This window comes from Pipra filicauda, unplaced genomic scaffold (assembly GCF_003945595.2).
Source record: "Pipra filicauda isolate LSUMZ 115617 unplaced genomic scaffold, ASM394559v2 scaffold590_size258242_pilon, whole genome shotgun sequence".
Lineage (NCBI taxonomy): Eukaryota > Metazoa > Chordata > Aves > Passeriformes > Pipridae > Pipra > Pipra filicauda.
The window spans coordinates 10,001-258,218 of NW_024104743.1; the positions used below are offsets into that span (position 1 = coordinate 10,001).

Below are 248,218 nucleotides of genomic sequence, written 5' to 3' on the forward strand. Positions count from 1 at the left end.
CACTGTCATTCCTGGTCCTAAAGCCCCCTTCCATTGCTGGTCCCTCTAAATGCTGCTATATTGCTGTGGGGCACTCCACAGAGACAGCACTAAGTGTAATGACATATCTGGATGGGTAATGATACAACTGCTGTTATTTACTGTTGCAGTAATTTTTCTTTTCTTTAAGTTGTTATTTCTCATTCTTTTTCCCTTGGAAACAGAGAGAGGTTGTTAAAAATTCTTGAGCGTAGTCAAACTGTAACTGTAATGATAACAGACTACAGAATTCAAGCATTCACATCAGAAAATATCACAGTACACTCTGGAGGGGGAAACAGCCTATTTTTTCCTCCAGAAAATATTTTCTATAATAAATATATCTGGACAGTTTACAAAGTCCTCAGAGGCTAACCAGTTAGCTGTAACAAGTTCTATACCTGACACATTTTTCTTCAGGGTAACTTGCTTCATTCAGAGTTTTAATGTTTAAATAAACTGCTGCCCAAATCAATAATCTACGAAATCATTCACTCTGGGAAAGTCCTTCAATCCTTCCCCCCTGTTTTAAGTCAATTTATATGCCACACTACAGCTACCTCCGGCTGCATTTCATTACCTTCCCACTCCATCTTGCAGCAGCCACTCTGTAGTTTTGGCTACTATTTTCTCAGTGAGGGGGTCCACAATATTTTATTTTGTGCCAACTTGTCTCAGACAGCTGAGAAGCCCTTCTGTCTTGTCTCAGGGTTTTAGATCACTGCTCTATTCCAGCAGAGACGGTGAAATCTGAGGCCAAACAGCTGGAACGGATCCGTGAGTCCTTCCTAGTGACAGTAACTGAAGAGGTATCATTGCTGTTGGCTTTGATAATCTTAGATAAAGCAGGTGTGGAAGGAAACAAACCTAGGCTGTATTGATCCAATCCTATCTTATTTCCTTCCCAGCACAAAATTTGCAGAGAGCTGCTCTCCTACTCTGACATTTTTTAAAGATACTTAAAATATCTATTAACAAAATAGTTTTCCAAAGACTTCACAGAACAGCATCAGCCTGTTCAAAAACCAGGTAACTTCACTGACATGTAGGCCTAACCCAGCAAAGTATTTGAGTAAATGCTTTAAATTGTATTACTGTGCTAACAGAGATGGGACCCCTCATACACTTAATTCCACTTCAGTGAAGGGAAAGGTTCCTTCTGTGTCCCAGGGGGCTGACTGGAGCAGCAGCAGATGTAAATCATGGCCAATTGTCATGTCCTTCCTTTCCAAGGCCTTCAGCACCACGATATCCAGAGATCCCATTAGATGCTTGGCCTCATAACCCCGAGGACATGGAGGTTACAGAAGGTGCTTCACCTCAAACCACCCAAAATTGGCAATGACTGCCCAGGTGAACAGCCTGGATGAGACCCTTTCCAAGCCTTGCCTTTTGCCTCCTCACGCCAAGGCCATGGAGCCTGTTTTCCAGGTGTCTGGAAGCAGCACAGCTCCCAAAGGCAGAGGCAGCAGTCAGGAGGTGCTTGCCCTTAATGCCCTACACAGCCTCCAGCTCCCGCTTGTTTATCTGAGGTCCTCAACTGAGAGTGTGAATATGAACATTCAGAGATATGTGACAGAAACTTTGTACCCCTTGGAGAATCCCCTGCACACTCTGAAGACCCTTTACTCCACAGCACAGGTTTCTGGTGGAATCTGCAGGAAGAAACAAGCCCTTACCACAAAGCAGAGGTGGTACAGGAGATGAAGAGATCCAGCTACTTTAACACTGGTAATTAGTGAGTAATTACAGACACACTATGCTCCATCTTTTCCAAGTGCAGGAAGACCTTCTTTTAACATCTTAATTGAAAAAGTAGGAATAAAACCACAATTACTTCAGGAAAGTTTTTCCATTTATGCCTCCCCTTCTCTGTAGAAATAGGGTTGCATTTCTCTGTGCATAAACAGGGATCATTAAAAGGAAGGGAAACAGATTTCCCTCAGGCTCACTTCTAAATACACTGCTAGCCTACCTTAAGTAATGGCCCTCATTTACCAAACTGCTGAGGGCCCTGTTCCCACCGATTTCAGCTGACTCGCCATGTGAGCTGCTCAACACTCCGAAAGGCCCTTACTCATCACTTACAACTTTGAGGTTCCTGCTTCTGAAATACTGCAAAAATCCTAAAAATTGGTGGGCAATACCCTGCATTAATTTTTCAATTCTCTCTAGAAACAGAGCAGTGGTGGAAACGCTCAGAGCCGCAACATCAAACATCTGCATCTAAGCCACCGAGGAGCAGTGGATGGTCCCCCTCCTGCTTCCTCCACCTCTGCCAGCTGTTCAGGTGCACAGCCCAGCCCTGGAGCTGCAGCAAGAGAAAGCAGCAAATGCACAGCCCTGCTTCTCCTTGTCCTTATCTCTGAGGATGACAGGCAGGTCTGGGTTTCCTCTCTCTCTCCTTTTTACACTGATACAGGATGGAAAGCAGCATGCTGCCATTTACAGAAAATCATTGTAGCTAACTACAGAAACTCCAGAAACAACTGTTTGGGAAAAGTACAAATTATGGGGAAAACAAAGCAAATGTACAGAGAAAAACTCCACAGAGCAGGGAAACATCCAGAAACTACTCATTTGTTACTACTTGCTGTTCTAAGGCTACAAACCAGGAGATTTGAGAAAAAGAAGAGATGGGGGAGAAAGGAAGAAATCCCTAGGTTAGAACACTTTTTTCCCCAAGAAAGCCTTCAACCCTTTTTATTTTATTTCTGCTTTGGGATAATGAATTATCCAGACTTGATTCTGCCTGTCAATCACTGTCGACAGCAGCCTTACTTGGCAGCCCAGTCATTAGGAGTCTAATACATTCCCTTTCCTCTGCCACCCTACACCAGAAAAGCTACCAGCTAATGAGTTCCATACCAGGGCATGATGAGGCCACCTCAAAGTAATATATGAGAGAAGAAAAATGACCAGAAATATATCAGAAATTTTTACCTTGCCCATGGCTATAAAAATGTATTTTTACTGCCAAAGAATCAAATCCAAAACACCTTTAAACCCAACTGAAAAAAAGATTTGAACTTTCTGCACTTGGGAGGAAAAAAAATTCAACACAACCAAAAAAGGACCTTCCTACAGATTTGCCCAGATTACTGGGAAAGCTCTGGAAGAATGATAAAAGAAAACATCAAAAAGACAGACCGAGGAAGATTCTATATCCAAAATGCTGTCATCCCAGAATAAACCTGTCAGTTTGTTACATATCCAGGTGGTGTTTTCCTGTAGCTTTTAAGATATTTAACGTGCAGTCCTACCCTTGAGATGTGACACTGTGAAGATGGTACCTTCTTACCCCACAGATCATCTCTGCGTGGATTTTCAGCCTCATCCTGCTCACGTTAGGATTTCACCTGCCTTTCATCGTCACCGTGCTCAGGGTTCAGGATGAGTCTGAGGGAGTTACCCACACCCTGGGGGTCACGTGTCACTGGAGCACAATCCTGCACTGGAGCATCTCAGGAACTGCTCCAGGCCCCCGTCCCCGCTCGCTCAGAGCACAACACAAAGGCACTGCCAGCACTGCCCCGTTCAGATCCTTGGGCCAGCTGTGCAGCCTCGGGGGCTTCCAACCTGACACCACTTACACCTGGGCACCCTCTGGGAAAGTCATAGGGTGGCACAGGTAGGAACGAGAGCAGCATTTGCACTGCAAAAACACTTCATGTGTGAACCAGGCAGCAGCTCGTTGTGGAAGGTCAATTCTTCTGCAGAACAGGGGCTCTTACAGAAGGCTTTTTAAGCCAAGTTTAAGAATCACAGGGGCAAAATGCATGCAGAAACTGCTATAGGCAAGAATGTGGGCCTCACTGATGTTTCATTTGCAAAGCTTTGCAGTGGAACTGTTCAAAGCAAGTCAACATCCCCACAGTGTGTTTTCAGACAGAAAGGAAGAAACAAACTGATATAAAATCTAACACTTCTGTATAGAGGTGCAGGGTTTGCTACACTGGAGCAGACAAATCACCCATTTCATTCCCCATTTCTGAAAGCAGCTTGCAGGACATGGTTTGAACAGAGGCAGCAAACAAAGCACTCACTTGTGATGCATTGAGCCATTTGCATCAGACCTTACCAAGAGAAGCTCTTCACTCAGACCCCTTCAGGTTATCTGGAAAAACCACACAGCCCCATGTTTTGCAGTCCAACTCACCACAAGTTGATCTGAAACAAGGCTCAGAAAATATCAGGAAAGTGACTCTTGAATTATAAGACATATTTGGTTTTAACAAAAAAAAAAATTTGCGCTTTTTTCCTTAAAATAATGGCACAAAGTAAGAGACCAAAACATCATCAGAGACTGTTCTGCATCAGAGCAGAGCTTGGCTTTTTGTCTTCTTGCTCAGCATACTTTGTAATAGCACTTCCACTTGAATTTAGAGATTCTGCTCACATAATCTAGCACCACTGAGAAGAGGAGGAAGGCAGAAAGACAAGGACAGAGACTGTGAGAGTCCATCTGAAAGCAGAGCAGCAAAAGCACATAGACATGTATCCAGTCTGCATTTTCCAGCATCCTTCCCACTGAGCTTAACTAATCACCACCATGTGCAGCTAAGCAGGAAAATTTCTTTGTACTTCCTACAGTATAGAAGAATGGTAAAAATTATTTTCTCAGGAATAGAAAGCCTCAACGGAAGATAAGGTATAAAAAAAAAAAAGAGAAAGGAACACAAAAATAAACTATGCTGTGCCCATGTTTGACACGTTATGTGCCACTTTAAATCATTTGGAGTTTTGTTAGCAGGGTAGCTTTGAGCTTAAGGGAGAGTATTTCAGGACCAATATTTCAGAAGCTACCAAGATACCACACAGTGCTGGATTGGACTTTGGAAGGGAATGCAATATAAAAACAACATGGGATTGAGAATAGGTGTAGCAAATCTGAGTTTGTTCTGTTTGGTTGTTCACTGAGGAGTGTGCAGGAACAGAATGGCATCCTTTTAAATAATTTGCAAGCCCTTTACATTTTAACTTTTAGATGTCACCAGAGACCAGCCAAGCATCAGCATACACGCAGCTAGAGCATATCTGTACATAAAGAGCAGTCTCTTCAGCTTCAGCAGTTTTTGAAGATGAGCCTCCCTCAGAATGCTTCAAAAACAAGACACAAGTCAGGGCCCATAGTTGCAAACTCCTACAGTGGTTTGTTAGTGCCTTGATTCAGAGGATTATTGGTGTGCTTTGTTAGTGATGCAGTTCCCAGGACCAGCAATCACAATCTGTGCCATGCTCATGTGTGTGCTTGCTAACCTGTGCAAGCCACAGGACTGACAGCAGAACTGGCACAGGCTCAGGTAAAGAAATCCCTGAAGAAGCCCAGAGAGCTCCCAGAAAGGTTGCACACCTGAGTTCAGTTCTCACAATGTGGGGACCACATTATTCCAGCAGCTGGCAACAGAACAGCTGAATACTCACAGCTTGGAATATCTGGGTGGAAACAAAGCTTTTTAATATGGAAAAGTAATTTTAGAGGAGCATGTATGATTTTTCCAGTACAATGCACAAACACCATGGTGGTTTTTGACAGGGGCACTATCCAGGCAGAATGAGAAGAGAGAGAGACCCAGAGAGCACAAATGTCTCTGGGGTCCAGATTTTCACATATTAGGTCATTAGTGGAACAATAGAATGGGATTCAGATCCTTGGGAATCTTCTGCAAGGCCTTTTGCTGTGTTCTGTCTGATGTCAGACAAGCAATCAGTAATTCCAGTAGCCACGGGATAAGCCCAACCCTGCCACTGGGTACTCAGACATTTAGAGGATATCTCTTGCACCCCAACATTCTGGGTGTTGTCCAAGGATAAAACCATGAGCCATCAGCCACTGTAGCTGAGAAAAAACCACTATTTCTAATGGGCATAATGATGGGATTCCACAGAAGAGCATTTCATGGCTGGAAACCAGTTCACAGCAGTCTTTCTGTTTCTTATTTTAATATGTCATCTGTTGAGAACAAAGAGAACCATCATGATATTAAAGCAATTTCTCTTTGACCCGTAGTGATCTCTAATTCACTGGCCTCTGCAATTTGCATTGTATTGGAGGTTCAGGATAGCTGCTGTAGCTGAGGACTGAAGGATGGCATTATATTACTCTGCAGTATATCTCTCTCTCTGCAATGCATATATCTCAAATTTTTTACTAAAGTGTACAGAGAAAGGAAGTCCAGCATGTATATTCATATTAGGATGTGCTCATGCTATGGAGATGACTTTAATACAAAGCCAAAAGTAATATTACCTTTGCCACACAATCTATTCTTAAGCAACAACACTTTCATTTGAATGGGATCATTCTGCTAGCCAGAGATGGTTTTTTACTTCTGTTGAAACTACTGTGAAAACACAAAATGAATTGCATAAAAGCTTTTTATAACACCCAAATCGTATTCAAAACATTTAACAGGGGCAACTCTTGCTCTCTGACACGGGAGATGTGCCTGTCAACATAGAACTACATTATAAATGTATTCAATATATTTCCAAAACTAATTGGTTTGTCATCTAATTGCCCTTTACAAAGTAGAGCTGACAGGACAAACAGTGGCCTCATCCTTTCATTCACTTTTTGGAAAACATTAGGAGCTCAGGTCTGGGTGTACCAGGTTAGACAATGCAGATTGATGAGGCAGAAAAGCCTGAAAAGACAGGCTTCTTCCTGAGACAGGACATCAGAGCCTTCTGGGGGGGGTGCCTTTCATGGTGAAAGGCTTTCTCTGAGAATGCACAGCCCCTTGCTGCCCTACAGAAATAGCTCTGGAGCCTTTGAACAAAAGGAGCTGCAGCTCCAGCAGTGTGAGAGCAGTTTCTAACGGAAGGTGCAATCTTCAAAAATCACAGGACAGCCAACAGAAAAGAGCTTCCAGAGGAACAGCTAAGATTAGACCTGCTGCTCCACAATATTTTGGCTCCAGCTTCAGGACATCCCCTCCAAGAGGATTCACTGCAGCAGTCAGCCAGACACGGGTGTTAATAACTGAGGAGGGTCCCACAGAACGGATGCATTTTCCTGCTTTGTTGAATATCCCCAATTGTCTTGCAGAAAAGCAGCATGTGCCATGGAACACCATCCTTACAAGTACAGAAAAGTAGACATAGTCATGGAATTCCTGGAAAAACTGAGAATTGGGCAGTCCATGTTTGGCAGCAAGGATCCACTAATTCAGTGAGCACTGAGTCACCCACCAGTGCCTCACAACAGCACTCCAGAACACCTGAAGGTGGTTCAGCCTAAGTCTGTCAGATAACACATCTAAGCCAAATCTAACAACCAGAGGATTCTGAACAGAGGAGGGTTGAGCCTTAGGTTTGAAAAACAGGTGGTCTGAAGCCCATCTGCAGCTCCTTGGGATCTGTATGTGCAGCAAATACACACTTGCAGATGTCAGGCTTGTCTGCCACTGCTCCAGCTGAAGGACAATTGCCCACAAAGCTTCTGGAAAGGAGTTAAATTACTTGTGATGGCCTTTCTGCTTGCTTGTCAAACACCTTTCTTATTTGAGTTAAATATCATTACCGACTCCCTCGTTTATTGTTCAATTCAAACCAGAGTGGAATCAAACCAGTCAGTACAGGTTTGAATTGCATCTTTTTTTCCAGTTTGATTCACAGAAATTAAGCCTGGAAAACATCTCACAGATCTGCTTTATTCCTCCCAGAGATTTGTTTCTCTTACTATGTGTTTTCTTGGAACATCTCTCTTTGAGGGAGCCAAAAGGCAGCTCAGACAATCTGAACTCCACTCTGCCGTTGTATTTCCAGCAGTGCAGGAGATTGTTCAACATTAATATCCTCTGGATTTCAACATTAAATTATATTTAGAACAATTGATAAGAGATGTTCCTATCGATAGGTAGTTTAGCAATGTTTGACAGAGTTCCTTTAACCTCAGATTTCACCAACAGTTCCAAATTTTCCTTTATAGAAATGGCTGCCTCACCCAAGTTTTTATGGCCTCTTTATAGGCCTGAAAAACAGGTCTTTAAAATAAAAATGCTGACGCAACATTAACTGCAGCAGGCACCTCTAGAATAACATCTTTTGATAACACCTAAAATGACTGGGGTTTAAGGATGTTGTTATAATGAGAAAGGAGGGTATTTAGAGCTGCAGGTGGCATTGTTTCCAATCTAAGAACACAACTGGGTGCAGAAAATGATGCAGCTCTTACTTTCAAATAATAAATAAGGCTATGATATATGTTTCTCTGAAAGAGCACAGACAAACAGGTGGAAAGCTGAGGCCAGTGTTGCTAACAGGGACACAGTGACAAACAGCTGACTTTCAAAACCAAAATCTGCATTCTGTACCACAGTGTTCACAGGCAGAGTGCATGGCATTGCATCAGGTCTGCCTTGGGACTTTGCTAAACATTAGAAAATGTGCTCGGCAAATGTTTGATCCTTAAAGAAGACTGTTTTCACAGGGATCCACGTGTCTGCACCCCCTCCACAGCAGAAGGAGAAGGTGGTCTCTGCAGTCCCTGTCACGTTTTTCCATGGAAACGAGCACCCCAAGGTACAATGGGATAAGGGATCCCAAGCCAGCAAAATGGATACACAAACTTTCCAAAGCTTTTCCTTTTACACATATGTGAAGCATTAAATCCTTGAATAGCAAGTACCAATGTAACACACAAAAAGAGGGGCAGATGATTTATACATACAGACATTTCCCTGCTGGGAGGAGGGTCAGAGCAGGGCTCCCTCTCCAACAGGAATGAGGGATACCAGAAGCAGGAGGAAAGTAAGCAGGAAACTATCTCAGTGCATGTGTCAGACACCCTTTTAGGGACTGCAACAGTTCATCAGATTCTAGATAAGGAAACATGAATGACAACAGCTGGAAAACTACTGTCCTGTTAAACCTAGGGTGAATGTACTAGCGAAGAACCCCCCCATTTCCTGAAAAAACTTGTTCCCATCATCCAAATTTGTGTGTCTCTCATGCATCCCACAACCTTAGAGTGCCAGTTTAGTGGTGCTGCTTTGTGGCCTTATCATTTATCAGTATTGCCTCTCAAATAAATCAGTCTGACTACAAACAAACACACAAACAAACCTTGCCACACGTATTTTCCATGAAGTTTTCCAGGCAGTCACCACCTATGGTAATGTTAATGACTCCTGTCCTTTTTCTCCTGAAAACCTGAAGACTTGGAGCTGAGCAGATGTTGGACTTAGACATTGCACAGGAAGAGGAGAGAGCTGAACTTCTAAAACTCACTGGTGGGAATGCAGCTGCAGCCATCACTCAAGCACAACAATGTCTGTCCAAGAGCAGCTCCACAAACCATCATATGAATCTTAAAATATCAAACAATACTGAAATGGAAAACAAGCTCAATAGCAAAATTATTTCATTTATAGTTTATGTTGGTTTTCTTACAACTTTGAACAGCTACATGAAAAGAGAACAAAAGTCAGAAATCACTGGGTTTTAGAACATTTGTTTTCTACAGGTTCCTTGCAAATAGCTCTTCTCTAATATTGGCAGTTTAAACAATTCTGTATTCCTTAATATACTTGTATATACAACTTAAAGTAAATTGCAGTCACAATATCCTCCATCTGACCTTGCAAACAGGAATGTGATCTATTTAATGGCATTTCAACCTTGATTTTAGCTGTCAATGCCAAAAAAAAAGGAAAAGAAAACATCCACACATTTTGGTTCTGTTTTTTTTAGTTTGCACCAAATGCCTGTATGAATGTAATATTTTACAAAATTACTATGGAAGCAAAATGCTACATAATAGATATATCTGTGTCGAAGAACAAGCACCTGGGCATCTCTAATTCTAGTATTCATTATATATCCAAATTAATAAATGGTTTAAGAGCTTAATATTCTAATATTCTTTTATTCCTGCTTTCCACATGCTCTGTAGTACAAAATGTTACAGGGCACTTTTTATTTATCCACTCGTACAGCACAAGAAACTGCCAGGGGGAAATTCATTTAAAAATGTTATCCCCCAGTGCCACACATGCCCCAGTGTGGGGTTGAACTGGCCCTCAAAGGTACCAGTGCTGCAGGAGTTCAGCAGGATTGGGAGATGTGTCCATGACCACCAACCGCTGCACCGGAATTCCGACTTGTTGCTTCATCACAGAAGCTGAAGTTTGGGGTTTGGTTGGTTTTGTGGTGGTTTGGTTTTGTTTTTTTTTTAACTTCTAATTAACATTGCAAATCAGCACAGAAAGAATTTGCCAGATCTCATCTGTCAAAACACTTATGGATATCGTGTGAAATACGCGTTTCTACACTTCACATTAGATGCAAAGAGTGTGCTGGGGGAGACCTGAGGAGCAGTCAGCTTGAGAATTCTGAGTCAAAAGATGAGCTCACCATTCTGTTCTTTATGAAAGTAGTTAAGAACAGCATTTCCACAAAAGCCAAGATCTGTTCTTACTCAAGAACCCCGAATCCTTACACTATTTGGAAGCTGATCTTGATCGTGCACTTCATACCCAGCTTTTATGCAGATATAGGGATAAACTGGCAAATATGAAACCAACAATTATTTGTACTGTTTTCCCCTTCTCTCTCATCTACCAAAGGACAGGTTCTGCCTGTGAGTCTCAAAGGGAGCACAGAATTATCAGTGGAGGTAGAGAGGGGACAAAGTCAACATCAATCAAATGCAACCAGTGAGTAACAAACTGCTGCTCCGAGAAACTCCAGTGTGTGGAATGAACACCACACATCACTCCAGAGGTATCATTTGCTTTGCTTTACTGCTTTTCTAACCCCTTTTTCCTTTAGCTTTATATCATGTGATAGAAGCCTGAAGACATTAGTCTTGACCACCACCCCCTTCCAACACACTTTGAAGATATGTTTCATATTAATCATAAAGGGAAATCAAGTTGTTTCTCCCGGCTTTGCTCTTGGGGATTTACCAAGGTTGGTTGTGCTGCTCTCCCTCGAAAGGGCAGGAGTGATGTCTCTGTAACAGAGCTTTCTTTCCTGCCATCAGAGGCTGAGGATGGCAACAAATATTACAGTTTGCACAACGTTCGGTTTCCCTGCCAGTTAATCTGGAGCCTCTTCTTCTATACGTTGCTCCTCAGCAGCATAAAAGCACTGAGATGAAATTTCGCAGTGAAAAATCGTCCTACAAATCCTCCAGGAAGAATAAAGCATGCTCTGGGAACTCAGCCCAGGGGGTGAGGTGTAGCCATCCTTTACATGTGCTGCTGCATCAGAGGGGATACTTTTTATTAAGGTTTTATGAGGTGAGTTTTGGCAATGTCCTTGGGATCCCTGATTTCCTGACAGGCAGCAGAAACAAACCATAAGAGAAGCTGTAATGCTGGTATTTGCAACATGAGAGGGGCTTCTATGTCACTGCCAGCATTTACTTACTTGGGTGCTACACATTTCAGGGAAGAAAGATGTGTATTGGTTAAGTTGTGCTTGTAAACATGTGCTGGACCTCTGGATACAATCCACGGTCACATGAATCTTACTCAGTAGGAAAACATTTGTATAGAATACTGCCTATCTGTAAACCTCAAATACTCCAGCACTTTAAGAAAAATCTATATTTTATGGATTAAAATATGCATAAGTTTAAATTTATCTGCGCATTTCTTCTTTGGAAGCTGTTCCTTGAGAATAACATTAATATTTATTACATTTTCCATGTCTGAGCAATTATACAGGCATAAATTCTTCAAGAGCTGATTCTGCAGGACCTGAGGTGGTTACATTCTGTTTATGTCAGTGGGATTGCAGGTGCAAGGTCTGGGCTTGGCCTTTAGGACAGCTCATTCCTCCCAGTCCCTGAATGGGCTTACCCAGAGGTTTGCATGGCTCTGAAATGCTTTGATCCCTTTGAGTACTTATTCTCTTTTGCTATGAGAAAATACAGATCTTTACAGGATCTTAAACAAAAATTGAACAGGATGTTGAATCATCAGGTTAGCTGGCATGCTTGAGTTCTTCACTGTGTGTCCAAGGAGGGAAGCTTTCTATCCAGAGCACACTGCCCGTTACTTAAATCTTGGTTTTTTTCCTGAACTACAGTTAAAAGTTCTACTTGCAGCAAATCTATAATGTGAAAGACACTGAAGTGCAACTACAAATAAGATAAAGGCCTAAAAATCACGGCTCCACGCTGCCTGCACCCCCGAGAGGAACAGCAAACCAAATTACACCGAGTGGAAAAGTAAATGATGAATCTACCGAACGAGGACGATTCCTCACAAGATGGACAAATTAACCTCACGCTTCCATTTCAATATGTACTTGCTCCACAACCCAAACCCCTCTCCCTCTGTAGCTTCAGGAGAGCACACCTTCAGCTGGCAGAGACAGAACGCTGGCCACTCCGAAAGGTGACTTTTTTTGGACAAATGAGGAAACTTTAATGAATTCCCCACTCCGCAGACGGCTGTAGTATATGTTAGAGCACCTGCTGCAACTCACTTCATATCACATTGCAGTTATGAAAAATAGTTTGCTATTTTGGAACCCTCTGGCAGCCAGAGTGAATCACTGAGGGCCCAAAGCTCATTTATCTTTTGTCAGAACTGAAGCCAAACGAACACCATCTTGCCCAGCAGCTGAAGAATGGGGGAGAAAACACTCTGCAAGTAAAAATAACCAGAGGAGCTTGCAAGAGTTGCAAAGGCAAGTGACTTCTGGCAGGTAATGAAAAGCTTTTCACAACTCACTCAAGCTTTTAGACCGCGGTGTTTCACGCAAGGTCCTGACAAAAGCAACTGGGAGGGGGAGGAAGAGGGCAGGGGGGAGGAGGGAGAGGGCAAGGGGAGGGGAGCAGGTGGGAGGAGGAGAGGAAGGAGAGGAAGAGTGGAAGGAGGGTCTGAGCCATGTCCATACATACACATGCTGTCCTAGCTGTGGGATCTGGCTCCATACAGCCAGGCAAGTTGGGGATTTTAGCTCCAGGTCTCACACAGATGTGAGGCAAGAGCCACCCTGACAGACACCCTGTACCCCCAGAGCAGCAAAGGAAACCTGAACCATTGCTTCGAGTCAGAGCCTGAGAAACCTGTAAGGCAGGTGGAAGAAACTGGGTACTACATGTCAGGAGCTGGGGAGCAGCTGCTCCTTCAACACTTGTAACCAACAGAAACATCATCTGTGCCACTCTCAAAGATCCACACTGCTCTGGCTTCCCACAAATACTTTCACCATTTGGGTGTTGACTTCCTCCAGAATTTTACACAGGCTTCGTAAAAAGCAGAGAGTGCCTGGTGATAAACTCACCACACATCACAGTCACTCATATGGGATCCTTCTCCACACATTCCCATTCTGAACATTTCAGTGAATAACTGACTGAATTGTTGGATTCATCGTATTTACAGCATCAAGGTAACGTTACCTGCATTTGCCCCTAGAAAATCCCTGTGATCTCTGACATAAAGCAAACCCAGCTCCTCTGGGGTCCTGAACTCCAGCAACACGTTGCCATGTTTTCCTTAGGAAAGCACAGGAATAACACAGGCAGAGGTAGGACCTTGTACTAGACCAGCTACAAGAGCTTGAAACCTAAAAGGTTTTGGCACAAAAGCCCTTTTCCTCTCCCGGCTCTTAGCTGCTCTAATAAAAGATAGACCTGCTGCAAACCTTGTATTTTTACAGTGTGCAATAATCCTATAATCTGAACGTGAGGAGAGGCTCAATGGATGCACACACACTGTCTTCTCCTTTCCCATTTCCCTGATGTGTAAGGTACACACTCTTTCTTTATGAAGAGTGTTTTGGTTTCCCTGCATGTTCTGGTGGTACATTCAAACTTTAAAAGCAAATATTTTGTTATGTGGCCGTGAAGGACATATGGGAATCCTTGCAGCCACTGTAAGAGGAATATTAAGACAACCTATTTCAGGGGAAAAGATAAAGCCAGGCATTAACCCAGGTTTGACGTGTATCACTGTTACACAGGGTTCATGTTTCTGTAAACACACTTTCCTCCCATGCTTCCTAATTATGTATTTCAGCTATTAAAGCTACTTCAGATATCAGACACATACTAAGAGATGAAATACAGGAAATATGGAGTGATATACAGTGAATATGGAGAACGAAGCTGCACTTTCAAGTTCAGTAAAATCTGAACACAGCTGTACTTTTTCCCTTTTCTTTCCCCCAGCTGGAGCCACAAAGACTGTCCTTGGAGTTTACAATACAAAGAGCATTAAAATAACTCCTTGCTCTTTGTTTCCCGTAGAATTAAGTGTACCTCTAGTGTAACATGATCTTTAAATGAGTAGATGCTCTGATAAGTAAACTACTGTTTACTTCAAATACAAAACTAAAAAATACGGAACAATGAAGGGCCTCAAACAAAACCAGGTCAATGCTTTTAGGTAGAAAGGTTTTGAATCAAGATGTCACCAAATTATTTGATTTATTTTATTTGCAGATTTTTTTAATTTATTGTTTCTCCAGCTTACAAATACCCACTGACTTTCAGCCAATGAGGCTTCCCTTGATTCCCCTGGGAGCCAGATCAGGCCTTTTAATTAGCTTTGCTTCTTTGACATTTTGGTAATATGAATGTGATCTTAAACACTTCTCGTACTGAACTTCAACTGGAGAGCTAAAGAATTTTAAATAATTCTCACAAATCCAATCCCTTTACTTGCATGAGTTTAAACACCCCACAGACCGTTCACAAACTGAGAGTCCCAAAAGAAGAGGAAAGCAGGAAATGAGCAATGCAGCATCACAGTTTACAAATAAAACAATAATTCGGCCTCACTCTAATGAGCTGAGAAAAACAACATGGAATTCCAACAAGAGGGTAAACGTTCATGGTACTTTGAATCACTCCTTTAAAAATCCATTCTGTAAGAAATCATAACATATAAAGAACAGAAAAGCTGCCATTATACCCCCAACTCTTCTTTGAGCTGCATCTCAGCAATGACATTTGGACAGTGAAATCTAATATCCAGGTTTAGCTTCAAATTCAAACAACAGGAAGGAATCTGCTCCTCCACACACAGCTGAGAAGCACTAACTTGGTTCCTAAGGTGGTTTCCAACCTGCTCAAGGATTCTGCTCCTGCCCAGGTTCCCTCTGCCACGTCAGAGGTGAACGGAGTTCCAAAATACGCAGATTACATGAAATTATTCAGGTTAATCATGACAGAAAGAGTATGAAGCTCTTAAGAGGGAGCCTGGTGAGCAAGCGACATTGTCAAATGAGATCCAAATGCAATTAAATGCCAAATACTCGACACTGCAAGGAATAATCTGAGCCACAGCAGCATCTTACAGGCTCTGCCTTCCATCATGACATACATGTACATCATTGCAGACAACTGAATGAAGAAGCAATCCCAAACAAAAGATAATAAAAACCCTAAGATGCAAAATACATTATACAGAAAATAAATTAGAAAGCAATTTTGATTCCACGTCTGTAATTCAGAAATCTAATCTCCCTTATTGGATTGGCTTTTTTTTTCCACTTTGAAAAGAAGTAGGAAAACATGATGGAGTTCTTTGTGAGTGGCAAACACTGAGAATGATCAGAAGCACTGAAAAAATCCTCACCATATATGGAGCTGAAAGAGTGGGGGGGTTAATCCTCAGACAACCCAAATGCAAGGAGACGTGACTATTTTGACAATAGTAAACAGGAATCTGGTGAGAAGACTTCTCGTTAGAAATACATTTCTTCAAAATGGTTAGAGGAGAATAATTTTCTGTTTGGTTTACAGGTAGGTTGTGCAGTTTATTTCTAGAGGGCGATGGCCCAGAACTTGACAAAATTCAAACGAGCCGAGATACAATGCTGGGGAAAAAAATCTGAAGTGAGGTGTGTTCAGACCGGGGCTGAGACACCCTTCAGCCATGGGGGAGTGGGCAGCAGCTTCACTCATGGACAGTCACACACGTTGCTAAAGCAGCCAGAGCATTGCTGCCAGAGACAAATTTTTTCCTCATCCAACATCAGTGATTTCACAGACCACAACCTCCATTCCCGCCTCTGCCAGGAGTTTCTTTCATCACTCTCCTGCTCCTGTACTTCAAGCTTTCCTGTTAGCAAAATAAAACTAATCTTAATAGTCCAAAGAGGAAAGCTGCAAGAATAATGAGTGCCTCTTTGCCACACACAATGCTTTGGGGAAGGTTCCAATTCACAGCATAAAAGAACAAGTGCACCAGGCAGGAAAGTAAGGACACTTCATGATATCAAGATGACTGCAAGTGCTGGGAGGCAGCTCAGAGTCTGAGGCTTCATTCAGATGTAGAATTCCATGCCAAGAACAGGTCAATCAAGATATTTGTCACGTGAATTGAATACTGAGAGTAATATTGTTTAAAATGTCTGTCATGTACCAAGTCTGTGCTTTTCTATTTCAGTAGTACAGATGTAACAATTCTCCTGCCCCCTTCCTTCCCCAGGCACTTCTTTACCTGTAGTGGCAGCTCCAGCCTCAAGCTGGTGTGGACAGTGGGCTCAGTTTGTGAGGCTCTAGGAGTTCTCTTCAGTTACCAGCAAAACAAAAACCACCTTCAAGCAAAAACCACCTCATCTTCAAGCAGAAAACATTACTAATTTGGATAGAGCCTTTTACATTTCTGATGGTTCTCACGAGTCAGACACTGACACAGGTAATGTTTGGACTGACAAACAAGACACAAGTTATTTCAAGAGTTGGCTGTTCAGCTACAGGCAAAGAGGTTTGTGGGCAAAAGGCACCTTTAGAAATCACGTGGAAAAGTAGCAAACCATATCCTGGGGGCTCCACCAGGGAGGAGAGGATGTGCAAGACAGACCCACCTCAGCCTTCTGTTCCACAGGACAACAGCTCTCTGTTAACAACAGGGGTTTGTCAGAGATCTTGATATCAGCTCTTCACTGCCAAGTGACCTCACTTAAACACAGATCCCTCTCTCTGGGAATAGATAACACCCAATTTGACAAATAAACCTTATATTATATGTAATACTATACTACCCACACTACTTAAAACTTTTTAGAAGAAATTAGTTGATGTTCTTTAGCAGTGTTATTCAGGTGCTGCAGCTTGTTTTCATTTCATTTTGTTACATGTACAAAAAGGATCTTGTTCCCCCTCCTATTTTGAAGCCATTTCACCCCTCACCACTTAAAAAAAAACCAATGGAATCTGTCACTTGAAATTTTCTCTTGAAAATACTTATTCATTGAAGGAGCAGCACTTCTCTCTCCTCTTTAGAGCATGCAATATAAAATAAATCTAGGGAAATCAGGCATGTCAAAGCACATCTCCCTATAAACACACTCCAAAAAAGCTAAATCATAGCACCTCTGGAAAAGCCCAAGCCAGCTGTAGCAGAAATGAGACTACACTGGTACTTACCCTGGTGGCAGAGCCTTTGAACCTGGAACCCAACGCAAGGAAGTACCTCAGCTACTGTGCACTGAATTTTGTGAGCTGTGTTCTGCTCTTTCTTCTGCCAGAGAGGAAAAATCTCCTGTGTTACTAGAATACTGAAATTCTTTCATATGCAAATATGTCAGGCAACAGCATAGCCTCGAGGGTACTGGCAAAACCTGTGAGGCACCAGACTCCAGTGAGCTGAGCTGCTCATTAAAGGTATGTTCTGCTCAGGACAGCAGTCCAAAGGGATTCAAGTTGTATCCACTCTCTTCCTTCACAGAAAGTACAGGGCATCTAGACTTCCAGAAAATTCCTGATCAGTTCTAGTTTCCTCATCAGCAAATACAATTGAATGGATTGGTCAAAACCCAAAGAGCTTTCATAGGAATGTCTGGAGTTCAAAGACATGCTAATCAGAAAGGGTTTCTGGGGTCCACAGCAGATTTTCAGGTCAAAGTGAAAACCATTCTTCAGTCTCCCTGGCCACTAGCAGCCTGGCATCCGCCCTGGAATACCAGTGGGATGAGAGCAACTGATCTGACACAGGGATAGGAGCTCGCGTCTGTCCTCTGAGCAAAACAGTGGTAGGATTATTCCCCTCTGCAGGGACCCCAAGGGATACTTCCCAGTCTGAAATCATCATGGCTAAATACATTTCCTACACAGCTCTAAACCATGTCCCTTGGCAAGCTTCCTTCTGACAGCACAAAGGTTATGCTGTGTCATACTCCTGACATAAAACACAAAATAACACTTTGGGCAAGAGTGCCCTTCAGACAAGGACAGGCTGGGTTTGTCCTCAGACACAAGACTGGCCCTATTTCTCAGTGGGATGCTCAAAACATTTCAGAGACAAAAGACAAATTCTAAAACCAACATGATGCTAAATGAAAACAACAAAACAAAGCAACCCAAAGAACCCCATGAATTGAAAGGCAGGAGAAAGGAGGAACACTTCCCCCAGAGTACACAGGCAGCTGGGAGAGAAGGGTTCTGTATCTGCACTTCTGACAGAGAGAAGCCCCTCCTTTTCTTATACACAATTATCATAAAAACTCCCTGCTACCTGTGTGGGCAGAGAGCCTGTTGTATGTTGTTTAAACGACCTGCACACTTCCACAGAAAAGTCTTCTCAAATAGCTTTAGCTACTAAACATCTGCTGGAGGTGTTTCTTATGCCAAACAAATGTCACATCAAGAAGGTCACTCACATTGTGGTAACACCTTAATAAGTCATCCTTCCTTTGTTTGGCTTGATGCTCTAATATTTAGAGACGTTTGAAATTTCCTGCATTACAAGCAAGCAGCTTGTTCAGAACTACAGAGTGAAGGTTACATTGAAAGTGTCCTTTTTCTTTCAGTGAAGTTCATGTGCAGTACTCCAAAGCAATCGAAGAAGCTCTGTCCTCATTAATCTAAGTTTTGTGACTGAAAGTACAGTATCAAAAGCTTTGCTCCCTTCCCTGTGCTGCTTAATTTCTCTTTCTCTTTCCTCTCTCCCCCTCCCCGTTTTATCTTTGTAGCCATAATATACAGGTTTTTAATGTCTCTCTGTTGGGTAACAATCTGAACTATGCACAGTGAGATACAGAACAGAAAGTTATCTGTATTTACAACATCAACTCTTGTATAAATGCTTCCTGTTATGGTCTGTTCTTGACCACTTAACCAACAGAAGGAAAACAAAGATCACTAAGTACAGGACTGTGGAACTTGCACACTGTTTCTATATCAAAACCGAACCCCTGCTCCCAGGAATTACTCACTAGTAAGAAAATGCAAATGATCTGTCCTACACAGAAAGTAACCTGGCTCTCCTTGCTGTAAAGGAGGCTGTGTTCACAGACATTGAAATTCAGCTCTGGGCACTGCACTGGGGTTCTGACCAGGTATTTTAAGAAGAGTGTGAGTCTGTGCTCCAGAGAAATGGGAATCAGAGAGCAAGACAGATCTCTTTCTAGTAAGGCAGTGGACAGAACACTGCACATTCATCCAGCTTTGGGGATAAAAGGAGCAGAATTTAGCTAATCCTCCACACAGGAGCAGCGCTATTACAATTGCTCAGTCAGCCATTCTGGGGTGAATCTGGATCATTTGGGTTTTAAGACTATTATGATGGCTTTACACTTCACTGAGCAGACTATTACACATATAATTCAGAAAGACAGTGAATTCTTCAGTGTGGATTCCAAGTTCAGTGTGCAGAAGCAAACAGTGGACAGTTCAGAGCAGTGTGGATATCATCACTTACCAAGTATCAAGACAGAAGTTAGTTTTTCTGGTAAAACATATACAGAGCACAGCATTTGCACACACTTTGGGTGGAGTTATAGCAAAACACTTCTGGGAAGAATAAATAGTCTTTATGCCACTTGTTTTGTGCCCTTCAACTGCCCTATCCTACATTAGAAACAGAAAACAAAGAATGAGCTGACCTTGGATATGTATGAAATTTAATTTCTACCCTAATATACTCTTTGTTTTGTTCACATTTCTTTATCCCTTCAAACTGACCCTCCATATGTTTATTATTTTCTGATCAGTGGATTATTGCATTTTGTAGTTCTCTGCTTTAGAAGTACACATTTTTCGTTAGCTTCCATGGTTACAGCACAACACCAGAAAAGCAAAAGGCAAATGACTGAAGGGAAAGAAAACTCCTTAAGATTCACCTGTATCTTAGAGCTTTCAGGCAAAATACTGCAATTCTTATAACTGTAACCAGGATTCAGGTGAAAATAACACAGTATATTTTGAAAGAATAAGGCACACAACAGAAAGGATGACCTTATATTTATTTTGATTTACAGCAGTGCTTCTTGCCATCATTGCAAAACTGCCTCTGTCCAACTTACAAGTTATTTTTACAATGAGACAGCTACATTTGTGTCTTCTTGAATATTCCCTTTTGAAGGGGCTCCTGAACAATGAGCTCTGCTGGACCTACAGATAAGAGTTTCACAAAAGAATGCAAAGCAATTTTCTAGCCAAAAATCTATAGAAAGGGGGGAGGCACAGCCTAAAGATGACATGAGAAACCTAGAGCCTCGCAAGGAAAGAAGTTTTAATCCTGCTGAAGGATCTGGGTGATCACCACTGAGCAGACAAGTGGTGAGGGCCCACCACTGCATCTGAGGTGGGAAATGTACTGGCAGAGAGTCAAAGCTGCCACCCCTGATAAAATTCAAAGGGTTTGTTTTTGAAATCTTTCTGCAAAGCTTGACTTCTTTTAATGACCCCCAATAATATTGCATCATTTCCTATACGTTAACACCTTTTTATTTCAAAATTGATACATACTTTTAAGCTACTTCTTAAAAGATTAATCACTGTTGGCAATAAATTCCAGGGCATTTTCCCCAGTCTTTTTGCTCTGTCAGTCACAAGAAAAATTGAAAATCATTAAGATGTGTGCAGGGATCCCACAGGGCATAGGTTCTCACATGAGACCACAAAGATTGAGGGATCTTATGGTGAGAGCACCACGGGGCCACACGCTGTTCTGGAAGACGTGTATCAATGTGATGTCTAAATTAATCTGCTCCTTATGCCAAGCTCCTACTGACATTGAAGAGTTGTGCACACACAGAAAGAGTAGACAGAATATAATACAAAAATAAAGTGGCAGCATCAACTGAAGTTCCTTGTTCTCCTGAGTTTGTCAAGGCTTTGTTACTTGGCAGCTTTTCATACAATATTTATTATGGCTGCAATTTTTCCCCATTAACATGTTTTAATCTGGGAAGAATGTCACATTTTTCTATTTTAAATATACGAGGTCTGACATTTTTTGTGAGCTCATCTGCAGAAGATCCCTTTTTGTTCTAACCTCGGAGGAGTGCAGGGGAGATGCTTCTCCCATCTTCTTGCTTCTTTTCCCTTTGAAGTTCATATAGTCCCTGTGTTTGGGGTTTGTGTGGTGTTCAGATTCTCACAATGGAGTGGAAGTCACAGGCAGTGTTCAGGCCTTAAGCTATTATCACTGCAACTACGAGTGGATAGGAAACTTCTTTGCTAATATCAAAGACAGGCCAAGTCATAGATCAAAGAAATGGGTCAGAGCTGACTCCTTGGGCAGCCTAGATTCTCCCTGGTGCATCAGCATTTCAAATTAGCAGGTGCACATGTGCACAGTGTACAACAAATTGGATAATCTACTGCTTGATAGCTGCAAAACATTAGCATTCAGTCAGATGGTGCTTCATCACTTACTCCACCACAGATGATCTACGTTGCAAGCAGCACGGGAAAAAAACCTAAACGTGTCATAGGAAATCTTTTAGAACTCACCAAAAGGCAGTTTCTCCAAGCTACTATTTCTCTTTTCTTTTTTTTTTTTTTAATAGTTGACTCATACAAGCTGAAATTTGTATCTGCTCATCTAGAGTTCATGCCATGCATCAGAAGTGAAGGCATAATTTTCATCCTTCTACACGAACTGAGTTGTTGTTATCCAGTTTTCCAGATGTGAAAATCTGTCATCTCTGTCAATGTGTGTGTATCTAAATTTGTATTGCAGCAGTCTGGCTTACAGGTCTGAAAGCATGCTGTGCAACTAAAAGGAAAAGGTAATTTCTTTCCCTCCTACAAGGAACATCCCATTGTTATGATCCAATTTTCCTTTCAGATTTTGTCACTATTATTTTTTAATTAGACATGTAATGCATCTAATATATTTCATAGCCTTGAATTCCCTACTTAATCTATACTCTTTAAAGTTCAGAAATACCAGTTTACATTTAAATAGCTGTGGAGATCATTCATGAGATAACTTTTTGTCTGCTAGACAGACTAGTTTCCCAAATGATTAAGTGTCTTTTAGAGGTAACATTTATATTCACATCAAAAACATTCCAAGTGAGTGCCTTGTTATGAATAAACAGATAATACTGCAAATAAGTATGGCAAGTTCTGATTTCAGAGTCTTTAAAGATTTTTAACCTGCATTTAAGGTCTTGAAGAATCTGTAAGACAGCTGTCTCTTACCAGGAGTAGATCAGATCCAAAGTTTATTTGCTGTTTTCAGCATCTTTTCCCCTCCAAACACTGTTCAACCACAACGTAAACTCATTCACTGAGTTGCTCACACATGGCACCTAGAAAGCAAACCCAGGTTCATGTGCATTTTTGAAGCTACATAACTATCCCCAGGCCTCCCTAGAGATGTGAACACAAGTGGTGCTTTGCCTGTCTCGTGGACAGCAGCAGACTTCCCTGACAGAGCACACGGTGCCTCCCAGGAGAGTGAGGACTTCCAACCACACAACCACGATCCAGCTCCAGATCCTGACTCTGTTACAAGCCAAGCCACTTCCCCGGAGCACATCTTTCCTTGTTGGTGTCCATGGCCCTTTCCAAAGCCTCCTGTCAGCAGCTGCATGCAAAGCAGTGGAGAGGCAGCACTAAAAATACATGGGAGGCTCTGCTGAGGAACAGGCAACAGCTCTGCAGGACAAGCTCTGCCTCACATTCAGCTGCCAAGCAGCCTCAACGGGGCTGGACACTCCAGGCTCTCCCATTGTTTGGGCACCACCACTGCCCCAACCCTTTCCCTCAGGATGAGGTTCAGTGTCGGCCTCATCAATACAAACAGGCTCTGCTCCTCTGCCAGCACCGAGAGGATCTGCCACAGCACCACAAAACAAGCAAGGAGAGGTCCAGGGACAGGTTAATTCCAGTTAATTCCAATCTCTCCTAGTGAGAGATTACACCTCCAAACTGCATGTTGAGTTTGATTATGTGTCTTTACCAGGAGGGATGAGGGCAGGCAAAAAATATCACTGTTGGGAGGTCTATGTGTGGAGAATTTACCAGCTACCTATGAACCTCTGCTAAAGTAATTTTAAACGAAGAAACATTAAATTTTTAATGATATAAATCTTAGTTATCCACATTCTGGCACATTCAAAAGCTCTTGGACCATTCTTCAGAAATATCTGCACATGGTGCAACCTAGAACTGTGCTGGATGATATTTGGACATGCACCTGAGCCCTCCTCCCCCATCCGGTGGTCACCACATTACAAAGAGCTACATGATGATGAAAATAAAGTATTAAGATATGGACCAAGAGCAGCATGGAGACTAAAATTAAATCCTACCCTGCACAAGGAATTAGCTTGTCTTCTGCACCAGACCACCAGAGCACAAATCAGGCCTATTGGACAAGCACTGCAGTCAGCAGTTGTGGGAACTGCAGAGCCACTTCACACACAATTTTCATCTAATACATTATAAATGTTATAAATATTTTACTGTATAGGCAACACAAGGCAGCAAATATATTACCAGCTTGACTGCTACAGGACTTTGCTACAATTCATGAGGCAAAGTGCTGGATTTTTTTAAGGATCTCAGCTGGTTTTGTTACCCTGCTGTGACAGTTACCGTGGTTTCTGCTCCTGCAGAAGGAGAAGGAGAGGGCACCACTTGGCTTTCTGCAAATCTTTTTAGGTCCAGCATGTGCAGGAGTCACACAGATCCTTGTGCAAGTAAAGAAGGATTAGGATTTAGTTGATCAGGAATCTGATCTTTCCCTCTTTCAGACCACCTCTCTTTGACCTCAGCTACTTCCCTCAGTCATGTTTTAGTTCCAGAAATAGCTGAGACTGCAGTGGACTTTCTTCCAGTACCAGGCTCTCCTTTATTCTATTTATGATTTTTTTCATACTTTCTACATCACCAGCTCTGAGTAGAGAACACAAGTGGAAGTCGTTTCCCCACTTAGGCTTCTCAGGGGATGGAGAAGTTAAGGTTGTTTTACACCAGTACTGGTAGATCCACCCTAGTCCCAAAGCATCAAAAGAGCTCTCCCAGGGCTAACAACGTGCCAGTTAGATAAAATCTAAATTTCACTTTACAGTTGCACTGATATAGACAAAAAAGCTGTTACATGAAGGACCAACATATTTGTTTTTACAACCACCAAATTCTTAGGAATAGACCTGTGCCATTGAGTGGGCAGAGAACCTGCCTGGGCTTTAAGGCAAACTCCCCAGAGTCCCACTGTTGTGCTGAGAGGGCTGGTGCTGTGTCTCCCTCTCATGGCCTCTGTTTTTCCTTTCTGTAAAGGACTCAGATAAAATAGGGCTGTCTCCAAGGCCACCTATGTACAGAATGTCTCACAGCAACTTCTTCTGGATGCTCTGGAACTGAAAACAAAGGTTAGCTTAACTTAATAAATGTAGATCCAGTTCTTGATAGATTCACAAACGAGAAGTTCCCGGAACTTCAGAACCTCACGAAAGAATGAAAAGCTAATGCCTACTGCTACTTTTTTGGGAAATGTGTAATTTTGCTGGATTAACTTCTGATTCTATATTTCAGCTATATATATATGTGTATATAAATACACACACACACACACACACATATATATACATAAAACTTCAATTTTGGAACTTTGTGAAGCCTTTGCAAACGGCAGGGTTTCTGTTTGAGGAGCACTCCGAGGGCTTCACAGACATATGCCAAACATGTTTCCCAAGTCTGGAGTGTTTTTGCCCAGAGGAAAGAAGGAAAATGAAGAAACACTTGCTGTTTGTTGACTCCAAATCTGGGAATTAGGCAGATGATTCCTGATCAGGGCTAAAGCTGCTAGAGCAGACACTCAGGCCGTGGTTCACAGCAGGCAGTGTTTGGTGACAGCTCTCCCTAGTGACAGTATTTCCTCCACTCTCCCCTCACTGTTTGCTCTTCTCCCTCCTTTACTTGTGCCAGCACAGACACTTCACCTGCTGGGTCAAGGAACTGATCTGGCTTAAATAAATTCTGGTCAACAGAAAAGTGGGGGCACTGAGGAGGCAATTTATAAAAGGGCAGGAGGAGGAGGAGGAGGAGGAGTACGAGTACGAGTACTCTCTGCTAGTGTTGTGAACACAGGCACACTGCTGCTGAGACCACAGCCTTTGAGAATTAGAGCAGAATTTGAGACAATTCTTCTTGTGTCTGTGAGAAATCTGGACATCAAGGTAGAGTGTGATGGATTAGAGCAGCAGCAACAGAACAGACATGGCATCTGAAGACAAAGCAGGAGGAAAAAACACAACCACACTTGCCAAGAGTGCCACGAAGCAATGAAAGCTTCAGGAGGCTGATCAAGGGGTACCCCAAAATTGTAGAGAGTGGCTCTTGCTCCTCGTTTAAGATCTGGACCCCACTGGAATGGCTGGAGAAGCTGCTATCACATTTGGCCAAATCAGGTGGCAAAACCAGGGATACAGTGCTTGGAACAAGATCCAGTTATGGGTCACTTTGACCAAAAGCAAAACAGACATCAACCAATTACCATAGATTTCCTCACAGACTATGAGGGAAAGAGCGTGAGAATACCAAGCACAAACCTGAAGGAGTGCACAGCACCAGACAGCCAAAACAAAGAGACTCACTGGGCTCCTCATCCCCTCCCTCCTCCACAGCATTTACTTCTCAAGTTACCAAATTCAGTGCAGCAGGCCCAGTAAGGTCACCTGAACAAGGCTGTGCTCCTGTGCTGCCCAGGACTGTCAGAGACCCTTCCAGACTCACTCAAGTACGATTCAAACCGCACAACATGGCAAGAGGAGCCCAAAACAAAAACTGAAACTACTGAAGGAGAAAACCCAAGCAATCCCCATGAGGGTCTCAACACAGAACAAGAAAGTCCTGCCTGGTGTCAGGTACTGCTTTCTGCCTCTTCCTCAGATGATCCATGAAAGAAAGGGAGACAGAATGCAATGGTCCCACAGATGGGCAGCTACCAGTGAAGGTGTCCTGGCACTTCATTACCTCTGTGTGGGATGCCAGTATGAGATTTCTTTCCTATCAACCACGTGGCTTTCCTTAGGTGAACTAGGTCATATTTGTCTGTGGAACCATGTCCTGTCAGGTCCAAGGCTTCAAGAAAAGTGTTCTAGTCATCTGTGACAAAATACTTCCAAGGAAAATAGCCAAAAAAGGGTGGAAAATGGCAGTCACTACCCTCTGTTTGTTAGGGATTTTGTCTTGCATGGGCCTTCACAGCCCAGGAAGTCCTGTAACATCTTGTGCAGTGAGGAACACCTGGAGAATGGACAGGGGCATCCAGGGACCTGTGGGGAGGGGAACAGAGGGACCCCAGTGCTCATGGGGAAGTGCAGGGAAAGAGCCTCCCTGCTCTGCACACATCGAGTTCTCTTGGTTTGTACAGACTGTCTCAGGAACTTACTCTGGCAAGAGAGGAGGCAGAAGATAAGGAGTCACTTTATACCTCACTAACTCCATCACATGCTGGAAAGTACAGAACCTTGGGACCGAATGTGGGTTGTGGATTGGAACAGGGCAAAATTGAGGACTCGTGGCTAAAAGATAAGGCATCACATACACCAGGACAGTCTCTCTGTGTGTTCACCATCCAGGAGAGGAGATAATTCCAACCCTCTTGGAATGCACTCAGAGCAGAGTCACACCATCAGATGCCTCACACACATGATTTTAAACAAATGCACAAACAGATGAAATCTGACTGTAACAAGCTACATATATTCAGATATCACATAAATATCAGCTGTTATTTTCTTATAAATGCAATTGCCAACACGTAATAAATAAAAGAACAAACCAACACTCTACCCTGCCAGGCAAGAAAGAGCCAAGGCAAGAACTCATCAGTTTTATCCTGCTGCCACTGATGAGCTTCACTCAAAATTTGCCAGGCATAAGCTTCAGGTTTAAAGCAACAGTGACTGCAAGATGGAATTTAAAGCAAAGCCAAGAAACTCTCATCCCTGCAAAGTAACTGCACTGAGTTTGAAGTACTCACATAGGGCAGAGCTTGGGTGTTATTTTAAACAGATTTTTAGTTTTCAGTCTAGAAATAAAAGACAAAGTTGGGTGTTTGCTTTTGTTTCAACTTTGGTTACATCTGTTTTTCAGCTTTCCTGCTCTCAGGGCTAAATGTACACAACAAAATATTCTCCTGGTGTTCCTCAATAAGGAAAAATATAGAATCATTCAAAGCATCATTTCTTACAGTCAAGTACCTCCTTGAAAACCCAGACCCTGCCTCCAAAAAGCAGCTGCAAATGGGAGCAATCCCCAGGATGAAGTTCCAAATGTTGAGTTAACCTGGCTGCTAAGTTGGAGGATTGTTAAAAGATGGAGTTATCCTGTGATTTTCCCTTCTGCAAAACAGAAAGAAGGGTTGGGTCAAGGGGAAGTCTAAAAAAACCACTTGTTGAGTTGTTGGTTTGTCGTTTTTTGGGTGGTTTTTAATCAGAGTTCTTAAGCTATTAGTGGCTGATCACTTGAAGGAAGTATGCAGCTGTCTTGATTAATGATTGAATTTTAAATATTTATGATGGATGAAGTGTGTCTCTGGAAATGATTGGGATGCTGCTGTTTGTCGTGTGCTTCTCACCAGGACGCTACTGAAAATGAGATAATATCACAACTGGGTTTGATTCCAGTATAAAATATTGTAAGAAATTTTAAAGACAGAAATACTCCCTCTGTGTGTGTGTGTGTGAAGTTTAAGTAGTTCAAGACTATTTTCAGCATATTTTGAAATTAGCTTTTTTTCCTTAAAAACAATGTTTTGATGACTTGGTATTTAATGTACTCTCCAATCCCAACTTTTCAAAAGCCTTTCAGCATTCAGTAGGAATTTGCATCACCTGTGTTCCACCTGAGCTGTTTCGGGCAAGGAAAAACAAAAACTGAGTGTTATCAGTGGCCACTCTGGTACCTGCAGAGAAATGATGGCCAGATTGGCTCTGATTAACTTGCCAAAGCTGGGTTTTCCTACCCAGACTGATACCACAGGAATGGACCTTGCTAGAGGGCACAGCTTGAGGACCTGGGATTTTCAGTCTTCTTTTCTCAGCAAGGGTAGGGGAGGGGAAGATCCCAAGCAGACTAACTCCACACTCTTCCTCTCTATTTCCTTTTTCCCCCAGGCAGTTCAGGAGCAGAGGGAAAAATATTCTGCTCATCTTCTCTCCTTCTGAGCTGCCACAAGGAAAAACACCCCCTCCAATTCTTTAATCTCCCACGCAGCATTTGGGAGAAGTTCACTCTGCCCCAGCGTGGGGGGTTTAGAATGGTTGGGAGCTCTGAGAAGATCCATCCCCCAGCAGATGTGGGCATGGGAAGAGGGCACAGCTTCCCCAGGGACTGTCCTGGACAGCGGGACAAACCCTGGCACTCGAGGCAGCTCCCAGCTCGGTTCGTGCCTCCTGTGGGCACAGTGCCAGGCTGGCTCTGAACAGCCCCAAATGGTAAAACCCAAACAAATAAAGACCCCAAACCTGAATGATACTGTTGTATCCACAGTTTTGAGATGTCTGGTTGGATTGATGCATAGTGGAAAGTTAAAAAATACCAAAAGCTGGCCTATGTACAGATACAACTCATAAAGGATGCGAAACACCCACATCTCCTATTTTTATTGTACTTCTTTGGGAAAAATCCTGCAAATGCCTAAGAATTTAGCAGAAAATACTATATATAATCTATACATGTTTACCTCTAATGTAACATGAGGATTTTTTTTTTGATCGAAAATATGAGCCCAGGATTTTTCACCATCCTTTGTGCTTTGTTAAATACTTCTGAAGTAAAGAACTAACCTGTGGCTTCCTGCAGCAACATTTTCACACCAAATGAGCACACTTTGGTTCAGTCTCTTCAGACACATCTCTAGTTGTATTGGTAGGCAAGGATATTTCAGATTATGGTATCCTGTGTTATTGATCCAGTGCAAACATTTTGTGAGTGGCATTTAAATTCTAGAAGGGTTCGACCACATCTTTTTTATTGTAGACATCTTCACCAGGGCTGAAATTGTTTATCATATACTTCAGCCTGAGGCAAAATTCTAGACCTGAGCTGGGATCCATTAAAATCCACGTTGGTAAGGCAGGGCTGGACACCCCAAGGAAAAAGATGCCACTGCAGCCAGAATATTTCTCTATGCACAGTGACAACTACCAAAATCCTTCAGATCTTCACCATCTCCTGATGCTTACTTCTTGAAAAATCTCAATAATTACTTCCTCTACCTGGCAATATTCAGGAATTATTCTCTGCTACCATAAGAAATATATTTAGGATGAAAATATTCTCCCATTGGCACCTTTCTGTGTGGTATTAAGACTAGGAATGTATTTATATTTAGGTTTCACCCACGAGAAAAGGGTTGTTCTATAATTCAGTACTACACTTAGAGAGGCAAAAACCTCTAGGCCACAATATGTAGTTAATATTCAGAATTAAGTCAGTTTATTATGCATCAACTGGTAGGTCAAACTCAGCTTTGTGTGCTGTAATTTATAATACAGCTTTATGCCCAAAGCAATATGGAAGCCCTGAAGCAACACTGTGAATTATTACAACTGAATCCGAACACTACCTTCAAAAATGTATACGATTTCTTCTATTTCTCCTGCATACAGGCTATAGACATGATGTCAGACAGCTCTGTGCTGCAAGGACATCTCAATAAAAGAGCAGTTGCATGACCAGTGTCAGCATTTGCCACTCTTGCTTCCTGCAGCCTTAGTAAGTGCTGGTCCAGCTGCTTCAGCTGATTTCACCAATTCAGTGAAAGTTATGTGAGGAGCTTTAGAACTCGCTAAGAACCAACAGATTTTTCCCTCCTAATGGGACAGCAAATAAAATGACACAATTGGTCATTTGGTAACATAACAGTTCTGCCCAAGCTCAGACTATTTATATTTATATTTATATTTATATTTATATTTATATTTATATTTATATTTATATTTATATTTATATTTATATTTATTTATATATTTATATATATTTTTATATATTTACATTTATATTTAGTGTCTACACAGGCAAGGCAATATGTTTCTGGAAATGCTCAGGAGCCAGAGCTGAACTGCCCTTCTCCTGCTTCCACACCTGAGTCCTTCCTGCTCCAAGGTGCACAGACATCCCACTGCAGAGGGGCAGAGCTGGGCTGCCCTGGCACTGCCATCTCTGAGGAGGGTTTGCTTCTCAATGGTTGGAATTATCCCACACATGGCAAAGGAGAAGACTGGCAATGGACAACATGGAAGCAGTCAAACCAGATACAGCCCCCTGACATGCTGGAGAAATGAGCTCCTTCCCTCACGTTTATCCAGACAGTTGTCTAGGGGCAGGACTCTCAAACATGTGATGCCTTTGCCACCCCTGAAAACCAGGCATGTTTTTTTCTCTATCATTTTAAAATTGAGCTGACGACCTGGGATCTTTAGGCCAAATGTGCATCAGGAGTATTGCTCTGAAGGGTGTTTTCAGCGGCCTGAGTGGAGATGGAACGAAGTTTCCATGTCAAAAACACGTTCCAGGTTTTTTCCTTCCTCGCTGTGAGCTCTGCCCACAACAGGTGCATTAGCAGGAAGTTTGCCAGCTCAGGCTTGGTAGTCCCTTTTGTACATTCCCACTGATGCTCTTCAAGTAACATGTCTCCCTGTGAAGAAATAAATTTTAAAAATAACCAAACTCTACAATCGAGCCCCATCAACATGGGCTAATTAATTCTTGAGCATTTTGATGTTGCTTCTTGCCACTGCACAGCATCTCTCTCTGAACTCACAAAGAGCCTTATTTATACATTCCTTGGAGCAGTTCTTCACTGCTGTATCCCTATGACTCCATTAGAATGGATTTATACATCCTCCTGACTTACACCTCTTTGAGACATCAGAACTAGTCCCAGGAGGTTTACGCCTCACCTAAATTAGTTCCCAATGTGAAAGAATCTGCAAATAAACTAATTAGAGATTAATTGGCTAATACATATAGATAAGTTAATTAGAGATTAATTAGTGTTTATATAGTATGGTCCTTAGAAGATGTAAATTGCTCTTAAAGTACCAAGTATCACATGTCAGTTCTATGGCTGCTGACAGCTCTTAGTTGGTGTTGTACCTTCCACTCACACATCTCCACAGGATTCCTTCTGTAGAGTTTGTCCTTATGAATTTGATTTGCTCGTCTTGCAAAAGAATTAACTGGAGAAAACAACAAAACCAATCAAACCAAATCGTGGTGCACTGTTGAACTGCATCCACCTCCCAAGGAGAAAAAGAAATGTCCCCTTCTGTTGTGCAGAAAGGGTAAAGAAAACCTGGGAGCTCATGTCATGTGGTTTCACAAACCCCCAGGTGACTCTGGAGAAAAAAGGTCTCTCCAGAATGTGGAAGAGTTCGTACTTGTTCATGAATCCTTCTCCTTTAACCCATCAACCTTCCTGAGATACAGGCAGGATTCACATGAGCAAGAATGTGCCAGTACAGCCTAACAACACGAACCACCCTCCTGTTCTGCTTACCTATAACTTCCCACCTGGTTTCAACTGCTACAAATTTTATTCTCCTGGAGCAATCCAACTTCATCCAAGAGCTGCTGTTTTTTCTCAAACACTGTATTCTATGGGCTATGGAAAATTTCTTCTGTTGTTAATATAATTCTATTTGTGAAGTGTTTTGTGAACCTTCTTTTATCAAAGTTTTCCATCCCAAGCATATATATTCCTAGATGTTGTTACCAATTCTGAATTGGTTACCAATGACAAATTGGTACTTTGACAAATGAGGGGCTATAACTGAGCCTTAATTCAGCCTTAGAGAGAGCAAAGTTTGAACTGCAAGCTTTCCATGCTATGGTTTTCAGGTCCTGTGTGTGAATCTGACTCTACACCTGGTACTTGTCTTACATGTGTCAACACAGGCTGAACACAAAGGTAGTGAAAATTAGCCAACTAATGCAAAACTCCCAACACAAGTGACATTTAGGACAAGTGTTCAGTTTTACAGATCACTCTGCTGATGTGCACACTGGCAGAGCCTCGGTGACAGAGCAAAGCCACAAGTTTCAGGTCAGTAAAGCCAAGCAGACTCCAGACACACAAACCCTACAGAAACATTCACCAAAGCTGATACTTGAAGACCACAAAGGATAGAATCAGAAACAATTTTGTTAAGAAAAAGGGAAAAAAACTGGTGGTGAATTTGTGCCCTGAGAAAGAAAACTTTAACATCTTATCTCTAATTGGTACTGGCAGAGTCGGTAACCCAAAAATAAACAAGTCTTCAAAGTGAATATTGGAGCAGAAGGCCAATTATTGCAGGACTGAACATCAGCCAGGGAAGCCTTTTCTTGCACAAGAATCCACCCAGCACCAGGTACATGAGATGTCTGTGAAATCCCCTGCTGTTTCCAGCTGCCTGCACACACCCCTTGGGCAGCAAAGTCATCAGAAAACACCTTTCACATAACTCACCTAAATGCAGCTCCTCGGTCCTGCTCCTGGACCTTCTCCTGGCTGTAAGGGACAGCTCCTGCCACAGATGCTGCTTGTAAGCACCTCTGGGAAGGATGAATTGGACCAATAATTCTCTTCAGGTAGTTTCAGTTTAGCAGATTTAAAGAGTTTCACTCTCCTGGCACGTGATGGCATTTGTTATGGTACTGCCCACAAGACTCTCTGAACAACTGCAGCAATGATGCATTTTTCTTTTTTCTGAAGGTTTGCCTGCACAAGTCAAACACTTTTATTAGCAGGCAAATTCACTAACTGGGAAGAGGTTTTTCAATGCAATATACAATGCTCTCAATTTATCTTTTTCTTTGGTCTTTATAAGAAGAATTCTACCTTATATTGCCCTACTGGGAGAGATAACAAACACCTGAAAGCAAAACCTTCATAGGCCTAGGTTTGCTAGAAAAATCTATATTCATCTAACAGAGTTCGAGCCAGCACAATAAACCTGGTCAGCTAAACAAGTTTGTTGAATGCTCAAATATGTACTAAACAAAAATAAGAGAATCGAGAAGAGTCCGGTGTTATTTTGGATACCAAGGGTTAATAAGCCCTCCCCCAGTTTAGTCCATGCAGGATTTCAAAACCAGAAAGGAACACAGATGAACTCCAGGACAGCAACACCACTTACACACATACTGAGCAACAGCATTTCCCAGCAGTTTAAGACCAAGCCTCAGTTGTTCTCTGCTGACATGCAGAATATATCATTCATACAAGTTTTCAATTAGTTTAAGTTTACCTACAACAATATATTTTTTTAAACCTACGAGCACCTGATCTGCTTCATCATGAAACTGCTGCAGTAGAGAATAGGCTGTAGAGTTGAAACTTCATTCCATTTCAAATTCCTTGCCACGTAATTTGTAAGCTTTTATACTTCTTCTACTGTAGTTTCTGCCACGTTTAACAAGGAGTTGACACAAATTTCAGAGCGTCAGCATTTGTTCAACTATCTACAAAGCCTCAACTCATCTTGTCATTCACCCATAAGTCTTTTTCTTCTTTTCCCACCACCTGTGCTCCTGTCTCTCCATCATCATCATGGCCAGGCTTCGCGAACAAAGATTTGGGGAGGGCTCTCCCCACATTTGTTACAAGTGCACTGGTGGCTAAAAAGGCCAATACGAGACAGGCACGTCCGGTTGCAAAAGGCACAGCAGAAAGACTCCTGAGGTGGTAAATTCTGCAGGGCACGATTCTTTCTGCGTTGTCTTTTCTCCTCAAGGGTGATCCTGGGTGCGTTCTCAAAGGCATCAGCAGCGTTATAGATGGTGTGTCTGCAGACCTCCCCATTGGAGGCCAGAGTAGACCAGTTATGATGATCAATATGGCCAAGGCTGAGATGTTGTTTCAGGGAGTCCTTGTATCTTCTCTTCGGGGCTCCTCTCTTGCGGCAGCCGGTGGCAAGTTCACCATAAAGCAAGATCTTAGGGAGGGGGTGGTTGGTCCTTCATCCTGGAGACGTGCCCTGCCCAGCACAGCTGTGTTCTCAGCAACATGGCCTCAATGCTTGTGCCTGCTGCTTGTTCTAGAACAGATGTGTTGGTCACATCATCTGACCAGTGGATGTTTAGGATTGTGCGGAGGCAGCGTTGATGGAAGCGTTCCAGGAGTCGCAGGTGGTGGCGGTGGATGACCCATGATTCAGATCCATATAAGAGAGTAGACAGCACTATGGCTCTGTAAACACCGATCTTGGTGCTTTTCTTCAAGTGTTTATTTCGCCAAACTCTTTTATGGAGTTTTCTGAAAGCTCTCTATGCCTTTGCCAACCTGTTGTCTGCCCCTCCTGTCCCCCCGCTCTGCTGACAAAGGATTTTGGCAGCAAGGGCCTGCCTGACCATGGAGCCCAGTTGGCACCAACACAGGGATCAACAAATCACGTCAGCTCTGGTTCTGGAGCTGGGCTTGGCCTTCAGCCCCATAACCAAGTCATCTGTGAGGGCAGGACAATCTGCATTTGCCTACAGGCATGAGAGAGAGCCGTGTGCTGAAGCAGGAGCAGTCAGGGTGCTGGGAGGTGTGCAGGAGCTGTGTTAGGTGGGAACAGAGTTGCCTGCAGTAGGTACTGCTGGGCTGTACCATCACTGCTGGAGTGCAATCAGATGGGGTCTAACTTTGGGCAGAAAGGGGTAGATTCTCACAGCCAAAAACTCACTGCCTGGGCACTGAGACTGAACGATTTTGCAAAGGGCAGCAATAACTAAAAGGCTGAATGCAAAGTTTCCAGAGTGCACACTTTAAAGAGCCTGATTTGCTCCCAACCTGCCTTCCCACCCTTCCCCCTTTCTCCTCCCAAACAGAAGGCCCTGCAGACACACACAGTAAAGAGTCTGTGCTGTTTCTAGCCAAGGTCAGTAAAAACCTTTTTTGTATTTTGGCCTTTAAAGAATAATTTTAAAAAGTCATTATTACCCTTACTTGGCTGGTCTTTCTCAACACGAAGCCATGATTGTGAATCACCTCCCTGCTCGTAGGTGCCACTCTGGCAGCTGAGGCAAACAATCCTCCTGATGGAAGAATGTATTTCCCTGGCAGGGCTGTGGATGGTGCAGGGGCATTACTGGTACCTTGGCACGTGAGAGAATTATTTCTGGACCGTTCAGATTTTTTTATTATTTCATTTAATTGTAAAAGTCTTCAAATCATGTTCCCCATCTGGACTGTTCCAGGCATTTCCAGGACATTGGTAAATGTTTTCCTTTCCCTTCAGTGAGTACAGCCATCTTTTCCAGTGTAGCCTTTTCCCTGCAAGCAGGCATGACTTCCATACCCAGAGACTGGAGCATGCAGGAGCAAATGTGCAAAGCTAGTGCAGGATGAGTAAAAGCTCTTAAGTGTATGTTGCTCATTAATTAGTCAACACAGTCTCCAGCTGCCTCTCTCATTCAAGGCTCTTTTCCTTTGCTTTTCCTTTTTTCCCTCCCCCTTCCCACCCCCGGGAAAACCAGTTTCATACATGCAGTTGCTTTAAAGAGATTTCTGCTGTGTCTCTGATATCACCTACATCTAATGTTCCATATAAAACCAGAGAGCACATGCTGACTCCTTTTCCTTGGAATCATTTATAATTTTTTTTTTACTTTCTTTTCCCCCCTCTCCACTGTTAAAATTACTGGTATTGCACAGGGATGTACTTTAATATGGACAAAACCTCATAAATCCCGTAACATTTATATGTGCAAGGAGCAGTGTGCTATGCACATGAGCAGAAAACAGAATCAAGGCACTATATACAAGAAAAAGATGTTATCCACCCAGAAACATGGGGAGTCAGTATTGTTATTTGTTTTACAAGAGAGCTCAGGGCTGATGATCAGCTTTAGGAGCTCTAGACACTATGCTAAAATATCAATAGTTTGACCCCCAAAACTCACCACAGGTGCTCATGTATAGATAAAGTGTATAAATGTGCAAAGTGAGTTTTTCCAGAGCCAGGAAAATAATTGTGATGCAGCCCAGAAAAGGAAGTTGTCTCCCTGGAATAGAGTCTAGGGCTGTGACCTCCTAACCTGTAACTCTTCAGAAGGGCTCTGTACCAATTAATAACATTTCTCACAAGGAAGCAAGACCCAAAACATTGCCATTTCTCTGAGCATAAAGGCTTGTGTGCTGACATGAATGCCCCTGGATGTATAAATATATACTGCATGGTAAACCTTCTCCTCCCTTTAAATAAAAGCTGAGGTTATTTTAAAGGTAGGTGAAGGCTGAAATGTTTCTGGATTATTCAATTTACCTTGCCCCTCAGTTTAAACAACGTATCAGGCAGAAAATAATCTGGAAGTTCATGTAGAACATTTTGCTGGGGTGTCAAATGCTAACACATGAGGGAAGTTTAATTGCTCTGCTTTTAAGCCTAGCTCTGATAAAGGCCTAGCCAGCCTGTAAGTGTCCCATTCAGAAATGCTTTTGGATTGTTTATGTCTTCTTTCACCAAATTTCTATGAAGGACAATCTTGAGCCATCTGGTGCCTATTTAATTTTTAACCACCTCTCACTTGGAATATTTCTTTCTTTATACTTATTTTGTCTTAACAAATTGGCCATAAGCTAAACTGCACCATCTGTGACTTCCAGTAAATACAACTGTTGCTAATGAAATTACCCAGCTTCATCATTTTGATTTAAATGCATTGCCTGCTTTTTCTATGACCTTTCATTGCTTGCCATCAAATCACAGCTTTCACACATTTAGATACACACTCATGTAGGTCAGGCTTCAGGAATAAATCTTATCTGTGAATCTCAAGAAGCCTGGCCAAGCTTGCTCAGCAGGCTGGCGTGAGCTACCACAGCCAGGGCCATGCTAAGAAATCATTATGGCATTTGTGACCATCCAGCTCAGGGGCTGAACTCAGTGTGTCTCATGCTGCAGGGCAGATCCCCTGCCATGTGACCAATTGGTCACTGTTTCTTCTTCTCTTGCCTCCCATTTGTTTGACTGACTGAATTAATGATTCTGGATGCACTAGCCCAGTCTTTTGGCTACCCTGTCTCTTATTCAATCACAGGACAAAACCGACCAGATTGAACTGGAGGAAGAGACTGGGACCTCATCTTAGAGGAAAATAACAGGAAACAGAGGGAATCATGGAAGATTAGTGGTGGAGGATAGGGGTATATCATCACACAAATTATTTATATAGATTTGATGTCTCAAAGTAACCTGGTGTGATTAATTTGAGCCGAGGGGATTCCATTCCCTCACCCTCACTGGTAGGAGCCAGGCATTCCAGAATGCACCTCAGTTTACAGCAGAAGGAGAAGATACAGGTGAAATGTCTTTAGCCAGGATGTGATTTACTCCAGCAGGGATTCATCCAGTCAGACACAGACTATTTCAGTGGCCATTTACACAGCTCCTGCAATAGTCTTCATTCAGAGCACAGCCTGTCTGATACCAGCAGAGCCTCAGAGATGTGGCCCTGGTGAGCTGGCAGAAGGAGAAGCAGCTCTTTCACAGCTACAAGCTTCTATTTCAGAGGTCCCTTAGATGCTCTTCTAAGGCTTTGGTTCAATAGGGATACCCAAGTGGTTCAATAGGGATACCATCCTGAAGTTGCTGTCCTGATGAGACTGGGCTAAAGGCAGACTTTCCAACCCCAAATTCAGAGACACACAGTGTTGTGGTATCAGTTACCAAAAACACCAGCAAGTCAAGTGTAAGAACAGATCTGAGCTCAGCACACACCTCCTGTACCCTTCCCTGACCTTCTCCTTATAAAACCAGTAATGTGTATAATAAAAATATTTTTTCATTATTTTACAGCGTGGCAAGACCATGAAGAGGTGAAACAGGAATGCTGGAAGGATTAAGGAATGAGCAGACAGGTTCCCAGGTCACAGAAACTATTGGCTTGCTGCCAAGCCACATATTTGCACTGGTTTGTGATGCCTCTGCCATGGGTGAGGCATAACCTCATAACCCTGGTGCAATCTGCATTCTAAAATGAACCCTTATTTCCAGTTACTGTGGTGAAGAATAAAGTGAATCAATTTAATATTTAAAAACAAAATATGAAACTGAGTAGCTCAGACTCACTTCCTTTAAATAAGAGGAAAAAGCCAACAGAAACTTGCAGAGCTAAAACCAGAGTTCATGTTGAATCATTTCTCAGAAATCCAACCACTAGTCAGCACTAAAACATAATGGTCCAAAGAGAAGCTCCTCTGTACATTTATGCTGCCCACAGCAGAGGCTGGTCAGGATCATCACAAGAGGCCAAGGCAGGCGTGGGAACAGGTTTGGAGATGGAAACCCCTTTCCCCAAAGCACCCACTGCAGCCTTTCTAAGGGGACACATGTTTGACTCTCCCCCAGGCCTGCTCAGCACGTCCTTCTGGCTGGAGCACTCCCGGAGGGGGCCCAGCCCAGCCCTGAGCCAGCAAGGACAGGGCTCCAACACACCAGGGGGGCTGGAGGGCTGAGGAGCTGCTGCCTGGGTCATGTTTATACAGAGAGCTGTGTTTGCTTCAGATGGAAAAGGCAAACAGAATAAAAGCAGATGGCAATTGCACTGGTATTTATTATAACTTTCAGAAGTAGGTAGATTTTGTCAGAAAAAGACAGGGCTTTTGCAGATATGCCTCATCCTTCCTTCCTGTCAAGAAAGGGAAATCACCCTTGCAAACACACTTACTTGTTTTATTTAAACTTCCAAGAAGTCTGGTAGTGTCAGCCAGTCTTTGCTACTCCTATTTCCTATTTTCAGCACAAAATACGTTGTTCTATTGCTCCCAAAACAGCTGTCAGTGCAAACTACAGGTGAACACTTTATTTGCTTACTCCACTAGCACAATCCCAAAAGATGCTCATAAAAAATTAGAAAGCTTAATAATTCATTAACCAAAAAGCACTTTTTGCTGTAGATTCGATGCAGTACTTTAAGGAGACCAGTGAAGGAAAGGCATTCATACTTTATGTTGGGAATGAGGTATTTTATATTGGGGTTGGGCAAGATGGTCTCCAGAGCTCCCTTCCAACTCCAACAATACTGTGATTTTGGCAGTGCAATAATTTTCATGAAGTCTGGCAACATGAAAGCTTCTGTAGCATCAAGCTGATATGCAGAAACAAGTCTGTAAAAGGAAGCAGTAAAAGAACAGAAAAGAAAATCTGTAAGAGAACAGCATTGTTCTTTGGGGAAGACTTCCAGAAGCTGGCAGATACTTTAGTGTACATCCCAGAGAAACTGTTAAAATCTCCAAAATACAAGATGCTATATGGCTACCAGTAGATAAGATGACTTCCTATGTATTTAAAGTAAGAACTGAGCTTAAAAAAAAAAAAAAGTGTAGACTCCAGCCAAAACTCCATATAAATTAAATAGGCTCAGCTTTAATGAGAGATAAGGTATTAAGAAAAAAAAAAAAAGGAGCCAAATCCTTATTGCAAACACTAAGAAAGATAGTTCCTCAAGTTTTCTTCTGCAACCCCCTTCTGCATGTGGGTGCAATATTCAAGAGATAATCACAAAAAGCCAAGCCAGGATTATAAACCAAGACTTTATAGAGGGAAATGGTACATTGGGAAGAAATACAGCAAAAGGAATTTACTGCCACAACTGCCTTGCAATGAACAGACACAAAGACATCAGAAACCCTTAACAGTTTGGGTTACACGTGTTCTAATCTCTATCAGCATGTCAACAGCTGATAACAGAAAACCAGGATGAGATTCGATATCCTTTGTTTGATGGGCCTGGGTTTCCTGCAGGAGATAAGGTTCTGAGAACCCCTTCCCACAGTGCAGGCACAGTTAAACCTGCCCGGTACAACCCCCCTGCAGGCAGGTGTGTTCCACAACATCCTCGTGATCTAAGGCTGCAACATTTGAACTCTGCCAGCTCCTGGGTATTACAGCTCCACGGATTTCTTCAGAACTGTAAATTATTTTTTTTTTTTGTTAGAAAAAAACACTAATCTCTTCCAGTAATTCCCTAAGAGATCCCAAGCTGCCTTGTCCTGCAGCCACAAGAGTGATATGCATCCAGCTGAACAACAAAGTGCTGTGTAATCAATTGTATTTTATCTGCACGTTGGAGTATCAAACTGTTTATCATCATGCCCCGAGGAAAAAAAAAAAAGCTCTCCAAAAAGTACCTCGAGTAATTAGAATGATGCAAGAAGAATCAGAAGCTCAAATATCCCAAAAGCAATTATGAACAGCTATTTTTATGGCAAAAGTTATTTTATGAAAGTCATTATGCAACTGTTATCACAGTTTATCAACCTCTGATGTTCTGTGTGCCTTTGTATGTTCAGACAAGGGAAGAAGACAGTCAGGCTAATTGGAGGGAGCTGCATCCAGAGGAATAATACAGGATAGGAAATGTTCTGTGTGTTTTGTAACACACAGCTCTCTGCTGCCAACAGTTTCAGTTCCAGTCCATCAAGATATCAGGGCCAGCACAGCTTCCAGAGCAGCATTAACTCCTTCTACAGCTGCAGTCAAGAGAGAGCTACAAACGTGCTTTATTCCAAGTGGAAGGCAAGGTTGGATCTTGGTGGAATTCAGATCTGGGAAATTTCTGTATAATAACTTAAAATGAAAAAGTAGTTTTAAGAAGAAAGTGTAGGGGAGGATTAAGCAATGTCTTGTTATTCGAGGTATTCTTTGAAAAATCCTAAAGACAGTTGCCACATGGTCTCTCATACAGAGGTTTCTGGGGAAGGCAAGTTTATCTCTGAGTTCAGTAGCACACACAAGACCAAATACTGCTTTAGCTTCACTAAGATGACAGTTTTTAAACAGTTTTTGGATTTCATCCCATCCTTTTCCATGACCTCCACCCTATGATTGTAACATGTACAGACAGGGTAACTAATTACCTCTAGAAACATGTTTGTTCAAGGCAACACAGACTGCAGGTCTAAGTTTCAGAAGTATATTTGCTGGTACCTCTCCTCCTTAACTTTCACTTCCATTTAAAGTTCTAAATTCTGGAACTGGAAGTCTTCCTAAATGGTACAGCAGTGCCAGAGCACTCTGACAAGGATGCACTTTCCAATTCAGAAGAAAATTCAGACCTTCAATTCAGAAGAAAAATCTTTCTCTCAAAAAGCTCAGAACATGCATTATTCCACCAATATCAATTATTTTTAATAGTTCACGACACTAATTTTACGAGTTTGGTGTCCTGGTTTTATTAGTCTTCTTCTAATTCCCATTTATATTCATCAGCATTTCACAGCTTCCATTACTTCTGATGTTACAGTTTTCCTTCTTAACTCCAATGTACTGACACAGTATAGATGCAATACAAGAGAGATTTAAATTCCCACTGCAAAGTTAAACCACGTAAACAAGTCCATTTTGATTCAAACACTGACTCAGAATTTGCCTATTTCCTCTTTCAAGGAAGAGCTGCACCTTGAAAAAACAAAGTTGGCTCAGTGTTTGTCAGGGCAGATCTGTACAATTCTAGTCCGTGTGCCTACACTAGGAGGGTGTTAAAATTATGACACTTGGGCTACAATGCACCTTTGTGCAACATCTTTGACTTGGCAATTTACCATGTTTAACAAAAATAAGCAAATTTGTTCCTTCTTCCACGTGCATATGTGCAATTAATCACCCTGTTCACTGTATGTCTTCCAGAAATTCTGAAGGATAGATACTGTGTGAATTCCAGATCTTCTGCTCAGAACCTAAAGGCAAATTCAGCTTTTCTTCCCCAGTTTTCTCTGCAAAAAGTGTTTTTTTTTCCTCCAGAGAAATTAATAAACAAACTGCATTTATATCACAAATTTGCATAAACCCTCTCAGTTTTACAACTCTCTTACACTCCTGGTAAATATTTCTGCTTTCAAAGAGAAGATCATCTGTGGGTAGGATGTACCTGTAGCCAGCCAGATTTTAGCTGAAGGTGGCTGATCTACACACTTCCTCAGGAGCAGCTTCTCCCTTTTTTAAAGCTACTATCTTATAGATCTTCAACTTGCCATGCAATATTCACATTTTGGGAATACATATTTTTACTTGTGACAGAGAATTAGATCTAGTAAAACACTATTTCTACTTTAAAAATAAAAGCCACAGAACCTAATCAGAAGTGTGTCTGGTGATGCTTTTTCAAAGCATCATTTACTCATTATTTTGTATGGAATGTGTGCGGGGAGACAGTTTGATGTTGAAGTGGGACTTGACTCAGCTTTCAGAAAAATAGGCTTACAGCACTTCATCAAGTCTTTTTAGGGATTAGTTTGTTTCAAATATATCCTTATTTGCATTTCAAGTTACCTAAAAGGAACTGCTATCAGCGTTTCAAAGTGGATAAAGGCAGACACTTGGTTGTGAATCAAGGCATTTGATTGAGGGAGAAAAATATCCATGTAATCAAAGAAAGACACAGAGTCACAACAACAACAGAAATCTGCTGTGCTACAAGTTACTCAGTTATGCCATGGCAGGATTCTTCTTCCCTGCTGAAGGAGGGGATAACAGGGATGTCTCCATGGGACTGAAACCTAAAAAACCAGACTGAAAGGTTCAGATCCACTGTGCAACTTTAGCAGGTTCTCTTTGCCCGTGTGCATCATCTCAAGTCCCTGAATTTTGTCCCAGGAGCTCTGTCACACTGAAAGGAGAGCAGGAGGAAGAAAGCTGGTGCCTGTAGTGTCCCCCTGCCCCATCTTCCCTTCTGACAGGATCTGGAAAGCTTGAGGACAAAAATATCATCTGCAAAAGAACAAACTTCATGTCACGTTTTGAACTCTGGGGTTTGCTGCTGGCTCTGCCCCCAGGAATCCGGGATTCTGTGCAAATTACTCAAGGCAGAAACTCTGTGGTTTCTGTTTTTTTTTATTTTATAAAGGTTTGATTTGCAGAATCTGAGCACTGCTAATCACTACAAGAGTTGTCCCTGCAGTTAGAAAAATTGCAAGATGGGTAAGTGAGGTTCTGGAAATGTCATCATGCAGTAAAGGATGTACCAGACCTTCGTCTGCCCCAGCTGTCCATTCCAAAAGTGAAAGGAATGCCTCTACCTTGTCTAAAAGTGGCATTGCAAAAAGAAATTCTTAAATGTGAATGAGGAATTTGCTCCTGGAAATCATTATTTCCATATTCAGCATGGTGTGGGTAGTGCACAGTAAATAGGACATGAGCCTGTGCAAGAAGGATAAAATGAAACACTGGAAAACTGCTCATTTGTTGAGTTCTGAGTATCCTGCACAGAGAATGAAATGAGGTCCTGCAGAAAAGGTGTGTAATTACAGAATTAAAAATCACCTTCTAAGTGCCTTTTCCCATAAGGAGGCCAAACTGAGGTTGGATGGGAACATCTTAATTTTGACATGTTCTAATTTGAACATTTGCCTTCGCAATATCAGAGACAAAATGAACTCTACTGGTTTAAAAGAAGTGCTTTGCACAGCTAAAAACCTGCAGGATGTGCACCCAGAGCCTGGTGCCAATCAATGGATGGGCTGAGTCCCCCAAAACAGAGCAAGCAGACTAAATCCACCCCCTGAGCACTCACAGAGTGAGCATCTCAGGAGTGGATGGACTCTCTATCTATTCATCACTGCTGCAAAAAAAAAGTTTAGTTTCAAAAGAATTTATCTAGAAAAAGGGAAGTGGATCTGGCAAGAGTTTGACATTGCTTAAGGCATGCACAGGTGGATGAAACTGCAGGCCAGGTCAAAGGAAAGAAGAGATTTATGTTGTGTGCAAAGAAAAGGGCAGAAGAAAAATAGCCGCTCGGGCTGGGCTGCACTGAAGTGAATGAAACAGCTGTTCATACAGGGAAGGGATGGTCAGGTAAGACAGGTTGGAAATAATAATCATAGGGCCATCTGCTGCCCTGGGACTTTGCACCCTCAAGGTATGAAACAAATTTTGTCTTCTAGGAGCTCAAGCAGTGTAGCTGTTACAAGCCTGTCAAGTAAACAGTGCCTGAACAGGGCATGAAAGTTCTTGGAGTTTCAGGCAAAAGTTGCTGAACTAGTTTAACTTGCAATGGGGAGTCAAGAGTAAACGGTGTCCTTTTAACCAGATTTTCTGCTTTAACCAAACGCTCTGTGAACACAGAGGAAATACAGCACATGAGGTGCCACTACCCTTTCCAGCTTATATGGAAGAATTAACAGCCATTTTTTGTCACTTCCTGAGAAAGATCCATTCTCATCTTGATGCTACCTTTCCATTTTTACCAGGACTTTTATTGACAGATGGATTTGACCGAGACCTTGAGATAGCTGGTGCAAGTATTTCCTTGACCTCTACCACTTTGTTTCAGACTTCAGAATGCATTACAGAAACTATGCTATGAGATAAAAGCATTTTGAATTAATTATTGCTTCCATCCAAATCATACAATATTTGCCACTGCCTTGAGAAGAATGGGAATGTATCCTTCCACCTCCAGAAGTCTGTGTAGCTGTGTAAGCTGTTTTTGAGATCATTATTCATGACCACTTCACTGGTCAGCCTGTATTCACTGCAGGGAAAGCACAGCAGAGACTTCAGACCTGCAGTGATGCCTTGGATGGTTTACAGCCTGGCCAACTGGTCTTCTGCAATAAAGCCTGTCCCAGGTTGGAGGCAACAGAACTTGGTTTCAGAAAGTCTGATGGGGGACAGTCAGGAGGAAGATCTGTCTACAAGGTCTTCTGGTTACCCCCGGTCTACTGGCTCTGTTACAACTACAGGTAAGAGGAAAAAGAGAAGGGTTATTGTAATTGGTGACTCCATTTTGAGGGGAACTGAGGGCCCTATATGTCGGCCAGACCCATCCCACAGGGAAGTTTGCTGCCTTCCTGGGGCCAGGGTGAGGGATATTACGAAAACACTTCCTAAGCTTATTCAACCCTCGGACTATTACCCGCTGTTGGTTGTCCAGGTTGGAAGTGATGACATCAATAATAGGAGTACCAGGGTAATTAAAAAAGATTTTAAGGCTCTGACCCGATCACTTCATGGGACAGGAGCACAGGTAGTAATTGGCTCAGTTCCTGTGCTAGCTGGGATGAATGAGGAGATAAATGAGGAGAGGTTTAGGAAAGCACAGCTTACCAATAGGTGGCTTAGAGGATGGTGCTATCGTCAAAATTTTGGGTTTTTTGATCATGGGGCAAACTCCATGTTGCCTAGTCTTGTTAAACCAGATGGGCTTCATCTATCTGGGAAGGGCAAAAGAACTGTAGCCCGTAAGTTGGCAGGGTTAGTTAGGAGGGCTTTAAACTAGGTTTGAAGGGGGAAGGGGCGGCAACTGGGCTCTCCAGAAATAAGCCTAAGGGTGTAGAGCCCGAGTTGAGAATAAAATCAATGGCCCAGCTGAAGTGCGTGTACACCAATGCACGCAGTATGGGAAACAAACAAGAGGAGCTGGAAGCCATAGTGCAGCAGGAAAACTATGACATAGTTGCTGTCACAGAAACGTGGTGGGATGACTCACACGACTGGAGTGCTGCTATGGGGGGCTACAAGCTCTTCAGAAAGGACAGGCAGGGTAGGAGAGGTGGAGGGGTGGCTTTATATGTTAGAGAGTCCCTTGACTCTGTTGAAGTTGAGGTCAGCAGTGACAAGGTTGAGTGCCTGTGGACCAGAATCAGGGGGAAGGCCAACAAGGCTGACATCCTTGTGGGTGTCTGTTACAGACCGCCCAACCAGGATGATGAAGGAGATGAATTATTCTACAAGCAGCTGGCAGATGTCTCAAAATCTCCAGCCCTTGTGCTCATGGGTGACTTTAACCTGCCGGATATCTGCTGGGAGCTTCATACTGCAGAGAAGAGGCAGTCAAGGAGGTTCCTGGAGTGTATAGAGGATAATTTCCTTCATCAACTGGTAAATGAGCCTACCAGGGGTAAGGCCCCACTAGACCTACTGTTTACAAACAGAGAGGGGCTGGTGGATGATGTAGTGGTTGGAGGCCGCCTAGGGCATAGTGACCACGAAATAATAGAATTTTCAATCCTTAGGGATGTAAGGAGAGCCATCATTAAAACTTCTACTCTGGACTTCCGGAGGGCAGATTTTGGCCTATTCAAAAAACTAATTCAGGGCATACCCTGGGAAACAACCCTTAAAGGCAAGGGGGTCCAGGAGGGATGGACATGCTTCAAACAGGCAATTTTGAGCGCACAGGAACAGGCTATTCCAGTGTGCCGAAAGGCCAGCCGGAGGGGAAGACGGCCGGCTTGGTTAAATAGGGAGGTTCTGAAAGAAATCAGGGATAAAAAGAAAGTTTACAGACTGTGGAAAAAAGGGCTGGCTACTTATGAAGAATTTACGAAGAGAGCTAGGTCATGCAGGAAAAAAATTAGGGAAAGAAAAGTGGAATTTGAAGTTAATTTGGCTAATTCAGTTAGGGATAACAAAAAGTCCTTTTATAAATACATTAATAGCAAAAGAAGGGGCAAGGAAAACCTCAATTCTCTGTTGGACTTGGAGGGAAATATAGTTAACAAAGATAAGGAGAAGGCTGAGGTACTTAACACCTACTTTGCCTCAGTTTTTAGCAGTAAGACAGGTGGCCCTCAGAACAACTGGCCTCTAGAGCAGATAGACAGAGACAGAGAGCTGAATAGCCCTCCTGTATTCCAGGAGGATGTAGTTAGCGACTTACTGAGCCAGCTGGATCCTAACAAGTCTATTGGACCAGACGGGATCCATCCCAGGGTGATGAGGGAGCTGGCAGAAGAGCTTGCCAAACCGCTCTCCATCATCTTCCAACAGTCCTGGCTCTCTGGGAAGGTCCCAGATGATTGGAGGTTGGCGAATGTCACCCCAATCCACAAAAAAGGCTGCAAGCAGGACCCTGGCAACTACAGGCCTGTCAGCCTGACCTCGGTGCCTGGCAGGGTTATGGAGCAGATCATCCTGAGTGCAATCACACAGCACCTTCAGGATGGACAAGGGATTAGACCCAGCCAGCACGGGGTTTAGGAGGGGCAGGTCCTGTCTGACCAACCTGATCTCTTTTTACGATCAGGTGACCCACCTGGTGGATGAGGGGAAGGCTGTGGATGTGGTCTATCTAGACTTCAGCAAGGCCTTTGACACTGTCTCCCATAATATACTCCTGGAAAAGCTGGTAGCCCATGGCTTGGACAAGTGTACCCTCTCCTGGATTAGGAGCTGGCTGGAGGGTCGGGCCCAGAGAGTGCTGGTGAATGGAGCTGCATCCAGCTGGCAGCCGGTCACCAGTGGTGTTCCCCAGGGGTCTGTGTTGGGTCCAGTCCTGTTTAATATCTTTATTGATGATTTAGATGAGGGGATTGAGTCCATCATCAGCAAATTTGCTGATGACACCAAACTGGGAGGGAGTGTCGACCTGCTGGAAGGCAGGAGGGCTCTGCAGAGGGATCTGGATAGACTTGAGAGATGGGCTGATTCCAATGGGATGAAGTTCAATAAAGCCAAGTGCAGGGTCCTGCACTTTGGCCACAACAACCCCCTGCAGCGCTACAGGCTGGGCACAGAGTGGCTGGAAAGCAGCCAGGCAGAAAGGGACCTGGGGGTACTAATTGACAGGAAGCTCAACATGAGCCAACAGTGTGCCCAGGTGGCCAAGAAGGCCAATGGGATCTTGTCCTGTATCAAAAATAGCGTGGCCAGCAGGAGCAGGGAAGTGATCCTTCCCCTGTACTCTGCGTTGGTGAGGCCACACCTTGAGTATTGTGTTCAGTTCTGGGCCCCTCAGTTCAGAAAGGATATTGAGGTGCTGGAGCGGGTCCAGAGAAGAGCAACAAGGCTGGTGAAGGGACTGGAGCATAAGTCCTATGGGGAGAGGCTGAGGGAGCTGGGGTTGTTTAGCCTGGAGAAGAGGAGGCTCAGAGGTGACCTCATCGCCGTCTATAACTACCTGAAGGGAAGTTCTAGCCAGGTGGGGGTTGGTCTCTTCTCTCAGGCACTCAGCAATAGGACAAGGGGGCACGGGCTTAAGCTCCGCCAGGGGAAATTTAAGTTGGATATCAGGAGAAAATTCTTTACAGAGAGAGTAATCAGGCATTGGAATGGGCTGCCCAGAGAGGTGGTGGATTCACCATCCCTGGAGATTTTTAAACGCAGATTGGACGTGGCACTGAGTGCCATGATCTAGTAAATGGACTGGATTTGGACCAAGGGTTGGACTCGATGATCTCGGAGGTCTTTTCCAACCCAATCGATTCTATGATTCTATGATTCTATAACTCTGAGCCCCCTCTCTTGCTGAACTAGTACAACAAAGCATCAGGAGGCTGGGTAACAGGCTGACAGTCCAAGGGCTTCAGCCCTGGTTTTAAAAGTCCTGGTTTCACCTCTTTCTCATACTCTAATCAACCTGAAAGGTGAAGAGCATAGAGAATCATGGAATTCTTTAAGTTGGAAAAGCACTCTAAGATCATGGAGTTCAACCTTTAACCCAGCCCTGCCAAGCCCACCCCTAAACCATGTCCCCAAGTGCCACATCTACACGTCTTTTAGATCCCTCCAGGAATGGGGACTCCTTCACTTCCCTGGGCAGCCTCTTCCAATGTTCAACAACCCTTTCCCTGAAGAAATTTTTCCTAGTATCCAGTTTAAACCTCCTCTGGTGCAACTTGAGGCCATTTCCTCTCATTCTGTCTCCTGTTACTCGGGAGAAGAGACCAACCCCCACCTCACTGCAACCTCCTGTCAGGGGGTTGCAGAGCCAGAAGGTCCCCCCTGAGCCTCCTTTTCTCCAGGCTGAGCCCCCCCAGCTCCCTCAGCTGCTCCAGACCCTCCCCAGCTCTGTTCCCTCCTCTGGACCTGCTCCAGCCCCTCAATGTCCCTCCTGAGCTGAGGGGCCCAGAACTGCCCCAGCACTGGGGGTGCAGCCCCAGCAGTGCCAGCACAGGGAGGGCACTGCCCTTGTCCTGCTGCCACAGCAGTGCTGGCACAGCCCAGGTGCCTTTGGCCTCTTCCCCCTGGGCACACCCAGCTCGTGTCCAGCCACTGTCACCAACACCCCCAGGGCCTTTCCCAGCTTTCCAGCCCCTCTGCCCCAGCCTGGAGCTGCAGGGGGTTCTGGTGACCCAAGGGCAGGACCTGGCACTTGGCCTTGTTGAACCTCACACAACTGCCCTCAGCCCATGGATCCAGCCTGGCCAGATCCCTCTGCAGAGCCTTCCTGCCTTCCAACAGATCCTCAGTGTCATCTGTGAACTCACTGAGGGTGCCCTCGATCCCCTCACCCTGATCATTGATAAAGATATGAAACAGATATAAACCCCAAAATACCTGGCATCAGACTGAAATGGCAATTAGAAGAGAAAGGCCAAGAGGTACCTTGGTAGTAATTTGAAGAGAGACAACAACTGCACTGGCAGGGAAATGGCCCTCTTGGATACCACGATTTTAAAATCTGGATATCATGCTATTTTTTGGCTGCTCCTGGAGAGCAGCTGTTGAAGCCAGACTGGCTCTTTTGCCTAATCTCCCTGGAAAGGAGCAGATATTTTGATGCTGTTACTAGTGTTATTAAAAGGAGCCTGCCTCTGTATTCCTCAAAAAGAGCTGCAGGAGTATTTTACCATGAACACAACTGACCATAGTAGTGCAGGCACCAAATATCTTTGCATTGGCTCAATGGAAACCAGATTTGTGAGCCTGAAGGACACACTGCAAGAGGCACAGCCATTCTCCAGCTTCCCTGGAAAGGAGCCTTTGGCCGGGACACTGTAAGGGAATAGACTCCAGGACAGGGGGTTTTAAAAGAAATGTGGGCAGAGGTGACCTTGCATTTGGATCCCCTGCTGTTTGCAGCCATCACTCAGAAATGGCACTTGTAAAATTATGTGGCATTGTGGCACATTAAGTGCAGCTGAAAAGGAAAGATCATTTATTTAATTTAGTTTATTTACTTAAGTTGACCTGCTGGGATGGGGAGAAATGAAAGAAGGAAATGGGAATGACCTTGCATTAGTGAAGATCACACTCCACTGGAAAAATAGCCAGGGACTTTGCTCTAAGGAAACCTGCAGCTGCTGAGTCCTGCCAATACTAATGACTGTCATTATGCCCATTTGTGAAAAGAAGCCAAATTTTAGATGAATGGAAGTAGTTGGGACAGAGAGATTCATGATGAAATCATAATATGCCGAAGTTAAGGCCTAATGTCACCTCAGTATGTCACTGAGCAGGCAGTGCTGAGGCACTGTGGGACACAGCCCAGCCCCTGGCACTGAGAGGCAGCTCCCAGATGACCCCCCACACCAAACCCAAGAGCACAGCCCAGGCCAGGAAACCACTGCTGGCTCGGGGCTTTTTTGGGGAGGGGGAGATGGATTTTGGGTTGGCTTCTTTTGGTCCACACCACTGGCCAATATCTCCTAAGTGGCCTTTCTCCAGATTAGCTCTGGCAACTCAGCTGACAGAGTTTAAATATCCTAAATCACAAATAACTATGGCAAGGACACATCAGTCAGAAATATCCTAAATCACAAATAACTATGGCAAGGACACATCAGTCAGGCCTTATAGGAATTGGGAGATCCATCTCAGCATTACTAGGAAAATTCACTGTTTGGGACAGTCACACACAACTGTAGTTTATAATAAACCCAAAACACAGTGTATATTAATGTTTTAGCATTAACATGGCAGAGCCCTTGGACAGCAGGTTCCTTGAGTAACATCAAATTTTGGACAGTCTTCAAGCTAGAGGCTAAGCCAAAGGCAAAAACATTTGCTGTGGGCATCATTTAATACAGATTTTCAGATTTTCTTAGAAACAGAGTATAGCAGATGTTTAATTTATTGCATCTGAAAATCTGGTATATATGTGGGAAAGAACTGCAAAGTAATAATTACAAAATAGTGACTGAAGTCACCAAGAGTATTTTCCCCCTAGATTCTCAATCATGAAGCATAAATCTTGGGGAAGCTTTTTCCCTTTTCCATGCAATTTAATGTACTGCCATCACACAGTAGAGAAAAGGCCTCTGGACAATCTACAAGAGACAACCGCTGAGATAAGAAATTAAAAGTTTTAAAACTCCTTGTATATCCTGCATATTTCCACTTGTTAACAATATTTCTGCAGGCAAACCAGTGATAACTCTTGCTTACAAAGTTGCATACTTGCAAGTTAAAAATCTGAAGCCACATAAATTAATTTTTTTCCCATTTTACTCCATTTTTGCACCACTGGTCCCACACACTAAAGAATGACATTTAAGATATTAATCCAGTTGGAAATCAGGCCAAATCAAGGCTTTTAAGAACTGTAATTGCTGGGATTATAAAAATAATTGGTAAAGTGAGGATTGAAGCTTCCTCAATTTTGATCTCTGATCATATTCACTTTTAAAATATAAATACAGGTTTATACAGAGAACTGTTGGTTTAACAAACACCCCAGAACTCCAAGTAATAGATTGCTAGATGGCAACAATATTAATGTATTACAGGGATTTTTTAATGTCAGAGATCTTTTCATAATAAAACATCCTTCAGGTACTTTGCCTGTGAAGAGATTCTTTCAAGAACCTCAGTAGCTGAGGGAACTTGCAGGTCAGTGTATGTGACCAACAAACACAGGACCACACACACAAAAACATTTCACCTACAGCACAGAGATGCATTTTAACTTACTGCTGAGCTTTTACAGCAGAAATTGTTTGTGCCACTTCTACGCCAGAGAATTTTTATTTAAATTAATCAAGCAAGAATTTTTATTTAAATTATCATAAAAGAAATAAGTGGCAATATTGAGGGACGATTCACCCCAGCCCTCAATTCCTGAATTTTTTTAACGTATTTTATATATACATATAATTGCAAACCAAATTCTGGGCTAGGGACCTTCCCTGAAAGCAGGGATATTCTGGGACTTTTAAAAAATTACTTGTTTATTTTTTGTACCTGTTGATAGAGCACACAGTCCTTAGTGGATTGGATTCCTTTGCTCAGATATCATGTGTATCACAGAGGTTATTTCCAGAGAAATGCCTGACAACATTGCAAATTTGCCTTGCTCACCAGAAACACAAAGGGGGACTCTGCATTTGGCATTTTTCTCTCCTGTTAGGGGACAGAAAGAAGGAAAAGCCCCATGGCACACCCCAGATCTGTGCAGAGCAGCCTCCCCCTTGTGCTCTTTGTCCCTGCTTCTCTGGGAAAAGGGAATGTTCTGTAAAGCTCCGTGCAGTGCAAACCCAAGGACACGGCTGTTCCTGCCCCTGCCCTCTCCATCACCAAGGCTGCTCCCTTCACATGCCTGCAGAGACACAGAACTGAGTTTAGGCTCCCAGGATTAGCTTGTGGAATGAGCACTAAGACACCAGGAAAACAAATTTTTTTCAGCCTGTCTTGATTTTTCACTCCATTCCCATTAGCAGTGACTGAGAGCACGTGCACATAAGCAGACAAGAGGCTAAACCACTGCCTGGCTGCTTAAATCTCACCCCGGTGCTGCCTGGGACGTGTCACGGCACCATTTATTCTCAATAAGACCACGAGCAGATTACCAGCTCTGTGCCACAGCAATGGATTTGTTCTCCCATTTTTAACACCCATCTTTATAAGGTTATGCTCACAACTGTCCTCTCCAACAAGCTTTGCACCACCCAATTTACAGGGTATGTGAAACAAGTCAATCCCCTCAATATCTTTTGGGAGGGATGGTTATTCCTTGTTCTTGAGTGTGACAGTCTCTAGTCATCATGACAAATTCCCTTTCCCTGTGGGATAATGACTCCCCTGTGGGGGGGATAAGGTGGAGTGACTGAAACAGTAGCTCTGCCTCAGGTTCCTGTGTCAGCTCCAGTAACAAAATCAATTCTCATTCAATCAAGCAGCACTTCCCAACATCTCCCTTGGAAAACAGATTGTGTCAGTTTGTTTGCTTCCCCACCAACATCTAAACCACAGGCACCACCAGGACAGCTGGAAACAGCCCTTGTCAGCCTAACAGATACTTAGCATCTGACATATTGCAGTAGAACCCTATTAATAAAATAGCTTTTCAACAGAGCCAGTGAAGCCTGTTTACACTGTATCTGCAGGAGCATTTTTCACTGTGCACGTTGACAAGCAGAAGAGGAGCAGAGGGCAGCTGATGGCAGTGACTGCTGCAGCCATCTGAGCTGGACTTGCTGCTGAACAGGAACAAAATCTTCAGACTTGCTTTCTCAGTGCAAAGCCAAAGGTGAATTATGGCACAGATGTGACCACACTGCGAGTCAGCAAGGCTGGAAGTCGTTGGGATCACAGCCCTGCACACCACCTTCACTACACACCTCAGCTCTGCAGAACACAAACAGCTCCTCAAGCAGCTGCAGTGTGAGCTGAGGAATAAATTAGCACCAGTACAAATTATACTGTTTCCAAGTTACTCACCTCCGTTGTCTTATCAGTCTCATTTATATTTCAAGCCTGTATATTGTTTTCCTCAGAAATCAGATTGTCTCTTGCCAATTCCCACGTCAGAGCAGGCAAACCACTCCTATAAATCATCTATGGACAGTTTCCCACAACAAATGGTGTGTTGGACAGGCAGCTGGGTGTGCTACAACCACAGCTGATTAGTCTTCATCCTACTCCCATCTTATGCTCCTCCAGCCCTGAAGCAGTGACATTTTCTCTTGGCTTACCATACAGACCATTAGGAGACACTCAGCTTTGGTGCTCCTCAGCTTTGGCTTATGGTGGGTCTGAACTTATTGGAACTGTCAGCGCCACTGAATATGATATTTATGGCTTTATATTTCAGGCTTACGAAAAAAAATCAATTTATGTCAAGTTCTGCCTATCTTATTATTTACATTAATGCATATTCATCTCAACTTGTACAGGAACGCATCAATTTACAGGGGCAAAATTTGTATTTCTTCGCCACAAAAGGTAGAGCATATTGCAAGCTTTCACACTGCAAAATGCAGGAATTTTTTGTGTATGTAGAATCATCATGGTTTGGATACCCTGGTGTGTCTGTATCTACTAGAAAATTTTCAGTTCATGGACTAGATCCTTGAATTTCCAGACATTTTTAAGCTCTGTTCTCCAGCTCCTTGCTTTAATTAATTTTGGGGTTCTTGCAGTCGGCTGCCATCAGGAGAAAACAAGAGGCAATCTGGTATTCCTGTGATATATGTCACCATTTATAAAGAATACACACAGTTCCTGTATCCCTAATCATGGCTGATTAGGAAAACAACTCATCACACACCAGAGAGTGCCTTAGTTCACAAACCAAAACATTTTAACTTGCCTTGCCCAGGACACGCTTTCCAGACAGCACCTTCCCAATCCTCCTGGCCCGAGGGGTTCCAGCTGGCTGCTTCCCCCTGCCCCAGGCTGCCCACGTGGTTGTGCCAACACAGCGTCTGCAGGGCCAGGCTGGGAGTTGGGCAAGGAGACTGAACCAGGTTAACAAGGATTTTTAGAATATTTCTTTGCTTTGTTCACAAGCAGAGGTGCAGGGACAGTGGTGCTGCCACACCAGGACAAATGTTGTGGGGAAACATTCAGCAGGGCCATCACTTACTGAAGCCATCAGAGTATTCACACAATCACAGAATCAATCAGGTTGGAAAAGACCTCTGAGATCAGAGTCCAACCTGTGACCCAACCCCACCTTGTCACCTGGACCAGGGCACTCAGTGCCACATCCAGGCTCTTCTCAAACACCTCCAGGGACGGCGACTCCAGTCCCTCCCTGGGCAGCCCATTCCAAGGTCTGATCACTCTCTTTGTGAAGAACTTCCTAATGTCCAACCTAAACTCCCCTGGCACAGCTCAAGGCTGTGCCCTTGTGTCCTGGGAGCAGAGCCCACCCCCAGCTGGCTCCTCCCTCCTGTCAGGGAGTTGCAGAGAGTGAGGAGGTCTCCCCTGAGCCTCCTCTTCTCCAGCTTCAACAGCCCCAGCTCCCTCAGCCTCTCCTCACAGCACTTCTGCTCCAGACCCTTCCCCAGCTCCATTGCCCTTCCCTGCACCTGCTCCAGCCCCTCCATGTCCTTCCTGAGCTGAGGGCCCAGAACTGGACACAGCACTCCAGGGGTGGCCTCACCAGTGCTGAGTCCAGGCCAACAATCACTTCCCTGCTCCTGCTGCCACACTGTTCCTGAGCCAAGCCAGGATCTATTGGCCTTCTTGGCCACCTGGGCACACTCTGGCTCATGTCCAGCTGCTGTCAATCAGCACCCCCAGGTCCCTTTCTCTCCAGCCACTCTGTCCCAGCCCGTGGGGCTGCAGGGGGTTGTTGTGGCCAAAGGGCAGGACCCGGCACTTGGCCCCGTTAAACTTCATCCCCTCGGAATCAGCCCATCTCTCCAGCCTGGCCAGGTCCCTCTGCAGAGCCCTCCTGCCTTCCAGCAGATCAACACTCCCCCAAACTTGGTGTCTTCTGCAAATCTGCTAATTTGCTAATTGACTCCCCCAGCCCTGGGCAGGGCCTGGCACGTTTGTAGCTGCACTATCTGCTGGCAATCCAAACTGCAGAGCAAGGTAGCTGGGGGTGTTCCAGTACATCACTGCCCCTGACCACCAGCACAGCAGCAAGTGGATATTGGGAATGCTGGGAATGAAGCAGTGTCCAAAGTGGACAGTAGGAAGTAGAGAAGAGGCAAAACCTGGGAATAGAAAGCAGAAAAATTGTGCAGCCAAAGCAGCAGCAGCCTGTAAGGACCAAGGAAAGATGATTCTTTATAATTAAATAAGGTACAATGTACATGCTGATCCAACTCTGTTACTGGAATTCTGGGATTCAGGTTCAGGAAGGCCTCAGGTATAACAGAGCAATCAGATCCCAGTTCAAACACTAGGCCTGACTTACGTTCTTCCTCTCTGCTGTGAAAACAGCACCAGAAGTGCGGCTTCAGCTCTCCAACTTGGATCAGCTCTATTGCTGGGGGGACAGTACGGTGGAAAAAAGAAGTTTACCTTTAGTTCAACAACCTTAAGGGCTTCAGCAGCACTGGGAGATGTTCAGGCTCAGTCAGCCATGGAGCAGATGGCTACACCTCCCCTCAGAATCCATGAGCTCACTCCGAACCTGCACCGAAGCTCCAGCACTGCTTTGCACTCCAGCCCCAGCCCAACACCACCTTTCCCATCCAGCCATAACCACACTGGGGAGAGACCCAGCACGTCACAGATGTGGAACCTGGAATGTCTCCCATACCAGTCGTTTGGAGGTGAGAGATCAGGGAAAATTCTGACCGTGCTTTTTTCAGCTGCAATAGAGCAGAAAATTCAAAATTCTTTCTGAAACACACAAAGCATCAGCTAATATCGAAACCTTTTATGAAATACAAGTAATGCATTTGCTTTACTGTGACAGTGCCACTGCTCTGATGTGCTTGGTGTGCATGCAGGACTTGCTGTCTGCACAGAAAGATATGGGGGTTTTGGGGGTTTTTTGGTCAGTTTATCTTGATCACCAGAAACAGGGCAATTATTCACAAAGAAAAGTGCTTTTAAAGTTCACCTCCATTTTGAGCAATGAAATCTCCAAAAAAGCGCAGTGTCCCTTTTATACAAAATTCACTGTAACATCCTTTGCAATAAGAAAAGCCACTGGGGGTTTTCAAAAGCTCCTATTCCTATGAGCCCAGTCACTGTGTGGTCCTGTTTTCACAGATTTGATAGAAAATTAACCAAGATCAAATTGCTACACTCTGCTAATTGGGCTTCATGAAAATTCAACAAAACCAAAACAAACAAACCAGATCTTAATTCCTTAATCCCTGGAAAAGGCACCTTATTGCTGGCTTCTGTCCCGAGGCTAATGCAGGATCCAGCCTGGAAAACCCTTTCTCCAAACTTTCTCCACAGAACATTGTCTCTCTCAGACACTTGTACTCCTGCTGCTTTATCTGGAGAAGATGGCTCAGATAAAGTGCCCAGAACAGGCAAGTTAATGTGTTTTTTTCCTAGAGAATTTTGCTATAAATTCAGGAACAGAGAAAGGAAATAAGGAGAAAAAAAGGTAGCACTCAACAAACCCCAATCTCCTCAATTGAGATAAATTTTATAAGAAGCTTATTTGTGTTCCTCAGCTGGAAAGCTCCTGGGCAACCCTCTCTCCAACATTACTACAGGACAAAGCACTGCAGGAATTATTTACTGGGTTTATAAACAGTGAGAAAATAGTCCTCAGAGTCAAAAAGAGGGATATTTAAATATTTTCTACATTATATTTACCAAGAAAATAAATGCAGGAGGGCCAACCTAAGTGTAAACAGAGATCACCAATAATACAGCATTCCTAAAGAGTTTCCAGGAATTAATTCACGTGAATTAAGATGGGATTCTTTACTGTACCTCCACTTAAAACCACGGCAGAGGACAGTGTCACTGACAGGTAGGACTGAGAAAATTAGTACTGGCAAGGAAGCAGGAAAACTCTCCTTCAACCCAACATTTATTTCACCAGAATATGGGCAATAGTTATATATATATATATATATATATTTATCCATTAAATGCCCTTACTTGAACTCTCGCTCACAGAACTCCTGACAAGAAAAAGGTCAGTGTAAGTTCTGCATCACCTTTTTCCAGAACATCCACTAGCAGAGTTCCTGGAATGGCAGATAAACAGGAGAATGGAAGAACAGCAGCCAAAATGGACCGAAAGGTAGGGTCTCAATTTTTCCTTGCAGTCTGGAAACAATATTTTCCAGGAAAAGAAATGGCTGTATGTTAAACAGAATTGTTATCCATCTCTTACTCCTTCAGGGGAGGCAGTTGGTGGGGGGTTTGAGGGTGTGGGGTTGTGTGAGGGTAGTTTGCTTTTTTTATTTCTGAAAAAAACCAAAACCCAACCAAACAAAAACCAAACCAAAATAAAACAAACAAAAAACCCCCAAAGCTGCCATATTATATTGGTAAGGATTATCTTGATGGCATCATTAGGCAGGAAAAGCAGGAAAAAAAGGAAGATGAAATTGAAAATTACAAGGCCAAACCAAGGTATAATTAAAAAAGACATATAAATTAAGGGTTTAAGAAACAAGTAGTGAACATTCTTTTCAGATAAGAAATGGAAGCTTGCAGGTATTGGCACAGAGCTCTTATTTAGTTCTATAGACTTAGAAACCTTAGAGAAGGTTTCTAAGTCTAGAGAGAGAGAAACATATAGACTTAAAAATATTAGAGAACACCTGATCTCTTGATGCAAATCTACCTGTGAGTTTGTTCATCTGCTGAGCTGCTTTCCCAAATACACAGAATTTACATTCTAAGAAACATATTTTCTCATCAGAATCACTATGACAAAATAACTACTCAGCAGTTGCCTCTCTAAGGTAATTAAATTTTAAATAAATATGACCAGAAGGAAAGACAACTTTGTGCTTTCTCAGTGTTTCTGGATTTCCTTACATGAGCCACTGCCAAGACATTGTTGTCTAGCATAGAATATAAATAGGAATTTATGTGTAGGAATTTACTACCAAACCAAGGAAAACTTGTTTTTTAAGTAATTTTATCATCAGGTTTCATTAACAGTATCAGCCCCTCCATAAGCTCGTTTTGAGCAACAAAGTTTGAATTTCTTGGGAGGTAGTTACAGTTTGGTATCACAACTTCTTTCTTAGCCCTGCCAGCACTGACACTTTCTGCTGAACAGGAACACCACTGAAAAACACCTTTCTAGGTGGTCAATAGGAAAAACAAACACCGTGTGCAAAGCAAAGAGAAGCCAGGACTGATTGATCAGACTTTCCTGCACATAATACTCTGTTTGGACAAACAATGGCAACTGGCAGGTCCCATCCATCACTTACATTATATTCACAGTAAACCTTAAATCACTGTCCCTTTGGAAAGAAAGAAAATGGAGATAGAGAAGGACCTGTGGGAAGCAGAAGGGTCTGTAATTGAGGGTCTCCCACGAAAACTTTGGAACTGAAGTCAAGCAGTGGCAAGGGAAGCCATGGAGCTTCTGAACATCATGTTGGCTCAGGAATGAGCACATCTCTGAAACTCTGCACAAGAGAGATGCTCCAAGTTTCCTTGTGAACCACAAATAAGTCTTGGGAAATCTATGCACAATCAGAGCAAAAGCCAATTTTTCTTACAGCATCTGTGAAATAAATGCCTTGTAAAGTGCATTTCAGCAGGTTGGACCAGATGAGAGGGATTATAAATGTTGCTCACTGGAGCACTGACAATAGTGAGGATGGAAACAAGTAAAACACACACAGCTCAGTTTTGGTTTTTAAAGTTTAAGGCTTTTTTTTAAACTTTGTGGAAAATCTTTGGAGGAATTTACTTATTATAGAGCTATGATCTTAACTAACTCAATGTAGACTTCAAAATGCACAAAATAAAGAGTTCTGATTTTAAATAAAACCTAAAAACATTCACTGCTTTTCTTTACAGTGCTTCTTAGGAAAATTCTCCAGATGAGCATTATATCTTTTGCAAAAAGGAATAGCTGGCCATCTCCACTTCCTCTGGAGATTAGAACTCTGGTTTAATTTCCAGACTGCTACAGAAATACCTCACAAAGAAGAAAACAAAGTTGAAGCAGTTTGCTGTCCCCACAGATGGCCACTCAAATGCTCAAACACCCACACAGGAGAAACACAGCTCCAACCTCTCTAGAATACTGGTGCCTTGAGGAGGATTCAGGAGGATTCTCCATTCCACAGGATCATGAGAAGACTGATACACTCAGAAGACAATTTTTTTTTCTAAAGCTTAATAGGAAAATGTGAGAGGAGCAGGTTGAATCTAAAATCCAGCTCAGATTCACAGCTGTGAGAAAAATCTAATTTCCTGCTCCAGTAACACCTTTTGCACTTTTTCCTCCAGCACCCATTAGGGCAAACCCACAAAGTTTGGGAGGTCTCAAGATACAACCAGAGAAAGAAAAGTTCCATCAGCCTATGGTTACCTGGACTGGGGAGACTGGTGCTCTAAGCACTGGGTTACTGTTCTTCGCTGAGGGAAGAACAGGGAGAAAAGTCTCTTGCTTTGATTGCACTTTTTAACTGAATGGCAGCAATTCTTCTTCAAATCCATATGTATCAACGTATTTATGCTTTTAATTATTCTGCTTTCCCTTCCATTAGCAAAATATTCCATTTATGAAAATTGAACCCCACCACTCTTTCCTAAACTTTTTTGCATAATGGTATTTGGAAGGCTAACAAACCAGTGTGGGTAATTTTGAGCTGCTTCAGAGAGGTTTGGCTCAATGCATTGATTTGTTCAACTTTGCAAGAGATTCTTAAGTTTTAAACCTTTTTTGTTCATTAGGATTGAAAAAACACATTTCAAAAAGCTACAATTCCAAATTTTGTGTGCTGCTGTAATAGGGGACTAGATCTCATCAAGCAATGAGTAGAAGGCCTGGGTAGCAAAGGATTAGATTGTCTTTAAACATATTTATGATTAAAAAAATTAAGTCGAGTTTGACATAATCCAGCTACTCAAGATTTCAGTGAATCCATATGTCTTGATTAAAATGTTGCTCAGCAATTATTATTGTTTTTACAGTGTCCCACAAAAGCTCTTCAAGTAATTGTGACAGAAGTGAGGGGCAAGGTGCACAAACACACATTTGGGATGTTTAGTTTACAAGGCTCAGCCAAAATGGACGTGTGTGAAGGGATTAATATTTCCTGCTGTTTATAAAACATCAAAGGACCAACAAACATCTGTCAGACTTTGTTACTGACACACTTGCACTGTCAATGCAACAACCTGAACAGAGATTTAACTTAACAGTATTTACATTAATTACATTTGATTACTTGACAATTTTAAGCATCAACCACCAGTCAGTTAGAAAAGCACTGCAATCCTGTTTGCCAGATGGGAAACCAGAGTGTTTGAGGGTGAGGCTTTAAAAAGCACATAAAAACTCTGCTGCAAGACACCCTCAAAGCTGGACAGTGTCAGCAACTGCACAACAACCCCAAACTAGAGCTGTGATCCCCAGCTCTTCCTTTCCCCATGAAAACCAAATGCCCCAGTGAAGCAGCTGTGGAAGGCATTATTTTGGGCAGTGGCTGCAGTACTGCTGATCAGGTGGCTGAGATCCCTCCAAATGCCCATCACTGCCAGATGTTCTGCTGCAGAACTCTGTACTCTCACAGCATTCCCACCTTCCAAGCTCACATCCCTTTATGCTCCACAATACACTATTCTTGTCAGCACTTCTTTGGAGGCCCCAGCTCCCTTCTATGGCATTTAGCTTGTACAGGCTGATAGGGCTGTCAAGGACATAAACCCCTCCTAATTTCCTGTTCTAACACCATCTCCATGTTCTAACACAGACCATACAGAGCAGTGCCCACCAGCACCCGGCACCTTCATCACTCACACAAATCTTTTAGCATTTACAAGTTTCAACACAGAATTTCCCCTCAACCCACCCTTACAACATTTACTGTAACTTTATGGAACAAATGCAAGACTAGATTGTGCTTCCCCCCAATCCCGTTTTAGTCCAGAGTAAGTGCTAAAAATGGGGTTTTGCAATTGTCTTAATTATAAAAGGTTTTCCCCAAGCCCTTATCACCTGTAACAGAATAGGCCTGGTGGAACAGTTCAATAATATATTATCACTTATGCTGTGATCTCCACCTGGAAGCTTAAAGAGAAGCATGTTTTCTTAAGAGAAGCTGGTATTAGACACATTTAGCTGTGTTGCAAGGGCAGCGCTGTTCTTCTGCCCTGTATTGCTTTGTATCTCCTGAACTGAATCTATTTCAGGTTCCACTGAAAATGCACAATAAGTCTCTTGACTGAAGTGCTGGAAATTCAGGTGGCCCCAGTTCAGCTCCACGCTGTGCCCTCACACCATTTCCTTTGTATATTTATAAACTTGAAACCTTAAGAGGTCTTTCTTCCCAAAAGTCCTCAGAAAGCATTATAATCTCTTGGCCGGTGGAGAGCTGCCCTGATCCCAAATGTGCAGGCACGCTCACACCTTTGATGGACTTCATCCTGCAAAGCTTTTGTATCAATTTATCTTCACTAGGTAACTGGTGACTGGCCCTAAATCATGCCCTATTTACTGCACACTGGCATCTCTTTGACCAATGTCACTGCAAGGATTTGGAGCTTTAACTGTCCACTTGTTGCTCCTCTGGCACAGGCCTTTGGAAATGTCCCCCACTTGTGGATGTGTTGGGGGGTTAGTCCATGGCCTGCCTGCCAACAGCCTCTCTGCTAGAATCCCACACTCCCTGCTTTGCTGCCTGCTCTGCTTTTGGGGCATTTTATTGACTCCCCTCTGCCCCTGGCAGCATTATCCATCTGCCTCAGGAGCAGGACCCAGACAGCACACGGAAAAGAAGAGGCAATGAATCCACCTGAACAGTAACCCCTCATATCAGACAGCACGGGAACACTTCAAAACCAGACTATTTCAGCTTCCAGGTGAAATATTTTTTAAATTCCTTTCCTAGTGTTCAATTCTTCAGTGACAGCAAAAAAAGGAAGCGCTGTGCAAAGCTCTCCTTTTCCAGTGAAATCTCAGTTCAAAGGAAACTCCCCATCGTTAGCACCAAACTGGGGGTAAAAAATCTCTGCTAATGCCTCAGCATTTCTAACTTTTGGAATGAAACTGAGCCAGCCTAAGAGCTTGCCATCATCCAAAGGGAACATTAACTCCCCTTCTTTCCCTTTCCATCCCCTCTCTGGGTACTCAGCTCACTGTTAATCTGGCAGGAAGTTACTCCACCATAGGAAATGCGAATTAAGCCTTTACTAAACTAATCCACTCTGGACAATTATGTTGACTGTGTTAGGTGTTGGTATTGCAGGACTTTATATATAGGCAGGGGATAATATTCAAAGTGTACCTTTCTCAACCATTCCATTGTTTGTCTGAACTCAAAGTCATTTAGACAATGGGTGGTGCTTTAGTTTTTCCCCAGCATTAAATCAGTGCCACTCATCTGAATTTACAAGCAGCCTGGATCTGAACAACCAACATCCATGTTCCCCCCAGAAGTGTTCCACAGCTGTCCTCTGCTTTAGCAAACACAGGCTGTGTCAGGCACACTCCTGTCTCCAGGACTGTGACCACCAGGGGCAGACACTGTACACATATTCCAGGCAGTGACACAGGAATTCTGGTGCAATTTGTGCCAAGGGGAGGAACAGAAGGCTGCCTTCTATTCTGCTGAACCAAGACAGAGAGAAACAATCATTTGGTGCAGAGATTCTTTGAGTGCTGTGAATGCTGAAAACAGAGGCAGGTTGTTGATGTGTTGCTGACTTCCCAGTATTGCAGTAACCAAAATCCTAAAGTATATGGGTAACTGAGTAGTCTCCCCAAAAGATGCAGCAGGATAGAGAAATTGTGTACACCCTGGACTGAAGAACAGAAATAACCTGTAAAAACTCCAACTTCCCCTTCTCACGTACATAAGGATGGCACATCAGGAGAGTCAGCCCAAAACAGGAGCTGCCTAAGGTAGGTCTGTGTTTTGATGCTACAAATCATTTGGTGGCAGTCCCACCCCGAATTCCAACTGCTCAGTTCCACCACTGACACATCTCAGTGGTGTTAAGCCACAAAATTCCTGATCTGATTCAGAGTTTGGTTCGATGGACAGTTGGATTTAGTCAACTGTCAGCAGCCCTGTGAGTACTCGCACATATTGTTATATATCTGTTTTCCCAGACATGCACAGAGTTCTGAAGGCTTGAAACAGATAAGCTGCAACATCATCTCTGCCCTATTTACAGGTACAATTTACATTGAAAATTGCAAAGGTGCAAACAGAAAGGAAACAACTATTAGAGGCAGAACATGTAAGACACCTACAGAGCAAACTTGAAGAATTCACCCAAGTACTTTTGGTTCTGACAAAAAGTCTAAGGGAAAGTTTTAAAGAAAATCTTATGAGTTAAATATAAATGTGTATGACAGATTAGGCTTTTAAATTCACGAGTACAGATCACAGAGAGCAAATACTGGAGTAGAACATGATTCTCAAGTCTCTTGGCCTATTCAGGTGTCTCCATTCCACTCCTCATTCTCCATTCTTCTTTTGTTCTAAGCTCCTAAATCATTCAAATTAGTCAGGCAGGTGCCACAGAAATCACTGGAAGGAAATGAGAGGCCATCCAGAATTTGTTACTCAGGTTATCTAAAGTGTGTCAGTGCTACCACAACCAGCTCAGTTTGCTCTTCATGCCAGTGGAAGCCTTAAATGTTTTAAAACATTTAATTCCCCTACAATGAAAATTGTCTTTTCTCCCATACCACCTCCCAGGAAGATTTTGTCTCACTGAATGCTTCTGACAGTAAAAATATGTGGTCAAATTATTAAACATTTAGGTAGTCTTGCTTCCTGTTTTAGGTATTTCTTTCCATAAATTGGGAAGGGAATCTTTAGAAAGCAGAAGCAATAGCAGAATGAACACCTGAGGAAAAGCCACACACACAGGAAAGATTTTACTCTAAAACATCACTCACTAAAGAAATCTGAACACACGGAAATCCACACCAAGTCCTCCAACACTCTGTACAAGTAAGAACTAACATGTGAATGATCATCACAGGGTGTTTTTCCAACACTTCTAAAACGTCAGGCTTGGATCTCCAGTTTGCCAAGCCTCTGATTTCCAGCTCTGTGCTCAGCATTGACCATATGAAGGAGATGATTTTAAACGGAGTATCCAGGCAGGAGGAGGGTGGGCAGGGAAGACAACAGCAGTAAAATACAAAGATTCATTCCCCCACCTTGTGGGTAACCACTGAAACAACAATTTACAGGAGCATCTCTTCATTTGCAACCTACACACATACTCATCTATCAAATGTCACACACATTTCTGCTGCACTACAGAGAGTCAAACTTAAAAAAAACCTTTGCAATTAACTCAGAGATGATTCAAGTAATATGCTCTGGTTTATTTTTTTAATTCCACAACAATTTAGAGAATATCTGCTCTTTTGGTGTTTGTCAGTAATCAGTTACTCAAGGCTGGTGTGCTCTGGTAAAGTGTGAAGAAGGTCTTAACAGTGTAATAAAACAAAAAGTTAGCTGTTAAACTGTTAAAAGTTTCTCATCATACTAAACTTGCATTTTCTCTTGGTTTTTGATTATATACCTTTGTGCTGCTTTTACTGGTAATTAATTAACCTGCAACAATTCTATGGCATCAGCTGCAGAAATCTTTCTGGATTCCTTACAGTCAAATGTCACAGGTCTGGAAAAGTCAAGGATACATTTCTTTCCAGCAGGGAAAAGGAAAGCACAGTCAGAGGTGAGGATGACAAATGGCAAAGGAACTTTAAAGCACAACACAGTCCTCATGCATCAACTAAGCCAAGGGCAGATTCAGGGCCACATTTATCAGGACCTGCAGAGCTCGGTGATTTACCTATAAAGCTTTGATTACATGGGAGAGGAAAGCAAGTCTTACCTGCTGGGGCCATGTCTGAAATCCCTGGAAGCTCACTGCATTACAGGATATAAGCAGATTCCACATTTGTCAAGTCTGCTTTGGACAAGTGTTTTGCAGACTGACCATCCCTGCTGTGCTCACCTCTGACAGCAGCAGTGCAGGAGCAGTGTGGGCACACACAGATCAGCACAGGAACTGCAGGGGTGCTATTTTACCAACACAGAGCATTCCCAGTGTTCCAGCTGCTGACTCCAGGAAAGGGCCTGGGAAAGGCTCTGCCTCGCTGACTGAAATCCAAACAAAAATTTCCCTCCCTTGTTAAAATCCAACACAGTTACTGTGTTCAAGTACTGCAAGTTGCCTTCAGAACCAGATGAGACATTTTCCCAGTTACTGATGTAAAGGGAATTTGTAGCAGGATACCAACTTCGCTTTTTACTGGTTTTTTTACCTCTTTTTTTGACCATTTTATAGATTTGTCACCATCTTGCTTTCACCTTCCTTCGCTCCCAACCTACCACAGAAATATTAGGGGGTTCCTCCCCTCTCCCTTGCCTCCCCTGGCCCCAATGCAATTTGAAGATTATATCAGAATAGATGATGAACAATCTCACTCCATAATAAATAACAAAGAATATAAAATATTTTTAACTATTTTTTACTTGTTGACCCACAGGAGGGGTTAGGATAGAACAAACTGAATCAAGTTTTAAATTCACACTTTCAATAGGTCAACTTTTTCCTTTCCAGAATTATTTCTCCTTTCATACTTCAGCTCTTCTCTCTCACACAGCTGAGGTGACTGGACTAAGCTTCCACCACAGCTGCTGACAAACATCTTGAAAAATTCCAAACAGGAGCAAAGGGCAGCACAGAGATAATAAATGCTGAAGTCTGGAGATCTGTGTATTTGCATCACTGTTACTTAGTGATTATTCAAATGAGATCCAGAATCCAAGGGAGGGGATTGCATTAGGATCATTAGTTTACTAAAGAATATTAATTTACCTGGATTTTATTTTAAAATTTTATTTTACAACTAGATGTCTAATCAACCTCCCTCCCCTTCAATGTGGCACCACGTGTTTAAGTGGGAACTGCCCTCTCCCTCCAAAGCCTACCTTTGTCCAGGAAACTTTATAATAAAGAGATTAAAGCTTTGATTTGTCCAGTGGAACTTGAAGTTGTGTATGTTGATTCTCAAATCCCTCCACTTGTTTCTTATACTAAAACTCCTCTTGAAGTGGTCAGTCCACTGGCATCTATTCCAAATTAAGTCTCCACACTCAGGATTCACTACATGTGACTTCATAAGCTGTTGAAAGAATTACTTTGTCAAACAGATGCTGGTTTCAAAAGGTTTCACAAGTCAGTTTACACTTTTAAAATTCCATCCTTTTTATTTTATTTTTAAATACTCTGAGTGACCCAAGATACCCTTACATAAATAATCCTTATTGTCAACCCAAACCCAAAATTAGGATATATACCTACTGTAATCACTGTGTTACTACACTACAACAAAGCTTATTTACTGTCAGCAATGAAATAGAAACACTGGTACCTTGATTGTGAAGCTGAATTACCTAATTGATCTCCTCTTTCAACTTCACAATTAATACCCTCTAAAACTATTTATTCTCTTACTCCCTATTCTGTGCCCGCAATAAACCAAACAATCTTCCACACTCTGCAAATTGTGAGAAAATGGCTCAATGTGATGGTGAAAGGTGTGAAGTTGTTTTGATGCACAGACTTTTAAGCTGTCACAGGAAACACAAAACCTCATCTTTTGGGTGTTCCCCTTTGGTTCTGGGGGGAGAGGGAGGCATTTCAGATTCCTCATTGTGACAGAATCCCTGAACAGCTGGGCTTGGAGGAGCTCTCCTGACAGTGCACAGGTCCACTTTGACTCAGGCTGCCAACACCTCCAAGGATGGATATTCCACAATCTGAGGGGGTCTCAGGGGGTTGGGGGGTTGGTCATGGTACTTGTCTCCTTAAAATTTCACTTCAGTAGTTTTAAGTGGGTGGCTTTTTGTAATTCTGTAGAAAATGACTGGTGGTTGTCAACAAACACAGGATCATTTTAAGAGGAAAAAAGCTAAATAAAATCCAAAGATAATTCCTATTGAAAAAGATCCTAAAAATCCCCTTAAACAGTTCACAGTGAAATGGACCAAGCTCATGTAAGGAATTAGTAAAGAAGTCGACTGCATTTTCAAAATACAACATTTCAGCATGTGAAGATGTAGAAAATTTTTCTCTGGTAGATTGGTGCAACAAACACAGGGCCATTTTAAGAGGAAAAAAGCTAAATAAAATCCAAAGATAATTCCTATTGAAAAAGACCCTAAAAATCCCCTTAAACAGTTTACAGTGAAATGGACCAAGCTCATGTAAGGAATTAGTAAAGAAGTCGACTGCATTTTCAAAATACAACATTTCAGCATGTGAAGATTTATTTTTCTCCAGATTGGGCAGAAATCCAATGAAAATTATCAAAATAAAAAGCTCCTTAAAGAAAGCCCACAGTAAAGCGGAATTGATAGCACCATCCTGTGAAGAACCAAATCCATTAACTATTTCAAAAGGTCTCATGTCATTGTCTTTATTTCAAAGCATTAAATGGTTCTAAAAACATAAGCAAAATCATACTAACATGTTTTCAATGAACAGTTTGATTTTATTACAATTTTTCTGCTAGTGTCCTTTTAAATGGCTACTAGGGGTACATCTACCTTGAGGAAGGATAGAATGTTCTTCACCTACGGAGTGAAAGTTTCAGACTGGGAATGTTTCAGAAAGGAGGTTGAAGTTTTCAGCTCAAGCTGAAAAAAGAGCCTGAGAAAAAAGTCCCAAGGACTAAACATTCATCCATGCCTTGTAAAAAGAAATGTTTCTGAAGAGCTGGAGAAACCTGTGATGATCCAGAAAGCAAGGGAGCAAATGAAGCAAAGCAAGGACCAGGCCTGACCTATATGCTTGGAGTTCTAATCAACACTAATTTTACTGTGTTGATGTTCAGTAAAACATGGCTTTTGAGACAGCAAAAAACTTCTGGGAGTTCATGGTAAGGCAGGAAGATCTCAACAGTTTGGTCAACTTGGTGTGCTCAGTAATACTGAAAAACTCCAGAGCTTCATGGAAGCACAAAATCTGAAAGGTGTGGAAAAACACTTTGTTGCCAGACAGAAAAAAAAAGAAAGAAAGGAAGAAGAAAAAAAAGGGTAAAATCTTTGAAAAAGCTCTTCACTTTGCATCATAGCACCTGGTTGAAATTCATCACTCAAGACTGACTAAAAATGTACTCTTACCCTCTTACCCCTACAGATCATCTCCACAGGATTTGATTCTGCAGTTGTTCTTATGCTGGACATCCAGCTAAGGAGTAGACAAGAGACCCTCCCTGTCCCTTAACTCCCTCAGCCAGCACTTCAAGAAAATATACCAGCTTAAGGAAAAGAATGGACAAGGAACAGGGGGAAAAGTTGCCCAAGTCAGAGAGCAAAGCCTCGGTAGAGCCAAGAGTGCTTGCAGCTGGAGAGGAGGCAGCTGGGCCAAAAGCTGCTTCAAAACCAGAAGCAAAGGCAGAAAGACACGTGGTAACATGGAATGGGACACTTGAGGAAAGCACTGGAAACCTACTGGTCCCAAACATCCATCTTCATTTAAGCAAGAAATGGGATTGCCCTCTCATGTCCTCGTGAGTGCCTGATCCACGTGGTAAAGGAGGTCACTCCTCACTTCAGCTGGGGGTCACCCACCAGCTCAAGCTCAGGTGGCAACCCACACTGCAAAGAATGCATTTCAAAACAAAACTACTGCTTCTTCAGACTGCTTTAAATAGGAAGTGACTTCTCTGTACCTAATCACAGAAAGTTAGAAAATATCTACTGGTTGCAATTCAAGCCAGAAAGTTGACCAAAAAAACCGAATCGAGCAGAAGACTCGAGTCAGAAATGTGTCTTCAGAACTGTTTTAAGCTCCAATTCTCCACCTAAAAATAGGCACGTGGTACTGTCTAGACATGCACAGAGTAAAGTGAAATCTATTTTCAAGTGTGAGTTAAGAGGCAGCACACATCCAAGTGTCCCTGAGATGCCAGAAAACAAGATGCAAGAAATGCTGAGCTGTACAAAGCTCTCCTGCAGTACACTGGGACTCCAGCTATTTTTTCATGGTGTCAGTGACATGTGGCAAATCAACAGCATTTAACACACTTGAGAAGCAACAACACTTCAAACCAGAGCACAAATACTTGCATATAAAAATTTATTGTCCTTCTTTTATACATGGGTATAAAATACATACAACCCAGACAGGTAATTTATTTAATGTTCAAGCAGAGCTTTGTAGAAAACAGGTGATAGCACAGAATTAAAGGCTGTACCACATTTTCTGACATGTAGCAAACTGGATTAATAGCCATGTGCATACAACAGCAATAAAATCATGTCTGCAGTGCTCCCTAAAAGTTCTGTGTTTGGCAGCTGAAAAATGCCTTCAGCTTTCTAATTTTGGTGAGCTCACAGGTACAGGTGAAAAGTGCATTTATAGAATCCACCAGCCCTTAAATATAAAGACTGTTTGAAAATCCAGGCCTGGTTCTTCTGTTTACTCCACTTACTGAACAGATCTATGCAAAACTATTGTCATTTTTATTCATCAAGTTCATATATATATATAGCTATTATCTAGCACAAATGAAATTAAAAAAACCCAGAAATTATTCTTCCCAAGTGAAGAAAGGGTAAATTTTCATGAGTAACTATTCACAAGGACACTGATAATCTTATTCAAGAGACTGGCAGCAGGAGTTCTTAGTTCACTGATCACTGAACTCAAAACCTGCCTGACTCTGTTACTTCAGTTTGTGCCTCGTGTTAAGAGTGGAACTTGTCTCAGTGAAGCTCCTGGGATTATTCACACCATTAAGAACCAGGCATGTACTTGGTGTTTAAATATTGTGCTGAACTGAATGCTAACAGTCCTCAGGAAGAGAAACTGCAACAAAAATGTTGTGTCAGAAGTGGGTTTTAACTTCATGAGATCCTTTCTTCCAGTGGGGCGACCACACATTGGAATAGGGAATTACTTTGATTTGAGCTTTGACATCCAATGGTAAACTCAGTGTGCTGCTCCTGCTGGAGAGGTCTGTAAGCTACAGTGATACAACCAAAACCATGTACATGCACATGACAGGTGAAGAATATTTCCATTTTTAAAGTGCATATTTTCATTTACAGTGTGACAACATTCCCAAGTAAGCATTTCCAGACAACAAGAGCCTATTTCTTTCATATACACTCATTCTTATGTTGTCCCAGTGCAGCATTTTCTAATACTAAACAGACAGGGATGAAATTATAGTAGGCAAATTGTGCACACTTCTTTCTTAATTTAAGGAGAATGCTGCCTAAAATAGAAGGATTTTTTAATTAGTTTCAGTCATTAACAGAAGTACTTCATTTTGCAAAACACTAGAACCACAAGCACTACAACCTGTCTGTAAACCATAAACTTATAGTGCAAATAAGATAACCACTTTATTGCAGAATCCATTTCCCTGACATAAAAGAAGGGCAGAAAATAAAACTTCAGAGTGGAAAAACATTTTATCAAACATCGTACAGTTTGCACTTAAATGCACATTTCAGAATAAGGAAATCCACTGTTTCCCACAGAAACTGAAGTGTTAATGGTTGTTAACTCTGAAAGAAGACCTCAGGCATTTTATCTTTATTTTTTGCCCAGTGCTTCCATGTTGCTTCTAATCAATTTTAGGGAGACAATTGCACCCCAAAGGTCAGACCCCACAAATCCTACCATTATCAAGACATCTGTGGTTTCTTCAACTGCAACGAGGCTCTTTTCACCAGCTTCTGCTGATTTCTTGTTGCCTGGGCTTCCTGAATGGCACCACAAATCCACTGTAAAACAATGAGAAACAGAAAATTAAAGCACAATCTGAGGTTTTCTTCCAGAAGATGCTACTAAAACAGCTAATTCAAGAAGTATTAAAATCTACAAACACACAGGCTAGTTTAAGTTACTTAAAAATAAATAAATTAAGAAAAAGTTCCAGTGATATTGTCAATCCACTCTGGATTTTCTAGTAACATTAATGATGTTATTCACAATTAGGTAAACCCTGCTCAGGCAGCACCCCAAGACAAGGGATCTCCTTTCAAACAGATACAAAACTGACATTTCCAATAATTATCTGCTCTGGAGGCTTTCAAAGGCAGGCCATTAAAACAGCAGGCAGGAGCCCCTGTCCAGTGAGCCCACTGGGAACTCCAGCCTGTCCCAGTAACAGCCACACTGTGAACCAGCAGTCAACGCTTCAACAGCCATTCCACCTCAGGAATAGCCTCTAACACACATCTAAGGATGCATTCCTTCTGTCTCGGCTGAATTTTCAGTATTATGGGATCAAAGGCCTTAAATAAATATACTGACCAATCACTGCAACCTCCTGGACCCATTAACTGGCACAGGTCAGCTTTTGACATGCTCTGCTCCTCTTGCTACACGTTATTTTTAGCAAAAGTTTGAATGCCATAAGAATAAGGCCTTTTGAGGAAAACATTGTATCAGATCAAATGAATCAATGTTTTTTGGTTCTAAAATGGACAGAAAACTACTGAGAGCCTCCAACTACTGCATTTAGTCTGAGGCAAAGAGCTCCAGAAGAGGACTCTGTTCAGGCCAAACAAGGATGAGCTTTGCATTATCTGTAAACCTCAGAGAATAACTCACAACAATTAAAAGAGGTTATAAACGACAGGAGGCACTTTTGATAATATTTCCAATGAAAACCACTTTCAAACTGGATAGTTAGTTGAAATCCAGAAAGGGATGAATTAAAATAGAACCTAACAATAGCTCTACAATTAGAAACAACTTAAAGTAGTGCAACTAAACCAGTCATTTTTATTGAATTTCTGAATAAAAATAATTAGTTAAAAACCCCACATCTCAACTGCCTAACATTAAACACATTGTGCATTATGCATAAAATGTGTATACACAATATTAACACATCTCTAGTCTGAGAAAATGAATGTCAGTGTAACGTGTAAATGCCAAGGGGGGGAACCCAAACCAAACCACGCCCTGGGGTAGCTCAGATGGTCACTCTGATTTCACCTGAGTAATTCCAGAACTTACCAAAAGCTGAAGTGTTTGAAAGGCTCGTGAGGGTTTTTTTTTATCCATAATTTCAACAAAAGTAAAACTCATTTATACAACAATGAATATTCAAGATTAAGTTAAGCTGGATGGACAAACAACACACATAATTTCAAACAGTTACGGGTTCCTGATAACTCCTGGAGGCTGGGAAAAGATTCAGAGCACTGAAGAAGGACAAACATCCTCCCCTTGTCTGTTCTTTGGGGGAGACAGAACAAGAAGCTGCAGAGATGTTTAACATGATGTTAAAGACATTTATTTCATGTGCATATCAAGGACAGCACTCTCCAGAGAAGGGACAGTTATTTCTGAAGCAAACTCTTCCTATCAATGGCATCAGTGTTAAAAAAGGAGATGCAAGATCAAGGGTAATACTGATAAACTCAAGAAACAGAAATTCACAGAGGGAAAATGGGTAGTGCTGCACTTGAGAACACAAAACTCCGTTTTCAATGCACAGATACCAGCATAAACACAGGAAAAGGAATGTGCAGTTAGGAAATAACACCAAAAAAGGTAATCAAAGACAAGGAAGTGTCCTTCTAGTGTGGCTCATGTGTTTTGTACAGTGCTCCAGCTCTGGCCAGGTCACTGGCCAGACACAGAGACACAGACAAGTTAAAAGGATTTAAATTAGTTGGCTCCAAGTGTGATTTGGAAAACATGTCATAAGAAAAAGCTGAAGGAACTTTTTCAGACAAGACACAGTAAAGAAATAATATAGAGTCTTCCAGTAGATAAAGTACCTCAAAATTACAGCCATCTTTTTCCTTCCCAGTCTAACCCATCCTTTTAGAAGGCTTGATCAGTTCAACAGCAGTGATCTGGCCCTGATTCTGATTCCAGCTGCTGACTTGCCACTTACTGGAGCTACAATTTCAATTGTACTTCCAAGATACTGTGGATCCAACTGATCTCACTTCTGGTGTCAAGGAGAATTCCTCTTACATCACCTGATACAATACCACAGTAGGACACAGGGTTCCCAAGGTAAATTTTTCTCTTGTTGAAGTACCCTGGAGTTTACATAAACTGATAGATCAGCTTGAATGAGTTACCTACGAGATCCAACAGCCCCAGAACAAGAGCTCATGAACAGATCAGCCTCCCCAGCACCAACAGGAACAAACAGTTAGAGATAAAGGGTAGAAAAATCAGCTGGGGGGAGGGAGGAATCTAATTAAGCCTTTTCACACAAGGTCCATTTACTGGCTTAGTCCAGTGATCTTGGAATAATGAGGACACAGCAGAATTCAGAGGAATGTTGAATCCTAGAGACTACAGGGAATCTAATACAACCTAGTACTCCAGATATTGGAAATTCCTTCAGATATTAAATTCCTTTAATGAGCTTTAACATACAAAACCTAAGACTATGCAACTTCACCCTTAAATTATTATTGCATAAACCCTCTTGAACGCTTTGGCCTATCTTGCTTCATCATTCTCCTGGTTTAACTCCTTTTTCAACATGAAACTATGAGAAATGGTTCTATAAGGGGTTTCTGAACATTGCCATCTTTTTACATGCTGAGTTTAACAGCTGTTAACAACATCATAAGGAAAGAAGAAGAATGGGGGAAAAAAGAAAAAAAAGAATATACCCTTGCTGTCGCTTCGTCCTGAAGCTGAACTGCCTTTACACATTCATGACCTGTACTGTCCTTTCTGTGGAACATCCTTTGATCCTGCTGAAGAGGGGAACAAAAAAGTGCTTCAGATGACTCACAAAACAAGAATGCAGAATCTGATACTTAAATGGCCTGAATGTCAACTTCAGGTTAAACGCGGTCTCCGTCCAACCCAATTTGTACTTTCAAGAAATTTTACATAAATCCTGTCATACAGTCCCTTAGTTAGAAGTTAGAACCATAAATAAGTTAAGAGCATGTTTGGACGTTTAACTAGTGTTAAATAGAAGGAATTTTAAGTGCTTTTCTTACCAAAACAGTTAATTTTAAAATATTTCCTGCATAGGAAGGGCAGCGTGTAAATTCTTCAAATAAGTGATCCCACTCTATTGTTAAATGGCCCAAGATTTCCACTTCTTTCACATAAATCACTCTCCTGTTCAGAAAAACAAAAAAGGTAATGCTCAATTTCTCCCTGGGACTAGAACTTAGCTGGAAAAGCAAAATAAAACATTTGTTTAAGAAGGCATTGCCTATGATGATTTAAAGTATCCACTCACAGTGGACCTGTATTTCCTTAATACATTCTCAGACAAGCACTTTGTCTTTAAAACTTGATGATTCTTGTGGGGCCCTTCCAGCTCAGCATATTCTGTGATATATCTGGAGGTGCAAACAACTAAATCACCCAACTCTCCTTCACTGACACTGCTGCAGCAGGAATTTTGAGGTGTCCTTGTAAAACACACATGGGGATATCTCCATGGGCTTACTATGGATGAGCCTATCTCATACATCCAGGGAAGGTGGAAATTGGTGACATATGGGATGGGGAGATCATAATCCTTTTCCATCATCCAAATGTATCTAAGAAGTTTTGAGTACCCAAACTGTGTAGCCAAGACTGGCAACAGTCTGAATTTTAAAAATTGTCTGATGAGTTAAATATTGATTTTCATGCTGCTACAAAAGCTTAAAAGTTCATTTAGAATATCCTGTAATTAACAAGATTGTAAACGTGCATTATCAAACTGTTGGTTTGACTGTTAACACTTACCACAAGGTAATTTGAAAAATTAAAAGCAAAGAGAAAAAAAAGAGTATTTCCATCCCAGTATGATGAAAGGATCACTGATCTCAGAGTAAACTGTTTTCCCAAATTAGTATCCAGCACTGACACCATAACTAAATTACATTTTCCATAAAGGAAACAGAATAAAATATTTTAAAAATCAAGAAAGAAGTAGATAAGAAAAGTACATATGCAGAGAACAGCAATCAGTTTAGACTCAGCCAGATGTCTAATCCCCAAGTTGAAATCATGCCAAGCCCTTAGAAAGCCTTCAAAACTTAATACCTGTTGGTAACAATCAGATTTGCTCTTCTGCCCCTTGGAAGCGCACAGTGGTATCGATACATCTCTTTTTCCAGCTTTTTGATGTGCAGTTTCTGAAACAGAAACAATTTTGAGGTCGTACAAAGAAAATTCAAAGTGGTGCCTTCAATTCCAAAGCCTTTCACAAAGTTACCTCACTGAAGCAGCTGTTTAAAGGCAGGCTCAGTGTGAGTCACTGAGAGGTCTGATTGTTCCACTCCCAGGTGGAATTCTGACACTGCAAGAACAGACTATTTCTTCAGCTTTAATTTCCCTTCTGTGTTAATAATTGCTTTGCAATGTTCATTCTGCTGCACCTTGTGCTGCAGAGTTGATTCCAGAGGGAAAATCCTGCAATGGTACCTTTAGAAGGAGGCAGCACATGACCCAGATTCTTAGAAAGAAACTATCAAGATGCAAACTCTCAGTGCACCTCAAGCTCAGGTTCTGAAGCACTGGACAGATGTGCCTATTCCACAGCCAAAACATGAGGGTAGACAGAAATGCAGATTAAATTACTCATCATGTTTTGGTTAGGCAACTACAACTCAAGTGACAAACTGACTACAGAAAAAGGTCTGAAATAAAGTACTGAAGTACCCCTAGGATATTTTTTGTCTATTATTTTTTGCTTATTAATATTTTTTTTTTCATATTTCCTATTCTGTTCATGCAGTTTAACTGAAGTATAATGTTTCTGAGCACATGTCACCAGGTCTACAATCCATCAACAGACCAGCACAGAACAGTCTCACAGTCATCCCTCCATCAGACTCACAATAATACTGGATTAAAGGCAACAAGATTCACACAGAGACACATGAATGTATTTGTGGGAAAGGAATATACACCAAAACATCACGTAGAGAAAGACAAAAGTCTGAAATTAATGATAATAAAAGCCAAAGTGAGTATGAGAAGAAATGTGTGCCAACTACTGGTTCTCCTCACGTGCAAAAAATCCTTACAAAACACACATTCCACTTGTAAATAATGTTTAATTAGTAAAAATTAGCAAGGTAGTTACATAGGCATACTCTCAATGCATGTTAGCTTTGTACCCTCCCAGTCAATACAACCCCCTTTTTTATCATACAATATGTTTTCATGAGAAATGTGGAGGAAGGTGAGGGCACACAAGGAAGAAAGCCTGGATGCAGAAGGCTTGCACTTCAGATCAACACCTAGCAAGTGCCTGCAACTGGATGCCCCCAAATGGGTTTGATATTCTTCAGAGCAAGGTAAGATGACTTTCAGTTCATTTTACAGCTGTTCCTGTGGAATTCAGCCTCTGTATAACAGTAATATCCTCAGGTCGTTTCTGACAAATTAGGAAGGACAAACCGAAGAGGGAGGACTGAAAACTGAGTATGTTTTTAGTTATTTCTTGTAAACATAAACTCCTTCTGTATTTCCACAGTTGGACCCATAAAACTGGTAAGATGACAACAGGAGTTCCACTTGACTCCACATTTATCTGTGGTCAACCATACAGGCTAAGAACTCTGTGTAGTTTAAGTAACCAAAATTGAAAGATCAGCTTACATAAGATTCAGTTAAAAGAGGGTTCAACATTTATTTATATCTGCATTTTATTTTCATATATTTACAAGTTCAACAAATGTCTTAAAGTATCATCATATATCACAAACAGCCCAAAAATCCTTTAAGCCTAAAAGAGGATGAATATTCAAGACTGAAATCAACAGCATAGTGTTTGCCTGGATTTGCTCTCTAGTGATGTGAAATTTTGAAATACATTTTAATTCAGCATTTTTCAGCAATCAAAACCATAGGGTTGACACCTTCTATAAAAAAATATCCCTTTCTGACCATCTTAAAAATTTCTGAAACTGTACAATGCACATGAAAGGGAAAAAAAAAATGCCAGCAAGACTCCTCATCTCAAAGTGTCTTCAAGACATTAGAACAAAGATGGCAAGACATTACTAAAATGAAAATATGAACTCCCATTTTACACCTGAACCACAGTTGTTTCAAAAACAAGTGAAAAGTTTAAGAAATAGAAAACCCACCAGCATGTGAAGACTGGAACTCAAAGGCTGCAATCTATATTCTGAACCCTTCTGTTGAACATGAAGAAATTAGATATGCCACATATTTAAACAGATTTATTCATAAGCATGTTTCTCTATTCAGGCTCAAAGCTTTGGAGAGCAAGCCTGTTTCTCATCACTTCAGAAACAATCCCGGTAGTATTTTTAGATTTTCCATGCAATATGTTACTAAAGGAAGAGTTCCCTCTGGGGGCTGTGCCTGCAAGATGCAGTATTTCCCAGAGCTACTCCCAATCCACCTGATAGATGCCAGCACAATGGTGGGGCCATTATGGAAAAAGGGGGCTGCACTTGATGGAAATCACTCCAGGATCTGCACACTCTTAAAATTCAGACATCTTTCTCAAAAGCTGTTCTTTTTATGAGCACACCAGAGCACTTTGAAGAAGTTAAGTCATTCTTATTTTACATGGCAGTGAAAGAACCGGTGCACATTTCCCCAGCAGAACAGGGAGGCAACCAGAAATAGAATCTGCAGCTCCCTGCATAGGCTGTGCTGCTCTCTGCCACACAACAGCCTCAGCACCCTGCCTCAATTATTCATGAGGTGTTCTGCATTCTTTATAAAGCTTTAACTGGGAAATGAAACAAAGTCCTGCCACAGGCACTGAATAATGGATGAGTGCATCGTGTCAGCCCTGCAGAGCTGGGGAGAGGAGCCTCCTCCCACAGCAAGGCCAAAGCCCACCAGGACAAAGGCCGCGCTCCAGCACATCCCCTCAGCTGCAAACACTCCTCACACGGGGATTAAAGCTCAGGAGAACTGGACAACAGTTCTCCTAGAAGTGCCCTGTTTGTCCTGTGAGTTCTGCAGCTCTGCTGTGCATCCGTGTTTAACCAACCACAGGGTCCTTTAACCAACCACAGTGCCCTTTAACCAACCACAGGGTCCTTTAACCAACCACAGGGTCCTTTAACCAACCACAGGGTCCTTTAACCATCCACAGAGTCCTTTAACCAACCACAGAGTCCTTTAACCAACCACAGAGTCCTTTAACCAACCACAGAGTCCTTTAACCAACCACAGGGTCCTTTAACCAACCACAGGGTCCTTTAACCAACCACAGAGTCCTTTAACCAACCACAGAGTCCTTTAACCAACCACAGAGTCCTTTAACCAACCACAGAGTCCTTTAACCAACCACAGAGTCCTTTAACCAACCACAGGGTCCTTTAACCAACCACAGTGCCCTTTAACCAACCACAGGGTCCTTTAACCAACCACAGGGTCCTTTAACCAACCACAGTGCCCTTTAACCAACCACAGTGCCCTTTAACCAACCACAGGGTCCTTTAACCAACCACAGAGCCCTTTAACCAACCACAGAGCCCTTTAACCAACCACAGTGCCCTTTAACCAACCACAGGGTCCTTTAACCAACCACAGAGTCCTTTAACCAACCACAGAGTCCTTTAACCAACCACAGTGCCCTTTAACCAACCACAGGGTCCTTTAACCAACCACAGAGTCCTTTAACCAACCACAGAGTCCTTTAACCAACCACAGGGTCCTTTAACCAACCACAGAGCCCTTTAACCAACCACAGGGTCCTTTAACCAACCACAGAGTCCTTTAACCAACCACAGAGTCCTTTAACCAACCACAGCCTCCTTTAACCAACCACAGTGCCCTTTAACCAACCACAGGGTCCTTTAACCAACCACAGGGTCCTTTAACCAACCACAGGGTCCTTTAACCATCCACAGAGTCCTTTAACCAACCACAGAGTCCTTTAACCAACCACAGTGCCCTTTAACCAACCACAGTGCCCTTTAACCAACCACAGAGCCCTTTAACCATCCACAGGGTCCTTTAACCAACCACAGGGTCCTTTAACCAACCACAGGGTCCTTTAACCAACCACAGTCTCCTTTAACCAACCACAGTGCCCTTTAACCAACCACAGGGTCCTTTAACCAACCACAGCCTCCTTTAACCATCCCCAGTGCCCTTTAACCATCCCCAGCCTCCTCGGTCCCTGTGCAGGAGCCCGCAGGGTGCCCAGTGTGACCGGCCAGGCCCTGCCTGGGCTGAGCACATCCCTCCCCAGCCCAGATCCATCAGACCCAGCACTCCTGGGAAAAGGAGCTGGGGACACAACTTTACCAATCTACTCCACCTGGCTCCTGTCCTCGTTCTGCGCCTTAAAACCCACTCACCAGTGGAAAAAAGTAACTTGTCTTTTAAGAAGCTCCTCTAATGCCTACCAGTGCCTGTATTTCACACACAACTATTTAAATTAAACATTTTTCCATCCAAGCACCGGATTGAGGCATCCATTGCTTCAGGTAACCTTGCAAGGTTTCAGCCTTGGAAGCACATGTTGATTTTAAAGGGACATATGCATTAAATGTAGTTAAAACAGATGAGAGGGTGGGGATTCTGGTTAAACTACTTGTAACATAGGATCAAAACTGCATCCAAAAATAAACAGCACTTGTACCTATTGTGATTAAACTCATAAATGCACATAAAACTGACTTTCTGACCCATCTTTCTGTTAAATACCCTATTTCCTGTAAAGACATTGTCCCCTCTTGCTTCTAATTTACATTAGAAAACAAAACCTTCCCAAGACTCACCTCTAGCATAATAACCAATTAAAATAATTAAATAATTTAAATAATTAATTAAAAAAACCCCTGTATTCAACTAAGTGACTTCTTGAAAGAAACAAACTATATTTAGTGAACTATACAGTTAGTATCCTGGTTAGTATACATTCCAATCTGCACCATTTAGATCTAAGAAATATATAAATACTAGATGTGCAGGAACTGCATAATATCCAGTTTTCAGTGTTAATTGTGCCACCTTTTCCTTTTTTCTAGATGTAAAAAATATACTGAAAAAAATAAAAAAAAAACCTCAAGAAGACAAAATGTGACCTGCTCAGTATATCACAACTTAATTACACTTAATCAGTTAAAAAAAAAAAAAAAACTAAATTTTTTTTTTTAAACAATTTTGAATTGACCACTAAATACTAAAAGGGCATTGGCAGCAGAGATGTTTCTGTTCAACATTGTTTCCCATCTGACAGGCAAAAAATTTGCTCTGACAACAACTTGTTAAGCTCATCTTGCTCATTTCTAAGATGCTGTATTAGTAATGAAATTTATGGCACCACTTAATTTAGCAATAGATATATAGATATATATTGATTTTTTAAAACGTATCTCTGTGTATGTGTGCGTGTAAGTTCATGTTAACAGCTGAAAGTTTACACTTATTTCATTATGGTGAACAGCAAATCCCCAAAAGATTCCGTGAATGAAACCCAGAGTCCACTAAGCTGCTGCATGTTTTAATTGAGAAATGTCCATAAAGAAGCAGCAATAGTACCTTGAAGGCCTAGTGGGTGGTAGGATGGAAAGCTGACAGGCCCACAGCACAGCACAGAAACCACAGGTACAAGTTTTCTCAGCATTTATATGCAAACAGTATTTCTAGATCATGGAATCAGAAGCACTTTCACAGCAGTGAATTCCATTCGATGTCACTATTTTACATTTTGCACAAAATGTTGCCTTCTGCCTCATTCCACAGCCCTGGCTCTACCAGAATGCTAATAAATAAATAAATGAACTCAGGATCTAACCTCCCATAGTTTTTTTTCCAAGTGCCTTCTGTTGTTGCTGTTCATAAGGAGCTAAGCATCCTTAGAAAAACAAATATACAGGAAACAAACCCTCCCCGTCTCTCCCATCTTACTCACTCATCTAATCTTACTGAAGATGGTAATTCAAGTTTGTTTTCTTAGTCTGGACAACATGAAACACTGTTTTATTCAACTGCTACACAGAAAAGATATGAACGAAGGGGAGAGGACATGTTAAATGCAATCATGCCCTTAATTTAAATATTTAAGGCAGATAAAAGACCATGACAGAAATAGAGAAGAAATATGGAAAATGTTTACTCCATTAGTCCAGTTCTTGCTGCGTGTGCCAGGAGAGAAGGAGAAAGAAAACAAACATTAGAAATACAGCAGGAAATTGAGATTAAAAGACCACCTAGAAGCAAGTAGCAAATATGCAAGTTTTGGTCTTAAAATGTGAATGTAGACAGTTATTTTACTCTTTTAGCAACAAAATACGCATTTTAAGGTAAGTTTTAAGAGCATGAAGCCTGAAATACAAAGGAACCAGATTCTGACTATCCAGGACTGGAAAACTACTGTTATTCCTGCTCCATATGTCAGCCACATCCATCTGAGGGAGCAGGCTAAGCGTCCACACACGCCTGTAGCTATGACAGATTGCTATTGTGAACAGCATAAGGAAAAACCAAAAAGGGGTATTTTGAGAATTCATGCAGTTTTTTCAACTGCTGATACGACCAAACCATTCAAGCTCTATTAATCTTTTTTAAAAGTTGCTTAGTTTGTAATCCAACCTCAGCTTTGTGATTATGCCAAAAATTAGAACTGAGTATCAGAACGTTTTTGTTTCCAGATATTCAAATCTTAATCCTAATAATTCTTCATCCCACTACCCCCTTCCAGAGCATGAGATAAGTGATTACAGACCATAAAACAGCAATGCTGCAGTTTCCTTTCTGCATTCAGCTCCAAGCACTGGGTTTTCTCTGCTGTCCAGGTCTGCCTTATGGAACAGGCTGGGGCAAATTTTTCCTACAGTTAATGACTGCCACACATCCCTGGCAGCTTGTTTACAACTTCTCTTTAGGGAACCTTGAGGGTTAGAGAGTTTTAGCTGGATTTACAACACGAGCCATACCTCAAACAAATCATAGCCCTCAGCTTCCACCCTGTCGTAGGGCCGGATGATGCCGTCCTCCCGGATGAGCCGTGGGGGACGCAGGTTGGACACTTCTTCAGTGGATTCTGCCACCCTGCCATGGACAGTGCAACAGTATTCTGGTCAACTGAACACATTTCTGAGTTTCCCCAATATATCCCTTGCCACATAGCCCACTGACACCCCCTGGGTACCCTCCGGATGCAAAGACACGCTGCTAATAATAAATCAAAAGTAGCATCAGCCAATTGAACAGCTACAGAACAATTTGGAGAAGGTTACTCCCAACTGCAGATAATTTACTGAGGGTTCTCAAGTATATTAAACACACTACCCAAAAGTCCCCTTAAAACACAAGAAGCTCCTGCTGACCAAATTTCTAACTGGGAATTTTTACTCCGAAAATTTCAATGGTCTAATATTTTACAGTAAGTTTAAATGACATTTAGGTATTTGCACTAAATAATACACAAAAGTAAAATTTACACAAGATCTTTAAATTACTTTCCCATCAGGGGAGGGAGTAAAAGGAGAAAAGTGATTAGTTATTGTCTACCTGAACTACAACACTGAAGCAGCAATTTCAGGATCCTTATAAAAGACATTCATTACGGGTTGCAAGACATTTCTCAACCTCACAAATCTTCTGCACATTGTACTTAACACCAGTAATTGTTTGGCACTACTGGACCAGTTTACCCCCTGGTACCCAACATCAGGGGAGTACTTTAACCCTGCCCTTGCCCCTGTACCTCTGGATGCCCTGGAAGGTGCTGCTGGCCATGTCCACGATGCCTCCGGTCGGCCGGGCCACCACTCCCACCAGCCCCTTCCCAATCCCTTTGAAGAATCCAGCTGCTCCTTCTTTTTTAGCCCCTGTAAAAGAAAGGGAACAAAGAAAAGAAATAGTTTTAGTGACCCTGAAGACATTAAGCACACAATTAAGCCATTGCTGCTCCAGGCTGCACGAGGAGTGGTTTGTATTGGAACAGCCCACAGCCACTGATTCCACACGATCCACCTGGACAAAAAGCTGTCCATGGAAAGTCACACGGTGCTTCCCGGTCTGTTCAGACACATCACTGTTCACTAAATACCTCCCCAGGCTCCAAAGGCAGCAGAACTGAGATGCTCACAAGATTCTCCCTCTCACACTTTCAGTCTGGACTGTAGGCCAAGAGATCAGTTCTTACAGGTTGACAGTAACAAATACTCTGAGGACAGTCAGATGCACAAATATAATGGAAGATAACTACTCCTATATGAAAATTACATGTCTCTGGTGATACATAACTATGGAAGAGCCAAAAGAGGTTTAGAAAGCATGTGTGTTCATCCACCAGTGAGATACACACCAAAGTATCACCCAAAAGCTGTAAAATACAACACTGACTCCCAATACTGAAATCTCTGTGACCTGGAGATTAGTAAGAGGCATTTTATCTTGGATAATATTCATTATCTACCATACTGATGAAGTAACAGGAATAAATACCAATTTCAGTCATAAAACCAAATTTGCTTTTTAAGATTTTTCCAACTTTTGGAGTCCCAAAAAATTTTAATTTATTTTATTATTTTTAGTATCTTTATTCTGGCTTTAAACAATAAATTGGGTACTACAGCAGCCCTAACAAAATACATCATGAGCACAAACCATTCCTTGACTCATACAAAGGTTGAAAAGGTGGTAAGCCAATAATAAAGATATTTGAGGAAATCATAATTAGAAATATAAATCTTGCTATGCCTTAGCATCACTACACTTAGATTGACATTTCTTAAAATTACAAAATAAATTGTAAAGGACTGCAGTGCAGTGCAGCCCTAGTGCTTACCTTCCACTGGTTTAGTGATTATGCCTGTCACACCTCCAACAACACCCTAAAACAAAGAAGAGAATAAAGTTCCCACTTAGGAACTGGAATGCTGTAAGTCCAACTGGCCAACCAGCTGTCTCACATACTTCATTTTAAAACTTTATAAAGTTCAGGATCAGAAACACTGTGTGTTTGGGGTTTTGGCTTTGTTTCTTTCTTTGACTTTATATTTTTAAGAAAATTATAACTGAGGGAAAGTAGAGAGGGGGAAAATCTGAACCAGTTGAAGAAACATTTATGCTGGCAGGACTAATAAATCTGTTGTATGGTAATCAGCAGCCTTGCAACAATTAAGTAATTATTTCCCTTTCACTACTAAGAGGAAGCTGCCAGAATTCCCAGTCATGAGTAAGTGATACCAATTAGGGCAAGGTAAATTAACAGCAAATAACTCTCCACAAGACTGGAAAGGTCAAGTCGTTGAAAGACACTAAGGCAGATGAATGAAAATGCCCTGAGGTAACTTCCAATATCTTAGAAACAGTATCAGAATCAACTCCACAATGTTTACTATTTAATAATTACTTAGAGATAAATTGACTGTTTTTATTTGGAATGGAGTGTGATGGAAATTATTACAAGACTTAATTTGCAGTCATAAAATACAGACCCTCTCAGTCACTGTTTATGTGAGGTTTTTCTCACAGAGAGAAATAGAAGTGATCTTTCAGCAACCAGAAAAGGCTCCCAATTTCAGATAACCAAAAAATACAGTGATTGCACAGCTTCTCTTACAGAAAAAAAATATCTCCAACCTAATGTAGTACTTACTTTTATACATATTCTTGCTTATACTTCTATACATATACTTGCTTCATGCTCCCATTCCTTAAAGTCAAGAAAATGCAGCAGTTTTGTACGACCTCAGCATAGAGAAAGTAATTTCTACTACAGTTCACAGCCAGCTGACTGGAATGACAGAATTGACTGCAAGGTCAGGTAAGGGCCCAGGTACTTTAATTACCTCACACATTGGTTGCACACAAGTAACTGTTTATTTATATAATGCACAGGAGCACTCAGTGTCACTTCCTACACTTTTCCTTTCCCAGACCCCAGCCTCAGTTCCCCTGACCAGAAACATGAGCTCAAACACTCCCCTGAGGCTGCTCCAAAGCACTGCCTGTTTGCCTCTCCCGTTCAGCTCGTGAGCTGACAGAGAAGGCAGCAGACCTCCTTGCACGTATTTTCCAGCTTGGATTACAGGCTGGCCCATCACACCCCCCTCTCCAAGCTCATACCCGTAACAAGCCTTTTCCTCCCTTGGCCAGGCTCTCCCCAAAGTCCTTTGGCTGCCGACCCATTTCCTCTCTCCTTTTCTGCTGGAATTCTTCATCCAGAGTAATGGCAGCCAGGCCTTTTCCAACAGTGCCAGTGATCCTGGACACCACCCCTGCTGCACCACCTGAGGGAACAGGGCAGACAGGAGGAGTTCTTGCACAGCTTAACAGCAGACAGCACACGAGAAGTTCACAGCAAATCCCCTTCATAGTTTAGATATGATGAATTTACACAGAGCAAATCCCACAGGTTGTCCATGAGAAGACTCCAGGATCTGCTCTGAAGTCCATATACCCAGAAAAAGGGAACTCTTACATCAGTTCACTACATGTTACATAACATATTGAATGAAATAATATTTTCTCTAATTACTGTAAGACACAGCTGAATAAAAACCTAAGGTAATTGTAACAGTAGCCGGTCTTAAAAACACTTCTCAGGCTCCTCCAGACATTTTAGGTCCATTAGAATTCTGTTTCTTATTCATCCACAGCATGTTACTAATTCAGTTACATATTCAATGTTTCTCAGTTTGGTTGCTCAGCCTACAAAGCAGACATTTAGACAGTCTCAGGTAAATTAGGTGTGAATGATCCACATCACAAATACTGACCACAGTGTGACAAACTTAAATACTCATCAGGGAAATACCATGGAGGTATTTATCAAAGCAGTAACATACCCACTGTGTGGCCAAGGAGACTCCTAACACCAATCACAAAGCCTTCAGCAAATTCTTCAGGTCCTTGAACAGCACCCTAAAAATGAAGTTTATTAGAAACAGCAAAAACTATGCCTTGATTCATCTGTTTCAAGAATAACTAGCCACTCCTTTACACTGATGCAAGTAAGGCCACATGATTATGTCATTTCTTTAAAATTAACATTAAAAACATTACTTTCTTACCTGTTCAGGGTGTGGAGTACAGTGACAGCAAAGCTACAGCCCTACCAGTATATTCTATTAGCCTACTATAAATACTCAGTTAAAGAATCAGGGAGTCATACCTGGAATGGCTCATAAAAGAAAGCTTCCACTCCCTCAGACAAGCCTCTGATTAAGCCAAATGGATTTCCAAGAACATCTAATCCAAGCACAAGGACATACATCTGTTTCAGGAACTAAATAGTGGGGAGAGGAAAAAAAGGCAAACCCCAATTTACGAGCTGTTGTTACGCACAGTTCACAGCAGAACCCAAAGCTGGTACATTCTTTAATTTACCACCCAAGGAAGGTGTTAGAATACTCAAGTGTTCCTACTAGAATGAAGATAGGCTTAGGCAAATGATGTATTATATGTACAGACAACTAATATTACTGAACTATTACATTTACTTTTACTATTACTATTACAACTATTACTGAAGAAAGGCAAACATAAAAAGAACAGAAGGAATAATTTAAAAAATTTTAAAACACATATAAGGACACTTCTGTGTTCACATTTTCGTAACTGTGTCACCAGATCCCTACTCCAGCACCATGAAATAAAAAATTAGCAGCTTTCAGAGGTATTCACCTTTTCTTTCCTATTTTCTACATTCTCTAAAGCACATACTCAAAATTTTACAAAAGACTTGACTAAATCAACTTACTTGTTCACTGTAATGTCTAACAACTCTCTTCATCAGTTGATCTCTCTTGTAGAACTGGTATTTAATCTCAAAGAAAGCAAGTCTGAAAGACAAGTAATCACACATTATAGATACCCTTCCTCCTTCAATTCCTTCAGATAATCCTGAAGCCCAGTTCTCTTAAAAAGGATCCCAAACCCATTATCCCTCCATTCCTCCCTTTCCCTTAAGGCTGTATAAACTTACACCTGAGTCAGTCAGCAAAGTTTACCATGCATCCAATCATTAAGTGTAGAGTAGCTTTAGTCAAAGTATTAAAAAAAAATCCAGCAATTTTATTATCTTACTTGAAAATAACATCATCCACGTCTGTCAGAGTGGCTCCAATGCTTTTCAACAGCAAATTCAGGGAATGGATGGCTATCATGTCTTCCCCCTTATCTGATGCTTCTCCACCAGAAGCCAGAGACAAACTCAAATGCAACTGGCAAGATAAAATTAGTAAAACAAGACAAATCAAGACCAAAACAAAAACCCCAAACCACAGTAGACAAATTTTGTGGTGCATATGCAAAAAAATCAGTGGTGAAAGAGTGGTAAGTGTATTTTGACTCTCTGACAAAATGTGCAATTTCAACAAACATGCTTGTGCTCACATTGGTATTAATTTGATAATATAGGTACCTATTTATATTTAACATAGGTATGTAGTCATATTCCCATGCAGAGGAGTGTCCAATTGCCCGAGAAGTTTAATTTTACACAGTAAACCTCTGTGTAAACCATGAGTTAAAAATTAAATTGATTTACTTAAGTAAAATTTAAATTGATTTACTTAAGTAAAATTTAAATTGATTTACTTAAGTAAAATTTAAATTGATTTACTTAAGTAAAATTTAAATTGATTTACTTAAGTAAAATTTAAATTGATTTTACTTTACTAGCTTGTGTGTATTTTTGCAACTAGTCACTCTTTGGAGGAAACATGAGCTTTGAACTGTCTTTGACACTGTAAAATACAAAATTTTTTTAGTGTTGGTAAGACAAAAATACTCACACACTTTTCTTAAGAGTGGAAAGGGCAACAGAAAACTATTTTCCTCTTCCCTTGTTCATCACCATAACCAATATTGTCCCTTCTAGTCACTCACCAGAGGGCACAGCAGTTAACCTGTATGATTTAACTGCTTCAAGATTCCCAATTTTCACAGTCTTCCCACTATCCAGTGGTTTCAAATATCAAGATAAGTCTACTGAAGTTAGGTGAAAAAAACTAGGAGAGAAAAAGAAGCCCCTTCCTGTAGTTAACAAGCAGCTTGTCTGACATTTCAAATAAAGATGTAAAAGAAACTTAGAAGTTCTTACTGTTTCTTCAACAGCTTTAGCCAGACTGGGCAGAGGATAATGTTTAAATACCACAAATGTCTTGTTGCTCCCAATGCTTTCCCTGGCTCCACCATTCTCTTCTAAGTTTATAAGCACAGTCATATGAGAAAAAAAATCCAAGAATCTAAGAGCATCCTAACAGACACCTAATGAAATTACTAAAAACCTGAAATTAGGGTTTATGTGAGAAAAGGAAAGGAAAGTAAGTAAATTTTCCCCTCTAAATTCTTATTCAATCTGATAGGCTGAGAGGAGAATTCTGCTAATTCAGGATAATGTCTAATTACTGATGATCTTTCTTCTCTTCCTTCAAAAAATCTCACTGCTTCAAGAGAGACATGAAGACAAGCCATGGAAGTGTATTTTGTAACAGTTTCTGATACATTACTTGGGCACTTCCAGGCCAATATCTTATCTGGCTTTCATTATCACATTGACTCTCCCACTTCGTGATGGTTAAGAGTCTGTTTGTACTCATGGGTGACAAAGCAAGTTTTCCAACAAAGTATTAAATTCTAGAGGACAAAACCCCCACCAGGGATGTATTTACTATAAGGAATTAAGAGATGATTAATATCAGGTGTTGTATTAACCAAATATCTCTCTATAGCATACCTTAATTGGAGAAATATGGAAATGTTCAAAGAAGCTGAGCATGGACAGGTCTGTCAGGGAAGACTCCATCAGCTCAGTGTTAAGTGCATCCACATCCTGCTGAATTAATTTAGACTGGTATTGTCATTTAAAAATGAAAAGGAAAAAAAGAAAGTTAATCTCATCAGCATATACATAATGTAATTAATCATATATCTAAATATATGTCATATATAGAGAGAGTAGAAATAACAATCATAGTCAAATACAGTTAATTACTTAAATATAACTGTATTAATGTATTTCTTGTATCCAGGGTAAACAAAAAAACCCCCAAACCAACGACACAAAAAAACCACACCACAACCCCACAAAAACAAAAAAACCCCCTCCCCACATACACAGCAATTCAACAATTTCTGGGTCATTTTTTCATTTTCTATTATACTGATATTCACTTAAATTCCTCAGTCATTCAAGGTATCAATTCCATAGGTTCTTCATGGTATTTTTTATTTCCTCACAAAACTACAATTTTTATACAGAACATCTGAAAATATAATTCCTAAGAAAAAGAAACTTGTAAAAAAGACTCTTCTATGTCCAGCAGAACAAAATGGGACCTGAGGGTCCACCTATATAAGATTTTATTTAGAGCTGTGAAAAATCTATTCCTTCTACTCTCTAAAGACAAGACACTGTAGACTAACAGACAAATACAAGCCCACTCTGTAAAATCTGCCCTTATTTCTCATACACCCTTAACACTCTGTAGTCACAATTAAAACCTTTGTGTCATCCATTAATGAAACATTAAAAGAGCAGAAAACAGCTACACACACTCAAACTCAGTTACTCAAACTTGTCATTCAGTCATGGGCACAGCCAATGTTTAACAGAAATACCAATACTAATTGAAAACCATCTTATTATGTCCCTTAATTCACATTTGTGAAATGCAATATTCCCTTATTTAAATGGAAATTTTCAGGAAATTGCAACACTAAAACCAGGAAGGCCCTGTTCCAGCAAAAATCAATTTTCCTCATACATTACCCTTTGTCTTTCAGCTTCGGGGTCTGTAGATGGAGTGAAAAGTTCACTAAGTGCTCCTAAAAATCCCTGATCAATTTTCAGAGCCATTTCCTGGATAAGAACCATGAAGTACCTAAAATAAGAACACCAAACATGTGCATACTTGGAGAATTTTAACTGAAATATCACCTGCTTGCCCTACAGAACCGAAGCTTTGCAAGATTCACCATCTACAGTATCAACTGTCAGTGTACACTCAGAAATGCTTATTGACCACACAAACCTATATTACTGTAGGTTATTCAACCCTAATACTTTCAAAATTTACCTCAAAACCACCACCTAATAATTCCTACATTCCCACATTACAGTTCCAGGTCCTTCATGGATAACATAACCTGAACAACACTTTTCTTCCTCTTATCCAAGTGCCTCTCTTCAAGTCATATTATTGAACATTTATTTTATTAAAATTCACCGTCCTCAAATATTACACCCACACTGGCTGGGTAGAGATATTTGCATTAGAAACCATCAGTATAATGTTTTTGTCTCATTTTTAGTGCAAAAACTCCAGACATAGACATATTCACTAAAGAACATTTTACACTGTTCTGAGACACATTAAGTCATTTGTTGTTAGAGCACCAAACACCAGCACTGTACAAACAGGCAGACACACAACCCTGGTACTGTAGTACCAGATGGACATAATTCTGATTACTGAAGAATTTGCATAACAGCCCCATCATGTGGTCAGCCCCTATTTTCTAAAAACAAGTTCCTTTCAGAACAATGTTTTTTCACAGGACATTTAAAAATCCAGCCAAAAGTCAAGAGTTGTTTGCATAGGAGAACATAAACTGTAGAGCAAAGTTCCCTTCTAAAATAGATTTAAAATATATTAAATCCCTACAATTGTGTTACACCACGCTGTTAAACTCACTTGAATTGCAGCACTTTGCTGTATTCGTTGAATCTAGTGATGACACTGATGTCAATGAAGGGTTTTGGTTCTAAACAGAAAAAAAAAAAGTTAAGGATATGCCAAAAACAAATTGCCAAGTTGTTACTTGGCTGAATAAATCTGATATTACCATCTATCAAATTTATAATAAATCTGATAAGGCTTTCCCTTACCTGAATCCAAAGCAATCGACTTGGGAGGGAGTACAGGGTGGAACACAACAGGAAACATGGATCCTGGTAACTGATTATCAACCTAAAACATTATGGCATCATTACAGGAATATTTTAGTGACACCATAAACACAATTCCCATTTTAGAAGGCTTGAGAAACTTGAGACTGTATTCAAGAAGAATGTCATCCTTATTTGGGGGGAAGGAGGGCAGAGTAAAAGGATTGCTCTCATTTTATTGTGGAATGGTATCCATTAGTTATAAAAGGTCAGATGGTGGGAAGTGTTGTACAAGGAATGCTTCCAGAGGGTCACACCCATGGAGACTCCCAGGGGCTGCACTGAGGGCACACACTGACTGGAACAGTGAAAACTGCCTTCAGCCAAAAGCAAAACCAAGCTGCTGCTCTGAGCACCACATGCAGTGGAGATACTGCTGCACAGACATGGATAAAACCAAAGCCCTCATGGGCCTGCTGTCAGAGACTGAAATGGTTAATGATTTATGCATTCCAGGATTGCCAAGGGACTTCTGCAGGCTTCTGCAGGACTCTTGCATTACACCTCCGATGGCCCATCAAAGCCCATCCCTCCCCCTCTGCCCATCTTGAAAGGCAGGAAAAACCCTTTTGCCAGACCCCTCACGGGAACTCAGCACAGACCCAGGAGATGTTGGGGGCTCGTGGCATGGCCTGGGACACTAACCATGGATATAATAACTCATAACTTCTTGGAGTGTGGGGGCTTCCCTCCTTCACCCCCAATGGACCAAGGCCACACCTCAACTCACGGACATGGAAGCTGCAACTCCCAAGTCCCATTGCTGGACCCCGTGGGTGGTGACTATAGACAGCCTTCCACTCTCAGCTTTGCTTTCCCTTACTCTCCTTACCCTTATCCTGGCTTTCCTTTCTCTCCCTTATGCATTTTCCCCCCAGGGGTTATCCCTGTGATAGATGATATAGATGACAACATCCAAAATGCTGACATACCTGTTCAAACAAAAGTGTTAAAATGAACCCTACCTAGATATGTTTTCAGACACTGATTATTCAGTGTCGTTTCACTCTAATCCACCCCAAGGGAACTATTGATAAGAACCTGGGTTACCCCCCCTTTTTCTGGGGTGGGTTGTAACACCTGCCCAGTGCCCAGCCAGGAGGGAGGGCGGTACCTGCAGCCAGTAGAGCTGGGCCCGTAAGCTCCTCTGGTGAGGGGACTGTTTGAATTCCACCTGAATTCCCGACAGGAAGTTCCGGCGGATGCTGCACCTGACCGGGAGACGCATTTCCATGGGAAACTTACTGAAGTTCACCTGGAAATGTAAGAAAGCAGAGCTAATGCAGACTGAGAGATAACCAAATGTTCTGTCCCTGTAAACAGACCAGCAAATAAAACCTGTGGGTTTCCTTATTTCCTGATCTGATCACATGGCTACTGAATTACTCCACACATTCTCTGCATGGAAAGGAACAAAAACCCAAAAGTCAGTCTGATAAAGACATTAAATTGTAGCTTTAGTTGCCCCAAACAGAAACCTCTGTGCCACCTTAGTAACTGTTTCTTCCTGAGTTCTATATTACACTGGATAATTACAGATATTCACACACAGCTCATTACTTTCCCAGCTGATGCTTTTAACCTGATCCTGAAACACGAAGAAAGAAAAAGCTCTCCTTTATTTGGAGACAAATATAATGACAGATACAAGGTTTGATACCATGTACTATAAATGCACCACTGCCATGTGCAAAACCGCAGTGTTCACAGCTGAGGGGATGTGCATGTTTTGCAAATGAAAGGATGATACAGAAAACAAGGCTGATTATGGTACCATAAAATGCCTGTGTTGAACTCGACCTTTCAAACACATTAAGTTTATGCATGGAACACAGGTATGGACAACTAATGCCTGAGAGAGCTCAGGTAAGTGAATTAATTTCCAGATTCTGAACACCACAGGCTCCTTTACCATCTCAAGCAATGGAAACTGCATCTTACTAAGAAGATAAAACTAAGGTTTCTACAAAGAATTTAAGGTACCTCAATGTGAATATAAGATTCACAACTAACATGCACATACCACAAAAAAACAAAATTCTTGGAGATTTTTGCTTCATAATACAAGTCTGGATAATGCCTCAATATTGCCTCAGTATCACCACAGTACAGAAACACTGTACTGTGTAAAATGTGTGACTATTCAATTAAAAAGATTGCTTTCTGGTTCTATTTCTCCTAAAACAGCATCTATCCTTACTTAGCAAAGCAGAAATCTGTTTTAGCTGTTGCACATGTTCTGCAAACACTTAAACTCCAAACATACCTCAGTGTTGCTGTCCAGTTTATGCCAACCAGGACCTTGGAAAGCTGTTTTTGAGAGATATTTCTGATAGGCTTGTTCCAACAGGTTTATTTGCTTTTGATTAAATGGTTTCCACTTGTGCCTTGGTTTCCTTTCCCAAACAACACCAGAACTGCAAGACAAATAACAAGGTTAACAATTTGAGGCCTTATACCTTTCTTGTGCATGCAAACAATGTAAAATATATTATTCTAATTTCTCAGGATCAAAAAAATTATTTCTCTAATATAAGCTAAAAAAGGAGGCAGTTAAATCCTATTGGTTCTAATTTCACAACAGGGGTAAAGGCAAAAACCTTATCTTTAATTAAAAAGGTTCCACCTAATTAAATTTGAAATATGTCCCTTTCAACTCTAGTATAAAAATTATAGTAAGCTGTCAAATTTTGATTTTTCAAAGGAGTGTTTAGACTTCCCCGTGCAGTACCTAGTAATTCCTATGTAAGAGATTTCTTTTTTATTTTCATTGTTAACTAGAGAAAGCCCAAGGCCATGGATTGAGAGGTTTATTTCTTGGTCAGGTTGCTCCAGCTCCTCTGCTTGTCGTGCTTTAGAGACCAAAGCAACATCATCAGTGAAGAGCAGCACCCGCTGCCGCCCATCCAGGAAGGACACCCAGTGGATCTGAGTGTTGGCATTGTAAGGGAACTGCCCACAGTCATCCTGCATTGGGGGAAGAAAGGATATTAATGAGTAAATCCATGCTGCTGCTGTATGTTCCAAGCAAGTTTACAGACACACACAAAGCAGAACTCAGTGTTCTCCTGCTTTGTTTGCTTTACTGCCTCATGGTGATTCGGCTGCAGCTCGAATCCAAACACTGAAAACAAGCTGGAGGTTGGGATATTCCAGTTTGGAATTTAAGTGTTACTTTTCACAACAAAAATTGCTAAAATTAATTGCAAAAATCTTCTGGCTTTCCACTCCGAAAACTCAGGGCGCTTTGGCTTCAAATATTTGCTATTCTTTATTTCCTTGTGAGTTATCACAAACATCAGTGACATGAAGTTAATAAAGATGAATCACTAATTACACAAAGAATTACTAGAGCTAACAATACAAGCTATCAACTAAAACATAATGCCATAGCACTAGTATGTAATAAAGGAAAGGAGGGGCTTTTTCCCCCTTTTGTAAACTAAACATTCCAGCAATATTTGTGGTTTAGAATAATACTGGAAATCATTAGGAAACAAAGGCCTTCACAGCAACACAAAAGGTAATGGGAAAGAAGGCAATAAATTACAAACCACAAAACAGCAAAACCAGACAACTATTAGGATCTCTGCACTTCAAATGCAGATATTCCTTATTTTTTAATTTGTGAGGCAAAATTAAGATAATTGAAGCCCTTTTCTCAAAAGCCCCAAATAATCATAAATGTAAACATAATTATACAGTAAGGAAATCAGTTTCAAAGTCAAAACATTTTAAATGTAAAAAAATTGACCCAAAAAAGTGTTTATACAGTAAAGCTGACTGGATGTGGTTAACTGAGTTCAGTTGAGTGAAATTAAACCCATTCCCAGCAAAAATGAAACAAGAACTTACTTTCCTGTCCCTCCTTTTAGCTACTAACCCTTTTTAATTTTCTTAACTGTGCCCAGTCAACAGAAAAACAACCTCTGAAGAATTCAGATTTTAGTGTAAGGTGCAAGCAGGCAGCTATTTAGAGACAGGCACATAGGACTTCATTTAGCCCACAATCCAGTTAAGTGAGAAAAACCTTCCTCCATGAATGTTTGCTTCCCATTCTCCAACAAAACACTTGCTCTGTCTTATCCCAGAATTACCTCTGCTTACAGTTCTACTGTCCCTGTTTCTCTCAGTCATTTTCCATCTTGGTCATTATTATTAGTTTGCCCCCACTTCACACGTTCTCCTGTTTTAGTTCTGCCTGAGTTACAAACATGGAAATAGCTCTCAGGGAGCAATTCAGAATTCTCTGCTCCATACAAGCATTTCCCACAGGAAGTGAGAGTCACAACAGTGGGGGTTTTCTCCATCTTTAGGGAGATACTTAAGGCAAATGCAGCACTGCTGGAAAACTGGTGAATTATTCATCCTCTCTACCCTTTAGATACTTCCACAGCTCCTACACTTGATGCTCCTTCTTCCATATTCACAAAAACCAGAGCAAATGCAAGCTGCAGTTTGTGTCTGATCCTCTGAATATATTAATCTAAACATCCAAAATCTTGCTGCTTGACAGGAGGCTCAAAGGCCTCTTACAAGACAAGACAGATGTGAAGTTACTGAGGAAGCTTTCTGCCAGGTAGTTTTAACCTTGTAACAGTCCTAGCTTGGTTCAGCATTTACTTGTCCCCTTCTGAAGCTTACCTTCAGTAGGTCATGTTCACCAAAATTTTGGCAGTAGCCCCAAGTCAATTTTCTTGGTTTGGTTGGATCTGTCCAGGCAAACAGGCACACTTGCCTTGGTTTCAACTCCATTTCCTCTTGTAATCCACTGCAGGGTAAAAGCAAAGCAGCAAAATAACAGCATTCACTGGTTAGGAGCAGTGGTGGAAGGGGAGCAAGCAAATCACAGGGCTAAATCCTCCCCCCCTCCACCTCCTGGGGTGAGGTGGGAAGGAGCCAGGCCATCCACTCCAAACAAGGCCAGCTGGAGGTTCACCAGCTCTTGGGGAACCAGGATTTATACTCCCACTGTATTCTCTCCACTTTCTCAAACTATGAGGAAGACAAAATACTTCATAAAAAGAATATGAGAAAGAAAAGGGGTTTTCATCTCTTTTTCAAGGTCCCATAATGGTAAAAGAGAACTCCTTTCCTCCCCAAGGGTCCCCCCTGGTTAAACAATCAGTGGTGAACAGTGTCCTGTACCTCTGTCTGTATCTGAGGCAGTCCCACGGGGTGTGGTTCACAATCAGGGCCGGGGCAGCTCCCTCATGGTAATCAGAGAAGCTTATGAGAGTAGAGTGCTCCGAAACATTCACGTCCACCAGCAAGCCCCCATTCTGCAGAAGGAGTCAGACAAAGTCCAGTATTTGTTCCATACATAAATTCAATTGAGAACAGACTCAACTGCTGTTTTTAGATCAGTCTTTCGCTGCCCTCTTACAAATGAAATAAGGAAATGTCCCCTGCATCATCTAGTAACAGCAAGCTCAAACACATTGGTTGATGACTTTAGGCGGGTATCAGTAGCATCCACAAACTCCTTGTTGATTTAATTGGAAAAATATATTAAAATTAAAGATTTTTATTCAAATAACTTCATTTGGCCAAGTTCAGTAAAAAGTAAAGGTGATAATTCCCTTCTCCTTCTGTTACAAAACTTAATCACATTTAAAACTGCAGGTTCCTGCATACTCCTTAAAAATGTGAAGGTCTAGACAAACTTTAGTGTAAGTTTGTAAAGTACAACAAATATACCAAAGGAACATTAACAAAAAGAGCAGAAAAGTTCTGTTCATTAAACCTCTAAACATTTCATCCTGAGTCTTTCTCCTAATGGCTTCCCAGTATATATGGAAGATATTTCTGAAGCATGTACAGCACCACTTTTCTCATTTGCTTACACAGAGGAGGTACTTCATGCTTTCCCTTTGGGATTGTCTCTTCAGACACCTTTCTCAAAATGCTCCTCTAGCAAGATAAATTGATTTTTCTGCTACATTATAAGATCTGGAGAAGGGGTGGGAAGGGACACATCCACCTTTGAAAAAGATGCTTCAGGAAACTGGAGAGCTGGATTATCCTCACAATCACTTGCATTTCAGTTACTTATGACAAGCAATACATCCAAAGCCTTGTCTGAACATGCTACATTTATATACACATTCTGTAATGTTAGGCTAGGGGGAGTTCTGAAATCAGTAAGATTCAGCTGTTTGACTCATAAATTAGTTTGCCCACAAACTGTGTGTGTCCAACATGCAGTGGATTACCAAGAAAACAAAAAATACAATCCATTTTAGGATAACTATTTAAACAAACTGAAGGCACCCAAGACACTCCCTGTGCAAAACCCCAGATGTCAAGAGGCATTTTAGCCTTCTAACATTTGAACTTAATAGTAACAGAGTTGTTCATCTTCTTATAGGGTTAACACCAGTAAATCACCCTGACTACACAGCTACAAAAATATCAACAACTCTGCAAACTCGATTCACAACCTTTTTTATGCCCCAGAACTGAAGGGCAGTGTATACACAGTTTAATCTGGATGATTTTGGTGAGTCAAGCTACCAGATGGCTAAAATGGAGTTTAAGAAGGGAGCACACAAAGGCAGTCTCACCAATTCCTCCAGTCTCAGCAGAGTCCCATTATCCTGGGCGTTAAACAGGAAAGGTTTGGATGGGCTCTCATAGCCAACTACTCTGACACAAAGTTCACCAGAGGAGTTTTCAGGCCAGAATGGAAGACACTGTGAAACAAGAAATACATGTGACTTTAACAGTTCCTGTATGTTCAGTACAGTGAGCCAGCAGGAAAACAAACAGGCTGGTGACTATTTCCCATGCCTTAGTCCTTACCCAAGTATCTCCTGATGAACATCTCAGCTACATTTACTAAGTTCCCCAAACTGAAGGACTTCATTAATGTACCAACACATGCAACCTGTGCTGCTCAAGTTCCCCTGAGATGTGAGGTACCCATGTCATCCATCACAAGTGACAGCTCCCATGAGAGAACTGCTCTTTCCTCAAGTGACACCTAGAGACCAGTTGTTTGCCTACAACAACTTCCAAAGGGAAAACCACAAAACATTCATTACCTCTGAAGCTGAGATATAATTCCATTTATTAGTTGGAAGAGAGCCATTAGGACCAATTTCTCCAACTTCAAGTTCCAAAGAAGATTTGTTTGCTATTGTGTAGAATGGAGTGAAGGTAACTATCCTGGTCAGGTTAAAACTGCTCATTTTGATGCTGACTCCAACCTGTCAAACAAGGACAATTTGAGCAAACAATCAAAAGCAAGCTCAGAAGAAAAGTCAGGATGGAAAAAAAGGAAAAGCCAACGCTCTAATTACAAAACCTGGCACACAACACTCCTGGCTCTGAACACCTGAAATAAAAGAACCAATGACATGGAGTAAAGTCAGCAAATTATGCAACACAATTAACAAAACAGTCAAGTAACATTCTGTAGCTGTAGCATTTTGTAGCTGTAGCATTTGTGGAGAAAACCCAACAGGAATCCTCTAAAGTAAATAAAGACAACCTAAAATGACCATTACCATATATGGAAACACAACTCCCCACATATCTTTATTCTGCTTAGTCGTGGAAATGTAGTCTTGGATAAAGACCGAAGATCCAAACACTTGCAGTTAGGAATTATGCTGTCAACTCTTCTCTCCATTATGCACATTCACCATTGTGTTTTCAAACAGCCCAGAACTGCACATTTGTTATATAAACCACAATTAGGAATTCAACTGAAACTTCTGTTGGTGAAACTACCTGTTGACAGGTGCAGACCTGAACAGCTGGGGCATAAATGTTATTACCCTAAATGTTAAATATTTCCATGCCTTAAAAGCAGTGGAAGAAGTGAAACGAAGGCCTTAATGAGGGAAAGAGTCAAGGCAAAAGAACCCCAAGAGAGTTTCCTAAAACACAGAAGGATATCTTACCAGGTAGTCCATGTAATTGGCTGAACACCTCACACATCCATAGCTTCCTACAGTATCAAGGGAAAAGCTGCTGGACCAAGTGCTGGTTGAAATACAGAGCTGGATCTACAGACAAAAAACAACAACATGCAAAGTAACTCAATAAATTCACTGTAATCCCACAGCTTGTGCATTATGGAGTGCAATCATATCACATGGAGCAGTATAAAGACAACACATCAGTGCTTTCAAAACCTTCTGTAAGTTTAGATAACCTTAGAAAGTAGTATCATTATTCATATTCTGATTAGTCTGTGCCTGAGTTCTGGAGAAGATGTTACAGTACAAGGTAGAAAAACAGAGGAGCACTCATTGTCTGCTCATGGCAGCACACACATACATGGCAAAAAGCCTACATTTTGGGGTGCTTCACAAACTTGAAGAGGTGGGAGGAATAAACACTGTTTCTTCAACCAGTTTTTCAACTACTGTTGGGTAAGAAGAGTTATTTAAAAGGAATGAAGGGCCACTTCTGAAAAAATCTTCTACTGCAGTACTCTTTACTTGACCATGCAAACATCACACCAAAACAAAAAAAATCAAAACTAAAGAAATGTGTTTAACACAAAACAGCATATTTACAGTGTGCATTTTAAATGTCAAAGTACCAAAGAAAGCAACTGCCAAATGAGTCTTTAGACTTAAAAATGACATAAAAATATTCTTTATATGAAATATCTGTGTGTTTTCCCCCTCAGAGCAAGACTTTAAAATCAGCGTACCTTATTTTTACTAAAAATGTTTTTCTTTTTAAATGAGAACAAAACAATGTCTCTGTAGTCTGCTGGATGCTTCACGTGCGTGTCTTCAGCTCGGTACTGGAGAACACGGCAGGTCTTGTTGATGATCCAGTAGGGGCTGAACACGGACAGGACGAGGCGGCTCCCGACCCTCCTGGTGTGGATGTGCACGTCCACCGTCAGGGACGCTGCACAGTGCGACGTGAAGCACACGGGGAAAAACTCAGGCATCCCATCATGGATTTTAAGATGCCCATTCCAGTCTTTGCCTTGATATTTTAACAGCACGAGCTCCATTATTTCTCCACTGATTCTCGAATGGAAAACGTCTGCGGCGCTCCCTTCAGTTAATTCCCGGGCTTCTGCTGTTCCCTGGAGCAGAAGCAGAAGAGGTAAATTAAGATTTTAATACATAAAATTAAGGCATTCAAAACCCAGCATTTTATTCTCTTGCAAGATGCAAATTTCAGATATCTCAGTACAATGTGTCCTAATCTCCCATCACTTTTATTTGGGACTGATCCTCTGAATAATGTGAGATCCATTGCACTTTTCTTGCAGGACAGTAATAAATTCTTAATTAATTCTTAGTTCTGGGTTTCAGGAAGGCAAACTAGTTCCAATTTATTCCCTGTCTCCACTCACTCCCTTCTCTCACCCTCCCTCCTCCATGATTTCCAAAGGATTTTGGCAATGAGTTCTTACCCAATGCTTACACTCCTGGGTGTAACACTGAGCAGGACAGTGCTGCAGATGTACAGCCAGGGCTTTTCCCACTGAAGATCACCCAAGGCAAAAAGCCAGCAGCTCTGCCACACTATTTGGCAGCACCACTTTGCTCAGGCAGTAGCATCCCATACCAACAGCTTTCCTAATTTTTCCTAATAAAGAGTGTATTTTACTGTCTGAAATAGTGGCCAGGCTTCATTAGTCTAGGGATGTGAAGACAACAAGCACAGACCCATCTAGAGGTACAGTGACTTGAATTACTACTACAGAGATTTGAATTACTACTTTCTGGCTCCTCAACCAAGGTAATTGCACTCTGTCCTATGTGCTGTGACTCCAAGTACTGAAGAACACTGAAGGTAAGGAAAAGTGGGAATAGTGCCATCAGGATGTTGCACAGAAGTGGAAACAAGATCTAAATGAATGCCACAGCCAGTCCTGCAAACAGGACAGCCCAGAACAAACAAGGGTGGTGGTTCTAAATCCTCACATCTGTTGTATTTGCTAATATCACTCAGAGTTCATGAAGAAATATTAGATACTGAAAATACTGCATGGAGAGGGAAATGGTCTGTGTAGCATCCTGCAAAAATTCTTCCAGTTTGTGCAAGGATGACCCCACAATAATCATCAGTAAAGAATCAGTGTCAGAAGGGAGAGAAGCTGCATTTTCTATATGAAGAAAAGCTCTAGAAATTGAAGATCCTCTGTCTTATGCCTCTTCTTGAGAAGCAAAAGACATCTTGCAAAACACAAACAGTATCTCAGAAGAATGTAAAAGAAAAAGACCAATCCAGTACAGGATTCATATCTAAGGAGCAAGGCAGAGTTGGTCAGGTACATCCAAATTCAAAAAAATTAATCCCCAGAAGTCCCAGAATCAATCCATGATCTGCCTCATTCATTTACAATATAAAATACAAACCCCAACATTCATTATCTTACACGCTACATTCATCTGCACTTCTAAGTAAATACAGTCTTACTTAAAATTGAGTAAAGGATTTACAAATAAACCCTAAAATAACTTACCTCCAGTAAATATCTCAAGGAGTATGGCAGAAGATTCCTCACAGTGAGTGTGGGGTACAGGTGGATAATGTAGGCTGGATCCCACTCCTCCTCATACGGTGAAATAAAACTGAGTTCATCAGGTACGGCTGTTGAGCTGATGATCAGAGGCAGGAAATTGGTCTCCATGGCTGGGCACTGTAACAAGCACTTCACTTCAGTGCTCCTGTGCAGCTCCTCCCTCCAGGCAATGTAAGTGGTGGACTCTCTGAACTGCCCCTCGAACACCCCCGTGGGCTGGACATACAGCTGACACCTGCAGGAAGGGGGCAGGAAGTGGGACACAACAGATTTGTATTGACAGACAACTTCACCCACTTTGAAGTCATTGCTAACACTCTACAGCACACTCACTACCCAATCACACAGTCACAGAATCAATGAGGTTGGAAAAGACCTCTGAGATCATGAAGTCCAACCTGTGACCCAACCCCACCTTGTCACCCAGATCATGGCACTCAGTGCCACATCCAGGCTCTGCTCAAACACCTCCAGGGACGGCGACTCCACCACCTCCCTGGGCAGCCCATTCCAATGTTTAATAACTCTCTCTGAAGAACTTCTTCCTGGTGTCCAAGTTAAACCAGCCCTGGTGCAGTTAAGACCGTGCCCTCTTGTCCCAACTGCTGGTTCCTGGGAGCAGAGCCCGACCCCCCCCGGCTCCCCCCTCCTGGCAGGGAGTTGTAGGGAGTGAGAAGGTCTCCCCCGAGCCTCCTCCTCTCCAGCCTCAACAACCCCAGCTCCCTCAGCTGCTCCTCATAGCACTTGGGAAAAGGTTTTGGATTTTGGGGTTTTATCCTGGTCAGGAAGACTTCCAAGTGCAAATTCAAGCTCCCCCAGCAATGCTGTATTTGTGCATCAGACTCCCAGCGAGCAGCCCTTCAGAGCAAGGAAAGTTTACCTGTATGAATGCAAAGGAACATGGAATTCTTCCTCTGGCCTGGATATGCCAATTGCCTCCAGCACCTTGGAGCCTTTAGCCAGTTTATAGATCATAAATGGGATGGAGAAATGGTTCTTGATCTGGAATCAAAATGCAGAATTTTCATTGCATTTCTGTGGTACAGATTTCTAAAGGAAAAAGGATGAATAACAGGAAGGAAAAACAGCAATAGCAGATTTAACCAAACTCTCTAGAAAACAGACTTTATGTGTCTTAAAACAAAATAATTATGAAGGAGACAATACACAAGCATATGAAAAAAACTCTTCATTTTAAGTACCACAAAATGAAAAACATGCTTAAAATGCCAAATTGTATAAAAAGTGTCCTCAGTGTTGAGGATATTAGAAAGCCAAAAGGAAAAGGAAAAAACCAGATTTTCCATTTATCAGGAACACACACACATACAGAACACAGATCAAAATTCATTTAACAAATTGAGCAAAATACTTAATAATTGGCCTTTAAGGAACTTCTTGGAAAAGTTACTAAAAAAAAAAGTTACTCAAAAAGATCTCAAAAAGGCATTACGGAAGAAAGGCCAAGTCACTCATTGAAGAGCAGTGCCTGGGCTTTGGGCTGGTTTGTACCTGCAGAGGGGACCGTACAGTGATGACCTTGTTCCCTTCTGTGGCATCAATCTGGACAATGATGGAGTCTGAGTGCCCAGCAAGGCTCCTGACGTTGTACAGGCGTCGGCCTGGCTTGGCTATGGGAACACTCAGTGCTTCTTTATACCCCTGCAGCTCTGATCCACAAAAACATACCAAAATCTCAGTCAGGCAAAACAAATCACACTACCATTTCCTATCTGAACAGTTCCCAACAGTTCAACAGAACCCAACAGTTCAACAGCAACAGCCAGGATCAAAGTTCTCTCTGGCAAAAGCACCTGAAATGGTACTTGAGTACCACTGAAGGAAAGCTTTAAGGTCCAAATACTCCTCAAGACTGTAACTTTAGATTGTGATTTATATATTGCCCAGGAAATACCCCAAGCAGTAAACATAGGTACTTGTTGGGTGAGTTAATGAAATGCAACACAGAACATGGGCTTTGTATCAAGGCCAAGTACCTTCAGAATGGATGGGATGGAAAGGAAAAAACTCAGGAGATTATGTATTAGTAGCTGTTGTATCCCATTCTCTTTAGAGTGTTTTCTGGCAAAGCTAAAAACCAGAAACATAACTGCTCTTGGGTAGCTGGGTAACTACAGGAAGCCAAGTAGTAGTAAGGGTAGAGGAAATGAAGCTCCTGTTGAACAGGAGTTGGAATGCACAGGTCTGTGTCACAGGGTCTAACATGGTCTACCCATGACTCCACTAGAATGTCGTCCATTTCTCCAAAAGGGGAAGAAAAATTATTGTGCTTTTTACTCTCTGAAAAACTGAAGAAAAGGAATTTTACAAGTTTTTAAGAAGTCCAGTAGCTGTTTTGTGGGGTTTTTTAATTGGCATCAGTATTGCCAAGTGGTTCCAACACCACGTACTCGACATGCACTTCCATCCCCTGATTAACCCTGTCGACCCCGCGCTCCCACACCCAGCTCCTCAGCACAGACCGAAATTCAAGGAGAAGACGGAGCTCTCCTGGCGGTACAACGCCGACAACCTCCCTCGCTGGGGAGCCTCAAAGGCAGAGTATTCCAGTTCCATGCTCTGCCCAACTTCTACATCAGTCAGCTTTTCTTTTCCAGTGGAACCAACTATCCGAAAACTGGAGCTGGGAAGCACTTTGAGAGAAACACCCAGGGCATTTTTCACTATGAAAGGGGCTGTCTCTTTAAAGGAATAGTCAAACGTGGATGCAGTTGCCTCTGAAAATGCCTGGAATTAACAACAAATAAAAAAATGTCACACATAAATAAATATAAGATATCCAGAAAGGCAGTTCCCAACAACTATCATTTTTCAGAGGGGCAAAACTATATACAGCAAGACCTATGCTTTGTAGAGTAGTATTTCAGGGAAGTGAAGGTTACTTCCAGAGAATTTAATTTTATTCTGTGGTTTGCAGTACATGTTGATGCTACAATAAGCATTCCTGCTCCTCACTGGGCATTTTTCCAGTTCTTGGGTTGTAAGAGAAACATAAGATCTGGGACAGAGAAGTCACAAGGACATGGAACACGTACATACTTCATATTCAATCACAACTTATGCTTACAAACATTTGTTTGGTTCCACAGAAGCCATGGGAACTGACTGCCAAGAGAGACTTACAGTATTAGCAAGTACTTACAGAACTGCTACAAAACTGGTTTTAATTTAGAATTAAAAAATAAATAGGTATAAGTCACATTTTGTAAAAACAGTTTAATTTAGTAACCAAAATTTCTTCACCCCCTAAAAAAAAAAAGGAGGGAAAAGCAGTCTAGATCATTCATAAGCACACCTACTATCACAAGAAAAATAGGGGGAAGAAGTATTTTTAACACACTGGACAATCTACTCCTACAGTTTCAAGGCTAATCCTAAAATGCACACTTTTCTTAGTATTCAATAAAGGAGAAAAACTGGAAAGGAAGGTAAATTTCTCTTTTAATATTTCAGAAAGAGCATTGTAGCAAATAGTTGTGTTTATTGGAGCATTTCATTTTCATTTGGCCTGCATGTATGACCCTTCCTTAAGTCCTGCATAAGCACATTTGTTGCTCTAACACAGAAGCTGCTTCTTTGAAAAGCTTAGCACCACCTTTTTGCCAACCCTAAAGGACTAATCCCAGTAAAACTCCTCATCCCTTCTAGGTAACATCTGTCAGAGCTGCAGAACAGCCACTGACTTGTGACTGGCAGCCAATAAACTTCTTTAAAAAAGAAAAAATCAGAACTTCCTACAGAACCAGATAATTCAGTTAGAACTACCTTGGCCAGGTTACTGAAAACGGCCAGACAACACTTGGATATTGTGATGTTCATGGTATCCTTGGAGGAGATGTTAATGGCAGTTTGTGGCTCAGGAAGGACAATGAAATCATCCCCAGGCATCAGACTTCTCTCTTGGACAGGGTTAGTCTTCATCTGAAAGAGAAGTTTCATTAGGCCTTTATGAACACAGAAGTTACTTTCTCCTGTGTTAAAACAGGAAAAACTTGACCTACACTTGACAACTTCACCAAAAAAGTACAACTTGTAAAGCTCAGATGCCTTAAACAAATATGGATATTTTATACCAACACTGAAGGCAAGTTATTTTCTTTTTGTCCATGCACTGGACAATTAACATTATTCAGAAAAACCTTAAGATGTCTAAAGATTGATTTTTTTTTCCCCAAGTGAAACTGCACATCCCCCTCAAATCAACAACATTCAAAAGGTCAATGTTCTGCCACATAAAACTTTAAAGAAATTAAAAAATACCTGCCTATTCAAACCATTTCACATAGTTTCAAGTAGTTTACATACCTCCAGTTTCAAATTCCATTGCTTCTTTCCTCCTTCAATTCGTTCAATAAGTGGCTCCCACACTGCATAAGTTTCATTGTAATAATGAATCTAAAGATATAACCAAAATTAAACAAAAACAAAGGACCAGGTTCCTTCCAATAGAAATTATTATGTAAAACATTAATAAGAAAATAATTAATTTTGGAGGTTCTAGCATTAACTTTTAATGGCTTAAAAATTAATACACAGAAATGCAACATATCATAAATTTTTCCCCAGTAAGATCATTTTTGAAGAGTTCATTTTCTGGCTTGCTTTGAGAGCAACCACACATCCTGGTAACACTGTATCTTTTTAACACCTTCAATTAACATCATCAAGTCTCCATCCTCTCCTACCCTGTTTGAGAGAAGGACTTGGAGACCAGAAACTTCAGAGCCACGAGTACTTCATTGCACTGTGAAATAACAGTTAGTCTGAGCAAAATAGTCTCAGTCTGGCCCACTGGAACGATTCCTCTAACTCAGAGCAAACATCTGGATTTTAATGCCCTTCAATCACCTCAAATCTGAATAGAAGTTGTGGACTCAACAGTTCTGGATGTTCCCAAGTGCTGGGTCCTGCCCTTTGGCCATGACAACCCCATGCAGTGCCACAGGCTGGGACAGAGTGGCTGGAGAGCAGCCAGGCAGAGAGGGAGCTGGGAATTTGGATTGACAGGAAGCTGAACAGGAGCCAGAGTGTGCCCAGGTGGCCAAGAAGGCCAATGGATCCTGGCCTGGCTCAGGAACAGTGTGGCCAACAGGGCCAGGGAAGTGATTCTGCCCCTGGACTCAGCGCTGGTGAGGCCACCCCTGGAGTGCTGTGTCCAGTTCTGGGCCCTCAGCTCAGGAAGGACATGGAGGGGCTGGAGCAGGTCCAGAGGAGAGCAACGAGGCTGGGGAAGGGACTGGAGCACAAGTGCTGTGAGGAGAGGCTGAGGGAGCTGGGGTTGTTCAGCCTGGAGAAGAGGAGGTTCAGGGGAGACCTCCTCACTCTCTACAACAACCTGAAAGGAGGGGGGAGCCAGGGGGGGTTGGTCTCTTTTCCCAGGAAACTCTCAGTAAGACAAGAGGGCTGGGTCTTAAGCTGTGCCAGGGGAGGTTTAGGTTGGATATTAGGAAGAATTTCTTTGCAGAGAGGGTGCTCAGACATTGGAATGGGCTGCCCAGGGAAGGGGTGGATTCTCCGTCCCTGGAGGTTTTTAAGAAGAGACTGGATGTGGCATCAGTGCCATGGGCTGGGAACCACAGTGGGGTTGGATCAAGGGTTGGACTTGATGATCTCGGAGGTCCCTTCCAACCTGGCTGATTCCATGATTCTGTTCTTGGATATATATTTGGTAGACTGACCAAATATAATTCAGGTGGAGCTGACCTATTGCACAGAACAGCTCCACACGTGGCTGTATGGAATTTTACCATGCTGCCTCCATAAATGGAGATTGTACCGTCTTGGAATGGGATCTCCCTTTGAGAACAGAGCATAATTTCTATTGTAACATTGAACACAGTGCTACAGAAACAAAAAAAGGTGGGCAGTAATACGAATATTCAAGTAAGCCAAGCTCAATGTTCATATAGCAAAACTTGAACATGAAAAAATAGTAGAGAAACAGAGAGGGCCAGATTATTCCACGTAGCCACTGCCATTAAAATCTACTATTAATTGCAAACTTCCTGTAAAAACCACGTTATGCTTGGTCACACTTGCCTGACTGCTAAAGAGCTCCTAAGAGCATTACAATTTAAACCTATTATTAATTTAGCACAGACAAAGTGTACTAAAAAGTTACTTGAACGTCAGGAGACATGCAGAAGTGTTTTAAACTGCTAACAACTGGATCCCACGCACCTCCAGTGACGTGTCAGCAGTGACCTCCATCAGCGAGGACCAGTTTTTAAGGACACCTGAAAATGCAGATTCCACCAACAACAAAGGGACAGTCCGATGGCCCAGACCACACTCCAGGGTCATCTGAACTGATTTCACCACAACGTCGAACTTCTCCTGTTTCACAATTTGTTCACGGTCCTTATAAGTTTCTGTTGCTTCTGTGGCTACATCGACCCCGAGGAACCAAGCATTGCACTCGTCTATGGGCTTCACTTGCCACAGATTCTCAGAAACTTCAGCTGCTCCTCTAGAATCCTCCTCTGTTGCCTTGGGTTTTATGGCAGCCATAATGGTAATGACAGTATTCAAAATTATGGGCGAGATCTTGAACAAAGAAAAAAAAAATCTTTTATTAAGGTACAAAATCTATTATAAATGGAAATAGCAAATACTACAGGCCCTCGTAAGAGATGCAACTTAAATTCCAAGGAACAGAATCCATTCATGGACCTCCTCTTGTTTTCCTCTCCTGCAAAATGTCCCAATTCCTCCCTCACAATCCCATAGGACCAAGAACAAAATTCTCAGATTGGAATTTCCCTTTTGCCAATATGTGGTACTCCCAGACCAGCAGCCAATATCCACCTTCTCCCCACCACGCTGAAAAGCATTCCTTTGTTTTTAAGATCCCTGAGGTGTTCACAAAAGCCTGTTGGCAGAGTTCTGTACCCCACCACTCCAACTGGCAGCACAGTACAACTGTCAAAGGATTTCTGCCTCAGGAACAAGGGACTTACAGTTAAAGGCTCTTCATATCACAAATGCCTATTTGGGAACTTTTTACAGGAGAATCAGCAACTCACATCCAGAAATACCTTCACCAGAGACAAAATTATTAGCTTACCTGTTAAGAACAAGGTATTTCACATATTGGAAATATTTACCATTCTGGAAATCATGTTAACAGCCTTATATCATCCATGTACCTGGGGGGGTGTGCATTCTTGTAAGACTAACTGAAGACAAAAATAGTGGTGGTGGCAGCAGGGGGAAAGGTTATTTCATAACTTGGGAAGAAAGTGGTAGGAGGAATCTCAGAATCTGAAGTATTTAAATGAGTCCTTTTTGGTGAAGGGACTGTCAGCACAAGGAACACATAATGACTTTTTCCAACACGGAGCAGCTCTAAAAATGTTTATTTCTAGAATTAAACTAACGGGGAAAATGCAAATTTTAACCACCAAAAACCAAGCTACAGTTTGAGAAGCAGCTGTTCTTCCAAAGACAGTTTTAATAATCTTACCTTAATAGTAAGTTCTTCTATTGTTACTGCCACAGTCTGTAATCCTGAGACATGCACCATATTTTCCATGACCAAGGAACATGGTCGTAACACCTGAGTGAAAAAACATCACTTGATTATTAAGGTGACTCCTGGAATCCAAACATTTCAAAAGGTCTTGTACTTTTTTCATTCCATAGGCCCAGGGCATGCTGACCCCACAAAGTAATGACACGTTTCAGAGCAACAGCATTTTTTCATGCACTGCCACACATTCCAGCATCCCAATGTGCACAACGGCAATTTTGTACTGAAGATTAAAAGTCACTGAAATAAAAGCTTTTGACCTAATGCTTAAAAAATGCTTAAAAAACAGACAAAACCCAACACACAGACTGATAGTACAGTCAAAAAACCAGTGGTTTTCTTACAGTAGTAACATTCTTGTCTTGTTTTTCTTTGAGAAAGGCACAGGCCAACACTTTGAAGCCATTTACTTGAGCAGTCATCCTCTGTGCATCCCTTCCAGATGTCAGAGAAAAGTCACATTGGAAGGAAACTTTTAAGGCAGGAGCATCAGCATTGGTCAAATTAGCAACAAATACAACTTCTGGGTCCAGAATCACAGCTTTTACTGTCATATTTGGCCGTACAGGTATTTCTGTGAAAATAAATTTTAAAAAAGCACCCTTGAATATAAAAGGTTTGAAAGCATTACCATGTACATAATACTGAAACCATGCCTGGAAATTGCTACCCAATTATAGAGGTACAAATTTAACAAATAATGTCTCAGTTTTTACAGGAATACACTGCTGAAACTCAATATCACAGTGTTCAGAAATGAGCAGCAAACTGGTCAGAACTTTAGCTCTGAACAAATTGCTCAGTGCTGTAGAAGGACAGGATTAACTCTGCACACTGTAGTCAGTCTAAGCCCTGGCTCTACAAAGGCAAGTTGGAAATAGTTATTTTCTGGCTCAACACTTAAAGTGACTCACTTCTTTGAGTGAACACTTACAAATCAAAACCAAATTATCAATACAGAATTTCTTGTCTGAATATGTTTGGTCTCCAAACAGAAGGAGAGAATCATATTATATTCTCTCAGCTAAAAGCAGGACACTTTACCCTAGTGATGGATCAATCCCTTTGGTTCTCAGTGAGAGGTGGGAGCCTCCTGCACTCCAAACTAATCACAGGGGTTACTCCTGCCTAACCCTTGCTGGAAATATCAGAATATCAGAGCTCTGCCATGGAACAGGAGCCAGTTTGAGGCTCAGGGCACTACAGGAAAAGCAAAGGAAGCTGGACATGGTGGGTTGCAGCCAGCAATACGTTTGGGTAGTCCTGAACATTCCCTGCAAGTGCCATTTTCCTGGAGTATCATCCCTCCTCCACCACAGGACTTGGGCACATCTGCAACAGGGGAAGAGGAGAGCAAGTGAACTGCTTGCTCTCCTCTCACCAGGGCAGTTCATCAAACCTCAGGGTCACTCCTGGTGCTCTGCCAAGGTCCCCAAAAGAAAGGGAGGGCTGTTGGGAACCAGCCAGACAACACACCCCACAGGTGAGGTCTCACCACAGCTCAGACAAGCCCAGCAATCACTTCAAACCAACCAAACACTCTCAGAAATGGTCTTTCTTGCCCTTGTTTCATCACGCTTTACCTCCAGTCTTCAACCAGAAAGAGGAAATCAATATACACTGTCAGTGGCCAATTCCCACATTTTGAAGAATAATTTCATTTCTCAAGTCTGATACCAAGACAGCATCTTGAAAACTTTTGGAGGAATTGTTTTCAGTGTGAAGTCTTGCAAAGGAGGGGAATGGAGGTGGAGGTGGAAATTGGTTTTACAGACCTGTTTCTGGCTTGGATTTCCCAGAAGCAACTTGCTTTAATTGGAACTGTGCAGATCTTTCAGTTGAGGATGCTGGCATCGAGTTAATGAAAAAATCTGCTACTGTCAACAAAAACTCCATACTGGCACATATGTACAGCTTGTCAAGGACTGCAACAACTCCAGTTCCATTTTTATCCTGCTTATACCTTATATCTATCATAGAACTGTCATGTGTGTCATCTTTCTTGTCTATCATTCTGGAAAACAAGTTTAATAAGAAACATTTCAAACGTGGATCTAGAAAAACAAGGATACATAAACAGTGCCATTTTTTCTCCCCATCGTGTTTATAAATAAGAATTACTCTACAAGCAATCAGTGTTTCTTCCAGAAATAAGAGGGTATAGACTTTTCTAACAGAGGAGTAATTTCAATTTCAAATTAGTGCACTACACTTTTGGAAGTGGCACATAAGAATCACAGAGGAGTTTCAGTGCACAGAACTCTGGCTGAGGCTGGGTACTCTCTACTCAGCTCTTCTACACCATTTACTGGAATCTGCAAGACTCCAATATTTTTTTTTTGTTTGGATAACATGGGAAATCAACATATAAAGGCAGCAACTTGCTTAATATGACTAAAATTACATCATTCATTGCTCAAGCACACAGCATGACAGGCCACAACTGGCAGCACTGCTGAGTTTCGTCAATCCCACGAGAAGTGAGGGACAGAGGAAGGGAACAGTCCTCCTCAGGAGCTGGAGGCTTTCCATTGCTGGCACATTCAAACTTACCTCGCAGTCACGTTCTGAATTCCTTCTCTGAGATCATCCAAGGTACAGGCCTTGAGTTTAACTTGAATGTCCATGGAGCCATCTGAGAACATGTCCCCAGAGGATGCCATGAGGTGCAGGCGCAGTTCCCCGAGGCGCAGTCTGGCGCTGTGCACGGGGAGCAGAGAGCTCTGCCCGGGGGAAAGGGCAGGGCAGTTAGCACAGAGCAGAGCAATGAGCACGTTTCCCTTGCTGCATTTTGAGCCCTGAATGAAGGATCTGATTAGCCTGGTGCTGTCATCAGCCCTCCAACCATACAAATCAGTCCCAGAAACTCACTGAGGAAACAGAAAAAGCACACTGGGCTGCTGTGAAGTTGTTTCTTCACCACAGTGCTGGCAGTTGTTGAGAATGTATGACTGCAGGATAACCCATCTGAACTCTAGATTCCCTCCCAGAGGACCCCTCCACTCTCATCACACTAACTCATTTACAACACCTCAGCAATAAGTGGAAACCATACGAAGGCAAAATTAGAATAAAATCCCATTCCAGTGTCTTTCTTCCCTGTGATGTTCATTGCACAAGAGCTGCTTTAAAATTATACACAACTAACATTCACTATATACAAAGACATACAAAGCAAGCACCTTCACAGAGTGTATTAAGTCATAAAAACAAGGCCACATTTCACATCTTTCTCTTCTGTTTTCAGCACAGAAAAGATGTCCAGGATTGCTCACACCTGGGGATATGCAAGAGGAAAGTATGGGGCATATACACCTTGGATCTGCTTACTAACTATACAGGCACCACGCACAGCACTAGCACCATCTGAGCTAGCAATTCCTGCTCTTCAGACTGTCATGTTTACTTTGGATAACTGGAATCAAAGCTTGAATGACCAAATCAAATGCTGGATGGGTTTGGTTGGTTGGTTGGTTTAGTAATACTTTTCAGTGTGATTTTTGGAAATGCACATACATTTTCAACTTAAGGACATTCTCTGCCCAAGAATCCTCAAAGCTCCACATGAAAGCATTACAAAGCCAACACAGCTGATGCAACTTTGGTTTGCTGTCCTGACTTCTGTCCATGTGAGATGCCCACTCCACCTGTATGGTAAAGGCTTGGTCACAAACCTGATTCTTATCACTGTTGTAGAGAATTACGGAAAGTGACTCAAAATTGAAGTCAAATTTAAGTGCTGTATAACATTCCACAGAAGACTGAGCTGTAGAAACACTCTTTTGTTCAGAAGCAAGAAGAGGACCTGGTAGTGAAAAGAAGACATTACATTTCTTTAGAACACTGGGTTTGGGGTATTTTTGCTGTTGGTTTGGGGGTTCTTTTGTTGGTTGTTTTGGTGTTTGGGTTTTTTTAAGTAAGATCACAAAGTCACAAGAAGAGGAAACACTCTAAATCCGAAGACTACTCAAAACAATTTACACTTTTAATTCCTCAACATCACTTTGTTCTAGTCCTACTCTGTAGCACCTTGCAGAGAGTGGTTTAAGAACCTTTAAAAAGCTGCCATTAGTTTTCTGCAGTTCTGCATTTGCTTTAATGAAGAACTACACAAAGTACCAAGTCTGCTCAAGAGGTCAGCACTACTCTTCCTTCCTGTTTCTTTCCATAGTATAGCAACTCAACTATTAGTTAGACAGCAATTTCTTTTAAGTTTGTAAAGTTCTTAACATAAGAATGTTAAGTTTGGGGCAAAACCAGGTTTTGGCAAAGTGTTAGCAATATTTTATCCAGAGATATGCACCGTTTACATTAACACACTGTCTCAACACTCCTATTATCCTCAGTTGTTATAACTGTGCATTAACATTGTGGAGTAGATGATTTGGCATTTTTCTTTTTTAACCCCCTGCACCTGAGAAGAGCCACTGATATGGACTGAAGAACACCATCCTACAGAAGCAGAATCACAAAAACACACTAAAAACTTCTGACCATCAAGAGCTCACACTCCATGTATGTGCACACATCCCTATTTATAAGTGTTCATGTACACAGTACAAATGCAAGTGAAAAGAATTCATATGCACACATTTAAGTGCTTCAGATAAATGTGAGGTTTGGATTTACAAGTAGTCCTCTGCCTGAACATCCTCAGCCTTTGAATTGAACATACCAGATTCATGTGGAACTTTCCCTTTTTTAGGTATCTGCGTGAACTCAACGTTCTCTTGCACAGCAGTTGGTTGGGAAGAAGCTCCCCCAAGGTTTTCAAGCAAAATTTTCATGATAACAGTCAGATCATCCTCACTGAGTGCAATCTGTAAAGTGATAAACCAAAAACTTCAGTGTGGGCGACAGAAACAATTGGCCCATTTTTCCTATAGTATGTTACTTGTTATGAACAGGAGTTACAAGAAACAACACTCCATATGATAACCCCTTTCCAGTCTTGTAAAGGACCTTTGCCTGCTAAAAATGTGAGTCACTGATGAACATATGCACTTCCAACAATTCAGTAATCCCAAAACAGCACCAGATAACATTAAAGCCAAGGCTTGCATTGTCTACACTAAAGCAACTGTCCTTCAGTAGGCCTTCAAGGAGTTAATGAATGTGAATCCAATAATAAAACTACAGAATTGTGCAAAAACCAAGTACTAAGAAGTGACAAAATGCAGCCACTTAGGCCATAATACAGTGTTAGAAGTATTTTTTCCACATTTGGTTATTTTTGTTTGTACTCCTTTAAATCTCTTAAATCTCTGTGCTTCACCAGTGCTATATTTGGCCATAGCACAGACACAGGAACGACACAGGGCTCAGGAACCTGTGTCATTTTGCTGTCATTTTGTGTCAATCAGTTTGCTCTTACCCATTTAAATCCATATGGGTAATGCAGGAAAAGAAAAAGCGAAGCCCTCCCTCTGCAAAGATGTCAACCATACTTTTAAATTGTTGTGAATTAGATACCCCTTCCATTTCTATAAATCTAAGAAACACTCAACCTGAATGTTGCAGGTGAAATTTGAAGTATTAAATCTAGTTTTTAAAAGCTAACTCAACAGGCAAGCTCAATGATTTTACTGACTACTGAGTCAAGGGATAGCTCCAACAGCAAAATAAAACTAGGTTTTATTCCACTTGCACACAGCTACACCAAAACTATTCATTATACAATACCAAAGCTCCAACAGATCTATAAACTGGACAATAAAGCTGGAAGTCTTTTAACATTCCTAGAGGACACAAACTGAAATGAGTTTACAAGCTCCTTAACTAAGCTGGGTACTGTTCTGAGAAGATGTAACTTTTGATGTGGCACTGATGTGGCATGGTATTACCTGCATTGGCTTCAGGTCTCCTTTGATACCAATTGTTGGGCATTTATGATACCATGCTGCTGCTAAATTTCTCTGGACCAGTAAAGTCAAACTCACAGGACACAAAATTTCAGAGTCTGGTTGAGAATCTGTGGATATGATGCACCTAACAAAAGACAGGGAAATCAGCAGAGGAAAAATATTCAGCAGTTGCAGAATCCCAAATAGTATCATAGCAATCTAGCAGAATATGGGCATAATTATTAATTTAAAAATAAGTATGTGTGCTCACATGTGCTTACACCCAGGGATGCACTTTAGATAAACTCAGTTACTGTCCTATCATTCCTTTCTCTGCAAGAATTTCAGAGATTGTGTTCCTCTAAAAACACTCCTAAACTTGGCTTGGGGAGGTTTTTGGTTGGTGTTAGTATGTTTTCATTGCCTATCATCTTTAAGTAATAGAAAAATGCTGCAGATGGAACACAAACACGTTTTCTTTACAAACACTTTTCAACTCAGAGGAGAACTCCACGTATACCTCGATAATTTCAAATGGGTCAGCTGCACATCCATGCTGTCAATGACTGGAGGAAGAGGAGACTCATCTGAAGACACCAGCTTGAATTCATTCTGAACTCTGATTAAGCCAAGATCAGCCACCAAAGCGTTATATGAGGCTGGAGATTCAGGAATAACTATAACTGGAGCTTTCAGGTTGACATCCATGGAGAGGCGGAAGCTCTTCCTGGCAAAGTCCTTCATGCTGGAAGCTGCCATTTCTGCTGCCTGGGCAGTGACTGCAGTCAGGGCTTCCTGGGCTGTTTGGAAGTTGTTCAGGAAGTTCTGTGGAGAAGAAGTAGAAAAAAGTAAGAGTTCCATGAAAACAAGCCTCTCAAAAAAAGGCAAAATGTAAAATTAAGAAAAACAGTCCAGCTGTGGTATAAATATGAAACTCCTCATTTAACCACGCAGGTTGCAAAAGACAAAAAGGTTCAAATCATGCACAAGCTAAGACATTGCTTGATTATTTTTTAAGATACTATTAAAGCTCTCAACTCCATTCATTATTTGTTTTGTCATCCTTCTCCTTATTTGTCACTCTTCTAAAAAACACTTCTTCAGTAAAATACTTCTAGGTGCCTGTACACCAGCTCACCACAAGGGAGAGGTCAAAAAGAGCTGGTTACAGTTCATTTCATTAAAAACTTCTAAAGTCAAGAAGAGAACTTGAACTAATGCCTTACCAAGAGAGACATGAAGAACTTGTGGAGGTAAATTATCTGGATGCAGCCCACTTTCAGAGACATTTTGCCATCCACCCTTGACATGTCAGTGTAGGCTTCCCCTGCGGTGGCATCTGGGTAAAGGGACACGTGAAACCTGAACACTTCATCTCCCACGATGGACACAGCCTGCAAGATCAAGTCCACACAGTTAATATTTCCAGGCAGTCATCTGAAACAAGAAATATTTCCCCAAAAGAAGAGCAACTGCAACTTCTCAGCAGTACTTGGACACAGACAGTGCCAGGCAAAAAGGAAACAGAATCACCGATTTTACTGAATGTCTCTTCTCACTTGCTTATCCATAGCCCATTTTATATTTAACTCAGAATTAAATATATCAGTGCAAACGTCATTAAAAAGAGCTAAATAACAAATGGAAGAATATTTTGCTTCCCTGAGATAAAGGAAATTAAGCAATAAAATTCTGCTTAATATTTGGTACATTACATCATACTTAGGATTCCATAACACAGCAAATAAACTACAGTGCTGTCATTAAATCATGGAAAGAACTGGGTCTTTTTGTTTGTTTACAATTTGCACAACACATCACCTTTTTATGGACTGTTTTTGGATCAACATTTGTAATTACAATGTCCTCAAGCCTGGAGAACACTTTAATCTTTTTAGGCTTCATAGCTACAGATGCATCCATTCCTGATTTGAGACAAAAGAAAGAAACAATAAATGCACTTCAACAAATTTCTACATAAACACTTCTGCTAAAAAAAAATCCCATTAATTATTACTGAATATAAAGAATAACAATAGCTCAGAATCCAGCCTTCTACTGTGTAACCAATGCTAAGCCTGAGACAGCAGTCAGGACATAGTACATATGACAAATCTGCCAACACAAATTGACCCTAAGACTGAAGTAAAAATTCCCAACACTATTGAGGATTTTGCTATTAAAAAATGCAAGTTTGTGTTATTTATTACATAGTGCCTCCATTTCTTTTAATTTTACTCCACTATTTAAAAAAAATCACCTTCTTTTTCTGAGTCAAACATTGCCTTTCCTTGCAGGTCATTTCATACAATCAAAATATATCCTAACACACATTACAAAGACATATGCAGTGCACACAGGCCTTTCAGAAGTGAATGGAGGGAAACCACATATTTCATGTAATATTTCAATAAACCTCAGCTACTATTTAAATCAAAACCCCTTACCTTGTATTCTGATGTCTGCAATCCTACAGGTCTGATCACACACTGTGATACCAAATGCATTGAGCTTTGCAGTGAGTTTTAATTCACAGATATCATCGTGGGCTGCACCACCACACACTGCATAGGAAACACAACAGACACACAAGAACCTCATTATAAGTCCACTGTTTAAAACAAATATTATTTGTTTGTACACACATGAACTATTCAAAAAGCAACCTGCAGTTGTTCCCAAAAAGTTAAGATAATCGTTGGTTAGGATATGAACTAAGTCTTTTATTAACACAGTTTTCTTCTGGCACATGAGCAGCCACCAACACAGGCAAAAAGCCATCAAGATGCCATCTCTTCTCCTCACTAATACCTAGTTTTCACACAGTAGGATGCTGAATAGAGTGTACACTGCAGTATTTGAAACCCCACCTCACAGGAGAAATGTGCCCTTCTGTATCAAGGAGCAAGGCCAGCTTAGGCATATCAGCTGGAAAAGGTTTCTGCAGAACCACAAATTGTGACAGCCAACCACTGGAAACTCCAGTTTTAGGATTAGAAAACCTTGAATTTCACAAACAACACTACAAACACAAGAATCAAGCACACAGGACCTGACAAAACATTAAGGAGCTTCCATGCAAACACTCCTACTATTTCAAGGTTACAAACACCAGGGATCAAAACAAACACACCACCCTTCAGTTCAGAACTTCTCTTTGCTTCCCCAGAGGAAAGTTTATTTTCAGCAATGAAAGCACCCTTTGGAGCCTTCAGATTGGAAAGACACTGAATCTTTGGCAAGGTTGCACATTGCAACTGTCCTTGATTCAAATTTAATAATAAAAATCAGATCACCACCTAGGGAAAAGTTACAGTGAGTAAGGAGAATTTGTAAAATTAAGCAACAGCAAAAATATCTGGCTTTTTTTTTTAAATAAGATTATTTTCTCCCCACTTATGGTTGTTCCTGCTATTTTCTTCCACCACACAGACTGCAATGCTGCCACCTGAAATGTATCCTTTGAGAGTGAAGGTGAGATGCTGCCAAACAACACAAGTACAACCTTTCTAATACCACATTACCTGGTCTCAGAGCACTTCCTTTTTCCTCTTCTTTCGTTTGAGGCTTGTGGTCTGATGATTTCTCAGCACTGGGAAGAGCACCTGATGGAACACTGAAGGTGAGAAAACTCAAGATGGAAAGCAAAGCCTCTGTGTGAAGTACAATATCCAAAGATGAAAAGATGACCTAAAATGAGGGCAAGGAGACAAAGTAATATTCTTTTTAGTAGCAGTTTATTGCATAACAACTCAGTTACTGCCACAGAATCGAGAAAAAAGTGTCTTCCTCAATTTGACAAGTTTCTGACCCTTCCATTTCCTTCAGTTTACCACCAAAAAAGCTCCAGAACAGCTGAGGGAGCTATGGAAGAGAAGCTTAAAAACAGCTACAGGGGAACTGAGCCAATCTAAAAACTGATGCTTCAGGTGGTTCTGTTTTTCCAGTGTTCTCAGTTCTGCTGCATTTCAGTGTGGGCTGCTGAGCACTTTGGCTGACAACTTCAGAACCATGTGTGAAGATATTTTAGTAGATATGATACAACAACAGCAAAACCAAACAAAAAAAAACAAAATAAAACAAAACCCAAAACACACACACAAAAAAAACCCTAAAAAAATAAAAAGAAAAAAGAAAAAAAACAAAACCCCAAAACCCACCCCCCTCAAGATTCAAAATTTGCAATCAGAACAGAAAGTACATGAGCACCAACTACTCTTACCAGTATTATTTAGTAAAACCTGGTATCAGGTGGCCAACTCTCCCCAGCCCAAAGCAGCCCTTGGTAAATGCTGGTTTTACAGCTTCTTGTTTAAAAAAATTAATACAATAAATACTTCTGTAAAAAAAAAAGGGTTTTTTTCCACCTGGATTTCCCTTTGAAGTAGTTAAATATAAATCAGTAGGTTTTAATGATGAGACTCAGGGCTTTGGTTTTCAGCTGTTACCATTTGAGAAGCTTAAAAAAAAAAATTAAACCCATCCAGCACTTACATTGATGTTTTGCTTGGTGCTTTTGTAAGTTGTAACAAAGTCTGGCCCATCAGGATCAGCCTAAAGGGAAAGAAAAGAAAAAGGACACAGTCAGTCTCTATTGAGTTAACCAATAATTAATAATAAATGAAATAAAAGAATGAAATTAAATGCTAAGTTGGAAAACAGGTATTTGGGAGAAAGTCTGGTTAAGTTTTAGACACAAATCCTACAAGGTAAGCATGGAAGCCTTATTTTAGTCCCCATGTAATTTTACTGAAAATGTACTGAAACCTTAATGTATTCCATTTTCAGAAGATGTTCATCTGTCTCACTTGAAGAATTAATAATGCAAAGAGGATCTCCTTTTGAGTCTGCAAATAAAGAAATAAAAATGTAAAATATCTCCACTCACAAGCTTTACTTCACCTATGGAATATCTCCATACTAATTCTCAATTATATACTAATTATAAACTATTCTTGCTGAAAGAGTGAAGGTAAACAGCTGTTTTCACTGGGAAGCTGCACATTAGCATTACCTTGTGAAATGCTATATTCTCTTTATTTTAAATTAAACTAGTAATAATTAACTTATCTTGGTCTTGAAAAAAGATTCAAAATTGGAAAGTTCTTTGCATTCCTGTAATTAGTTTTGCACTCCTATCTTCAGGTTTTTACATTCAAAACCTTACTTTTCTACTTTGAACACACAGCTATTTCAGTTATTACTTCACTATCAGTTTTAATCGTTACCTGACCAACCAAGGTCACTCTGCATTTCCAGTGCTGCCAGAACTGGTCACAAAGCACAGATTCAGCAGCTCAAACCCCACTGAACAGTCACAACACTTGTCAGGAATGACCACTGCTACTCAAAGTAGGCAACTCCCTCAAACACATTAACTCAAACTAACTCTGACAACAGCAGTAAAACTTGGTGTCAGGAAAAGCACATTAATTCCATCTAAATGACACTGAACAGCCCCAGTAAGTGAATCTGCCTTTTTTCCCCCCTCTAATTATTGATTTGGAGGATGTTATTCTCTTGCTACAAAAGCTGATTGCACACACTCTACTGACTGTGCACCAGTTTTCTGGCAGACTTACCCTTTATTTCAGTGCACCTCATGACAATTTTTTTCAGATATGCTGCTGCAGTCAATTCATGATTTCTGACTTTGGTTTCAGTTCCAAGCTGCAGCACAGTCAGAATATGTAATGGGTATCTCTCCTTCTGAACCTGCTTCATCAAGGTTATTACAACCTGCAACATGGAAAGGGAAGCAAGTTCAGGGTGTCAGTGAGGCTGTCCAGACATGGCAGCAGTTACAAGCAGGCAGTATCTCCTCAGCTAAACTTCAACAGTAACATTCATCTAGATATTTTGCATTTTTACAAAGAGACCCTACAAGACCAGTTTGCTAAATACTTCCCTTGGCCCCACCTCTGTTCCTCTTGTTTTCTTTTTGTTGTTAAGTTAAACTGTTAAAATGGACTTTACAGCCCACTGCTTCCAAGAACCAGACTTGAGTACTGGGTTCAGGAACAATAATTTGTACAGATGGGCACGTACCTCTTTGATTTCAAAATTAAGCAGCACATTGATTACATCTTCATTCAGTGGCTCTTTTCTCTTTTCAGACAGCATTCCTTCTGGACCACTCTTACCCTGAACCAAAAGTGATCTCTCCATTTCTTTGGTTTTACCTGAAACATTCAATAAACTGGTTAACTTCTGGAATTGCCAGGGTTTGTTTAGCTCAAGAAACACATCCAACTCTCATCCATTCAGATGCTTACATTCACCTAGGATAAGCTGGCAACATGTTCCCAAGCACAGCCTTGAACTTCAGAGCACGAAAAGGCAACAGAAACATGTCCTGGCAACAAGACAACTCTGCCATCTCAATACCTTGCTAGTTCCTTGACAACTCAGCCAACACAACTACCACATTCTGTCTGTAATGTTTCCAGTTTTTTGAAGTATCCAAGTATGAGCATTGTCCTTGCAGAGTTAAAGAGTTTCTCACTTACACACCTCTCAGACCTAAACTTGTTTTCCAGATAATAAATGCTTTTCCTTACTCCTGACAGCTAACACACTTAGTATTCATGACAAACAAATTCCAGCTCTGACCTTCCTTTTGCAGGACTGATTTTGCATCAGTTTGTTTTTCTTCTGCTTCACCAAGGTTTTCTGTCAACACTCTGAGAAAGACATTCAAATCCTCTTGACTTAACACAACCTGAAAAGTTGCAGATCACAGTTCTCAGGAAAAAGACATTGCTCCTTAAACTTATCACCTGCTAACAAAGCAGAACAACGTTTCCTGACAAGAAGAGTGCCTTTTTGTACAAGTATTTTGTCAGCAGAATCATCCCTTGAATAACACAATTAAATTCTTTCAACCACTTCTTGCTACAGTATTAGGAGATTAAAGGTTCTGACTTCCACAGTTGTATCCATATACATTGCAGCCTTTAACATACCGATGTTTTTAATACTTTCCTGTCAATGACGTGCTACTTAATATTTCAATTCCAGTTTCACCCAAGATGTGGGTTACTGTCCTTCACAGCACATAAAATGCCACAGAAAACAACTATCTTGAGTCTTTCAGGGGTGATGGGAAGGTATAAAGCTGGAGATACTAAGGCAAATACTTGCATTAATTTAAATTTAGTTGGTCCTGTCTCATGGCAAGGAATAAACAAGACTCCTTCACATCCCTTTCTGTTTTCTCTTTTCAGTCCTCTTTCTTTTTCTCTCAGTTTATTAAATGCACACAGCAGTTTGGCTGTTCTATAGGATGCTTTCAAGCCTCTACATTTATATAGGTGGGGTCAAATCCTGTTACATCACTAAAACTCACTCCACATCTACTAAAAATTTGAAGCTTATTGCCCCTTTGAGTCCAGAAATAACATAAGGATTAGTCCCACATTAAGTATTTCACCACCTTTTCACAAGACTTACATTCATTGTGTCCAGATACCCCGTGATCTCCAGCACAGGCAGTTTGTGAAACCAAGCTGCAGAGAGATTTCTTTTCACAGACAGGCTTAAATTAATAGGGTGAAGTATCTGAATATCTGGATGTGACAAATCTGTCTCCACAGTGGTCCTTGAAACACAGGGGGGGAAGGAAAACAAAACACACAGTTGGGAAGTTAGAAGTTCAGTCATATGTTACATTTACAAAGTCAAATCTCAGTCTCAGATGAGATAAATAGTTTCCTGAGCAGAGCAGTTTCTTATTTTGTTATTGAATTGTCCTTAAGGTAAGAGCATTTTAACACCAATTATTTGACACTATCATCAACCACAGTTTCTAAGCAAGTAAATTAATATCCTATAAAATATTAATATTAGCAATTAGTGAGGGCATTATTTAGTGAAGTGCACTGTACCTGGACAGCTTCAGCTTTGTCAGCTGCACATCCATTTTGTCAATGACTGGAGGCAGGGAACTGCCTTCTGGAGCCACCAGGCTGAACTGGTTCTGCACCCTGATCAAGCCCAGGTCTATCACTATGGCCCTGGGGGACACTGAGGACTGGGGGATGACAATAACTGGTGCTTTCAGGTGAATGTCCATGGCCAGGCGGAAACTCCTCTGAGCCAGGTCCTTCACACTGGTGGCAGCCTTTTCTGCAGCCTGGGCTGTGGCAGCACTCAGAGCCTCCTTGGCTGTCTGGAAGTTGTTCAAGAAGGTCTAGAAAAAGCAATTGAAGTAGAAATGTCTGTAAACAGCTTTTTAATCTAGGTTACTTTCTCGTTTTACAACATCCACCATGAGCAACACCAGCCACCAACCATGCTGCCTTACTGGGTGGAATTCTCCTTGGGGAAAGACAACTCGGTGCCTTCTGTCATGGCCTCTAACAGAGAATCAAACCAGCACTAACCAGTGCAACTCACTTATTTTAAACTCACCTTGACTGTTTCTTCCTTCCTAAGCTACAAATTTCTTAGCTCATTAGCTTTTAGGGACACTTAAATTTTTAAAGTCCCTCTTGCCCTCAGTGAATACTAATTCCTACTAAAGACAGTACTGAAGGAGGGAAAGCTCACTGGTGCTGTATTGAAAAAGCCAACATTAGGGTTCTTCAACGTACAAATACTTAAACTGATGATTCTGCAGAAACATTTGCCTCTAATGCTACCTCAGACACCTTTGCAATGAACTCAGGACTTTGCCAGGGTGGCGAGGGCAGCAAACACAAAACCCCCACGCTCCCTTAGCAGCACCAAGCTTTCCTCTACTTCCAGAGCTGAGGGTGGGAAGGGACCCACTTGCATTTGTTTTTTTGAAACTGAAACCAGTGACAGCTCACCGAGCAACGATTTTTAACAGTACACATGGAAAATTAAGCCCATCACTTCTCTTTCAGAAACTGAAGCTGCCACTTGTACTGAGGACACAAACATTGGAGACCAATCTGAGAACACTGCAGAGACAAAGGAAAAGACTTACCAGAAGAGCCATGAGGAATTTGTGAAGGAACACTATCTGAATACAGCCCACTCTCAGAGATACAGAACCATCCACTTTTGACATGTCAGTGTAGGCTTCTCCCTCAGTGGCATGTGGATTTAATGTCAGATTGAAGCTGAAAACTTCATCTCCTACTATAGACACGGCCTAGGAAGAGAGAAACAGCACCTACCAGCCATCAGCAGCTTCTAAACAGGTCCTTAATACACAGAACTAAACAAATCATCAGCCTATCAGATGTGCAAGTTAGATTACTACTTCTTGAAATCCTTTAAACATCCATTTTTGTAATATGAAGATTATTCTTTACTACATATCTTATTTGAAAAGACCTATTAATAACAAATTGAATATTTTAGAAAGAGTGGAATATGTATTACATTTCACTTTTATACACATAAAACTAACCAAGAATCAAGTAAAACTTAAAATCTTGTAGTTGAGTACTTTTTTATGAAGGGTCCTTGAATCAACATCAGTGACAACTATGTCTTTAAGTCTGGCAAAGAATACAGTGTGACTTGGCTGAAGGCAAAGAGATGAGTCAAGACCTGTAAAGTATAAAAATAGAAACAGTAGTGTTGCATAGCAAAAGTGACACTTATTTTCAGGGTGGGGTCACATGATACCAACAGAGGAAGTGAGAAAAGTTACTAAGCTCTGAAAATGTGACCATCCTACAGCTTTGACCAAAGCAAAACAGGAAACATTTCTAACACAGATACTGTCTCAATATCAGCCATCTCTGGAAAAAACTGAGCTACTTCTCATAGAAATATATTCACACAATAATCCACTTCTTCATAACCAAGCTCCGGAGTGATTTTATTGAGATTTTCTATCAGAATAAATGTTACTATATGGTATTTGAATACAATACTTTCACGTAAAAAAATCTTGTGTGAATATTTCCTATGATTTATAGATAGGCACAAGCAAAAGACTTGATGAACTGCACTCCATAATCTTGTATATCACACATTCTTAAATATCCATAGCAAGAGAGAGTTTTGGCAGCTGTTAGGACGGCAGTTACAGCCAAACTTAGAAGTGAGCTCCCCCTCCCCACTCCTGTCCCCCACAAAGAATTACTGATAGTCCTTCTCAGGGTAAAAAGGAATCAAGAAAACAAAACCAAAACATGAAACCCAAACAAATCCCAGGGGTTAAAACCCAAAGAAAACAATTTTTAGGGTTTGTTATCCTAAATAATTCAGGTACACCAGAAAAATATCCAAAGCTTAGGACAATGTGAAAAGCCACCCATAATCTAACTCCTTCAAAGCACAAACTTAATTATCTGAATAATAATGTATCACATTTTTCTAGCTTATGATGGACAAGACTGACTTTGAAAACAAGACTACAAACCACGTTTGTAAAGATAACAATAAAAAAAAGGCAGATGCTGCCAGTTTACACCTTGATTATCTTTAAGTCCAATTATTAATAGTTGCTTTGAAACTAAACTACCAAGACAGTTGCTACTAACAAAAAAAGTTCATACCTTGTATTTTGATCTCTGCAATGTTCTTTTTCTCATCACAAATATTTAAACAGAAGGCATCCAGCTTGGCAAAGACCTTGAAGTCAAACACATCCTTATCCTTGGAAGGTCTAGCCACTAGAAATGAGAGAAAGTGGGATTTGCAAGGTACTTATAAGTCATATTTGCACTTGAACTCCTGAGAGTATTTGAGGGTTGTTTTGGTCTAGGGGCTTTTTGCCATTCATATGACTTATTTGGTTTCTTTCAGTATCTTGACTAAGTCTGCAACATCCCATCTTAGAGCAACAAGTCTTCCTCTGGAGGCATCTCTACTGCTAAAACACATCAGCATTCACTTATCATTCTGTGTCTGATATTACTCCCATCTAGCAGTGGCTCTCTATTGGAACAATTTTACCTTTTTTAAATCAAGGGTAATTGCTGGGTTAAGAGGAAATAAACTGCACAGCATCCTGATTTTTAACATTAAGCCTCAACAGGCTCACTGCAGTGTTGGGATTTTTTCAGGTTATCTAACAGTTCCTGTTGCAGGATCTTTGAGTAGGAAGTTTACTCAAACTTCAAGCTTATAAGAAATATCAAAACTTGGCAGCCTATTTCAGGCAGGCAGCACCCAGGTTTTGGGAGAGCAAGGATAAAGGCTGGGGAGAGTAAGGTGAATTCACACAGAAGTGACAAAAACTATCTATGGGGAAAGACCAGAAGCCATCAGACCTCACTGATGTGGTTATGCACCTTCACTAACCACAAGGGGCAAAGTGTTAAACCAAGAGCTCAAATATTTATGTGCTTAAACTGTCCACAGCAGCAGCTTGTTTTGTAGAGTCAAACCCAGATCATTTAAACTTATAAGTAATTCTGAACATTCTCCACTACACACCTCATTTCCAGCTCACCTGATGCTCAAGTTTTACCCTTAATATTAAAGGCAGTGCAGCTGCTCTCATTTGAGCCTGTTTAGAAATAAATTCTTTTTTTTTTTTCTGTTTCAGTACTACAGGACCAGCATGATTTTCATTAGCCTAGTAAAGGACTTGGCTAGTTGCTTGAAAGTATCTTTAAATTGCCCAGATCAATAGCATAACATTTATCCTATTTATCTCCTTTATTTTACCAGGAACACCAAGATTATGTTGTTGTTTGAATCCTGTAAGCTGGCAGGAATCTCATTTACTTAAATTCAAGTCCATTTGTGAAAAGGCTATGAAATAAAAATCTCACCTGAAAATGCTATTTATGATCCTAAAAATTCTTTCAGCTATTGTTTTTTTGAAATCAGCCCTCCAGCCTGGTGAGCCACAGACACATGAGCTTTCATCTTCATCTCACACTACAAAGCTAATTCTGTTTCTCTGGATTTGACTGTTTTGCCAGCATGCAACACTTTTAGAACCATCATTTGGACAATCCCACTGTACCTTTTTTCAATCTAGTGTCATCCTCTTGCTTTTCTTTCAGTGGGGTGTCTCCCCTGCTCTCACTCCCTGATGGACTGACAGTTGTCAGAAAACTGAGAGCAGACAGAAGGGCCTCTGTGTGCAACAGGAGGTTCAAGGATGAAAAAGTTACCTGTTGAAAACAGGAGACTCCAGATGTCAAAGCAACAACTTACAAGTGTAAGAGCTGGGCAGAGGTGCCAAAGCACCCAGTGCAACATAACAATCTCCCAGGAACAGCAAAGCTGCACATGTTACCAGCAACACAAAGGAACAAGCTGTCTGTAAAGCAGAGAGGTGGGAAGCTTAGAAAATAAGAAAACCCAGCAAGAAGCCAGCAGCTGTCCCTGCTGAGCTCTCACCTCCTCAGAGCAAAAGCAGAGGGATATGACATTGGTTTGGTCAAACAGGAGCACTGGACTGCTCCTGCAGGAACAGCCCCACTGCAATGGGCTGACAGGCACTGGCTACACAGACATTCCTCAACAAACCCACTAAGGCAGTCCAAAAGGTGAACGAGTGCCTGCTGTGCAGTTTAATAAAGCTTAATAAAAGTGATCCACTTGGATGGGCTTGAAATTGGAAATAGAGCCCAAATGTAATTATTCTAGACACAGAAGGCCCATTGAAGAGTTGCAAGGCAACAGCAACACCTGCCAATGCATACAAAATTGAGTTCTCTGAACATCAGCACTGCCCCAGAGCATGACAACAGTCAGCTCACAGCACTGCAGTGGCAGAACTGTCATCCCCTGCTGGGGCTTCAGGAATTTCTTTTTGGCAAAAACATTCCAGTATTAACTAAACTTCCCAGATGAAATCTATAGATACTCTAAAACCATTAGGTGATAAGTGAAATATTTCAGTCTTCACACCAAAACAAAGAGGGGGAAGCATCTATCCCAGAAAACACAGTCCTTTGTACTTTATTTTCAGAATTCTTCAAGACACTCTTTGTCCTTAGACTGAAATCTCTGACTCAAAAGTACAACAGTCAGAACTTGAGAAGTTAGGTACTTATTTTCTAAAAACACTTCCCTATATTGCAATAATTCTTAAGAGAGCAAAGCCTCATTCTAGAGTCTACAACAAAAGTGATGGAGAGGGACATGCAGGATTTGTGAGAAGCTCCCAAGCCATATTTCAGAGTGAAGAATAAGAACACAGTACCCTCTGTCCTCACCCCTGGATGGAAAATCACTCATAAATGGATTTAGACTTATTGAATTTAGCCAACAGAGTGGTGATTTTGTGGCAGATTATAATATATACAGATTATCTGCCAGGAAGGGGAAAGACTCCTTGTCTCCACTACAGTTTCCTATTCTGGGCACGTGAACTTCATGATCTCTGATGCAAGAGAAGATGTTTTCTTACAGCAGTTTGAATTCATCCACATGATCTAGTTACAAGTGTTCCACCACAGTTCAACAGACCAACATATTGTTCTTCAGTGGTACAAAAGCTTTCAAGTGCATTTTAACTCTAAATCTCCTGCTGCAAGGCTGGGAGGGGCAGGAAAACAGGAAAGGTAAAAAACTTATTCAATACATTCTAGACAAGCAAACCAAAAGAAAATAAGCAATAAAATCTGCAAACACTCACTTGAATCATCTGTTCAGTGTTGTCAAAAGCTGTCTGAAACTGTGGCCCATTTCTGTCAGCCTGAAAATGATGATTTGCATGAAGGTTAATATTAATTCCAACCAGGTACTGGTTGGTACCTTCTTCAGAAGGTACAAAACAATCCAACTACCTCTGAATGGTAGGTTTAAGACTATATATAGACTACATATTAAAAATATGTAGAGGTGACTTAAAAATCATTTTAAAAAGCTTTATGTATACCTTGATATATTCCACCTTCAGAAGGTCCAAGCCAAGTTTATCTGAGGAACTGATGAGATGAATAGGTGTTTTTTTACCTGAAACACACCACAGGAAATAAACAACAATTAGGGTCCTTCTGCTCTTTCAGAGAACCAAAGAATTTGTGCCTTGGAGGTAACAATTAACCCTCAATACTGTGTTAAAATACACTGCACCACCACATATGAATCACTGGTTTCTCTTTGTTACGTGCAAACTGGTGAATCTGTACCCCTTCTCCACCCAAAGACTGAGCTCTGAGCTATTTATTTATCCAATAAGCATTTGGTGAGAGTCCAGAGCTTATCAGCTGTACCATGGGACAAGCACCGCCAATGGACAGCTGAATATTGAATATTGTAAACCAAAAACTAGACCAACATTTGCATTTCAGTGAGCACAACAGACAGAAGAGCCACAGCTTCACATAACTCATAAACACACACACACACACACACACACACACACTTCCATTCCTTATTACCTCCTATTTCATAGTAATCCAAGCTTATTTTCTTTAAATAAGATACAGCTGCTAAATTATAGGTTCTGACAGTAGCTTCTGTCCCCAGATGCATTACATCAAACACAAGCACTGTTTCCTCAGTTTTCTTTTGCTTGGTGAGTTCCACTAAAACCTGGATGAGCCAGAAATACACAGTTACACCATCTTCTCACATGTAGTATTCTCACCATTTAAACCAACAATGAAAAGAAGCTCAAAATTAATGCTTTTCCTGCTTTGTTGTTATTTTTATTACAGACTTAAGAGCATAAAAACAGAATGAGAAGTGATTGTGTAATGGTGACAGATATAAACATAGAAGATATTTTGAGATTTGTTCTTTCCAAGTGACCTGCTTCAGTCTGACTTTTGTTCTTCCAGTGCAGATTTCCCACCCCTACCCCCTAATTATGACTTGGTGCTATTTTTCTCTACCAAAAATACTCCAACTCTTCTGTTTTTTTTAATACATAATTCATCTGTGTGTATGCATTATGTTTTATTTAGATGCATCACATATATATAAGAAATAACTCATATACATACCACATATAAACTGCCCACACATAGAAATATTATGTATATACTTGTATATTTTCTGTTTGGTGGTTATGTGTTTGCATCCACTAATCTGGACAACACTGGTAAATGAATACTGGATTTTTTTAAAAAATATTCTTCATGTAGAAGGTGAAAATAGAATTCCAGACATACCTCTTTAATTTCAAACTTCAGCTGAAGGTCTGTCAGTTCCTCCTGAGCAGGCTCTTCACTTCTTATTTCTTCTCCTTTAATTAGTGACCTATCAGTTGGTTCAGAGCTTTCCTCAAAATCAAAATACTCTTCTTCAGAGTCTACAGAAGTGAAATTACTTCCTTGGTAAACTTTTTCCAGAACAAGGGTAAATATCCCACCCTCTCTTTCCCATTCCAACAGGATTTCTAACTGCATGAGCAGTTTAAATCTAACCTGACAAAGTACTGTACTGCTCTCCTACCCACTGGGTGAAGGGTGAACGAAATTAAAGCCCTTCAAAACAAAAATTAAGGACAGCACTGGGGTCCAGATGCATCATCAGACAGTCAGGGACACATATAAGGAAAATCAGTTACAAGGGAAGCTCCAGGAAAACTCTGTGCAAGGTTCCACTACAGGAAAGTTCTTTCCTAGAACAGTCATGGAAATGAATGCTCAAATCCACTGTGTCAACACAGTAATTTCCCATTTGTTATTCTAGTTCTGCCTTCTCAAAAAAAGGAGAGTTTTGCTAATGCAACACAGTCAGAAGAACCAAATACAGCTGGAATTCATAGTTCACTTTCACTTGAAGAGGTTGCTTATGCATAATATTAATTAATTATTAAAAATGAGGTGCCTTTGTTTTCTAGAAAAAGCAAGTTTATTATTCTGAGGTAACATCAGCATCTTAAATCTCCTTATGCACTTGAAGTTAGACATGACCAATCATACCCATCTTTACTGTTCCATGTTTTAACACCAATAACATGAAAATATGAGCTATTCTACCTGTACAAAGGCACATCTGTAGCTCCTTACCTGACACCATCTCTGCCAACAACTGGGGTGTCCTAAGTAACCCTTTACTGACAACAGGAATTGTGGGAATAGCTGGTACCTGGGAGGAGGGAAAAGAGAAAAATCCAACCCTTGAGTTTGAAGTTTGTATAACGTGGTATGTCCACATTTTCCACTGATGGTGCATGTCCCACCTTGGCTCCCCCATATTCTTTGGAAAGGTCAGTTTTGCCAATCCTTGAAACCAGCAGGACAATGCCAAAGGCTGCACAAGCCTGGTTTGAGTGAGCCCAGCATGTTCTGGTGGTAAGTCACAGTGAAGATACTTTGCTTTGCAATGTCTTTTTATTTTATTTTTTTTTTTTCAGTTTTCCTTTTTGTAGTCAGCTTACCTTTGTGCTTGGAGCTGACACAGATGATTTCTGAGGCAAGGGAATGCTGTCAATCAGATCAAAAATTGCCTTGATCTTCTGGTCAGACAGTCTGACATGCACCAAAGGAAGGCCTCCCGACACTTTAAACCTTTTTTTGAAAAACAAAGGGATCAAACTCCAAGACAAAATGCACATACCAATTCCTGAATTAAATCTTACCAATATGGATACTCAAACATAAAGATCACATCACAGTGATTCTGCACTAAAACAGGTCTGGAACTTAGTTTAAGCAGTAATTAGTAACCAGCAAAGGATCCAGGGAGCTAACTGGCCAAAAAAGGGTTTGTAAACAGTAGTAAGCTATTCCTATTTCTCAGTTAATACCTTCAAATTATAAAGTGTAACTGAACCTTTAGGGAAACCAGAGTTTTCTTTTCTGTAAGTACACAGTAATTAAAAACAAGTCTTCTCATTAATATATTACTTTGGCATCCTGGTATCTCTTTCCACCATGGATTTTGCCAACTGTACATGAATATCCATAGGCTGCAAAATGTGCAACGTTGAGGGGTGTTGGAAACGAGCCTTCTTCCAGTCTTCACCTGCAAATGGGCAGGAAATTCACATGAAGAACCATCACCTCATAACTGCTTTAATTAGGGTATCATTAACTTAATCAAATGGCATCACTAGGATGGTAAAAAAACCCCACTCACCAACCAGAGCAACCTAAAACCATTTAGGTCAAGTATTTTAAAAGCTTTTAGTCTACTTTGTTAACACTATTGCCTTAGCAGCCTTACGCTCAATTCCACACTAAAAGATGTATCTAAATATTGAACTCCCCAAAAAGATGGATAGACAGATAAATTGATAGACAAATCACCAAACAGTAACCTAGCATTCTGTTGATTGCACAAACTCCAGGCAAATTTGAGCTGTATTTTTCCTGCACATGATGGAAAACATAATAGTTCTGTGCAGTGACATTCACTGATGGCATCAAAGGAAGGTGATGCACAAGTCCAAACAAAAAAGTTTGAAGAGAAACCAACCAAATTTTCACACTTATTATAACCTATCTTTTCATTACCTACTTGTTTTGGTTTGTCTTTTTTCTCTAAAAACATATTTATTACAGGTTGGAAGCCTTCAGCAATCTTTTGAATAAACAACAACTACGTTGTTTTGTTACCTGTTCTTCCAAAAAGAAGCTGCACATTTTTTATTTCCACGTCAAACTTGTCATAAGCTTTGTCCATAATCTCCTCCAGAGATGAAAAGCTAGAAGTTTCACTGCTGCCTTGATTTATGCTGTTCAGCTAAACACAAAGAACAAGATAAAATTAAGTCTAAACCTTACTGACATGTCCTGTTCATTCTAGTGAAAATGAAAAATATGATTCACAGGAGTTGATTGACATTTGGACTCTTACACAGAAAAAATCATTTCACACTTCACTTATTCTTGATAAGTAATTTTTTTGTTACTTCTATCAATCCACTTAATTAAACTTGTGCAAAACGAATTTTTTTAATCAGTTTACCATTTTACTGGTGGAATACAAGTAAAATAAATAATCAGTCAGCTAAATCAAGTTAAATTATTGCAATCTTTCAATTTTATAGAAACAAGGGAATCAACATTCAAACTTCAAGAGAAAAATTAAATTCTCTTTTATTAATAAAAGGCTACCATTTTACAAACCGAAGGAAAGAAAAGTTCATGTGTTTTGCTGAAGAAATGAAAGATATGAAATGATGAGCATGTTTAAAACATGAACATGCTTCCTGGGGAGGATTAACTAGTGCAAGTCAAAGACAACAACTCTGAACATTGATCAAATTGCTGACCCAAATGTACTTGGTAAAAAATACATCAAGTTAAAAACACATTCAAACAGATCATCTTTGCCTTCTGAAAGCAAGACAGGTTCAGGTGACAGCTATGTTAAAAGAAAAGAATATTTGCTTCTTCTGAGCCTATAGGAGAGGTCATTTCCATACCTGAAATGTACCAAAGTCCAAAATGAGCAAATCTGAATTTTCCTGGTAGAAACCCGTCTGGGGAACCACAAGGTAGGAAGGTTTCAGGTTAATCTTCAAGTCAAGGACTTTTCTCATTTCAATGATATGAACTAACCCTGAAATCAAAAGGAAAGGACATTGAAATTCAAATGCTCTTCACAGGTGAAACAATGTGCCAGTCAACATATCAAAAGATGTTATTTATGTGAAAGCATCTGGAGTCCAGACTGACTTCTCACCAAACTCAATGCTCCTTCCCACAAAACATCCACTGATTCTCCAAGAAACCAGCTCAAGGAAAAATCCCAATCATACTATTTAGCCAGTGATCAAAGCATAGCCAAAGTGTTTAGGTATTCACATTGAAACTTTTTAACACCTTCAAAGGTTCACCTTGGGTGAGATTAGTTACTATCTTACCTGTAGCAGTTCTTTCCTTGATTTCTTCCAGCTTCATTAACGTGGCTGTCGTTAATCTTTCCAGGTCCATTCCCTTACTTGTCTGGAAGAATTCTACCATTGCATTTATTGTTCTCTTTGGAAAAAAAAAAAAAAAAAGGACAAGAATCAGCAATATATAGAGAGGTCACTCGAGTAAAACCTCAAAAATAGAGCAAAGAGAGTATTGGCAGAGAAAGAGGAACCAGACATAACTCAGGGCTTTGGTTGCTACTCACTGCATCATATTTGATTTCCACAGGCTGGGATTCAATGGAAAGGCTCTGGTCAGCTGGACTGTCCTCTGGGTTGGTGTTAAACTCGATCTGAAGCAGAGAAGACTTGCTGTCCCCTATGGAGGCCACAAGAGATGGCACAATGTTGTCCTGTCTCAGGCCTGTAACATACCAGTTTTCAAGCTTCGCTTCAACCCTAAAGAAGATGAATAGTAAAAAATACTTAATTGGAATACTAAATACATCTAGGAAAGACCAGCAAGATGAGAAAGCCTTAATTAAAGCTCAGCATGTCTAACATGTGACAGGTTTACAAGATTACATTATTAAATTGGAAAAATAAGTAGAAGTCAAGGTATTCACAGCAACACAGGGGTGTTACTTCCTCCTAATCTTTTGTTACCTGCCAAGTGGATTAAGTAGAACTTTCAGGTCATGTTTATTAAGAAAATCAGTTGCAAGAGAAGAGAAAGGCAGAATATTTTTGTTACATAAATAAGAAGAGCAGGAACGTTGTAGGAATGTTAACTCTGATGCATTGCCATAAATACCAGTTACAGACTTGCTTTGGTGCCAGTGGTTATTCTGTACTGACAGACTAACTGCCCTGACAACAGGGTTAAGTGTCTGCAGAAAAAGTCTTTGAAGGATGTCACTGAACACCACCAAACCACACGAACTTCATTCATCCTCAGAAGTACCTATTAGACACTAAACTGATTTTCAGGTCCTGGGTCTCCACCCTTGAAATCCCTGACTTTGGGAGGCAACACAGTTTGGGCACAATCAGTGCCACGAGCCTGCCTCTGCTGAGATAACTTAATTATATTTTTCTCTGAAGCCTAACATTAATAAGAGTATGTGTTCTCCTGTTTCACTCGTGCCAACTAAATTTTATAGTATGCATTTATGTAAAAGAATTTCAAAGCTCTCCTTGATTTTCTTCAGCATTCAGGCTGCACTTTTAATATTCACCACAATGGCTTTTAGCAAAAATGTTTCAAGAGTCAGCAGCTGGGCTGGTGATTTATGCATAAAGTCAGAAGTGAAGGAACTGCAAATGAAACCGTAAAAAGTGCCCAGACTCATTTCCAGCCACTGAAAATCTTATTGACTGTCCAATAATTCATTTCCTGACTATCTGATAATCTGTGTTCAATATTTCAGGTGTGCCCTCTCTTAAAACAGGAAGCTCTCAGGTTCTTACCTGAACTCACAGACACAGTTTTTCATTTCTTTGGTAGTAAGCAACACATGCAGTAGCTTGGCTGCAGTGTGCTGGCCACACCATTTCACACTGCTTAGCTGTCACTTGCCAAAAGTCATATTCAGCACTCTGACACTTAGATTCAAGAGAGAGTTTGCTATTGTTCATGATAACTAACAAACAGTCTTCTCTTCACTCTATTCCATGTTATTCACCAAATTATATGATTTACAGCGAGTGAAATTACAGAATGCCCAGAAAATTAAAAGTCAATATACAACATAATGCACTAACCAAGAAAAAGAATTAAGCAGCTGGGGAGAGGGGTGGGGGACAGAGATGTCTCTACAAGAATAAAATACCAATCCAATTACTTGATGGCCTGTGCTCCTGGGCGCTGGGATATTTTGGTGCTCAGATCAATTATCTGCACTTTAAGAGTTTCTGCCACATTCTGGTCTTCTTTGATTGTAAGAGAAGTGCTTAACAGCTTCAGTGTCACAACATGGGCAACATACTGGTGAGAAGAACAGAGGAAATTGAAATTAGTCATCTCAATGAGAATAATTTTCAGAACTCATTTCAACAAATCACTGAAATGTGTTTTTTTAAGTTATTCCAGGTACCTAAGATTAGAAACATAGCTCTGTGTAGGATTCAGAGCTCAATCCTGACTTGATTCAACTCTTATCAGTCATTTAACATAAAACAGGGTAGTTAACAAATGCAGAGCAAATCCAGTCTGTGTCTCTTCAGGCTTGAGGGACATGTTTTTAAACTGTGAAGCAAGCACAGCTAAACTACCTTCAGCTGAGAACTAGCTAGATAACCAAAATCATTATACTCCCATTAAATAACTACTTTTTAGATGACATGGCATGTATGCCTGTGCTGTTCTTGCTGCTGAATGTCATGTCTTGATCTTGCCAAGAAAGGATTTTGACTTCCCAACATATGTACCATTTTAGGACTCTGTCAATCAGCAACTTCAGAAGAATCAAATAATATTTCCTATCTGAATTTGAAGCCTGCATTTTTCTTCAGGGTACTGAGGGAGATGAAAGCAGCTTTACACTTAATTTGTTGGGTGGTTTGTTTGTTTAACCCATGCCCATAACAAGTTGCTCACCTGCTTTGGTAAGGAAAGGTTGTGGGAGCTGTCACTGTATCCAATAGCAGTGAAAAGCTTGGCTTTCTCCTCGGGTGTCATTAGTTCATCAATAGCTACAACCAAAAGCCCACACAATTTGCACTTTATAAATAACAATAAGCACTTTTCCCCACATTAGTTTTCTACTGAATTTAAGTTCTGCTGATACATTTCATGGATTCTTCATACTGCACTAAGTCCAGATTGTAAAATAATTCCCACAGCAGTGTCCATATATCGTGTTACATTCGTAGCTCAGAAATCAATACAGTTTTTAATCACGAGTTCCCATAATTCCCAGTTATGAAAATGGCTTTGAGGAGTTTTATTAGAACAAATCTCTGATCCTGACAGCATATCACCAGAAAAAGAGTATTCCAATTGCTGCTAATGATCTCTATAGCTGTAAGTGCCATACTCTGCTCCTCACCAAGATTCTGAGGCCAAAAGTATTGACCATTTCAGAGGTTGCCTTATTTGCCAGCTCAATATTCAGTGAGTAGTCCTGTAAAATAATCAATAGTGCACTGTTTATGCCACACTCCCTCCTTCTCTATAGTAGGAAGCAAAACATAATATAACTTTCTTCTTAATGTATATAAAAACTGGGAGTCTCTCTAAACATTAGTGCATTACAATCTACACCTACTTTCAGGAACAGGGGATTCCTCATCTTCTTTTTTCCTAGATTCTCTTCTACCCCAGAAACCACCAAACCATCCTCCACTTTTCTTTTCTGCTTCAGTGCTTTTCTTCTTCAGTAATTTTTGTCCTGATCTTATTGTCTGCAAACCAGAAATTAAAACACATTGGACAAATATACGGAGTTAATGGCATTACTATTGACTGAAGTAGCCCCACAAGAAATAAAGAGCACTTTGACCCATTAGACAGGGGCAAAAAGAGGATCACAGTGGGAGGCAGGTCTATGTGTGTGTGTGTATGTGCACAGACAAACACAAGCATGTGTTACTTTAAACTTTGGTCAGCTTTTTCTCCAAATTTCACTGCCATTTAGACTACAGAAGGCAGAAACTACATGAAAAGACAGCATTTATGAGGATACAAAAAGCAATTACATTGTTTAAATCTGGTAGTAACAAACCTGAGGCCTGAGACCCTGTACCATTTAAATTTTTTGAAATTTTAAATTTTTTCAGTTCTAAATTTTTAAAATTTAAAGTATTTCAAATTTTTAATTTGTGCTCAAGTTTTTACTTCACATTTCAAAACCGAAATTCTGACCACAAACATCTCAAAAATAAGAACTATCATTACTACTTTTTCATCTTAATTTTACACACATTCCAGATGTGTAGCCAAACACTGAGGCTACATTGGCATGAACAGTAAATCCACGATGCAATTAGAGAGGTTAATTTTCATGTTAGGGGGATAACTACCAGTAGCATGTTCTCACAAGAGGATTATTCTGAGCTGCTACATGGTTTTGATTTTACCTGCAGATACAACACTTTTCACAGTGTTACATCATGAATCTCCTTGATAAGTGTCACAAATGACTTCAAAAATCAAATGCAGTTAGAGACTTCATATACCTCCTAACAACTGTCTCTGAGTTGCCTTTTAATTAGACTGGCTGTCCCCTAAAAACAGAATATCTGAAGGAGTATGTAGGAAGGAAATAATGCAGAGCTAGCCTTGAATTACCAAAAGTCAAAGGAATCATTAAATCAGGATCCTTCCACAACTGCCTGAATGGTACAACGTGGGGAACAGGAACACTGTGCACACACTGGTAGGTTTTTGGAACTGGTTTCCAGTTTGGAAACTTGCTTTCCCACCTACCTGTCCTATCATACACATCAGCACAATTATTTTAAGGTACTATCATGACAAAACCATCCTATTTGAAGTGTTACAATACGTCTCAAACAAAAATTCTCTCTTACCTCAACTTGTGCTTGTTGCCTTGCTAAGATTATATTGAAGACATCAAGTTGTCTTTCTAGGTCCTGCAAAAATGGATCATAAGATCATTTGCCTCTAAAACACATTTAGGAAAGGCTCTTCACCACAAATTCTCTAAGAGCTCCTTCGTATTTACACTCCAGTTTCTTTCTAGATCTGCTCATTTCTTTCTAGGGTATATCCCCCCCCCCCCCAAAGTTCACTACAAGATGAAATCTGATGTTACACAGTCCAATTTTTTTTTATCAGATTACTCTTGCACTTTATTAAATGCATCCAAGCTTCTTAATCCTCCACCAAAGAGGTTTTATTTTAAATGGCACTTTACTAGTATTTTAATTTTCTTTCCACAGCAGCTTACACTGAACTTCAGATTACAATGGTATTTCCACAGACCTCTTGTAGCCCTGTAAAACCATCACCCCGGATTACTGAATTTTCAAGAATTATTTCACAATGGGACCAAAACATACTTTCTCCAAAGAGAGAAAACTCATACCTGAATTTGCCTCTGAGTTTCTTCTGACAGTTTACTCTGTGTCAGCTTGTTCTTGTACGTGTTTTTGTAACTCTTCAGAAGCTGCCTGTGTTGTTTGATGTTACTCCACGACCACATCCGAGTGTGTCTTCTGATGTGAACTTCAAGAACACTGTCACCTGCGTATTTCCACCTACAGTAATCCCAAATTTGTGAACAACTTCCCGTTCCTTTTGTGCATTACAACTTACAAGAGGTAGTTTATTAATATGCAAACTTTGTTTACCACTTCTGATTTGAGTAACTTGGCTTATAAAAATTTTAATGGTTTCAACATCACTGACAAATAGACTGAGGGCTTACATTTAATGCCTGAAGAACTACAAATCTTCATTCTTTATAGATTTCTGCAGGTTTGCAAACTTGGGGTGTAACAGCTTTAAATACACTTAAGAACTTTGATAATCAGCATCAGTTAACACTTAGAAAAAAGTCAAGAAAATGCATATCAGTTCAAAACTTTAAAAACCACAGCTGACAGACATGTTTCCCTTGTACTACATTGGCTAATTTTTTTCTTTAGTCTTTCTAAAATTACATTCCAGCCTCTAATAGAGAGCACTGGCATGTTGTTCACATTTTGGGGACTTCTGCTTAGCAAGTGAGACTTTCATCACCTGGCTCTCAGGGCTAAGCAAAGCTCTGTGAAAGTTAAAATGCTGTACGTGATCTAGTTTCAAACCTGACTTTAACCCCAGAGGAGAATGGAGAGGCTGGAGGGGGCTCCAAAGAAGGCAGGACTGTTGCCATCTTACCATTGCCCAGCGTGTTTATGGAGAGGGACACTGGGCCTGAACCTCCTGTACGGGGCGTTGCGCACCATGTAGTCGACGGACTCCAGCAGGTCGATCATGCTCAGGTACTGAACAGGAGGAAACAGGGCTCTCAGCAGGGGTCAGCTTTGGGGTAACACTGCCTAAACAACTACCATGGTCTTCAGCATTCCTCAAACTCCACAGAAATGCAGTTCCACTAGTATGTAACAGCGGGAAAACCACACCTGCTGCTCTCCAAGGACACCACCACACAAACTTCTGGGTCAACCATACTCATTTGGCAATGCACAGTTTCCCTAATTTTAGAACTGCCTTTGCATTAGTTCACCTTACTGGTACTGTTCTGCACTCAATATAAACTTTGATATGAGTAAGAGCTAAAAAGCTCCTGGTCAACTGACTGTAAATTCTCTTTGAATAAATGACAGCACCGACACTGCTGGGGAGACAGCTAAATTAGTTCCTTGGTACTTCAGCAGGCTGTGTTGCCAAAGCCAGCACACTCCATTCATTCCCAGCCTTGCTTGTATTTTCCCATCTCTGCAGTTATAACACTGGCTTGTGGTTTAATAAGATAAGGGCTCCTCATGATTCCATTCCCTGTGTGAAAGGAATGCTATTGGAAGGGCTGAATATGGATCAGGTGGTCCCCAGAGGGTCCCCAGAGAAAGAAGAGTGTCAGGATTTAGCACCAGGAAATTGTTACACAGAGGGAAAATGACCTTTCCCACAGGTACTGCTAAACAGCTCGGACATTCTACTTGCATTTAAGCAGAAAATTCCCTAAGAAGAATGTTTTCCAGGGAAAAAACTCTACAGTTCATCACAAACTGCAATGGGGATAACAAACACCAAACCAACTTACCTGTGGCTTAGTGAATTCAATGACAATTCTCTGTACTTCCACATTACAATCAATCTTGGGAGTTTTCAGTTCTACTTCTGCATATGGGTTGATATACAGCCTTGCAGAGGCTGACACTGGTCTAAAAACTTAAAGATTAAAAAAAATTGAGATGGATTTCATATTTCAAGTATGGGAAGCAATAGATCAACCACTTTGTACTGATAATGTGTGTGCTCAAGACCCACAGAATGAGGATGCAATTCTTACCAACAATGAGGATAACCCAGAATTATCAACAAGCACACAGGCACCATCAGGTGAGGCTGTTGCACACCAACACACTCAGGACAGTTTATATTCACCCATCCCCAGCTGACTTACTGTACTGGTAATCTTCTGGCTGGTTACCACCACATGGAATTCCTCTTTTCAGCTGATCCTGCAAAGGAATATGACACTGTCTAGCAATTGCTCAGGAGCTTTACTTGTTTACAGCTCTCTTAAGCTTTGAGTACACACGTATTTTACAAGGGCCTCCTCCCCCTAAATGGGAAATCTAATATAGCACAAGCACTTCAGAGTGAAGGGTTTAAATATAGCAGGTTAAAAAAGAATTTTAAGCTTCTTGTATGAAGTGGAACGTTAGCGCAGTTTTTATTCGACTTCTAAATCTTGCAATAAATATGTGTTAATGTAGAAACACAGTTCATGTGTGCACTCACGAAAGCATAAAAGATCAATCATTAGTTTTTAAACCCCTTGTAAGTAGCAGGAGCATCTATTCACATTCTACCCTTCCTCATGTTTAACACATAAGGAGGCCACTTGAGCCTATTCTGCAAGTATGAGAGGAATTAAAAGACAGAAAGAAGTCAGGAACATAACTGAACAGCCAAGAAGCCTGAGGAACATCATGCTGAAACTAAGACTTAATTGAAAATGAGGTCTGCCTGATGCTGTAATTTTTAGGCAATTTCTTGAGAATGCTTTATTCATGCCCAAATACATTTCAGAATTGCAGTGGCACAACCAGCCCAAGCAGGAAGCCTGCTTTTAGGAAGGCAAACATACCAGCTATTACATGAAGGCAGATGCAGTGCTTGTTCCCCTTCATATTTTAGGAAAACCATCAACATTGAGTTGTTTTGACCAGGAAAATATTTACTAACAGCAATTTTCTTCAGCCTAATTCTTTTCCCAGTTCTTTATTTAAAAACTGGTCTGTATTTTATAAAAGGTACATTTTCTCATTAAAAGTATTTATATTTCAACCTATTTCCCACCTGCTGATCTATATTAATACAAGTTAAACTTCTATGAGATTAAGGATAAGGAGCTAATCTCACCACCAGCCATATAGTCATGTTATTTGAATCTGAGGACTGTTCTACAAAAGTAGCAGATTGCTACAGATTACACAGCTTATTCTTACTACAACATGGACCAATTAGCTACTATGATAAATCTGATTTGCTGATGATGCTGATAAAATTAAGACCAAAGCAGCCTGTCTGGATGAAAGACCTTGCTCTGCAGGAAACAAGCTGCACTAAAGATTACACACAAAATGCATGCAGGCATTTAACACAACATTACTAAAAAAGACATATTATTTGCTATCTGCTCAGTTCCTCAGTTGTTTTAAAAATCTGAAGCAAAAAGGACTGAAGTGTGAGAGAATCAAGGAGAAAACATCCACAGACAGGTAATGCTGAAGTAACTTGGCTATTATTAAACAGCTGGCTGTTTTTTATTAAACAACTGGATAGTTTTAAGCACTTCACAGTTTTGATTCAACCTTCCATGTCAGAACCAAGCTCACCAGGTTAAGTGCAGATTTTGCTAAGGGCAAAATGAAACAAAAATAAAGATATCTGTAAAAGATGAGCACAAGAGAAAAAAGTAAACACACAGTATTGTACAAGGACACAGAGAACACCTTCATAAACACAGTGGCTGAAAAACTTATCATTTCTGAATAGGGGTTGATAACAAATGAGGTTCACAAACAACTATTAGCTGTGGATTAACATATGACCCTGAGTACAGCTGACCAAAGAGTGAGGAGTGGGGTAGAACTCAGTTTTGAATACTCCAAGAGCAGCAGAATTCCAGTTCTGCTGCAGGATCTTACCAGGATCTGCTCCCGGGAGCCATGGTAGTACATTGTGCTGTGGACATTCCAATAGGCACTGAGGCTGTCCAGGCACAGCAGCTGCACAGGACAGAAAACAGGCGACACGTTGCAACCCTGGATTCAACTGTCCCACAGCTTGGCTTTCCATTTGTGGAAACAGAAAACAAAGGAAAGCAGACTGGACAGCAAAGCCACCATTTAATCCTACAATACGATTTTGAAATGAAAACTGAACTGCTGAAAAGCAAGTTCCTAAAGCACAAGTTCATGCACATCTGTTAAACATGGCTCTGGATTTCAGGGGAGCGGGAGCACAAAACTGATACTCGGCATAATGAAGGAACCAGGACTATTAAACCCTTCTTATCTCGTCCCTGTAATTCCTTAGGTCTCTGCACACTCCTTTCAACACAGGCTGGGGGGATGGTTGGAGGGGCTGGGCAGGGAGAACAGAGACTGCTCAGCTGCCACAATCCCAGTTACCTTAGGAATACAAACTGGGGTGGGAAATGGCAATTTGGCAACCTATTGAAATCCCAGTTTCCATGCAGACTTGCTGTGTAATACACCTAATGAGGGGATCAGCATTCGCATTCAAGGGAAACTATTTAAACCATGGAGCTTAAAGTTATGCCTTAATAAAGCCAGTTATTTGTGCTCTACTTCTGCTTAAACACACAACAAAATAAACAGGAGAATTCATAAAACAAACTACTTTTCCAACTTTTTTTAGAACCCCAGATGACTACTCTATAGATCAGGTGATTTCTTCACTTGTGCAGGATAAAAACCAAAATACGTTACCTTGTATATTATTTTTGCAGCCTCATTCAGAATAGAAGGTTTCCAGTTCTCGTTTGTTGTCTAAAAGTTCAAAGTGATAGAAGTAATTTTGTGCATCTTAGTTACACACTTGTGGGTTCACCCTACACTTTCAAGCAAAAAATGCATCATTTGGGTGCTACATGATCACAAATGCCAGTTTCTCTAGACTGCATACACACAAGTCAAAATAGTATAAAAATTTGAGTATATTCTGATATTCAGCTCCTTATCCTATCCATAAAATCAGTAACAATTAAGGCAAACAGAGGTTAGCTGAAATTTTCTCTCCCCATTTCTCACAAGGCCTGGCAAAATACCACATTCTTCATCATCACAATGTGATGTTTGCCCTAATTTATTAGGCCTGGAAATAACCAGCCCTATGAAAGGAAGATATTCAGCTTTAAGGATTACTGAGGTCATTAGAACAAATCACAGGTCTGGGAAGGTGTGATGTCCCTCCATCCTCTTCCCTCTGCTTGCTCACACTGCAGATACTATTTGCCCGAATAAAAGACTGTCTTGGCTGCCAGCTGTTTGCATCCTGTCACTGCATCTTCTTAATACGTTACTTCTCCTTTCTGCTGCTCCAAAGACAAGTGAATTGCAAACACAAGAATGGGCATTCACACAATTACCAGCAAACTGAGCTCGCCCAACGTCATCCCCAGGGAAATTGGACACTGCGGGTCTGTGAGCTGCAAAAACAGAACGACAACAGACATTTAATTCTCTTGCTGCAAACAGCTGGGTCATTTAAAGTTGATTGAAATCCTGAGCTGTTATGAGAGCCTTCCTTTGCTTAGTTATTCTGGCTGAAACATTCTTGGAATGCCCTAAGACGGGCCTAAACCAACATGGCTGCAGTGTAAAGACTTAGGCCTTCAGTTCAACTGAAAACTTCCTTTTGGCTTTTAACATCTTCATATAGGAAAGAACTAAGAACTACAGGGCACCACATCTCAGCTATATCATTTTATGACAGCCAGTCCTTCAACCTTTTTAAATGTAATGCCTCTGAAAACAGTCCCCAGAAAGGTTTGAGAAACACTATTATCCAATGCTATTCTTCTACGTTCAATTATCTCATCACAAACTGCTTTATCATTTTCCTAAAGGAAGCTGGAACCAGACTGGAATAATATCTGTTCGGTTCATATAAACATTCTCATTTGTCACTTAAGTGTTGCCTTCAGGCTCATCCACAAACCCACCAGTTTCTGCCTTCTGGATTCCACTCAGGGCACTGAAAAGCTCTACATCAACTGCACACACTGAGATGTGAGAACAGCCACCATCCACTTGTGGTGAGCAAGACAGCACTGGACAAGGGGAAAGGGACAATATCTGTTTCACATATTCATATTTCTGGCATTTAGTCATGTCTGGGGTGCTTTACTTGAAGAGGTGCAGAAGAAATCAACTTTTTCAAGGTGACAGAGAACAGTTTCTCTCTATGGAATAGCCAGTTGGGGGGATGAAGGAACTATGGTCCAGTTACTTACATCATCTTCATATTTAACATGAATGCCCGTGATTTTGACTTGCACATTTTTTATAACTTGAGTTGCAAGCTTTTCTAAGAAAGTATCCTTCTTCTCCTCCTTTGGTTTGTCTAAAAATAGAATTTTTAAAAAGCAGCATTCAGTTTAGTAATTGCATCTTGGATTTAACCACACCAACAACTACACCAATGTAAATATAATGTTTCCTCTAATTTAAGTTTTCCCTTACTTAGATTACATATTTGCTTTTTTGTTCCTTTTCTGCATATTCATATTCTGAAGATGTGTTGTCAGCTGCCTGTGTCCAACACAACCATAAGAAAACAGACATTTAGGTTTCAGTCAAAACAGTTTAGCTCACAGCAAGTTGTGGATTAATATATTTCTCCCCACTCCTTTCAAGGTAAAAGGTTTTCTAAGTCCCTCAGTGATTAAGTGGGGGTTTCAACAAGCAAATAGATAAGACAGTGTAATTTAGCACAAAATACCCTTGAATAACCAGATGAGGATGAGACTTGCAACAATAAGAGACAAGTCCCTTAAAGCCTTTCATACAACACTGTCAGAGAAAATTAAAAAGCTGGGACATCATAAATGAAAACCAACAGTTACTCTGAAATATTCCATTTCTCCTTCACTGGACTTACACTGTGAGCATTTAAGTGAGGTCCATATCAGACTTGGCTGTGGCACACAGGGATACTGGGATTTCTGCTGCACGAGGCAGGGCAGCAGGAACTGCACACCCACAGCAGCCCAGCATCCCACCAGGGACAAATGTACACGTGCCAAAACAAGGAGTAATATTCTAGTGACATGACTCTAAATTGTTCTCTCAGGCTGAGTGTCTGAACACTTCCCCTGTACCATGGCTGGATGAGCAGCTTGTTCTCCAGCTGGCCTGACAGGCTGCACTGAACAGTGCCCTCCTCACAAAGTGCCTGCTCCAGCGAATGCCACTAATGAGCCTGCCAAGCTTGTACATTTTTGTTGGAAATGCTATAGATGGCTCAAGCTGAAGAAATAGCCATGGCTATCCAAGCACCTTTGTTAACATGCAACGCACTCTGCACGCCACAGGAATCTGACTTTGGACATCTTGCTATAATGAGGGGATAATTTCTTTTAAAGCTTTAAGAGAGGCTCAATAAATCCATTTAAAAACAAAAAGACTTTGCTATTGAATGTGATATCACACAATTTGAGTGTTTGATTTCAACTGAAAAAAATTAGTCAGGAACTCAGAAGAAACCAAAACATTGTATCACTTTTACATGCAACTCACATTTCCTCCTGTTAATTATTTTTTCACACTCCCACTCTCTATTAGTAGATATCAAAACAATACTAATTAAAAAAAAGCCAGAACTACCCAAAAAGAGAGAATCAAGGACTCTCTTCAGCCTCACTGAATCCAGAGAATGGATAAACAGTAAAAAAAGAGCTCTCCAATTTATGTCCTCTCTTTCAAACAGCAGAAAAAAAGGTATCACGGCACGGATAGCCAAGACTATGCAAAACTAATACAAAGCAAAAAGAAGGAAGTCTTAAAGTTAAAAGCCATATAACTGTTACCCACCTTTTGAGTGGTCATGACCTTTAAAGGGTCTCTTAAAATGCTTTTTGTACTTTTTACGCTTACGTCCTTTGCCAGTGCAAGCAATTTTTTGGGAAAAGGATAAAATTCAAGTTAGTAAAGCAGAAATGTAAGAAAGCATAAGAAAACATGGAAGAAAAGTTTAGCTTGTCTTAAAGCATAAAGCCTTAGCAAGGTCTCATTAAAAGCTTTAAGAAATTCAGATCTGTTAAGGAAGTAGCTACTTCTTACAGCATAAGATATAAATCTACAAGAAGCTTCTACCACATAAGGGCATAACTTCCAAGCTGAGATATTTGAAATATATGTGGAAACCCAACGAGAACTTTTCAATATGATTCTCATGCTAATCAACGGTATGGTCTGAAAGTAACCTGAAAGAATAATCAAGTAACTGCAAAACAGGCAGACAGAAATGATGACTAAAAGCTCTACATGACACTAAATTCCCTTGTTTGCACACAAATGATGACTATCACAACTTTCAATAATTAAATAATGCTCGTGCTTTTGCCCAATTCTAAAGCAAACCAGTTTGGTGAGTTGACTGTTTCTTCCCCCTCTCTGGGGGAAGGCACTGGGCAGCAGTGCTGCCTGTGCTTATCTTCAGGAGGCTGCAGCACCAGGAGGGTGGATCCCACTGAAGAGAAGGCAGCAAGTGTAACTGCACCTACTGGGGGAACAACTCCTGCCATTTGCAGGCCTGTTCAAATAAAAGAGGAGAAATTGCCTGCTAAGACTTCACCCTGTCTTGCAGGTAAGGTGATCACTCTACAAATAATAAAAAGTAAAAACTATGGCAAATAGAAATGTTTCCTTTTGGATGGTTCCTTCTAACATTACAAGTAATACCCTATAAATGGTATTTTAAGAGGACAGCTTCCTTCACTTACTATGAATTTGTAGGTCTCAGGCTTTCACTGCCATGTATGACAAAACTAAGGCAATGTGATTGTCCTCTTGATCACCCACACCATTACCATAGGCAAACTAAACGTGGGTTTTTAAGCTCATTCTAAACCTGTGCTAAGATAAAAACCCAGTAAGTAATTTTGGCTAAGTCTAAGTGCCTGAAAATTTGGTTAGAGAAATTAAAAATACAGCAGGTACAACACAACCACAGTTCCTCTGAACTTCAGTGGAAGCTGTTTCCTTGAGAGCAATCCAAATCCACAGAACCAGGGGAGAGCATGGCAATGCCTTCAGCCTGCTGTGGTTCAGTTTGTCCACGGTTTCAAGACAGCCTGAACTTCCTTTATCTTAAGCCCAGACACATTAAGTCAGGGTAATTACTCTCTACTTTACAAACAGCTAAAGATAGTCTTGTAAAACTACAGCAGAATATTGTCAGCATTCTTGAGCTCCATCAGCTGATTGATGGAAATCTCTTTAAGTGGTCTTTCAAGCATCTTGAACAGCTACTCTATTAAAAGAGGACCAGTCATTGCAAGACTCCACTTTTCTAGAACCACCAATATGTGGAGGTTTACAAACAAGTATTGTTTTCTCATTGCTCCATTTGGCTGCTTTGGAGGGGGGTGCAAAAGGTAACTAACCATGCATACCCACCAGGCTTGGTGTCCTTGTAAACCAGACTCTCCAACCCATACAGGGAATCTTGGGAGTGAGTGCCTTGGTCCACATGGCAGCAAATAACGAAAAGGGCATTTGGTTTAAAAGAATGTTAAGTTCACAAAACCTTTCTGACACGTTAGTATTTCCATTACAGTATGTGACAGCCAAAGCCACTTCAGAACATCTGCTTTCCAAGATTACCTACACAGGAAAATCATGCAATTTTCATTTTTTCTTATAACCAGCAAAAGACAAGACCTGCAAGCTTTGGTCTCCATATGAGGCTTGATACAGACAGGGATTGTTTCTTAAAAAAGAAAATAGTTTCATCAGATCGTGTCAGCAGTTTCCACTTCCCCATCCCACTGTGCTGCCCCCAGTGACATGATCATTTTGCTCAATATTTGAATAGCATGTCAAAAGAAAATATCCCCAGAACTATTTATACTAAGAGACTCTTAAATCCAAGTACTGAATCAAGATTCTAAACACATTACTATAAATTGAGTACTAAGCAGAAAAGAAAATACAGATGAGAATTCATGAACCCTGACAACTTCCTGTTCCACATATTTCCTAGATTTTCAGCAGTATTGTGTGGTCTTAAAAGCCTACAGAGAGCTGAGTTCTTAGAATTTTATGGTTCAGTAGGGCAATTTTATGGTTCAGTATGGTACAGTAGGTTTCTGTATCCAGCAAAGGCAAAGGACCTGCTCAAGCAAGATCTACACAGGTCCTCCTGAGTACAATATTCCAGCACAACACCAGAACACAAACAGCTATCACTGAAATACAATCACACAGTAACAGAACATCTCCAGCTGGAGTTCAAAACAATCCAATTTAAATGTTCCTCCGGCTTTTCCTTCTCAAGGTTGAAACTTTAAAACTGCAAAACATGACTAAATCTAATTTCTTGTTCTTTATATAAGGAGTTCAGCTACTGAGGCACCATTTTCTGTACATTGATTTTTTTCAAAAGCCTTACAAACCCACAGGTGCACAGACTCACTCGATTATATGAAGTTCCAGAAATGGAATTATCTCAAGCAGTGCCTATTAGGTTAAATTCATCTTGGTATATTATCCCTTCATCCCATTGCTTCTGGTGCCAAGAACTTGGGCTGAAGTCCTGCTGCTTTACAAGTGCTACACAACTGAGGTTAAACCTCCACCAACATTCCTTTGCCCCAGGAGGAAGGAATGGCTGCAAAATTCTTTCACTGGAGCTGCCTCAGCTCTCATACCACTTCTGGCAGAATAAAGACAAGAAATAAGGCAAAGCTGCTTTCTTCACTGCAAACAGACTGTCAGATTGCTGTCTGAAGGAACTGCAAATGTACCTCTCAAACTAGCAGAGCAGGAAAAAAGGCAGTAGGCTCTCCTATAACTGGAAAATTAAACAAGCAAAGAGATTACACCCAAGTGTTTTTCCAAGTGTTTGAAGCATCATCTCATTTTCAGTAACTTTTCCAAGACCTGCACTATTACAGCTACCCTGGAAATGCATCTTAAGAACCATTATACCAGCCAACAAACAGGTCTCACTTCAGACGAAAACTTCAGTGAGAACTTCCTCCTCCAACATATGCAGCTACCTGTCATTGGTTCTGAGCTTGGGTTCTGTCCAAACAAGCCTCATTTATATCATAATTTTATGAAAGGTATTTGTTACAACAATATAAGCAAACAACAGCAAAACAAACAAACAAAACCCACCACCATAAATCAGGCTAACTAGACTTAAATATCAATTATTTTAACCTATAATTGAACCTCTAACATTTTTTATGACCTAGAGCTAAATTTTAAGTTTCCTATGTTCATGCTCAATTGTTTCCTTGTCTCATGAATTATTTCCTGCTCCAGAGTCTCAATTCCCAAACCAGTCCAAACCCAGTACCTCAGGAAAGGACAGCAGAAACTGAAATGAAAGCGCTGCTGCAGCAAAACTTCACAAGCCTGACCATTCCCAGATAGATTCCTTTCAGCAAAGAACAACCTACCCCATGCACCTCTAAAACACACAGTTAAACAGCTATTATTGAGGATCTACACCAAGATAACAACATTAGCCTCATGCAATGCAGTTTCTATAGTCAGTCCTGTTCCCTTAGAGGTTTAAGGGGGAAAAAAAAAGAAGGAAAAGGATAAAAAAGACATCCTACACTATCAAATTCCCGTTTCCCATGGAATCTGACTGGATAAACAAATGTTAAACAAACAAATAACACTTTCTTCAAGCTTTAGAGGAAACAGGCTTTTCAAAGCACTGTAGTAAGATTACCTAGACACTTGAAAAAACAAGATTTATGAAGTCAATCACAAATCAGAACTTGTCTTTCATAGCACAGCTTAAGTCCTCAAATTCCACTGGAGATTTGCATCATTAACTCAGTACCTTTTTCTGCTGCTTTCTGCAAGGCTTCTTCAATTCTTGCCAGTTCCTTTTGTTTATTATCCTGCAAGTATTTTTCTTCCTTCTCTGCATCATATTTAACACCTGTAAGTCAAGTTGGGACAGCTTTAACCCTAATTCCCAAGTCATATAAATGCATTATCAAGGAGCACATACCATATACATTACACTGCAAAACACCTCATTTGAGGCAAAGCCTGTTCCAGGTTTTGTTGCTGAATGCTGCTTTCAGCCTCCAAATTGTTATTTTTCACACAGTAAGACACAACAGGATCGTACCAACCATTCAGCATTACTTCACAGGAGAATTCATCTGTGGAAATTAAACCCCTAGGTGTGGTCTGTGGCAATATAGCCACAGGTTTGTAAGTTCTACTACACATATATTTGATATTGTATAAATTTGCAAGTTTCCTCAAACGTACCAGAGGTTCTGATTTCAGAGAAAACTAATCAAGTTCTCTGATCCTCTTCCCTCTCCCTAAAAACAATACTAATGGAATTACTACTTGCAACTCTTGCCAGTTAGAAGCAGATAAACTATATCATGCAACAGCCAAAGCTCTAAACCATGCCAGAAAACTGGATTCAGGATAAACACATTTTAGAGGAAACTTGGCCGTTGAATTGAACTTGGAATGGATACAATCAAGGATCTCCATAAAAGCAACAGGTGCTGTTTTCTCCCACCCTTGTCTACTAACTTGTCAACATTTGTCTAGAAACTTCCCTGAGGGAACTGAATGTAGAAGTGGCAGCTCACACGAGCTACTTGCTGTTCTATACCCAGTTACATGGTACCCTGAGAGATTTTTCTTTCCCATTATTTAACTGCTGTAAGAAGAGTTCACATACTTGCTCCAGGAACTATCAGAAGATATAAGCCTTCTAGAGTTGCAACAACTGCCTCTCCATAGAGATTCTTCCAAGGAATCTTCAGAGTAAGTTTATCTAAACAAAGCAGATAAAAATCACATCAGAACAAAAATCTACTGTGCTTAGTCCAAACAAGCCCTCAGGAACTGAAGAGGATTAGCCCTATATCCTGATGTCCTCAATATCTTGGAAAGTAAAACATGTGGGCCTGAACATTTTATAAAGCCCTTGAAGTGATAAAACATATGCAGAGGAAACATAAGTTTTGAGCAAAAAGTTGCAGTTTGAGTCAGAATACTTCATATCAAAACCTGAGATCATGACTGGAGTTCAATTCACTGGGATGAACATGATTTTCCCAGGGAAGTAGAAGAAAAAATGCAACATATATACACATTGTTTCATGTGAAAAAGCAATGCTGACCACCAGAGAAAGGAAATTTTTAAAAAAACATCTAACTAAGAGTTCCTAAACCTTTGGCATATCTGTCAGCTTCGGGAATCTTACTTAAATTCCTCATAGTCCTAATCACTCCTTTAAAGAGTCATGTCTGTACTAAACAGCTCCCTTGATCACCCAGGAAGAACTTCTCAGACATGTTTTTCATACCAACCTGGAAAGTTACACAAACAGGGTTTGCCAGATAACATCCACGGTAGACACACTGAATTTCTGTGCTACTTTCAGGAGTGAGCACAGCTACACTTCAGAAAGCTTCATCAAAGAAATTCAGGGGCAGGACTGACCTTAAAGCCTGTGTTACAATTTCCATTTCAATACTTGCATCGGAACTAAAACTTACCTATCTGACCAACTTTTATTCTAAAAGGTACATCCAGTTCACTCTGTAAATAAAAAAAGATTTTAAAGATAAGCTTGGGTCTACATACAGAAATGAAAAGCTACTTCTTTTCTGGCAGAAAAATCTTAAGAGGAAAACAAAAATAATCCAGACAGCAGCAGACATGCAAATTAGGGGGAAAAAAGAAAAAGTTGGATCATATCACATTCCTTTAATCCCTTCTTTTTCAAGAAGGTGTAGGCTAATTCTCTAAAAATGGTGTAAAATACTGACCTTCCCTTAATTACTTCTGCATAGAAATCTAACACACTGCAAATGTAAAGCCACCGGAAATATCCCTTGTTTTAAGTTCCTGCATTTGTCTTGGCACACTCTCAGCTCTGGTCAGACACACTAGTGACTTTGCATTTTTCTAACTCAGAACTGCTGGAATCTTAATCAACCCCCAGAAGAAGGAATGGCTGTACAAAGTAGGCAACACTTCCTTCCTTTTTTTTTATCTACCACCTTATGAAGATATTTGTAGAGAGTTTTTTAAAGTACAACAAAGTTATCAGGAATGGATGAAATGGGCAAGTAAAAGTGAAACTTCAGAACAGTGAAGGGAAACCAATGATTAGGTCATACAAAGATCCAATGTGTTTTCAATGCACAGAAGAGTAACAGTTCTCTTTAGTGAAGCTTGAAGCACAATAAATATTGGAGTGAGATTCTCTCAGCAATGCAGGTGTTCGTTAGCTCAATTAAAGAACATGAAAATCAGCCAAGTCATTTGTTTTTCCAGACAGCAACACGGGTACTTAATGCAAGATACTTCTTGTTTTTCAACCACAGCTTCTGTTTTTCTCTGTTCCAGTAACATGAAAAAAATTAGAAGCAGTGAACCAAGAACTTACTTTCAATAACCAGCAAAAAAGGGCACTGTGTATGCTTTTGTGATGCTATAGCAAACAATATTTTATCCTACAACTTAGTCTTCAGACCCATAAAAACAATTTTTAAAGTTATTACTTACTAATGCATTCTCCTTGATCTGTAAATTGTCAAGTGCCACATTACCTGTTCAGAAAAAATAAAGATAAAAACAGAACATGGGACTTAAAGTATTATGTAAGTTGGAACAAGGAACACAACTACGACCCTCCCAGGTATACATAAATAAAATACTGCTTATCGTAGTTACAGAATAGCACAATAAATGTGTAATTTGTAACAGTCACTAAACACTGATAATAGACAAATTTTCAGGTGGAAGAGATGACAAAAATATCACCAACTTAGATGTCTGCATGTTTCCACTCTTAAATACACCCACAATAATAAGAGTTGTTCTTATTATCCACATAGTCGTGAATGATCGCTACAGTTCTATCATTGTAGGGCAGACTTGGAAAATTGTACCTTGTTTTTCACGATTTCACGTAACAGAAAAAGCATGAATCACAGAGCCACAAAAACACATGCCTGTTTACACAAACACATTAACTTTTCCTGACGTAGGCAACATAATTGGATTTCCATAGGAAACACGGGCACAGAATTATAGCCGTGGAGAGCACATGTAATATACCTCTTAGTGCTTAAATGCTAGATTCCTTAGAGCTATAATCCATTTTAAATATAGGTATTAATATTGCACAAATGTTAAAACACTTGCAATACATGGTAAGAGCGTAAATAAGGTCACGAGAAAAGCCTCATCCCTCGCGCACGGGAGGCACCCAAACCAAGCCAGCTCCTCCAGGCAGCACTTGGGCTGGTTTTTACATGGCTACAGAGTAGCGAGCTGAAATGCTCGATACAGTCACTGGAACAGCCGCTCCCCGTTCCTGCGCTGTCCCGGTGCTCCACACGCGGTATTTGCACAGACGCGGCCCCCGAGCCCCCCACGGGCTGCACCGACACCCGGGCGCGGAGCGGAGCGCCCACAGCCCCGGCAGCACCCTCCTGCTTCCACCCAGCACGGCGGGAAAGAGAAAACGGGGGGGTTATCGCTGTGCAAGGTTTCCTCCCTCAGAGCTCCGGGGCCGAGCGCCCCACAGCCCGACCGAGGCGGGGGGCAGAGTCCGCGGGCTCACAGCGACCGCCGGCCCACCAGGGGCACAGACCGACCGCCCCTCACGGGGGAAGAAACACCGACTGCCCCTCCGGGACGGCCACGGACCCACCGCCCCTCACAGGAGAACAACACACCGACCGCCCCTCACGGGGGAACACGCACCGAGCGCCCCTCTGGGAGGGGCACGGACCCACACACTGCCCGTCCCTCACCACGGCCCGCGGCCCCGCACCTCGCCCTCTCCTCACAGGGGGCCGCAAACCCACCGCCCGCCCCTCGGAGCGGACGGCGGCCCCGCGGCCCGCGAACCCCTCACGGGGGAACCGCGGCCAGCGAGACGCGGCGGGAGGGGGCTCCTTACCGCCCCATATGCCCAGCTTGAGCTGGGACTTGTTCAGGTTCTCCACATAGTCGCCCAGGAAGCGGTTCAGCAGATCCGCCACCACCGACTCCAGGACCATGGCGGAGGCGGCCCCTCAGCCGGCGGGAGGTGAGCGGAGCGCGGGGAGGGGGCGGCGGGCGCGGCGTGACCCAGCGCGGCGCGCCCCCCGCAGTCAGGTGACGGGGCGGGGCGCGGCCCAGCGCCTGCCGGGCTGGCGGGGCGGGGGAGCCGGAGTGTTGCCGGTGCCGGGGAGCCGGAGTGCTGCCGGTGCCGGTGCCGGGTACGGACGGAGCCGCGGGCCCGGGCTGGGCTGTGGCAGCGGGGCGGGCAGGGCCGGGCGGCGGCGAGAGGCGCCCCCGTGCGGCGCGGGGCCGGCGCCGCCACAGCCGCGGCGAATCCTCCGCGTGAGGGAGGAGCGGCCGCGGCTCCGTCCCGGCCCCGTCCCGGCCCTGTCCCCGGCCCCGCGCTCGGCTCCGCGCCCGCGGCCACCATCCTGTGTCACCGACACCGTCCTGCCCCGTTCCCGGCCCCTCACCCGCGGCACCGTCCTGTCCCCGGCTCCTCGGCAGCCCTGGACTGTAGCCGGGCCCCCTCAGCCCCCCAGGCCCCCTCAGGTACCGCCTGTGCGGGGCCGATGCCACCCCAGGGTGAACCCTCTGTTCCTCTGGGATTGACGGGACGTGGCTTGTGACTACGGCTCCAAAAAAAAAAAAAAATTCTTATTTTAAAACTATTAATTAAGCTATTAAAACTGCTAATCTAGCAGTTCAGGTGACACAGAAACTCACAGAGGAAGGGAACACAAGTGACAAAAAAATCACAAACCCCAGCTTTTTGAGAGTTAATAGCACTTTAGACAAAACAGGTAAGAGCTACTCTGTGTCATGAACCTGCAGGTCAACCCTGGAACAAGGTTTTAAATCTCAGGGAACTAATCTCAAACTGGTTCTGTAAAGTCATTCTGAACTCCTAGGCACAGCACTTTGTAGCTCAAAATGGCACATTCTATCTAAAAATGTGTTCCAGAGAAAGGAAATCAATTATTAGTGATAGGATTCAACCTCAAAGGTATAAGAAAATACATCAAGACCACATGAGTATGATCAGGGTGAGACGTATACTGCTTTAAACAGTGCACAAATATACTGTGAGCTTGGTGCAAGAGGATGTTACAGAACCACAAATACCTGAGGGAAAGAAAGTAAATAAGCTGACAATGGACAGGTCCATCAGCGACTGTTCCTCTGGTTCTGTCACAGCCTGTATGTCAGGCGTACAAGCTCCCTCTTGCTGCAGTTGAGCTCTGCACAGAGCTTTGCTAGGATCTCCTTTGACTTTACAGTGATCACCTCACCCAAATAATGATGTGTCAAATGCATTTTTGGCTTGTTACACTGTATGTGATAAACCATAGAGTCCAGTCCAAGCAGCACAAGAGGATTTATCACCTTTTCTCACACTGTAAGAGACAAAAGGCACACCTGGACCCCATTACTATAACATACGTACATGCCTACCTTTCTTGCAAGCAGTTTTTAACACCAAGGATTCAAAGGATAAGTCAGACCCTTATGCCACAAAGGCCAAAGTTCAGGCCTGCAGCAGCTGTTAAACACAATGGTCTGGATCAGATTTGACTGGGGAAGGTGACAGTGCTGGAGAAGCAGCACAGAAATGCTCGGGAGGTTCAGCAGTGGAAGGTCTCTCCTTGTGCTCTTCCATAATTGCCATGATGGATCAGTGCACACTGGAAGCCTTTTTCTCCCATGTACAGTGGCAGTTCTTGCACAAGGACTGTTAAATACCCTATTGCAGTATTGCCCCAACATATCTGAGCATAAAAGTTCTTCACCAATTAATTGATTTCTGCGTATTCTAATATTTGAAGTAGAGGACAGAGTTTTAATAAAATATTACTGGATTCTCATTTTGTGTCTATTTAGCTTCAGATAAGCTAATTGCTCTTTAGGTAAACTATAGAAACCACATAAATTACATTTTATATTCAATTTATTTGTTTCCTTGTTTTGTGCAGTGTTGGCTGTTCAAAGCTATTCCCATCCTAAGGAAGTGACAAGTCAGGAAAATTGTGAATAGAGCTCCTGCTGCCCTTCTATTAGGTAATAAATTTTCATTTGTGATCTTTTTAAAGTGAAATTTTGAAAGACTTATCTTCTGTATATACAAAGCCCAGCTGAATCACTACAGTTTGAGCAAAAGTACTGGCTGACCAGTGGCAGTTCATGCTCTTAGTGCATGTAAGTTTAAGAACAATCATGCATATCAGTGGTATTACATTTTCTCTGTAACAATTATAAAATACAGCCAGGATGATATATCCATTTTCTACTTCACTTTTCATGATGGTCATAATTTCTGCACAGCTAAAAAAACAGAGAAAAGTTAATCACAACTATAAAGGGTGTTGAAAACCACAAGAAAATAGCTTGTGTGTGGTTAAATAATATCCTGATTGACTAAAGTGTTTACCTGAAGAACTTAAAGAACTCTGTGAATTTTTAAAATTGTCTTAAAATTTGAGGAAATGGCCTCAAGTTGTGCCAGGGGAGGGTTAGGTAGGATATTAAGAAAAATTTCTTCCCCAAAGGGTTATCAAGCATTGGAAGAGGCTGCCCAGGGGAGTGGCAGAGTCCCCATCCCTGCAGGCACTCAAAAGACCTGTAGATGTGGCTCTTGGGACATGGTTTAGTGGTGGCCTGGGCAGGGTGAAAGGTTGGACTCCATGATCTTAAAGGTCCTTTCCAACCTAAATGATTCTATCCTTTCCTAGCAAACACAGGGGATCAAAAATTGCTCTTGAAGTAATGGGATTCGACCTGGAAAAGAACCCCAGGTAGCCACATTTGTGTCAGATACCCTGTTTCAGTAAATCCTACATAGATTTCAGAAAACAAAAGGAAAATGGAATGGAATTAAGAGTGGAAACCCTGTGAACGTGGCAGCTTTAATATATATTACTTGAAAATAAAGATACATATTTTTGCACCTCTGTTACCAGATAATCCTTTGTTAGTCTGCCTGAGCTTTCCTTGCTCCTTAAAAATGACATTAATGCTCTGTCTGTTGGCAGATACCATTCCTTGTGTGTTCTCAATGAAAAAGGTAAACAGTCCAAAATGGGGGGGGGAGGGAAACCACCCCAAAAACCCCTCATACACAGATACATGACGTAGGAGTTCTGTATCCAGGAGAACAGACACAGGACAAACAGAAATATTGGTGTTTGCTTACGTTTCATTGCATACACAGATAAGGTTCATTCTCCCTAGGGAAAAACCCCTGCATTCTACTCATTTTTTCTAAATACCAGCATTGAATAGACATGACTGGCTTGATAAATTTGAATAGAATCCTTAGTTTTACTCAGCTGAAAGTCATCAAAAACTTGTTCTGGTTGATGTGTGGAGGCTCCTTGTATATTATTGTAGCACTTGGTTAAACAAGAGGATTTGATGATTCCATCACTGGATACTAATTTACTAAATAGAAATTATAGGTACAACACTATAACACTGTGGGTTTGCTATTTATGTGGCAAGATTTGATCACACCTCTTAGGGGAAACCTCTACCAAAAATTGAAACCTAAAAAAAGACAGGAAACCTGCACTGGAAGTATCAGTTAAAGCTTCAGTTGTATGAACAGAATTACAGACTACAGCAGCAAACACTTGTTTAGTGTTGCCTGTTGCACCATCTTACATGCATAAATAAATCCCAGTCACAGCAGTTCTAGTGCCAGTCTGGGGTGGGGACATGGACTGGTGGCTCAATAGCCAAGCTTTCTTCTCCTGTTTGACTGCTTTAATGTTATAAACTCTCCAGCCATCTGAGTGTTAGCAAGGGAACAGATGGCAAGTTTTACCAGTGTGCCTCCCTAAACAGAAGGGGGGAAATCAGCCAGGTAATGTTGCATCAACTCTCATCACCAAGTCTACAGAGGGGAGAGGACTTGGGATGAGTTCCATCAGGCCAAGGGCTGTGTTTGGACAACTTCTGAAAACCTCCAAAATCTGCCACAGCTTCTCTGAGCAGCCAGTGCCTTATTGACTCTGATTATGGGGGGTGTTTTATTATCTCCAGCTATCGAGGATTTCCCTTCCTGCAACTTTTCATTGCTACAATCTTGGAGGCAACTATATATTTAAGGCACATATTTTTGGACCTGACAGATGGAAGAGATCAATATGCATGATATTGCCTTTCCTAAAGCAAAGTTTAGTATTTGCAGAAATAACAGTATTTGATATGGGGTTTAATCTTATTTACCTTTTGATTTAAAAATTTTATAGTAACTTCATTTTTCACTGTTTTTAAGCTTGTTTCTAAGTAATACATAGGAGATTTCAGTGCTGAATGCACTTGTAGAAAATAAGCAAAACCAAAAGGAGTTTAAGCAGTTATGTCAAATACTCAAATAAACTCCCACATTACATTACTAGAAGAATAGTTAAAATAACTGCTATTACTTAGAAAACTGCTAAGTAACAATAAGATAATTCTCAGAAAGTTTTGCAACACTGTTATATTAGCAGTAAAACCAACAGATTAAGATATGTTAAGATGTCTGACACACATAAAAAATGCCAACACACAGCAATCTGCTTTCCCTTTTCCCTGCTGGCAGCTGGAGAGTCTCAGCTCCCAGAGGAGAAGTGACATCTGCAAAAGCTCTGCCACTCTTTCACTGTGTGTCCTCTCTCTGATTTAACAATAAAGCATAAAAGACTTGCCATGCACAAATATGTAAGAACTAAGTGACGTGCAAATGGAAGCCTGTCTTCTTCATCAAAATAACCTCAATCATCTGCAGAAACCCCAGTTTTGTTTCTCAGGGTAATTTTAAGCCAAATATGTTGTCTAAATCCTGACACAACGATTACATTTTTCCCCTATAAAAATGCCACATCTGTTTCTAAATAAATAAATAAATGTGCAACCTTTCCCATTATCCTCTAACCTTGCATGAAATTGTCCTCTCTGGCTACTATGAACAATTTCTCAGAGAAATCTACATGGAAAAAAAAAAAAACAAACCCACACAAATTCCCACTGACTGTTCTTTGTTAAAAGCCTAGACCCAAAGCTTTTTATAGCTTTCATGTGATTAGAAAAAACAAGGACAGCACAGTGTACATACCACATGGTGAGAAATAATGCTGTATCCATGGATGAGGGTAACTCCATAGACAATTGGACTATGCCAGGTGGTTTTCAAGGGAGTACTGCACCTTATCTGCACCTAAGAGATTTATTAATTAGAATCTGCATTTCTGCATGAAATCTCTATGCCAGGAGGCTTAGTCTGTCTTATCAGGATTGATCACATCCATCTCATACCAGCTGAGATTTGGAATATAAATTACATTGCTGTATTTTATCCTCAGTAAAAGAGTCTTCAAAAAACATCTCGGTTCTATCTTAAGTAGAATCTAACTTGATTTTTCATGAGGGCTTTATTTGACAGTGTTTCTGAGAATCACAGCTTTCTGATTCAGTGATGTGCTGTGAAGATGAAAGAGCCACTAACTACGTAAGAAAATTAGTTGAAATAAAAATGTGCTTATTTTAATGAGTACATTGCCTTTAATTGGGGAAGGAAGCAATAACAGTCTAGACTGGAGCAAACACATGTGATTTTAAATTACAAGTGTAATTTCATTCACTGGATAAGAATTGGAACTTAGTAATTGTGAAAGCACTCACAAACATCTATTAATCCAAAGCCAAGCCATTTCACTTCCTAAAAATTTCAGTTCTTTGCACTTGTACATTGGAACAGTCCTCCAGCAAAACCCACTGAGACATAAATGATAGAACTGTTAGAGATACCTTTTCTGAGGGGCTTTTCTGGAAAAGTGATGACTGATATTGAAGAAATGGGATGCTGAAAGGTAGCACAATCACTTATTTACTGCCAGCCACAGTTTGATTTGGAAATAGTTAAGAACAGCAGGAGGTTGCACAGTTACTGTTTACTAACAGATGGAGTGAATTCCCAGATGTGGAGGTCAGTCTTTAGCACAGTAAGGAAAATTTCCAAATGTCCTACTTACTGTGAGCTTAAAAAAAAAAAGGAGTTTCTTCCTTCTCATGGCAATCCCTCATACTCCAGGCCTCACTGAACTACACAGTGCTGCTTGTAGTTAAAATAATAACGAAAAAAGGAACAGGAAGTGCAAAATGTCACAGGAAAAACTCTGAAAAAAAAGATCTCTGAATAAAGGTGGGCTACCTGCTTCAAAGATAAATGGTAAACAGCAGGTATTATTCCAAAGAGCTGTTGTCTTCAGGTGTCTCCTCTAGGCCATACTTCTCTCTCATGGCAATGTATGTACATTACAGAACACAACCACCACCAGGTGGGACTCTCTGGTCTCCTCTGTAAGTCTAAAATTATAAACTCGGTTACAAAGCTAACCTGTGTTAAAAATTACTCCCAGCACTTCATGAGAAACAGTATTCTCGTCAGCAATTTTTTGGCTCAAACCTGTTGGTGCTTATCAAAAAGCATAAGAGGAAAAAAACCCAACCATTAATTGGAATCGTGAGAAGGGGAGAAACCAAACACAACTTTTATACTTTCCCATTGTCCAAATAAACAAACAAAGCCAAAAAAAGCCCGTTTCTTGTATGGTCCTGAATTGTCAGTGGCAGCTGAGCTTTGCAGCATTTGCAACACTTCACAAAACAGCTTTTAGGACACATGAAATTGTCTGTAGTATAATGTCTGGAGAGCTAATGAGAAATTAGCCTTTCCTATAAAGTAGGACTGTTTATATCTGGATGGCATGAACTTGATAGCCACGGTCACAATATTATCAGAGGTAGAAGTACAATAGGGAAATACCTAAAATAATATTCAAGGGATCTCAATTTGTCATAAACTATACCACAGTCTGAAAAGATTGCCTTGTGTGGCTCTGCTCCTTCCACTGGAAACCCCACGTTTACTTTCTGTGCGTATTTCATCACATGTAATGTAGGAAAACGTCAAAATTTGGAAATGCTGACTTTTTCTTAATTTGTTGCACAGTATGAATTACACTTCTCACACAGAAATTTATGTGCAGTGTATAGTTAACAGGAGTCACAGGCATCTGGGGCAAAGTGCTTGCTATTAACTCAGAACTAAAAGAGAGTAGTCCCACCATGAGGATCTACTGTTTCACTCTACTCTGACCATTGGCTTAGATGTATCAATAATGATATATCAATATTTATAAATCAATATTGTTTTATAAAGTCAGAAGCAGACTCCAGAAGAACTAGAAGTAGACACTATGTAAAAAAAGAAATTGTTATTGCCAGTAGAAACGAATTGAATTATTTGCATTTTGAACTTCATTCTAAAGGCTTTTCAAAAATCAACATGACAACAGAAAATAAGTGATTGCTACGGTTCTTTGTTAGCAATAATCCAATTACCTTCACAAAAAAGCCTTGGAGATGAATGCAATACTGAACTGCTCTTCCTTCCACACCCACCATTGTAATTAGATTTGTAACAGTTGGTTTCCCTCTGTCCCAGGCTGCAAGGACCCACCTTTCCCTGAGGGAGAGTTTTTCTCCTTGCACACAGGAGTGTGCTGACATCACCTCTGTACAGTTCTAGAGAGGTGAGAAGGCTGCTGGATTTGCTAAAGGAAGGCTTTTCCCACAGGAATGGAGCAGGAAAGGAGCAATGATTCCTAGGTAGTGAACATTATAGTCGCCCTAAGGGAAGAGCTGGTATTAAACACTAGGAGCAACAGCAAGAAGTCAGATGTGATAATACAGTTCATAGTCAGACTGCTGGGTGGTTAAAGAGGTTACTGGAGGATTTTGCTTTTCCACACACAATTCAATACAGCAAAGCTGTTTGTAATACAATATATTGATTGTATCCCTTTTTGTAATGATGCAAAGAACTTCTTTAATCCTATTATTTTATTATGTTCACTAATCAAATAGAAATTGAAACTGTTTGTTAGAAGTTCCCAAAAAATCTCAAAAATGTAGTCTGTTATGACTTGTTCCTGAAAATAATCTTAGCCTAGCCATTATGACAGGCTTAAAAAAAGACTGTTTAATTGAAAGCTTGTCTGTTCTTGAAGGCAGAGGGGATTTATAGACATATCAAGAAGATTCTGCATTTGATATTTTTCAGTGTATAAAGGGGCACAATTTCACCCAAATGTCTTCAAAAATCTGCAAGCAGAAGCCAACACCAAAAAATAAAAAAAACCAACCCAAAGTGTTAGTTGCACAAGTTACACAACATAATAAATTCTCAGGTCATTCTGCATGAAAAGGGGAGGGATATGACCTGATAGCCCATATTTCTATGTGTTGATCTCGTTCTAAAGGGCAAGAAAGGACAGGCCAGCAAGAGGGAAAGAGTGGGGTAGGGGAAAAAAGGAAAAAGAAGAGAGAGATTTCCATGCAAGGAAAAGGAAGGTCTCCCTATCTATTGTTCCTGGTGGTTGAACCTTTGGCAGTAAAAGCAAGACAGAGTTAGAAGCCTGCAGAAAATGCCAACCTCAATCTAGATTGTAGCAGCTTGTTACATCAGCCATTTCAACAAGTTGGGACACAGGTGCAACACAGGAGGAATCCTAAAATAAATTATAACACTATTAGTACCAATAGTGTATTTGACAGGTTTATTTTTGTGTTTCTTCTATTATGGCAAATTCATGCTTTTTAATGCTAATGTGTTCTTTTTTTCCTTACCCTTAGCACGGAAGCTGACCCAGGGTTCCTCTTGCACACTGATGGAGTTCTTCAAGAGATACAAAATGCACAATTCAAAGCTGAACTCGTGCAGCCTGTGAGTGTCCCCAGAGGGTCACCATTCTCCAGACCCTGCAAGGCCATACTCAAGAGCAGGTAAGCTGCTACTTGTGGAGACACATCTTTCCACACACCTCAGCAAGAGTGCCAAGACAGCCTGAGGGTTCCTGTAACCTCTCATTACAGAAGAATATTTTTATATTCCCACTTAATTGTTGAAACTATTCACATGAGAACAAACTTTCGAGTACTGTTTTTCAACTTTATCTAATTCCAGAGTTATCATATTTCAGTTGAAGGTAAGTACACTTGCCATTCCAACTTTATTGTTTTCTGTGTTTAATCTGGGTGTTCATTATACCAGGATTCTCACACAAGAAGTATGTACACAGCTGAGCGTGAGTAGCAAGATATCAGTTATTCCACAAGCAAGGCACTTGAAGGTTAAGTCACAACATATATTTCAATATTGTACTTGAACTCAAATACTCCATACCTGCCCTTTAATTCTGCATTTTGTAGTTCTTCTCAACTGATAGATACTGAGCAGCTCAAGCCTGATTTTAAGAGCAAAGTCTGCCTCAACTTTCACTCTTATATTTGGCCTTCCCCTTTTCTCTAAAACTTGGTATTCCTTGGCTTTTTCTAACACTCAGACACTTAAGTTGTATCTGAGTTGTAGCCAAGAATTGCACCCCTTTTTTCCCACAGGTAGTGCAACACTCCAGCACTGCCACCACCCAGAGAGAAGAATCATGAGAATGTTTATACTGCTTTAGTGAAACCCTGATAGTTTATAACATTGTTGTACATGTCGAGTTTGACACTCAGATTGTGCTAAACCCCTGGTTTTCAGGGCTGTAATACAACTGTGCCAGATCAGAAAGCTGTGCTACAATGTCCTGGTCACCTTTCCAGCAGAGGGACTCCTTGTTTGTCACAGCTCTCCTGTGCCACTTCCTTTTCCTCATTCTTCATTATGGTGTGAGTAAAATGCTCTCCATCAAAACAGAGAGAAGAATCAAGTTCTTTGGCAATGTCCAATTCAGGCTGATTTTTGACAGTTCTAGCTGTATTCTAGGCTTCCCAACCTCTTAGGTAGAAAGGGAGTTGTCCCCACAGCCTTTTCCATGTTGCTTGGGAAGCAGGAAGGGCAACCTGGCCTAGACTGTGTGTTAACTACTTGTAGAAAATATTGGGAAACACAAACCCTTCATTTGCAGCATCTTCCACGACCCTAAACACCAGCATTCAATATTAAAGCTATTCACAGATTTAGCCTGGTTCCAGAAGCTTGCCTTTCCCAGGAAACATTACCCTCTGAATAGTCAGCATATGTGACTTGGGAAGGCTGAAGCTTCTGGATACCAACTGCATTTTAAGTTGCTGTACATATTGTAAGCTGTCCCTTATCAGGAGGAAGCCATTTAATAATACCTAATAAAAATAATAGCATAGCAACTACCTTTTACATGTCATTGGGTTTTTTAGGTGAAAGGTTGTACTTGACAGATGAGAAAGAAATTAAGAGCCTCTGCTTACCATGCTTCTGCATCTGCATTTTTGACAGCAGTGAGCCACATGTGCTTTTTGTCTGCTGTTACTGTAACAGAGGCACTCTGTTAAATAACAGACCTGTCCATGAATTAGGCACTCACATGCTGTGCTGCAGGAGTCTGTACAAATCAGATTATCTGAACGACAAATCTCTTGGTTTATGCATTTTAAGAATTCAAAGTAGCAATCCTGAAGTACAGACACACATCAGATGTGTTACCTTACACATTACACCAAATCCTAGTCACATAACTGGCTTCCCTGCGTGGGCACAGGGATCCATGTGAATTCCACTGCCAGATCAGAAACCTCTCATTTCAAACCTTTCTTTATCTCAGTTTTAAAATCCTTTAAAATACCAAACTAAATGTTTTTGATCCAGCTGAAACCTCTAAACAGCAACCTCCAGCACATCTTGGAGCCTGCCTGTCCATGCTGCCCTTATTCAACTTACTCACCTGTATATAATCCTAAATTCTGCCCTGGTTAGATACCCAGTTGTTTTGTGCCAACATTAAACACTTCTCCTGCAGACAGGCTGTGTCATTTCAATTTTTATTTTATTCCTCTAAAATGCACAGGATAAGATCTACGTGGAATTAAAATTAGATACTCACTTGTTTCAAAAGCATATTCCCCATTAACTGAGAAGCAATTAGTAAGAATGGAGCAGCCAGTCCTCACTTTAACATCAAGGACTGCCAAACATGGAAGATATCTCCTGATCCTCTGGAAGAAGCTGAGTCAGCATGGAGATGCAGAGTGATTTCTGCCCTGTGGGGCCTGTGAATCTCAGAGTTAGTTGCTGTGGAAAAATTCCATGGGGTAAAACTGGGAGCTTTTTATGTACAAAATATGGAGCCAGTGAGCTGAATGTAGCTTTGCTGAGCTGAATTTTGATGGCACCCTGCTTCTGAAACTTGTCACCAGCACAAAAGGAGCCCGCCTCCAGTCTCTAACAGAGTTTAGGAAGATACTTCCACTACTCTAAACTTCATATGAACACACTGCATACACTTCTGACATTGAAATGGTCAAATCTGAAGGCAATGCTACTTCTTTTGAGATCAAGAAAAATATTTGAAGTCATTGGAATAATACTGATTCCCATGGCACAGCAATTTGGCCCATAAGCACATCAAATGTTATCGGCTTTGACAACATACAGTTTTGAGAAAAGCCATCTTAAATTATAACACTCTCCAAGGCAGAGCTGTCCAGAACTAAACAAAGCTGTTCCTTGACACTCAAGAATTTAAGGCAGCAGACACTGAAGTGTCCTGCCACCCAAATCCTTGAACTCTGCCTGGCATTTGTCAACGTGGGCATGGTCTGACAGAATTAACATCACCCGATTTCTGATCTCATTACAACGAGACAATCTGCAGGATCAGATGCACTTCTTGCCCAATGCCCTCAGTCAGCTGCTTTTACCACTGAGGTAAAAGTTATGCAGGAAGGAAAACACTGAGCAGATGGGTGTGTTTACACAGCAGTTAAACTGTGTATGCAGAAGCACCACTTACAATATTTCTGGGAAGCAGTGTAGTCAGGAAAGGATAAAAGCATATTAGAATTAATAATGACATCAGGCAGGTCAATCATATATGAGTTTTTCAGGCTGTGATTGGAAGTTTTTTTCCCAATTTTTGTCTTCCATAGCCAATGCCAAGAAGCTGTATAAAAATTTCTTGACTTACAAAGTATTTTGAAAAGCTGTAGTTTTTACTGAATATGTGAAAAACACTAAGAATATGTAACCATAGAACGTTAGACCAAGATTTAAATAGATCAAACTCCAAAATACAACCCAGTTATGTAAGTAAAGACAAGAGATGGCAAACTTAGAAAGACACATTTACAAAATTTTAGATTTTTCTGTTTATGAAAGAAAATGAGTGTTCAGATTACTCAGAAACTGGAAAACATCAGTGAACACAGAAGAGTTATCTTGAAAAATACATTTGGCACATAAGTTATTATATGCTCTCAGATGAACTAAAAAAAAAAAAAAAAGAAGAATGTTTCCAGTTCCCTAACCTAAAATAGATAGAAGGGTCCTTTCTGAGATTTTGCAGCATAGAGTGATGAAGACCAGCTCTGAACAGGACTTAAGTTTTAAGATTTCCCACTTCAGGAGGACTGGATCACAAAGATTGTGCACAATTAACTTGACTGTCAGCCAGTGCACCAGATCAGACACTCCTGGTTTGTAGGGACAGTCCACAATTAGCTGAAAAGCAAACCTCAGCTCATAATCCTGCTGTTTAAATGGAGACCCAAAAGGAGTGATCTGGAAGTTGGCCATATTGCCCCACAGTCCTAAGGCTGGCCCACAAATGAACATTGCTGCAAACCCTTGGCAAGCTTTGTGCTCGTGTAGAGGCAAGGAATAACTAAGGAGAGGAAACAATAGCTCTGCAAATGCACTGAAATGTTCAGGAAGCAGGAAATGGCAAAGGGCCTGTTTAGATCTTTGTGGTTCCTTAAGAACAGCTGAAGAGGCTTTATCCTCCCTTCCAGGCAATGCCCCGTGTTCAGGGAACCCTGGCACTGGCAATCCCAGGGGGCTGAAGCCCTATTCCAGAGAGGCCTTTACCAGAAGGAAACAACCCCTCTACCAACCACCTGATGCAAAATTAACAAACAGCAATCCTTCTCTGCTGGGCACACACACGGATTACACACTGCAGAACTTTATGACTTCATAAACTAGTGAACTAAGTCAATATATTGGTAACACACCATCTAATCTCAACTGTCATTTTGGTTTGATTATAATATTGTTCATGTTAAGTTTACAGCAGTTGAGCCCATGTGATGTGCCTCTGTGATGCTAATATTTACCTTTATCATTTAAAATAATAAAATATGAAAAAGCACACAGAACTAGATTGTGCCTTCATATGTAACAGCCCCTTGCAAGTCTCTCATGCAATACAAGTCAGGACTTCTAAAAACAAAGGCCATGATGAGAATAGGTCACCCCTTGTCAAGAAAGATGAATTAAAATGTATCCACTAACATGATCAGAGGACAGGTGAGCATATTTTACAGGAGAACAATAGAAGAGCTTGGCTAGCAAACTGAAGGATGTTAGGATACAGGTTAGTTCTTACAGCTCCTTTTTTGGGGAAGTTAATTCCAAAACCAGAGCTTATACTCATCTCCATTTTTGTAATTTAGATGTTACTATTTTGGAGGATATTAGTTCATCTTAAAAGAAACCAAACCACAAGACTTAGCAATTTTTATAACATAAAACTAGAGTTTGAAATATTTGGCATAGTCTCTTCTTACATACTCATCAATCCTTAACAAGTTTGTGATATCCTGTGGTTGCCTCTCCTACACTGTGAGCTCAGAATTGCGGCCCTTAACCATGAAAACTTCCTCTTCTCTGCTCCATGAGGAATGCTGGATGTGCACTTTCCTGGAAGATACCTATAAATAACACCTTTTCTAATGCAAACAGAAACCCTCCAGTACCAAGGTGAGGGTTTTTTAGGTCCTGATAAATAGGGCTCTCTCAATATTAGACAACTGAGAGAATTAATTCTTCTCTTCACTAATGATGCTCCAAAGTGGTTCCTGTGCAGTCTTACCCAATCCAGGCTCTGGGTTCTTGGCTGGACAAAATAAGGAAGATCAAAGTTTCAGACAGAGGCAAGATTGTTGAGACGGGGAACATCACTTCCTGCAAAGGCATAAATCCCTAAGTTAAAAACAGGGAATCAAGGATGGCAACTCAGCAGCTCTGAGGGTGAGCCTGTACCAGGGAATAGGGGAGGCACGTGGTCATCCCCCTGTTCCTGTCAGGGCCCTGCCAGCTCTCCTTGGCCTGGGAACGAGTTGCTCTCAGCTGTGTGCAGAAGGCAACAAACACCTGCTCTGTCCCTTGAGGGGGTGGATGCCCTGCTTGCCCTACAAATTACTGATATCCACCTCAAAGGTACAAACTACTGACATCCAGCTCCAGTGACAAGAAGCGTCCAGCAACCCAATAACCAGCTTTATGAGTGTGCACTCAGTTGCCAAAAATGAGAGAGAAGAATGAGGGCACCTCCAGCATTCCAAACCTCCCAGCATGGCCAGGCTGCCTGACAAGAAGTCTTTCCCTGAATGATGGTTCATATTCCACATCCAAGCAAGGGAAAACCCTGTTAGTGCTTTGCTCCATGCAGACAGATTGCCTCCAGATGGGAAAAGCAAGATCTCTTCACTTGTAGGAAATGTTGAGGGGTAAAAAAACAAAACAAAACCTACAAAACCAAAACAAACCACAAAGCAAACATCTGATCACCATTCCCGTCTACATCTGTCTGAGTATCAAGCTTTGGGGCCTCCCAGCTCATCAGGGCCACTGCCAGGAAGGTCCTCCATCCTCAGAGCACATGGAAGCACAGCCCAGGAATCCCACTGGTGCTCAACAGCCACAAGGTCAGACTGAGAGCTGCTGTTTTTGAAGCATTTTACAACTTTTCAAAGAGGAGCATTCTGATTTTCTTGCTTTCCCAGCGAAGCTCCTTAATTTACCTGTGTGACTGTGGAAAGTTTGTTGCATTTATCCACAAGCCAAAAGGAAGTAGGGATTAATCTTCAATGTCAGACAGAGTCTGAATCCCCACCTAAACCAACACAAACTAACTGCCCTATAATCTCTCAGTAAATTAGTTTTGCCTTTTTGTGGCAGGAGGAAATGCCAGTAAGCTTAGAAACAGGAAGCCAAAAATAAGGCCACAACACAAATATATCATTTGTTTAACGTAGTAAGGAGTAAGATTAAAGAAATACTGGCAGCCATAAGGTGATCATTTTTCCTTCACTTTCTTCCACAATTTAGATTTGAGAAATTCTTAATTAATGAATGTTATCTGCAGACATTCATTGCTAACCAACAGTGTTCATCAGGTTTTCTCTAAGTGACTACCTGGGCTGCCTCCCACCATCCCCTGCACAACCATTTCCCTCTCTCAAGACCCTTCAGAAATAACTAGAGAAACTTCTGCTCCAGGAAAGTTCTGGATGCTTCCTGCAGTGGTAGCAATCATGGTACCGTTAATGTTATTTTTTTAAAATTGCTTTTTTCAAAACATAGCTTTCAGAAAACACACAGTAAAAAGACAAATTCTTTTCACCTGGGATATTTTATCCTCAAAACCAATAAACTGGTTCTGCTGCTTGAGAAACTGCTGCTATTGTTTGTTTTCTTACCTTGACCAGTGCAGCTACAGTCCCTCCCAAATCTCCAGTGCTTTACCTCTTCTCCTTTACTCTCTTCCCTCTTTTGTCTTGTCAGAGCCCAGCTCTGCGGGCTGTTTTCCTGCTGACTCCTTGGCCAGCTGGGCTGCTCCCCCCCAGCCACCACTGTCCTTACCCACCCCTGCAGAGGCTGCCATGTCCTGCCAGCTGCCCGAGGTGACCCCTCCCTCCTCCAGGCCTTCACTCCTCCTTCTGATCCCTCCATTGAGCTCTAGCAGGAGGATCAATGAAAGCACAAAAAGTACCAGCCCCGTGCTGGGGCCAGAGCAGCCTCGATGGGCAAAGTCTGACTCCACTTGCATGCCTGAGCTAATCAGCCTTAATTGCTCTTTAGGGTTCATGCACACACAGCTTGATCAGAAACAAGACAAATTTTTAATTTACTCCCTAAGATACAGTCTGTGGTTAACATTCAGGCTGGGAAACATGAGACCAAACACTTGTAATTTGACAAAGTTACAGATATGACTGAAATCCAGCTCCAGTGACAAGAAGTGTCAAGCAACCTAAATAACCAGCTTTGTGAGCTCCAACTGTAATCAGCTTCCTACTGTTTGTGATACCTCTGCATTACCTGTACTTCTCTAGAGCCATTTTTCAAGAAAAGTTATAAAAATAGTCTGTTTTTGTAGGTTATTTTTACCCAGCTCTTTAGAGCATTATAGGTTCACTTGGTGAAAGGATGTTAAATTAGCTTCACAAATATTTAGTCAAGCTGCAGCACAACTTTCCTCCTCTCTTTCTGGACAGAGCTAATAGCTGTGCCTCCTGGTTACTGTAGTTACACCTTACTGGAAAAGCATCCAGGCTCTTGTCCCTTTGGCTTTAAGACTTCCTTCCCAGAGCTCTGGGTCAACTAAAATGCTAACTAGAGCTGTTCAGAGAGTAAATCTGCTCTAGCCAGGCTATTTCACTGCCTTTGGGAAAGGTGGATTTGGGTTTTGATGGGTTTGAGGTGAAGTGTTTGCATTAGGTTTTTGGGGAATTTGAGTGGGAGTTTTTTGGAGTTGGTGCTTTGGTTATGGTGTGTTTGTTTTTTGCAGAACACTGTGCTGAAATAATAACTCTGCAAAGTCCATGTTTATTGCAGTATATTCACTGAAATGAAAGGTCACAGAGTTTATGTAGCGAGACATAGAGCTATCCCTTTTACTCATGTGGTGTAAATTTTGTTAAATAAACCCCCATAAATTCTGCTAATAAAAACCAAATCAGAAGAGATTTAAGCCCTGCATGTTGTTCCTCAAAGAGGCTTTCCCGTAAATACAGTGGGTTTTTTTAATTCCAGCAATGACCACTCAAAGAACAGTCATTAAGTTATGTTTTAGGTTGTACATATCAAGTTTCTCCTCTTGTTCAGGCTTGATTAATTGTTAAATTAGTGTGACAGAGAATGAGCTCCCTCCTCCAAGAGTGGCATTTCAGCCTTAGGGCAGTGTTTCGCTGCCGTGCAGTGCCAGCCCTGTGAGCCTGAAGATGTGCCAGGCTCGGAAATAAAAGGAACCTTGTTCTGCTTCAACCTCAGCCTTGTCCAGCATCGTGCAGTGACACTTGGAGGTCTTTCAAGAATGTGTGTCACAGGCCCTGCTAGAGCAGATATGGAAAACAGTTTAACAACTCCACAGCTCTGTGCTGTAAGAAATCCAGTCCCATGCAGGCACGTTCAGAAAGTTATCACTGAATAGTGAAAGGACATTGGAAAACATCTCTTTCTAAAGATACAGGTGAAATGTATGTTGTGGTCATTTTTTTCCACCAGTAAATTAAAGTGAAGAATATAATAGAAGAAATCCTAAAGATGAAATTGGCTTTAGGAGAGCACCAAGGAAGGAGGGGAATGTAAGCAGTATCCAAGAGACACAACACACTTGCTAAGCTGTTTTAGTTACCCTACTTCACTAAGCCTGCCTGACCACAGCTGTTCCTCCATGTCACTCCAGAAGCTACAGGAAACCACTCCTAAATGGATCACAGGGGGCTGAAGACCCTCTTTGCTAAATTGCAGCCATAAGAGTCCAACTTCATGGCCAACACATCACCTGCTGCAGATATGTACCTGGAAATGACTGAGACAGGCAACTAAAATACTGATGGCTTAATACAGGAAAAAGTGATAAAATAGGTACAAAAACCTCTTCCATATCAGAAATAACACAGAACTCCTCAGGCTGGAAAACACATCAGATAATAGAACAGACTTATAAAATAGTGGGTGACACAAAGACAGTGAATAGAGAACAACTGTTCAGTGTTTCTTCCAATGCAAGACCTGCAGATTATTAAATGACAATATCAGCAAGTTCAAAGGAAGGAGAGACACTTCTTTTCTCATAAGGCACAGCTCATGTATGAAACACTTTGCTACAGGAGTGAATGTTTACATCAATTCCAAAACTCTGCAACAAATTCTTGGAGGAGAAACCTGTCAGTCCCTATTAAACACAGAGACAGGGGCTGCAGAGCAGAAAGCCCCAAAGCAGCCTCAGCTCTGCAGTCTGGGCTGTGCCACCTGGGCTGCTCCCACACCACTCCTTTGCCAGCCCCTATTGCAATATCCTGCCTCAAGACAGCACTGCACTGGAGGAGCTTTGGGTCTCCCCAGCTCTGTGGCCATCCCTGTTTCCTGGTGTTTTCCTGCAGGGCCATAAAGCTGCCAGCAGCACCTGTGGGTTGTGCAGGGGGCAGTGCTGGGAGCAGAGCACGGCCTACAGTGCCCTTGGGTTCCCTGCACTGCAGAGCTTGCCTTGCCTGTGGTTTGAGCCCACCACGTCTGTGGGGACAGAGAGACAGCTTCTCCCTGCTGCTGTTTATTTGCAGTAACTTGCTCAAACGTGGACTTTCCCCATTGAAACGTAACAGCATGAATATGCAAATAGTAAATCCCTGTCAAAAAGTAATTTAGCAAGAGCCAGGTCCCTTATCTGTGCTCCTCAGTCCCATTGTGACTTATCACAGTTGACATTTCAGCAGGGCTGTAGTGGCAGATCCCAATTTGAACATTCATGAGGGGAAGATGCAACAGCCCAGCTTTGATGTCAATAGAGTGTCAGTCTCTGTCGACTGAACTTAATTGCAGGAACTGCATTAATAGTCAACATAAGCCATCTGTTTAAACATGTGTGTTTTGAAAAGGACTGCCATGTACAATAAACATGCTCAACTGTAATGACTCACATATCTGTTTATGTGAAACGAGGATTCAACAATTTCCCTCACAAAAACACTACATTACAGGTTAAAAGCAGTTTTATATCAAGTTAATTTGTTTTCGTGGCAGGTCGACCGATCTGACAGCTTTGAGGCAGCCTGGCAAGTTTGTTCACCACAGAGCTGATGAACCACACTGGGCAACCTTCCCTCAGGAACCTGTTTGGTAACTCAGAGCTGCACCAAGGAAGAGCAGCAGCTCAGGGAATGAAGGGGCTGACAGCACATAGGTACAGTTGCAAAGTGTCCTTCAAAACATTTGTCCAGGGTGCACATGGAGAGCAGATACTGAATCCCAGGTGAGAGGCCACAGGTAATTCCAAAACAAACCAAGGGAGCCTGGGGGTACCAGCAGTCTGGATTTAGGTAATAGCTGTAACCACTGTGGGCTCAAGAATGGGGTAAACATTCATCTTGGTTATACATTCATCTGATCTTCAACCCCTGATCTTACACAAGGGAGAGCTGTTACCCTCTCCTGTGCAGGCCAAAGCCACTTCAAGTGGCTGGCACACACCTGAGCAGTCATGTACCAACGAGGGGAAAGTCAGAAGTGTGTAACCTCCTGTGTTATCTGTCAGACTGAGGCAAAAAACAGGCTTTCCTTCCTTTGTTCTTCCTTAAAAGTAACAGCTAATATGCACTTACAAGAGAGAAACAACCTGCCATCAGCTATCACTGGTGCTGCCATTTCTGAGTAAGCTTTGTTACATCAATCATTGCAATGCACTGGTGCCTGGACTTACTCAGCAGCAGCATAAATTATGGATCTGCTTTCATCCACACTGAGCAGGGATGCAGAGTCTGGCCCTGTGCTTCCCTCTCACGTGTACAGGGGAGAATCCTGTTGCATTTATCAGCCATTAATATGCACAACATTTATTAGTACCTGTAGAGAGAGGCTCAGGAACTGGAGGGGTAGTGGAGGAAGAGGGGAGGGGGAGGAAAAAACCTCATATGGTCAAGGCACATCGTGAATCAGCAGCTCCAGCACCTTTCCTCTCCTGGACAATGAGCCTGACATCACCATGGCCTTGTCTTTTGGTTTTTCCTTTCCCCTAGAACCATTTTAAACTCATAGAATCATAGAATCATAGAATCGATTGGGTTGGAAAAGACCTCTGAGATCATCGAGTCCAACCCTTGGTCCAAATCCAGTCCATTTACTAGATCATGGCACTCAGTGCCACGTCCAATCTGCGTTTAAAAATCTCCAGGGATGGTGAATCCACCACCTCTCTGGGCAGCCCATTCCAATGCCCATATTTCATGGGAAATATAAGGAGGTCTCTTTTATACCCTAAACTTTTCTATTGTTCCCATGAGGTGTGATGCTTCATTAAATTAGGGGGTCAATAATTGTATTTTAAGACACTCTTTAACATTTGCAGTTTCCTCATTAAATGTTTTCTGCTTCATATACCTGAGCTAGTGCTGCTCAGTCAGTGGGTTTTGTTAATGTTTGTATTTCTGTGACGTTGAAGTGAAGGTGGTGTAGAAGAAACCTCTAGAACTAAAGTTCTGTGTGATGTGCTGGATCATTCCTTTCCTTTGGCATCCTATTACCTCTCCTTCTGTAGTTTACAGACATTCTGACAGCACAGGCCTGTGTTAGTTTAACCACAAATATACAGCTAACAAGATATATATATATATAAATATATATATAGAGAGAGAGATGACATATGACAAGCACCTACCACTACTCAGTGTATAAGAGCACCACTAACAAGCCAGGTGTTGCCAGCTCTTCCCAAATCAGAGAATTATTACCACATTTTCAACATCAGTCAGTGTGAGACGTAGGTGACAGTTCAGTAGCTTTGCAGAGCCCAAAACTTTCCTGTCATTAAATATGAATTAAACTGGAGCTGATCCCCAGTTTTCCTTGTGATGTGTTCACTAGAATATGATCTTTTTCTTGTCAGCTGTTTTATAAAATTCTCACTATTTTACTTGGAGATCTTTCATGTTTTGTTTTAGGGTCCAACTCTTTCTTCAATAATACACCCAGATTTCTGTTTTTGCTGTTATTATACCCACATTTTTGGGGGGACAACTATGGCACATACTTGCTACTTTCACTTTTTCTTATTCCTCATAATTTGTACAAGATGAGAGACAAAAATAGGATCATTTTCAGGTTACTCACCTGGATTTATCCACTTAAGTCTAGATACAGAGGTGTCAACTTGAGGTGACCGTGGTGATGGCTCTAGGCCTGATGTATTCCAGACCATGGTAAGTAAGAATTTTCTCTTCTGTTTTATCCTGGGCAAAAGCTCCTCTTCAGACTTCATTGTATCAAGTGTGAAATAATATATGTTTATCTAGTAAATTGCTTTGTAAGGAGGGTTCAGGGTCACTCTTCAGAAAAACATTAAACAACTCCTGTCTTCACTTCTAAATTGCTCTCAGTCAGGGCTGTGCATCTGCAATTACCTTAAGAAAGAAACTGAACTGAGAAAGTGCTGAAGAAAAGAAACCAAAAAGCCAAAAACCAGCAATGACTTTTCTGTTCTTGCATCTGACAGGCAAGAACCTGATTACAGAACCCTCAAATGAAACATAAAACATACTGACCTATTTAACAGGCTCCAGCTACAGAAGAGCTCAAAATTAAGACAAGACTTTTCTCTAAGTTGTTTCTTAAGGCCTTAGTGCAAATTAAATTCAATAACAAGAACCATGAACAGCACCACGGTTACAAGGAGAACTCTTCATTCTCTGCTATAATGGAATAAAGAAAATAAGGAAAAGAGATGAAAAAAAAGGGATATACACCCCTCAGCCTTTCAAAGGACAGTCAGTTTTGACTGCTTTATATTAAAAAAAAATCCAACTCCTCATTCCATTCTTTTTATACATCAACATTTTTATATTCTTTCTTCTTTGGCACTGGTTATATTCTATTCAGACAGCACTGGTTTCTAAATGCAGATGAGACATGGCTTAATTATTTTTTATATATCCCATGTTAACTATGGTATGTTTTTATCACATGCTGCAAATCTTTTCATCCTTTGACTCGACATCCTTTAGTCCTGCAGCCTGTGCAGTCAAAATTCTTGTCAATGCAAGTGTAATGAGCTGAGAAAGGGGTCCTGCCTGAATCCCATGGTGTGCACTGGTAAGTTATCAAAAGGCAGCCCTTCAGCCCTGCCAAATTATGTTCATCAGCAGACTTCGAGCAGGAGGTGCCAGCCTTGGAGCTGCTGGGGTTCAGAGGATCCAGCAGGAACAATCCACCTCTTTCATCTGTGCAACTAAAACACAAAAGAAGCTGTAGCATCAAAGATGAGTGCTCAGGCTCTGGATCTGGGAATAGTTCACAGCTCAGAGCTCCTGAAGGCAGAGCCCAGGCAGACACGTGCCTATGGCAGGAGCAGCTCCCTGCTCGGGCAGCAAGTGGCTCAGGAGGGAAAAAACCAAACCAAAAGGAACCCCAAAGCACCAGACACTGGGTGCTGTGGCCCTCCCAGGGAGGGCTGGAGAGCCCAGGGGGGATAGGTTCAGTACCAAAGGCTGTGGTACACCAGCCAAGCCCTCAGATTTATTCAGGGTCTGCATGTGAGAACTCCTAATCCCAGAGATAACACACCATGGAAAACAGTCCCCTGGAGCAGTCTGCATGACCTGCTCAGTTCTGGGCAGGTCAGTGCTCTGTGCTGCCCAAAGCTCTGCTCCTGAGTAGGTTACAAGTGACATGAGTTCTAAACAGGGGAACTGTCAGAAACTACTCCTACAAATATGTTCCCTACTCAGCTTCATAGTTTGAATAATAAAACCTACTCAGTTCAGGTGCCTGAGGAATTGCTACTCATATCCACCAGTTCAGTTGTCAAACTCATGAAACCATCCCAAGCCCAGCTGCAGATGCTCTGCACACCAGTTATCATTCAGTTAGTTTTCAGACACTGTTTTAAGCTTAGACACAAAAGCCCCAAATATTCCAATCCTTCTAGGAATGTATCTTTATGATCAGGGCCTTAGTTTCCTAAGAGATAAGCAAGAGTATTTGAGTATCTAGTAATAAATATACTACACTGTTCCTTTCTGGGGGCTAAGGGTGCTGCTGGTTTAAGACCTTTCTCACAATACTGAAGTTTTTCTTACCAGTAAATATGTAAGGCTTTTCAAGTTTTAAGTCTTGCTTAGTTTTCCAACACTTGCATTTTGTACTGATGATATTTACACCTCACATGAGCATTACAAGTTTTTAATGTGGCAGTCATGACATTCTTCTGAGATTCCCTTTCCATGGAGGATCAGACTACAGATATTTGTGGTACTTCTAAAAAAAAGCCAAAATGGGTGAGACATCTTATCCTATATACATTTCTGGTATTAGCAAAGCATATGAGCAAAGCACAGAAAAATCATCTCCTGTGTTTGGAAGGTGAAAGTGAATCAAAGGAAAAGGGAAGTGTGATCTGAGGAAGCAAAGATGGGGGAAATTCTGCCCTTTGAAGATACTGAAAGTCGAGGTGACCATGGTCCTGAGCAGCTGGACCTGCCCCTGCTTTGGGAAGAGGTCAGACAAGGTGATCTCTGGGTCCCTGCCAGCACCAACTATTCAGTGACTCTGAAGTGGACAAAAGTCACAGGCCAATGCCATAACAAGGACTGTTTTTCTTTAGGAGAAAGTAGTTCTTATCAAGAAAAAGTGAAATGAGTGGTACCCAGTCTTCAAAGAGTGTTTCTTTACAACACAAGCACTGAGTGGAAACATAAATAAGTGGAGCAGATTAGCTCCATGCTGGTAGCCCTAGTTCTGCATTTTGGTTTTCTACTTTATCAGTTTTTCTTCCAGTAACTTCCCTGGGAGTATGCTGCATTTTGACCTTTTAGAAGGTCCCACAGATTAAATCTCCCTTTGTTTCAGTTCATATCTGTGCAATTCTTGAGTATTCTGCTCCTGTGGGCCTCTCCACATTAAAACCTCGTCTTCTGCTGTGCCCACGTAGTAACTTCCAAGCGTGACAAGTCATTCCTGTCAGCTGGACATGTCAGTTGTCCCATAACTTCCACGCAGTCCCAGTCCTGAAGCAACATTAAGTCATTCATTCCTAGCAGGATACCTTCACAGCAGATGGCTAAAGAAGGCCACAGGCACTTTTAGAACAAGACAGAAATATTCCAGCTGCTTCCCACACCTCCTGCTCTACATTTACTAGATGTGTCTGTTCCTTTCCAATAGGTGCATTTAGGACAAGTCTTAGGAAACTCATATTGAATTAGATTTGTACTTAAGCTTTATGCAGACTTGGACAATGTCCAGCTCTTCCCGTGGGTTAAGAACAACTCTGTTTCATGAACTTTTTGTACAAACAATGGTTTTGGTTTTGATTCCTCTGGATTGGGTACATACCCCAGCAAAGCATCCTGCTACGAAGATAGCTGGGTTAATAAGCAACAAGGCTGTAGAATAGTTTTGTAACTTTTCTGAACAGAAGTCAGAGGTTTTATCTTAAAAATACAAAATGATTTCTCAGGTGCACAGCATCCTCTGTCAGGGGGACAGAGTTAAGTGGGGTTACAGAACCCCCCTTGGCAATGCCTGCACTTCCAGCCCAGCCATCCTCCATCCCTGGTGGACAAACAAGGCAGGCAAACACCACTCAGTGCTTGACACAACTTTTCCTACCCATGAGAAATCACCTGAGAAGGCTTGGCTCTCCTCCTTCCCCCACAGCCCAACTGATCCAAGGCTGCACCGCTGAGTTACTGTCTTGGAGCAGCTTTGACAGCACCTAATTAGGGATGTGAAGTCAGAATTTACCACAGTCACTTTTCCACCATTTGTGACGTTGCTTTTGCCAACACCCAGCATGAGCTGCTTGCCCTTAACAAGCTTCACTGGGTGATCCCCCCTTCTCCTCCCCTTCAGCTCCACGGCTCAGGGTCAGCTCTGGGAGCAGGTCCTGCTGAGCCTGATAACACCAGAGCTCTGTCCTGCTGTTCCTGGGCAGGCAGGGGCAGTGCTGGGGCCTCAGCCCAGCTGCAGTTCTGGCACCCAGCACTGCAAGAGCAGCTGGGCCCAGTGCCCAACTCCTGCAAAATCTAAAGGTTGGGATCTCAGCAGGAAGCAATTCTGGCAGGTGGGCACTGGGGTACCAGAGGGGATCAAGCAACACCTCTTACAACCAGGGTGTTTTCTAGAGTCACAATTACCTAAATTAAATAATCTTGTGAAACCACAGAAACCTCAAAGACAAACTTAGGTTGGCCCTGGCATTTCAAGACATCTGTTACTGCTGTGATATTTGTTGGTATGGTAAGTTCACATTTATTGCTCACTGGAAGCAGCCAATGGTTAGCACAGGAAGATTTGACAAAAAAAAAACCCACCCCACCAAAAACAGGACAAAGATTGGAGTTGAGTGGTTTCACCTTCTGGACCTGTGCACTTTCGTAAAGGGATGATAGAAATAGTCATGAATATTCATGCAATGCTGATCTAAGCTATGTCATCTCATCCTTTGCCTCTGCACATGAGCAAATGAGCACCTTTAATACAGGCCTCTTCCCCGAGAGCTTTTCCCAGCGTCTTTCTCAGCCGTGATGTCCAGACAGGGAAGAGCTCTTCCCTACAGGCAGCTGAGGAACATGGTGAGACACAGCCCCAGGAAACCCACAGCATGGAAGGATGCAAGCCTTGGAAATGAAACCTGTGTGACCTCCTGTAATTCACAGCAACAGTTTAAACAGGCTGTGACTTGCTTCTGTGTGTCCTTCCTCACCACAGCAAGTCATGAACACCCAGAACCTTGGCTGGTCCTCCCACTAAAAACAAGCAACCCTAAGGTTTTTCAGACACTTTCTTTCACCTTGTGCTACTTTAAATGCTTCCTGCATGAAGCCACTGGAGAGGCTGAGCAATGCAAGTAGAAAAATCATTAAGATTGAACAGAACAGAGCAAGCTGGAAAAACGTGTTCAGTGCTTTCCTGTCTGGTACATGCAATGCTTGACAAGGTCAGGGTCTCACTGTACCACTCAGGGTAGCTAATTTTGCATCATCAGAACATTTGTAGCCAGAAATAGAAAAGTAACAGCAGAAGGAATAACAAAATCAGAAGACAGAGCTGTGGGGTCACCTTTGGCTGTTAATTCTCTTCACTCCTGTTTGTTGGACCCATCCTCTCCTCTCTGACTGTGCTCAGTTCCCAGTACCTCCCCTCAGTTGCCATATACCACCAGGAACCTGGGCTGTAGCCATTTCTGTTCCTGACAGGAACAAAGAACTACTGGAAGCTCTTTTTCTCTCATAAGGACTCCTCAAATGCAAAGAACCAGCAGCATAAAACACGACTCACTTATCAATCCCAGTGGAGGCACGATGGGCTGTTACCCAGAGAAGAGTGTGCCCCTCTCCCCACCCTGCAGGCAGCATGAACACTGTGCCCAGCCCAGGCTGGGCCTGCTCTGGGGCATCTGCACCTCTGTTTTACATCCATCACCTTGATGCAAAGTAGTTTCCTTCGCAGACACTCTGCAACAATAAACTTTGTTTTATCTCTGCTGTGAGGACACACTGTTCGGCATCATTTTATCTTTTCTTCTAAGACTACTAATAATGATATTAGAGTACATTTCAGTCAGCAGCATTAGGTCTATACTGAAATGCTACCTCAATCTCCCCTGCATTGTTCTGTTGGGGCACACAGTAATTGATAGGCCCTAATTACACCATTCCTTTGGGGAGCGTAGGGCCACTGTTTGTTTTAATCAAACATCCTGCTGCCAAAAGCTATCGATAGATGTGACTCATTTCCTCTCCTACCCTGGCCAAAGATCGTGGCCCCAGAGTTCAGCCACCTCTGCAAGCTCTGGATCCCTCAGGTGGACACAGGACAAGTGCCCATCCCTGAAGCTGCTGGAGAGATGGGATGGCCCGGCGAGCACAGGCTCTGTGGCATGGCCTCCCTGGGGTCCTGCAAGAGGTCCTTCTACACAATCCAGTTTACACAGACTTCTCCAGGACAACTTCCCCAGCTTGGCAACCCACAGACAGGCTTTTTTTGCAGATTTATACATTCATCTAATTGTTCTTTCCTCAGTTCTCTGAGGAAACTCAGAGTTGCCCACAGCAATCACTGGCTAGACTGAAAAAATAGAAGCATTTTTGCCCATGAGGCCCCCTCATATGTTCAGTCTTTCACCACAGTCACTGTGGCTGACTGAAAAGCCAAGCCCCAGGAGCAGAAGTTCCCTTTCTGAAAAGCCCCCTCAGAGGAAGCACTTGGAAGCAGCATGTGCTGTGTCCAGCAGTGCCTCTCCAGAGCCAGCCTGAGAAATGGGAGCAGCTCAGGAAAAGTGGTGCAATCAATAGAATTCGATACTGCAGACACTATGCTGCCTAATCCCCAGTCTACAGGTCTGTCCTGTCAGGCTTTTTAGGTCACAGCTATTTGCTTCCCGTGGTATTATTTCTGAACCTCACCTGAAAAGCAGCAGTTACAGGAATTGCATCTTCCCCTCCCGTACCTCAGCGTATCGCAACACGAACTGTACTGGAGACAACCTGAGGGGATTTCTGGAAAGAAAAACACAATACTTGCTTTGCAGTAACATTTCTTTTCCAGAATGGAAGAGGCTGGGTTTGAAAAGGCCAGCACAAGTAGTAATTCCAGAGCAGCTGAAACAAATAATATTTGCTTAGCAAAACGTGAGTCCAGGATCTTGGCACAAAGACCTTCTTTTCCTCAAACAACTGTCTGGGGTTTTATTTAAATTTAAATTAAGATGTGATCTTCCAACCTGTGAGCACCACTGAACGCAGCTGATTGCTACCCCAAAACAGGAGTTTTGCTTGAGAGAGTCATTTACACTCCCACATTTTCATGGTATTTTAGAAGTTGAGAAAACTTCTGCAGATGGTATTTCTTAACTCTGAGGAGCTGTTTGCTAATGCCAGGGGGTGGATTTTCTTCTTGCTGTTGACTCTAATCTGAAAGCATCGAGGCATCATGAGTTTTTCCAGGCTGGAGTATCCAGTTGCTGTTGTGTTTGCTTATGCAGGTGTTTTACGTAATTGCCCCAGCGAGGCTGACGCTCACGGGAGCAGCTGCAGCACAGGCAGCACTGCAGGAGTTCCCCACTTACAGCTCAGCTCACCTCTCAGAGCTCAGCAAAAGAAGCCCTGTGCCCTCCAACAGCCAAGCAAATGGAAGTGTTCAAACTGCATTATGGCTTTGCACTGTTAATGAGAACAACACCCGATAAGCAACAACCCAAAGCTCAAATGGGATCAAATAACCCAACGTGTAAAAAGACACACTAAAGTGGGGTGGGACCCCACCAAAACTGTTTTTCATGTAGTGGTACAGACAGACCTAGTCCTGAGTCTGACTAATGTACTCAACAGGTACTTCATTCAAAGTTCTTACATGAAAGAAGAAAATTATCAAGAAAAACCTGAATTTAAATTATTCACCAGAGAAACATAGGCAAAGTCTATCAGTCCTTCTCAGGCTTAAACTCTGCCTTTGAATTGGGTCTGCAAGTCTTCTACTGCTTTGCTTTCTGTCACCCTCTAACTTGCAGGCCTGTCATCAAACCTCTGAGAAATAAGTCATTGCTTAAAGAGCCTTAAAACCAGCTCAGTTTCCTTTCAACCAACCTAAGATATAGCCTTCACCTCTTTAAGTGCCTGATAGATAAGCCCAGCTGGAAACTTATTTTCCTATGACAGGAAGGGAGGACTTTCTTCAAGGACTTACCTCCTTCCCTGCCTGCTGCAGGATGAGGCTTCAGAAGCACATTTCTCTGACGGCAGTGACTCCAGCACGGCCACTGCTCTGCAGAAGAGAAGGCTCAGAGGAGTCTCGTTGACATGTATGAATATGTGTTGGGAGGGAGTGAAGAGCCAGGCTCTACTCTGCAGTGTCCAGTGACAGGACAAGAGGCATCGAGAACAAATTAATTCCATTTACAATATCCAGAGGCCCCTTCCCAGCTGAACATTCCCTCACCCTGTGCCCCTGCACTGCGGCACTGGCACAGCACACAGCGCAGGGCAGAGAGACACCCACCACGCTGTGACTGCTTGTGATCCTCTGATGCCTGTCACTGTTCCCTTCTGGATCATCTCAGCCCCCCCCTCTTCTCTGTGGAGACCCTAAACCCCAAAACTAAAAATGTGCTGGTGGACGAGCGACAAGCCTGAAGAGGGAGCCTCTGCCTTCCTTTGGCAGCCCCCATGCAATGACCAGCTGAATAGGCTTCATTTTTTGCAGCATTACTGATTCTCCCTTGAAGTCACGTTTTTTAATATCACTTCCCCCACTTCCTGTAGCTTATCCCTTACAGTCAGTTTGCCTGGACTCAGGAATGCAGGTGACAGTGGAGCATCTCCATCTGCTCAGTGTGCCAGCACCAGGATTCTGTTTTTAGAAGATGAGCTGGATCAAAGATTAGCAGTGGCATTTCTGAGCACTCATAGTCACAGTTAACACTCTTTGGGCTTTTTCTGCTATCAGAGTGAAAATAGCCTTCCTGAGGTTCTTTGGTCTGAAGCAGAATTAAGTGATCCATTGGGCAAGGAACACCAGAATCTGCCCATGAACAGTCCCATGATGGCAGGCAATTAGACTCTTACCAGAGTAGGCCAGGGGGAGATTCTGCTAGAATCCTTGGGAAAGAGCTCTCAAGCTGTATGTTTGGGCACAAGCAAGGCTTTGTTTCTACAGCCTCACAGGGAACACAAAAGAAAGCCTTTCTTTTCTGTGCCTGTGTGGATTGCTCCTCCATTAAGGCTTATCTACCTCCACATAATGAACCTGCAACTTAATCGAGGGAGGCAGCAACAAGCCTGGGCTTTCAAGACAGAGTTTCTGTCTCCTCTAATTTTTTTTACTGGTTTATCTGTTTTACCCTGCCTTCAGTCCACCTCAAGAGAGGAAAAAAAAAAAAACAGATTTAAAAAAAAAAAAGAGGAAAAAGAAAAGGAAGGTGGTCTCTCCTTTGTGCTTCTCCTGGTGCTGTGCCAACTGTATGACAATGACTTAGGCAAGGTAGGCATCAAGTCATCAGCTGCAGCAGGAATTCAGTGCAGAGATCCCAAAGTGTCCTTTGCCCTTGCCTACTGATATCTTATCTGCTCCAGCTTCAGAAAGGATTCAATAGCTGAATTACTGAGGGTTATAGCTCTAGGGTACATTCCTGACCAAAATTACCTGGCAACTTCATTCTGAGGGCTGGGAAATCAACCATGGAAAGCCAAGGCAAATGAAGATGTCAAGCTGCTGCAGCAATCACCTGGCAGGAGCCTGTTCAGTGTTGATAGTGTAGGTCTGTATAAAGAAAGAGCCCTGCCTGCAGTGGCTTCTACCTGCTGCTCAGAAGCTGAGCTTGTTATCCTCAACACAAACTTACACAGGCTTTGGGAATCCAAATCCTCCACCCCTGCTATAGAAGAGCTGATTCCCAAACTCTCTCTCCCTCTCTCCCCCTCCACAAATACAGGGCTCATTACAACATTAGTTTGTGTAAATGTGAGTGCTGACAGAAGGTCCATTGAACAGATGTTGTGTGCACACACTTCATACCTGCTTAGGGACCAGGATGGGTGAAAAACACTTCCACAGCCTGAAAGCCATAAACAAGAACAGCCCTGACTTGATAACTGCCTAATCCTTGATCCTAAAGGCCCTGCCCTCCCGTCCTACTCTCCAGGCAGGTCTGCTCCACAGCCACCCTTCAATGCCAAATACCTGACAGAGTTTGAAGTGTTAAGCAGCAAAACAAGGCACAAGAACATGAGGGTAACACCAAGCAAGGCAGTGCTTTTTACTTAGGACAAAACCCAATGTAAACTCAACCCAAAACTTTATTTAGTAGAAAAGTTTCAGAAGACAATTTCTGTTTCAATATTTGAAGCCTTACACTGACAACATACTCATTAAAGGCAGCTGCCGTTCTCCCAAGGTGTAGTCCCTTCTCATACTGCACCCTTTATTCGTGGCTTTCATCCTCATGGAGAGGCTGTGCAGCTCTTCCTCTGCAATGCCATCAAAAAAGAAGTCCTCGTTGAAGATGGGATTTCTGCTCCTCTTTATAACAGTGCTTCTCTGCTTCTGTGTTTTCCCTGGCACCAGGGAGAAGGAGATGCAGCAGTTGATGTGTTTGGGCTCCACGGAGTCCTCGTACAGGCCCTCGGCGCTGATGAGGCGGATGCGCAGCCGCTCGTTCTCGGAGCAGTACTCGGCCGACAGCCTCAGCAGCCCCCCCTTGTCCATCACCACCGTGCTCTCTCCCACCAGCCTCTCCCGACTGCGGGGCAGGTCCAGAGGAAAGAGGGGAGAGCAGGACGTGCTGAAGGTCCGCGTGGCGAGCAGCCCCTCCGAGGCCCTCCTGATGGCGCTGGGGCTGTTATCGGTGGAGCTGCTCTCCTCCGTAGAGAGGGAATTGTTCCTGGCCACGCTGGATTTGCTCTTGGCTTTCAGTGCTCGGCAGAGCAACCCCTCCTGACTCTGTGCTTTGGTCAGGGAGCAGGGTCTGGGAGGGGACCTGCTCAGAAGAGGAGAGCTGAAAGGAGAGGATTCGCTGGAGGAGGCAGTGTCGCTGTCACAGGCGCCCTGCCTGTGCAGAGAGAGCTGCTTGGGAGGCAGCCTCACCGAGGAAAAGCTGATGGCAATGGGATTAGAGGTACTGCCCTTGCCACTGAAGGTGTTGGCTCTGGACCGAGGCAGCACCAGGCTGGGCAGGGCACCGCGGGGGTCACCGTGGAAGATGGACTCCTTCCTCCTGGTGTGGGGGCTCTCCAGCAAAGTGTAGAAGCCATAGGAAGTGGGGGCTCTGGGAAAGTGGGGCAGGGAAAGCGCTGCTTGGGACTGGGGGTCCGAGTTGGTGCTTTCGTCCTCCAGGGCTGTCATTTCCTCTTCAACACTTTCCACCTGGATGAGGTGTGGCAAAGAGCTGGGGCTATTGGCACAGGTAAAAGCTGCATCCACTGAACTGTGATTCTGGTGGGAGCCAGTGCCCTTAATGGAGCCAGAGCTGGTCAGCCTGGGGGGAATGCAGAATTCGGGGATTTTGTCGGGGGTGAGCACGTTTGGAAAAGCAGCGGCCCCCAGTCGGGGTTTTTCTGACAGGTTTTGGCCATGTGGCAGTCCCAGGAAGGAAGAGCTAGGGAGATTTCCACTTTCATGTGATGCTCTGATCTTTTCCAGGAACCACATTGCTGTAGCTGAGCAGGAGGTCCTCAAAGGGGAAAAGCCCGATGGACAAATCCACCTGCAGACACACAGAGGCGAAAAAGTACGTGAACATTCTTCTTGGACAGACTACAGGGCACGGACAGCCGAGCAAGGCACCGAGGGCGCCATTCAAGGCAGGACTGGCACAAGCCCATTCGACCCACGGGTTCCAAACACCCCTGCCCAGCGCACCACTGCTGGCCCAGTCAAACGGCACAAGGACAGAACTAAACCGCTAAAGAGAGAAAACAGCACCGACTCTCCACCGGGGCAAACGTCCCCCTCTGGCAGAGCCCCCCGCGCCCCTCCCCGAGCAGAGCACGTACCTGGTGCAGTGCGAGCCCCCGCTCTGGGCAGCAGCCCCGACTCGCTGCTCGCCGGGCCCGGGCACCTCCGGCAGCCGCCAACACCTCCGGCAGCCGCCAACACCAACACCTCCGGCAGCCGCCAACACCTCCGGCCGCCCCGAGCCGGCCCTTTTCTACAGGCACCGGGCACCTCCCACCCGGGGAGGGACGGGAACGGAGGGGGCTGCCCGAGGGAGGGCAGGAAAGAAGGGGGTGCCGGGCCGGCGGCCGCGCCTGCCGCTCTCCCGCGGGGAGAGGAGGAGGAGGAGGGAAAGCACCGCTGCTGCCCCGCTGGACACGGCGTGGGCGCCGGAGTCGTGCCCAGGGCAGGGGGGAGGGACTCGGACAAGGGCCTGTCTCGGGAAAGCGCCTTTAGGGCCGCCCCACGCCCCCGGGAGCCGCCTGCGGGAGGGGAAGGGGCTGCCCGGGCAGCGCATCGCCCCCGGCTCCCTCTCTGATGAATGGCTATTACAGAGGCGTCCCGAGGTTAACTAACAAACCCGGGACAAAAGCAGCGTTGTTTGGTGCTTCTGTTCTTCTGGAGCTGCTGGCGGCTCTCCAGCACTGGAGCCATACGAAGCGGGGATTGCGGTTTTCAAGCTCCTTTGTAAAGAACTTCGCTGCCCTTCCGCGTGTGAATGTGTGTCGCCCCCTCCTCATTACCCACGAAGAACACGAGACAACGGAGCCTTGACCCCGCGTCCTTATGAGCGATACTGAGCCACGGCAAAACCAGCAATGCAGATGCAGTGAGGGGAAAAACACGGTAGAAAATGCTTTGGTGTGTCAAAAACACAGACTTGTGTGACACTGAACGGGCACCGCACTGAGCCAGGGGGCATCCAGCAACTTGCTCGGCACAGTTCTGCAATGCAGCACCGCCTGGACAGACCTGCAAACTCTATAATTATCCTGCGAGCTGCAAATAGCAACCTGAACTGCAGAGCCAGGAAGGCCTGACAAACTGGTTGGCCGAACACTCAGCTGGAGGTTGTAACACAGGGGTAACAGACAAATAATATTCGGCTTTCCTTTTGCCGGTGAAGAGCTAAAGTTCATGTTTACTGAGTGCTCAAAATAGATGAGATGTGCTCAGAGAAAACAAATCCGGGGGGTTACAGGGGCAGGGAACATTTTGAACCCGCTGAAAGGTTTAGCAGGGAACACACATGTTCTGGGTTTGAGCTCTGCCTCTCTCCTGCTTGTTTTACACCAGTTAAGCTTCACTTGCACAATAATCCTCTAGTGATTAAAATCAGAGGAAATTCTTTCTGCCATGATTTGTAAAAGGGTTCAGGACACCCCAGAGGTCCCAGTAACGCTGCAGTTGCTGGTGCTCTTGCAGTTTACTTAAAAGGACTTGCTTGATGTGAGCATGGTTCAAATAATCTCTAATCTAACTCAGAGGCTTCTGGAGAGGGTTTATGCTTTCTCCAGCTAATGAGATTTTTCAGCAGCATGGTAAGAGGAGTTATTGGAGACCCTGGGATGCTCTCCTTTGGGAAGCACCACAGAGCTGTTATCCATTCAGACCAGGCAATACAGCACTGTACATCCTGCAGCTTCCAAAGAGAAAGTGAGCTAGTTCCAGTTTACACACCTCTGCTTTGAATACCAAAGAAATATTTTACTCTAAACATGGAGAAAAATTAAGGAAATTGAGCTTTTTAGTGGGAACTTCATTGCCTCCAGTAACAGATGACAGAAGTAGTTCAGATACAGCAATCATGGCAACTGGGCTCAGGTATGCTGAGTGCCCAGCTGGCATCGGGCAGTGGTGAAATAAAACAACCACTCTGTCAGAGGTGCTTGATTTCTGTTTAGTCTCTTTAGGCTCCCAAGGAAAAGAGCGAGGGCTCTCCCAGCGGGTGATCGGTCCCCTGCTCGCAGTTGCCTGTCTCCCTCCAGTGCCTGCAGAGTGAGCAGGTGCCTTACACGGGGCGGTGTGTCCCGCCCTGCCTGAGCCGGCACTTCCCAGCCCTTTAACAGATCGCTGAGTGCCGGGAGTGCAGCAACACTTAAGCACTCGATACATCCCCCCTGGAAATAGGCACTCAGATCTGCGAGTGTAGCTTCCTGTGTTCAAAGCTGTTTCTCTTTCCTTGATTAGCTTCAGAGTATAATTAAAATGTGCTGCCAACAAGGCTTCCTGTTGCTATTAAAAATGTGTCTGCAATAATCCACTTTTAAACCGGAAAAGATATAATTTGTGGCAAGGCTTTATTACCACCCCAGTACCAATAACTGGTGAAAGCCTGGGATCTCTCCAGGGGCTGGAAAACCTGAGACTGAATGGAATCTCTTCCCAGAGCAACACAGAACAAAGTCAGGAGTTTTCCTTGGCGTGTTACACTGATATTATTTCTCTCCTGCCTTCACTGGGCACAGTGGCCCCATTCAGGAAAGGTCCAAAACCTGTTTGAAACTCGCTGGTTTGAGGGCCTGGAAGTGCCAGGAGAACCCTTCCAGTGGTTTGTAGAGGGTAGAGAGGCAGGAGAGCTTCAAGAGCTGGCAGCCTTTTGGTGATGAGCACCAGGGGAGGTGAAACCCTCCCTATCCAGCCAAGACGAGTGGAGAGAGAAAGAAAAACTTCCTACCCTGCTGTGAAAGGAGGAGGCATCAAAGACAGGCATGGATGAGGCAGCACAGAAGAGTTTAAAGCAACAGCCATGGCTCAGTGCATCATATTACCTAAAATATGCAACATTTCCACAGGCTTCTGTGAGAACAAATAACCCGGTTCAGTTTTATTTTCCTAAAGAAAGCAGCAGTAACTCAGCTGCAGCTTCTTGAAAGAAAACCTCAATCAACTGAGAGGCACTGACTTTTTTCATTGCAGACTGATATCATTGCAAATGTACAGCACATTGATGCCTTCCTGTCACTGTGACAAGTGTCAAAGGTATCTCTTAGCAGTCTGCTCTCCACTTCTGGCCTGAATCAAGTCATTCTGCATTTCTTGTTTAGTAACACAAAATGGTAACAGAGGTTCAGCAAAACTCATCTGACAACCTGATCTTTCTCCTCTTATTTAGTACATTATAGTAGCTTATATTTTACCTCACCAGCAAAGGCAGGTTTCTGCACAGCTTTGCAAGTGTCCCTGCTCCTTTAAATGAACACATGAAAGAACAAGTGCCCAAGAGCTGCTTGGCAGAAGGGCACAGGAGCTGTGGGGCCCTTCAGGCACTTGGGCACTTCAGGCAAAGTATCTCAAGTACCTCATGGCACAGCAGTGTGAACTGTACAAATGTAAAGCTATGAACTAAAGAATTCATTCCTGCCAGCACATTACATGGTCCTGTGGTGAGAAGCTGAGAATTGCCACGCAAAATCCAAGAAAGGTTTGCTGTCCCTGCTTCCACTGCTGCTGAAATCAGCAAAACAATCTCCTGGGCTGAAGTCTAGGTCTATACCTGAATCTAACCACATCTGGCTTTAAATGCCTTTCCATGTTTTATGGAAATACACCCAGTTCCAGGCAGTATCTACTTCATGTCTACTCAAATCTGAAAACCTTCGCTATTTTGCCTGCATGATGTTAAATTTCTTTTCCCTGATGCTTTCATGTAACAGGGTAGAAAAGAATGGAACTGGAAAAATATTTTAAAGGCTATCAGGATCATGAAACACATCACAGAGCAGATAATTAATTATCCACATTTCCTATGACTGGGTCAAAACAAGCTCCAGTGCTCTGTTCAGGTAATTTCCTGAAAAGGCAAGGTTCTACACATGGACAACCAGGATAAAAACTCAACAGCAGAGGGGATTTCCTGGCACCATCAGAGGGTTTAGCACACGGCCTGGGCAGTTTAGGAAAGCTGGTAAAAGGATCCTAAAGAAGAATGGAACTGGCTTGAGAAAGGAAGACAGAAGAAACAGAGATTATTTAATTGAAAAAAAAAATATGAGGGGCAGAAAGACTCTGCTTGTTCTGCTTGCTTCTGAAAAAAGGGGGATGTTGAGCTGCCTTGCACAGCTCCAGCTCGGAAGGCACGAGTGACTCAGGGCTTGGCAAACTGCTGCCCCAGCAGGGACTTCCAGGGGTTAAACTTCAAAGGGGAAAAGGACTGAGGTGCTCAAAAGGACACTGCTGGTGGCCCTGGATGTGCAAGGCCACTGCTCTGAAGGGTGACAGGAAAGCATCTGATCTTCCTCCTCTGAACTAATATTATCCTGCAGTTCAAGGATGTCTGCCCAGGAAGGTAATTTGACAGTTTTGTTGCTGGACACCTGCTCGCTCTGACAGGCCAGCCGTGAGATCACAGCCAGGTTATGCAGGTGCAGGCTGGGTGGGAGCAAACCTTGCAGCCAGACAGAAAGAACACATGTCCAAGGGACTGGGTATAAACTGCCTTGTTAGTGAATGTTTCACTAAAATTTTACAGGCCTGACCCTGGTGAAAGCCTAAAAATTCCCATGCCTTTTCCCAGGAATTGCAGCTCTGTATTGCAGACTCTGTGTTTCTTTCAAGATTCTGGGGTATGGTGAAAGCAGACCCAGAATTGCCCCCAGAGTGTGGTGTTCAGGTCACTCTTCTGGTGTGGAAGATTAACTTGTTATTTGGGCAAACAGCCCCATTTTAGGGCAGGCCTGTCCCATTAGGCCCCACAAATACTTCTGAGGATTTTCTGAAGAAAAGTCCACCAAACTGCTCACGTCTTTCCACAGGGATGTGCTGTGTTACGGCAGTAATGAGCATCTCATGGCTTTGCAGAGTTGTTGTGCTGTGACTTGTAGTAGGGTTAATGAAATATGAGAATTATCACTAATATTTCCCTCAGAGTAAAAATAAAATCAGGCAGTACAACCTAATAACTTATAGACCAGAATATTTCAGCTGGAAGGGATCACCCAGTCCAACTGCCAGACCAATTCAGGGCTGCCCAGAAGTTAAACACATGTTTTTAAGGGTCTTGTCCAAGTGCCTCTTGAAACACTGACAGGTTTCTGGCACTGGCCACCTCTCTAGGAAGTCTATTCCAGTGTCTGACCACCCTCCTGGTAAAGAAATGCTTCCCAATGTCCAGTCTGAACCCCTCCTACACAGCTTTGAGCCATTCCCACACCCTGTCACTGGACACTCCCCTTCCCCTCCTCAGGAAGCTGCAGAGAACATCCAGGTCACCCCTCAGCCTCCTTTTCTTGGAGCTAAACAAACACAGTGTCCTCAGCTCCTCACCTGCATTCATTGCAGATTCCCTGCTCAGAAACAAAGGCACAAATCAACACTTCATGCAACTGTCTCTGTGCTGGGAGCCTTGACAGCAGGACTCTTTCTGCACTCTGGCCTGATGCAGTCTCATTTGATGGGAGTTCTCGTGTACCCCAAAAGAATTCGTTGCATATAAATTTGTATTGACACCTGCAAGGTGAATCACACCTGCTGAGAAAAACTATTACTCAGTCTTCTTTTTGCTCAGGGTAAATTTAAATATGAAAGAGGAAAGCTAAATAAAACAAGGCTTGGGGTAAAAAAACCCCAAGTTTCCACAAAACTTCAAATCAATAAGGATTACTTCTATCAAGGTTAAAAAGAAAGATAAAAAGAAGGAAACAGATTTAGTTTCCTAATACACAGTCCTGGCACTATGTCCATGGAAGGAACGTATTTCAACCATTGATAAAATACATTTACATCCATCTCAAAAAGTCAAATTTGAGAAAAGCTTTGGATCTATATGCTGATTTGTTTCATCATTTTATGTCTCAAAAGATGATTATATGAGCCAGCAAATGGATAATTATCTACTACTAGCCCTTTAATCAGTCATTACAATGTCACTAGTTGTTCTTTGGAAGAGGATTCACTAGAACTTCCCTCCTTGCTGTGTTCTTTGGAGACACAAGGCTAAACCTGTCCAGTTACAAACACCAACACCGAAAGTTTCCTCTCCAACTGTGCTTTACCACACTCCTCTGGTCATGTAGAAACTTGCAAAAGGAGATTTTGATTTCCAGGACAGCAGGGTTGATCTATGCACTGCAAACACTTACTGGCAGGTTTTATTGACCAAGCAGTTCTTAGTGCTCTTCCTCCTGCCTAGACACACCCACCAGAGCCCTTCCCCAAAGAGCACAGAGTCAGAGCAGCCTCAAACCCAGCAGAGAGGCAGGGGCTCTCTGTTATGCTCCCCAAACACCTGCCCCAGGAGTTGCTGGCTGGCTGCACCTGTCCTGCAGGTACAGTCTGTGAGAAGCTCCAAGCACCAGGTGACGTGGCTGTGTGGAAGCACCACCCTGCTGGTACAAACAAGGCTCCCCAGGGTGAGCCAGGCAGAAGCCAAGGACATCTCCAAGAGGGTGATTCACCTTGTCCAAACATGCTGCCTCTTGATGGGGAGTGTTTAGCACTTGGGAAACGGGTGTGTTGGCAGACACACTGCCCTGCATTTCCCATGCCCTGAGCTACAAAGACCGAGGTGTCCCTGCAGGAGGAGTTCCCGAGTTCAGCCCTAATAACAACAACTGCAGGGGCCTGCAGGGCACACTCTGCTCCTGTGGTGGGCTGGGAGAGCCCAGGAGCACGGCCCAGCTCCAAGGGGTTGTGCCTGGAGGCTCCTGGGTGCTCCTCCCTTGGCCCAGCTCCATTCCCAGGCAGGGGGAGGTAGGTGGGGAATTCTGCTGCAGGAGCTGCCAGGTAGGAAGATCCTGATGCTGCACGTGGGAGGGTGTGTGAAGCACAAAGAGCAGGAGCCTCCCTGACTTTCTCCTCTGCAGGTAACACACTGAATCTCTAGTTGTTTATATCAGCTTTCAGATTTTCTTTGACTTAAGATTTGACTGGAAAATATTCCTGCTTAGCAGCAAGTTAAGACCACAAGGTGCCAGTCCAGGCAGCTTCACCTGGTCCTTGCAAATTAAATATTAAAAAAGAAAACTCGTGGATAACTGAATAATATCCTCTGAGTAATAAAACTGAGTGGAACATTTCTTCTACCTGAAGGTGGCACAGGCACACTGATGGGTTTGTTGGTCTCAGTATCTTGATAGGCAGGACATGCAGTCAGGAGAGTTCCATCTTTCAGTGGAATACATTTCAGTGGAATCACTAACCACTAAGCACCTAATTAAGAAACAGATGTTGATTTTGATACACTGAAGTTCAATATTTGAAGCAAAGCTCAAAGCTGGACTCTTCATCTTTAGACAGTCCTCAGCATTTCTGTGTACAGGCAGACAGGTCTTTTTCTAAAATTCCAGCACTTCAGCAGCTAGACTGTAGCTTTTTGTCCACTAAGATGTTGTGTTTCTGCAGGAGTATTGTCTGGAATGAGAAAGTGTTCCACTTTTACTTTCCATTTAAAAAGCAGGGCCTGCTATGGCCCTGACCCTGCAAAGCCTCATACAGGTGATCTATCATTACCTCCCTTATCTCAGAGCTCCTAATGCCCAAATAATATTTGCAGAACTAAAGTCATTTGAACTGTCAGTGGGGGGAGAAAAAGAATCCATCAGTGAAACTGATGCCAGTAGGGAGAACCTGATTCCAGGAATCAGTGTAAAGAGTCCTGCAGACCTCGGGGAACTTTGGGAAAAGGCTCAGGATTTTGTGGAGATGCTGGTTTTGGTCTTTGGGAGCAGAAAGGATGAAAATAGGCAGTGACAGTTTTGTTATTGTGAGGAAATGAATTGTCTGAAATTTCATTTAAAGGAAAATTAGAAGAGAAGTCACAGGACACTGTAATTATATCCTGTAGTATATAGTGTATATCCTGGAGTATATATCCAGAAGTAGCTCTGGAGGATTTTGTGGATCACACACTCTGCCCCCCACCGTTACATATCTGCCATTAATGGTTTACAACCAGAAATGTATAGCAAATCAGGTTAAAAGTACTTGGAGAACAACCCTGGCTCTCAGCAGCATGCAGGAAGAGTGTGAGAAAGACAAGGATTTTCTTTGACAAAACTCCTTCCGAGTCAGGAATCCATAGGCATGAGAAAAACAGCAGTTTAACTACTGCTCCCAAACACAGAGAGTTTCAACATATGGCCAGATATTACTACATAAAGGAAGATAATCTGAAGTTATTGCTGTCACACACATATTCCCACTGGAAAAGTGAAGACAGGCTCATGTGACCATAACAGATTCTCTGGCACTTTGTAAAAGTTGTTTCATGGTGAGGAGCTTTGCTTCAGTGGGAAGGACAACATTAAGCCCTTTATTGTTCTCTATCTCCTCCTGTCATTCCCTGAGGGGAGTCTGGAGTTTGCATCCAGCCCCAGCCTCCCTCCCTCACCCCCCAGGGCCAGCAGGCTCCTGCTGGAGCCACAATGTGGAACACATGGCATTTGTGTTCTGGGAGTTCTGGGAACCTCCTCCACCCCAAACACTTCAGAGAAAACAGGCTGCAGTTTACTTGCAGCACATATTTCACTGGAGGCTTCACACTACCCAAGACCCAGGCAGAACCAAATACTTGAGCTGGTGACACACTCTTTTGCTACCCAAGCATGTCAAGTAAAAGATGTTTTTCTCTGTTTTCTAGCATTTACAAGTATCTTTTGCCACTTAATTTGTCCCAGTTAAAATAACAAATACAATAAAAGCTCTGGAAAATGCTTCTTCTGGCACCAGCCTTACAAGGAGCTGCGTGGACAGGTGACTGAGAAGAAAGAAGGGACATGAGGGGATACCTTTTCCAGGCATTCCAGCCCAGCTCCTCCTTCATGACCAGCAGCTCCATCCTCAGGGCTGAGTGTGAAACCAGGCAGGTGATCCAGCAGGGTCTGTGATTCCCTCCCACCTGAATAAAGGATAAAAGAGACTTCCTGGGCAGCAGTCTTGTGCTGTCCCTCACATGAATTGATATGCAGATGATCAGTGGAGGGCAGGGCACAGCCCCTCCCCAGTGTCTCTGAGGCAAAACACACCTGAAAGCTGCTGTGGGACAGAAAATCCCATCTCTTGTCTGTGCCCAGAGCAGTGTCTGCCTCATCAGCACTCTCAGACAGTAGGGCCAGGATCAGAAAGCCATCAGCTTGCTCCTGCTGCTTTTAATTAAGCAGAACTCATCAGCAAACTGAAGGCCAGCAAATGGCCCAGGCACTAATAAGCCCAGTCCTCTGGCTTTGATTATTCCTGATATTGAGCTACAAAGCAGCAGCACCCTCACTCCCTGGGCTCTTTGCTCTTAATTATTATTTACTGTGAGCAGCACAAGTTGGGAAGAACAACTGATCTTAACTAATTAAAATATTATGCTTAGCACTTTAGTGCTCAGCAACTTTCCTCAAGCATGAGGAGTGTGAATCATAGACCCACAAATCATTTAGATGGGAAAAGACCTTGAAGATCAGTGAGTCCAAGAGCAGCTGAAGTGGCAATAAGGCCAGAGGAGCTTCAGCCCCCAAATATTTAACCCATATCATCCATTCAAAGATCAGCTTTTTTGGGCAGACTGAAAGTCATCAACAATTGCCCAACTTCACCTGTCAACAATCTGCTCTCCTGTAAGAATATAATTCAGTTCTGCTCTGCTTGTTGTTAAGTCAAAGCTCCTCAGAGGTCATGGGGACCCTGGGCTCGAGTCAGTTTTCTAAAGGAAAGCTGCAAAATAAATTAAAATTTTGCAGATTTTTTTCTTGTTTTTGAAGTATTGCCCTACTTTCAGGACCTGTTGTGGCAGTGATGTTGGTATAAGCCCTTCAAGGATGGTCTCAGAGCTACATGAGCTTATTTGGACTGTGCAGAAGTACATTTCCCTCAGTGAAAGGAGTGTCAAATGAGGGGGAAAAGCACTCTTGGGCTTGTGCTGTTATACTGAATGCTTTAATTTTAAATACTTTTGCAAAGTGTCTTCAGTGTGCTGTCCAGTGAAACTCTGGGACAGCATTTCATAAATCAGTTTAAGTTAACAGCAATTCCTGTCCTCCAGGCAAAAATCCAGTATGGTTTATCTGTACAGTAAGAGCATGAAAAGAAAGAATTAACAGAGGATTGCTGTCAGTGAATGACTCACAGTAAGATGGAAGATTGATTTGATCACAGAAAATGGAAAGAAATTATACCTTTGGAGGAGGGTGTCAGTGAAAACTCAGCATTAAAATACAGGACTTTAAGAAAGTTCATTTATGAGGGAATTGCTGATATATTCTTGATGATTTGTTTGGTATTTCTTTTAAATCAACCTCTCACTGAAAATCTACAATATCAAGGACAGCAGTAAACTCCTTCTTCAGAGCTCCCAAATCAGACTTAATTTCTTTTTCATTTTTTTCTGTTTTTTTTCCACACTGACCCTTTTATTGAACACAATTCCCATGGCACCCTTTTATTCTTCCATCTATAGTGGTGCTAGTCACAATATAAATCCACTTATCACAATCCTTCTCACTCCCTTTTCTATGCAACTGAAACTCCATCAAATGTTGGCCAAAGAACACTCATTCAGCAGACTTGGAACATTGCATCTCATAATATCCTATTAAAACATTTAGTAGGTAGCATTGACTCACTCCAATCTTTTTAACCTTTTGTCCTCCTGTAGGTTACACAACTTCAGGATCTGATTTTTCTCCTCTCCAAGAACTCAAGCACCCATAATGTTTCTGCCATCTCCAAATTCTGCTTGCCTTACCATATCAATCCATTTCCTGACCCATTCTCGCAGGTGTTTGAAGCAGAAGCAGCAGCCAAGTGAAGATCAGGCCTTGGCTGTGTGTGACTGACCCAGAGACCCCTCTCCCACTGCCAGCAACACAGAGAGAACCTCCAGTTCCAACAGCAGCCCAGCTGTTCATGCAGGGCAAGGCTGAGCTCACACCAGTTTTGGGGGAGGTACATGGGCTTCCTCAGCCTCTGAGATGATCCCACTGCAAACATTGCATCACCTTCTCCTGCTGCACCCTGAAAGGAGGTTGTGTTTCAGCTCTGCTTCTCCCAGAGCACAGCTTTGCTGGATCCCACTCACTGCTGTGACCCCTCCAGGCTAAATTCACTCACAGCCACTCCAGGCTCATCTGTCCTTCCACAGGCATTTTCCTGAACCTCACACAATTCTGTCCTTTCTGCCCTCCCACAGGTGTCCACTCCAATGCCCTCCAGCAGGCAGTTCTCAGCCTCTCTGCAGACACATCATGGTCTTTTCTTCTCTTGCTGACAATAGTCCTAGACAGAGACCTCACTGGGGCTTTTATAAAAGCAGGAATATTCCTTGGATCTGAGGGAAACAGATCTCCCAATACGTGTCTTTGTCAGAACTGTTTATGGTGATCCCATGATGGACTTTACACTCAAGCCCCTCCCCACAATGGCTCACGTTTTGGGGCAGAGGGTTTTGTTCTTGCTCCTGCTCAGACCAAGACCATACATTTTGCACCTCTGAATTTCTTCTGGTTTGTTTTACTTCAGACTTACATGAGAACAGTTCTTTTTCTCTTGTCTTTCAAGCTTTCACCCAAATCCTCTCTCACAGTGTGGTCAAAACAAAGGTTTTCTTTACATTAGAAGGGAGAGGCAGAACATTTATTTTGGACATTAACAGAAACCCAAATAAACAATATTTTCTGGAGCGAGGCTGGAGAAAGCCCCATGGAAACAGTCCATTCACACACTTGGAACGAGCTGCCATCAGGACTTGGCAAATTAAGAGAGGTGTTCACATATTTGGGATGTTCACATACCTGATCCTTCAAAGGGCAGCTGTGAGCAGAGCCAAGGAGGTGCATCTGGAGATGCAGAGAGAGCACATGAAAGGAGACTCAACTGCTCTGCAGGACTCTCTGAGCCCAGAGCTGCAGCTCACCTGACAAAATCCATGAAGTTACTGACCCTGAGCCATGGCCCAGACATGCCATCACCTCCCCACTCTTCTTGGCATCCACAGCCAGTTTCTCCAGACAGTGACCAGTCAATAGGAGAGCATTTCAAAACCAAAAAGATATCATAATTCACTACTCCTATTTACAGTCACTTCTCTCCTCTATAAAAATACTAATTTCCTGGGCCAAAACTATTTCTCTTGCTTTCCCATTCTGTCTGCCCCCCTTCTCTGCTTGAGTCATGATCTCACTCCTCACGGTTTGGTGGCTGGCTCTTGGATTGTTGGACTGCAATTAGACACACATACATGGTACCACCTGCTACATGCTTTTCAGGGGGTTTGGGGCTCTGAAACAGCTGTTGGTTTCAATTTTTGCAAATTCAGAATGAAGGAGAAGAGGGATTTTTTTTTTTGCCAGATGTTTTTAATTCTTCTGCAGGATGTTAGAGCATGTAACAGACTCAGAAGAAAATTTAAGAGCACAGGTAATCATAATATTTTACTTAAATTTTGTCAGAGAAACAATAAACATGTAATGAGTTTATTACAGAGTCCCAAAAATGATAGAGGCCCATAACCGCATCTATTTGTCTCTAGGGGTTTTTTGAACCTTCTTCTGATTTTAACAATATGCACAAAGCAAGCCAAACAACTGCAAGTTTTACAAACCAAAAAAAAACAGAAAAAGAAATTATAAAGCAACCAACGCATCAAAAATCTGCCAAAAGGTAAGATGATAAAATCTCACTGCTCTGTCTTGAACACCTCACTTAAAAGTGAGGAAGACAAAGATACACAATGCATAATTTACATGTTTTTTCAACTCACTGACTCCAAGTCACTCCTTGATAAATCAAGGATAGGGCACAACTTTCTCAAAAGCAATGATATATTCCAGCTTAATTTTAACATCTTTTGTCAAGTCAGATATAGAAAAGCAGACAAAAATCACAGCTTCCTTCTTCTGGATGTTGTGACAAACCCAGTTCTGAGCTACTGCAGGGGAAATGAATCCTGCTGTTGCAAAAGCAGAGCTGGCCATGCTCTCTGAAGTGATGGAGAGAGGTTTCCCAATACACAGGTTTGCTTGGGGTGTATGAACTGGGCTCCAGCAGCAGAATCTGCTCTGTACCCCAGCACAAAAACTCCACAAAAACCTGAGAGCTGTTCACTGTGGACATGGTTCCAACTAGGAAGTAGGAACAAAAAGCATCTTACTTTATGGCTTTTGTTTGGGTTTATTTTGGGCTGGTTTCCCCCTCAAACATTCTACAGGAAGAAAAACCCCAGAACCGGTGACAAGCAAAGCTCCCCTGTTGGAAGGGCTGTACTTTAGCACTGGGCAGGAGGATACTCATCATTCCCTCACTGAACTGCTTGGCAGAAGCAGTGTCTGAGCACGCAAGAAACATCTGCAAAACCTGTCCAAGGGCCAGAAAGGGATTTTGAGCTGTGGGACTGGTAGACACACTTGCCCTGTGGCCAAGTTTTTCTGAAGCAGCATAGATTTCCCTGCAGAGGTATAAGGCTGTAACACTCCCTCCACAGTCACTAATGCACAGCAAATCTAATGTCATGCTCTCCCTTTCCTTCGCCCCCTCCTTGTCTCATGTGTTTGCTGTCCCAAACTGGAACCAGTTGGGAGCTGCTTTCCCAGCTCTCCCTGCTGGTGCACATCTCCAGTCTTATCCAAAGGGAGAACACCTTGTGCTGGGCTGGGCCTGTACTGCAGGGCTGGGCCCCTTCCCTGCAGTGGCACAGCCTGGCTGGCACAGGGGGAGGTTTTGACACCCAGGGACTCTGGTGGGGGTTTCTGCTCTGCCTCAGTAAGATCTGAGCAATGGAGCTCAGGGAAAAGTGCTTATGGTTGTTTTAAAAGGGCAAACACGAAGGATCAAAGTGTGTACTGATGGAGCTGCAAATGTATTTATGCGCTCAGTGAGGTGAACAGACACTCAAGAGGGTCTCTTGAAATGAGATTTTAAGCAGCACCTGAATTCTGTGGCTTGCACTCATAGCTCAGGAGCTTTTCCAGCCTGCACTGCCTCAGTCTATCAGCACAGGGAGTTACCTGCCTTCCTGCAATGAGCCCCTCAGCAGCTGAGCTCTCCCTGGTTTCCAGCAGAACACACTGATTTCAGGACACCATCCAGTCAAACAACCAGCTATCTCCAACCCCTTCCCAGCTTCCAGTCAGGGACTCACCTTACCCACCCTCCTCCATCCCAGTACTGGGATGGGAACATCAGGACTTACTGAAAGGACACCACAATGTCCCTCACAAGCTTGGGTCACTTCAGGTTGAAATTATCAATTATTTTATTGATCAAGATGAAACAATTCATGTTTGTCACTTCAGTTTCCATTTCCATAATTCTGGTGCAGTACAGGATTGGCAACTTGGAATCCAGTTTCCTCACTAGGGCTAGTCCTTCACACATTCAGAAGTATCTTTATTTTATTCAAGTGCTTACAAAGCCACTGTTCCATTTTCATTTGGCCCCCCTTTCCCGTTTTTCACTGGAAGAAGCATTTTTTCCCCATCTGGGTTGAGCTTGAAATCTGCCTTACAGTTTATCAACACTGTATTTTTGCTTTCTGAGATAACTGAGAAGCAAGTCTCCTTGGAGGCCTGATGTGCACCCTGGCTCTGTAGGATGGGGAATGAAGCAATGTACCATTTAAGACACTGTATGGAGGACACACCACCCATTTTACAACCAGGAAAGCAAGAGTGACCCCAGCCACGAGGCAGCTGTCCCTGGATTGACCCCTTGCTGTCATTCTTAATTTTCTGACACTCATTAAAACACCCAGCTAAGACCTGGCATCTGCCCCTCCTGTCTGAGGGTGGCATTATCTTAGCCCTTGGTAATTGTTTTCCCTGGCCCCAGCAGTGCCTCACCACTGTGCTCAGGCAAGGCCCTGGTTGCTCTTATTAGCTCCCAACAGATTGCAGGCTCAGCCTGGGAGAGCTTTCAGCTGGCCAGAGGGAAATCTGCCTCACCCAAGTGCAAAGCATGAAAAGAGAGGAAAACAGGGGTGAACATCGAGTGTCAGATGATTTCATGTTGTAAATGTTAACACAGAAAGGCTGCTTACAGCTAGCATGCCCAATTACCTGGAGAGACTGGCTTTAGAAGGAAAGCCACACCAGATTACTTACTTCTGGGGCTGTAAACTGGTAAAGCAAATACAGACCTCTATTTTCTGGCTTTTGGCAGATCCTACAAGGCCTACAAGTATCTGCCTCACAGAAAGGAGATATAACCATTGCAAACATGCAACAGATGCTGCTCAGCCATGTCCAGCTCACAGGGTGTCAGTGATGTCCCTTTTACCCCCTCCCAGGCAGAGGGACAGATGTCCCTCTTGCTGTGTGTTAGGGCACAAATACCTGTGGCTCCCAGGGTGGCACAGATGACTCCACAGAGGAGCTACAGCACTGCCCTGCACAGCCTTCCCCTCCTCCTCCCTCCCTGTTCACCTCCCTGGGCCTGTGTAACACAAGTGCACAAGGCTACAGGAACTCAGCAAACTGAGTGGAAGGCAACCAGTGTCATAATATTCACAGAGTGGATTCCAGGTTCCTAAACTGTAAATGAAATGCAGGTACAAGTGCTCTCCTCACGTCTGTTATTCCTGGGCTGCAGTAGGCAAAGATGAAAAAGTTCAGTTCAGGCAAGTAACAAGTAGGGAAATTTCTCACATTTTTAATAAATCACTGACTTCATAAAGACACTTCGGAAAAATATCTGGTTTTTCCTTTCTCCTTCCTCCCTACCCCCAAACATGCCTGATACACAAGAATCTACACTCATGTTTGCCAAGGAAAGCTTGAGCTATCTGCAAAGCTTGCATGCCAACTTCTGAGGGCAAAGGCTGGCACTGCCAGTGAAAGCACACTCCAGAACTTGTCCTGTTGCTGCAGGAGAGACAATTCTTCCTCCCCGGGTGGTTAAGAAATATTCATGCTCATAAAATTGAAATGGTTTAAAATAACACTAAGTAAAACTCAAGTGGAACTGCTGGGGCAAATTCATGTTAAGATACGATTGAATTAAACACTTAAGGGCTACAAAACACTTCTGGGCAAGCTGTGTTTCTAATTTGTGTGGTATCTCTTAGTTCAGCACTGTTACATATTATTGAAGGAATGCCAAAATCATCCCTTAGGCAGGATGGTTACAATTAGTAGTGCTGTCTAGTACTGCTTGCTGCAATACTACAGTGTCTAACTCCATGAAGTTCTCCTGGCAGCCTCAGCAGCAGGGAGAGGAAAAGCCCAGCTCGTTGTGTCACGAGGGTTGCAGTTCCCAGCTCTCCACAACCCGCCTGGTAAAACAGGACAATTAATCCTCGATGGAGCTGTTGCTGCAGCACCGAGCCAGCCATTTCTAAGAGTCCCTAAATACTTGCACAGAGAGAGAGCTGATGTCTGGCAGGCCAGGGTTCAGATACTATCACATCTCCCTGGCCTTAACTCAGCAACACCTCGAGTGCCTGCTCAGCCACAGAACAGGGCTCTGCCCCCTCACTCCATGAGATTCCTGGGAGCACAGCAGTGTTCCAGTGCTCACAGCAAACTGTGGGAATGCCCAGTCCCACCCCATCAGCTCCGAGAGGTGCAGGATGGATCAGCAAAGGACAGATTTGCCACAGAGGGGCACAGGACCTGAGCTATTGTAAAATTGCAACAAGGGTCTCCTGGCCTTTCAGGTGGTGGGTTCCTTCAGAAAGCTGGTCCTTGCCCGAAGTGTTTTTCCCCCAAGAAAAAGGATGTCACTGTAGACCTTGCTGGTTTTACCTTTTCCTTACTGCCACAGTCACAGCTCTCGACTCTGCTGCTGTTCTGAGACATTCAATCCTGCTGCCAACTGAACCTGGGCGTAGGAAAAGAGCCTGTGGCACACAGGGCTTTGCCAGAGTGGCACAGAGAGGCAAAGCAAAGAAATCCTGACAAACAGCAAAGGGATCTAAAGGTGCCAATAGTTATTTGCTCTGTCAGAAATACATTTAACAAAGTGGATTCTTTTTGAGCATTGTAACACAGATCAATTGACTCCACATGTAATTGTGTGGATGAGCTATCCCAGATACTGAGTGCTGTACATGGTGACACTTCAGTGCAATTCCTCAAAGTGCAATAGTGAGGGACAATTCATTTTTGCCCCTGACGCGGCAACATTCCTGCTAAATCCATCCATGGTTGTCTCACAGAGGGGGCTGCACCTAACCTGGTGTAAATAAACCTCTGTTGTGTTCATCTAGCTATCTGGAAGGAGTCTGGACTCCTATATGGAAATCTAGTTCAGTGGCCACAAAAGAATTCTGGGCAAGGGAAGATTATTCCACCCCACAAAGCCCAGAGGACAGAAGTGGTTGGATGTGTGCCATGGAGAAGCTTACTCATTGGACTCAGCCACAATTGGAGACATTGTTACAGTTCCTTCTGGAGAGAATTGCCGAAAAGTAAAAGCAACACTTATTAATGACTGATTATTCACAGACTGTCTCTGTCCCTCACTTCCTCCACCAGTTCAGAACAGGTTGTAGGTCCCTCCACAAAGGCTCACAGCAGCACCAGAGCATTCCCCCAACTCTGACTCCTGGGACAACTCCCCTGTATTTCTCCCTCTTGCCATCCCTGTCTGCAGACCCTGTAAGAGCCCACATCCTGCTGCTCTGCTGGAGCAGCTCATCCTCCTCCATGGTTCTGCTGATCTTTCAGGCTGCATTTCATGTGGGCCTGAGCGCTTTGTCCATGAACACCCCTGGATGCGCCACCATTCATCAGCACTTTTACCTGATGGTTGTTTTTTCAAAGCAGTATCTGTCTGATTTGTGAAGTGGCCAATGAGCAGTTGAACATGTTCTGTTTGGAGGGCACAGTTCATGCAAACCAGCCTCCAGAGCTGGCTCCAGGCTTCTGATCAGCAGCAGCAAACTGAGCTGTGCTGCCCCGAGGATGAAGTGCCTGGTTACACCCAGAGCTGGCTTTTTCTGCCACAGGAAAGGGAACAGGATCCAGCAAAGGCTCACATGACCCATTTTTCCTGAAGTAGTTGCAGTTTCATGCATTCTTATCCCCTCTCCTGGCAGCAGGAGCTGCCAGTCTGGTTTTCAGGGCTCTGCCAGGGCCCATTCTTCCATCCCTATCACTGCCTCCTTTGCCTGTGCCTGGGTCTGCCTCTGCCAAGCACCAAGAGCTCACCATCATTCAAAGGGAAAGGAAAATCCCACCCTCAACTCTGCCCATGCTTTCTACCTGTGCATATACATTCACCTCCCTAGAAACCATTCCTACATCAATAATCTTGCCTGCAAGGTTGCAGTAGAGAATTATGTGCACTTTTCTGTACAGCGTGTGCCACTTTCCACCTTGTCTGGATCTAAACTCTGAGTGAAACCTGCAGCATTATGGGAAAAGAAAAAACCCAAACCCAAACACCTCTGCCCAGATTGCCAAGGTCACTACCACTAATTGGTCCTCTGTGGTAAATAAATGAGGTGGGCATGTGCATGCCCACACATGTGCACACACACCTACTGCATACAGAAGGCAGAGAACTTTTGTGCTTTATTTGAATGATCAAATTGTTGCAAGGGTACTTAAAAAAGTACAAACTCTAAAGCCAGATATGCACAGTGCAAGGTGTAGAATGGCATGGAAGGCCTAAGTATGCACCAATTTCCCATTGGGATACTGCCCCAGTGAAGTCTCAGCTCATGATTCATGAATAAAAAAAGGTTTACTACACTTTAAAAACCCCACAACGCATTCCCTGAGCACAAAGCTGGAGTCATATAAGAGAAATTGTGCTGCTCACTTGCCTTGTGATACTTTTTTCTTAGCAACTGACCACAGAACGTGTCATAGCTCATGTTCATACACAATATATTCCAGCAAGTAAAGCATCAGGGATTTATCCATAGAAAAGTTGCAGAGCTCTCATTCCCCTTTCCTGCAAGATGAGCAGGGAGAGCACATAACACAATGAAGACTAACCCAGCCTGGAAGGAATGCAAGTCTGTGCTGAAACAGAGAATTTCACTCTTGAGGTGATGAATACAATCAAAGAAGAGCAAACCATCTTGCATAATTCATTGCATCTGTGAGAAGAAATCCATGGGCCTGTTTTCCAGAGTTGGGACAAGCTGTCTCAGGTCCAGCCTTGCAAAGCACTGGGTCAGCTCTGGGAAGGAAGGGGTGGCTTGGCAGAATTAGTAAAGCTGGTTAGGGAGTAAGGGAAAATTGCCAAATACACGAGTCCTCATTACAATTCACAGATTTAAAGACTCTTCTGTTATAAGATCTTTAAAATGGAAGAGATTGGAGAACATTTTGCCCTGTTCCAGTGTGTCCTGTACATTCACTGCCCCGGGGCACCCACCTCATCTGCATCACACAGGCTGCAGGGAAGTCATGGGAATGGCCCCTTCCAGGGATTCGGGTCCCCAGAAGGGGGTTGGTGGCAGCACAGGGCTGGGAGTGGGGCTTTCCAGAGAAACACAAGGGGCTGCTTGGAGCAGAGTGGGAGAGGGAGCAATGCCAGCCATCCTTGGTTTGCCACCACCCAGCAGAAGATGGGGCAACCCAACATAAATGAGGCCAAAATGTGCCCAAAAAGTTACAAAGGTGACTCATAGCTGAGCATAAAATTAGTGGAGGCACATTCTGCTTCTGTTCCCTCCAGACCTCAGGCAGGCCACAAGTACAGCTCTCATTAGTAACTGCTGATATAATTTAAGAAAGGCTGTTAAATCATTATTGGCTTCAACAAGAGACCACAACAGTGAAGAGATTCATCAATGAAGTCACAGAAAAGGCAGCTTACTTTTGAAGCAGTCTAAGATAGGGATTCACAGGAAACAAAAGTGATGCACTGATCTATTTTTTTATAAAAATATAAATTACACAGAATATTATGTTAATCATGTGCTGTCCATGATTTCATATGAAGAGGATGAATTTTTCATTTTACTGAAGGGAAAATCTAATTTGCTATTCCCAGGGCTAAAAAGCTGATTATATATGAGTTTGATAATCATGAGCAGAAATGATTAATTACTTGGCTGAGACTGTTATTCTTACAGACCTGGTTTGATATGCACAAACAAGATGTGCTCTGATTAGAGCAGAAAGCAGAAATAGCAGCACTAGCACAAATGTGTCTAAAATGCCTCTGCAAACAGGAATGCCACAAGACCTAGACATCAGTGACATCCAGGCCACCCTGATATGCCCAGAACACACAGGTAGAGGCTGCTGGCTCAGCACTCACAGACAAGGGCTCCACTTGCACATTTACCCTTAAGATACATTATGCAGAAGTTATGAATTATGTATAATTATAGTCTCCCACTTAATGGCAGGAGTGGCTTTTTCTTCCCACACAGACCTTGTAAAAGCTGATCTACTTCGTCAGGTTTTTATAATGTTGCATTCTTCCCCCTTTTGGATGGCATTGGACAAACTGACTGAAGACTTTGTTGTAGAAGACAGGCTACAAAGAACCTCCTGCCCTCTTCACAGGAATTTCATTTTGGACCCCAACTTACTGTCTAGTTCTATGCACACTCTTGGTTTATGGAGCAAAATTCCACCCATATATTGCAACTCCTTCAGAGCTCTTGAGACTATTCAAAGCATTGCCACCAGCCATGAGGAAGAAGTTCCCTTATCTTCCACCCCCATTTTTTTCTCCTCAGAGTTTAGATGAGTATTTGTCAGCAATGCTGTAAAATACTGTTAAGCAAGAGCATGAGCTTAACACACAATAACCTATGTTTGTATGTACACTTGCTGCTTAACAAAAAGGAAAAGAAGGAATTCTTCTACTCCTCCTGTTTGAGCAGGCCTGAGGATTTGGTTCACATACTAAAAAAACCAACCAAAAAGCAACCAAAAAAACAAACAAACAAACAAACAAAAAGCCAAAAAGCAACAAGGTATCCAACAGGAATCCAAATGCCTAGGCAGATATTCAACCAGATTCCCAGGTATGTGAGAAGTTAGTTTAAACTAAGACCTGCAACCTGGTATAGCAAGAGTAAGGACTCAGCAGCACTTCCCTCTGGCTGTGCAGAAAGGCAGAGCCTCTGCAGAGCACCCAAACCCCTGCCCACAGCTCGGGGCTGAGTTCCACCCAGGCACAGCACCCACTGCAGTTGTTGGGATCAGGGTACAAGGACAGGGCAGCAACAGGAACATCTCAGGAAGAACTGGACTGAGGAGTCCGTGCAGCAGCTCCCCGTCAGCTGAGGTGCTGGATCCCTTCCTGCACTCTGGCCCACCACAGGCCTTAGCTCAGGGGCGACCGTCCCAAACCACGGCTCCTTTTCCTGTGACTTCACTGCCTGGCCCCCAGCACAAATCAATAGCTGCAGCAGTGCTGGCTGCCTGAGGAGCCTGGGGCCCTGCCATGGAAATCCCTGGGTGGCCATAAAGGCAGCCCAGCACTGGAAGGGGAAGCAGAGGAAGGAACAGAGCTCATCTAACAGCTCAGCCCCACAAAGCCCGGGCCGTGCTCAAGTAGCACTGAAGTAGCCACAGGGCCCCGGAGCGGAGCCTCGGGGGGTTTTCCTTGAGTGAAAAGTTTGCAAATAAAAATTGATTTGGAAGAGTTTCACTGCCTGTACACACGGAGTCCACCCTGTGGGCCCAGATGTGAGCATTTCATTAAACACACAGTAGAGGAGGCTCCCAATAAAGAATAGTTCCACTGATGCCAATTTTTCTTTGGCAAACCTCCAGCAGGAAATAATCCTGTGTCAACTATAGCTCTGTCCTCTGGTACCACACAGGCTCAGACAATGCATCTGTTGGATCCATTTAAATATGTCCAAGTCTGTGTTTCATTGTTTTCAAGCATCAAAGACTGTTTCTGTTATAAATCACAACAAATAATCAATAATTCTGAACAATAACACCACATGATAAAAATGAGGTGCAGCCCTTGCCAGCCATTGAAGGAGATGGTAAAAGATAAAGGAACCAGAGTTACGTACCTTACAGTGCATGCCATCTAAATTATTTGTTTACAGACAAGGTGCTAACAACATCTCATTTTAATGGCAAAGTTTTTTCTGTAACACCAAATCACAATAGTTAAAGAAACACAGTAAGAAATTACTCTTTATTCCAGAAACAAAGTTAATGTACTGTAACATCTGGGGAGCCAGGGAAACGGCAACGTATTTCCTAAAATACCTGGCACTGCTCCAGTGCTTTATCAGCATCCTGAAAACACAGGCAATTGAAAAAACACCATTATTGCTGCATGATATGAGTTTCAGACAAAGCAAAAAGTTTGACATAATTCCATACAAGTCACATCCAATTTGGATCACTCCACATAATGGCCAAGCAGTTTAGAAGGCTAAATTCTATTTTCAAAACTGTAATACAATATTTGCATGTGCAATTTGTGCAGCAAACTGTGTTCTGTCTCTGGATAATTGACAAGAAAAAATAAGACGGGCAAACTTTTAAAAATAAACAGTAATTTGGCAGGTGTTTTTAAAAACAACCTGGAAAAGCATCTCCATTTATACTCAGGCATATCTGGAACTCAGAGGTTCTGTATTACTTCCTGTTCACATTGAGAATTATCACTCAGACGCATGCAGGGTTTTGGACAACTGTCCTCATGTTTATTTTCTGATCCTTCTTGCAGCAGTTCTGGAAGTGCTCATCAGACTGGAACATAGTTCAGCTGCAAACATAAATGTTAATATGTTTATCAGAAGCCATAGGGGACTTCTAATCAAAAGGCAACTTGAGTTGCCTTCTGAGGGGCAGCACCACAGAAAACAGTGTTTGGGAGCCAGAATTGTTCTGATGATACAAATGCCACACTTGAGAGCAGCAGATTGATTGACTAGGGATCAGTTTATGCCCCTGCCACTCTGGTACTATGTGGGATACATTTGTGAGGGATGTTCTTAGTCTCCTGACCTCCCACATTGTCAAATCTGTGTCCCATTAACTTGGCTGGGACTGACATTTTCTGTGGGAACCAGATCTGAATTACAATCCTACCCCTCATTCTCTTTGAGCTCTTGAAACTGCTGTTCCCTTGAAGTTTAGGTACCAAAACATCCCCTTTGTTTTCTGCAGTCTTGGTCAGGAGTATTCCTTAGCAATGCTGTTAACCCTGTAAACTCTTTTTCTCATTCAGAAATGGCTGGCTGATTTTCTGCAGATATAACAACTACTGGAAGAGAGAAATTCAATTTCTCTTTCATATTGCATTTTGTAACCACAGGGCTAAAAATTAATTTGATAAGATCAGCTGATCCTGCATTGAGAGACAGTGCATTGTCTTTTCATCATAACTAGAATTAGCAGAGCTAGGAAAAATTGGTTAGGTCATGACAAGATTGCTACAGCTTTGTGCATGACCTAGAACACTGTAAGCCTGCCCATATGAGATGAGACAGATATGAACCCTCCAGTTACCCAATGTCTTTGTTAAGGGCAGCCAGCCAAAGAGAATTTTTTTGTAATAAAATAATTCCTGAAAGAGGAAGATTCAGCAATGCTGTAATGTCTCTTAATAATAACCTACTCCCTTACAGAACTCAGTCTTAAGCAGGACCAGGGAAAAGTTCACTGGAAGGTCCAATTGCTACAAGAACTAAAAAGCCAGTGGAAGTTAAGAGCATGATTGTTGTAGCACAGTAATGCTGAGGGGTTTGTACAGTGCACTGGTATGGAATGGATAAGGAAGGTTCATGAAGCCTAAAAGGAAAACAGGAGTAGTGTTTACACCAGGCAAGCAGTAAAATCAGTACCCAGAACTCCACTTCCCTCTCACATGCTCAAGACCTTCACTGAGTATGTCGAGCACAAGATGTGCCACAGGGTGTTTTCCACGCACTGGTGGATACCTGGGGACTACAAGTGGGGGTGAGTAATGGGGAAGAAAATCAGAACCATCCCCCCTTCCTCTGTGCCTTGTCCACCTGTAGCACAAGGGCCTTTTGCTGCCTCTCAGCCCAGTGAGGTCTTGAGATACTGTCCAAGGAAGGGAGGGAGGGAGTGGTGGTGACTCTGGTAAAGTCAAATGACAGCAATATGACTCAAGGTAGCAGAGATAATTCAGTCTTCATGAAGCCCATGAGCTGCCCACAACCCCAGGCTCCATGGTACCCAAAAGCTACCCTTTGTGCAGATCCAAGTTAACAAACCAAACTGCAGTTTGAGTACTAAAGGAGAGACTTAAGAATCCAAACAATTGGAACAAACTGAAGGGATGTCCCAGCGTTGTCAAACTCAATTGGTAAACAGAAAAGAAAAAGCCTGAGTACAAATACAAACCAGAAGTTAATCAGCTCAGTACCAGAACAGCAGAAGTGATCTAGGGAGCTAACAGGATCCACAAATTAAAGATAAAAAGAGAGGACTGCACTAGATTTTGAAAAGCATAAAGTTATAATGATACAGAGGAGATACAAGAACCCCAAAGAAATTATCAATCTTTTCAGGAACACCTAAATAGGTGTTAGACAAGCAGGGGAAAGAAAAGTTCTCCAACTATAAAGTTAAAATTGCCGTAAATATAAAGTCAGAATTACAATCCACTTGTTTATTATGACCAAAGAGAGCAGAACAATAAGAGCCTGTCTGAATTAACACCACAAGCCTGGACTAGCTCCTCAAAGACACCTCCTACTAGGGCTGGTAGAACACCAGAACCAGCTACACAAAGATGCTACAGGATCTCTTGGCCTGGACATTTTAACAGAGCAAAGAAACCCAGGAGCCATCCTACAGTACCCAGTGAGAGTAACAAGACAGGCTCAGTCAAGAGCCCAAAGCTCTAGAGAGGTTTGCACCAATGAAGCAGATCCAAGATGCAGCCAGGAAACCAATCCACAGGTCAGGATGATGCCCAGTGAAGGGTCAGACACAGACTAGTCGTTCCTACAGCAGGTCCATGTACAAAGAAGGTTCAGAGCCAGAACAGGAATTTGGGCTACAAATTACAGTGTCACTCCCAGAGCCCACAGTTCCAGAGTGACAGTCCCCAGGCCAGCTTACACAGGGGCTACAGGCCCAGGCTGAGCTTATATGGAGCTCCTGGGCCACGTGGGCAGAGGGTGTGGGTGAAGGCCCCTGGTGAGGGTGGTCAGGGCCATAAAGGGCTGTCAGAGCACTCAGAACCATCACAGCCTGCTAATGCTGAAGCAATAATGAGAGTGCTGAGTTTTGCTTAATGTTATTCATCAAGGGTAACGTTGACTCATTCCAAATGTCATTTTATAAATATGTGTCTTAAACACAACTTTCGAAACTCTCTAATTTAATTATTAGCATAGTCCTGTCACACACACAGCATCTAGTTTATGTGCTTGGGTATGACTTGTGCTGCATTTTAAAGTGCCTGTTCTGAGACAGTGATTTCAAATGCATTTGAAAGGACTGATGAGAGAACTGTTTATAACATACTTCACTGAAGGCACCCACACACACACTTGGCTAAGCTCTAGTTCACCCAAAACATCAGCAGATATGCCAGTGTTGCTCTCATCCACAGGATATTTTAAGTACCAGAATGCTAAAGTAATTTCAATACAAGGATTAACAGAGGGCTATGAACAAGTATGACATCATTTATGGATAGTTTGTGTGGATGCTTCATGACAGTTTTTGGAGATTAACATCTGCCTCTTGAGCTGGGGGGAAAAAACCATCTCCAACATCATTGGCAAACCACCAGAGAACATCCCTGATCCCCCTAAAACTCTGGGGTAATTAGAAGATGTAAAGATAAAGTGTTAGAATAGATGGGATGGAAGGAAGTCAGGTGTCCAATTGAATGTCTCAATTTTAAAATGTTCCCTGAACACAAATAAACCTTAGAAATGTGGTGGGGTTTTTTTGATGTTATTTTCCACTCAATCAGAGTGAATCATAAACATCACCTGTCACAGCTGGTAACTGCAACTGGAGTCTGATTTACTCTCAGGAGATTATTATGCCACACAGATACTAATATCTCAAACTCCAAAGCTATGACTGCTAAAATCAGCCTAATTATACTCCAGGAAACCAGTGGAAGACTGAATAGAAAAGAAAGACCAAAGCTTCTGTAGAAATGCTAAAGAAGCTTTGGGTCTTATGAATACATTGATGTAAATGCTTTCAGATTCAGCTGTAATGTTACTATATTTTTTTTCCAAGGGAAGTGCACCTATCTGCAAATTTGTATAAGCTGAAATACTGTAAAGGAACCAGGAAGTTATACTTCTGTTCTCTATATCCACTGTGCTGAAGCAAAAATACGGATATTTCTCATTACTGAAATAACAAAAGCTGGATCCTCACATGACAGATTGACAGAATACCTTGTTAATTATTGTGATGGTTTTCTCATGGATTCTTACTGTGGATTGCAGGTAAGTGCTCAGACCACCTGGCAGGGGAAGGAAGAGCTGGTTTGTGCCCCGAAGCAAGTCACTGGCTGGGTACAAAGGGACACAGTAAATGTGTCCAGACACACAGTTTTGTTGGGAGTAGCACGACATAAAAATGGTACAGGGGATCCTGGTCTTGCCATTGCATCCATACTGGAGTAAAATTTGGTTCTGTTTGACTTGGGAGGTATTTCTGCAGGCATTCTGCTAAATCTCTTTGCAGAGATGTCAAAGTAGCTGTTTGCAGCACAGAGGTTTAACCAGCCTTCCTGTGAACTGAGAGGAAACAGGAGAACAGAGGAATGACAAGGGCAGGAGAGACTGGAATTGTGGCCTTGCACTTTTCTGTGTGAGAGAACACACAGGCTGGGAGAAGGTTTAAAAGGGAAGGCAGGAAAAGCTAAGGCAATCAAGGATAGCCATGGAGTAGAGGAAGTTTCTTTTGAAGCAACATTGCAGCCAGAAAATAGGATAATACAGCACAAAGGGAAGAATGAAATTTATGGATATTTTTAAGGAAGTTAAAGTTGTATGCCAAATAGGGAAAACCACATTGCTGGAAGCTTATCATCATGGTAGTAAAAGGCCAGGGAAAAAACCCAAAACCCAAAACAAGCCCCAAACTGCTCTTTATGCAAAGTGTTATGGCTGTTCATAGGTAACTTGTATCTGCAAAACTACCTCTAAAGCACAAGAAATACTTCAGTTATCTCTTCTTTTTACAGGAGTCAAGGTCGTATCTCTTTAGTAACAATATGATAACAGTAACTCATTTGTAAAACTGGTATATTGGCAAGTGTTGGCAAGTTACAAAGCAACCCCTGTATAGTCTCTGTTTTAATTAACAGACACTTGTTCCTTTGCTAGAGCTGGTGCAGCTTTGAGTGACTATTACTGTAATGATGTTAACATTGTGATGCTTTGAACACTGTAGGGTGGGTGTACAAGGTAACCTAGTTAGTTTTTGTAACTACAGACTTAAGGTTAATTTGTTGCAGCAAAATTACTCTGGAAAGCAAAACCAGCTGTAGACCGAGGTAGGTCTTTAAGCTGGTTACAAGTAAAAATACATAGTAATGGCTGTACTTCAGCTAAATCAGATTAAATTACTTTAATTGCATGATTTTTAACTGCCGCAGTTTTACAGATAGAGGCCCCAGTATGTATGACACTAATTCATGTAAGGGATTTCTGTAGGTGTAACTTTCTCATGCTGGTATCAATATATTGGTATGGAAACCACTTACATAATCTAACAGCGGTAGAACAGCTCAGAGAGGTGTAAGGAAAGCCCTGAGTCTCCTTTGCTTTGCAGCCCATTTGTTGCTGGTGTTGTGTCCTGGCTGTGTCAGGAAGAGTGTGGCAGCAGGACCAGGGAGGGGATCCTTCCCCTGTGCTGGGCACTGGTGAGGCCACCCCTGGAGTGCTGTGCCCAGCTCTGGGCCCCTCAGCTCAGGAAGGACATGGAGGGGCTGGAGCAGGTGCAGAGAAGGGAACAGAGCTGGGGAAGGGACTGGAGCACAAGTGCTGTGAGGAGAGGCTGAGGGAGCTGGGGGGGCTCAGCCTGGAGGAGGCTCAGGGGAGACCTCCTCACTCTCTACAACTCCCTGCCAGGAGGGGGGAGCCAGGGGGGGGTCTCTTTTCCAAGGCAACCAGCGATAGGATGAGAGGAAACGGCCTCAATTTGTGCCAGAGAAAGTTCAGGTTGGACATGAGGAAGAATTTCTTCACAGAAAGGGTGAGCAGACATTGGTAAGGGGCTGCCCAGGGGGGTGATGGAGTCACCGACCCTGGAGGTGCTTAATGCAGCGCTGGTCCGGGTGACAAGGTGGTGTTTGGTTACAGGTTGGACTCGATGATCCCAGAGGTCTTTTCCAACCCGACTGATCCCGTTACTTGTAAACGCTCCGTACGGCACAACCCGCGGGCGCTGCGGCGCTGTGCCTGTGTGTGTTTGTCACCCTGTGCCGGGGGGCTCAGCGCTGCCCGAGGGGCCGGGCGGGCTCATCCTCCTCCTCGCGGGGCTGCTCCGGCCTTCCTCCTCCTCCTCCTCCTCCTCCCCCCCGAGGAGCCGCCGTCTCCCGGTGCCGCGGTGCCGGGCGGGCGGAGCGGGAGCGGCGCTGCCTCCTCGGCCGGGTGCGGGTGGCGGCCGGCGGAGGTGCCTGTCCCTCACGCACGGGTAGGCGCTGAGGCGGGCTCTGCCCCCCGCCGGTCCCGGCTCTGCCCCCCGCCGGTCCCGGCTCCGTCCCGCGGTCCCGGCTCCGTCCCGCGGTCCCTCAGCGCCGGGCGGGCGGAGGGCGCGATCGGCCCGCAGTGATGACGCGCTTCCTGCCCTCCCCGCGGGGGTCTGCGCCGAGCCCGCTCCGCGCCGGCTGCGGGAGCGGCGGGGCCGCGGCGGCGACGGGCGAGCGGGGCGAAGGCGGGGAGGAGGCGGGAGAGCGGCGGGGCTCGGGCGCCCCGCGGTGCCGCAGTAACGCCGTGCCCGGTAGGAGCCCGCGGGGACCCTCGCCCTGCCCCGCCGGTGCGCAGCGCACGGAACGTGCGGTCCCTGCCCGGCGCCGGGAGGGGGAACACTCGGCGCGGGCTGAGCGGCGGCTGCTGCGGGGCTCGGGGGATGCGGGCACCTCTCGGAGGGTGCGGGGCTCGGGGCGCGGGCAGCGCTCGGTGCTGCGGGGCTCGGGGGATGCGGGCACCTCTCGGAGGGTGCGGGCAGCGCTCGGAACCGCGGGGCTCCGGGGCTCGGGGTGCGGGCGGCGCTCGGCGCTGCGGGGCTCGGGCACCGCTCGGAGGCTGCGGGCGGCGCTCGGGGTGCGGGGCTCGGGGTGCGGGCACAGCGCGCCTCTGGGAGCTGCAGCCCCGGTGCCCCCGCGCAGCCTCGCCCGGGGCAGCGCTGCCCGACCAACAAGTTGCCGGTCCCAGGGAGTGCAGCTCGGCCGGGGCTGTGCGGGAGCCGTGCGGGGAGCGACCCCGGCTCACCGACCCTTCGCCACGAGCGGGGCCGGGTTGGGATGCGAGGGATCCCGCGGTGTCCCGGCGTTTCCCCCGTGCCGTGCAGGGCTGGGATGGATGGAGGGAGGTGCCGGGGTGGCCGCTCCCTTCGCGTGGCCGGGCCGGGGTGGGTTTGCCGGGGCTGTTCGCTGTCGGGCTCTGCTGGCGACCGCGATGCATAAAAAACCCTTTTCGCAATACGCTGTGAAGCGACGACCTCCCAAGGACGATCGCGACGCGTCTGCATACGCGTGGATCCGTATTATCCATCTCCCTGTGTCCGCATCTCCCCAGCGGGCCGGCAGCGGGTCTCGGGGCGGTCCCGCGGGGTCACCCCGGAGGGAGGGGAAGGAGGGAGGGCAGGACGCGGCCCCTGCGCAGCGAACACGGGGGAGGGTGGGCGGCCGAGCTGCTCCGGAGCCTGCACCGGTCCAGGGGCTCCGTGCCCAGGACTGAGCAAAGCACAGCCTGTCCGGTGCTTGCAGAGGGTCTGTCCGTGCCGTGTCCTGACCCCTCTTTCCCCCGTGCCCCCCCGCAGCTGTCTGGGGTGCAGGACAGCCTTGCTTTGGGGTGTCTGTGGGGCCCCGGTGCGGTGCCGCTGCCTGGGAACACCTGGTGGGAACGGGGGCCTCTGCTGGCTTTGTGCTCACCTTGTGTGGCGCTTTTGTTCTGCTGACCTGCCATTTCAGGGTTTTTTTTAGGCTTTACTTCTTGTGTGTTAAAATGCTGCTGCGATGCCTGGTCAGAAAGATTGTGGGAGTGTTCATTGATTGAAAAAAACCCTCTTGTTGGATTAAACAGTTGACCACTTCCCTCCAAATCTTTTTAAAGTTTGTTTTGCAGACCTGTATTTTAGAGCCAAGTTTGAGCCATATTAAATTTCAAGCCAGAAAGCCACTCCTGAGTTTGGAAGTATGTTACTTAAAGGCGCTGGGGAGTTCTGCATCATCAGAAGAGCCCAGTAGCTATGGAACAATGTCCTTATGATATAAAAACAAAGAATACATTTCTGAGGTTGCTCTTGCTTATGTAAAACAACACTTATTTATATGTGTGTTGCAAGTATGAGTGCAAGCTGCCAGTGTTAGTTATAAATACCTTACAAATTGTGGTATATGGAAAGCTTTTGTGTCTGTTTGAGGTAATGGTCAGCCATTCTTCCAACAGAACAGCTGTTAGCTAAGTTTGCTGTGAGTTAAGTTGGATGAACTACCTTTTCTGCTTTAATTTTCAAAACATGACATTTTTACCTTAAAATGAAGGTTACCAAACAGCTGAGGAGGGATGGGGGTGTCTCTTGCCTCTTGAAAGTGCATTTCATTCGAGCTTCATAATGCTTCACCTGACTCACTGGTCACTGCAGAACTAAAGGGTTAACTGGAACTCTGGCTTATCTATTGATAACAAAATTATTGAGCTTAAGTAAGATAAGAATAGTTCTTGTTTCTGGTTGCCAGTCTAAGTGTCTGGATTAACTACTGCAAACTCAGGCAATGTTCAAGTTCTGAATCTCAGCACAAAACTAGATGAAGACTACAGCAATTTCATATAGGATACCCATTAATTTCACCATTCAAATTACAGCAGTTTATCCTGAATAATTGTCCTGTGTGTTCTTCGAGTAACATCTGTTGCATGATATCATGTAATGGAATGTAGTACAGCCTAATTTAAGTTGATTTGAAACGTTGCCATTGCACTGTAGTAGTGCCTGAGAGGGCGAGAGGGTTTATGGTGTGCTCGTGTGATGAATAGATTGGTTACGAGTAGATGATGTTGGGAAAGATGAACTTGCATTTGAACTGCAAAGGATTAAGTAATTTTACTCTGAGCTTGGTTTGTTGTACAGTTTTGCTCAGACTGCTTTCATCATTTGCCAGCTAATCTAATCACTGAATTCTACTTACATTAGGAAATGCATCTATGGTTATAAATATAACTGAATAGTGCAAAACACCACTACAGTAGATTCAAGTCTTATTTTGGAGTGGGAGGAGAAGGCTCGAAAGAGCTGTCTGGCTGTGGCATAGCTTGAGCTGCACAGTCTTCATGATGATTTAGAATTTCTGTTGTGAAAACCTTCTCTTATTTGGTATTGTTTCTACAAAGATTTGACTCCACGTGGCAGGGGTGTTCTGAGGCATTAGTGTTTGGATTGTGTCACTCTATATGCTTACCTATATAATGTATATCTATTGAATTTGTGCAAATGCAAAGTCTAGGTGGCTTGCAAAAATGACAGTGCCTAATTAGTCCCCACATGTAGACAGTAGTGCAAACATCCACCTCCATTCCTTCTTGTGGCACTGCAGTGTCAGATAACTGGGATATCGGTGTTTTATGTTCCTGAAATGTGAGCTGAGGCATCCCTCCAGTCCATCATTTTAGCATTTTAGTTCCGAAAATACCATTTTGAGGTAATTCTCAGCTCCCAGTCCTATCTGACCCTCAGAGATAGTTGGTAAACTGCCAAATGTGTGGACATCTTGTTTTTTTTTAATATGCAGAGTTTCTTGCTAAGAAGCCTTTCTCAGATGCTGCCTTTGCACCAGGCCATAATTAGGAAAGAAGTGTGAATGTGTTTACAGACCACTGTATCCAGCTTTCAGAAATTCTTTTCTTTTCCCAGCCTTTGAATCTTTAAGAGGTTTGGCAAGTCTGCTTATGCATGTTTCTGCAGACAATAGAATGCTGATGCAAATTGAGAACAGCAAGCAGAATGGTTGGGTGTTGTTGCAAATGGGGGGAGGATGTCTTAATAAGGGATTATTGCATTTCATTTGTTTGCATTTGGATTGTAGTGTGAGTTGGGACAAATGTTACTGGGAGGGAGCTGGAAATTGCAGTTTCAGATTGTCCTGTCTGTTGGTACCTGAAGGAAAATGCAGATTTTTACCTCTGGGCTTCTGCTTTTGACCATATATGATTCTAAGAATATAAATTAAATTGAACTGAAGAATTTTTGGGGACAATGGAGGTACAAATGATAAAGCAGAGGTTTTTTTTCAGAACAGTTTGGCTTCCAAGTTCCAGAGGCTATATTAAGCAGAATAATCTAGGCTTTTGCAACTCTGTGGATGAGATTATGATTATGGACATCATGTCGTGCCTTAAGCTCTTGTGTGCTTTATTTTTATTGTGATTAAACAATCCATTCCTTTTTCAAGCAGAATGCCTTGAAAATAGCCCAAGCTCCTTAGATGTGCCAGGCTGACCCCCAGGGTGCTGTGGAACCCTGTGTCTGATCAGAGTTTGGACAATCGGGGCCTTTTGTCTCTGGGCACAGGGAAGTCGTGCCTTTGGAGTGGGACCGATGGGCTTGGGGACGAGAAGGTGGTGAGGAGCCTGTGGGTAGTTCTGACACCAGGCCTGTGAGTGTGCACAATGAATTTTCAAGGTTTCTGTCCCTGCTAATGCTGCTGAAAACCCATTTCACAGCAGTGTCAGAGAACCATTTCCCTGGCTGTGCTGTGTGCACATGTGCTTATCTTGGAGTTGAGTTTGAATTAGCCTGCATACTTGAGGCAATTGTGATAACATTTTGATATTTTCCACTTCCAGTTGCAAGCTGGGATTTCATCCCCAGAGATCCACCCCCTCGATTCTCAAAGCTCCGGCGCCTTTTTACTCTCAGGCGTCTCCAAAAGGCTGGAAAATGCACTGACTGACTCCACAAGGTGAGGGTGACTTCACAACAGTAAGTCTTGTCTTAAAATATCTTTACAGTATTGCAGTGCTGCCTGACTTGTAGTCCCTTGACTTGGCAGCAACCAGTTGAATTTCTGCCAAGCTGGGTCGGGCTGGCACTTGAAGTTGCCTTCCTTTCATTCTCAGTAGGTAGCTCATCTTTCTGTGTTTGGGCAGCAGGGAGAAAGTGTGAGCTGAAGTGAATTGGAAATGAACCTTGTGTCTTTCTGGCACCTTTGGTAAGGCTGAGATTTCTTATTTCCGTGAAAAAGTGACATATAACCCAGGAGTAAGCAGGAGGCTCTCAGTCTTCTAAATCACAGCAAATAACAATTGAGGTGATAAAGAATCAGTGGTACTGCATGGACTGATGACTTTTTCGAGTTGAATAACAATTTACATTTGTCAGCTGTGGTAGAGATTTGTTGCTCTAGTGTATCAAAGTGTTTAGTGTTTTGCTAAAGTAGTTGGTGTGGTGTGAGAACCTCTTTAATAGAGGTATTGCCTTCAGGTCTTCAGAGTTTTGTGATGCCTTTCTTATTACATATTCTTGTTTGTTTTCTTATAATGATCTCTCTCTACCTTTCTTGGGAGTTGGTATATGTAATGTGGCAAATAACCCTTTGTCTCAGCTGCCTCAAGTCCAGCTTGTACTGTAGTTTGGTTATAGTGGTGCTATGTACTAGTGGGCAAGTACTGATTTTTCTGGAATGTGAGATTTAAAGTTTGTGTTTAGATGCCATAAATATAAGCATAAAACAGTTCCAAAACTTGCTGACTTGAATTTGTGCATCTGGAAACATTAATTGGTCTTGAAGTAATTTATGGCAAGTACCTTTTACCTTTGTTCAATTTAAATGTGCCAAGTGCTGTGTAACAAACTGTGAGGTGGGACTTGGCAGAAAAAAATAGAAGCAGGGAAGGCAGGTCAGCAGTGTCTGACAGAAGTGATGGTGCCTGTTGAAGACAAGACCTGTGGTAACCTAGAGGGAGGGATTGTGTCAGGAATGTGATGGTGACTGAGGGACATAATCCTTAGACATGATAAAAATGTTTAGATACCAGGACAGAATCAAAATTTAGCAATGAGCCTATAAATGAAATCAGGAAGCCCAAACTGAATTCCTGTAGCTTGCAAGTTCTGTAACTCCTGTTATTTCTTGTTTTTTGTAATTCTTGTAGTTCTCTCCCATTTTTGACTGAAAGATTTTCTTAGATGAATTTTTGTTGTGGTGTAAAGAAACATCTGTTGACAAGGAATTGTCTGAACTCTCTGGGGAAAGGATCAAGTGGGAGCCACTACTGCACAGCTGGAATCAGGGGCAAGCAGAAGGAACCAGTGGCACATCTCCTGGGTCAGGGTATCGCTCAAGGCCCTGCTACAGGGAGGAGCAGGTAAATGTCCAGCTTCAGTTTAAAAAAGCAAAGGCTGTGGGAACTGAGGTCAGTCTGTTGTGATGTTTAAAGTACTCCTTGGAAATGTTTTGTGCAACAGCTGAGGATGTACAGACCCCAAGCAAGAACCCAAGATCCTGGAGTGTGTACCAAACCTGAAAAATGCTTGGGTTTTTTAATTTACAGAAAATCCTGTGGCTGCGTTTGCAGCTGTGAGTGAGGTCTGGATCAGCCTGGTTGGTGCTGGGTTAGGCTGTTCACTGCACTCTGAGAGATGTTACTGAATGTACAGAAGACTGAAACCTCTGAAGAAGGGATAGTTAATTTGCTTGGTGAGGCTGGACAGACCAGACTGGATTAAACACCGAACAAATCCAGACATGGAGCCAAGGGGGGTTCCAGTGGATCTGCCGAGTCTTGTCTGAGGCCTCTGTGTGTGGAGGATGTGGATGTGTAAGGGGTCAGTTCAAAGGGTTCACAGGTGCTGTATGAGTGAGGGGAATTTGGTTCTCTCTCTGTCCTTGGAGAGCCAAGAAAGCAAAGGCCAGGCTGAAAAAGCCAAACCTTTCGTGGAGCAGGAGGACAGTCTGTTAGTGGTGCTACCTGCATCCATGGCTGTGGGACACTTAAAACTTTGCCCCTCTCCTTTTGTACCCTGCCTGTTGTTTTGCTCAGAATGGCCACCAGAACAAGCAGATCCTTAACTGTTATAGGGAGCTGTCCCACTGCTGTGGGGCTGTTCCTGGAAGAAAACGGTCCAGTCTTGAAAAACCCCCTTATAGCAGTCACAGCAAAGCATCCAACACCAACAGAAACCCTTCCAGTACCATGGGAAATAATAACTGGAAACTTGATGAGCTTGAGGAAGAGACCAGTTGTGGTCAGTAGGTGACCACCTAGTTGCAAGTACATTTAGAAAGCCCAAGTGTGCAAATTTCTTGGTAGTATTTTTGAGGGGGGAAGGAGAGAGTATCACTTTTGCTGTCCTAACAACTGCTTTGCTGCTGCCTGGTTTGCAGCAAGGCCCATCCATCCCAACAGTTGGTGGAAGCCTGAGCTCTAGTGCAAATATTTAATGGTTGAAATTGCTCTATGAGAAGATTTAAGGAAGTGTTACTTGTTCTCAGGTGACTTCTCTTTGAAAAGTGCTCTTAAAGTTCTAGTTCTTTACTTCTTGCATACTTCCCGAAAGCAAAGGCTTTCAGCAGCCTGTTTGTATTAATTGCTGTGGTGGTCCAGGTGCCAACCAGATTTTAATCCATTCTGCCTAACAAAAAAAAGCAAGAAATAGTAAATAAGAAACAATGGGATTTAAGTTTCACAAGGCACTTGCTTTTCTGTAAGAAATCCCACAAGACAAAGCATTCAAATATTGGGAGGGGCCTGGGCAGAGAATGTGTTCTAAAAGTTTTCGTGTCAGAACTTCAGCTGACTTTATAAGAGCACTCCCAAGGGAATGGCAGGGTTTTGGTGGCGAAGACAGGAGGCAGGAAAATACCTTGATTGTGGTACAAGTGTGTGGTTAAGGTAAACTGCTTATGCAGCAGTTGCTGGAGTTTGTTTAACGCAGATGAAGGGAGTGTGCCACGAGTTAGAAGGGTAGAGGTGCCCTGGGGATCCCAGCAGGCCACTGCAAGGCCAGGCTGTGAGAGTGACTGGGTAATGACTGTGAATATCTGTGCAGGAACAGTGTGTTCCTGCCTAATGCCATTATCATTCCTTTTCAAACATGAATTGCAGTTTGAAGCGTTACAAATGCCATCTGCCTGTGAGGGCAAAAAAACCCCCTGTTATTTTTTGTTGAAAACTAAAACCGAAACACTGTGTTCTGTGTGGATCTTCATACAATCAGCCATTGCAGTAATTCCTCTGGAATAGTGTTGCCAGCCTGCCAGGTTTTCATTTAAGGCAGTGATTTCTGAAGATTTTTCTTATCTCACACCCTTATCAGTAAAAGCTTTGTGAGCACACACTCCCAAACTATGTATATTGTTTATAAATTATACACATATACTACTGCACTAATGTAGGACATACACAAGAAATAGAAATTAAGAAAGAACTTTAGAAAATTTGTTTTATTTTTTAACAACACCCTTTTCCTCTCTCATTAAGGAATCGTTCAGTGAGAGCTCTGTGATTGAATATGCCTCAGTATTTTTTTAAATGTTGGTTTATCACTTGGATACAGCCACTGAGGAGCTGGTTCTAAGTTCAGTTTATTTCAGTACTTTGTTTTAGTGGCCACAGATCCTCCAAGGGGGAGAAGTGCATTGTTGGTTGTGCTTACTAAATCACGAGACTAATTTTCCACTCTCATGCACTAACTATGAAAAGGCTTTTCTTGGAATTCATCTAATAAATTTCCATCTTCCCTGATGTCAATCAGTTGTTCTTACAGGCTAAAGGGAAGATGTTGCTTTCTTCTCTTCCCCTGAAACTCTTCTTTTGGAAGATTTTTTTAAAAAAAAATATTTTAAAGGTTAGAAAATTATGTACAGCTTTCAGAGGTTTTTATAGGTGAAGTTTAATTTTCACCAAAAAATCACCCAGCAGTGGAAACATTTCCAAGTATCAGTTTTCCAAACAGTCTCTGTAGAACGAGTTTCTTTTGAAAAACAATTACTTTTGTGCTTCACTGTTAAAACATCAGCTTCACCTTGTGTATTTATTTGAAAATATCTGGTAGCTAGCATACTACTGACAGCCAGCTGTCATCACAGAAAAGATCAGCAAATTTTGAACAGTTGTGTTAGTGGAAAAAACACATAATGGTTTAAATCTGATGACTCCTTTAAGCACTTTGCCACAAGGTAACTAGCAGAACTCAGTGTGGGAATATGAATTTAATGCTCACTCCTCATCTCGTTACAAGGTATTGTAAAGGTGCTACTATTTAAAGTCTTATTTTTATAAAATTATATAATCAATGACATCCTGCAGCGCTTTGGGCTCCAGTGTTGCTGCATCAGTTTGCCTGTGAATGATACAGTGGAAGAATTTCATGTGGTGATGGAGGGGCTGCTTTAACTGGAATAGAAAAATAAAAGGATTGCAGGGTGGAGTTTCCAGATAGAACCACAGGAGTGTACACTTGCAGAGTTTCCCCATAAAACATTGTTTCTGTCAAAGAAGTAATTTACTGTTGAGAATATGTGGAGTCTACTCAGATACATCTTTCCTGTAGCTATTCAGAGGAGTTCCCAGTTCATCACTGAAACAATGCAGCATTTACTGGAAGCTGAGACTTGTTAGAAACATCTGTGCATCCAGCCAGCAGCACAGCAAACCTCCCACGGTCCATAAGCTGTTCTAATACTCATTTCTTCAAATCTTCAGCTGTTTTCTATGAGTCTTCCAGCAGGATTTGCTGACAAAGGAATGGCATATTGTTTTCCATGTGTTATTTCAGCCATATTTTACTGCAGCAGGAAGCCCAAACCCTTCTCTGATGGTTTATGCCTTTGTGTCTTTTCCTATAAAGTAAGGAACCTTAAAAGAGGCTTTTATTTGCCATGGCTTAAAAACAATGGTGAAGAAATTGTAGAGATTTTTCCTCACCTTCTGGGTGCCTAGTTTTTAAATGTCTTGCTAATCATGACAGCTTCATGTTATCATTATCTAATATGTCGAGGTGCAGTGTGCACTTAGGGGGAGGCTCATCATTGAGGGTGACAGATATAAATCCATATTTCAAATAGTCATCTTCATAATTTCACTTTATTTTTTCTTTGGCCGACTTTTTGTCAGATCTGATTAGATTGTTGATTTTGCCTCATAATGTGTGTGACAGGGAGCTTGTACTGGGAATAGGAAGTGAGTTGTTGCACATGGATTTTGAAGCAAAAGCAAGATCTGTCATGGCATCTGTGTATCTCCCATAATAACACTTCAGAGTCTGTAGAATCAGAGGTGATTTTAGCAAGAGTGCTATTGTAGAGAGCCCTAAACCATTGGTGCATTTCCCTGGTTAAAATTCCTTGTCTTCCCTTGCCTCACGTTATGATACTTTAAAATAGGGTATTGTGACAGCATGCAAATTTTTAGAGGCATGTCTTTGTGCACTGTGGCCTTTGGTCCTGCCAATTAAACTTTTAGAAATAAGCATTCCTAAATAATTGGAGTTTTGTTTGGTTTTTGGTTTGGTTTGGTTTTTTTCCATCTGGAGCTTGTAAGAAGGGACAGCAATTCTTGCAGTTTGTTTAGCAGCCAACACAGTGTAGTTCTCATCCTGCCTCAGGCTACAGCAGATAAATTCCATGTACCTGCTAAACATCTGCTATCAGGCACCAGTTCTGCCTTGGTACCCACCCAAAAAGAGTATCTGTTCTTGTACAGCTCATCTCTCTGTGGCTGCCCTGTGAGTTGGAAGGACTGAAGTACAATTTTAGCCCCTGAAGAAGATGCAAAAGCAAGGTGGGGTTGCAGATAATGGTCCTCGGGGTAAAAAGGATAAAGCTGGGAGTTGGTTTTTGAAATTTGTTTGCAAGGCACTTAAAACCAAAGGAGGAAATATAGAATGAAGACAGAAAATAATAGAATAAAAGGCAAAATGAGAAAAGCATTAAAAAACCCCAAACAAACAAACTATAGTTACAACTTTGTAAAGGCCGAAGATTTCCAGTAGTGTGTATTGACTGATTGTTTTTTTCTGGATTATATGCATGTCAAATTTCTTGTTTAATGTTTACCTTTTGTTATTTAAACTAAAACTGTGTTACTGCCTGTGAAATAGTCTTTGTATTACTATGACCAGATACAGAAAGCAGCCATCTCATCATGGAAACAGACCTTAGAGAACAGTTGTATCCAATATCTTAAATAGATTTTTTTTTTTTCCTTCTGAAGTGGAGTTGTCCTGTAAGAACTCTCAAATTTATCTTTCTTTTATTTGGAATGTTTTTCTTATGTGTTCTGTGTAACTCTCCCGTGACAGGTGACAAGTGAATCAGGATGCTGGAGACTTGTGCAAGTGAGATTTGTCTTCCTTTTGGGCCTCTAGTGTTTAGTAGAAGTTGATTTTCTTTCTTCCTGGTCAGTCTACAGATGCTTGAAATACTTGTGCTTGTTGGGAGTAGAGATCTGAGCAACTCATACTTAAGATATCTCCAAGTAGCTTAGAATTAGAAAAGCTTTCTTCTGACAACGTACAGGGGATATTCAACTAAGCAATAGGAAAATGCTTCTTTATAAGTGATAAGCTAATGAAAGCCTAGTATTTGTATAATCAGGCTTGCCTGAGGTTATGAGGTCTGTTAGTAGGTAGTGGAATGCAGGCTTTGGACAGGGTTGGTTGGCAATTATATTGTGATCAGTGTGAGTGTACTGGTGACTATTTGGTAGCGAAGCAGCTGCACGTGGGGCAGAGGAGCTGCAGCAAGTAGGACAGACCCAGAGGTCTGGGCTTCTCTCTGGCAGTTTTTGTTCCGTGCAGGGGACTGCTTGCATGGGACCAGCTCCTTCTTCACAAAGCACCTGCTGCAAAAAGAGCCCAAACTGAAGTATTTGCAGGAAAAAAAATGTAAATGATAAATCTTGGTGAAGAAGGTAAACAGGTGGATCTGGGTTATTTTGGGCATACCCTGGTTCCATAGTGGGTCTCCTGGGAACACTACAATCAAACTCAAGTGCTGGTGCAAGTCCCATAGTCTAGAAATGCAAGGGGTTGTTAGCAAGGAAACTGTTCAGCACAAGAGCTCCAGGGACATGTGGAAGACAGAAACCCTGACTGATAGTTAACTGAAGAGGGGATTTGAAGAACTTGTGCAGTTCCAGCATCCCTTCGTTTCTGCTGAAGGCTTGTTTGCTTATTCAAGAAACAAAGTAGGAATCAAAGACACCATCAACAAGCACTGATCTCGGATTGAAGCCTGGTGTGGGAGCACATGGATGGCTCCAGACTGCAGTTTGTGTGGCTGGGTGTGTTGAGGTTGTGGCATATCTGGACACACCTCTTGAAAAGGCTTTTTTTGCACACAGAAGGGAAAAGCTGCCCATCCCTCTTGCAGTGGGATACATAAACCAGGATGGTCCTTCTAAAGCTCCCTGTCAAGGTCCTTTGTATAAACCCTCAGGAGGGTTTGGAGAATAATACCTGCTTTCTCAAAGAATACTTCTCTGTCATGCAAAGCTTTAAATGACCTGTCCAATATACAGTGGCTGCTGCCTCACTCAAGGGGGATAAAGACTGAGAGTGCTAAAGGTTCTCTCAGTGCTACCCTGCACATGAGTGGTACAGTGCTGTGTCTTCCCAGTGCAATGAATAAGCAACTGAAGCCCTTGAAACAAGTATTTATGTTAGAAGAGTTTGATTTTTTTAGGGTTTTTTTTTGAACTGGAAGAAATAAGCTGATGTGTTAAACAGTTCTGAGATTTTATGGAAAAGTCTGCAGGGTGCTGCAGCTTAATTTCAGTTTGTTTGTACTGGTAGCTGGTGGTTTCCAAATGGCTTGTTTGGGGGCAAGTCTTGCAATATTGTTTCCTGTAACTGAGCAAAGGAGCATAATGTATAGGCAAAAGACAGTGCTTACAAGGTAGTGGAGAAAATGAGCTTCCCAGTAGCTCGGCTTTGAAATCCTTGAATCAGAAAAAAAATCTTGTTTTCCCAGATGCTCTCCTTTTCCCAGGCAGATTGTGTTGTCCTGCTTTAGTGTCTGCTCTTTAAAGATTCCAAATACACAGGAACTGAGGTTAGTCCTAAATAAAACAAACTGGAGGCAGGAAGAGGTTTGCCCACTTCTAGCTCTGTGTGGGGTGTGTGTTACTGTTGAAAACCTCTCATTGAATGGGGTGGTTACATTTTGTGAGCTGTTGTTTCAGGTTCTTGCCCCACTGAGATACCTGTGTAACTGCTTTGGCTGCACTTAGTGCTTTTTAAGGTGCTGTTAACAAACCCATAAGCTGGCAAAATAGAGAGATTGTTTAGGTCTCCATGGTGACTGTGGGGTCCTGAAAACGAAGGAAAATATATTTGACTTCCCAGGGCCCTTGGTTACCTCCAGGCTCTGTGGTTTAAGCTCACAGCTTAAGAAACTGGTTCTTCAGGCAGTGTGGAAAACTGCATATAATATAGAAGATAAAACCTGGTTTGGTAATTATAACAGAGAGACACTATGGTAGTATTCAAGTAAAGAAGGGTTTTCTGTTGTTTTTTGAGGAGGTTCATAGAGATGAATTACACTTATGAAATTACTTCAAAAGCAATTTGTAAATAGTACTTTGGGCTGCCTCCAGAAAGTGTCAGAAGAATAACCTCGCTGCCTGACAGTTACTACACTTGCAGACAATGTAAGTTATTAATGAGATGGTGAAATTGTACCTTCTGTTGCATATACTTGATATCTTCTGCTGAACACAGATCTTCAGTTAGTTATACTCAGAGTCAGAGTCACTGGAGCACTGGTGAGATCTGTGGGCATGAGAGTAACAGCTCAGGGGGAATGTGTGTGTAAAATAAGCACATATATGATGTGTCCAATCTGCCTAAATGGGTACCAATACAGCCTGTGGCCTTGGCAGATGATTACTTACTCCAATTCAACTCTCACATCAAAATAAATCCACTTATTTAGTGCTGACCGTCAGAAAGAATAAATACACATTTGTTTTGAAGAATGGAAGTAATCTGACTTCAAGGTGGTTTGTTTGACTTTGTAAGGATACATAGAGGATTCAGGAGTACATGGTGTTGGTTTTGAATGCTTTAACGTGGTTACTGTAAGTCAGAGACAAGGACCAGTCTTTTGCTGAAGCTGATGAAGTGTCAGACACTGAATTGGAATCTGAACTGTATTTGTAGCATTCTCTGACGTGGAATGATGATGTAACACACCCAGTATCAGTGAATTATTGGTATCCACTGTTCATTTCTGCATTCTCCCCTGGAGAAAAGCAGGTTTGATGGTTCAAGGCTGACTTCTCCCATCCCCTGGTGCTTCATCCTCACACAGCTCTGGCATTTTGGGGGTCAGAGCTGGGTGGCCTCGCGGGCAGGGCTGATGTGATTCCTCAGCCACAAACAGTGCAGTGTCCAGGGAGAGCCTGGGAGAACGATTTTATCCTTGCACTGCATCTGTGGGGTTGGCTGAGCCATCAGGGCTTTAGGATTTCACCCTTCCCAGCAGCACTGCAGGCCTGGAATTGCTCTGCCAAAGGTGAAGGCACAGACCTTCATGGGCAGGGGAATGTTACTCTGTGTGTGTCACAGCAAATCGGGTTCCTGAGCCCAGATGTGTTTGGAGTTGAAAATTTAATTTGAAACACAGACTTTGAAGGCATATTTTGACCTACAGCTCAAGCTGGAAGCTTTATTAAGCCTTGCATCCCTCCACTCATCCCATTCTCCAGCAATCTTTCGTATCCTCACTGAGCATGATGGCAATAACAAATCTGAGTTGCTGTATTCTGATGCTACTTGAGAAACTCGGAGAGCAGATTTTGCACACCAGTGTTATTAGTGGGAAAAGTCTTTTCTTAATCTGCAAATGTACGTATTTTTTTTAGGAGACCTAATATATTCCAATTTTCACATTATTTAAAAAACTGCCAGACATGGCCCATTGCAGGTCTGGCTGACTGATAGATGCTACTTGTGCATAGTCAACCAAGGACATGCCCAACCTTATTGTTGTAGAGGTTTTGTTTCCTGTACAGCTGATAATCAGAATCCAGTGGTGTTACAGTATCACTGAACAGAAATTAATCAAAATCATGATTAAAATGTAGCCACATTTTTTTTCTAAAATTATCATTTAACATGATAAAAGTAGACAATGTAGGTGAACAATTTGTTGTATTTAATACTGTATTTTAGAATAGGAACATATTATGCATGTTCTTCATAAACTGGCTGTCCAAGGTACTGGTATAATAATGTGAAAATCATTGTTTCAGTGAATGAATTTACAGTGACAAATTTAGTTATTTTTGATAATGAAAGAACACGTTTTTCCTTGATGAGTGAGGTGGTGTCTGTAACAGTAAATATTAAAGATCAAACCCCATGTTTCTGAACTAGCTTACATACCTGAGGATACCTTGTCTTGGGAGAATCAGCAATTCAGGAAAGGTTAAAAATGTTCCCTTTTGCCTGTGGATATATTTCTCTTTTTGTACTCAAATTGTTGTGACTGACCCCATCAGTTATGCCCTGTTACTGTTTATCCCAAAATTCACAAAGAAGCTGCTTCAGTTTTGGTTGTTGTATTTGTTCTTAAATTTGTGCCCTTTTCCCCCCAAACTTCTGCTGTGGTAAGAACTCCTGAAATCCTTGGTAGCTGCATGTTGGAGTACAGCTTGTGACAGTAAAGGGGTTGTTCCTTGGAAGGTGAATACCTTCATAGCAATCCCTCATTGTTCTGTACTGCTGCAATTAGTGTCCTGTGTTTCTATTTTGTAAGAGCCAATCCTATTTTATTAAAATTAAGACTTCGGAAAAGCGTGTCTCTCTAATGAGGTTTGGGTTTCAATACTTTGGATGAATACCATGAAAATTTCCTGTGCCCAGTTACCCCTCGGCCTCTGTAAGAAGCAGTTGTTTGTTTGAAGGGTTGTCAGATCACAGGACAGACACTTGCTTTTCTTTGCTGCCTCCTTAGCTGCTCTTCAGAGGGAACACCTTTTCCAGTTGCCTGGTGCTGACACTAAAGACAGCCCTTGTTTTTAAATGTGGGATGTGTTTGGCAACAAATATCTCATTCCAAATCTCTGTAAGAAATGCTCATTACCAAGTTATTCCAGCATCACCAAATGCATCATCCACATGGAACAATTAATAATAGTGTTTTCTTCTCAGGTTGTATGTTCTGTGGGAAGGGTTTTACTCAGGGGTTGAGGTTTGTTGAATCTTGCATAAATGCTGCTGTCACACCATCACATTAAGGGGAGGGATTTAGGGTTTTCAGAGTGGTGAGGGGTGTGACCTTGCTGTGGATGTAACCCCTGCAGTGTGGGGGGCACACAGGAAGGGTGGGGAAGCTGGAGATGCTGATTTGGGTGAATGGCTGTGACTTGGCATCTTTTTCTCAAATGCAGTTTTTGAAAGACTTGGGGCATGTTAACTCCTCCCAAGAGGATGTCAGTTCAACTAGTAAATCTTCATGGTCCCTTAACCTGAGCTCCACTTTTTGAGCTATGTTTTAAAGGCAATCTCATGAGCAGTATAATTTCAGGTATATTTTGCTTGTGTTTCATTTCAAAGGAAATTGTATTGATTTGTTGTTGGTAACAGTTTGTGATAACCTCTTACCAGAGGGAGTGAAACTTTTTGTGCCAACTTTCAAGAACAGAGTTCTGCTCAGTGCTCTGTGTGAAGGACTGTGGTGAACAGGGTTCCAGAGACTGCTTCCTGCTCCAGGTGATCAAAGACAGTGCAGAACTCTGATGGTTGTTGTGGCTGGGAAGAATTCCTGACCAGTGTCCCGTGTGCAGAACCATCTACAAACCAGCTTCCTGATGTGATTGACTGCAGTGCTGACCACCCAGCAGTTTTTCCACCAAATAGGAGCATAAATGGACTGTGGTACAACATCCATCTGCTTGATGGAGATGGGGCAGAGAAACAGTTGGGCAGTGTATTGACTAAGTTGACTTCCAGGGTTCCTCTCCTCAGCCTTCAAAATGAAAAGCATTCTTATGGTCATTATTTTCAATTTTAATCAGTTAGGCAGTGTTAGGATGGATTCTGCCTGACGGTGAGACAAGAGCCTCAGTCAGCCGTGTGCTTTGGTGTGTTTGTTGTGGGGAAGCAGAGAACAGTGCACTTCATCTTGCACACTCTTTTTGGGTTGAGCTAGAAGATGGAGATTCCATTTGTAAGAACTTGTTTCCAAACGTTGAGCTCTGCTTCATGGAGCACACTTGCAGACAAAACAGATTTTCAGATGAGCCCAAGCGATACAAAATCTATTCTTTCCCTCAGCTGAGAGCTGTGGAAAAGCTAATATTAGTTTTCCTTGTTTACTGCTCATTTCACTGCCAGATACTTCCAAGTTTGCTGTGTTTGGCATTAAAATAAGTTACACACAGGACACTAGAGGTTGACTTTGATTATTTTGTGTTGTGGAAATGGTCAAAGCGTGTCTTGCTGGCTGATGAAGCTTTCCAATGCCTTCCTTTAGAGTGTTGTGTTTGGAACACTTGTACCTTTCATTTTTTCCCCCTTCCCTGCACAAAAGTTGCTTTAAGAGCCGCGTGTTGGATTGGAAATGACCTTACTTGCCTTCAGCTATAAATAGCAGTGCAAAGGAAGGGGATTCCCCTGCTGCCAGCCCCATTCATGGCTGGCTATTTTGGTTGAAGCCACGTCTCACAGTGCACTTTGACTTGCTGCAACAGATACAGTCACGTGCCAAAAACTGTGCACTTGAGCTCAGGAGCAGGGAAAGTTGCTGGGATACAAATGCTTTTTTTTTTTTTTTTTTCTTTTTAATTTTTTTTTTTTTTAATTAGTGGAATTAGAGATGCCATAACATGTACTGAAGCAGTGCCCATGTGCTGTTCTGTGTCCCTCATGCATCATTTTGGGCTCTGTTGAATCATGAGAAGCTGCTAATGGTGAAACACTACTGAAATATGGGAAGAAAATAAAACTTGTGCATATGGTGGCTTGAAAGGACAACACAATTTCTTTGTTCATGAGGCTTTCTCTTTTAAGGCTGTGGTTCTTGTACTGTAGCTATTATGGAAGCACAGCACTTGAAATACATGGTAAAGAACTTAGTAACATTTTGGTGTGTGTTCTTTCTTTAAGGCAGCATTTCAACAGTTTTTTAAAGATCTTTTATATAAAGTGTTAGTAAAAATATACTCTAATTTAATATTAGGAGTGCTAAGTCTTCTCAACCATTTAATTACCTATATTGTGAGCTCACTAGCTGATCAGTTGTTTTATTAAAAATACATCTTTGGTCAAATGCAGGTTTATCCTGGTGTCTAGTTTGCAGCTCCACCTGTAAGTCAGACTGGTTTTATCTCCAGCTTTGCAGTGCAGGGAGTGCTGGTGTGTTGGGAGGAAGCCCTTGATCATTTAAAATGCCATCATATGGTTGATCCTTGATCTTGAAAGTAGTACCACTGGGACAGTGTGGTTCCTAATTCAGTGGTTTCTCATGGATTGGATGAAAAACCAGCTCCTTTAACAGAGTGTAAAAATATCTGTTATGTGTAAGGAAGAGCAGAATTAGTGATACACCATTATTTTGTACATCACTATAACTTAGTTTTGAAGGGAAAAGGAAGCTAAGCTTGGCTTCTGACTTAATTAAAGCACTGATTGAATGGATTTGACATTGGCAGTAGATTTATGTCATTTCCCAAATCAAGACAACAAAACTGGGGGAGAAGGTCAAATTAGTTTGAAAAACATGAGCTGGGCATAGACTCTTGTCAATCCTTTCCATGTCAGACAAACCACATTTCCCTGGTTCAGCCTCCCTGTGATTGACACAAGTAGGTTATGAGTGGTGGTTGTACTTTCAGTTGTTGAGATTCAGAGACAGTTGTGGTTTTTTCAATGCTCAGCTCTTGAGACAAGGAGAATTTGGAGTGAATTTATGTCATAAAATTTAGAGGTATTAACCACCATCAGCTATTTTTTTTAATTTTTATTATTGAAGAAAACAGCAACGGGTCAGGCTATTTGTATAAATATCAGTCTGGAAAGACATGTGGAGTGTAATTAACTCAGCTGCATGTAAATGAAATCAGTTTTGTGCTCTCCATCTGTATGTACTTCAGTGAGACTGGTCTAGGGATTTTTGAGTGACTGGCTTATCGACATTCAGTACCTTGGCAGCATTTTCTTGCTCTGAATATGTAACCATTGGAAAGCTGGGTCTGAGCAGTAGGACTGTAAGGACTTGGGCATCAACCCAAATGCCATAGAAAAGGATCTGAATAATCTTTCAGCACAGTTCAGAGCCTGCTGCTAATATTTAAGTGCAGAAAGACTGCAAGTCCTTGCTGTTCCCAGAGCTGTGTTGGGCACTACGTACACAGAAGGCATCTCTAAATATTCATTGTGGAGTTTTGTAGCATAATACTGCATTCTGTATCTTAAAAATACAGAGATCATGGAATACAGAGATCATTTAGGGAACAGCTGGTGTCTTGTAAATAATCCCCAAGAGTGCAGTGAGTTGACCCAGTGCTCCAGCAGTGCTGGCTGTGGTGTGTTCTCCGAAGTTCTCATCCTCTGGATTGCTGAAGTGTTACACTGGTACTGCTGAGGCCTCAGAATTCAACATTTGATGTCCTGAGGTCCTGTTTCACTGATGTCTCTGACAGGCCAGCAGTGTGTAACTGGACTGTAGACATAAAGTAAGGTTCTGCCTGGTGATTCCAGTAAGGACTTTAGGTAAGGAAGTTACCTAAGAATAGGTTACAGTACAGGTTTGGATTGGATCCCCAATCATTTCTGGCACACCTTCAGTTTTCTTCAATAAAATTATCATTGCCCTTATCTGTAAACCCTTGAGATGAAATGACTTAAAACATACCTGTACATGTTTATGAAGTACCTCCTTCTACTGAGCCCTCAAACTGAAGAAAAGCTGTTTCAGTGGTTTTTTTTTTAATTGAAGGGAAAAAATCTAATATTGTACATTACTTTTGATAAGTTTTGTACGTTACCCTGAGTAGGTGTAGAATAGCAAACACTGATCCCCTTCTGCATTGGAGGGCAGGTGCTCGTGCCCTGAATTTCTAATGTCTCTTGAAAATGTTGTGTTTTTAATGCAGTGTTACTGCACAGATGAGCAGCAGTGCTCCAGTGAACGGCAATGAAGGCTGCTGTAGCTTCAAGAACAACAAATGACTTCATTTCCTGGATATATTTTTTTTTTTTTTTGTGGAAAGCTAACCACTTGTAAACTAATCCTTGGAACCTCTGAGAGCATAATGGAGTGGCATGTTCATTACTGAGGTTGGGAGTAATGAAACCAGTCAGAAGTAAAAGGTACAGTGTGTTTTTGTGTATCTACGTTGTGTGTTTGCATCACTGATGGATAACACCATCAGCAGCTTCTAAGTTCTGTTTAAACATTGTAATTAGTTTTGTGAGCATGTTGAACATTCCAAGGGCAAGTATTAAAATAGGAGAAGTTATTTGTTAGACTCATGTAATGTGAATTTTAGTGATTTGAAAGGGAGAGGAGGCTCAGGAAGAAGCACTTCAGTTGTAGATGGTGCATTTCTTCCCAGATTAACATTTTAGCACCAATGTTCTAACATTCACATAGACTGAAAAATCTTTGTTTTGGATTGCAATATTCACTCCTTTACTGGCTCTACTGTAATTTTTTTTGCTTAGTTTGCTATGAGATGTTTTAGCCCGAATATACCAATGTTGAATGGATGAGTTGCATGAGAATAAAATGTGGGATTTTTGGGAGTTTGTAAAACATGTTACTAAAGGTACTCTGTTAGGATTTGGCCAAAATACTGTAATTTTTGACAGCCTCAGACTGTGCCCTTCAGGTTCACAGATGTCAGTGAGGACAAATGACTTTGGCATTTAAAGAGAAACTGGATTCATGGACAACTAGATGCTTGAAGAGTCACTGGTTTACCATAGTATTTTATCACAGATATGTTAAATTGTCTATCCAATTTAACCAACAAGTGCTGGGTGATAGAAATAGTGATGCTGCAAATCTCTCAGCAGTTTCCTTTTCCTCCAGCCCGCGCTCTCGTGGGAGCACTGATCCAACACTGGAGTTGGCTGTAGCTCCTGTGTGTTTGGAGAGCAGTTGCTGCTGTCAGGTCAGTGCAGCTCAGCTCTGCAATCTGAGCTGCCCTGGTTTGTTGTGAACCTCCCTGTGCAGTCCTGCAGCAGGGCTGGCTTTGCTGCCACACCTCCAGTTGTTGGGGTTTTCTGTCCTTCCCCTTGACGTGTCTGTCCTTCTGAAGAGTAGTGTCACAACATGCTGTTGCTTTCACTCCCCCTTTGCTTAGGTAGAAGGTTTGAAGTGTTTTTCTCCTCCCAGCTCCCCCCAAGAATCCTCTGATGTGACTTGACATCTCATCTTGCTGCTGCCAGACTGTCCTGTTGACCTGTTCAGTGTTCTAAGATCCCGGGTTGGCAGGAATGAAACAGGAGGTACAATATGGGGGAATATTTTACTGTCATTTCAAGTTCTCCACACCTCACAAACAGATGGAACTGCTCAGTGTGGTGTTGTGTGTGCTTTAAGAAGCCTTGCAAAACAAGTGGCATTTATTTTGTGGCACTTAGCCTGTAGTGTTTATTATGTGCAGCTGATCAGTAATCAAAGTTTAGGCCCTGCTGCCTTAAAACTGCATTGTTCACCTGCATCCCTTAACATAATAAACGTAAAAAGGAGGAGAAAATATTGTTAATAAAATGCATGTATCTTTTTTTTACGGTCTTACAGCCTTAGGGAAAATATTTGACTGCCTAACCTATAAAGTTCTATCAACAGGAGGAGGGAGAATGTAAAGCAGTCAAAGTAACTAACTGTGATCAGATTTAACTTGGCAGTCTGGAGTTTGCTGCTGTGAGCTTTGCTCTCTGACAGGACACCGTGTATCTGTGGTGTTCCCCTCGTGTCAGTGTTCTTGGCATGTGAATTATTCACAGGAGTTATTTTGTTAGTGCTGGTACATGACAAATGCACAGAGAGATTTGGGTTGGAGTATATTTTGTTGCTTAGTTTGGAAACAGGTCACGTTGTCCAAGCAGAATTCTTTCTAAATGCCCAGGGAGTGTCCTGTTGGGTGGCATTTCTGCCCAGATGCCTGAGCTGGCTGCAGGAACTGCAGTACTGGAGCAGCTGATTTCCTCACTGATTTCATGCTCAAAGTTCTGTTCCCTTTGTTCTTTGCTGGTTCCCCTCTGGCCACCTCTAGAGCTGGAGCTTTGGCAGACACTAAAAGATGTAGGCACATGCAGAGTGTGTCATCCCCAGTGTGTGTTTTCTGAATGTATTGTTTTCTCTCTCTTATTTCAGCCCACTGAGGTCCCTGATCAGAGCAGCTCCTGGGGACTAGTTGGGTGCCTTTGCTGCTTTGTGTTGTGTTGTTGTTGCAAATAATGGATAAGACTGGGAATATCATATTTGAACAACTACCCTGGAGGAAATGGTGTTATCTGCAGAGGAATGGAAAGAAGAGAATGGTTGCTGAAATAAATGTTCTGGCAAGAGCACTGAAAAAAAGAAGTGTTTGTTTTGAGCAATTCCTTAGGTGCTCCTTCCTGGGAGTGCCACTCCACAGTATTGCAAACCCCTGTCTCGCTGCACTGAGGTTGTAGAGAAACACCTGAACGGCAAAAACTGGTTTTGTTGCAAGGATTTCATGCTGTCACAACTGAGAAATGGGAAATGCTAGAATGTTTTTTTTATCATCACCTCAATTTACTATGACTGGAGGCAGAAGCATGAAAACACTTCAGTCAAAATGTGGTTCAAATGTGATGGGAAACTGCACACCCCCTTTGGAGAGAATCTCTTGGTGTCTTCCTCAGTTGTCCTGCTCTGAAAACCAGGGTTTCTTCATCATGGACAAGTGTTTTGACTTTATTTTTTTTTCTTTAGCTTATTTTTTTCCTTTTTTTAATGCAGATTGGCATGGCACCTTAGCTTCCCCAATATTTTGTTTGAGGCTGTTTTCAGGCACAAGAATTTAAGTGCAAATAAAATTCATTTTCTTCTCCCACTGACATTCCTGTCTCCACTGGCGTGACTTTCTTGTGCCAACACAGTGGATTCTTAGTATCAGTTACATTTAATTGTTTGAGTACTAACTTGAGGTTGATACTGACTTGATGTTGAAGTGCAAACACTCAGACTTATCTGGAATTTTCACCCTTAAGGATTGTTTCAGCTGCTCACTGCCCTGCAGATCCTTATGGCTCAGGTTGGGGGCTGTTTCTATGTGTATACACATCAGTGATCACAGCTATTCCCAGGGAGGTTGGGCTCTTCTGTTACACACAGGAAAACTGGGAAAATACTAGGAAAAAAAAATAATTTTTTACTTGCTCTCTTTGTTTTCTTTCCTTCCCTTGCTGTGTATATTTGTTGATTAACTCTTACAAGCCCCTGGTTTGATTTTTTTTTTTTTTAATAGGCTGTAACAAGTCTTAATTATATGCTAATTTTATGTTGTATTGTGGGCTTGTTTTTTTATTGGTTTGTTTTGGATTTGGGGTTTTTTTTGTTTGTTTGGTTGGTTTTTTGGATTTTTCTTTTTTTTTGGTGGGGATGTTTTTTGGGTTGTGGGTTTTGGGGTTTTTTTTTCGTTTTGTTTGGTTTTCTTTTTTAAGGAAAAGGAAACTGCTTTTAGGGAGGAGGAAAAGGTAATAAACTGGCCTCTCCTGCAGAGGAGGAATGTTCACCCTGCCAGACCCAAAGTCAGCCAACCTCCACTGTGATGTCAGTCCAACAATAAAGCTGCTCCTCAGGCAGAGCTTCCCAAGTCACTTTTGGGCTTTTTGGCTTGCAAAGGGTGATCTGAGCAACGTTAAAGCTGCAGTTGAAACATTCTTTTCACAGGTAGGGCTGGTGCTTTCAGCCCCCAGTGCTGCCCAGGTGTCCCTGGCTGGTGTTCACGTGGAGCTCCAGGAATGTCCCCAGAGTCATTCAGCTCCCAACCCTGGGCTCTGGGTCTGTGTGTGGCTGGCAGGAGGGGGGAGGACTGGCTGTTGTGGCTACAAAATGTGCAACTTTTGGGTTAGTATTTTCATGACTGTCCTAATGAAGGGCATTAAAAGGGGCTCGTGGTTCAAAAACTATTCTGAAGGTTCTTTTTTTCTGAGGCAAGTGGAAGCTTGGTGAGAGCTGCTCAGGGTTGCTGTAATAACTTGCACTCTGAGATGCAGAGCTGGCTTAGGCAGCATGATAAGGAAAACTTCAGTGTTGTGAGTTTTGGAAAGTTGTGTCAATTCATGTTTCAGGAAATGTAAAGCTTGTAAGACATTGTGCAGACTGGGTGTTCCTTTGCCTTTTCTGGCAGTAGGGAAAGACCGCTCAGAATAGGGTCTTGAATTATTTCTCCTGAAGTTAAGGGCAAGGCGTTGGTTCTTGTTTTAGTATTAAAAAAATGCACAGTTAAATCAGGTATTAAATGGTAAGCATTTTAATTAAACTGTGTGCACACTGGTTCACATTCTCTGAACCTCTTAGTAAGTAGGAGGGCCTGGCACTTCTTTTGCTTCTGTCCACATTTTAGCAGAATTCTTCTTCCTGTTCCTGTTGCTCTGTTATTCCAGAGTTGTCTACCTCTCTGCTTTTTTTTCCCTTATATTTCTGTGTAGTGTTCTCAAAGAAAAACAATCCAGTTTATATGACTTTGGAAATTATCTTGGTAATCAGGACATGTCTTTTCAGTCAACTCTGTTATCTGAAGAATTTTCTGATTTTTCTTACATCTCTGAGCTCTGGCTTCTGGAGAAAACCTGTTTCCTGAGAAGTAGGAAAGAGTTGTGAGAGAGCTTCAGTTTAAATATTCTTTTCTACTGAAGATTTTTTTCTTGTGTGTGCTTTCCATACTTCAAATAAATAGATGAGCATTCCTGGCTGGTTCATTTTAGAATGTGTCAGAAGCTGTTATCTTGGTACACCAATGGATGAGAAGTTAGTTGTCTTTTGAAAATGTATAAAGAAATACTGAGCTCAAAACACCTGCTTTGACAAATTAAATAAATGAACAAGATGCGTTTTGTAGATAAGGGGAGACAGAAGGAAAGCTTAAACATTTTAGTGGTAATGAAATAATAGAATCCAAAGGTATAAGGAGCCAAGAAGTAATGCTGGAATTATAGTACCAAGTTATTACACATAGTGTATAGTGAAAATATTGATTTTATATCATCATTGCTTATATAATCATTGCAACAAAGCTCTTTTCCTGGAACCTGAGGTGTATAGGAACTGGAAATGCAGCCACCAGAAGGAAATGTAGAACAGCTCCCAGTGTTCAGAAGGTTGTTGAGTGTGATATTTGAAATAGTTGAAAGGAGTTACTCACGTGACTCTGTGATTTGTAGGGTCCTTCCATCGAGGGTCCTTTAAAGAAAGATCTTATTTAGATAAGAGATGGGAACAGAGTTGAAGTTGTTCTTTCTTGGCTTGGAGTGTTCACCATTATATTGAAAAGGTTCTGCCTGAAATGACGTGAGGTAAAGAACGAATTAGTGGAGTTTAGTGCTCAGGACGTCTGAGGTTTCCAAACCACGGGAGTGCCCCGTGCATGCTCCCTTGGAGCCTTGCAGAGCAAACCTTCCCATGGTCCCAGAGCTCTGTGGCAGCTGGGCTTTGGTTGCTGTCCAGGGCCTGGGTTCTGTGCCTGCCTTGGCTGTGTGTGAGCAGCCAGCTGAGGAGGGCTCAGCTCTGCAAACTCCCTCTGCAGCTCAGGATTTTTTCCATATTTCAGCAACTGTTCTTTTGGTGGGTGGGAACTTCACAAACAGCTGCTGTGAGCAGAGCCTTAAAAGGTCTTGGGAAACTCTGAGGAAACTTTAAACCTAGAACAGACCCTGCATTGCAGCCATGGGTGTTGTTGGTCATCAAAACATGCATTCCCTGCCTGGGTAAACAAACAAGTACAGGCTTTTATAAGGTTCTTGCAAGAAAGCTCAGTGTAAATTGAGGAAGAGATGGCTTTTGTTTACTTGGGATCTTAGTTTTATTTTGCAGTTGGGCATTTGAAAATGCTACCACCTCAAAAATCCAGTATGCAATTTAATAAGCAATTATGCAAAACAAAGAAAGCTTCCTGTTAAGCAGTTATGTGTGCAGGTGTTGTGTGATGAGTTTTCTGTTTGAATAATTTTGTCTTTCACCAGGTGATTAGATATCTCTGATTTTGAACTGGATTATTAAATACCAGACTGAATTTTAATTGCTTATGTGCACTTCAGAGGAGCTAGTTCCAGAAGGTGCTCTCATCACTGGGATGTACATTGGCATCCTGTTTGTCTTTCTCCTGTGATGCTGTTACTATTCCCTGTTGCCAGAATATCTGAAACAAAATTCCTCCCCCCCCTTCTTTTGCTTGGGAACTGAGGAGAACTATTCTAGGTGACAAGAAGAGTAAGAGAAGTGTTGGTTTACTAGGGAAAGGTAAGTAGATAATACAGTGATGATGACATGACCCTCTTGGACTTTGGGACCAAAAGATTTGGGGAAGAATAAGCAACAAAGCCTGTTGGATTACAGCTTGGGGAGGAGGAAATGATCACTACAGTAAACTGGAAAATATCCTCCAGTATAGGACACAGTGAAGAGCTTGCTGACTATAAATGCTGTGTCATGGGCAGCCTGTTGCCTTCAGTAGCTGAGTTCTTGATCTTAATGCATTTGCATGGGCAGTATCTTGGAAGTGCAGTGAGTGCTGAGGTGTGGAGGACCTGGCACACTGCTCTGCACTGCTACTGCAGCCCCAGTGCCCACGGGAGCCTTGCTGGCATTCCAGAGCTGGGCCACTCCTCTTGACCTTCCCTGCATTCCGGGAGTTCTAGTGGCAATGTCAAACCAGAAAACTGGCTGCCAAGTGCTCAGCAGTGATGTGTTAAAGCCCTGGCATGAGGTGGCCTGTGTAGAGTAAAAATCAAGGAGGTGTAAGTCTCTGAGTTGAAGAAAAATGTTGCTGAGCAGCAGATGAACACTCATCCAGCAGTGTAACTTCAGCTGGTGTTGCCTGGGTGTACTGAGAGCTTGTTGCAACCAGGAAGCTTAAAAGTGCTTGCTTTTCTTAAGCTCACATTGCTTAAGATTGATCTTCTTGATTTTTCTTCAAAGGTGAGTGAGTTGTTGCTTTTGGCTTCTGCAAATCTGTGACTGTGTGATTGATGAGTGCCCAGACAGGGCACTCTGGGAAGCAGCTGAAAGCTCCATCTCCTGCCCAGCCCTGCTTATCTCTTGCTCTGCCTGTTGCAGTTCCAGCTCCCTGGGTTACCCAGCACTGTGACATCCCTGTGGCCACATTTCCTTGCTCCATGTGCCAGACACTCTCTTCATGCTTTTACTGCATGGCTGTTCACACACATCCAGCCATGGGACAGGATGGAGGCACCTTAGAGTTCCAGCAGGGGATCAGACTGAGTGAAATTATCTGTGCATTCCACAGGAAATGGGAGCACAGGCTAGGGTACTCTCTTGGGCATTTAGGTGTTTTTTTTTCTGTGAAGTAAAGTACTTCCAATCATGCTGCTTTTGCTTTAAGCTCAGTCAAATATTTAGAGTTCATATGAGTGGTGTCAGCAAGGTAACATGCTCTCTTAAGAGGTGGCCAGAAAAGTAAATAGAAAAAAAACCTCCCGAAGCTGTATTAGTGCTGTGGAAAACCAATATACACGATTTCTGACAAGAGAGTTTTGCACTGATTGTGTAAAAATTGTGTAGTCAAATTTCACTGACATTTTTGCACTTCTCCCAATGTTTCTACTGCTTGAGCTTTGATGCTACACTTTCAAAGTGACTAATGTGGTGATGTGCAGTGTATGAAGATAGAAGTGTGAAGGTCTGTTGGACTGAAGGTGCATGGCTGTCAGTGGTTGAGCTGAATGAGGAAAAGGAGGAAGAAATAGGTGTCTGCAGCCTTTCTTCCTTATTGGAAGTACTGAGGGATCTAAGCCAGTCTTCAGATGGAAAACCTATTGGGATTTACATTTATTCAGTTTACATTCAGTGAGAGGTGCTCCCCTCAGTTTTTAACTGTTCACTTTGACTCTTGCAAACCATTTGGGGATCTTACTCAGAGTCTCTCTTCCTTCAGGGAATGTGGTTAAAAGAAAGGTACCTGCAAACTTGTCAGTACAGATTTGTCACTGTCAGGCTCCATCTGAATCTTGATCTCATTACTGTTGAGCTTCTGTTTGTTTTAGCAGGAGTTCAGCCACATTTCCATTTATGCAGAGGGAAAAGAAAAAAACACCTGCATTTTCCTTGCTGTTGTTGCTCTAATGTAAAACCTTTAACTGCTGAAGTTACTTGGATTGTCTTGGAACAAGAATTTTGTTTGAGGTGAATTAAGTGGAAGGAGAGATGCTGAGGTGTCTCAGTCTCCATTGGATGCTTTCACTCTGTTAATGCTGCAGGTGCCTGTGCAACCTCTGCCTCTACAGACCCCTGCAACTGTTGTGGTCCTGGCTGTTGCCTTCAGTGTCCCCTATTGCTTCCACATGCAGCACACTCAGCTTGTTCATCATCTGGGTGCTCTCAGCTTTCTCTTTTTTGCAGCCTCAATGTCCTGGCTTGGCTTCTTGCCTGATTGCTGCAGAAGGCTTCTGAGGGAACAACTTCAGAAAGGTCAAGTTTCCTTAGTATGACAACTGACATTTTTTGTTGCTTTCAGTGATTTTTTTTTTTTTTCTCTTTTCCGTTATCAAATATTGTAAACTCTTCTCTGTGCCCGGTGTGATTTTTCTGTCGTTGGATTTGGTAGTAATTAAAGGTGTCCTGCACGTGGTTTAGATCAGTTCTTCTCTGGGGACCTAAACATGGTTAGGATTTGCTTAACACTGCTAACATTCCTTTAGCTACAAGTGAGAGGCTGTGTTCCTTCCCACTGCATCCAGGGGAGGTTGGTTCAGCTGGGAGTCTGAGCTCTGAGCAGGGCTCAGCAAATGGGTGACTTGAATATTCGAGAGCTGGGCAGGGGCTCTGGTGAGGAGGCAGGTAAAGCTGTAGCTCTGGGGGGGATTCACTTGCATAAGTTGTTTTTGAGAGCCACAAACGGTGGTTTCCTGGTTGTTCAGCCTCCTGTGGTTGCTCTGCTGTTCTCAAGCTTCTTATCATCAAATGTGAAAGCCACAGACAGTCTTTTCATGAGCGCTGTGTGGAGGGAGGAATTGCTGCCAAATTCTTCTCGGTATCTTTCCCCTTCAGCCTGCTGTTTTCTACCCTTTGGCCTCCAGGTTGCATATTCATTCCTGGTCCTTTTAAATGCTGTATATTTGCTTTGGAAAGGGCACTGTTGTGCCTCTCCATATCCAGGGAATGGAGGCAGCTGAACCAATCTGAAACTACCGGGGTCTGGGTGAGCCTGGCAAAGATTTCATAGCCTGGGTGCACAAAAGAAATGCTCAGTTCTGATCCTCTTCCTTTTGTGGTTTGTGTGGGTTGTTGCCCTTTCAAGGGTGAAGGGTTTGGAAACCACAGGACTTAGCTGTGACCTGGGAGTCAGTGAGAGTGTGGTGTCCCTGTTTCTGTCTCAGCCTGGTGTGCAAAGGCTCTTCACTAACAGGGACAGCAATTAATTTCTTCCCATCTTAAACTGAGGAATTAGTGCAGGCACCTTTGAGAGCTGAAAAGTGTGACAAACAAGATGTCCAAGTCCTCCCATGTGATGGCTGAATTTTATATCTCTATAAAGCTTAACCTAGTCCCCATGAACTTTCCATTAGGACTTGCATGTTTACTCTTAACAGCTCTTTGAACACATGCATTGCCTTTTAGACTTAAACAGTGTAACCTGAGATGGGAGCTGTAGTGCAGCAGCTAAATATATCCTCACAGCATAGCACACAGGCCCAGCATTCAGAAATGAGTTTTTGAAAATAAGGAGGACTTTGATATTTTTTTTTATAACCACAGCACGTAAACAGTTATTTTTCATGTGGTAGTGTAATTTAATTTTAATTTATTCACGTGCTCTCCAGAGATACTGTTAGGGGCATAGGAGTTAGTATAATGAAGTTAATGTGGAACAAATCAATTTAGGCTAAACGGTGATGTTTAGTTTGTGGAGACTATGTATTTGCTTAAGGAACAGGGTGTCAGAGTTGAAGCTGTAGGCTACCATAAGATGGAAAAAAATCTATTCCATTTGATGGCAAAAATGGTTGAAATGTTTCTGAAGTTTCTACAGTGTTAATTGAATGTTAATGGAGAAATATATAGTTAGTGAGGATTTCTGTAAAGTTATTGCATGGAGTGTTACATGCTGATTAAGCAGTTCAGTTTTGTCCAGTCATAAGAAATGTGGAATGGGGTAGAAGTAATGGCATAGGAAAACCTAAGTGGCTGCAATTGAATTTCATGCATTTTTATAGTACATAAGTGCTGAAATGAGAGACACTGGTGTTTGGCCTCTGCTCTTGGTTGAATTTTAACTATTAACGTTCTACTATTTGAAAGCTCTGTTTGAACTGGTGGTGTGTTCCAGAAGTCAGAAAATTACCTGACTTAGCTGGATTTTGCCTGATTTTTAAACCCCAGCACTTTCCCTGTGGGATTCTCCTGACTCTGAGCGTGTTACAGGCAGTGAGAGATCCACAGCTGGAAAACAAGAAGCAGTTTTGCAAACTGCATTTTGCAGGTGGGGCTGGATGAGTGTGTCCAGAGCATAAATGGCTTTAGGTGGTTGGACAGCAAAGCTTTTACACTGGACTGGATTTTTCTGCTCTGCAGATGCACTTGGATATGTTGGTTGAAAACTAATGTTCCAAGAGTGGACTTGGATGTGAAGCTTTTCCAGATGGTTCTGGCCAAGTTGCAGGTGTCTATAAGAAATACTGGGCTGACATAAGAAATGGTGTCATCTCTGTGGGGCAGCACATAGGAAAGGAATAGGGTGCCAGCTTCCTCTTAAGGCATGTGGAAGTTTGTTTTTGATTTTCCATTCAATAAGGAAATAAAGCTGTTTGTAGTCAAGGTCATTTGTCAGGTAGGGTGGAAATGATGCAGATAAACAGTTGAATGTTGTGAAGAACATTTTAAAAGTTAAGTTTCACTGACTGGGGACAACTGGAAGTGGTAAACAGGTGTCATATTTGGAAACCTGACTGTGTAGAGAGCTGATGTAAAGCCACGTTGGTTGACTCTTTTGCTTCCTGGTTGTTCCTGTGGTTTGGAAGTACTGTGATTTCTCTTGGGGAATGCTAGGGAAGAATCAGCGAGGTCTGGTTCATTACCTGTAAGCTCCTGCACTTTCCAAGAGTTTTTGCCTTTCCAGAAACTCTGTGCCTGTAGCTGAGCTGGTATTTCATGGCCTAGATTTTAGTGGTTTTCTGCCTTTTCGTGGTTTAACAGCTGTGTCAGTGCTGTCCTGGTTTGGATCCTGGTTTACCTTTCCTTCCACTTGGCTGGGCTGTCATTTAGACAGAAAGAAAACATGCCTGAAGTGGATAGTAGTGCTAAAAAATGTGCATATTCACCTTTCTCCTGTTCGTTTTGGAAATTCCATTTTTGTAGGCTTGGCTTAGGCTGGATCAAGCAAGGCAACAGAAATCCCTGTAACAAACCTACCCTGGGCTCATAGGACTGAAAGAGTGCAAGGTCAAATACTGGGTGCCAGAGTATATGTGAAGGAATCTGTGCAGTTGTTGGAAAGGTTTCAAAATGGGATGTGATGCTGAGAATAATTAGCAGTCCTAAAATATTGAATGTTTTCAGCGGTGACTTGTTTGCTTATCAGTGATGATGGTCAACAAAAATAGGAAATAACTGCAAAGTATGACCTAAAATCGTTGTGTTCCTAAGGCAGAGGAAAATTCTGGCCTGCTCCCTGTCCAGAATGACCCTCTGGGTCAGAAAACCCTGGGGGTTTTTTCCCCCCATCTCTAAGAAAACATTCTTTGACCAGAAACATTTGTGTGGTGCATCCAGACTTAAGCTGATAAGTGAAAGACACCATATATACTGGTTGAAAATACCCTCTTTTTTAGAAGTACTTTTGTAAGAAAAATTACTTTCACAACAGTTTGATTTAAGAAAAAGGAACACCCTTCCCCAAACTAACAGCAAAAAAAAGAGAAGTTCTTAATTGAAAAACTATTTGCAAGGGTTAAGTCAGTCTTTATTCCAATCTAACATCATAGATTCCTTAGAAATAAATTTGAGAGAGATATCAGGATGCCTGGTTATTTAGTAGAAGAAATCAAATTTCTAGTTATCTTTAGCAGGTATCGAGTCAGTAATTATCTTGGATTTGCTACTTCTGTTTTTAAAATTTGATTACTTGGTAACATTCTGACTTAAGTATTGTCTACAATCTTGGTTTTAGTTGCAGAAGTCATAGAATAACATAGAATACAACTGTTTTGAGTATAATTCACATTTGCAGCTTGTGTGGGAAGGTGAATTCCACAGGAGACTGAGTTATGTGGTCCACTGACCTTCTCTGCAAACCATCTCATTATTGGAGGTTTCTCGTTGTGTGAATATTCAGTTTGGAGCAGGGACCTTTTGAAAATTTAGGTTTCGGAGTTCCTAACCAGAGAAACGTGGATTTTTGTTCTCTGGGCTAGATTCAGGTGCTGTGTTGGCAGTGTCAGCCCTGCAGTGCGCCGGGACAAGGTCACAGCTGGGGTTTGGGTGGCTGGATCGTGCTCTGGTTGTTGACAGTGTCTCCTCACTCTCAAGATCATACTGCTGTGCACAAAGCCCTGGTGGGATAAAGCCCTGGAATTCCAGTGCAGGTTTTTCAGGAGAGCTGGGTTAAAGCAGGGCTTTCACAACCCCAAAGGAAGCCGTGGAGGTGGAACGTAACCTCAGGATTTGTGTGCTGGTGTCACTCGCTGGGAGTGCTCAGCCTTTTCCTGCACTAGGTGGAATTGCTGTCCCTCACAGGGCAGTTTGGGGCCTTGGCATCTCTGCTGGAATTGTCACTTTTAAAGGCTTCCCAGCTGTGGTGCTCAGGGGGGTGACTGCATTCAGGGAACAGGGAAAATGGACCATAGGGCAGAAACCACGGCTCGGTTTTGGGACCAGTGGCAAAGCTG

At 42.3% G+C, this 248,218-nt stretch overlaps 4 protein-coding genes and 1 long non-coding RNA gene across 9 annotated transcripts; 3 read left to right on the plus strand and 2 right to left on the minus strand.

The window, feature by feature from the left end:
• Window positions 1–69,715: 69,715 nt before the first annotated feature.
• Window positions 69,716–155,036, minus strand: VPS13C (vacuolar protein sorting 13 homolog C). Of its 4 annotated transcripts, XM_039387831.1 has the most exons (86): window positions 154,878–155,036; window positions 153,473–153,516; window positions 152,458–152,500; window positions 151,634–151,729; window positions 150,761–150,862; window positions 148,354–148,416; window positions 146,767–146,832; window positions 145,188–145,297; window positions 144,321–144,380; window positions 143,662–143,721; window positions 142,855–142,935; window positions 141,102–141,159; window positions 140,739–140,866; window positions 139,853–139,959; window positions 139,059–139,230; window positions 138,541–138,603; window positions 137,277–137,412; window positions 136,607–136,701; window positions 135,852–135,994; window positions 134,274–134,466; window positions 134,017–134,131; window positions 133,576–133,712; window positions 132,764–132,890; window positions 132,053–132,170; window positions 131,584–131,713; window positions 131,213–131,291; window positions 130,370–130,509; window positions 129,635–129,788; window positions 129,130–129,206; window positions 128,887–128,946; window positions 127,264–127,414; window positions 125,843–125,959; window positions 124,783–124,886; window positions 124,315–124,482; window positions 123,248–123,552; window positions 122,814–122,961; window positions 121,974–122,082; window positions 121,410–121,543; window positions 120,944–121,100; window positions 120,129–120,208; window positions 119,856–119,915; window positions 118,886–119,051; window positions 117,809–117,925; window positions 117,183–117,286; window positions 116,588–116,755; window positions 115,882–116,186; window positions 115,362–115,506; window positions 114,194–114,338; window positions 113,193–113,323; window positions 112,072–112,241; window positions 111,294–111,532; window positions 109,863–110,092; window positions 109,453–109,545; window positions 108,168–108,533; window positions 106,293–106,382; window positions 105,753–105,908; window positions 104,450–104,714; window positions 103,479–103,636; window positions 102,847–102,968; window positions 101,907–102,201; window positions 100,128–100,517; window positions 99,367–99,471; window positions 98,503–98,667; window positions 98,023–98,151; window positions 96,605–96,738; window positions 96,101–96,227; window positions 94,188–94,423; window positions 93,723–93,873; window positions 92,571–92,711; window positions 91,397–91,478; window positions 91,203–91,272; window positions 90,278–90,389; window positions 89,243–89,356; window positions 87,589–87,725; window positions 87,263–87,344; window positions 86,675–86,788; window positions 86,349–86,424; window positions 85,627–85,790; window positions 84,344–84,389; window positions 83,258–83,381; window positions 82,485–82,599; window positions 75,646–75,737; window positions 74,601–74,724; window positions 74,262–74,348; window positions 71,287–71,390; window positions 69,716–70,876 (listed from the first exon to the last, which is right to left on the minus strand). In XM_039387831.1, exons 1-85 carry the CDS (start codon window positions 154,975–154,977, stop codon window positions 71,292–71,294), a joined length of 11,271 nt encoding a protein of 3,756 aa, XP_039243765.1. In that variant the 5' UTR covers window positions 154,978–155,036; the 3' UTR covers window positions 69,716–70,876; window positions 71,287–71,291. The 4 variants fall into 4 exon arrangements, with proteins under 4 accessions (XP_039243765.1, XP_027568137.2, XP_027568140.2 ...); XM_027712336.2 differs by having other exon boundaries at window positions 69,716–71,390; XM_027712339.2 differs by lacking the exons at window positions 146,767–146,832; window positions 148,354–148,416 and having other exon boundaries at window positions 69,716–71,390.
• LOC113983307 (translation initiation factor IF-2-like) lies at window positions 154,737–193,789 on the plus strand. Its single transcript, XM_039387832.1, has 6 exons — window positions 154,737–155,006; window positions 156,934–157,018; window positions 163,640–163,789; window positions 173,790–174,018; window positions 175,891–175,960; window positions 186,894–193,789. Exons 5-6 carry the CDS (start codon window positions 175,929–175,931, stop codon window positions 187,723–187,725), a joined length of 864 nt encoding a protein of 287 aa, XP_039243766.1. The 5' UTR covers window positions 154,737–155,006; window positions 156,934–157,018; window positions 163,640–163,789; window positions 173,790–174,018; window positions 175,891–175,928; the 3' UTR covers window positions 187,726–193,789.
• On the plus strand, window positions 154,976–155,572 carry LOC120324567 (proline-rich protein 2-like). The gene has a single exon (XM_039387833.1). The coding sequence runs from the start codon at window positions 154,976–154,978 to the stop codon at window positions 155,570–155,572; it is 597 nt and encodes a 198-aa protein (XP_039243767.1).
• Window positions 185,534–187,343, minus strand: LOC113983306 (C2 calcium-dependent domain-containing protein 4C-like). Its single transcript, XM_027712341.2, has 2 exons — window positions 187,247–187,343; window positions 185,534–186,957 (listed from the first exon to the last, which is right to left on the minus strand). The coding sequence occupies exon 2, from the start codon at window positions 186,900–186,902 to the stop codon at window positions 185,604–185,606; it is 1,299 nt and encodes a 432-aa protein (XP_027568142.1). The 5' UTR covers window positions 186,903–186,957; window positions 187,247–187,343; the 3' UTR covers window positions 185,534–185,603.
• Window positions 193,790–215,852: 22,063 nt separating the features above from the next.
• Window positions 215,853–221,529, plus strand: LOC120324566. 2 transcript variants are annotated; one of them, XR_005565977.1, is made up of 3 exons: window positions 215,853–215,950; window positions 220,015–220,130; window positions 221,381–221,529. It is a non-coding gene; the product is annotated as an uncharacterized LOC120324566 (long non-coding RNA). The 2 variants fall into 2 exon arrangements; XR_005565978.1 differs by having other exon boundaries at window positions 221,424–221,529.
• The last annotated feature ends 26,689 nt before the right edge of the window (window positions 221,530–248,218 follow it).

What these genes read in the sequence shown, in the direction of transcription:
- LOC120324567 (XM_039387833.1), top strand. Translation starts at nt 154,976, where the DNA reads ATGGCGGAGGCGGCCCCTCAGCCGGCGGGAGGTGAGCGGAGCGCGGGG.
- VPS13C (XM_039387831.1), bottom strand. Translation starts at nt 154,977, where the DNA reads ATGGTCCTGGAGTCGGTGGTGGCGGATCTGCTGAACCGCTTCCTGGGC. An exon ending in CGTCTTCTCCTTGAATTTCG is followed by an intron (nt 103,637 to 104,449) that starts GTCTGTGCTGAG and finishes TTTGTGGATCAG; the next exon opens with AGCTGCAGGGGTATAAAGAA. An exon ending in GTTCCTTTGCATTCATACAG is followed by an intron (nt 102,202 to 102,846) that starts GTAAACTTTCCT and finishes CCCTTCCTGCAG; the next exon opens with GTGTCAGCTGTATGTCCAGC.
- LOC113983307 (XM_039387832.1), top strand. Translation starts at nt 175,929, where the DNA reads ATGGCTCTAGGCCTGATGTATTCCAGACCATG. An exon ending in CTGATGTATTCCAGACCATG is followed by an intron (nt 175,961 to 186,893) that starts GTAAGTAAGAAT and finishes GATCTTTTCCAG; the next exon opens with GAACCACATTGCTGTAGCTG.
- LOC113983306 (XM_027712341.2), bottom strand. Translation starts at nt 186,902, where the DNA reads ATGTGGTTCCTGGAAAAGATCAGAGCATCACATGAAAGTGGAAATCTC.